This window comes from Phyllobates terribilis, unplaced genomic scaffold (genome assembly GCF_046119375.1).
Source record: "Phyllobates terribilis strain yellow unplaced genomic scaffold, ASM4611937v1 Scaffold_3__8_contigs__length_932513732, whole genome shotgun sequence".
Lineage (NCBI taxonomy): Eukaryota > Metazoa > Chordata > Amphibia > Anura > Dendrobatidae > Phyllobates > Phyllobates terribilis.
In genome coordinates this window covers 690,494,261-690,782,618 of record NW_027362763.1, presented here as the reverse complement: position 1 = coordinate 690,782,618, position 288,358 = coordinate 690,494,261, and the positions used below count along the sequence as shown (strand labels likewise).

Genomic DNA, 288,358 nt, shown 5'->3' with positions numbered 1-288,358 from the left:
ATGAATCTGCGGGCTTTGACTGGATACGTGACCTGTTCCTCTATCCTCCTTCCATATTGGACCATCTTACGTGACCTGTTGCCCTATCCTCCTTCCATATTGGATTATTTGCACTTATTTTTCTATATACCGGACAACCTCCTGTTTGGATGTGACACCTGAGAATTATATACTATGCCATCGTTGCTGGGAAGCTATGTCATATGGAGATCTATCTGTACAATCTATTTATGCAATAATGCCCTATATCCCCCTATTGTTGATACCTATTTGTTAGTTGTCATCTTTTGTATGATCCTTTACTATGCAGTATATAATATTTTTTTCTGTATTGGTCTTTATATTTTGTGTATATGCCATATGTCATAGTCACGATAGATTTATTATCACATGAGTTATATTTCTGTGAGTATATGTATAATTATCTACATATTGTGACAGGACGGGTTGTATATGCACGATATACATATAAACATGTTGGTAGCACGAGTTGCAATTTATATATACAGCGACCATTAAGTTAGGTGTTAATAATATCCTTCTTTATGCTACTATGATTGTGCTATAAATGGGGCATATTGGGACCTTTTGCTATTGGCATCGCTGTTTGTGATGGTTTCTTTTTTCTCTCCTCCCCTCCTTCCCTCCCTTTACATCGTGACATATGTTGTAATCCCTATAGTGTCACCTCTTAGTTCCTGCGTCACATTTTAGACTTTCTGTGATGACTCTGCACGCAGGTGCCTCTCTGTCCATGGCGTCTGACTCCCTCCGTGTCCTGGGCAGCTTGCTGCTGCGACGCTGATGTAGTCCGTCGCCTGGCATGCAGTGAAGCACTCTGCCTCACCTTCGGGTCATGGTGCAGGGTGGGCAGCGTCTTGTGCTGCTATAGTAACAAACACGTGGCCCTATAGTCCTATGGTAGTGTCCTGGTTATTTCCGGGTTGTAGTGCATAGTGGGTAGCGCTATGCGCTACTATGGTAACGGTCACATGATCATTTAGTTCCGGCATTAGTGGCAGGTCCCACCCCACTGTGGGTGTATTTAAGAGGGATACGTCTCCAGTTACAGTCATCCCCTTGACAAAGGCGGGAGCGCCGAAACGCGCGTCGGGGAGCCACACAGCGTGCAGTCTCGATCCCATTACAAGGTGAATCATATCTCTGATGTGACATTTCCTCCTTTTGTTATTTTCTTATAATTGACATGTACTATGAAGGTTTATGTCTCTATGTGGGTGTGCTAGTGGTAGCCATTTATTTGTCTACAGATATGATTACCCTAAGTGATATGTCTATAGTTTAAAACGATATGTGAGGCATGCGATATCTGTACTCTGTGGTGACACCTGGTGGTTGTTTTTAAGTATGTTTTATTTGTCTTTGTGTAATGTCTTCTGACATATGTCGTGCCACCATAGCCTGAAATGATTTTGTGATTATTTATATATATATTTCTCAATAAAGATATTTTTTCTATTTTCTTTATATTTTTGTCTGTCTCTTGCAACGCTCTCTGCAGAGAATTAAAGAGGAGGCATTGCAACCAGAGTATGATGAGATGGATCAAGAAGCCGTAGCGGTCGATTACACACAGCCCAGCCTCATCTCATCCCAACGTACATTGGGGGACAATGAGGAAGAGGAGGAAGAAGAACAGGAGCTTGTGTCATGCGCTGTAGATGGTGGTACGTGTACAACTGTCATACCGTCGGTTCAGCGTGGGTGGCCAGAGGACAGGGGGGAGGAGGAGGAGGATGTGGAGGAGAGCATGGTCAGTCGTCATCTTGGTGAGGACACGGAAGTCTTGCCCGTTACCAGTCTGGCGCGCATGGCTGACTTTATGTTACACTGCCTTAACCGTGACCATCGCGTTGTCAAAATGTTGGGTGACAGTCATTACTGGTTGGTGACACTTTTAGACCCCCGCTACAAGGAGAACTTTCACTCTCTTATTCCTGAGGTGGAGAGGTCTACAAAAATGGGGCAGTACCAGAAGGCTCTTGCTGCAGAATTGTTAAAAAAGTTCCCATCTGAACACGCTAGCGGCAGAGGTCACAGTTCGTTGACCAACCAAGGCATACAAGCGATAGAGAGGCAACTCCAATCCAGCAGAGGCAGGGGAACACTGTCAACGTTCTGGGACAGTTTTATGAGACCCGCCCAGCTTACAGGCCCTGAGGCGCGGGGTACTCTCAAAAGGAGTGGAAAGTTTCAAAAGATGGTGAGGGAGTACCTTGCCGACCGTACCAGCGTCCTCTGTGATTCCTCTGTGCCTTTTAATTATTGGGTATCCAAGCTAGACACTTGGAATGAACTCACTCCGTACGCCTTGGAGGTCCTGGCCTGCCCTGCTGCTAGCGTGTTATTGGAGCGTGTTTTTAGTGCCACTGGGGGAATTATAACTGATAAGCGCACTCGCCTGTCAACTGACAATGCTGACAAGCTGACCCTTATCAAAATCAAGGGCTGGATTGGGCCAGACTTCTCATCACCACCAAATTACAGCAGAGTAACATAAAGTGAAATCCACTGTGTTTTTTCGGGAGGTGTATTCACATGCACCGCTTCACACCCACACATGGGTATATGCTTCCTCATTTCGGCTGCTTTATGTTCTTCTCCTTATCCTCAGCCTCCACCACCACTATACCACCAGGGTGACCGTGGTCCGTGTTGCCATTATTGAAAGTTCCTCCGTCCTTATTTTTGTCAGCTTTTGTTTGGAAGGCATAAGTAAAGACTGTGGGAGACCCACTCCCCAATAATGGGAATAATATTTTTAAGATGCTGTACTGTATGGCTCTTGTAAGGGGCATTGCAAGTTCCTCCATCCTAATTTTTGGTTGCTTTTGCTTGGAACGTATAAGCAAATACTATGGGAGACCCACTCCCCAATAATGGGAATAATGTTTTTAAGATGCTGTACTGTATGGCTCTTGTAAGGGGCATTAAAAGCGTCTTGTTAAGCTACTGCGATAGCCTCCACTATTCCGAAGGGCATTAAAAGTGTCTTGTTAAGCTACTGGGACCTCCACGTCTCTTCTGAGGGGCATTAAAAGCGTCTTGTTAAGCTACTGGGACCTCCACCACTTTTCCGAGGGGCATTAAAAGCGTCTCATTAAGCTACTGTGATGTCCACGTCTCTTCTGAGGGGCATTAAAAGCGTGTTGTTATACCACTCTGACCTCCACGTCTCTTCCAAGGGGCATTAAAAGCGTGTTGTTATACCACTCTGACCCCCACGTCTCTTCTGAGGGGCATTAAAAGCGTGTTGTTATACCACTCTGACCTCCACGTCTCTTCTGAGGGGCATTAAAAGCGTGTTGTTATAGCACTTTGACCTCCACGTCTCTTCTGAGGGGCATTAAAATGGTCTTGTTAAGCTACTGGGACCTCCACGACTCTTCGAACGGGCATTACATTTCCTCGTAATTTTTAGCAGCTTTTCCTCGGAAGGCAAAAGCAAATACTATGGGAGACCCACTCCCCAATAATGGGAATAATGTTTGCAATATGCTGTACTGCATGGCTCTTGTAAGGGGCATTGCAAGTTCTTCCATCCTAATTTTTGGCAGCTTTTGCTTGGAAGGCATAAGCAAATACTATGGGAGACCCACTCCCCAATAATGGAAATAATGTTTGTAATATGCTGTACTGCATGGCTCTTGTAAGTGGCATTGCAAGTTCCTCCGTCCTAATTTTTGGCAGCTTTTGCTTGGAAGGCATAAGCAAATACTATGGGATACCCACTCCCCAATCATGGGAATAATGTTTGTAATATGCTGTATTGCATGGCTCTTGTAAGGGGCATTGCAAGTTCCTCTATCCTAATTTTTGGCAGCTTTTGCTTGGAAGGCAAAAGCAAATGCTATGGGAGACCCACTCCCAAATAATGAGACGTATATTTGTAATATGCTGTACTGCATGGCTCTTGTAAGGGGCATTGCAAGTTCCTCCATCCTAATTTTTGGCAGATTTTGCTTGGAAGGCAAAAGCAAATACTATGGGAGACCCACTCCCCAATAATGGGAATAATGTTTTTAAGATGCTGTACTGTATGGCTCTTGTAAGGGGCATTAAAAGCGTCTTGTTAAGCTACTGCGACCTCCACCACTTTTCTGGGGGGCATTAAAAGCGTCTTGTTAAGCTACTGGGACCTCCACGTCTCTTCTGAGGGGCATTAAAAGCGTCTTGTTAAGCTACTGGGACCTCCACCACTTTTCTGAGGGGCACTAAAAGCGTCTTGTTAAGCTACTGGGACCTCCACGTCTCTTCTGAGGGGCATTAAATTCGTCTTGTTAAGCTACTGGGACCTCCACCACTTTTCCGAGGGGCATTAAAAACGTCTTGTTAAGGTACTGGGACCTACACGTCTCTTCTGAGGGGCATTAAAAGCGTGTTGTTATACCACTCTGACCTCCATGTCTCTTCCAAGGGGCATTAAAAGCGTGTTGTTTTACCACTCTGACCTCCACGTCTCTTCTGAGGGGCATTAAAAGCGTCTTGTTAATCTACTGCGACCTCCACGTCTCTTCTGAGGGGCATTAAAAGCATGTTGTTATACCACTCTGACCTCCACGTCTCTTCTGAGGGGCATTAAAAGTGTCTTGTTATTCCACTCTGACCTCCATGTCTCTTCTGAGGGGCATTAAAATCATCTTGTTATACCACTCTGACCTCCACGTCTCTTCTGAGGGGCATTAAAAGCGTCTTGTTATACCACTCTGACCTCCACGTCTCTTCTGAGGGGCATTAAAACCATCTTGTTATACCACTCTGACCTCCACGTCTCTTCTGAGGGGCTTTAAAAGCGTGTTGTTATACCCCTCTGACCTCCACGTCTCTTCTGAGGGGTATTAAAACGGTCTTGTTAAGCTACTGGGACCTCCACGACTCTTCGAACGGACCTTGCATTACCTCATAATTTTTTGCAGCTTTTGCTTGGAAGGCATAAGCAAATACTATGGGATACCCACTCCCCAATCATGGGAATAATGTTTGTAATATGCTGTATTGCATGGCTCTTATAAGGGGCATTGCAAGTTCCTCTATCCTAATTTTTGGCAGCTTTTGCTTGGAAGGCAAAAGCAAATGCTATGGGAGACCCACTCCCAAATAATGGGACTTATATTTGTAATATGCTGTACTGCATGGCTCTTGTAAGGGGCATTGCAAGTTCCTCCGTCCTAATTTTTGGCAGCTTTTGCTTGGAAGGCATAAGCAAATACTATGGGAGACCCACTCCCCAATAATGGGAATAATGTTTTTAACATGCTGTACTGTATGGCTCTTGTAAGGGGCATTAAAAGCGTGTTGTTGTTATGCACACGCCCGGACTGACTGGCGTGTGCGGGTGTTGTGGTTCCACTAGACCATGGACCGGAGAGTGCCTGGAGGGGCGTGACTAAGTATCTGGCCGATCCGACCAAGGTGGCACGACGGCATACGACGCCAGTGCACCAGGGAGAAACCGGGCAGAGGGACCAGGTGCTACTCCAGGTCAAACTCCGGACACGGGGGTTGACCCACACTGGAATTACTGGAACAGGCAGGTTAGGCTGGCACAGACTGGTGGATGTAAGCAAACATGGCAGGTATGCAGAGGGGTGGATACAGGCGAGTATGCAGGCAGGGAGGTACTGGCCGAAAGGACGGGCTGGAGCACAGAAAGGTTAAGACCCAGTACAGACTGGGTCACAGAACCGCAGATGCGGTAGACAACCACAGCAGAGAGGGAACGCCCAAAGCGGTGGGCAAGAACAGAGCAGGACGGGGCTGCAGGAGCAGCGAGCACAAGCAGGGCAGGACAGGACTGCCGGAGCAGCGGGCAGAAGCAGGGCAGGACAGGACTGCCGGAGCAGCGGGCAGAACAGGGCAGGACAGGACTGCCGGAGCAGCGGGCAGAAGCAGGGCAGGACAGGACTGCCGGAGCAGCGGGCAGAAGCAGGGCAGGACAGGACTGCCGGAGCAGCGGGCAGAAGCAGGGCAGGACAGGACTGCCGGAGCAGCGGGCAGAAGCAGGGCAGGACAGGACTGCCGGAGCAGTGAGCAAAAGGGTAAGAGCGGAGCAAGGCTGCCGGAGCAGTGAGGAAGGAGTCAGAGCAGGACGGACAGGGCTCTGTTCACACGGAACAGACAGGAAGGGAAAGGCAGAGCCAGATACCCACAGGGTACTTGCAGTGAAGTAGCGAGGGGACCACAAACTCACAAACGGGAGTACAGAGACAACAAGCAGGAGTTAGGTACGAGTTCAGACTCTGCAGAAAAAGGAAAGGAACGGACATAGAGGCAAAACAGGTAAAGGATAGGAGAGAGTTCAGACTGGAACTGAGTGTACGGAAGAGACCGACACTGCAGCGGGATACAGGAGCGGGTCTGGGAATACAGCCCCCAGAGAGGCGGGACGAACAGGCAAGGAGCGTGTTCAGACAGGACAGACAAGATACAGGAACGGATCTAGGTAATCGGCCCCTAGAAGGCGGGAGGAACAGGCTAGGAGCGTGTTCAGACAGGCCTGGAAATACAGCCTCCAGGAAAGGCAGCAGGCAAGAGTACACAGACAGGACTCAGTTCAGACACGGGAACTGATACCGCAAGGCAGGAGACATAGACAGGACTCAGTTCAGACACGGGAACAGATACTGCAAGACAGGAGAAATAGACAGGACTCAGTTCAGACAGGAACAGATACCGCAAGGCAGGGACACAAACAGGACTCTGTTCAGACGGGAACAGATACCGCAAGGCACAGACAGGCAGATCTAGGAATACGGCCCCTAGAAGGCGAAAGAACAGGCAAGAAGCGTGTTCACAAGAACAGACCACAGTTCAGACACAGAACTGGAATACAGGCAGGAAAACAGGATAGGACCTGGCATGTCAGAGACAAAAAGCCGACTGACAGGACACAATGCTCAGGCGCCATCTTGAGGAAGAAGGTGGTATAAATACCCAAAGATGGACAGCAATAGGCTGAAGGTGCAACAGGGGCGTGTCCGCAGAAGGTACAAGAAACAGGAAGTTCAGCGGGCGTCGCCCTATGCAGCCAAAACAGACAAACAGACAGCAAGGAGGGAAGCCAGAGAGACATTCTGGACTGGAGATCAAGTGCGCGCTCTTGCACAGTGGGAGATGGACCACCATGCAAGGACGCCGCCAGGTATGTTACAGTACCCCCCCCTTACGCCCCCTCTTCTTCAGGCCTGCCAGAATCTTCCGCAGGGAATTCGAGGACCAGTCGTTCACTTCAAGGAGATCACTTCCACTGTCCACAGGAAAAATTGATCTCATCTGGTTAACTAGGATGCTACCTCCTATCCAGCCATCCTCAGCAACAGACAAAACGGGTGGAGTACCAGGAACAGCACACAAGGAAGTCTCTCTCCACATATTTTCAGGTGGCACCCCAGAGGGTACAGGAGACAACTGGAAGTCCTTCACCGGGTTGGAGGGGGACAGAGACTTGGGGGTAATCTCTGCTTCGAGGTACATCTTGTCAAACTCACAGGAAGAAATAGACGGGTTATCAGGTACATAATGAGGAAAAGTCACTGTCTCTTTGTTATCTGGTGGTACCCCGGAGAATTCAGGAAACAACTGGAGGTCCTCCGCCGGGTCAGAAGAGTGCAGAGGCTCAGAGAAAACATCTGCTTCAGAGTACACTAGGTCGGACTCACTGGAGGAAGCAGGCGAGGTATCGGGTACCGAGTATAGGAAAGTCTCTGTCCATTCACCACCAGGTGGCACCCCGAAGGGTTCTGGAGACAACTGGAGGTCCTCCGCCTGGTCAGAGGGGTGTAGAGACTCAAGGGTAACCTCTGCTTCAGAGTACACAAGGTCGGACTCACTGGACGAAGCAAGCGAGGTATCAGATCCAGGATATAGGAAAGTCTCTGTCCATTCACCACCAGGTGGCACCCCGAAGGGTTCTGGAGACAACTGGAGGTCCTCCGCCTGGTCGGAGGGGTGTAGAGACTCGGGAGTAACCTCTTCTTCGGAGTACACTAGGTTGGACTCACTGGACGAAGCGAGCGAGGCATCAGGTACAGAGTAAAGGAGAGTCTCTGTCCTTTCGCTACCAGGTAGCACCCCGAAGGGTTCTGGAGACAACTGGAGGTCCTCCGCCTGGTCGGAGGGGTGTAGAGACTCGGGGGTAACTACCACTTTGGGGTACCGATTGTCAGGCTCACAGGACGAAGCGGACAAAGTATCGAGTACCGAGTGTAGAGAAGTCTCTCTCCATTTGTCATCGAGTGGTATCCCGGAGGATTCAGGAGGCAACAGGGGGTCCTCCGCCAGGTAGTAGAGGTGCACAGACTCAGAGGTAACCACAGCTTTGGAGCATCCTTGGACATGCACACCGGTTAAAGTGGGTGAAGCATCTGATGCCGGGTGCAGGAAGTTCTCCTGTGTGGAGTCTGGATGGGCAGAAGTCTCTTCGGGCAGGAGAACCGGAGCACTACCCACGCACATTACCCGTTGGGGCTTCTCCGGGATACAGGGAGATGAAGCTTCAGTAGGGACTTCAAGGTTGGGGTCAGGAGGTCCCAGGGAGGACAGACCCTGGCGTGACGGCTTGCCTCTACGTCTAGCACGTCTGGACTGCCTCTTGAGGTTGGGAGAAGTATTCCGGAAAGCGTAGTCACCCTGTGAGGATTCTGGGTGGGCAGTAGTCTCATTGGGCTGGAGGACTATTGCGCTACCCACACACATTACCCATCGGGGCTGCTCCGGGATATTGGGAGGTGAAGCTTCAGCAGGAGCCTCCGGGTTAGGATCATCGAAGACCATTAGAAAGGCCACCAGGAAGGCCATTAGGTCCAGGAGGATCGGATCCTGTGTTTCATATAGGGGGTTGATCCATTCCAAGGCATCACCCGCCAGGTAAGACATAATGAATGCCACCTTAACCCGATCGGTGGGAAAACATAGAGGGTAGAACTTGAAGTGTAGCATGCATTGCTCCACAAATGCACGACTTTGTCTTGGATCCCCATAGTAACGTGGCGGATCCGCAGGAACGAGAGCAGATAGATCCATCTGGACGGGTGCGTAATTCGCCTGGAACTCAGCTGAGAAAAAAAAATAAATTTTATTTATTTTTAATGCATGTATTCGCTGGAAAACTTCTCAGAGAGCGAAGGCCGTGGGGCTCAACGGGAACCATGGCCTGAGCATGCAGTTATGCACACGCCCGGACTGACTGGCGTGTGCGGGTGTTGTGGTTCCACTAGACCATGGACCGGAGAGTGCCTGGAGGGGCGTGACTAAGTATCTGGCCGATCCGACCAAGGTGGCACGACGGCATACGACGCCAGTGCACCAGGGAGAAACCGGGCAGAGGGACCAGGTGCTACTCCAGGTCAAACTCCGGACACGGGGGTTGACCCACACTGGAATTACTGGAACAGGCAGGTTAGGCTGGCACAGACTGGTGGATGTAAGCAAACATGGCAGGTATGCAGAGGGGTGGATACAGGCGAGTATGCAGGCAGGGAGGTACTGGCCGAAAGGACGGGCTGGAGCACAGAAAGGTTAAGACCCAGTACAGACTGGGTCACAGAACCGCAGATGCGGTAGACAACCACAGCAGAGAGGGAACGCCCAAAGCGGTGGGCAAGAACAGAGCAGGACGGGGCTGCAGGAGCAGCGAGCACAAGCAGGGCAGGACAGGACTGCCGGAGCAGCGGGCAGAAGCAGGGCAGGACAGGACTGCCGGAGCAGCGGGCAGAAGCAGGGCAGGACAGGACTGCCGGAGCAGCGGGCAGAAGCAGGGCAGGACAGGACTGCCGGAGCAGCGGGCAGAAGCAGGGCAGGACAGGACTGCCGGAGCAGCGGGCAGAAGCAGGGCAGGACAGGACTGCCGGAGCAGCGGGCAGAAGCAGGGCAGGACAGGACTGCCGGAGCAGTGAGCAAAAGGGTAAGAGCGGAGCAAGGCTGCCGGAGCAGTGAGCAAGGAGTCAGAGCAGGACGGACAGGGCTCTGTTCACACGGAACAGACAGGAAGGGAAAGGCAGAGCCAGATACCCACAGGGTACTTGCAGTGAAGTAGCGAGGGGACCACAAACTCACAAACGGGAGTACAGAGACAACAAGCAGGAGTTAGGTACGAGTTCAGACTCTGCAGAAAAAGGAAAGGAACGGACATAGAGGCAAAACAGGTAAAGGATAGGAGAGAGTTCAGACTGGAACTGAGTGTACGGAAGAGACCGACACTGCAGCGGGATACAGGAGCGGGTCTGGGAATACAGCCCCCAGAGAGGCGGGACGAACAGGCAAGGAGAGTGTTCAGACAGGACAGACAAGATACAGGAACGGATCTAGGTAATCGGCCCCTAGAAGGCGGGAGGAACAGGCTAGGAGCGTGTTCAGACAGGCCTGGAAATACAGCCTCCAGGAAAGGCAGCAGGCAAGAGTACACAGACAGTACTCAGTTCAGACACGGGAACTGATACCGCAAGGCAGGAGACATAGACAGGACTCAGTTCAGACACGGGAACAGATACTGCAAGACAGGAGAAATAGACAGGACTCAGTTCAGACAGGAACAGATACCGCAAGGCAGGGACACAAACAGGACTCTGTTCAGACGGGAACAGATACCGCAAGGCACAGACAGGCAGATCTAGGAATACGGCCCCTAGAAGGCGAAAGAACAGGCAAGAAGCGTGTTCACAAGAACAGACCACAGTTCAGACACAGAACTGGAATACAGGCAGGAAAACAGGATAGGACCTGGCATGTCAGAGACAAAAAGCCGACTGACAGGACACAATGCTCAGGCGCCATCTTGAGGAAGAAGGTGGTATAAATACCCAAAGATGGACAGCAATAGGCTGAAGGTGCAACAGGGGCGTGTCCGCAGAAGGTACAAGAAACAGGAAGTTCAGCGGGCGTCGCCCTATGCAGCCAAAACAGACAAACAGACAGCAAGGAGGGAAGCCAGAGAGACATTCTGGACTGGAGATCAAGTGCGCGCTCTTGCACAGTGGGAGATGGACCACCATGCAAGGACGCCGCCAGGTATGTTACAGTTGTTAAGCTACTGTGACCTCCATTTCTCTTCCGAGGGGCATTGAAATGTTGTTTTTAATTACCTCTAACCTCCTCGACTCTTCCAACGGGCATTGCATTTCCTCCTAATTTTAGTCAGCTTTTGCTTTTCAATGCAAAGGCGAAAACTAACAGAGACCCACTCCCCAATAATGTGTAGAAGGTTTTTAGTACGCTGTAATCCACGAGTGTGTCAAGGGGCATTGCAGTTGCTCATAATTTTTGGAAAGCCTTCCATTCACTGCTTAGGCCAACAGTGTACAGGAGACCCAGTTGCTATAAATGGAAAAAACGGTTTAGTTAAGGCCCTCTGACCTCCATGTTACTTCCAAGGGGAACTCACTGTATGCCCTATAACTGTGTAGCAGAACCGCTCCTTTTGTTGCAGAAACATATCCTACAAGACATGTGTGGTTGACTGGCCTGATATTGATGTGAATGGTCCCTGTTCCTCCTGCTCTTTCTCCTTTGCCACCACCTCATCCATCATTTATCACCCGAAGCTTTGTTTTAACAGGAGTCATAGATCTGGGATAGTAGTGGCTAGCCCAGAGGGATGGGGACGACTCGGTACCCGGGCCTTTGCCTGGCCTTGGGGATGTAGCGGTGGTCGGCTCCCGGGCCCGTACCCTGGGGTCAGCTTTTAAAAGGGGATTATTTATTAACTCTATGAAAGTTCGTGACGCCACCTGTGGTTTCTGGTGAGAATCACCAGCGCTGCGGCAGTCCACTGAGGCCGGTGATAAGGCAGCTCAATGGTATAGCTCCTCACAGGTGGAGCTAGGCCTCAGGGCAGCGTACGGAGAGAGGGATGCAGGACAGGCAAGACCCAGCCGGGTCAGAGCAAGAACAGGGACAGACACTATAGTTACTTCGGTACCTTTTACTGATGGAAATTCAGGCACGTCCCGGAGCACTGTAGGGTGAGGGGTGCACGTACGGATTCTCCCCAGTGAGCGGGTGTAGGGCCTCCTGTCTCTTGCCTCTCTGTAGTAAGTTTCTGGCCTGCCTGGAGCTAGGCCTAACTTGGTTTCTGTTCTGCACCTGCTGACTTGGTGATAGGGCCTTCTGTTGGAGATCACTCTCCCTATTCTTTGGGGTCTCCGTGATTCCTGACCCTGGTATGTATCAGCTTTTGGTGATCCTGGGACATGTAGTTTGCCAGGGGTTCCGGTTGTTTTCTACTGGTCATGAAGATCCACGTAGACTCGGACCCGGTGTCCGGTATAATCTTCGGGGTGAGCTGCTTAAGCTCCTCTGCCCCCTATGTTACTCACTTTCCACTCGCCTTTGGCCCCTTTCGGGCCCTCACTAGATTTATAGCAGAAGATGGAGTCCCTTAAGTTTAAGGACCCCATCTATGCTATATAAGTCTGACAGTTATTTTAGGTGAAAACAACAGCAAGCTGAAATGTTCCTTCTTGTATCAATAGCGTGTCCTTGCTAAGAAGATAACGTGTCCTCCCTGGCCAGATGTTTCTTCTTGTAGCAATAATGTGTTCTTGCAAGAAGATAATGTGGCCTTCTAGCCAGATACGTCTAATTAAATATTTTAAAGCATACTGAAACTAACTTTTTCGCTTGTTCAGCTAAACTGTATAATCGAACCATATATGGTAAATCCGTTTCCTGCCTTCAGGGTGTATATTAGCCCTGTGTTTTGTAATAAAGTTTAGAGCATGTTTAGACACAAACATCCTTGTCCTGTGTCTCATTCTCTCCGATATCGTAATCCAAAGGATAGAAGACCCAGAATGCAGTGATGACAGCTGGCGCCTCGAACAGGGACCTTGAGTTAATCTACCCAGGGGTGCTCGACCGGTCCGAGACGTGGGACGAGTGAAGCTCTCTGTTGGTGATATATACAGCGCTGAGGTAAGAATAACTGTTATATTCTACTTAATTATATCACTGCATAGAAGAGACTCCCTCACCCCCGAGCGGGCGGCTCCCCAGGTAATTCACAGATTGTTGTCTGGCTCAGGTCCTTTTGAACCAGTAGAATCCCTCAGATAAATTGACAGTCCTGCCTTCTATCCTTTGGAAAACTTAAGAATGAAAGTATGGATCCAATGATTGTGTTGTGGGTGTGTATCGGAATTGGTGTTTTTGGTCTGTTTTTCTGTCTGGCGTATAAGTCCTGGAAGGCTAGTAGTGGAATGGTTCAGAAACCTTTGTGGCCCATTGTCTAAGTGACTGAGGAGTCTCTTCTAGGTGAGGAGAACCGAAAAAATGGGGAACCAAAATGCCAAGGAAGGCATTATAGCCAAAGACTTAGTAGTACGCAGAGAAGGGAAACAGGCACTGATTGGAATTGACAAAATATTGTGTAAAGCGGGAATGAATGAGAATGGAGAGATGAATGGAGAGAAATGGAAATCCTTCTTTAACTCCTATCATGGATGGCTGAAAGATAAGAGTCTGTTAGGGACAGTAGATGTATGGATGAATGCATGCGCTTATTTTGAAGGAAAGATTGAAGAACTAGGAGGCGGATGTTACAGACTGACAAAAACCGGAGTGACAGATTTTCCTCCCTGTCCACTCCCGACATCACCCCCACCCCAGTACCAGAATTCCCAGGAACCTAAATGTTGGGTTTGCCCCAGATGTGGACAGCAGAATCCCTTGACAGTAGACATCTGTGTGGCATGTGGAGGACTGAGACCCCACCCAGCTTGTCTATTCCCAATGAGGATGGTAGTTTTGCCAGGAGCACCGGGAGCAGCAGCAGCAGCAGTGGGGGGGGGGGGGGGGGCAGTGGTTCCAGGTCAGGAAGCTCGTACAATGTTAATGTATAGACCATGGAGTCCCTCAGAGCAGTTGGCGTTGATCTCCCAGCTGCCAGACCCATCCCAGTTCCCTATGGGTTTTGCCAGAATGATAAGAACCATACAGGATACGTACAATGCAACTAGGTTGGATCTGTAGCACCCTGAGGATTCGGCTGCTACAGGGGTATTGCACCTCAACCCAGAGGTGTGATATTCCACTCCCGGGTAAGGATGGAGTGTGGACCTGAGCTCGGTAGGCTGCATGCACTACACACATCCCATTTCCGAGGAGCAGACCGACGGTACTCCCACTTAGAAATGTGCAGGTACGACCGAGTCTGTTCCTGGCTGGAGTGGGAGGGGGGTGGTACATCCCAAGTAGTGTAGGGGCAGATAGGGGGAGCAGCCTGGGTAAAGATAGGAGCTCATTGGGTGCTGGTCACCTGAGCTCACACATAGAGGGAGTATTTAAGGTGGGCACCATCTAAGAACAGGGTCAGTCTTTGCAGAGGAGTCAGTCAGTCAGTCTTTGCAGAGAAGTAAGAAGCAGAGGAGCAGAGCAGCCCCAGAGAGAGAGAGAGGAGAAAGCAAGAGAGACCCAGAGGGGGAAACAGAAGAGAGGACTCTGAGACCCCAAATCCAATCCACGGGTGAAGAGTCGGCATCAGGGTACCGGAACCCAAGCTGGTGGGGGCAAAAACACACCCCAGCCAGAGACCGGAGGCCGTGGGCAGCGTCTGCCACGGCCACCCACCACATCCACCCCGAAGGCATACCACGTGGAGGGTCAGGGAACCCAAGGCCAAGGGTGTCCCAACAGAAGGCCCGAGGGAGCTGGACCTGGGTGGATCACTAGTGGGGACGGCCAGAGGAAGGGACAGAAGGAGAGCTCAGGGTCACGCTCCGGACTTGTTTGGGGGTTGGCTGGATCCAGGACCTGGTGGACGCAGCACGGCTCGGGTGGTCACTTGAAGCTGGAGTGACCGGAACATCAGCAGTGAGTAAATACCCTAAACTGCACAACCCGACTCTGTCTTCATTTTACATCTACGCTGCACCACCACAACCCCCATCCTCTGCACCTGACCCCCTGAGGCTATACCCCACCCGTTGGGGGTTATACTATCAAAAGCTGCACCAACTCCATCAGCCTCAGCGGACCCTGCTGCAGCGGCGGCCATAGTGACCGCAATACAACGGGTGGCGTAGTCGACATTAAGAACTTAATAACATCTGTAGGACTGCCACATACAACTGAGTTTGACACCCTGGGCACGGACCGGGTCACAGCCGCTCGGAAGACTACAACCCCCATCTGATCCGGCTCCGGATATTCCCCCTAAAAGAATATGGCCCAGGGGGTGCGTCAGATCTACAGGGGGTAATTAAGGGAAAATTGGCAGATGAAGCCCGCTATGATAGGTTGATAGATGAGACAAAAAAACAGTATGCCAATAGGACCGGACCCGTAGATGCAGAATCTAATGATGCAGCAGCTGGAGTCCTATTCGCAGCAGCGTTGGAAAAGGCATGTAAAGAGAGACAGGCAGAGAGGCAGGTTACACTAGAAGACCGGGTTCAAGGTAAGGAAGAAGACCCCAAAGATTACTTTTGGGCACTAAGGAGAACTTGGTCAGAAATGGGATTTATTCCCGAAAATAAGACTAGTGAGAGGGTATTAGCAAGTGCTTTCATGAATGGACTAAAGAAAGAGATTGCAGAGAAGGTAAAAGCAAGTAGACCAGACTGGAGATCAGTGAAGGCAGAATATTTGGCTAGAATAGCCCAGGGGGCACAGCATGACATAGCGCAGGCAAAGAGAGCTGCCAGAGTACACATAGTAGAGACTACCCCTAGAAACAACAGAGACAAAGGACGGACTGCAGGAGGGGGTCAGAAACTGTGTTACGGCTGTAAAAAGCCAGGACATTTTAGAAAGGACTGTAGGACCAACCCGTATCCAAATGCTCAGAGTTCGGGTCCTCCAGCTGACCAAGCAACGCCCCCATAGGATGAGGGTAGCTTGCACATGAGCCCCGTCATCTCCTTACCCCCAACTCCCAGTTGTATAGTGCAGGTGAACCTACCAGGGGGACATGAAATCGATTTCCAAGTAGATACGGGGGCCGACAATTCAGTAATTACGCAAGGTGATTGGCCATATACTGACACTGATTTTTCACATCATGTCATTGCCACCCCCTTCAATTCCCCGTCTATCCTGCTCCCTGTCACTAAGAGAATTCCCCTGCAAATTCAAGGAGCTACTGTACATAGCCAGCTCATGGTATCGCCCCGAGGCCAATGTAATCTATTGGGAAATGATGTGTTGTCCCAATTACAAGCACATATTGAATATCATCCCGATGGCACTGTCACCATGACCCCAGGTTTAAAACCAAGTACCCTTTGCAAAATTATGTCACTACATATTGCCAGCATAGAAGAGTCAAATGAGTTTCCCCCGATATTAGAGCAGGCTGTGCCACATGATTTTTGGGCCTCAGACAAAACAGATGTTGTTAGGTTAAGAGTTCAACCAGTAATGGTAAAATTAAAACCAGGAGCCATCTTGCCTCAACAGAAGCAGTATCCCCTTAGCTCGGCTCAGGAGAATGCCATAGCCCAGCAAGTCCAAAAATTACTACACAGGGGAGTCCTAGTCAAAACCCAGTCCCCAGTAAAGAAAAAGAGCGTGCCAGGACAACCAGCCGCATATAGAATGGTCCATGACCTCCGGTTGGTTAACAAAGCCACAGAACTTCTAACACCGGTTGTGCCCAACCCGCATACTCTCCTGTCACAGATACCTTCTAACTCTCTTTGCTTTTCAGTGGTCGATTTGGCAAATGCATTTTTCAGTGTACCATTACATCCTGACTGCCAGTACCTGTTTGCTTTCACTTTCCAGGGCAGTCAATATACATGGACAGTGATGCCACAGGGTGCCCAGAATTCACCCACAATGTACACTGCAAGTCTGCAGGAAATACTGGAGGGATGGGCTGAACCACATATCGTTGTTTTGCAATATGTCGATGACCTGCTCATTTGTGCCCCCTCCAGGAAACAATGTCATAGTGCAACTATATCGCTTATGTTGTTTCTCTATCACGCTGGCTGCAAGGCATCGAAAGATAAGCTTCAGTTTTGTAAATCTTCAGTCACCTTTTTGGGACATTGCATTACACCAGGAGCCCGTCATTTAACAAATGCACACAAACAAGCAGTACAGGCATTCACCGTCCCCATTAATGTTGCAGCCCTCAGAACTTTTCTTGGACTGGTCTCCTATTGCAGACAGTGGATTCATGCCGTCTCTGTTTTGATGCAGCCCCTCTATGACTGTCTTACCCCAACACCTTTTGTACTAACATCAGAGGCAATAGACTGTTTTTATTCTCTCAAGAACCGTATTTTGGCCGCTCCAGCTTTGGGTACCCCTAATTATGAGCTCCCATTTACTCTGTACCTTCATGAACAAGCTGGACATGCAGCAGGAGTTTTAACTCAAACACACGGTGATAATCAGAGACTTGTTGCCTATTTTAGTGGCAGATTAGATGCGGTAGCCAGAGGTGCACCATCCTGCGTATGTGCTCTGCATGCTGTTGGACTATTACTCCATAAATCCGCAGACATTGTTCTTGACCACCCGCTCACCGTTCTAACACCTCATGATGTCTACACTATATTGAATCAAGTGCAACCCGCTCACCTCTCAGCAGCACGTCATCTTAGGTTACAATGTGCACTCTTAATGCCTCCCAATGTTTCTTTACAGAGGTGTACTACCCTGAATCCCGCAACTTTGTTACCTCTCTCTGATCTAAAGGAGGGGTCAGGTACTGTGCTTTATAAGGAAGATCCAAGAGAGGATGTTCCTCATGACTGTGTACAAATGATGGCACAAGAAACGGCAGGTTTACCTACAGTATTTGAACATGAATTACAAAATGCAGATTTTGAATTTTTTGTAGATGGATCCCGTCATCAGGACGATTCAGGTACTTTCCATACTGGATATGCAGTTGTCTCCCTCAATGCGGTAATCAAGGCAGAACCAATGCTCCCACACCAATCGGCTCAAGAGGCCGAACTTAGGGCCCTAACCGAGGCCTGTAAACTAGCAGAAGGTAGTATTGTTAACATTTACACAGATTCTAGGTACGCATTCGGTATATCGCATGATTTTGGTCCCATATGGAAGTCAAGAGGTTTCCTGACGGCAGCAGGACACCCCATTAAGAATGCTGATGCGGTCCAGCAGTTAATTGATGCACTACAACTACCCAAAAAAGTAGCTGTCATAAAGGTAAGAGCACATACCAGACGCACTGACCAGGTGAGTAGAGGAAACACGATGGCAGATGCAGCGGCAAAAACAGCAGCCTGTAAGCCGCAACAAGGGTCAACAGTACGTCAGCTAAGTGCCCCTAAAAGCCCCTTTGTGTCGGAGGACATCTTATCCCAAATGCAAGCTCAGGCTCAAAAGGAGGAGGCTGATAAGTGGTTAAAGGAAGGTGCATGCCTGAATGAAGCAAATGGGGTATTGGGGAAAGGGACACGACGATGCCTTCCAAGGGCACTGTACCCAGCAGCTGCCCAGATGCTACATGGGCCGACATACCAATCTAAAACGGCTGTGATGAGTGTGATGCAGAAACATTGGGTGGCACCAGGATTCTCCACCTGTATTGAAAACCTGGTACAAGGGTGCATGATATGTGCTACACATAATCAGGGTAGAGTAGTTAAAACACCACCCAAACACACCCCCCAGCCCCTCTATCCATTCCAGAGACTGCAAATTGATTATATTCAGCTGCCAAAGTTAGGATCATGGGAATATGTGTTGGTCTGTATTGATTTGTTCTCAGGATGGCCAGAGGCTTTCCCGATTGACAAAGCCACGGCTGCGGCAACCGCAAAGAAACTGCTTGCGGAGGTGGTCTGCAGGTATGGGGTACCAGAGGTAATTGAGAGTGACAGAGGTACACACTTCACAGGTGAAATAATGAATGAAGTCATGTCAGCTCTAGGAATTCAACAAGCATTCCATACCCCATATCACCCGCAAATTAGTGGTAAAGTGGAAAGACTGAATGGGACATTGAAATTAAAAATTCAGAAAGCCATGGCTGAGACAGGAAAACCATGGCCGGACTGTTTACCGCTTGCTCTGTTTTTAGTAAGATATACGCCTAATAAAAAGACTGGACTCTCTCCATATGAGATATTGTTTGGCAACGTACCCAGCCTAGGGTGTTTCTATCCGCAAGCATTAGAAATGAATAACCATGTGCTAAGTTCCTACGTGAGGGCTTTACACAAAAAGATTAAGCAAGTACATGATAATGTCTTCAGTTCTCTTCCAGATCCAGATCAAGACTCTAGCAGCCATACGCTGCAACCTGGAGACTGGGTGGTTATAAAAAGACACGTGAGGAAAAGCTTAGATCCACGGTTTGACGGACCCTTTCAAGTTCTGCTGACCACAAGTACAGCCGTTAAGCTAGGGGGAAAAGAGACCTGGATCCACGCATCCCATTACAAAAAGATACTAGGAGAACCAGCGGACAAAGAATGATGACATTGTTTATACTTACCTGCACCCTTGTGACCACAGGTGCATGGACTACGTTAGGCACCATGGGTGGAGATGACAAAAGATTCATTAGACACCATCTTGCTCTAATCGATGGACTAAAGGAGCAAAACCAGACTACTGCTAATTGTTGGATATGTACACATGCCCCTGTGACGTCCACTAGCATACCCTTTCTCGCTGTCCCAGTCTCATGGGAAGAGATAAACTTTTGGGTGAACTGTTCAGGTACTTTGGCCAATAATTCCACACAGAGATTTTCCTTTCTAAATCCCGCAAATTGGTTTAAAGGTATCAGTGGGTAGTTGGCTGGTATAGTACAAGCTATTTTTCAGGTTTTACTAATGTGCCTTGCGGTTTATTTGGTTTTTAAGCTTTTTCTAATGTGTATTCAGAGTTGTACTAAAAGAAAACATAGAGATTTGTATTGATAAATGAAAGAACAAAAGGATGGAATGTTATAGCAGAAGATGGAGTCCCTTAAGTTTAAGGACCCCATCTATGCTATATAAGTCTGACAGTTATTTTAGGTGAAAACAACAGCAAGCTGAAATGTTCCTCCTTGTATCAATAGCGTGTCCTTGCTAAGAAGATAACGTGTCCTCCCTGGCCAGATGTTTCTTCTTGTAGCAATAATGTGTACTTGCAAGAAGATAATGAGGCCTTGCTAGCGAGATACGTCTAATTAAATATTTTAAAGCATACAGAAACTAGCTTTTTCGCTTGTTCAGCTAAACTGTATAATCGAACCATATATGGTAAATCCGTTTCCTGCCTTCAGGGTGTATATTAGCCCTGTGTTTTGTAATAAAGTTTAGAGCATGTTTAGACACAAACATCCTTGTCCTGTGTCTCATTCTCTCCGATATCGTAATCCAAAGGATAGAAGACCCAGAATGCAGTGACGACACTAGGCTACACACACTGCAGCCGGGACGCTGCTCTTCTTCGCCACTCTCAGAGTGTCGGCACACTCCTAGCTCTCTATTATGAGCTCTGTGAGTTCTAGTCTGGACTCACTCTACAGACTATACTGAACTCTTCCTGCAGGAACTGCTAGGCTCTGGATCGACTGCATTGACTCCTTATATGTCTGAGCAGGAACTGCTGAATCACTGAGCTGTCTAGCTCCACCTTCCCTATTTATATCACTATCGGGCTCCCTCTGGTGATCTGAGGTGGAAGGTGGAGGTGTGTGTATGCTGTGGGGGCCTCTTGTGGAGAAATCCGGTAATGCACCCCTCTAGGATCTGTGGTACCAAGCGCAGCTGGGCGCCACAGTAGCAGGAAAATATCCAGCAATCCTCGGAGGAGGTAGGATATGTGCCAAAACGCTGACCACCTAATGCCTAGCCGCTACTACATACATGCGCTTGCATTCCAAGAAAGCAAAGCAGATGCTAACTTCTATCATGATCATGCTCCTCACTTTGGCACTCTCAACTCCCCTGATGGAGAAGCCAGAGCCCACCGGAGGAGTCTGGTTCTCTGGTGGGCTCGTCCAATGCTGCCCTAAAGCAGGCCAGTCTAAGAAAAGTGTGTGGGTCGGTAACAGGAGAAATCGGGGCGGCTGGGGACCGTGCATGGACACCCGGCCACGGGGCGGCTGGGGACCGAGTATGGACACCCGGCCGCCCCCTGGCGGCTGGGGACCGAGCGTGGACACCGGCCGCTGGGCGGCTGGGGACTGTGTATAGATAAAAGGGCCGCCGACGCAGCCATAACATGGTGGCTGGCGTCTGCCTCCACATGCCTAAAAGGCCCAATCTCAAGTGCAAGCAAGCTAGCAGTATAGTATTGCAGCCTGGGGGGTGGGTGGGTGGCAGGTTGCACACTTACGCTTGCATTCCAACAAAACAAAGCAGATGCTAACTTCTGTCATCATCATCATGCTCCTCACCTTGGCACTCTCAACTCCCCTGATGCAGAAGCCAGGGCCCACCGGAGGAGTCTGGTTCTCTGGTGGGCTCGTCCAATGCTGCCCTAAAGTAGGCCGGGCTAAGAAAAGTCTGTGGGGATGTTCCGCGGAGAAATTGGGGCAGCTGGGGACCGTTTATGGACACCCGGCCGCCCCTAGGCGGCTGGGGACCTTGTGTGGACACCCGGCCGCGGGGCGGCTGGCGACCGAGTGTGGACACCCGGCCGCCCCCTGGCAGCTGGGGACCGAGCGTGGACACCCGGCCGCCGGGCGGCTGGGGACTGAGTATGGATACCTCGCTGCCGAAGCAGCCATGAAGTAGTGGCCAGCTTCGGCCTCCTCAAAACTAAAAGGCCCCATTTCAAGTGCAAGCTAGCAGTATGGTATTGCAGCCTGCGGGTGGGTGGGTGGTTAGCTGCATATTTGCGCTTGCATTGCAAGGAATGGGGGAGGTACAATTGAACACTGCCCTGGGACAAGGACTTGCACGGGGATAGTTGCAAGTCTGCATCTTCTGATGCGGCAAGGATCACTTCTGATGGGCACACTTTTAGGCAGCGACCTGGGAGTCAGAGATGCTTACAGGGGTCTTCCCCATGCTGTCCCCATGTCTTTTCAGCACTGTATGCATGTGTCACACAGCACATGGCCAGATAAGGTTGTAAAATGTTAAAATTACATTTCCCAGTGAATGCATTTTTCACGGTTGAAAGCAATACAAAAGTGCAAAAACACATAAAAAATGCTACTTGTGAACATAGCCCAAGGTGTGGAGGAGTATCTTTGTTTTCGGTTATTTATTTTACCTTATACACAAGTCTTTACCCTGGAAAATAAATTCCTTAACATATTTCACAGGAAAAAAGTTTCACTTTCGTTTTTGAACTTTTTATTATGAGCCTGTAAAAGTGGCTTATTACCTCTGACCACGTTGTTGACAACAGTGGGGGTCAGAAATGCTTCCTGGGGTGATCCCCATGCTGTCCCCATGTCATTTGAGCACTGTCACTATCGTTTTGGGTACTTGTTAGGCTTTTAAAAGACTGCCGGGGGTGCCGCCACAAAAATGCTCAGGTCTCCCATAGACTAACATTGGGCTCGTTGCTCGGGTAGAGCACCCGAGTATCACGGCGAGCTCGGCCCGAGCTTCGAGCACCCGAGCATTTTAGTGCTCGCTCAACACTAGTTTTTTTCTGCGCTTGAAGTCTTGCACATGAGTGCAATGTCTTTGTTTCCTAAGCACAGAACAGAAGATGTCAGGATGGTGTGAATTACGTCCAAGGGGCATGATTACAGGGTGTAAAGCCAGACTGCCCTCACTGAAGAAATGCCCCCTCGGGCTATGAAGGTACATTTGCATATACGAGAACGGCTTTAAATGTTTATTTTTCAGATAATAACAGCTATTGTCTCTGGAGGACCTGTCCTGTTCTCTATTACGCAGACAACACTTCAATGTCAATGATAACTGTGTAATGCTTCATTTCCCCTGTGGAGGCACTGCAGAGAACTTGAACACTTACCGACAACCTCCCTAAAGATAACAGGTTATCGCTCGGGGTCCCAGCAGGCAGAGGGGACTTTGTGATCAGGTTTATTGTAAGGGGACCTTTCTAGCAAGTAGAGATTGTCCAAATTGGAGGACCACAAGAATAAAGAAGCAGAAAAGATGTCTAGGTGATAGGATGAGATAACCAATCAAAAATAGGAGTAAGGACCATTTTATAACAAGGAATCAGAATTATTCATCAATTTGCGTTTTTTTGTCACAATTTTATAATCTTAAGGATACGCCAATGTAGCTTACTTGTTTTAATATTTTGTTACCCATGATAAGGCTTTTTGTACAAGGGAGAAGTACCTTCTGACTTGGGACTTTTCCTTTTGTTCAAAAAAACTTTTGCATTTCTTTAATCCTACTCTGGGACTTGACCACTTGATTGATCACATCTCTAATAATATTTCTGTATTGCACTGTACTGCTCTTGTCATAGGCTGGTCCTAATGGAAGAGGAAAGATGTCAGACTGACTCGGGGGCACCTCACGGACACCAGTGCCGGATGACATCCTCTAACTCTATTTGACCGCTTAGATGCTTCAGCTATGATTTACTACATCATCTAAGGGGTTATACAGCTGAGATTGGAGCAAATTATGTGCCTGGCACTTACAGAATTCTGTGAGTTTAAGGTTATCTATTGGTAGTGTATGCTCAACCAAGAAGGGGTTATGTTTCAACATTAATTTGTGCTGAGGATGCCTCAGTGGGTTGAGATGTTGTATTAATTATTTTCTTGTTTGGGGTTTTGCTTTTCTCCTTTTTTCCATTCTTGTCCTTGTCTGCAATAATTTGAGGGTTTTTTTTTTTTAGATGCGGCTGGTTTTGAGATTTTGAGATCTTTCACTTTTGAAATTTTTATTGGCTTGACTCTCTCAGGGGCCTTGGCGGGAAAAGACCCCTTAAATTCAGACCTCAGACTACATCCCTGAGTACAGAATCCGCACCCACAAATTAACACCAATCCCTAAAATAAATACAGGCCCAACACCAAGCCTCTTAAAGTCAAACCCCAGACTCTCTAAATGCAGATCCCAGATTAGACCCCCTGCAGTAATACTGACTCCGAAGACCCTAAATAAATACAGATTCCTTGCCCCAGGTTATGTGTGGGCTGTATGGTTCTGTGTGCGAGCAGTAGGGTTACATTATATACGTGTGTTATGGTGGGGCAGAGTTACGTGTGTGCGTTTTAGTGGTATCAGGTTATTATGTATATGTCCTGTATAGGGGACCCCGAAATCGACGTTTTCTGAGATTCCACACTGTCCCTTGAGATGAGCACTTGTGACACCCCAGGGGTCTGGTTGCCACAGTGATAGAGATATTACATCTGAGAGCAGGTGGGAGGTCTCTTGGTCAGGGATCCTATGCATGCCACACCTCCTGCCCAGTCCTGGGAGGGGAAGAACTTCCCCTATATAAACCTAGGGCTGAGGCAGGGTTAGTGAGTATAGAAGAAGTAGAGACAGAGAAAAGAAGCAAATATAGGAACAGAACATCAGGAGCTCTGTGGGAGCAGTGTTACAAGGAGTCAGGGGCTGGCAGCTGCAGAGCTCGCCCTGACTGAGAAGATTTCTTACCGGACCCGGAGTCCGAGGCTGTGTGGACTAACTCCTACCCAGCAGCATAATCCGTCAGGCAGGGGATTCCAGGTCCTCTGGCCAAGAAACCCGAAGGCACGGTCACACGCATGGGACCAGCACCGCCGTCGTGGAGCGGAAGCTACTAGAAGGCCCCGAGTCACCGGCCATACGGGTGAGCACCACACGGTACACTGAGGGACGTGGGCTACTTATACCCGCCTCTAGCAAGGTAGCCAGAAGAGTACAGTTAGTTTGGGAGGCCTACAACTTCGCCTGGCCAGGGGAGATCCCATCTGCTCAAGGACTGACCAGGCCCCAATCGCTAGCCAGTACTCCGGGAGGGTCTATCTTTGTCACCAGTAAAGACCCTGAACTACACCGTACCGTCTCCGAGTGGTTCCTGCTACCCCCATCATCCACGTCGGCTGCCCTGAGGCCATACCCCTCCCGTTGGGGGTTATACTATCACGCTGCACAATCCTACCACCGGCCTCAGCGGTCTGCCCTGCAGCAGCAGCTCCTTAGCTGTACTCAATGGGTGGCGTAGTCGTCCAACATCTACCGCTGATACATCGCCGCTCAGTTTGACTCCCTGGGCACGGACCGGGTCACCGCCACGAGACTACAACCCTCAACAGATCTGGCTCCGGGTAAGCTCCCGCGTGCGCAACGCAGCGCAACACAGGCCCAGGGGCGCGTCAACTTTTGGCGTAGTCGGCAGGATTTCGTGCCCGCAACCACCGGGTACTGCGTGCCTGAAAAAGAGACTTTTAAAACTTACCATTCGTGAAGTTTTCCCGCCATCCGGCGCCATCTTCCGCCTTCTTCCCGCCATCCGTGAGGTTTTCCCGCCATCCGGCACCATCTTCAGCCTTCTTCCCGCCATCCGTGGAGTTTTCCCGCCGTTGGCCGCCATCTTGAAGACGCCGCGCGGGAAGAAGAGGGGCGTGGACTCTGAAAGCGCGCGAGAACTGAAGCCCCGCCTCACGTCCGGACGTTGCGTAAGGTCCTGGAAGGAGCCCAGCAGACGCCGACGTCACTGGAGCGCGACGGAAGGTCCTCAACCCTGACGATCCACTGCGGAGCCGCGGCCTACGGAAGAGGATCATCGCAAGGTAGGCCACGGTCCACTAGGGGGGAGGAGGATGTCGGATACGGAGGAGAGCTTCACTGCCTCAACCCCCGCCAGCGCCACCGCTGTTGCGGTCATGCCTTTCACCATGCCCTATATCCCGGGGGTAGCCTGGCTACCCCAGTACTCAGGGGAGTCCCATACCCTGCATGACTTTAGAGAAAAGCTGGATAGCCTCTTCCAGGTGTACCCCCTCACAGAGGAGCAAAAAGTGAGCATCCTGGTGGCCCAACTAACCGGGGCAGCCCAAAGGGAGGTAAAGTCCTGGCCACCTGGGAGGAGGACTGTCGCAGAGATACTAACCCGGCTAACCGAGGAGGAGCTGCAGTACTACCAATACGAGGAAAGCCAAGAGGACCCGGACGGGTCTGAGGACTACCCTCAGGAGGGAGCACAAAGAGGACATAGCTACTGAAGGGAAGTAGCGTGAATAAAGAGCTGTACATAGTTACCCGTTAGGGTACAAGGACTGCTGCTAATTAAAATATGGTCCCCGTTGGGATTAGTGAATTGTTCCCCGTGTGTCCCTATCCCTGACCAGGCTGAGGTCTGTGAGCAGCCATCCCCTATCCCTTACCAGGCTGAGGACTGTGAGCAGCCAATCCTTATCCCCACTGGCCGAGGACTGAGAGCGGCCATATCCTGTAAATAATTATGTGTTTCTAGTAATTTATAGGAGTCCTTGGTGGATTTACTGGGAATCCTTTGTACAGTTAGTGGAGCGTAACCCAGGATGGACTAAAAGACTGATAAGGACTCGGGGCAGGACAGACCCCTACCTGGTTACGTCTCCCTGTTTTGGTGAAATGGACACCTTTGTTTTCTTCAAAACTGCACCCGGTTGCGGACACGCCGTAACCATCTTTATGTGTTTTTCTTATTGTATTATTATTGTTTATACCTTGTTATGTTTTTTCTAAAAATATGTTTAGTCCCGGAGTACTAAAGTTCACTAGGGGGGAATGTGACACCCCAGGGGTCTGGTTGCCACAGTGATAGAGATATTACGTCTGAGAGCAGGTGGGAGGTCTCTTGGTCAGGGATCCTATGCATGCCACACCTCCTGCCCAGTCCTGGGAGGGGAAGAACTTCCCCTATATAAACCTAGGGCTGAGGCAGGGTTAGTGAGTAGAGAAGAAGTAGAGACAGAGAAAAGAAGCAAATATAGGAACAGAACATCAGGAGCTCTGTGGGAGCAGTGTTACAAGGAGTCAGGGGCTGGCAGCTGCAGAGCTCGCCCTGACTGAGAAGATTTCTTACCGGACCCGGAGTCCGAGGCTGTGGGGACTAACTCCTACCCAGCAGCAGAATCCGTCAGGCAGGGGATTCCAGGTCCTCTGGCCAAGAAACCCGAAGGCACGGTCACACGCATGGGACCAGCACCGCTGTCGTGGAGCGGAAGCTACTAGAAGGCCCCGAGTCACCGGCCATACGGGTGAGCACCACACGGTACACTGAGGGACGTGGGCTACTTATACCCGCCTCTAGCAAGGTAGCCAGAAGAGTACAGTTAGTTTGGGAGGCCTACAAATCCGCCTGGCCAGGAGAGATCCCATCTGCTCAAGGACTGACCAGGCCCCAATCGCTAGCCAGTACTCCGGGAGGGTCTATCTTTGTCACCAGTAAAGACCCTGAACTACACCGTACCGTCTCCGAGTGGTTCCTACTAACCCCATCATCCACGTCGGCTGCCCTGAGGCCATACCCCTCCCGTTGGGGGTTATACTATCACGCTGCACAATCCTACCACCGGCCTCAGCGGTCTGCCCTGCAGCAGCAGCTGCTTAGCTGTACTCAACGGGTGGCGTAGTCGTCCAACATCTACCGCTGATACATCGCCGCTCAGTTTGACTCCCTGGGCACGGACCGGGTCACCGCCACGAGACTACAACCCTCAACAGATCAGGCTCCGGGTAAGCTCCCGCGTGCGCAACGCAGCGCAACACAGGCCCAGGGGCGCGTCACACTTATACTCAAGAACTTCTTCTTAGCAGAAATCAGATGTTTTTGTGGCAGATTTTGGTGTTTTTTCTTTATAAATATTTTGTTTAGACAAACATGGGTGGATTGAGAAAGAGAGAATTATCTGTCTCTTATACTTTTTATCATTCCTGTAATTGAATCAACAACTGCATCAAACTCTTCCAAATAATATATGTGATTCCTTGTAAAGTAAATGTTGTGGAGAAGATGTCCCACGTTGTCTAGACCTTGAATCTCTGAATCTAATCCACCACTGATGTCATTACTATGTATATACATATGTGCATGTGTGGCGCCCCTGAGGGTTCAGTCGCCACAGAGGTACTGCATCTCACCCAGAGGTGTGGTATCTCACTCTCAGGTAAGGAAGGAGTACAGCCCGGGACCCACCCACCTGCATCCAACACTACACTACTCCAGACCAGCTGGAAGGGCAAGATGTGTCGCGCTTCCTGCTGAGCCCTGTCCCTGGCTGGAGTAGGGGGAACCAAGAGAGGGGGAACCATGTAGTGGGTGTGGGTGGAGGTAGTAAATCAGGGGAGCACTTGTTAGGAATGATATAAATAGAGAAGCCATCTTGAAAGAACAGTTCAGTCTGAGAGGAGAAGTAGAGGGAGCAGGAGCTCTGCAGGAGCTCTGCTCAGGAGGAGGGCCTGGAGAGAGATCCAGGACAGACTGAGGAGGAGGGGAGCAGGAGAAAGGCTCCAGGAACGTGGAAGGGACCCCAGGGGTACGGGAAGTGCTGGAGGCCACCTGTACGCCCGAATCTGCCAGGCGGTGGAGGGGTCAGGTCGCACGGAGGGGACCGGTCCCTAAACTAGCAGAGTTCTTCAAGTCTCAATTAGGAAAGCGGAGGCTGTAGTATTTCAGGTACTGCAGCCACAATCCACATCAGTCTCACCAAGAAGGTAGCCATAGAGGACCCAGGAGACAGAGAAGACGTCGCCCGACAAGGTCCGCCGTCACTGGATTGGGACACTAGGTGTGAGGTGCAGGGAGACGGCCAGAAGGAACACACAGAAGGGGGTCCCGCTATGCACTCTGGAGGTACCTGAGAGTTGGCTGAATCCCTCCCTGAGTAAGCACATGATGACGTGGGAGGTTACCCTGGCCCTGGTAGCTTGGAGTATGAAAATCGTGAGTAAAGCCCTGAAGACTGCACCCCACCATCTCTGTCAGTTATTGCTGCTGCGCCATCACTCCCTGCACTACACTGCACCACGAGTGCTACTTCATAACAACAACATCTACACTGCCCTGGAGCTAAGCTCTACCTGTGGAGAGCTAAACCAACTCTGCTGCATTCACACCAGCTCCAGAGGATCTGCTCCGCAGCGGCGGCTCCACATGGCCGTATACCACAGGAGGCGTCACGAACTATATATAAAAACTATAAATCCCCTGTAAATATCCCCTTTTATTGACCGCCCCGGGTCACCGCCACTGTGATATCTCCCGTAGCAACGACCGGCCGGGCACCGAGTACCCCACGGCCCAGGGGGCGCGTCACATGCCTGTGTGCAGTGAATGTTTCACTGTGTGCATATTGTGTAGTGATCCCATGAGCATGTATGTAATGATTATGTACGCATGCCTATATGTAGTGAATGTGAATGTGTGCGCGTATGCATAGCTCCAAACCGTCCCGGATGCTGTGGGACTGTCCCGATTCAAGGGAGCTGTCCCGCTGTCCAGGGAAGTCAGGGCTGTATCCCAACCTCCACTCACTCTACGTGATGTCTTCTCTCTTGCGTTTTCATTGCTCCATAGCTGCTCCTCTTTGGGGGACGGGGACTGCATCTCTGCTCTGCACTTACTTGCATTCAGTTAAAGGGAACCTGTCATGTCCCCAAACGCTATTATTCTGCAGACATGGGGTGATTCTGTAGATTATTAGCGTTCTAGAGCTGTGCATCCACTGCACTGGAAACCCAGCTTCCTGGAGGAAATTAACTTCATTCCTCCCAGCAGCCTCCGGCTTTCAGTCATGGAGGCGCAACCAGAACAGCTTCAATCACCACAGCTGTAACCGCACCCCAGCATTCACTGACAGGTGGCTCTGTATTGATGCACTGGGGAGCCCACTGTCAGTCAGTGATGGGATGTGGTTACAGTCGCTGCTCTCTATGTAGTGAGCGGTGACTGAAGCTGCACCTCTATGACTGAAAGCCGGAGACTGCCGGAGAAAAAAGTTAATTTCCTCCAGGTAGCCGGGCTTTCAGTGCGGTGGCCACACAGCTATAGAATGCTATTAACCTACAGATTAATCTCATATCTGCAGATTAATAACATTTGTCATGACAGGTTCCCTTTAAAGGGAATCTGTCAGTGGGATCAACCCTTCTAAGACATCTATATGGGCATGTAGGTCATAGAGAGTTCAAATGACAGTGGCATAAAAAATGGCATCATTTTGTCCAGGTTTATCACGAACGTCAGAAGTCATTCTATGTCATGTGTCAGGCGACATGTAACATACAGGATGTTTCCTATAGTTACTTGTCTTATGCGCCCTCTTTCTATATATTATTCTTTCTACGTCTATAAAATTAATGACTCAATACTTTTACAGCTTTATGATTTTTATTAATCTGCTGTCATGATAAGAGAAAGTCCAGCCTTACTGTGGACACTGGTGGAGATGTCCTTTCTGATGGAATTGAGTGAGGTGGAGTAACTAGTGGATAGTCTGTGGATAGTTTAGGATAACAAGTCCCCTTGTTATCGGTGAAACATTAGGGAGGTGATGTGCAGCTATAAGATCCTCTGGGTCAAAATCTGCTTCTTCTGTGGGTGGCACCTGAAAGCTCTGGTCGTGGTGGTGACGAGTGGTACGTGTGGACAACTCATGTGTAGCAGTTCATTTGCATGTTGCCGCCAGACGATTCCTTGACATACTGCAGGCTCTGGAGGAGGAAAATAAGCTATGGACGTCCCGGATTGCATAGACTAGGAACTACGGCTTTCGATCAGTATAGAAAGAAACATCACCTGCTCATTTTGGGAAACTAAGCTGGTTAGCCATCAGAGCAAGCCTCATGTTGTCCACCTAGTCCTTCTGCATGGTGGACCAGCCTTGTGGTGTAATGAAGAAGAGCAGTTCATAAGTTGGTCCGTCTTTAAAAGCCGCTGATGTCTGGATATAACTTATTTTAGCTAAGAGGAGACAGCATCCCTTTCACTCAGATGCTGCTGGAGCTGGTTCCCAGTCTGGAACTTCACCGCAAAGGCCCACTGGCACTTGCTGCTGTACGAGTGTCATTGCTTCTTCTATTCATCATGTCGTGTGACAAGTGCCCTCCTTTCCTGATTTTAGAGTATCACCATTGAGAATGGTCTCCGAAAAGGAGGTAAATTCTGCCTAATCCATCATCTTTCTTACCCTCGGGGCCTCAGTCAATGATTGCATTTCAAAGGAGGAGACAAATCTTTTGATAGGGTAATTTTTCTGGCTAGTGGGTGCATTGTTAGTTAAATCCAATACAGAATCAGACTTTCATTATGAATGGTCAGGTATGAGACCGGCATTAGATACACATTGTGGAGATTTACTCACTTTCAGGCAGCTGGTAGCGTTCACATAGGCAAAAATTCTCATTGGGAAAAGAGGCTATTTTATTATAGTTCATAAAATGTCCAGGTTAAACGAAACACATAGCCTTTTCCCGAAGTAAAGGTGAAAATAAGCTAGAATATTCCACACTGCTGTATGGACTCACCCGTTTAACAGTAAATTCCAGTCTCAATCTCTCTTGTCTTTTCTGAGAGGCCAGCACTAAGAAGTGTTTCTACCCCTGACTAACAGATCACTATGAGCAGCTCAGCTCCTCTATTAAGTCAGCTGCATCTCCTGGATTGGAGGATGGGAGCGACTAGTCCCGCCCTGCTCTTCCAGTCGCTCCTAAAAACCTGGACCCATGCTGCCTCATTAAATAAACCTCTCAGCAATATCAGTGCTGGAGCTTTCTCTCCAGGTTTCATATCACCAAGGCCAGGCACCTCGGTGATACATACACTCCATCCAGGACTTGTCCAGCTGCCACCTTACAACACTATCTCGATGATTTTCATCATCATTGGTTTTCACTATATGGAGACATTGCTATTTTCAAGATAATAGTTAGCAAGCTCATATCAATACTCAAACAGTATACTAAACATTTTTATCAGATATTTCACTCTTGGTGAGGTTGAAGCTCACTGAGTGGGGACAGTCTGAGTGTATCGTAGGCATATGTTACCTCTTCTGTGGCGGTGTTTGTCCATGCCTGTATGGAGTTTTATAGACCACATACCCCCAGTGTAACAGCATTAGGCATGGAAGGTCAATGTTGATGTGAACACTGGTGGAAGTGTCCTCCCCAATTGTATAGGGTGAGATGTATTAACTATATAGTCAGGGTATGTATGTTTCAGATGACTGGTATTCACTAGGGTCCCTGGTTATCAGTGAGGGACTTGGCTTAGTGCCATCAAACGTTCTTGACCTTCTGGCTGTATGCCATCAATAAGTAATGACCCTCCGGCTGTGGACCATCAATAGGTCATCACTCTCTGGCATACAGTCATTCATTGGTCTGAGCGTCAGGTTTCTTATCATCAGTAGGATGTGAACTTTAAGTTTGCTGATGGAAAAGTACATCCTAACTCAATGGTGTTGTCTAGAGGAGACAAAGAGGTGTTGAGATGTTGATTACATCAGGAGGAATTATTCAAACCCGTGATGGACTGGAAACAGAAGAGACGGGAACTATAGACAGTTATTTCCTCCTCAATCTTCCACGCCTCTTAAACACCTACAGAAAAATCTCTTTCTCCTGGGCTGTAGTGTTGTGGGCATTCTAGGCTCTGATGTTTTTGGCTCTGTTGGTCTCGGCTCTGGAGTTCTTGGCTCTGGAATTCTGGTTTGTTGTTTTCTTTGACGGATCAGAAACCTCTCTGGGTGATGATTAGACCTTTGAGCTTTTATACCACTGTTGTTATTAGGTATATAGCGGAACCAAACAATATTACTGAATGCCACATTATAGTTGCGTCTAGAAGACTCTTTTGCATCCTGAGATGCTGGAGGCATAGATGGACTAGGACAGTTATCTTTGGATAGGAAAGGTGTTCTCATTGACTCTTGCACCTGAATCTCAGGGACGCAGATTGGCTCCTTATGATTACTCAGTTTTCCCGGTTGTTCTAGTACACGGATCAGTAACCTCTCTGGGTGATGATCAGACCTTCGAGCTTTTTTACCGCTGTTGTTATTAGGTATATAACGGAACCAAACAATATTGCTGAATGCCACATTATATTTGCATCTGGAAGACTCCTTTGCATCCTGAGAAGCTGGAGGCATAGGTGGACTAGGACAGTTGGACAGGATAGGTGTTCTCACTGACTCTTTCACCTGAATATCAGGGATGCAGATTGGCTCCTTACAATTACTCAGTTCTTTCTGAATGTATTTGTTCACAGGAGTGGGTGTTTTAGTTCCGCCATCAGGTTCAGCTTTTTTGGTCAGATCTGATTTTGAGCCTGGTTCTTGATCTAAATCACAGGGATTTCTTTGCTTCGCCCTCAGGAGCTGGACAAGTTTGAAGGTGAAACACTCTATGAGCACAAGTACTGTCATCACCTTGACAAAGACAGCGCAGCGGAAGAGCCAAAGTGGATATCTGATGTTATCTTCATACGGAATTGTCGTGAGATTCGCAGATGGTAGGTCATCCTGTAATAAAAAAAAAACATAATAAAGTACTGTGTATTCATACACAATCCATCTAATCAGAGAGCGACGGATACAATATACAGCAAGCTTCAGGTATATCCCATAGAGGAGGTCAGGAAGAAATTTGGAATTTACCTCCTGGGTCCATGGAATATTGTTTTTTCACATGATGGACGGTGAAGTGTCCAGTATGAAAAGTCCTGCAAGAGTTAATGTTATCATTAGCTGATCCGCATAGTGACCAACCACGGAAGAGCTTCAATTTAAATTTAAAAGTTTAGAAAATGTTAACTGCGCTGTGATTGGTCAGAACGGCTGATTTTTCAGTTGACACACGAGACCCAACATCTTTAGGAAAGGTGTCATGAAAAAAAATGTTTTTTCAACAATTGAAAAAATGTAAAGTATTAAGTATTTATTTTTACTTAAATATTTAAAAATGTTTTAATGGTATAAAATATGAAAAATGATTGAAAAGTTTTTTCCACTTTTAAACACTAGAAGGAGCAGCTGCTGGCATTTGCTATGAAAACGTAGTGCACTGCGAGCTCGCATTACCACTGCTATAAATGTGCGCGGGATCTGCTCAAGATGTGTCTGATCTCTCCTCCCCCTTCTGGGCGTTTTCAAAAGGATAAGGGACGATGACGTTTAGGATCTCAGCGCAGAGGCATTTCATTACTAACGGCAATGTGATACCGAGATGTGGACAGTGGCACTATGGACGGGTGGCAGCGGGGATTATATTAGTTGGCGCTGCGCCATTCACTGGTCATTACAGAGATCACACATGATTCAATTAGATACACGGGTCAGCAGATGGTATCACACATGATAGGATTAGATATAAAGCTCAGTGCTATGTATCACATATGATAGGATTAGCTACACAGCTCAGTGGACGGTATCACACATGATAGGATTAGATACACAGCTCAGTGGACGGTATCACATATGATAGGATTAGATACACAGCTCAGTGGATGGTATCACACATGATAGGATTAGATACACAGCTCAGTGGATGGTATCACATATGATAGGATTAGCTACACAGCTCAGTGGATGGTATCACACATGATAGGATTAGATACACCGCTCAGTGGATGGTATCACACATGATAGGATTAGATACACAGCTCAGTGGATGGTATCACACATGATAGGATTAGATACACAGCGCAGTGGATGGTATCACACATGATAGGATTAGATACACAGCTCAGTGGATGGTATCACACATGATAGGATTAGATACACAGCTCAGTGAATGGTATCACACATGATAGGATTAGATACACAGCTCAGTGGATGGTATCACACATGATAGGATTAGATACACCGCTCAGTGGATGGTATCACACATGATGCGCCGTGGAAGGGTGCAGTTCACATCTGATCCGGCCACAGTATAGGAGATGGGGTCAGACACCGACCGCAGTCTCCTATGGCCGGGGGCTGCCGTATTTGCAGTCTGTATGTGTTGTGCCCTCACATACAAAAGCAAATAAAAACAACTTAAAAACAATTAACAATTAAAAAGTTATAAAAAAAAAATAACACTATTTAATTTTTATACATTTATAAATAATCTTTTTAACATAAAGTTTAAACATTTAAAAAAACAGTGACAAGTTCCCTTTAATCAAAATAAAACTCTAAATGACAGAATTGTCCTTTCAGTATGCGGGTACACTATGGAGGGGAACAGATCTATGAGATTAAAGACTAAAAACGGGGAGACATCTAACCCTATTTAAGCTTTTATAGGGGACAACAAAATTCCAGGTATGTGGGAGACAGAGAGGTCACCCCACACTTATATCCCCTCTGACACCCCCTTCCTAAGCCACTTTCCCTGCCATAAGCCCCTCTTACAGAAGGTAAATTCTTACAGGACCCCTCCCCATCACCTTCCCCATTCTAAGCATCCGCCATTTGTAATAATACAAGGTACTCACCGACAGCCGATGGTCATTAACAGGGTAGAACAAGGTACAGCACAAAAACAATAAGGTTAACCTCATTATCTCTAGGGAATATCTCAGCACCAAGGTATGGCGAATGGGACACGAGCTCCAAGTGGGTGGAGCCTCCTTATATACCTTAATGGTGACATCACAAAGTCTTCTGTGCCATCATCAACCTCAACATTCCGTCACATGACATCTCCCAGCACAAGCATCAGGTGACCCAGCATAAATAAAAACTGTCATTCAGAGCTAATTTACATTTTCCAAACAGCTAACGGCGACTCTGCGACAACAGATTTTCATGTGGACGGTTGTGATAAATCTGCCCCGATGTGCGGAACATCATCATAATGCGACATGTAGATAATCCCGTCTTTTCTCATCAATTCTTCTTCTTGTGCTACAGAGACCGATAGAATGACCGTTTCCACACCTTACAGCAGGAGTGGGGACCTCTGTCCCACGTGATGTCCTCTCTTCTTTCCCTTTAATTCTTCCTGAGACTGCGAGTGAGAATGCAGCATTCATTACTGAACGCTCAGCGCATGCAATGAAGGATTTCATTCCTTTTGGGCAGAGTTATTGCTCTCTGTTTTCCAGTCTTGTTCCTTATGATGAATGCACCAGTCCCTGTGTCTCCTATGTGATTTATACAGCAGAATCTCAGTGTATCCTATATGATGTGTATACGGCAGAGTCTTTGTGTATCCTATGGGATGGATATAAAGCAGTCCTAGTGTATTCTTTGTGATATATACTCCAGTCTTAGTGCCTTTTATGTGATATATATATATATATACTGCAGTCTCCTATGTTATAAACAGTATATATTGTATATACAGCAGTCTAAGTGTATTTTATGTCATGTTTAAACAGCAGTTTCAGTGTGGCCTATGTGACGTATATTCAGTAGTCTAGGTGTCTCCAATGTGATGTATAAAGAGCGGTCCCAGTGTATTCTATGTGATGTACAGTATATACAGCAGTTCCATTATATCTACAGCAGTCTCAGTGTCTCCTATGTGATGTGTATATAGCAATCTCAGTGTTTCCTATGTGATGTATATACTGTAGTTTCAGTGTCTCCAATGTGATGTATAAACAGCAGTCTCAGTGTCTCCTTTTTGATGTATATACTGCAGACCTCCCACAGCTTGAGTCCTATAAATGTTACCTGAGCTGTAATGATTTTCCCACTCTAAGGAGACCTGCAGCATGAAATGCAAAGTATATGTGATTTCATTAAACTACCACCCACTCTGCATCTAAAGATGCTACTGAATTGGGCTGTTTTGGTGCTTTTTTTTCGATAGATGCTTTTATGTGGAGCCTGAAAAAAATGTATTTTTTTAATAAAACATAGTTACTTTTATAATTGTGGAATTAAAGATTTTCTGTACAATAAAAAGCACAATAAAAACGCTGCTAAAATAAGGAGGAAAATGCATAAATATTATTGTGTAGTTTGCTGCAGACTCCTAAATCCATAGGTGATTTAGCAGGAAAGTCCCGGAATTGGGTCTACATCCTGCAGTCCCGGATATCTACTAAATGTCCATCACTTCTACCATGACCCTACTGACATCTCCACCTACCAGGGTATAAGAAATGATAAATGGGTGTGGCTATGGGGTGTGACTAGGGTGTGGTTAAAATTTCAATACCACGTGTAGTGTGCCACATAGTGTGTCTCTCTTTCTATTCCCAAACCACACCATTGAAATTAATGACTTCAGAGTAGGCCTCTAGATGCAAAACCCAGGCAAGCCCCAGTATAAAAACAGACCTCACACCAGGTCCCCTGATTATAGATCTCAGACCCCTAAATAAATACTGACACCCAAACCAGATCCTCTGATGTAAAAAAAAGTCTCAGACCAGACCCATTACAGTATTACGGACCCTAAAACCAAAACAAGAAACCCTAAATAAATACACAACCCAGACATCCTAAATAGAGACCCAAGACCTAACCTCCTAATAGACAACTGAAACCCAGAAATGTTCCACACAGACCTAACCCCCTTCAGCAATACAGACCTAGAGCACCCAAATGAATTCATAACCCTGATCAAACCACCTAAGTACAGACCCCAGACCAGACCTCAAAATACAAACCCTAGACCAGAGCTCCTGAATACTGTCCCCAGACCAGACCCCTAAATTAATACAAACCTCCTAAATACTGACCCCAGACCGGAGCCCCCCCTGATAAATACAGACCCCACACCAAATCCCCTAATTATAGACCTCAGACCCTGTCTCCTAGACAAACACGGACCCCCAGACCAGACATACAGATACTCATCTCTCCTCATTCTTCAGTCCTCTTCATTACTGAACACCAGCACAGACAACGCTCTGCCACAGGTCCTGCCGTCAGGGTGATACTTGAGCTATTGTGACCCTCGAATGGGCATTACATGTGTAACATGTTGACATGTCTTTCTAGCAATGAGCTCATATTTATGACAGTGTAAATTTCCCTGCAATGACTTAGTCCGGTCATTAGGGGTCAGCAAGAAACAAGTTAAAAAAAAGCCCGGGAAAAGAGAGATCCAGGAAGTCCAGAGAGAGAGAAGGCGACGTGCGTCTAATGCTGTTTGACGTTGGAGAGCTTATACAGACTGGAGCCAGACTTTGTCTTCAAGGAGAAGCTGTGCCTTGTGAGTAACTGAGATATGTGACCGGTCACCAACTGTGTAGTCAGTTAGGGAAAGCTAGTTAGTGATTCCAGTGTGCTGAGAACTGCCTGGTGTATATCACTGCTGATGGACTGAGCAGGCTTGATCCAGAGATTGTGAAGGATCTGGTATACTAAGACTGTGCACGTGGATACTACAAAGGAGCCCTGTTGTGAACTACACTTTGAGACCTGAGATTGATTCTAATTCCTGCTGACACCTGGATGTGCAGTAGAGCTGGGTGAGAAGGAGAAGCTGATCAAACCCTGTGGCCGGAGATCAGAGTTTAGTTAAAGGTTTTGTTTGTTAACTGTTTGTATATGCATTAAGTCTGAGAGATTTCTCTTTGCTCTTGTAAGAAGAGAAACTGTACACTGTATAGGTAACGCGTTGGTAAAATATATATGAGTGTTCTCTAAGGGGAAAACAAGGGTACAACAGATCTCATTGTATTAGTGTGGGAGGGGGGTGTAAGGTTATATTCCTGGGAGGACCACGTGCCACGTCCGCGGTAACATCCTGGGTAGGCCCTGTACTGAATAAGGGTGGGAGCGGCATAGCCCAGGGGTAGATTGGCACTTGGGCTCTCTCGGGCTGCATAACTTGTATTTTGTGTTAGTGGCTGTTGTGTCCCATATTTTGTAGCATTGTTTAACCTTGTTATTTTTGTGACCAGTAAAAAGAAAGTTATTTGCCACTATACAAAGGTCGGAGTCATTCATAGCAGCGCCGTATTCCTCATACACATTCGACATTCGTTACATCTTGGCGTAGTCGGCAGGATACGGTACTCGCCATGAATGGTGACAGTAGCGCGGAAGGTGCTGCCGCGTCCGCTGTAGTACTGCACCCCCCTTCTCCCGTAGAGACCGGTTAGTTGGTTGCTCTGCAACAGGCGTGCTACTTAACCACCTGGCCAAGTTTGATGGGTATAACTTGCTGTTCAGTGATTGGGTAGGCAGGTTGAAGAATGCCATTGCCTTGCACGGTGTCAGCTCTCAGCTGCAACCGGAAGTCGCGCTGGATGCTCTGGAGGGGGATGCCCGTGAAGTTGTCTTGTTAAAATCCGAGGATAGGCGAAAGACGGTCGACAACATCATCCGGATACTAGGGAATGCATTTGATCAGGTGGCGGCAGCAGGGCAACTACGAGTACAGTTTTTCCCGGACCCAGAGAGACGGGGAAAGCCTGATCCAGTATGCTATAGCGCTGTAGGAATTGCAACAAGAGATCAAAAAGAAGTCGCCTGTAACCGTGGGTACTGAAGCCGATGTCGACAGCATTCTTCAGGATCAGTTCATCGAGGGGATACGGAGTGAGGTGCTAAGGAGCGAATTGTTGCTGAAGGCGCGAAATACCCCTGGTGTCACCTATGCCGAAATACAGGAAGAGGCGGTAGCACGGACTTTGGAAGTGAAGCCTGCTCTGCAGTGGAGTAGCCTGCAAGTGGCTTACACAAGAGAGCCGAGACCAGATCCTGTTCAGAGATTGTGACGGATCTGGTATACTAAGACTGTGCACGTGGATACTACAAAGGAGCCCTGTTGTGAACTACACTTTGAGACCTGAGATTGATTCTAATTCCTGCTGACACCTGGATGTGCAGGAGAGCTTGGTGAGAAGGAGAAGCTGATCAAACCCTGTGGCCGGAGATCAGAGTTTAGTTAAAGGTTTAGTTTGTTACCTGTTTGTATATGCATTAAGTCTGAGAGATTTCTCTTTGCTCTTGTAAGAAGAGAAACTGTACACTGTATAGGTAATGCGTTGGTAAAATATATATGAGTGTTCTCTAAGGGGAAAACAAGGGTACCCAGATCTCATTGTATTAGTGTGGGAGGGGGGTGTAAGGTTATATTCCTGGGAGGACCACATGCCACGTCTGCGGTAACATCCTGGGTAGGCCCTGTACTGAATAAGGGTGGGAGCGTCATAGCCCAGGGGTAGTTTCACTCATCCCCGCGAGATTGGCACTTGGGCTCTCTCAGGCTGCATAACTTGTATTTTGTGTTAGTTTCTGTTGTGGCCCATATTTTGTAGAATTGTTTAACCTTGTCATTTTTGTGACCAGTAAAAAGAAAGTTATTTGCCACTATACAAAGGTCGGAGTCATTCATAGCAGCGCCGTATTCCTCATACACATTCGACCGGCGTTCCGGTCGTTACACATGCACTCTTGGTGCTGGCACACGTGCTTCCCAGTCATCTTGGGAATTGTATTATCGCAACAAGTGGAGGTTGGAGACCATTGGTCGGTAGTCAACAGTCCGCACACTCGGGGGCAATGGAAATCTTCACCCAGGGGACCTTTTATGTGGGCTAGAAACAATCGACTTCTTATTAATTGGTGCTCATTTGGGGCAGAAAAAGTTACAATTAACGCCATTGTATGTGACAGATAATCATTACTGCGATCTTATGAATATTTTTCTGTTAGATCAGTTGATATATTTACACACCAGCAGTCAGGAGCGATCACTCGTTGGCCCAATCATCGCCACTTGTAAAAGGACCTTTAAGATGCGAACTCCATTGGTATAATGATGCCCAGGGCAAATGGACGGTTCCTCTTCTATCAGTAATGTAGCTACCAGGGGGCAGCGGGGGCGGTTGCCTCGGGCCCTGCGCTCTGAGGGACACACCCAGAGCTATGATACCCTTAACTGTCAATACAGCTACTGTAAGCTCTGTGGTAGAGCAGGGAGATATGATTTCCGTACACTACCGCTTTCCTTTCTGTAGACTATGGGTTGCTTTAAGCCTGCGATCTATAGAACGACCGAGGCGCTAATGCATGTACAGAGAAAAACCAAAAACAAGCAAGATACCCAAATAACTGGAAGTAAATGGATAGATCGCGCAGTGCAAAAATAATAATAAATAATAAAGGGTATTTGGTAAACATAATTTTGATCAAAATAATCTAAAAGCTATCCCGCCACATCAAGGCAACCCTTATGGGACAGTCCTAACTCTAATATTAAAACCTTTTGTGAACATGCATTTACAATTTGCATGCACATCAATTTACGTTTCAGTTCAGACTTTCAGTTTTTTCTTGCTAATGCATGTACAGTACGTCAGTCAAGACTCTAGCATCCTGTGCATGCGCCAGTGCAATTCCAGCTCGTTGTTCTGCCCGCGCCTTGCCGGTGAACTCGTCAGGATCCTGGATTAGGTGAGTGTATGATGTTTTTACTTTCATTAAACATAAACAATTGGAGACCTTCATACGGTGTGGGGGTTACTGTGTGGGACCCTGAAACAGTGTGTGGGGCCCTCATACATTATAGAGATTACTGTAGGAGCCCTTAAAAAATATGGAGGGGCATTATATAGTGTGGAAGCTAATGTGGGAGCCATTATACAGTTTGGGGGCTAATACGGTGGCCATTTTATATTTTAAGGGCTAATATGGAGGCCATTATACAGTTTGGGGCTAATGCAGAGGTCATTATACAGTTCTGGGATAATGCGGTGGCCATTATACAGTTTGGGGGATAATGTGCACGCCATTATACAATTTGGGGGCTAATATTGGGTGCCATTATACAGTTTGGGGGATAATACGGTGGCCATTATACAGTTTGGTCGATAATTTGTGGGTCATTATACAGTTTGGGGCTAATGCAGGGGCCATTATATAGTTTTGGGCCTACTAAGGAAGCAATCATACAGTGTGGGGACTTCTATGGGGGGCCCTCATGCAGTGTGGGGGGCTCTCATAAATTGTAGGGACATCTGTGGAGGTCCTCATAAACTGTGGGGGCCATTATACAGTGAAGGCTACTGTGAGGGTTATTATACTGTGTTTTCGTTGAGCACTGGGGACATCATACTATTTATAGATGAGCTGTGAGCCCATCAAACTGTGTATAGCGGAGCTGTGACGACATTATACCAGGTATAGGGGAGCTGTGGGGACATCATTGTCACGGGTGTCACACAGTCATTCTGGATCCAGCTGTAAACGGTCATTGAGCTTGGCTCTGCAGGCACCTTCTTGATTTTTCTGTCTCTGCAGTGCAGTGATGTCCTGCTCTCTCTAGGACCGGTGACAGCTCTATTTTCCTCTGTCCAGGCTTGAAGTACTAGTAGTCGACTAGTCTCTTCTTGGAGGATAGTTGGCGTGTTCTCTCTGGTGTCTTCTCAATCTTTTATCATAGAAGTTAATGTGTCAGAGGTAGGGTTGGGGCTGTGTTGTCTCAGGATCCATCCCCTGGGATATGACATTCATGCGCTTTCTTTTCCAAAAAATTATCTTCGGCTGAGAGAAATTATGACGTGGGTAATAGGGAGCTTTTGGCGATTAAATTGGTGTTCGAAGAATGGCAACATTGGTTGAAAGGGGCAGTCCATCCTATTACTGTTATCATGGACCATAAGAACCTGTCATTTCTTCAGTCTGCTAAATGTCTCAACCCTAGGCAAGCTAGATGGTCCCTGTTTTTTACTAGATTCAATTTTGTTGTCACTTTTTGTCCAGGGGTTAAAAACATCAAGGTTGATGCTTTGTCTCGGAGCTTCCCTGGTGGTGGTGACCATGAAAACCCTGCCCCAATTTTGCAGAAGGGGTTAGTCATTTCGGCGTTGTACCTTGACCTGTAGGGTGAGGTGTTGGATGCACAGGTGGACGCCCCTGCCTCCTGCCCTTCGGTGAGGTTATTTGTTCCATCTAATTTGCACCGTAAAGTAATTAAGGAACATCATAACTTGGTGCTTGCTGGTCATCAAGGTGGTAAGACAACTGCTGACCTCCTCTCTCATCATTTTTGGTGGCCGGGGTTGCATAAGGATGTGGGTGAGCAGGTGTCTGCTTGCACTATTTGTGAGCATTCTAAAGTATCGCATACCCGGCTGCCTAGTCCTCTTCTTCCACTGCGTATTCCTAGTAGGCCATGGACATGTGGCTTTCTCAATCCCTGGGGGCCCGCTTCACCCATGGGAAGTGTTTCATCCCAGCTGCTATACCATCTATCACCCAGGGTCCACACAGCAGCGCTGATCATCCCTGACCAGGCACCACAGGTGGCGTCACATAAAGACTACGAATCCCCTGTAAATACTCCCTTCATCTGCTCGTCCAGGGCCACGGAGCTGGGCCACTGCCACCGTGACCTCCCTGGAAGACAGCCACACGGTTACCGAGTACTCTAGGCCCTTACGGCCACTGCAACCACACTTGTCCATGGATTATATTACTGAACTACCGGTATCTGCAGGCAAGACTGTTGTTCTGGTGGTTCCCTCCGAATGCCACTTCTGAATGCCAAGACTCTTGCTCAGGGTTTTATTAATGAGATCGTGAAGCTTCACGGGGTTCCCTCCGATGTGGTGTCAGGTCGGGGGACCCAGTTTGTTTCTAAGCTTTGAAAAGCTTTCTGTTCTCGACTGAGGGTGCATCTGTCCATTTATTCGGCCTTCCATCCTCAGTCGAATGGACAGACCGAGAGCATTAATCAGAATTTAGAGACTTACCTCAGGTGTTTTGTCTCTGAAAACCAGAAGGATTGGGCATCCTACTTACCGTTGGCAGAGTTTGCTATTAATAATCATCGTCAAGAATCTATCGGCAGGTCACCGTTCTTTGGTGCATACAGTTTCCATCCACAGTTTGGTACACAGTATGGGGGGGGACGTTTTGTTTCGGCGCTCTTTTCTGTGTGGCGGGGTCCAGACCTAAGTGTGAATGACTTTGTGTGGTTGTCTAACAGGAATATCAAGTTGAAGATTCCTTACTGGAAGCTGGGACCTAGATTTATTGGTCCCTATAAAATAATGGCCATCATTAACCCTGCAGTGTTTCGTCTTGAGCTACCTCTCCCCTGCCGCCACCGCCAATCATAGTTGATGGCAATTTGGAGCTCCAAATTTCGAGGATTGTTGATTCCCATCTCTTGCGTCGTTCCCTACTTGGTGCACTGGAAGGGTTATGGTCCAGAGGAAAGGATGTGGTTTTCAGCGTCAGGAGGTCAATGCCCCTAGGCTGGTTCGTTCGTTTCTTGCCTCTCATCCTGAGAAACCTGGTCCTGAGTGTCCGGAGGCTACTCGTAGAAGGGAGGATGCTATCATGTGTGTCAGATAGCAGTGAAGTATGCCGGCACCAGTTCCCAAATCTTGCCTGTTTAGTCAAAAAAACCTTTATGACTGTTTTCCTAGCTCTCGGCTATCCACATCAGGAGGTGCCATGTCTAAATAAGCAGTGCTAATCAAATGTCCAAGGAAGTATGAAAAAGACAGCACTCACCAATGGATGCCAATAAAAGATCCTTTTATTTCAGATCCAGCATACAGATGTTGCGGCTGGTTCAGGGGTGTGCACTCCTGAACCAACCTCATTGTCTGTATGCTAGATCTGAAATAAAAGGATCTTTTATTCGCATCCATTGGTGAGTGATGTCTTTTTCATACTTCCTTGGAAATTTGATTGTCACGGGTGTGTCAGGTGTGACAGACAATCATTCTGGATCCAGCTGTAGAAGGTCATTGCGCTTGACTCTGCAGACACCTTCTTGATCTTTCTATCTCTGCAGTGCAGTGATATCCTGCTCTCTCTAGGACCTAGCAGTTACCTTCATCTTCTGTTGCTAATTGACACACCCTTGCTGGATGTTTAAATACCCTCAGTCTCTACAGAGAGTCACCGGTGATAGCTCTATTTTCCTCTGTCAAAGCTTAAAGTACTAGTAGTTGACTAGTGTTTTCTTGGAGTTCCCTTGGAGGATAGGTGTTCTCTCTGGTGTCTTCTCAAGCTAAGTGTATTCCCTTGTCTGTCTACCTGTTTGTCTTTAGCTGCAGTGGGGACTGACTAGTGCTCACCCCGTCCCCTCCTTATCTAGGGCCTATCGCTAGGGGCAGTCAGGGATAAGGTTTCCTGCTCAGCGATAGGTGCTGAACCTACTTAGGGACATTAGGGGAGTAAAGGTGTTGTCAGATCTGCCTAGGGGTCTCCACACCCCGTTCCCTAGTGTTTGGGCTTCCTCCCCCTCTTCCCGTCGTTGTGCACTTAGTCTTTCTCTCACCTTGCGTGACAATCATGCAGTGTATAGAGGAGCTGTGGAGACATCATACTTTATATAGTGGAGCTGTAGGCCCATCATAATGTATATAGAGAAGCTGTGGGGACATCATACTGTGTATAGGGGAGTTGTGGGCCCACCATGCTGTGTATATGGTAGCTGTGGGACTATCGTTCTGTTTATAGGAGAGTTATACAGTATATTGAGGGACTCAGAGGACATTATTAAATGTTAAGTAGACACTTAAGCATTATTGTTACAGGGGGACTCAGAGTATTGTGGCCATCAAAGGGGCAAAATATGGACACTGTTTTCTAAGGCATTTGCACAGGGCATTAAAATTTTCTAGGGTGCAATTTTGCCATCTAGAGAGCACAAAGGAGGCATTATTACTATGTAAGGGGCACAGTTGTGGGCATTATGTGGACTGTAAGAATAGAACGGTTTTTGTACCAAACAACATGTTCAGTAATAGAGACACATATGGCACCAGTGGCTCAATATTGGGGTATCAGCAGGATGAAGAGTTTGTGCAGATTGGGATTAGATGGGGACGGGGCCTGAAATGTAAGGATTCAAATGTGTCTTTGTTGTGATCTCTGCAGATAAGTCCTGGCTGGAGAAGTTGTCATGTCGGTCTGGGCCAGATGGGAAAAGTGAACGATTCCATCAGAAAGAACATCAGCTGTAAGTTACTATATATAACTGTACTGTAATCTCTTGTATGTTCTGCAGGACTGGTACAGTATCTAACACTATATGTCACCATATGGCAGTAATATCAGTGTTGTCTTTGTGTAGAGATTTATTTTCAGTAACACCATGGTCATCTGCTGATGTTCCCTTAAACCCGCGTTGAAGGAGCGCCAGCATAGTTGTAATCCAGTGACTGTCTGGCTGCAGTTTCTAACATCATGTCCGCTCTCTACCTGAAACACAACTTTTCCAAAACTGAACTTCTTCTGCTCCCGCCATCTACTCACCTCTCTAAATCTGACATCTCTCTCTCCCTGTGTGGCACCACAATAATGCCGAGCCAGTAGGCGCTGTCTGGGCGTTGTGTTTGACACCAATCTCTCCTTCACCTTCCATATACAATCTCTTGCCCACTCTTGTCGTTTGCACCTGAAGAACATCTCTAGAATCCTCCCCTTTCTCACCTTGGAAACAACAAAAACCCTCACTGTTGCCCTGATCCACTCCTGCCTTGACTACTGTAACTCTCTATTAATTGGCCTCCCCCTCACTCGACTTTCCCCCCTCCAGTCCATCCTTAAAGCAGCAGCCAGGGTCATCTATTTGGCTAACCGTTACTCAGACTCCTCCGCTCTGTGCCAGTCATAGGACTGGCTATCCATGAATTATAGGATACAATTTAAATTGCTTGTTCTCACCCACAAAGCTCTCCACAGTGTGGCACCCCCCTACATCTCTTCCCTCATTTCTGTTTATCGGCCTACCCGTTCTCTACGCTCCGCAAGCGACTTTCGACTAACATCTGCACTAATCCGTACCTCCCACTCCCTGCTTCAAGACTTCTCCCGAGCTGCACCTATTCTTTGGAATGCTCTACCCCAAGAAATTAGGATGAACCACAACTTACACAGTTTTAGGCGCTCCCTAAAAACACACCTGTTTAGGGCAGCCTATCACCTTCCCTAATCGAAGTCCTTTTATATTCTTATAGCCCATCCCTTATTTCTCTAAATATAACTCTCCACCGAACCAAAAAGCACTACAGATACTGGCTAGTGATGAGCTCATGCAGCCTTTATCTATCCCTCATCCCCTCAAGATGGCTGGACCATCCTTGTAAATAATCCATTGTACTTTGTGTCACCCCCACCTCATTGTAGATTGTAAGCTCTTACGAGCAGGGTCGTCATTAATTTTTCTGTAATTATTGTATTATATTTAGCTATGTTACTTATGACTGTTGTATGTGAACCTGTGAATTGTTAAGCGCTGCGGAATATGTTGGCGCTATATAAATAAAGATTATTATCTATCTATATAATTGTCTTATCCCATCTGTCTGTCTTTCTGTCTGTCTTTCTGTCTGTCTGTCTGTCCTGGAAATCCCGGGTCGCTGATTGGTCCGGCCGTGGCCAATCAGCGACGTGGCATTTCAGAAAAAGATGGCGGCCGTTAGCGGCTCATGTGAGGCACGGAGGTCAGTGGCGATGCAGCCAGGAGATGCCGCCGGCTGCTCGCAGCTTAAGTCCCCCACCGCAGGCGCCGCTGACCTACATGCGGCTATCGTCGGAAGATCAGCGGCTATAGCTGGTTATCTCCACAGGACAAGTGTGACGCCCCTCCACTCCTCTCCCCTCCCTTCCTTTCCCCTCCTCTCCCCTCCCCTCTCCTCTCCTCCCGTCCCTCCCCCCGCTCGATCAGGACCCTGGCACCCGGCGTCATACTTACCCCTCCCCTTCCCTCCTCTCCCCTCCCCTCTCCTCTCCTCCCGTCCCTCCCCCCGCTCGATCAGGACCCTGGCACCCGGCGTCATACCTACCCCTCCCCGTGCCTGCGCAGCAGCTCCTGTGTCTTCCGCTGATGCTCTGTGACGTTTCAGGTCAGAGGGCGAGGTGACGTCTTTACACCGCGCTCTCTCCTTAACGATCACAGCACACAGCGTGAAGATGCCGGCTACGCTGGAGTCCGGAGCAGCAGCTGAGAAGTGAGGTGAGTATTGGATTTTTTTTTTTTTGTATGTGGCCATAGGGGACCTGCATGGGGCACTATGGGGTGGATGGGACATCCTGCATGGGGTATTATATAGGGGGGATGTGACAGCCTGCATGGGGCATTATATGGGGGGTCAGGTGACATCCTACATGGGGCATTATATGGGGGGAGAGGTAACATCCTACATGGGGCATTATATGGGGGAGAGGTGACATCCTGCATGGGCCATTATATGGGGGGAGACGTGACATCCTACATGGGGCATTATATGGGGGAGAGGTGACATCCTACATGGGGCATTATATGGGGGAGAGGTGACATCCTGCATGGGCCATTATATGCTGGGAGAGGTGACATCCTACATGGGGCATTATATGGGGGGAGAGGTGACATCCTACATGGGGCATTATATGGGGGGAGAGGTGACATCCTGCATGGGGTAATATATAGGGGGGATGTGACAGCCTGCATGGGGCATTATATGGGGGGAGAGGTGACATCCTGCATGGGGCATTATATGGGGGGAGAGGTGACATCCTACTTGGGGCATTATATGGGGGGAGAGGTGACATCCATCATGGGGCATTATATGGGGGGAGAGGTGACATCCTACATGGGGCATTATATGGGGGGAGAGGTGACATCCTACATGGGGCAATATATGGGGGAGAGGTGACATCCTGCATGGGCCATTATATGGGCGGAGAGGTGACATCCTACATGGGGCATTATATGGGGGAGAGGTGACATCCTGCATGGGGTATTATATAGGGGGGATGTGACATCCTGCATGGGGTATTATATACGGGGGATGTGACATCCTGCATGGGGTATTATATGCATGGGGTATTATATACGGGGGATGTGACTTCCTGCATGGGGCATTATAAAGGAGGGTCGGGAGACATATGCTGGAATACCCGATGCTTTAGAATCGGGCCACCATCTAGTTATTTATATTATTATAATCAGGGTTACCTGGTTAGGGGCCCACTCAGATGTTATGCCCCCCTGAGCTGAACCCCTACCTACGTCTCTGGTTTCTTTTCCTTTCAGTGCAGATCAGACGCAATGATGAAAATTCCAAATGTACAGTTATAAATTACACATTTATAACCCAAAATATGAATGCAGACAAGAAATGATTTATCTATACAAACAGGTTACTAATATATACAGATCATTACATTCATACTAATATAGTTGGGAAAACAAACCTGTGTACAAAAAGATCATGCTGTACATTTAAAGGGGACCTGTCGCATGCCATGGATATGTAATTCTTTTAACCTGGTGTAAATGCCACTGTTCTCCTGAATCTGGTGTTGCTTTTAGTTTTTGACTGCGCCACGCCGTTCTATCTTTTCCCTGTATGTTAATTTAGTCTTTAACGCCAATTGGGCGTGGTTGTCAATTCATCTATTTGGGACAATGCCCAGTTTACTAAGACCAGACTTATATACAAGGAAGAGATGACCTTATCTCAGGAAGGGAGAGGCGCAGAAAGAAAAGAAAAAAAACGCCAGGTTCAGGAGAAAGTGACATTTACACCATTTAAAGAAATTACATATTTATGCAATTGTCAGGTCGTCTTTAAAGACCAATTCCTGTCATTGGTCGACCACTAATCAAGCAATAAAGTCTAATTAAAACACTTCCTCCTATGGATAAAAATATAGGTAATATAATACCCCATGACTAGAATGGCTCTTTGATAGATACAGCGGGTGAAATAAGTATTGAACACGTCACCAATTTGCTAAGTAAATATATTTCTAAAGGTGCTATTGACATGAAATTCACCAGATGTCGGTAACAACTCATCCAATCCACACAGGCAAAGAAATCACCATAGATGTTCATAAATTATGTGTAATAATGAGAAATGACACAGAGAAAAAATCTTGAACACGCTTACTGAAATTGAATTAATTTTTATGAAAAAACCTTTGTTGGTGATGACAGCTTCAAGACGCCTCCTGTATGGAGAAACCAGTCACCGGCATTGCTCAGGTGTGATTTTGTCTCATTCCTTCACACAAGCACTCTTCACATCCTGAAGGTCTCAAGGGCTCCTTCTATGAATTCTGAGCTTTAGTTCCTTCCATAAATTTTCTGTTGGATTCAGGTCAGAGGATTGGCTGAGCCATTCTAGCAGCTTTATTTTCTTTTTCTAAAACCAATTGACAGTTTCCTTGGCTGTGTGTTTGGGATCATTGTCTTGCTCAACTGTGCACCCTTGTTTCACCCTTATCATCCTGGTAGATAGCAGCAGTTTTTATGCAGAATGTTTCAGTACATTTGTCCATTCATCCTTCCTTCAATCATATGAAGTTTGCAAGTGCTGTATGCTGAAAAACAGCCCCACACCATGATGTTCCCACCTCAAAACTTCACTGTTAGTATGGTGTTTGGGGTGATATGCAGTGCAATTTGGCCTCCAAACATGGTGTGTATTATGGCATCCAAACAGTTCAACTTTGGTCTCATCTAACCAGAACATTCTCCCAGTATTTCACAAGTTTGTCTAAATGTTTAAATGTTGTTGAACAAACTTTAAAACGTGCTTGTACATGCTTTTGGAGTCTTGCGTGGTGAGTGTGCATTGTGCTGTGGAGGTTGAGTGCATTACTTATTGTTTTCTTTGAAACCATTGTATCTGCTGATTCCAGGTCTTTCTGTAGCTCTCCACAGGTGGTCCTTGGCTCCTGGACAACTCTTTGGATAATTCTTTTCACTCCTCTGTCTGAAATCTTGTGAGGAGCACCTGGTCGTGACCAGTTTATGGTGAAATTATGTTCTTTCCACTTCCAGATTATGTCCCCAACAGTTCTCACTGGAGCGTTCAGTAGTCTAAATATTCTTCTGTAACCAATGCCATCAGTATGCTTTCCAACAATAAGGTTGCGAAGGTCTTGAGACAGCTCACTGGTTTTACCCATCATGAGATGTTTCTTGTGTGGCACCTTGGTAATGAGACACCTTTTTATAGGGCATCAGTTGAACCAGCTGATATTATTTGTCACTAAGTAGTAGGATTGCTTTCTAATTACTGATAGATCTCAGCTGGTGTCATGACTTTCCATAGCTTTTTGCTCCTCTCTTTCTTCATGTGTTCAATACTTTTTTCTCTGTGTCATTTCTCATTATTACTCATAACTTAATTTATGGACATCTATGGTTTGATTTCTTTGCCTGTGTGGATTGGATGGGTTGTTACCGACATTTGATGAGAATTTCATGTCAATAGCACCCTTAGAAATATATTTACTTAGAAATTTGGTGACGTGTTCAATACTTATTTCACCCGCTGTATAATATCAGTGGTCTTACTCATCATCTTCTTCAAATTTCCATCAATAGGTGCTTCTCCTTTGGATGTAATACCAGATGTTTCCAAAAAGAAAGGCATTCAACATTCTTGTACTGTATCTCAAGATAAGAATGTTTGTTTCATTTTGTCTGTTTTAATAGAATTTCAGAATTTTGACTCACTGTGCGTTATTTTTAGTGTTGAGCGAGCATGCTCGACACTGCTCGGTACTCGCTCGAGCATCACGCTACTCAGGATGTTCGGCGAACACCGAGCATTTCCGGGTTACTCGGGCGGGAGCTCGGGTCTCCGCCCTGCATGTTTGGCGCTCTTTACAGAGCCAATGAACATACAGGGATTGCCAGCCAGTCACTGTAATGCCGCAGCCATGTTGTTTGTGGGCATTACAGTGATTGGCTGGCCGCACAGCGTCATCTCGAGTATTTTTTAAACCGGGCGCCGCCATCTTGGACACAGTCGCTCCGGATTAGACAGTGTACGGACAGCGCTGCTGAGCTATGGAGAGATTTATCCTGCGAAATAGTTAGTGTAGGGTCTGTAAAGCCTGCCAGATCAAACAAACAGTCTTTCTCAGGACTAATATCCATCCCAGATATCAGGCAGACAGGCAGGCTGTATAGGAGACGCAGTGGGGTTATACCAGCAAACGCTGCATTACAGTCCTGTGTGCTCCTGTTTCTGAAATTGCTGGACTTAGCTCCAGGTCTCCGAGCTAAATCCTTTTTTTTTCATCTAAATCCTCTTTTTTTTTCCTCCTTCACACTGTACAAATACCCGTCTTATTAACCTATTGGTGTCCCCCCCCCCAAAAAAAAGTGTGTCTCTGATTTTTCAGACACAAATATATCTGTTGAAAAGAGTCTGGTATAGGCCACAGAAACAGAAGTGTGGTTTTGCAGTTCCACGGGTGAAATCTCTGTATTATCCAGTTTTGTGCCTTTTGTATCTAAAAAAAACCAGTTTGAGTGTGTCGCTCACTGTTCAGCCGCAAATATATATATATTTAAAATAAGTCTGGTATACACCAGTAAATTATAACTGTGGTTTTGCTGTTCCACGGTAAAAAATCTCTATTATCCTGCTTTTGGCATTTTTTGCCGTAAAAATAAATAATAGTGTCTCCTGATTGTTCAGACACAAATATATCTGTTGAAAATAGTCTGGTATACACCAGTAAATTATAACTGTGGTTTTGCTGTTCCGCGGTAAAAAAATCTCTATTATCCTGCTTTTGGCATTTTTTACCGAAAAAAATAAATAATAGTGTCTCCTGATTGTTCAGACACAAATATATCTGTTGAAAATAGTCTGGTATACACCAGTAAATTTTAACTGTGGTTTTACTGTTCCACGGTAAAAAATCTCTATTATCCTGCTTTTGGCATTTTTTGTCGTAAAAAATAAATAATAGTGTCTCCTGATTGTTCAGACACAAATATATCTGTTGAAAATAGTCTGGTGTAGGCTCGAGAAATACAAGTGTGGTTTTGCAGTTCCCCGGGTCAAATCTCTGTATTATCCTGCTTTTCGCAATTTCTGTCCGGAAAAAATAAATAATACTGTCTCCTGATTGTTCAGACACAAATATATCTGTTGAAAATAGTCTGGTGTAGGCCCGAGAAATACAAGTGTGGTTTTGCAGTTCCACGGTACAAACCTCTGTATTATCCACTTTTGGGCCATTTGTATCTAAAAAAACAGTTTGAGTGTGTCGCTCACTGTTCAGCCGCAAATATATATATTTAAAATTCTCGTCTACATACACCAGTAAATTATAACTGTGGTTTTGCTCTTCCACGGTAAGAAATCTCTATTATTCAGCTTTTGGTGTTTTTTCTGTAAAGAAAAACAGTAATATTTTCTCCCTGATTGTTCAGATTGTTTAAAAGAGTCGGGTGTAGGCCAGAGAAATAGAACTGTGGTTTTCCTCTTCCACGGTTCTAATCTACTTTTTGCTACCCTTTTTCCATTGATAGTGCGAGTGTAAGCTATTTTACTTACTTTACAATGGGCAAGGTGCGTGGCAAGGGACGTGGAAGTGGACGTTCTGGTGATGGTGCGTGCAGAGGACGGGGCCGTGGCCAAGGTGAAAATGTGCCACAACCAACAGCCACATCTTCTCGCTCCCACTTCTTGTTCTGTGCTTCCCTAGTAATTCGGTCAACACCAGTATTGCGAACTGATCAGTGTGAACAGGTTATAAATTGGATAGCAGATAATACTTCCAGTTACCTGGGCACCACCACCTCCGGCCTGTCTTCCAAACGGTTGACTCTTAGTAGCCGTGAGTCTCGACCGCATACTCCTCCTCACCCTGATGCTCCTTCCTCCCACCATGCCGAGTGTCGACAGACAGCAACTGATCCCACACTTGGACATTCTGAAGAGCTGTTCACTGGTCCATTTCCAGATTTGTGCCCCTCGCCTGCTCCGCTTGAAGTGGTGGAAGAGGAGATCCCATGTAGCGATGCACAAATATTTGAACAGCCACGGCCACAGGAAGTCGACGCTGGCAATTTGTCACAAGAGGTGGACGATGACGAGACACAATTGCCAGGAAGTGAGGAGGAGGATCGTGGTGCGCAAGTGGAAGAGGAGGAGGTGGTGGATGATCTAGTAACTGACCCAACTTGGCAGGAGGACATGCAGAGTGAGGCCAGCAGCACATAGGGGGAGGGAGGCAGAGTACCCCAACAGGCAGGAAGAAGCAGTGTGGTGGCCGCAGACAGAAGGCGGCCAACCGTTCCCCGTAACACCAACACGAGGGACGTTGCCAGTACAAGCGGTAGGTCTTCCAGAGTCTGGAATTTTTTTAAAGATTCTGCTGATAACCCCAAAAAGGCCATTTGCACCACCTGCCATGCCAGCATCAGCAGGGGTGACAAAGCTACCAGCCTGACCACCACCAGCATGATCAGGCACATGGCAGCAAAGCACCCGACTTTGTGGGGCGAACCCCAGGGTCCACGACCAGTGTCAGCGGGTGTCACCACTGCTTCTTCCGCTGTTGTGCGGGCAATAGAAGCCCCTGTTGTGTGTGCAAGGCAATCCCCTGTCCATACTGCATGCAAAGATGCCCCCTCCTCTCAGACTTCACTTGTTATGGCAGTTTCTCAAGAAACAGCATCAACGTCCACGTCCATGTCCCACCGCAGCGTTCAATTGTCCATATCCCAGACCTTTGAACGAAAGTGGAAATTCTCAGCTAATGCCCCACAGGCCACAGTCCTAAATTCGCACATTTCACGACTACTTGCATTGGAAATGCTGCCTTTTAGGCTGGTGGAGACGGAATCCTTCCACAACCTTATGGCGGTGGTCGGTACTTGGTCCCCAGCCGACACTATTTTGCCTGGTGTGCCATCCCCGCACTACACAAGCACGTGTCCCAACACATCTGCCGTACCCTCAACAACGCAGTTACTGGGAGAGTCCACCTGACAATGGAAACGTGGACAAGTGCTTGTGGCCAGGGACGGTACATCTCCCTGACGGCACACTGGGTAAACATAGTGGAAGCCGGGACCGAGTGGGACCTTGGGACGGAACACATCCTCCGCACACTGAGGATTGCGGGCCCTATGTCAGTCAGAGTTGCCCCCACAGTGTACAGATGCTGCGCATCATCCTCCTTCTCCTCCTCATGTTCAGCCTCCATCTCAGATATCAACACATCAGTTACAAGCTGGAAGCACTGCAGTACTGCCTCTGCCAAGCGGCAACAGGCTGTGCTGAAACTCATAAGCTTAGGTGAGAAACCTCACACTGCTTGTGAGTTGTGGACAGCTGTGAAACAGCAGGCAGATCTGTGGCTGAGACCGCTGAACCTACATCCAGGCATGGTCGTGTGTGACAATGGCCGTAACCTGGTGGCGGCTCTGAGGCGAGGCGAGATCACACACGTACCATGCCTGGCTCATGTGCTTAAACTCGTGGTTCAGCGGTTTATTAAATCGTACCCCGAGTTGCCAGATCTGCTTTTCAAAGTATGCCGCCTGTCAGCTCATTTTCGCGAGTCGGCTACAGCTTCTGCCGCCCTTGCTGTGTTGCAGCAGCGTTTGCAGCTTCCGTCACACCGACTGGTGTGTGATGTCCCCACACGTTGGAACTCAACCCTCCACATGTTGCAAAGGATTTGTGAGCAGAAGAGAGCAGTTGTGGAGTACCAGCTGCAACAAGGCCGTCGATATTCAGGTCAGACTCCACACATAAGACCTCAGGAGTGGACCTGGATGTCTGACATCTGTACCATCTTGACAAACTTTGAGGAGTCCACCCAGATGGTGAGTGGCGATGATGCCATCATTAGCGTCAGCATTCCACTTGTTTGTCTTTTGCAACGCTCTCTGCAGAGAATTAAAGAGGAGGCATTGCAGCCAGAGTATGATGCAATGGATCAAGAAGCCGTAGCGGTCGATTACTCACAGCCCAGCCTCATCTCATCCCAACGTACATTGGGGGACAATGAGGGAGAGGAGGAGGAGTAGGAAGAAGAACAGGAGCTTGTGTCATGCGCTGTAGACGGTGGTACCTGTACAACTGTCATACCATCGGTTCAGCGTGGGTGGCCTGAGGACAGGGGGGAGGAGGAGGAGAGCATGGTCAGTCGTCATCTTGGTGAGGACACGGAAGTCTTGCCCGTTACCTGTCTGGCACGCATGGCTGACTTTATGTTACACTGCCTTAACCGTGACCCTCGCGTTGTCAAAATGTTGGGTGACAGTCATTACTGGTTGGTGACACTTTTAGACCCCCGCTACAAGGAGAACTTTCACTCTCTTATTCCTGAGGTGGAGAGGTCTACAAAAATGGGGCAGTACCAGAAGGCCCTTGCTGCAGAACTGTTAAAAAACTTCCCATCTGAACACGCTAGCGGCAGAGGTCACATTTCGTTGACCAACCAAGGCGTACAAGCAAGAGAGAGGCAACTCCAATCCAGCAGAGGCAGGGGAACACTGTCAACGTTCTGGGACAGTTTTATGAGACCCGCCCAGCTTACAGGCCCTGAGGCGCGGGGTACTCTAAAAAGGAGTGGAAAGTTTCAAAAGATGGTGAGGGAGTACCTTGCCGACCGAACCAGCGTCCTCCGTGATTCCTCTGTGCCTTTTAATTATTGGGTATCCAAGCTAGACACTTAGAATGAACTCACTCTGTACGCCTTGGAGGTCCTGGCCTGCCCTGCCGCTAGCGTGTTATCGGAGCGTGTTTTTAGTGCCGCTGGGGGAATTATAACTGATAAGCGCACTCGCCTGTCAACTGACAATGCTGACAAGCTGATCCTTATCAAAATGAACAAGAGCTGGATTGGGCCAGACTTCTCATCACCAAAAAATGACAGCAGAGTAACATAAAGTCAAATCCATTGTGTTTTTTCGGGAGGTGTATTCACATGCACCGCTTCACACCCACACATGGGTATATGCTTCCTCATTTCGGCTGTTTTATGTTCTTCTCCTTATCCTCAGCCTCCACCACCACTATACCACCAGGGTGACCGTGATCCGTGTTGCCATTATTGAAAGTTCCTCCGTCCTTAATTTTGTCAGCTTTTGCTTGGAAGGCATAAACAAAGACTGTGGGAGACCCACTCCCCAATAATGGGAATAATATTTTTAAGATGCTGTACTGTATGGCTCTTGTAAGGGGCATTGCAAGTTCCTCCATCCTAATTTTTGGCAGCTTTTGCTTGGAAGGTATAAGCAAATACTATGGGAGACCCACTCCCCAATAATGGGAATAATGTTTTTAAGATACTGTACTGTATGGCTCTTGTAAGGGGCATTAAAAGTGTCTTGTTAAGCTACTGCGACCTCCACCAATTTTCCGAGGGGCATTAAAAGCGTCTTGTTAAGCTACTGGGACCTCCACGTCTCTTCTGAGGGGCATTAAAAGCGTCTTGTTAAGCTACTGGGACCTCCATCACTTTTCCGAGGGGCATTAAAAGCGTCTTGTTAAGCTACTGGGACCTCCACGTCTCTTCTGAGGGGCATTAAAAGCGTGTTGTTATACCACTCAGACCTCCACGTCTCTTCCAAGGGGCATTAAAAGCGTTTTGTTATACCACTCTGTACCCCACGTCTCTTCTGAGGGGCATTAAAAGCGTGTTGTTATACCACTCTGACTTCCACGTCTCTTCCAAGGGGCATTAAAAGCGTGTTGTTATACCACTCTGACCTCCACGTCTCTTCTGAGGGGCATTAAAAGCGTCTTGTTATACCACTCTAACCTCCACGTCTCTTCTGAGAGGCATTAAAAGCATCTTGTTAAGCTACTGCGACCTCCACGTCTCTTCTGAGGGGCATTAAAAGAGTGTTGTTATACCACTCTGACCTCCACGTCTCTTCTGAGGGGCATTAAAAGTGTGTTGTTATACCACTCTGACCTCCACGTCTCTTCTGAGGGGCATTAAAAGCGTCTTGTTATACCACTCTGACCTCCACGTCTCTTCTGAGGGGCATTAAAAGCATGTTGTAGTACCACTCTGACCTCCACGTCTCTTCTGAGGGGCATTAAAACGGTCTTGTTAAGCTACTGCAACCTCCACGTCTCTTCTGAGGGGCATTAAAGCTGTCTTGTTATACCACTCTGACCTCCACGTCTCTTCTGAGGGGCATTAAAAGCATGTTGTTATACCACTCTGACCTCCACGTCTCTTCTGAGGGGCATTAAAAGCGTGTTGTTGTACCACTCTGATCTCCACGTCTCTTCCAAGGGGCATTAAAAGCGTCTTGTTATACCACTCTGACCTCCATGTCTCTTCTGAGGGGCATTAAAAGCGTCTTGTTATACCACTCTGACCTCCACGTCTCTTCTGAGGGGCATTAAAAGCATGTTGTAATACCACTCTGACCTCCACGTCTCTTCTGAGGGGCATTAAAACGGTCTTGTTAAGCTACTGCGACCTCCACGTCTCTTCTGAGGGGCATTAAGACCGTCTTGTTATACCACTCTGTCCTCCACGTCTCTTCTGAGGGGCATTATAAGCTTGTTGTTATACCACCCTGACCTCCACGTCTCTTCTGAGGGGCATTAAAACGGTCTTCTTAAGCTACTGCGACCTCCACGTCTCTTCTGAGGGGCATTAAAATCGTTTTGTTATACCACTCTGACCTCCACGTCTCTTCTGAGGGGCACTAAAAGCGTGTTGTTATACCACTCTGACCTCCACGTCTCTTCTGAGGGGCATTAAAAGCGTCTTGTTATACCACTCTGACCTCCACGTCTCTTCTGATGGGCATTAAAAGCATCTTGTTATACCACTCTGACCTCCATGTCTCTTCTGAGGGGCATTAAAAGCGTCTTGTTATACCACTCTGACCTCCACATCTCTTCTGAGGGGCATTAAAACTGTTTTGTTATACCACTCTGACCTCCACGTCTCTTCTGAGGGGCATTAAAAGCATGTTGTTATACGACTCTGACCTTCACGTCTTCTCTGAGAGGCATTGAAACGGTCTTGTTAAGCTACTGTGACCTCCACGACTCTTCGAATGGGAATTGCATTTCCCCATAATTTTTGGCAGCTTTTGCTTGGAAGGGAAAAGCAAATATTATGGGAGACTCACTCCCCAATAATGGGAATAATGTTTGTAATATGCTGTACTGTATGGCTCTTGTAAGGGGCATTGCAAGTTCCTCCATCCTAATTTTTGGCAGCTTTTGCTTGGAAGCCATAAGCAAATACTATGGGAGACCCACTCCCCAATTATGGAAATAATGTTTGTAATATGCTGTACTGCATGGCTCTTGTAAGGGGCATTGCAAGTTCCTCCGTCCTAATTTTTGGCAGCTTTTGCTTGGAAGGCATAAGCAAATACTATGGGAGACCCACTCCCCAATAATGGGAATAATGTTTTTAAGATGCTGTACTGTATGGCTCTTGTAAGGGGCATTAAAAGCGTGTTGTTATACCACTCTGACCTCCACGTCTCTTCTGAGGGGCATTAAAAGCATCTTGTTATGCCACTCTGACCTCCACGTCTCTTCTGAGGGGCATTAAAAGCGTCTTGTTATACCACTCTGACCTCCACGTCTCTTCTGAGGGGCATTAAAACCGTCTTGTTATTGTTAGAACCCTCCTGTTAGTTTTTTCTATTTTGCTGGTCACATGACTTTTTGCCTATTTAATCCAGATCCGCCCTCCTGGACTTGCTGGACTTCAGTGTTACATTTACTCTTAAGCTAGCCAGGTGCCTTGTACCTTACTCTGTAGTTTGTTTGGTCTTTTGACCACTAGTACTTCTGTTTGTTTGTTTGTCTTTGCTCTGCTACAAATTCTGCTAGGAGGTGTCCAACTATATCCCAGTCCTTAGTTCTTGTAGGGACCCCTTCCTTATATCTATAGGTCTGTGTTCAGACTAGCCGAGGACTTAGGCGGGTCCGTTCACAAGGAACAGGTCCCTCGCTGCATCGTAGGGAATCAGCTTAGTCCTATTGTAGGGACAGTTTTCCTTTCTTTCCTTAGTGCTTGTAGCAGTTCATAACAGTAAGTCCAGCCCAAAAATAAAACACTCTAAGGAAAAAAAAAAAAAAAATCCTGATTTCATCATGGTGTCGGTTCAGGAATTGGCTCAACCCCTGCAGGAACAGTCTTTGGAGGTGGCCGAGCTCTAGCAACACGTGAGTAGCTGTCCTGGAGCGCATTTTGTCGAACCGAAGGTAGGACTTCCAGATTTTTTTTATGGTAAACGGCAAGATTTTTTTTCCTTTAAAAACGCTTGTTTATTATATTTTCGTTTAAGACCCAGATCCTCGGGGAATGAATCACAGCGCATTGGGTTTATAATGTCACTTTTGCGCAAAGAACCACAGGGATGGGCCTTTTCTCTACAACCTAATGATCCGTGTTTTAGATCTGTGGAAGATTTTTTTTCTGCTATGGGGTTGTTGTATGATGATCCTGATCGAGTCTCATCTGCTGAAACTGAATTAAGACGTTTGAAGCAGGGATCAGGTGATGTGGAAAATTATTGTACATACTTCAGAAGATGGTCGGCTGAAGTGGAATGGAATGACTCAGCATTAAAGTGTTTGTTTCTTGAGGGTCTAGGTGAAAGGGTTAAGGATCTGCTGATTGCCTTCCCAAAACCTGGAACCTTGCAGGAGGCAATGCAATTAACCATACGTGTGGACAGGAGACTGCGTGCTAGGAGTAATGAAGAGAAATCTACTACTATGACAGCTCCTATTTTTCAGAGGATCTGTTCGGAGGGTGGAGAACCGATGGAAATTGGGGCGATGTCACCTCACTCTCCGGAAAAAGACAGCAGGTATGCTAAAGGATTGTGCTTTTATTGCGGCAAATCTGACCACTTTATTAAGAACTGTGTGCTTCGTTTGAACAAAGGAAAAAAAAAAGAGGTCAGTTACGCCCGCATAGCGTGTTGAAACTCAAAAGGAGTATTTCTTTCTGGAAGCACCTCATTCCAGGAGGAGTTGATTGAATTTCGGGTTTTTGTGGATTGTGGTTCTACACTCAATGTGATTGATGAGGGTTTTTTGGAAAAATTTAAATTAGAATCCAAACTTTTGTCATCTCCTATTTCTGTGGTTGCTGTTGATGGCTCTCCCTTGAAAGGTATTACTCACAAGGTTTTTGAATTTCCCCTCACCATTAATGGTATCCACCAAGAGAATTTGGATTTGGTGGTATTAAATAATTTGCCTGCTCCAGTGGTTTTGGGGTTACCTTGGTTAAAATTGCACAATCCTGTACTGGACTGGTCTACCAATGAAATTAAGTCTTGGAGTCCTAAATGTTATGATAGATGTTGTAACGGTCGCATTGCTGCTGTGGAAAGAGGGGAATTACCTGTACCTATTCAGGATTTCTGGAAGGTTTTTTCTGAGGAGGAGTCGCAAGTTTTGCCTCCTCATAGGGACTATGATTGTACTATTGAGTTTGTCCCTGGAGCAACTCTTCCCAAGAGTCGCTTATTTAATTTTACTATCCCTGAGAGAAAGGCCTTGGAGGAATACATACAGACAAGCTTGGCCACCGGTCACATTAGACCTTCTAAATCACCTGTGGCTGTTGGATTTTTTTTTTGTAATAAAAATGGACGGCGGTTTACGTCCATGTCTGGACTTTCGCGAAATTAATAAAATTACAGTACGCAATTCCTACCCACTGCCATTAATTCCTGACTTGTTCAACCAGTTAGTGGGGGCCAAGTGGTTCTCTAAGATTGATCTCCGGGGGGCATACAATTTGTTACGTATGAAGGAAGGTGATGAGTGGAAAACTGCTTTTAACACTCCAGTGGGTCATTTTGAGAATCTGGTTATGCCCTTTGGTCTTACCAACGCACCAGCGTTTTTTCAGAACCTTATTAATGACATCCTAAGACCATTGATCGGTAAGAATGTGGTGGTGTATTTGGATGACATTTTGATTTTTGCGCCGGATCTGGAGTCTCATTGGCAGAGCGTTCGTGAGGTATTGCAGTTGTTAAGCGACAATTCACTTTTTGCTAAGCTGGAGAAATGTGAGTTCGCTGTGCAGAGAATTAGTTTTTTGGGCTACAATATCTCCAGCGAGGGCTTTGAGATGGACCCGGTGAAGGTTCAGGCGGTGCAGGAATGGCCTAGGCCTATTGGTTTGAAATCGATACAGAGATTTTTGGGTTTTGCCAATTATTACAGAAAATTCATTAAGAATTTTTCTATAATTGTTAAGCCACTGACCGATCTCACCAGGAAAGGTGCGAATACGGTCCAGTGGACTACTGAGGCCATTGAAGCTTTTGTGTATCTCAAGGAGAGGTTCAGTTCTGCCCCCATCCTTATGCAGCCTGATGAGACCAAGCCTTTTTTTGTCGAGGTTGATGCTTCTTCGGTGGGGGTCGGTGCTGTTTTGTCTCAGGAAAACAAGGATGGAGTACATCCCTGTGCTTTTTTTTCAAAAAAATTTTTTGAGACCGAACTTAATTACGATGTCGGTAATCGGGAATTGCTGGCAATTAAACTCGCATTTGAACATTGGCGTCATCTCTTGGAAGGTGCTAAATTTCCCATTCAGGTTTTTACTGATCATAAGAATCTGATCTATCTTGATGCTGCCAAGCGCTTGAATGCCCGTCAAGCTAGGTGGGCACTTTTTTTTCCGCGGTTTAATTTTTCTGTTACTTACATCCTGGGTACCAAGAATGTTAAAGCCGATGCTTTATCTCTCAGTTTTTCTCCCATGGTTGGTACCAAGGAGGAGGAGAGCATTTTACAGGAAGGTGTTGTGATAGCAGCATTGGACTCCGTTTTGGAAGATGGGATTCTGAAAGCCCAGGAGGATGCCCCATCTAACACTCCCCATGGGAGGTTGTTTGTGCCTAGGAACTTTAGGAGAGATTTGTTTGTGGAGTCTCATGAGTCTCGGTTGGCAGGTCATCCAGGAATTTCGGAGACTAAGAGACTTGTAGGTCGCAGTTTTTGGTGGCCTGGGTGGCAGAAGGAAGTCATTAAGTGCGTGCATCAATGTACTGTGTGTGCTAGATCTAAGTCTTCACATGCTCCTGCTGCAGGGTTGCTTTGCCCTCTGGAGGTTCCTAGTGCTCCTTGGACGCATCTTGCTATGGATTTTATTACTGACCTTCCTGCCTCTGAGGGTTTCACTGTTATCTGGGTGGTCGTGGACCGTTTTAGCAAGATGTGTCACTTGGTTCCCTTCATCAAACTGCCCTGCGCCAGGACACTCGCTAAAGCTTTCGTTAAAGAAATTGTCAGGCTCCATGGCGTTCCTACCGACATTGTTTCCGATAGGGGACCTCAGTTCGTGGCTCGTTTTTGGCGTGCCTTTTGTGACAGGTTGGGAGTCCATTTGTCATTTTCGTCTGGTTATCATCCTGAGTCTAATGGACAGACAGAAAGAAAGAACCAGGATGTTGAACAGTTTTTGCGTTGTTTTGTGGCTGACAATCAAGAGGGGTGGTCTGAGTTTCTGCCACTGGCTGAATTTGCTCTTAACAACCATACAACCATACATCCTCTTCTGCTGGGTGTTCTCCTTTTTTTTGTTGTACTGGGAGATGACGCGCCCCTGGCCCTGCTGTGTCGCGCAGCGTCTCGCGCACGGGGGCTTACCCGGAACCGGATCAGATGAGGGTTGTAGTCTCCGAGTGGCGGGGACACGGTCCGTGCCCAGGGAGTCAGACTCAGTGTGTGGCAGTCTTGATAGATGTTATTTGAGTGTCGACTACGCCACCCGTTGATTTGCAGCTATGGAGCTGCCGCTGCAGGGCAGACCGCTGAGGCCGGTGTAGAATTGTGCAGCGTGATAGTATAACCCCCAACGGGAGGGGTATGGCCTCAGGGCAGCCGACGTGGAAGATGGGGGTAGCAGGAACCACTCAGAGACGGTGCGGTGTAATTCAGGGTCTTTACTGGTAACAACGATAGACCCTCCCGGAGTACTTGCTAGCGAACGGGGCCTGGTCAGTCCTTGAGCAGATGGGATCTCCCCTGGCCAGGCGGAGTTGTAGGCCTCCCAAACTGACTGTACTCTTCTGGCTACCTTGCTAGAAGCGGATATAAGTAGCCCACGTCCCTGAGTGTACCGTGTGGTGCTCACCCGGTGACTCGGGGCCTTCTATTGGCTTCCGCTCCACGATGGCGGTGCTGGTCCCACACGTGTGACCGTGCCTTCGGGTTTCTGGGCCTGAGGACCTGAAATCCCCTGCCGGTCGGCTTCTGCTGCTGGGTAAGAGTTAGTCCCCACAGCCTCGGACGCCGGGTCCGGTAAGAAAGCTTCTCAGTCAGGGCGAGCTCTTCAGCTGCCAGCCCCTGACTCGTAGTAGTATTGCTCCCACTGAGCTCCTGCTGTTTCTTCCTATGACTGTTTCTTGTCTCTACTCTCCTTGACTCCTCACCCTGCTTCAGCCCCGGGTTTATATAGGGGAAGTTCTTCCCCTCCCAAGACTGGGCAGGAGGTGTGGCATGCACAGGATCCCTGACCAAAGGACCTCCCACCTGCTCTCAGACGTGATTTCTCTATCACTGTGGCAACCAGACCCCTGGGGTGTCACATTCCCCCCTAGTGAAATTTAGTACTCCGGGACTAAACATATTTTTAGAAAAACATAACAAGGTATAACAATAACAATAAGAAAAACACATAAGATGGTTACGGCGTGTCCGCAACCGGGTGCAGTCTTTGAAGAAAAGCAAGGTGTCCATTTCACCAAAACAGGGAGACGTAACCAGGTAGGGGGTCTGTCCTACCCCGAGTCCTTAACAGTCTTTAGTCCGTTCTGGGTTACGCTCCAACTATGTACACAGGATTCCCGGTAAATCCACCAAGGACTCCTACAAATAACTAGAAACACAAAATTATACACAAGCAACAATACACAGGTAAACATAAATAAAACAATTTATACACTTCAAATCCTCCACCGTGCGGGTAACTGGCCTCTAGTGGCCCTAGTGGACCTACGGAGCTGACTGCCTAGCCCTGAACTACAGGGTGTAGGAGCTGTCAAGGGTAAACTGGGCAGCTGTCTACCGGCTCTTTGGCTCACTAGGGATATGGCAGGCTCACTGCAAGCAGAGGGTTGATCCTCCTGGTCTGCGGGTGTGGGGTCTTCTGCCTCCTGGACCGGCTGTTCTTCCAGCTCTACCTGTTGCTCCGTAGGTGCTTGGGATGCTGGTTGGAGGAAGGTGAGTACGGGTACCACAACTGCACCATTGACTTGAGTCCAAGACCGAGGGAAGTCCCCGAGCACAGTACTAACCATATCTTCCCTTTCCTCTACGGGTCGATGGTCTTCTTGTTCCTCTTCAGGGTTCCTCAGTTGTTCGGGACACTTCTTCAGGTGGTCCCGGGATACAATAGCTGTGGTTTCCCCTCCGTCTTTACTGATGGTACAAACCTTCGGGTTCTCGTGGCTTGAGGGCAGTACGGTGTACGGGTCCTTTTCCCACTGGTCGTCCAACTTGTGGAGCCATCTCTTCCTCTTCAAGACCTGCTCTCCGGGTACCAGGGGAACAGCGGGAGCATACTGGTTGTAAGTTTTCTCTTGTCTTTCCCTAGCCTGACAGAGACTTCGCTCCACGCTCTCCTGTATTCTCCGGTACTGCTGCTGCCTCTCTGTGTCCCAGTCTGTTTCTGGTGAAGTGTCCTCGGGTGTCAGGACTCCCATTTCCAGGTCAACAGGTAACTTACCAGGTCTTGCCCTCATTAGGTAAGCCGGGGTACAGTTGGTGGAACCTACCGGGATGTGGTTGTATAGGTCCACCAGATCGGGCAACTTCTCAGGCCACAGACTGCGTTCTTCCAGGGGCAACGTTTTTAAAAGATCCATTACCACCTGGTTCATTTTCTCACAAAGTCCATTAGTTTGCGGATGGTAGGGTGTCGTCCTTATCTTCCGGCAGCCATACAGATTGCAGAATTCCTGGAAGACCTCCGCTTCAAAGGCAGGTCCCTGGTCCGTCAGCACTTGGTCCGGGTACCCGTGTGGACGGCAAAAGTGCTGCTGGAAGGCTCTAGCTGCTGTTTGAGCCGTTAAGTCCTTGACGGGGACGACAACCAAGAACCGGGAGTAATGATCCACGATGGTTAACGCGTAGACGTAGCCACTTCTGCTTGGGGTCAGTTTTACATGATCCAAGGCTACCAGTTCCAACGGTTGCCGGGTGACGATGGACTGCAGGGGAGTCTTCTGGCTGGCACGGTCCTTCCTTCTCAGGTTGCACGGGCCACAGTCTCTGCACCACTTCTCAATGGTTCCCCTCATGCCTACCCAGTGGAATCGCTCGCGCAGCAGGAACTCCAGCTTCTTCCACCCGAAGTGTCCAGCTCCGTCGTGGTATGCCTCCATCACCATGGCTGCGTCTCTTCGTGGCACCACTACTTGCCAGAGTAGTTCATGCGTCCGGGAGTTAACCATTCTGCGGCACAACTTCCCCTTGTAAAGGAACAGTCGACTCTTCTCTGCCCATAGTTGTTTGGCTTCCTCCGGAGCGTCTGGTTCAAGGCAAGCCTCCGGGCGAGTCAGCATCTTCTTCACCAGTCGGACGGCAGGGTCGCTGTCTTGCGTTTCCGCCCAGTTGTAGTGAGGTAAGGGGTTCAACGTAGCAGCCTGCTTACTCCTTACCCGGTGGGAATACTGGATAGTCCCATGACGGTGGAACGCAGGGAGTTCAACTTCTTCCAGTCACTCCGGATCTTCTCCTTCGTCCGGCAGGTTGGGCATCCTGGACAGGGCATCCGCGTTGGTATTGGAGCGTCCGGCCCGGTATTTGATTGTGAACTCGTAGTTGGACAGACGGGCCATCCACCTCTGCTCCAGGGCACCGAGTCTTGCCGTGTCCAGGTGTGTCAACGGGTTGTTATCCGTGTACACGGTGAACCGGGAAGAAGCGAGGTAATGCTTAAAGCGCTCGGTGACTGCCCATACTATGGCCAGGAACTCTAGCTTAAATGAGCTGTAATTCTCGGGGTTCCTTTCGGTGGGCCGCAGTTTTCGGCTGGCGTAGGCGATTACTCGTTCCTTCCCCTGCTGGATCTGGGACAGTACGGCTCCTAGCCCGATGTTACTGGCGTCGGTGTAGAGGATAAAGGGCTGGCTATAATCCGGGTACGCCAGGATTTCGTCCCCCGTGAGGGCCATCTTCAGCTGGCGGAAGGACTCTTCTTCCAGCTCCTCCCATTTGAAGGGCGGCTTCTGGTTCTTGGCCTTCCGGGACTGGCCTATCAGGAGGTCCTGCATAGGTGCTGCCTTTTTGGTGAAACCGGGAATAAACCTTCGGTAGTAGCCTACCAACCCGAGGAACTGCCGCACTTCTTTTACGCTGGAGGGGCTTGGCCATTCCTTAATTGCGGTGATCTTATCAGGGTCGGGAGCCACTCCGTCAGCGCTCACCACGTGTCCCAGGTACTGCACCTTTGGTTTCAGGAGGTGACACTTGGAGGGTTTCACCTTTAGGCCGCAACTCGCCAGAGCTTCGAACACTTCCGCCAGGTGTTTCAGGTGGTCCTCATACGTCTTGGAATATACGATGACATCGTCCAGGTACAACAAGACCGTCTCGAAGTTTCTGTGGCCCAGACAACACTCCATTAGTCGTTGGAAGGTTCCTGGTGCGTTGCAGAGTCCGAACGGCATGCAGGTGAACTCGCTAAGTCCCATCGGGGTGGTGAATGCGGTCTTCTCTCGGTCCGCCTCTGCTACAGGAACCTGCCAGTACCCGCTAGTGAGATCCAAGGTAGAGAAGAAGTTAGCAGATCTTAAAGCAGCCAATGACTCCTCTATCCTTGGTAAGGGGTACGCATCCTTGTGTGTGATACGGTTGATTTTCCGGTAATCTACACACATCCTCATGGTGTTGTCTTTTTTTCTGACTAAGACTAGTGGAGCTGCCCAGGGGCTACAGCTATCCCTGATCACCCCAGCCTCCTTCATGTCTCTAAGCATCCCCTTGGCGTGTTGGTAGTGGGCAGGGGGTACGGGTCGATACCTCTCTTTTATAGGAGGATGGTCTCCCGTGGGGATGTGGTGTTCTACCCCCTTGACTCGCCCGAAGTCTAACGGGTGTTTACTGAACACTCTCTCGTACTCCTGAACCACCCGATAGACTCCTTGTTTCTGGTGTGAGGGAGTGGAGTCAGTACCCAGATGTAGTTGCTGACACCAGTCCTCCATGTTTTTCTTAGAGCCGTTACCTTCCTCCGGGTGAGATGGAGGCAAGGGTTCCACAGATTGTATAGAATTTTGGTTAATGGTATATAATTTGGCTAGCGTGGCATACCGGGGCAGGTACACTTCCCTCTCCCCGATATTTATTAGGCGAACGGGCACCCTCCCATGGCGTACATCAACCACCCCCCGTGCTGTCAAAATGGTGGGCCTACTGTCTGAGTAAACTGGTTCTACCATTGCCTGGTAATCCCTACCTCTCAGACCAATAGCTGCCCGGCACCAAATCATCATTTCACTTTTTGGGGGCATGGCAATAGGAAAAGGGTCACACATTCTTACGCTACCAATCTCACCGCCGGAGAGTTCCACCTGTTGCCGTCGCATCAGTGCCCGGATCTCTTTCTGGAGCACCCGCTGCTCGCCGGAGCTGGCGTTCTTGGCAACCTGCTGTAAAAGGAAAATCACCTCTGCAAGACAATTTTCAATTACATTAGTTCCTAGAGTTATTTTTGGGTGACTCTCATGTTTGTCAATATCTACAATGATCAGTCCCTGTGCTGCCAGTTCGACTCTACCGATTTTGATGGTCACCTCTTTAAATCCGATCTGTGGCACGGGCTGGCCATTGCTGGCGATGATACTCAAGTCGTCGTCAGGGTAGCGGGTAATATCCGAGTCATTCCAGTACTGCTTAAAGAGCACGTACGGGATGGTGGTGACCTGTGACCCAGTGTCCAGTAGGGCACTCATGGGAATGCCATCCAGTACCACAGGCAAGACTGGACGTCCTCCCACATATCTGTCGCGCCAGTTCGATGGGCCTGGTGATCTTTTTCCTGGGGGTTGGCCCTCTACCCCAGGTTGTGCCCGTTTAAAGAACAGTACCTTGCCATATGTCCGGGTTGATTGCAGCGGCGGCAGATGGGTTGTCCGTCCTCGTTGTATCGGTCGCTGGGTCTTCCTCTGGCCGGTGGGGTCCTCCTTGGTCGACGCCACAGGATGTCCTCCGGTCCGGATGCCAGCTGGATCTTCCCTGGGGTGGAAACCTGTAAAGACTGCACAGTTCGGGTTAGCGCGGCAACGCTCTTAGCTAGCTCTTGGACCTGATGGTGTAGGTCTGGAGCCGGGTCATTGTCCAAAGCCTGCGCATCAGCTCCCACAGGCCCTGCCGACAAGGGCGCCGCCTCCTGGTGGTAAGTAATAGCTGGGCGCCTGTGGGTCATAACGCCACCCGGTGCCGGTTCTCGGAGCACCCGGATGGCTCTGTCCTTGAACTGTGCAAAGCCCAGATGGGGATCCTGTAAGGCCATCGTCCGCAACTGGGTTCGGTGGGCATTACAATACAGTCCCTCTATAAATTGTTCAGTCAACAGCCTGTCCTCGTTTCCCACTCCATCAGGGTCGGTCTGCTTAATGGCCCTCAGGGCCTCTTGTAGGTTTAGTGCATAGTCCCTTATACTCTCATGCGCTCGCTGCTTGCACCCGTAGAATCTACGCTTAATCTCGGCTGAGGTGCGGGTATCAAAGGTATCCTTCAGCCGGGTTAGTATCCCTGTGACAGTCTTCCTCCCAGGTGGCCAGGATTTTACTTCCCTTTTAGCTGCCCCGGTTAGTTGGGCCACCAGGATGCTCACTTTTTGCTCTTCTGTGAGGGGGTACACCTGGAAGAGGCTATCCAGCTTTTCTCTAAAGTCATGCAGGGTATGTGACTCCCCTGAGTACTGGGGTAGCCAAGCTGCTCCCGGGATATAGGGCACGGTGAAGGGCATAACTGCAGCAGCGGTGGCGCTAGCGGGGGTTGAGGCAGTGAAGCTCTCCTCCGTATCCGACATCTTCCTCCCCCCTAGTGGACCGTGGCCTACCTTGCGATGATCCTGTTCCGTAGGCCGCGGCTCCGCAGTAGATCGTCAGGGTTGAGGACCTTCCGTCGCGCTCCGGTGACGTCGGCGTCTGCTGGGCTCCTTCCAGGACCTTACGCAACGTCCGGACGTGAGGCGGGGCTTCAGTTCTCACGCGCTTTCGAAGTCCACGCCCCTCTTCTTCCCGCGCGGCGTCCTCAAGATGGCGTCCAATGGCGGGAAAACTCCACGGATGGCGGGAAGAAGGCCGAAGATGGCGCCTGATGGCGGGAAAACTTCGCGGATGGCGGGAAGAAGGCAGAAGATGGCGCCGGATGGCGGGAAACCTCACCACTGGTAAGTTTGAACAGTCTTTGCTTTTCAGGCACGCAGTACCCGGTGGTTGCGGGCACGAAATCCTGCCGACTACGCAAAAGTTGACGCGCCCCTGGGCCTGCTGTGTCGCGCAGCGTCTCGCGCACGGGGGCTTACCCGGAACCGGATCAGATGAGGGTTGTAGTCTCCGAGTGGCGGGGACCCAGTCCGTGCCCAGGGAGTCAGACTCAGTGTGTGGCAGTCTTGATAGATGTTATTTGAGTGTCGACTACGCCACCCGTTGATTTGCAGCTATGGAGCTGCCGCTGCAGGGCAGACCGCTGAGGCCGGTGTAGAATTGTGCAGCGTGATAGTATAACCCCCAACGGGAGGGGTATGGCCTCAGGGCAGCCGACGTGGAAGATGGGGGTAGCAGGAACCACTCAGAGACGGTGCGGTGTAATTCAGGGTCTTTACTGGTAACAACGATAGACCCTCCCGGAGTACTTGCTAGCGAACGGGGCCTGGTCAGTCCTTGAGCAGATGGGATCTCCCCTGGCCAGGTGGAGTTGTAGGCCTCCCAAACTGACTGTACTCTTCTGGCTACCTTGCTAGAAGCGGATATAAGTAGCCCACATCCCTGAGTGTACCGTGTGGTGCTCACCCGTATGGCCGGTGACTCGGGGCCTTCTATTGGCTTCCGCTCCACGATGGCGGTGCTGGTCCCACACGTGTGACCGTGCCTTCGGGTTTCTGGGCCTGAGGACCTGAAATCCCCTGCCGGTCGGCTTCTGCTGCTGGGTAAGAGTTAGTCCCCACAGCCTCGGACGCCGGGTCCGGTAAGAAAGCTTCTCAGTCAGGGCGAGCTCTTCAGCTGCCAGCCCCTGACTCGTAGTAGTATTGCTCCCACTGAGCTCCTGCTGTTTCTTCCTATGACTGTTTCTTGTCTCTACTCTCCTTGACTCCTCACCCTGCTTCAGCCCCGGGTTTATATAGGGGAAGTTCTTCCCCTCCCAAGACTGGGCAGGAGGTGTGGCATGCACAGGATCCCTGACCAAAGGACCTCCCACCTGCTCTCAGACGTAATATCTCTATCACTGTGGCAACCAGACCCCTGGGGTGTCACAGGAGACATCCGTCGTTTGGGTCATTCACCAAATTGGTATCGGCTGTGCTGGAGGAGGAGAATTTTTCCGGTGAATTGGAGAAAGTTTGGGCTGATGTACGTCGTAACCTTCAAGAGGCTAACAAAAAATCCAAGAGGTACTTTGACAGGAAACGTCAAGAGGTTTTGTTTACTGTTGGTGACATGGTTTGGTTGTCCTCTAGGAATCTGCGGTTGAGGATTCCTTCTAAGAAATTGGGCCCGAAGTTTGTAGGTCCATTTAAGGTGCTTCAGGTAGTTAACCAATCTGCTGTTAGGTTGGAGGTTCCTACCTCCTGGAAGATTAATCCGTTGTTTCATGTTTCCTTATTGAAAAATGCGCATGTTTCTGATAGGGACCCCACTGTCTCTGTTCCTCCGGTGGAGGAAGACGGTGAATATGAAATTTCTCACATTCTTAATTCTAGATGGCATAGAGGGAGATTGCAGTATCTCGTCGCTTGGAAAGGTTTCGGTCCCGAGGATAACTCCTGGGTAAGGGCGGATGATGTCTCTCCTCCTAGACTTGTCGGAGCTTTTCACAGGAGGTTTCCTGATAGACCTGGGCCTGGAGGATCCGGAGGAGCCTCATAGAAGAGGGGGTACTGTTAGAACCCTCCTGTTAGTTTTTTCTATTTTGCTGGTCACATGACTTTTTGCCTATTTAATCCAGCTCCACCCTCCTGGCCTTGCTGGACTTCAGTGTTACATTTACTCTTAAGCTAGCCAGGTGCCTTGTACCTTACTCTGTAGTTTGCTTGGTCTTTTGAACACTAGTACTTCTGTTTGTTTGTTTGTCTTTGCTCTGCTACAATTTCTGCTAGGAGGTGTCCAACTATATCCCAGTCCTTAGTTCTTGCAGGGACCCCTTCCTTATATCTATAGGTCTGCGTTCAGACTAGCCGAGGAGTTAGGCGGGTCTGTTCACAAGGAACAGGTCCCCCGCAGCATCGTAGGGAATCAGCTTAGTCCTATTGTAGGGACAGTTTTCCTTTCTTTCCTTAGTGCTTGTAGCAGTTCATAACAGTTATACCACTCTGACCTCCACTTCTCTTCTGAGGGGCTTTAAAAGCATGTTGTTATACCACTCTGACCTCCACGTCTCTTCTGAGGGGCATTAAAATGGTCTTGTTAAGCTACTGGGACCTCCACGACTCTTCGAACGTACATTGCATTTCCTCATAATTTTTGTCAGCTTTTGCTTGGAAGGCATAAGCAAATACTATGGGAGACCCACTCCCCAATCATGAGAATAATGTTTGTAATATGCTGTATTGCATGGCTCTTGTAAGGGGCGTTGCAAGTTCCTCTATCCTAATTTTTTGCAGCTTTTGCTTGGAAGGCATAAGCAAATACTATGGGAGACCCACTCCCCAATAATGGGACTTATGTTTGTAATATGCTGTACTGCATGGCTCTTGTAAGGGGCATTGCAAGTTCCTCCGTCCTAATTTTTGGCAGCTTTTGCTTGGAAGGCATAAGGTAATACTATGGGAGACCCACTCCCCAATAATGGGAATAATGTTTTTAACATGCTGTACTGTATGGATCTTGTAATGGGCATTAAAAGCGTCTTGTTAAGCTACTGTGACCTCCACCACTTTTTCAAGGGGCATTAAAACCGTCATGTTAAGCTACTGTGACCTCCACATCTCTTCCGAGGGGCATTGAAATGTTGTTTTTAATTACCTCTAACCTCCACGACTCTTCCAACGGGCATTGCATTTCCTCCTAATTTTAGTCAGCTTTTGCTTTTCAATGCAAAGGCGAAAACTAACGGAGACCCACTCCCCAATAATGGGTAGAAGGTTTTTAGTACGCTGTAATCCACGTCTGTTTCAAGGGGCATTGCAGTTCCTCATAATTTTTGGAAAGCCTTCCATTCACTGCTTAGGCCAACAGTGTACAGGAGACCCAGTTGCTATAAATGGAAAAAAACGGTTTAGTTAAGGCCCTCTGACCTCCATGTTACTTCCAAAGGGCATTGGAGTGCCTCGAAATGTTTGGTAGGCATTGCACTCACTGTATGCCCTATAACTGTATAGCAGAAGCGCTCCTTTTGTTACAGAAACATATCCTACAAGGGACAGACACGATAGTCGCTTCAGTACCTATTACTGATGGAAATTCAGGCACGTCCCGGAGCACTGTAGGGTGAGGGGTGCACGTCAGGATTCTCCCCAGTGAGCGGGTGTAGGGCCTCCTGTCTCTTGCCTCTCTGTAGTAAGTTTCTGGCCTGCCTGGAGCTAGGCCTAACTTGGTTTCTGTTCTGCACCTGCTGACTTGGTGATAGGGCCTTCTGTTGGAGATCACTCTCCCTATTCTTTGGGGTCTCCATGATTCCTGACCCTGGTACGTATCAGCTTTTGGTGATCCTGGGACATGTAGTTCGCCAGGGGTTCCGGTTGTTTTCTACTGGTCATGAAGATCCACGTAGACTCGGACCCGGTGTCCGGTATAGACTTCGTGGTGAGCTGGTTCAGCTCCTCTGCCCCCTATGTTACTCACTTTCCACTCGCCTTCGGCCCCGCTCGGGCCCTCATTAGGCTACACACACTGCAGCCGGGACACTGCTCTTCTTCGCCGCTCTCAGAGTGTCGGCACACTCCTAGCACTCTATTATGAGCTCTGTGAGTTCTAGTCTGGACTCACTCTACAGACTATACTGAACTCTTCCTGCAGGAACTGCTAGGCTCTGGATCGACTGCACTGATTTCTTCTGTGTCTGAGCAGGAACTGCTGAATCACTGAGCTGCCTAGCTCCACCTTCCCTATTTATATCCCTATCGGTCTCCCTCTGGTGATCTGAGGTGGAAGGTGGAGGTGTGTGTATGCTGTGGGGGCCTTTTGTGGAGAAATCCGGTAATGCACTCCTCTAGGATCTGTGGTACCAAGCGCAGCTGGGCGCCACAGTAGCAGGAAAACATCCAGCAATCCTCGGAGGAGGTAGGATATGCGCCAAAACGCTGACCACCTAAGGCGTAGCCGCTACTACATACATGCGCTTGCATTCCAAGAAAGCAAAGTGGATGCTAACTTCTATCACCATCATGCTCCTCACCTTGGCACTCTCAACTCCCCTGATGGAGAAGCCAGGGCCCACCGGAGGAGTCGGGTTCTCTGCTGGGCTCGTCCAATGCTGCCCTAAAGCAGGCCAGTCTAAGAAAAGTGTGTGGGTCGGTAACAGGAGAAATCGGGGTGGCTGGGGACCGTTTATGGGCACCCAGCCGCCCCCTGGTGGCTGGGGACCGTGTGTGGACACCCGGCCGCGCCCTGGCGGCTGGGGACCGAGCTTCGACACCCGGCCGCTGGGCGGCTGGGGACTGAGTATGGATAAAAGGGCCGCTGACGCAGCCATGACATGGTGGCCGGCGTCTGCCTCCACATGCCTGAAAGGCCCAATTTCAAGTGCAAGCAAGCTAGCAGTATGGCATTGCAGCCTGGGGGTGGGTGAGTGGCAGGTTGCACACTTACGCTTGCATTCCAACAAAACAAAGCAGATGCAAACTTCTGTCATCATCATCATCATGCTCCTCACCTTGGCACTCTCAACTCCCCTGATGGAGAAGCCAGGGCCCACCGGAGGAGTCTGGTGCTCTGGTGGGCTCGTCCAATGCTGACCTAAAGTAGGCCGGGCTAAGAAAAGTCTGTGGGGATGTTCCTCAGAGAAATCGGGGCGGCTGGGGACCGTATATGGACACCCGGCCGCCCCCAGGCAGCTGGGGACCGTGTGTGGACACCCGATCGTGGGGCGGCTGGGGACCAAGTGTGGACACCCAGCCGCCCCCTGGCAGCTGGGGACCGAGCGTGGACACCCGGCCACCGGGTGGCGCGGACTGAGTATGGATACCTCGCTGCCGAAGCACCATGAAGTAGTGGCCAGCTTCGGCCTCCTCAAAACTAAAAGGCCCCATTTCAAGTGCAAGCTAGCAGTATGGTATTGCAGCCTGCGGGTGGGTGGGTGGTTAGCTGCATATTTGCGCTTGCATTGCAAGGAATGGGGGAGGTACAATTGAACACTGCCCTGGGACAAGGACTTGCACGGGGATAATTGCAAATCTGCATCTTCTGATGCGGCAAGGATCACTTCTGATGGGCACACTTTTAGGCAGTGACCTGGGAATCAGATATGCTTCCAGTGGTATTCCCCATGCTGTCCCCATGTCTTTTCAGCACTGTATGCATGTGTCACACAGCACATGGCCAGATAAGGTTGTAAAATGTTAAAAATGACATTTCCTTGTGAATGCATTTGTCACAGTTGAAAGCAATACAAAAGTGCAAAAACACATAAAAAATGCTACTTGTGAACATAGCCCAAGGTGTGGAGGAGTATTTTTGTTTTTGGTTATTTATTTTACCTTATACACATGTCTTTACCCTGGAAAAGAAATTTCTTAACATATTCCACAGGAAAAAAGTTTCACTTTCGTTTTTGAACGTTTTATTATGAGCCTGTAAAAGTGACTTATTACCTCTGACCACGTTGTTGACAACAGTGGGGGTCAGAAATGCTTCCTGGGGTGATCCCCATGCTGTCCCCGTGTCATTTGAGCACTGTCACTATCGTTTTGGGCACTTGTTAGGCTTTTAAAAGACTGCCGGGGGTGCCACCGCAAAAATGCTCGGGTCTCCCATAGACTAACATTGGGCTCGTTGCTCGTGTTGAGCACTCGAGTATCACGGCGAGCTCGGCCCGAGCTTCGAGCACCCGAGCATTTTAGTGCTCGCTCAACACTAGTTTTTTTCTGCGCTTGAAGTCTCGCACTTGAGTATAATGTCCTTGTTTCCTAAGCACAGAACAGAAGATGTCAGGATGGTGTGAATTACGTCCAAGGGGCATGATTACAGGGTGTAAAGCCAGACTGCTCTCACTGAAGAAATGCCCCCTCGGGCTATGAAGGTACATTTGCATATACGAGAACGGCTTTAAATGTTTAGTTTTCAGATAATAACAGCTATTGTCTCTGGAGGATCTGTCCTGTTCTCTATTACGCAGACAACACTTCAATGTCAATGATAACTGTGTAATGCTTCATTTCTCCTGTGGAGGCACTGCAGAGAACTTGAACACTTACCGACAACCTCCCTAAAGATAACAGGTTAACGCTCGGGGTCCCAGGTCTAGGTGATAGGATGAGATAACCAATCAAAAATAGGAGTAAGGACCATTTTATGATAAGGAATCAGCATTATTCATCAATTTGGGTTTTTTTGTCAAAATTTTATAATCTTAAGGATACGCCAATGTAGCTTAGTTGATTTAATATTTTGTTACCCATGATAAGGCTTTTTGTACAAGGGAGAAGTACCTTCTGACTTGGGACTTTTCCTTTTGTTCAAAAAAACTTTTGCATTTCTTTAATCCTACTCTGGGACTTGACCACTTGATTGATCACATCTCTAATAATATTTCTGTATTGCACTGTACTGTTCTTGTCATAGGCTGGTCCTAATGGAAGAGGAAAGATGTCAGACTGACTCGGGGGCACCTCACAGACACCAGTGCCGGATGACATCCTCTAACTCTATTTGACCGCTTAGATGCTTCAGCTATGATTTACTACATCATCTAAGGGGTTATACAGCTGAGATTGGAGCAAATTCTGTGCCTGGCACTTACAGAATACTGTGAGTTTAAGGTTATCTATTGGTAGTGTATGCTCAACCAGGAAGGGGTTACGTTTCAACATTAATTTGTGCTGAGGATGCCTCAGTGGATCGAGGTGTTGTATTAATTATTTTCTTGTTTGGGGTTTTGCTTTTCTCCTTTTTTCCATTCTTGTCCTTGTCTGCAACAATTTGAGGGTTTTTTTTTTGAGATGCGGCTGGTTTTGAGATTTTGAGATCTTTCGCTTTTGAAATTTTATTGGCTTGACTCTTTCGGGGGCCTTGGCGGGAAAAGACCCCTTAAATTCAGACCTCAGACTACATCCCTGAGTACAGAACCTGCACCCACAAATTAACACCAATCCCTAAAATAAATACAGACCCAACACCAAACCCCTTAAAGTCAAACCCCAGACTCTCTAAATGCAGATCCCAGATTAGACCCCCTGCAGTAATACTGACTCAGAAGACCCTAAATAAATACAGATCCCTTGCCCCAGGTTATGTGTGGGCCGTATGGTTCTGTGTGCGAGCAGTAGGGTTAGATTATATACGTGTGCTATGGTGGGACAGAGTTACGTGTGTGCGTTTTAGTGGTATCAGGTTATTATGTATATGTCCTGTATTGGGGACCCCAAAATTGACGTTTTCTGAGATTCCACACTGTCCCTTGTGATGAGCACTTATACTCAAGAACTTCTTAGCAGAAATCAGATGTTTTTGGTGTTTTTTCTGTAAATACATATGTGCATGTGTGGCGCCCCTGAGGGTTCAGTCGCCAAAGAGGTACTGCATCTCACCCAGAGGTGTGGTATCTCACTCTCAGGTAAGGAAGGAGTACAGCCCTGGACCCTAACACCTGCATCCAACACTACACTACTCCAGACCAGCTGGAAGGGCAAGATGTGTCGCGCTTCCTGCTGAGCCCTGTCCCTGGCTGGAGTGGGGGGAACCAAGAGAGGGGGAACCATGTAGTGGGTGTAGGAAGTAAATCAGGGGAGCACTTGTTAGGAATGATATAAATAGAGAAGCCATCTTGAAAGAACAGTTCAGTCTGAGAGGAGAAGTAGAGGGAGCAGGAGCTCTGCAGGAGCTCTGCTCAGGAGGAGGGCCTGGAGAGAGGTCCAGGACAGACTGAGGAGGAGGGGAGCGGGAGAAAGGCTCCAGGAACGTGGAAGGGACCTCAGGGGTACGAGAAGTGCTGGAGGCCACCTGTACGCCCGAATCTGCCAGGCGGTGGAGGGGTCAGGTCGCACAGAGGGGACCGGTCCCTAAACTAGCAGAGTTCTTCAAGTCTCAACTAGGAAACCCGGAGGTTGTAGTATTTCAGGTACTGCAGCCACAATCCACATCAGTCTCACCAAGAAGGTAGCCATAGAGGACCGAGGGGACTGAGAAGACGTCGCCCGACAAAGTCCGTGGTCACTGGATTGGGACACTAGGTGTGAGGCGCAGGAAGACAGCCAGAAGGAACACACAGAAGGGAGTCCCGCTATGTACTCTGGAGGTACCTGAGGGTTGGCTGAACCCCTCCCTGAGTAAGCACAGGACAACATGGGAGGTTACCCTGGCCCTGGTAACTTGGAGTCTGAAAATCATGAGTAAAACCCTGAAGACTGCACCCCACCGTCTCTGTCAGTTATTGCTGCTGCGCCATCACTCCCTGCACTACACTGCACCACGAGTGCTACTTCATAACAACAACATCTACACTGCCCTGGAGCTAAGCTCTACCTATGGAGAGCTAAACCAACTCTGCTGCACTCACACCAGCTCCAGAGGATCTGCTTCGCAGCGGCGGCTCCACATAGCCGCGTACCACAGACGGCATCACAAACTGTATATAAAAACTATAAATCCCCTGTAAATATCCCCTTTTATTGACCGCCCTGGGTCACGGACCGGGTCACCGCCACTGTGACATCTCAACTAGCAATGACCGGCCCGGCACCGAGTACCCACGGCCCAAGGGGCGCGTCATCTTTGGTGTCACGAACATGACGCGCCCCTGGGCCTGTGTCGCGCTGCGTTGCGCACGCGGGAGCTTACCCGGAGCCGGATCTGTTGAGGGTTGTAGTCTCGTGGCGGTGACCCGGTCCGTGCCCAGGGAGTCAAACTGAGCGGCGATGTATCAGCGGTAGATGTTGGACGACTACGCCACCCGTTGAGTACAGCTAAGGAGCTGCTGCTGCAGGGCAGACCTCTGAGGCCGGTGGTAGGATTGTGCAGCGTGATAGTATAACCCCCAACGGGAGGGGTATGGCCTCAGGGCAGCCGACGTGGATGATGGGGGTAGCAGGAACCACTTGGAGACGGTACGGTGTAGTTCAGGGTCTTTACTGGTGACAAAGATAGACCCTCCCGGAGTACTGGCTAGCGATTGGGGCCTGGTCAGTCCTTGAGCAGATGGGATCTCCCCTGGCTAGGCGGAGTTGTAGGCCTCCCAAACTAACTGTACTCTTCTGGCTACCTTGCTAGAGGCGGGTATAAGTAGCCCACGTCCCTCAGTGTTCCGTGTGGTGCTCACCCGTATGGCCGGTGACTCGGGGCCTTCTAGTAGCTTCCGCTCCACGACGGCGGTGCTGGTCCCATGCGTGTGACCGTGCCTTCGGGTTTCTTGGCCAGAGGACCTGGAATCCCCTGCCTGACGGATTCTGCTGCTGGGTAGGAGTTAGTCCCCAGAGCCTCGGACTCCGGGTCCGGTAAGAAATCTTCTCAGTCAGGGCGAGCTCTGCAGCTGCCAGCCCCTGACTCCTTATAGCACTGCTCCCACAGAGCTCCTGATGTTCTGTTCCTATATTTGCTTCTTTTCTCTGTCTCTACTTCTTCTCTACTCACTAACCCTGCCTCAGCCCTAGGTTTATATAGGGGAAGTTCTTCCCCTCCCAGGACTGGGCAGGAGGTGTGGCATGCATAGGATTCCTGACCAAGAGACCTCCCACCTGCTCTCAGACGTAATATCTCTATCACTGTGGCAACCAGACCCCTGGGGTGTCACATTCCCCCCTAGTGAAATTTAGTACTCCGGGACTAAACATATTTTAGAAAAACATAACAAGATATAACAATAACAATACAATAAAGAAACACATAAAGATGGTTACGGCGTGTCCGCAACCGGGTGCAGTCTTTGAAGAAAGCAAGGTGTCCATTTCACCAAAACAGGGAGACGTAACCAGGTAGGGGTCTGTCCTGTCCCGAGTCCTTAACAGTCTTTAGTCCATCCTGGGTTACGCTCCAACTATGTACACAGGATTCCCGGTAAATCCACCAAAGACTCCTATAAACAACTAGAAACACATAATTATACACAAGCAACAAGAAAAACAGGTAACCATAAATAAAACAACTTATACACTTCAAATCCTCCATCGTGCGGGTAACTGGCCTCTAGTGGCCCTAGTGGACCTACGGAGCTGACTGTCTAGCCTCGAACTACAGGGTGTAGGAACTGTCAAGGGTAAACTGGGCAGCTGTCCACGGGCCCTTTGGCTCACTAGAGGCATGGCAGGTTCACTATAAGCAGAGGGTTGATCCTCCTGGTCTGCTGGTGTGGGGTCTTCTGCCTCCTGGACCGGCTGTTCTTCCAGCTCTAGCTGTTGCTCCGTAGGTGCTTGGGATGCTGGTTGGAGGAAGGTGAGTACGGGTACCACAACTGCGCCATTGACTTGAGTCCAAGACCTAGGGAAGTCTCCGAGCACAGTACTAACCATATCTTCCCTTTCCTCTACGGGTCGAGGGTCTTCTTGTTCCTCTTCAGGGTTCCGTAGCTGTTCGTGACACTTCTTCAGGTGATCCCGGGATACAATGGTTGTGGTTTCCCCTCCGTCTTTACTGATGGTACAGACCTTTGGGTTGTCGTGGCTTGAGGGCAGTACGATGTACGGGTCCTTCTCCCACTGGTCGTCCAACTTGTGGAGCCGCCTTTTCCTCTTCAAGACCTGCTCTCCGGGTACCAGGGGAACAGCGGGAGCACACTGGTTGTAAGTTTTCTCTTGTCTTTCCCTAGCTTGACAGAGACTTCGCTCCACGCTCTCCTGTACTTTCCGGTACTGCTGCTGCCTCTCTGTGTCCCAGTCTGCTTCTGGTGAAGTGTCCTCGGGTGTCAGGACTCCCATCTCCAGGTCAACAGGTAGCTTCCCAGGTCTTGCCCTCATCAGGTAAGCCGGGGTACAGTTGGTGGAACCTACCGGGATGTGGTTGTATAGGTCCACTAGGTCGGGCAGCCTCTCAGGCCACAGACTGCGTTCTTCCAGGGGCAATGTTTTCAGAAGATCTATCACCACCTGGTTCATTTTCTCACAAAGTCCATTAGTTTGCGGATGATAGGGTGTCGTCCTTATCTTCCGGCAGCCATACAGAGTGCAGAATTCTTGGAAGACCTCCGCTTCAAAGGCAGGTCCCTGGTCTGTCAACACTTGGTCCGGGTACCCGTGTGGACGGCAGAAATGCTGCTGGAAGGCTCTAGCTGCTGTTCGAGCTGTTAAGTCCTTGACGGGGACGACAACCAAGAACCGGGAGTAGTGATCCACGATGGTTAGTGCGTAGACGTAGCCACTTCTGCTTGGGGTCAGTTTTACATGATCCAAGGCTACCAGTTCCAACGGCTGCCGGGTGACGATGGACTGCAGGGGAGTCTTCTGGCTGGCACGGTCCTTCCTCCTCAGGTTGCACGGACCACAGTCTCTGCACCACCTCTCGATGGTTCCCCTCATGCCTACCCAATGGAATCGCCCGCGCAGCAGGAACTCCAGCTTCTTCCATCCGAAGTGTCCAGCCCCGTTGTGGTATGCCTCCATCACTACGGCTGCGTCTCTCCGTGGCACCACTACTTGCCAGATTAGTTCATGCGTCCGGGAGTTAACCATTCGGCGGCACAACTTCCCCTTATAAAGGAACAGTCGACTCTTCTCAGCCCACAGTTGCTTGGCTTCCTCCGGAGCGTCTGGGTCAAGGTGAGCCTCTGGCCGAGTCAGCATCTCCTTCACCAGTCGGACGGCAGGGTCACTGTCTTGCGTTTCCGCCCAGTTGTAGTGAGGCAAGGGATTAAACGTAGCAGCTTGCTTACTCCTTACCCGGTGGGAATACTGGATAGTCCCATGACGGTGAAACGCGGGGAGTTCGACTTCTTCCAGTCCCTCTGGATCTTCTCCTACGTCCGGTAGGTTTGGCATCCTGGAGAGGGCGTCCGCGTTGGTATTGGAGCGTCCTGCCCGGTATTTGATTGTGAACTCGTAGTTGGACAGACGGGCCATCCATCTCTGCTCTAGGGCACCGAGTCTTGCTGTGTCCAGGTGTGTCAACGGGTTGTTATCCGTGTACACGACGAACCGGGAAGAAGTGAGGTAGTGCTTAAAGCGTTCGGTGACTGCCCACACCACTGCCAGGAACTCTAGCTTAAATGAGCTGTAATTCTCAGGGTTTCTTTTGGTGGGTCGCAGTTTTCGGCTGGCGTAAGCGATTACTCGCTCTTTCCCCTGCTGGATCTGGGACAGCACGGCTCCTAGCCCGATGTTACTTGCGTCGGTGTAGAGGATAAAGGGCTGGCTGTAATCCGGGTACGCCAGGATTTCATCCCCCGTGAGGGCCATCTTCAGCTGGCGGAAGGACTCTTCTTCCAACTTCTCCCATCTGAAGGGCGGATTCTGGTTCTTGGCCTTCCGGGACTGGCCTATCAGGAGGTCCTGCATAGGAGCTGCCTTTTTGGTGAAACCGGGGATGAACCTGCGGTAGTAGCCTACCAACCCGAGGAACTGCCGCACTTCCTTTACACTGGAGGGACTTGGCCATTCCTTAATTGCGGTGATCTTATCAGGGTCGGGAGCCACTCCGTCAGCGCTCACCACGTGTCTCAGGTACTGCACCTTTGGTTTCAGGAGGTGACACTTGGAGGGTTTCACCTTTAGGCCGTAGCTTGCCAGAGCTTCGAACACTTCCGCCAGGTGTTTCAGGTGGTCCTCATAAGTCTTAGAATATACGATGACATCGTCCAGGTACAACAGGACCGTCTCGAAGTTTCTGTGGCCCAGACAGCACTCCATTAATCGTTGGAAGGTTCCTGGTGCGTTGCAGAGTCCGAACGGCATACAGGTAAACTCGCTAAGTCCCATCGGGGTGGTGAATGCGGTCTTCTCCCGGTCCGCCTCTGCTACAGGAGCCTGCCAGTACCCACTAGTGAGATCCAAGGTAGAGAAGAAGTTAGCAGATCTTAAAGCAGCCAAAGACTCCTCTATCCTTGGTAAGGGGTACGCATCCTTGTGTGTGATACGGTTGATTTTCCGGTAATCTACACACATCCTCATGGTGTTGTCTTTCTTTTTGACTAAGACTAGTGGAGCTGCCCAGGGGCTACAGCTATCCCTGATCACCCCAGCCTCCTTCATGTCTCTAAGCATCCCCTTGGCGTGTTGGTAGTGTGCAGGGGGTACGGGTCGATACCTCTCTTTTATGGGAGGATGGTCTCCCGTGGGGATGTGGTGTTCTACCCCCTTGACTCGCCCGAAGTCTAACGGGTGTTTACTAAACACTCTCTCGTACTCTTGAACCACCCAATAGACTCCCTGTTTCTGGTGTGAGGGAGTGGAGTCAGTACCCAAATGTAGTTGCTGACACCAGTCCTCCATTGTTTTCTTAGAGCCGTTACCTTCCTCCGGGTGAGATGGAGGCAAGGGTTCCACAGATTGTATAGCATTTTGGTTAATGGTATATAATTTGGCTAGCGTGGCATACCGGGGCAGGTACACTTCCCTCTTCCCGATATTGATTATGCGAACGGGCACCCTCCCATGGCGTACATTAACCACCCCCCGTGCTGTCAAGATGGTGGGCCTACTGTCTGAGTAAACTGGTTCTACCATTGCCTGGTAATCTCTACCTCTCAGACCAATAGCTGCCCGGCACCAAATCATCATTTCACTTTTTGGGGGCATGGCAATAGGGAAAGGGTCACACATTCTCACGCTACCAATCTCACCGCCGGAGAGTTCCACCTGTTGCCGTCGCATCAGTGCCCGGATCTCTTTTTGGAGCACTCGCTGCTCGCCGGAGCTGGCGTTCTTGGCAACCTGCTGTAAAAGGAAAATCACCTCTGCAAGACAATTTTCAATTACATTAGTTCCTAGAGTTATCTTTGGGTGACTCTCGTGTTTGTCAATGTCTACAATGATCAGTCCCTGTGCTGCCAGTTTGACTCTACCGATTTTAATGGTCACCTCTTTAAATCCAATCTGTGGCACGGGCTGACCATTGCTGGCGATGATACTCAAGTCGTCGTCAGGGTAGCGGGTGATATCCGAGTCATTCCAGTACTGCTTGAAGAGCACGTACGGGATGGTGGTGACCTGTGACCCGGTGTCCAGTAGGGCACTCATAGGAATGCCATCCAGTACCACGGGTAAGACTGGACGTCCTCCCACATATTTGTCGCGCCAGTTCGATGGGCCTGGTGATCTTTTTCCTGGGGGTTGGCCCTCTACCCCAGGTTGTGCCAGTTTAAAGGACAGTACCTTGCCATATGTCCGGGTTGATTGCAGCGGCGGCAAATGGGTCGTCCGTCCTCGTTGTATCGGTCGCTGGGTCTCCCTCTGGCCGGTGGGGTCCTCCTTGGTCGACGCCACGGGATGTCCTCCGGTCCGGATGCCAGCTGGATCTTCCCTGGAGTGGAAACCTGTAAAGACTGCACAGTTCGGGTTAGCGCAGCAACGCTTTTAGCTAGCTCTTGGACCTGATGGTGCAGGTCTGGAGCCGGGTCATTGTTCAAAGCCTGCGCATCAGCTCCCACAGGCCCTGCCGACAAGGGTGCCGCCTCCTGGTGGTAAGTGGTAGTGGGGCGTCTGTGGGTCACAACGCCACCTGGTGCCGGTTCTCGGAGCACCCGGATGGCTCTGTCCTTGAACTGTGCAAATCCCAGATGAGGGTCCTGTAAGGCCATTGCTCGCAACTGGGTTCGGTGGGCATTGCAATATAAACCCTCTATAAATTGTTCAGTCAATAGCCTGTCTTCGTCTCCCACGCCGTCAGGGTCGGTCTGCTTAATGGCTCTCAGGGCCTCTTGTAGGTTCAGGGCATAGTCCCTTATACTCTCGTATGCTCGCTGCTTGCACCCGTAGAATCTAAGCTTGATCTCGGCTGAGGTGCGGGTATCAAAGGTGTCCCTCAGCCGGGTTAGTATCCCTGCGACAGTCCTCCCCCCAGGTGGCCAGGACTTTACCTCCCTTCGGGCTGCCCCAGTTAATTGGGCCACCAGGATGCTCACTTTTTGCTCTTCTGTGAGGGGGTACACCTGGAAGAGGCTATCCAGCTTTTCTCTAAAGTCATGCAGGGTATGTGACTCCCCTGAGTACTGGGGTAGCCAGGCCGCTCCCGGGATATAGGGCATGGTGAAAGGCATGACTGCAGCAGCGGTGGCGCTGGCGGGGGTTGAGGCAGTGAAGCTCTCCTCCGTATCCGACATCCTCCTCCCCCCTAGTGGACCGTGGCCTACCTTGCGATGATCCTCTTCCGTAGGCCGCGGCTCCGCAGTAGATCGTCAGGGTTGAGGACCTTCCGTCGCGCTCCTGTGACGTCGGCGTCTGCTGGGCTCCTTCCAGGACCTTACGCGACGTCCGGACGTGAGGCGGGGCTTCAGTTCTCGCGCGTTTTCGGAGTCCACGCCCCTCTTCTTCCCGCGCGACGTCTTCAAGATGGCGTCCAACGGCGGGAAAACTCCACGGAAGGCGGGAAGAAGGCTGAAAATGGCGCCGGATGGCGGGAATCTTCACCGATGGCGGGAAGAAGGCTGAAGATGGCGCCGGATGGCGGGAATCTTCACCACAGGTAAGTTTGAACAGTCTTTTTCAGGCACGCAGTACCCGGTGGTTGCGGGCACGAAATCCTGCCGACTACGCCAAAAGTTGACGCGCCCCTGGGCCTGTGTCGCGCTGCGTTGCGCACGCGGGAGCTTACCCGGAGCCGGATCTGTTGAGGGTTGTAGTCTCGTGGCGGTGACCCGGTCCGTGCCCAGGGAGTCAAACTGAGCGGCGATGTATCAGCGGTAGATGTTGGACGACTACGCCACCCGTTGAGTACAGCTAAGGAGCTGCTGCTGCAGGGCAGACCGCTGAGGCCGGTGGTAGGATTGTGCAGCGTGATAGTATAACCCCCAACGGGAGGGGTATGGCCTCAGGGCAGCCGACGTGGATGATGGGGGTAGCAGGAACCACTCGGAGACGGTACGGTGTAGTTCAGGGTCTTTACTGGTGACAAAGATAGACCCTCCCGGAGTACTGGCTAGCGATTGGGGCCTGGTCAGTCCTTGAGCAGATGGGATCTCCCCTGGCCAGTCGGAGTTGTAGGCCTCCCAAACTAACTGTACTCTTCTGGCTACCTTGCTAGAGGCGGGTATAAGTAGCCCACGTCCCTCAGTGTACCGTGTGGTGCTCACCCGTATGGCCGGTGACTCGGGGCCTTCTAGTAGCTTCCGCTGCACGACGGCGGTGCTGGTCCCATGCGTGTGACCGTGCCTTCGGGTTTCTTGGCCAGAGGACCTGGAATCCCCTGCCTGACGGATTCTGCTGCTGGGTAGGAGTTAGTCCCCACAGCCTCGGACTCCGGGTCCGGTAAGAAATCTTCTCAGTCAGGGCGAGCTCTGCAGCTGCCAGTCCCTGACTCCTTATAGCACTGCTCCCACTAACCCTGCCTCAGCCCTAGGTTTATATAGGGGAAGTTCTTCCCCTCCCAGGACTGGGCAGGAGGTGTGGCATGCATAGCATTCCTGACCAAGAGACCTCCCACCTGCTCTCAGACGTAATATCTCTATCACTGTGGCAACCAGACCCCTGGGGTGTCACAAACAGGATATGAACCCACCCGTTATCACCGGGTATTGTGCGCCTAGAGACTGTATTGTATACTGAATGTGGCGCCCGCCCCAGAAGAACAGGCGCCATTATGTGCGAGATAAAAGACAACAAGAATCCGCCTCCCATCGTGGGCGGGGTTCCAGAATGGTGCCAAAAGCAGGGCTCGCCCCGAGCATCAGTGACCATGTATGTAGATGTGTCCATCAAGCTGGGGGGCCGCCCCAAGGTGTGTCCGACAGCAAGTTGCCATGGAACCACCCCCGAAAGGGGAGAGGAAAGAAGAAAAATAGGAGACAGGGCGGAGTCTCCAGCAGTCTAGACAGACCGCACCCGGCAGGCAACATGGAGGAGAGTCAGGAGCAAACTTCCGTCCATGGCCTGCAGCGATCAGCAACGCCTCTCACCCTGGAGCAGGCAATGGCAGAATTATCCCTGGAGGATACCAAGTTCCTCCAAGCTGAAATCCAGGAGCTAGGCTGGAGGATGGAAAGCGCCCAGCAGGATGCCATCGCCGGCTGGAAGAAGGAGCTGCTGGAGAAGCTTGTGATCTGGCAGCAGCCAGTGCTGCACTCCACCAGCTGCGCCCCAGCCCCGGAGGAGCCTGAACAGAGCCAGGAGGCAGAGGACGGCACAGGCGCGGCCGCAGGAGCAGGTAAGAGGAGACTCCCTGTCCCGGGCACTGAGAGTCCTGACCTGCTCCTAGGCCCCCTGGCGGAACCTCCGATCCCGGGTGCCTGCTCCATTGACCTGCTCCTAGGCCCCCTGGCGGAACATCCGATCCCTGGCACCTACTCCACTGACCTGCTCCTATTCCCCCTGGTGGAACCTTCGATCCCAGGCGCCTGCTCCGCCGACCTGCTCCTAGGCCCCCTGGCGGAACCTCCGATATCGGGCGCCTTCTCCGCCGACCTGCTCTTAGGCCCCCTACCAGAGCCACCTGTCCCTGCACCTGAGTGGGTGTACGGAAGCCCCGCCTACGACTTGTCTGCCAAATATGAAGACCAGCAAGGACCCCCTCTGACACCTGCACCTGCACCCCCGTTACCTGCCAAGGAGGAGAGGAGTTCCAGTGGGACAACTGGGAGGGGGACCTCATGGGGTTCCCATGGGAGACCCAGAGCCAGGCCCTCAGGAGGGAGGAGTACTGTAGACTGGAGCTCCTGCAGTTGGAGAAGGAACGTCATGACCGGCAGGCGCGGTGGGAGCAAATGTAGGCCTGGAACATGGCGGCCAAAACCCGGGCCCGAAAAGCAAGGTCCACCACATCCAGTCCCCGTCTGGAGGGGATAGTAGTAATGTTTGATCTGGACCCCGGGTGGGGCTTTGTCAGAGAGCCGCAGATGGAGCGGGACATCTTTGTTAATCGGCGGGACTTCAAGCCCCATCTTCAACAGGGGCATCCTGGCCGAGACCTCTACCCCGGTGACCGTGTCACCTTTACCCGCCACAAGGGCGAGCGCGGGTGGTATGCCCTCCAGGTATACAGAGTGGCGAAGGAGAGGAGGGACATGCCCCCGCAGTACGAGGCTGATGACCCGGCTGGGTCAGCCTGCAGAAACCAGGAGTTACCACAGAGGGAGCCCTACTGTTAAACTGTTTTAGTTAATTGAACTGTATATAGTTACCCGGAAAGGTACAGCAGAGACACTGCAAGTTGAAAAGTGTTGTGTATGTTTACTTAGTTACCAGGTAAGGGTACCAAAAACTTGTAGGCTGAGGACTGTGAGCAGCCCAAAACTTTCCATTGTAAATAGTTGCACTTCTTAAAGTGCCCCTTATTGGTTTTATATGACAAGACTGACCTCAGAACAAAAACCCGTTTGGAATGGCCGAAGAATTGGTCCAATGCCTGGATCATCTATGCCCTGCAGCCACTCCCAGGGCCTACGTTGAGGGTTTTCGGACAGGTCCCTCATGTTGCTTAAGTTGCACCTTACCCAGTGAGATGGACACCTGGTTACAGATCTCACTGCAGTTTGCTGAACTTACTTGAAAAGTGATAAAAATGTTTTATATGTGAAGAAGAATGTTATTAAAAATGCTTTTATAATGTCTGATATGCTAATAGAAACCAGTAACGTTTAAGAAGTGTGCCTCCCATAAAGGGAAGAAAAAGTTTGTTTATGATCTTATATGCGAATGCATTCTAAAAAAATTGTATGTCTAAAACCGTGTTTTACCCTTTTCCAGCCCGCGGACATGCTGTGTTTTACCAGGGGGATATGTGATGCCCCTGAGGGTTCAGTCGCCACAGAGGTACTGCATCTCACCCAGAGGTGTGGTATCTCACTCTCAGGTAAAGAAGGAGTACAGCCCAGGACCCTAACACCTGCATCCAACACTACACTACTCCAGACCAGCTGGAAGTGCAAGATGTGTCGCGTTTCCTACTGAGACCTGTCGCTGGCTGGAGTAGGGGGAACCAAGAGAGGGGGAACCATGCAGTGGGTGTGGGTAGAGGAAGTAAATCAAGGGAGCACTTGTTAGGAATGATATAAATAGAGAAGCCATCTTGAAAGGACAGTTCAGTCTGAGAGGAGAAGTAGAGGGAGCAGGAGCTCTGCAGGAGCTATGCTCTGGAGAAGGGTCCTGGATAGAGGTCCAGGACAGACTGAGGAGGAGGGGAGCGGGAGAAAGGCTCCAGGAACGTGGAAGGGACCCCAGGGGTACGGGAAGTGCTTGAGGCCACTCGTACGCCTGAATCTGCCAGGCGGTGGAAGGGTCAGGTCGCATAGAGGGGACCGGTCCCTAAACTAGCAGAGTTCTTCAAGTCTCAACTAGGAAAGCGGAGGCTGTAGTATTTCAGGTACTGCATCCACAATCCACATCAGTCTCACCAAGAAGGTAGCCATAGAGGACCCAGGGGACAGAGAAGACGTCGCCCGACAAGGTCCACAGTCACTGGATTGGGACACTAGGTGTGAGGTGCAGGGAGACGGCCAGAAGGAACACACAGAAGGGGGTTCCGATATATACTCTGGAGGTACCTGAGGGTTGGCTGAACCCCTCCCTGAGTAAGCACAGGATGACGTGGGAGGTTACCCTGGCCCTGGTAACTTGGAGTCTGAAAATCGTGAGTAAAACCCTGAAGACTGCACCCCACCGTCTCTGTCAGTTATTGCTTCTGCGCCATCACTCCCTGCACTACACTGCACCACGAGTGCTACTTCATAACAACAACATCTACACTGCCCTGGAGCTAAGCTCTACCTGTGAAGAGCTAAACCAACTCTGCTGCATTCACACCAGCTCCAGAGGATCTGCTCCGCAGCGGCGGCTCCACATAGCCGCATACCACAGGAGGCGTCACGAACTGTATATAAAAACTATAAATCCCCTGTAAATATCCCCTTTTATTGACCGCCCTGGGTCACGGACCGGGTCACCGCCACTGTGACATCTCCCCTAGCAACGACCGGCCCGGCACCGAGTACCCCACAGCTCAGGGGGTGCGTCACATGCCTGTGTGCAGTGAATGTATCACTGTGTGCATATTGTGTAGTGATCCTATGAGCATGTATGTAATGATTATGTACACATGTCTATATGTAGTGAATGTGAATGTGTGCGCGTATGCATAGCTCCAAACCGTCCGGATGCTGTGGGACTGTCCCGATTCAAGGGAGCTGTCCCGCTGTCCAGGGAAGTCAGGGCTGTATCCCAACCTCCACTCACTCTACGTGATGTCTTCTCTCTTGCGTTTTCATTGCTCCATAGCTGCTCCTCTTTGGGGGACGGGGACTGCATCTCTGCTCTGCACTTACTTGCATTCAGTTAAAGGGAACCTGTCATGTCCCCAAACGCTATTATTCTGCAGACATGGGGTGATTCTGTAGATTATTAGCGTTCTAGAGCTGTGCATCCACTGCACTGGAAACCCAGCTACCTGGAGGAAATGCCGGAGAAAAAAGTTAATTTCCTCCAGGTACCCGGGCTTCCAGTGCGGTGGCCACACAGCTATAGAATGCTATTAACCTACAGATTAATCTCATATCTGCCGATTAATAACATTTTTGACATGACAGGTTCCCTTTAAAGGGAATCTATCAGTGGGATCAACCCTTCTAAGACATCTATATGGGCATGTAGGTCATAGAGAGTTCAAATGACAGTGGCATAAAAAATGGCATCATTTTGTCCAGGTTTATCACGAACGTCAGAAGTCACTCTATGTCATGTGTCAGGCGACATGTAACATACAGGATGTTTCCTATAGTTACTTGTCTTATGCGCCCTCTTTCTATATATTATTCTTTCTACGTCTATAAAATAAATGACTCAATACTTTTACAGCTTTATGATTTTTATTAATCTGCTGTCATGATAAGAGAAAGTCCAGCCTTACTGTGGACACTGGTGGAGATGTCCTCCCCGATGGAATTGAGTGAGGTGGAGTAACTAGTGGATAGTCAGTGGATAGTTCAGGATGACTGGTATTCATCAAGTCCCCTTGTTATCGGTGAAACATTAGGGAGGTGATGTGCAGCTATAAGATCCTCTGGGTCAAAATCTGCTTCTTCTGTGGGTGGCACCTGAAAGCTCTGGTCGTGGTGGTGACGAGTGGTACGTGTGGACAACTCATGTGTAGCAGTTCATTTGCATGTTGCCGCCAGATGATTCCTTGACATACTGCAGGCTCTGGAGGAGGAAAATAAGCTATGGACGTCCCGGATTGCATAGACTAGGAACTACGGCTTTCGATCAGTATAGAAAGAAACATCACCTGATCATTTTGGGAAACTAAGCTGGTTAGCCATCAGAGCAAGCCTCATGTTGTCCACCTAGTCCTTCTGCATGGTGGACCAGCCTTGTGGTGTAATGAAGAAGAGTTCAGTCCATAAGTTGGTCGGTCTTTAAAAGCCGCTGATGTCTGGATGCAACTTATTTTAGCTAAGAGGAGACAGCATCCCTTTCACTCAGATGCTGTGGGAGCTGGTTCCCAGTCCGGAACTTCACCGCAAAGGCCCACTGGCACTTGCTCCTGTACGAGTGTTATTGCTTCTTCTATTCATCATGTCGTGTGACAAGTGCCCTCCTTTCCTGATTTTAGAGTATCACCAGGGCCCACCGGAAGAGTCTGGTGCTCTGGTGGGCTCGTCCAATGCTGACCTAAAGTAGGCCGGGCTAAGAAAAGTCTGTGGGGATGTTCCTCAGAGAAATCGGGGCGGCTGGGGACCGTTTATGGACACCCGGCCGCCCCCAGGCAGCTGGGGACCGTGTGTGGACACCCGGCCGCGGGGCGGCTGGGGACCAAGTGTGGACACCCAGCCGCCCCCTGGCAGCTGGGGACCGAGCGTGGATACCCGGCCACCGGGTGGCTGGGGACTGAGTATGGATACCTCGCTGCCGAACCAGCCATGAAGTAGTGGCCAGCTTCGGCCTCCTCAAAACTAAAAGGCCCCATTTCAAGTGCAAGCTAGCAGTATGGTATTGCAGCCTGCGGGTGGGTGGGTGGTTAGCTGCATATTTGCGCTTGCATTGCAAGGAATGGGGGAGGTACAATTGAACACTGCCCTGGGACAAGGACTTGCACGGGGATAGTTGCAAATCTGCATCTTCTGATGCGGCAAGGATCACTTCTGATGGGTACACTTTTAGGCAGTGACCTGGGAATCAGAGATGCTTCCAGGGGTATTCCCCATGCTGTCCCCATGTCTTTTCAGCACTGTATGCATGTGTCACACAGCACATGGCCAGATAAGGTTGTAAAATGTTAAAAAGGACATTTCCCGGTGAATGCATTTGTCACAGTTGAAAGCAATACAAAAGTGCAAAAACACATAAAAAATGCTACTTGTGAACATAGCCCAAGGTGTGGTGGAGTATTTTTGTTTTTGGTTATTTATTTTACCTTATACACAAGTCTTTACCCTGGAAAAGAAATTCCTTAACATATTCCACAGGAAAAAAGTTTCACTTTCGTTTTTGAACGTTTTATTATGAGCCTGTAAAAGTGGCTTATTACCTCTGACCACGTTGTTGACAACAGTGGGGGTCAGAAATGCTTCCTGGGGTGATCCCCATGCTGTCCCCATGTCATTTGAGCACTGTCACTATCGTTTTGGGCACTTGTTAGGCTTTTAAAAGACTGCCGGGGGTGCCGCCGCAAAAATGCTCAGGTCTCCCATAGACTAACATTGGGCTCGTTGCTCGGGTTGAGCACTCGAGTATCACGGCGAGCTCGGCCCGAGCTTCGAGCACCCGAGCATTTTAGTGCTCGCTCAACACTAGTTTTTTTCTGCGCTTGAAGTCTCGCACATGAGTACAATGTCCTTGTTTCCTAAGCACAGAACAGAAGATGTCAGGATGGTGTGAATTACGTCCAAGGGGCATGATTACAGGGTGTAAAGCCAGACTGCTCTCACTGAAGAAATGCCCCCTCGGGCTATGAAGGTACATTTGCATATACGAGAACGGCTTTAAATGTTTATTTTTCAGATAATAACAGCTATTGTCTCTGGAGGACCTGTCCTGTTCTCTTTTACGCAGACAACACTTCAATGTCAATGATAACTGTGTAATGCTTCATTTCCCCTGTGGAGGCACTGCAGAGAACTTGAATACTTACCGACAACCTCCCTAAAGATAACAGGTTAACGCTCGGGGTCCCAGCAGGCAAAGGGGACTTTGTGATCAGGTTTATTGTAAAAAGACCTTTCTAGCAAGTAGAGATTGTCCAAATTGGAGAACCACAAGAATAAAGAAGCAGAAAAGATGTCTAGGTGATAGGATGAGATAACCATCAAAAATAGGAGTAAGGACCATTTTATGATAAGGAATCAGCATTATTCATCAATTTGGGTTTTTTTGTCACAATTTTATAATCTTAAGGATACGCCAATGTAGCTTAGTTGTTTTAATATTTTGTTACCCATGATAAGGCTTTTTGTACAAGGGAGAAGTACCTTCTGACTTGGGACTTTTCCTTTTGTTCAAAAAAACTTTTGCATTTCTTTAATCCTACTCTGGGACTTGACCACTTGATTGATCACATCTCTAATAATATTTCTGTATTGTACTGTACTGTTCTTGTCATAGGCTCGTCCTAATGGAAGAGGAAAGATGTCAGACTGACTCGGGGGCACCTCACGGACACCAGTGCCGGATGACATCCTCTAACTCTATTTGACCGCTTAGATGCTTCAGCTATGATTTACTACATCATCTAAGGGGTTATACAGCTGAGATTGGAGCAAATTCTGTGCCTGGCACTTACAGAATACTGTGAGTTTAAGGTTATCTATTGGTAGTGTATGCTCAACCAGGAAGGGGTTAAGTTTCAACATTAATTTGTGCTGAGGATGCCTCAGTGGGTTGAGGTGTTGTATTAATTATTTTCTTGTTTGGGGTTTTGCTTTTCTCCTTTTTTCCATTCTTGTCCTTGTCTGCAACAATTTGAGGGGTTTTTTTTTGAGATGCGGCTGGTTTTGAGATTTTGAGATCTTTCGCTTTTGAAATTTTATTGGCTTGACTCTTTCGGGGGCCTTGGCGGGAAAAGACCCCTTAAATTCAGACCTCAGACTACATCCCTGAGTACAGAACCTGCACCCACAAATTAACACCAATCCCTAAAATAAATACAGACCCAACACCAAACCCCTTAAAGTCAAACCCCAGACTCTCTAAATGCAGATCCCAGATTAGACCCCCTGCAGTAATACTGACTCAGGAGACCCTAAATAAATACAGATCCCTTGCCCCAGGTTATGTGTGGGCCGTATGGTTCTGTGTGCGAGCAGTAGGGTTAGATTATATACGTGTGCTATGGTGGGACAGAGTTACATGTGTGCGTTTTAGTGGTATCAGGTTATTACGTATATGTCCTGTATTGGGGACCCCAAAATTGACGTTTTCTGAGATTCCACACTGTCCCTTGTGATGAGCACTTATACTCAAGAACTTCTTAGCAGAAATCAGATGTTTTTGGTGTTTTTTCTTTATATATATTTTTTTAGACAAACATGGGAGGATTGAGAAAGAGAGAATTATCCGTCTCTTATACTTTTTATCATTCCTGTAATTGAATCAACAACTGCATCAAACTCTTCCAAATAATATATGTGATTCCTTGTAAAGTTAATGTTGTGGAGAAGATGTCCCACATTATCTAGACCTTGAATCTCTGAATCTAATCCACCCCTAATGTCATTACTATGTAAATACATATGTGCATGTGTGGCGCCCCTGAGGGTTCAGTCGCCAAAGAGGTACTGCATCTCACCCAGAGGTGTGGTATCTCACTCTCAGGTAAGGAAGGAGTACAGCCCGGGACCCTAACACCTGCATCCAACACTACACTACTCCAGACCAGCTGTAAGGGCAAGATGTGTCGCGCTTCCTGCTGAGCCCTGTCCCTGGCTGGAGTGGGGGGAACCAAGAGAGGGGGAACCATGTAGTGGGTGTGGGTGGAGGTAGTAAATCAGGGGAGCACTTGTTAGGAATGATATAAATAGAGAAGCCATCTTGAAAGGACAGTTCAGTCTGAGAGGAGAAGTAGAGGGAGCAGGAGCTCTGCTCAGGAGGAGGGCCTGGAGAGAGGTCCAGGACAGACTGAGGAGGAGGGGAGTGGGAGAAAGGCTCCAGGAACGTGGAAGGGATCCCAGGGGTACGAGAAGTGCTGGAGGCCACCTGTACGCCCGAATCTGCCAGGCGGTGGAGGGATCAGGTCGCACAGAGGGGACCGGTCCCTAAAATAGCAGAGTTCTTCAAGTCTCAACTAGGAAACCCGGAGGTTGTAGGATTTCAGGTACTGCAGCCACAATCCACATCAGTCTCACCAAGAAGGTAGCCATAGAGGACCCAGGGGACAGAGAAGACGTCGCCCGACAAGGTCCGTGGTCACTGGATTGGGACACTAGGTGTGAGGTTGGCTGAAACCCTCCCTGAGTAAGCACAGGATGACGTGGGAGGTTACCCTGGCCCTGGTAACTTGAAGTCTGAAAATCGTGAGTAAAGCCCTGAAGACTGCACCCCACCGTCTCTGTCAGTTATTGCTTCTGCGCCATCACTCCCTGCACTACACTGCACCACGAGTGCTACTTCATAACAACAACATCTACACTGCCCTGGAGCTAAGCTCTACCTGTGGAGAGCTAAACCAACTCTGCTGCATTCACACCAGCTCCAGAGGATCTGCTCCGCAGCTGCGGCTCCACATAGCCGTATACCACAGGAGGCGTCACGAACTGTATATAAAAACTATAAATCCCCTGTAAATATCCCCTTTTATTGACCGCCCTGGGTCACGGACCGGGTCACCGCCACTGTGACATCTCCCCTAGCAACGACCGGCCCGGCACCGAGTACCCCACGGCTCAGGGGGCGCGTCACATGCCTGTGTGCAGTGAATGTTTCACTGTGTACATATTATGTAGTGATCCTATGAGCATGTATGTAATGATTATGTTCGCATGCCTATATGTAGTGAATGTGTGCACGTATGCATAGCTCCAAACCGTCCCGGATGCTGTGGGACTGTCCCAATTCAAGGGGCTGTATCCCAACCTCCACTCATTCTACGTGATGTCTTCTCTCTTGCGTTTTCATTGCTCCATAGCTGCTCCTCTTTGGGGGACGGGGACTGCATCTCTGCTCTGCACTTACTTGCATTCAGTTAAAGGGAACCTGTCATGTCCCCAAACGCTATTATTCTGCAGACATGGGGTGATTCTGTAGATTATTAGCGTTCTAGAGCTGTGCATCCACTGCACTGGAAACCCAGCTACCTGGAGGAAATTAACTTCATTCCTCCCAGCAGCCTCTGGCTTTCAGTCATGGAGGAGCAACCAGAACAGCTTCAATCACCACAGCTGTAACCGCACCCCGGCATTGACTGACAGGTGGCTCTGTATTGATGCACTGGGGAGCCCACTGTCAGTCAGTGATGGGATGTGGTTACAGTCGCTGCTCTCTATGTAGTGAGCGGTGACTGAAACTGCACCTCTATGACTGAAAGCCGGAGACTGCCGGAGAAAAAAGTTAATTTCCTCCAGGTAGCCGGGCTTCCAGTGCGGTGGCCACACAGCTATAGAATGCTATTAACCTACAGATTAATCTCATATCTGCCGATTAATAACATTTTTGACATGACAGGTTCCCTTTAAAGGGAATCTATCAGTGGGATCAACCCTTCTAAGACATCTATATGGGCATGTAGGTCATAGAGAGTTCAAATGACAGTGGCATAAAAAATGTCATCATTTTGTCCAGGTTTATCACGAACGTCAGAAGTCACTCTATGTCATGTGTCAGGCGACATGTAACATACAGGATGTTTCCTATAGTTACTTGTCTTATGCGCCCTCTATCTATATATTATTCTTTCTACGTCTATAAAATAAATGACTCAATACTTTTACAGCTTTATGATTTTTATTAATCTGCTGTCATGATAAGAGAAAGTCCAGCCTTACTGTGGACACTGGTGGAGATGTCCTCCCCGATGGAATTGAGTGAGGTGGAGTAACTAGTGGATAGTCAGTGGATAGTTCAGGATGACTGGTATTCATCAAGTCCCCTTGTTATCGGTGAAACATTAGGGAGGTGATGTGCAGCTATAAGATCCTCTGGGTCAAAATCTGCTACTTCTGTGGGTGGCACCTGAAAGCTCTGGTCGTGGTGGTGACGAGTGGTACGTGTGGACAACTCATGTGTAGCAGTTCATTTGCATGTTGCCGCCAGATGATTCCTTGACATACTGCAGGCTCTGGAGAAGGAAAATAAGCTATGGACGTCCGGGATTGCGTAGACTAGGAACTACGGCTTTCGATCAGTATAGAAAGAAACATCACCTGATCATTTTGGGAAACTAAGCTGGTTAGCCATCAGAGCAAGCCTCATGTTGTCCACCTAGTCCTTCTGCATGGTGGACCAGCCTTGTGGTGTAATGAAGAAGAGTTTAGTCCATAAGTTGGTCGGTCTTTAAAAGCCGCTGATGTCTGGATGCAACTTATTTTAGCTAAGAGGAGACAGCATCCCTTTCACTCAGATGCTGCTGGAGCTGGTTCCCAGTCCGGAACGTCACCGCAAAGGCCCACTGGCACTTGCTCCTGTACGAGAGCCATTGCTTCTTCTATTCATCATGTCGTGTGACAAGTGCCCTCCTTTCCTGATTTTAGAGTATCACCATTGAGAATGGTCTCCGAAAAGGAGGTAAATTCTGCCTAATCCATCATCTTTCTTACCCTCGGGGCCTCAGTCAATGATTGTATTTCAAAGGAGGAGGCACATCATTTGATAGGGTAATTTTTCTGGCTAGTGGGTGCATTGTTAGTGAAATCCAATACAGAATCAGACTTTCATTATGAATGGCCAGGTATGAGACGGGCATTAGATACACATTGTGGAGATTTACTCACTTTCAGGCAGCTGGTAGCGTTCACATAGGCAAAAAGTCTCATTGGGAAAAGAGGCTATTTTATTATAGTTCATAAAATGTCCAGGTTAAACGAAACACATTGCCTTTTCCCGAAGTAAAGGTGAAAATAAACTAGAATATTCCACACTGCTGTATGGACTCACCCTTTTAACAGTAAATTCCAGTCTCAATCTCTCTTGTCCTTTCTGAGAGGCCAGCACTAAGAAGTGTTTCTACTCCTGACTAACAGATCACTATGAGCAGCTCAGCTCCTCTATTAAGTCAGCTGCATCTCCTGGATTGGAGGATGGGAGCGACAAGTCCCGCCCTGCTCTTCCAGTCGCTCCTAAAAACCTGGACCCATGCTGTCTCATTAAATAAACCTCTCAGCAATATCAGTGCTGGAGCTTTCTCTCCAGGTTTCATATCACCAAGGCCAGGCACCTCGGTGATACATACACTCCATCCAGGACTTGTCCAGCTGCCACCTTACAACACTATCTTGATGATTTTCATCATCATTGGTTTTCACTTTATGGAGACATTGCTATTTTCAAGATAATAGTTAGCAAGCTCATATCAATACTCAAACAGTATACTAAACATTTTTATCAGCTATTTCACTGTATGTTCTTGGTGAGGTTGGAGCTCACTGAGTGGGGACAGTCCGAGTGTATCGTAGGCATATGCTACCTCTTCTGTGGCGGTGTTTGTCCATGCCTGTATGGAGTTTTATAGACCACATACCCCCAGTGTAACAGCATTAGGCATGGAAGGTCAATGTTGATGTGGACACTGGTAGAAGTGTCCTCCCCAATTGTATAGGGTGAGATGGATTAACTATATAGTCAGGGTATGTATGTTCCAGATGACTGGTATTCACTAGGGTCCCTTGTTATCAGTGAGGGACCTGGCTTAGTGCCATCAAACGTTCTTGACCTTCTGGCTGTATGCCATCAATAAGTAATGACCCTCCGGCTATGGACCATCAATAGGTCATCACTCTCTGGCATACAGCCATTCATTGGTCTGAGCGTCAGGTTTCTTATCATCTGTAGGATGTGAACTTTAAGTTTGCTGATGGAAAAGTACCTCCTAACTCAATGGTGTTGTCTAGAGGAGACAAAGAGGTGTTGAGATGTTGATTACATCGGGAGGAATTATTCAAACCCGTGATGGACTGGAAACAGAAGAGACGGGAACTATAGACAGTTATTTCCTCCTCAATCTTCCACGCCTCTTAAACACCTACAGAAAAATCTCTTTCTCCTGGGCTGTAGTGTTGTGGGCATTCTAGGCTCTGATGTTTTTGGCTCTGTTGGTCTCGGCTCTGGAGTTCTTGGCTCTGGAATTCTGGTTTGTTGTTTTCTTTGACGGATCAGAAACCTCTCTGGGTGATGATTAGACCTTTGAGCTTTTATACCACTGTTGTTATTAGGTATATAACGGAACCAAACAATATTACTGAATGCCACATTATATTTGCATCTGGAAGACTCCTTTGCATCCTGAGAAGCTGGAGGCATAGGTGGACTAGGACAGTTGGACAGGATAGGTGTTCTCATTGACTCTTTCACCTGAATCTCAGGGATGCAGATTGGCTCCTTACAATTACTCAGTTCTTTCTGAATGCATTTGTTCACAGGAGTGGGTGTTTTAGTTCCGCCATCAGGTTCAGCTTTTTTGGTCAGATCTGATTTTGAGCCTGGTTCTTGATCTAAATCACAGGGATTTCTTTGCTTCGCCCTCAGGAGCTGGACAAGTTTGAAGGTGAAACACTCTATGAGCACAAGTACTGTCATCACCTTGACAAAGACAGCGCAGCGGAAGAGCCAAAGTGGATATCTGATGTTATCTTCATACGGAATTGTCGTGAGATTCGCAGATGGTAGGTCATCCTGTAATAAAAAAAACCATAATAAAGTACTGTGTATTAATACACAATCCATCTAATCAGAGAGCGACGGATACAATATACAGCAAGCTTCAGGTATATCCCATAGAGGAGGTCAGGAAGAAATTTGGAATTTACCTCCTGGGTCCATGGAATATTGTTTTTTCACATGATGGACGGTGAAGTGTCCAGTATGAAAAGTCCTGCAAGAGTTAATGTTATCATTAGCTGATCCGCATAGTGACCAACCACGGAAGGGCTTCAATTTAAATGTAAAAGTTTAGAAAATGTTAACTGCGCTGTGATTGGTCAGAACGGCTGGTTTTTCAGTTGACACACGAGACCCAACATCTTTAGGAAAGGTGTCATGAAAAATATTTTTTTTCAACAATTGAAAAAATGTAAAGTATTAAGGATTTATTTTTACTTAAATATTTAAAAATGTTTTAATGGTATAAAATATGAAAAATGATTGAAAAGTTTTTTCCACTTTTAAACACTAGAAGGAGCAGCTGCTGGCATTTGCTATGAAAACGTAGTGCACTGCGAGCTGGCATTACCACTGCTATAAATGTGCGCGGGATCTGCTCAAGATGTGTCTGATCTCTCCTCCCCCTTCTGGGCGTTTTCAAAAGGATAAGGGACGATGACGTTTAGGATCTCAGCGCAGAGGCATTTCATTACTAACGGCAATGTGATACCGAGATGTGGACAGTGGCACTATGGACGGGTGGCAGCGGGGATTATATTAGTTGGCGCTGCGCCATTCACTGGTCATTACAGAGATCACACATGATTAAATTAGATACACGGGTCAGCAGATGGTATCACACATGATAGGATTAGATATAAAGCTCAGTGCTATGTATCACATATGATAGGATTAGCTACACAGCTCAGTGGATGGTATCACACATGACAGGATTAGATACACAGCTCAGTGGATGGTATCACACATGATAGAATTAGATACACAGCTCAGTGGACGGTAATACACATGATAGGATTAGATACACAGCTCAGTGGACGGTATCACACATGATAGGATTAGATACACAGCTCAGTGGACGGTATCACACATGATAGGATTAGATACACAGCTCAGTGGATGGTATCACACATGATAGGATTAGATACACAGCTCAGTGGATGGTATCACACATGATAGGATTAGATACACCGCTCAGTGGATGGTATCACACATGATGCGCCGTGGGGGGGTGCAGTTCACATCTGATCCGGCCACAGTATAGGAGATGGGGTCAGACACCGACCGCAGTCTCCTATGGCCGGGGGCTGCCGTATTTGCAGTCTGTATGTGTTGCGCCCTCACATACAAAAGCAAATAAAAACAACTTAAAAACAATTAACAATTAAAAAGTTATAAAAAAAAAATAACACTATTTAATTTTTATACATTTATAAATAATCTTTTTAGCATAAAGTTTAAACATTTAAAAAAAACAGTGACAAGTTCCCTTTAATCAAAATAAAACTCTAAATGACAGAATTGTCCTTTCAGTATGCGGGTACACTATGGAGGGGAACAGATCTATGAGATTAAAGACTAAAAACGGGGGGACATCTAACCCTATTTTAAGCTTTCATAGGGGACAACAACATTCCAGGTATGTGGGAGACAGAGAGGTCACCCCACACTTATATCCCCTCTGACACCCCCTTCCTAAGCCACTTTCCCTGCCATAAGCCCCTCTTACAGCAGGTAAATTCTTACAGGACCCCTCCCCATCACCTTCCCCATTCTAAGCATCCGCCATTTGTAATAATACAAGGTACTCACCGACAGCCGATGGTCATTAACAGGGTAGAACAAGGTACAGCACAAAAACAATAAGGTTAACCTCATTATCTCTAGGGAATATCTCAGCACCAAGGTATGGCGAATGGGACACGAGCTCCAAGTGGGTGGAGCCTCCTTATATACCTTAATGGTGACATCACAAAGTCTTCTGTGACATCATCAACCTCAACATTCCGTCACATGACATCTCCCAGCACAAGCATCAGGTGACCCAGCGAAAATAAAAACTGTCATTCAGCGCTAATTTACATTTTCCAAACAGCTAATGGCGACTCTGCGACAACAGATTTTCATGTGGACGGTTGTGATAAATCTGCCCCGATGTGCGGAACATCATCATAATGCGACATGTAGATAGTCCCGTCTTTTCTCATCTATTCTTCTTCTTGTGCTACAGAGACCGATAGAATGACCGTTTCCACACCTTACAGCAGGAGTGGGGACCTCTGTCCCACGTGATGTCATCTCTTCTTTCCCTTTAATTCTTCCTGAGACTGCGAGTGAGAATGCAGCATTCATTACTGAACGCTCAGCGCATGCAATGAAGGATTTCATTCCTTTTGGGCAGAGTTATTGCTCTCTGTTCTCCAGTCTTGTTCCTTATGATGAGTGCACCAGTCCCAGTGTCTCCTATGTGATGTATACAGCAGAATCTCAGTGTATCCTATATGATGTGTATACGGCAGAGTTTTTGTGTATCCTATGGGATGGATATAAAGCAGTCCCAGTGTATTCTTTGTGATATATACTCCAGTCTTAGTGCCTTTTATGTGATATATATATATATATATATATACTGCAGTCTCCTATGTTATATACAGTATATACTGTATATACAGCAGTCTAAGTGTATTTTATGTCATGTTTAAACAGCAGTTTCAGTGTGGCCTATGTGACGTATATTCAGTAGTCTAGGTGTCTCCAATGTGATGTATATAGAGCGGTCCCAGTGTATTCTATGTGATGTACAGTATATACAGCAGTTCCATTATATCTACAGCAGTCTCAGTGTCTCCTATGTGATGTGTATATAGCAATCTCAGTGTCTCCTATGTGATGTATATACTGTAGTCTCAGTGTCTCCAATGTGATGTATAAACAGCAGTCTCGGTGTCTCCTTTTTGATGTATATACTGCAGACCTCCCACGGCTTGAGTCCTATAAATGTTACCTGAGCTGTGATGATTTTCCCTCTCTAAGGAGACCTGCAGCATGAAATGCAAAGTGTACGTGATTTGATTAAACTACCACCCACTCTGCATCTAAAGATGCTACTGAATTGGGCTGTTTTGGTGCTTTTTTTTCGATAGATGCTTTTATGTGGAGCCTGAAAAATATGTATTTTTTTAATAAAACATAGTTACTTTTATAATTGTAGAATTAAAGATTTTCTGTACAATAAAAAGCACAATAAAAACGCTGCTAAAATAAGGAGGAAAATGCATAAATATTATTGTGTAGTTTGCTGCAGACTCCTAAATCCATAGGGGATTTAGCAGGAAAGTCCCAGAATTGGGTCTACATCCTGCAGTCCCGGATATCTACTAAATGTCCATCACTTCTACCATGACCCTACTGACATCTCCACCTACCAGGGTATAAGAAATGATAAATGGGTGTGGCTATGGGGTGTGACTAGGGTGTGGTTAAAATTTCAATACCACGTGTAGTGTGCAACATAGTGTGTCTCTCTTTCTATTCCCAAACCACACCATTGAAATTAATGACTTCAGAGTAGGCCTCTAGATGCAAAACCCAGGCAAGCCCCCAGTATAAAAACAGACCTCACACCAGTTCCCCTGATTATAGATCTCAGACCCCTAAATAAATACTGACACCCAAACCAGATCCTCTGATGTAAAAAAAAGTCTCAGACAAGACCCACTAAAGTATTACGGACCCTAAAACCAAAACCAGAAACCCTAAATAAATACACAATCCAGACATCCTAAATACAGACCCAAGACCTAACCCCCTAATAGACAGCTGAAACCCAGAAATGTTCCACACAGACCAAACCCCCTTCAGCAATACAGACCTAGAGCACCCAAATAAATTCATAACCCAGATCAAACCACCTAACTACAGACCCCAGACCAAACCTCTAAATACAAACCCTAGACCAGAGCTCCTGAATACTGTCCCCAGACCAGACCCCTAAATTAATACAAACCTCCTAAATACTGACCCCAGACCGGAGCCCCCCCTGATAAATACAGACCCCACACCAAATCCCCTAATTATAGACCTCAGACCCTGTCTCCTAAACAAACACGGACCCCCAGACCAGACATACAGATACTCATCTCTCCTCATTCTTCAGTCCTCTTCATTACTGAACACCAGCACAGACAACGCTCTTCCACTGGTCCTGCCGTCAGGGTGATACTTGAGCTATTGTGACCCTCGAATGGGCATTACATGTGTAACATGTTGACATGTCTTTCTAGCAATGAGCTCATAGTTATGACAGTGTAAATTTCCCTGCAATGACTTAGTCCGGCCATTAGGGGTCAGCAAGAAACAAGTTAAAAAAAAGCCCGGGAAAAGAGAGATCCAGGAAGTCCAGAGAGAGAGAAGGCGACGTGCGTCTAATGCTGTTTGACGTTGGAGAGCTTATACAGACTGGAGCCAGACTTTGTCTTCAAGGAGAAGCTGTGCCTTGTGAGTAACTGAGATATGTGACCAAATGTGTAGTCAGTTAGGGAAAGCTAGTTAGTGATTCCAGTGTGCTGAGAACTGCCTGGTGTATATCACTGCTGATGGACTGAGCAGGCTTGATCCAGAGATTGTGAAGGATACTGGCAGGTGCCCGTGGCAGCTCTAGATTGTCAGAAGACAGCATTCATCTTGCCGATGGGACTGTATGAATTTAATCGAATGCCCTTCGAACTGACTAATGCTCCAGGAACATTTCAGCGGTTAATGGAATACTGCTTGGGCGATTACAATTTCAAGTCCGTGCTGATCTATTTGGATGATGTGATTATATTTGGAGATTCGTTCGACGACCACCTGAAGAAGCTCCGGCAAGTGTTGCACCGACTGAGAGACAATGGACTTAAGATCAAGCCAAAGAAATGTCACTTGTTCCAGACACAGATTGAGTATTGTAGTATGTATATGTAGTGTCTGCTGAGGGTGTGCGACCAGCACCGAGTAAAATTGAGGCCATTCAGGGGTGGCCCCGTCCCAAGACCGTGAGAGAAGTACGAGCGTTCCTTGGTTTAGCTGGATACTACCGTCAGTTTGTGAAGGACTTTGCTAAGGTGGCTGAACCACTGAATGAGTTGTTGAGAGGGACGGCACAGGGGCCCAAGAATCAGCCAATTCAGTTGACTGACCGACAGCACCAGGCATTTGATCGGGTCAGGGCCGCCCTCGTACAGGCACCTTTATTGGCGTATGCTCGCTTTGACCAACCGTTCACCCTGTACACGGATGGAAGTCTCAATGGTCTGGGAGCTGTGTTAACCCAAGAACAAGATGGGCATGAGAGGGTCATCGCGTATGCTAGCCGGTCTCTACGGGACACCGAGCGAAATCCGGACAATTACAGCTCGTTTAAGCTGGAGATGTTGGCCCTGGTGTGGGCCATGACTGAGAGGTTTGCGGAGTATCTGGCTGGTTCCGAGATTCTCGTGATGACGGACAATAATCCGCTTGCACACTTGGAAAACGCTAAGCTTGGAGCCCTGGAGCAGAGATGGGTAGCTCGGATGTCCAAGTTTAATTACCGGATTCGGTTCCGTTCGGGTAAAGAGAACTCCAATGCTGACGCATTATTACGAGTGACACGAGGCGCACCCGAGCATGGGGTGGATGAAGACCTCGAGGATACTGAGATCCCCGATTTGAGGCGATTGCCTGTGTTTGTGGACGTGGCACGTTCAAGTGGGGTGGCGACACGGGTCGCCACGTTGCTGGGTAAGACTCGTCAAGAGTGGGCTGAGTTACAGGACGCAGACTCCGAACTGTCACGAGTAAAGAAATGGCTGAGTCAAAAGTCCTGGCCCGATGGGAGAGCAAGAGCCCGGCAGGGAGCCGAAGGACAAAAGCTGCTAAGGCAGTGGGATCGATTGGTCATAGCGGAGGGGATACTGTATCGCTGGATCTACATAGCAGTGGAGCTGGGGTACCGTTGGCAGGTAGTAATTCCAGCTTCAGTGGCTCCGGACATTGCCCAGGAAGCTCATACGCGGGGTGCACATTTCGGGCCTGAGAAAACTTATCGTTGGCTGCACCGGTACGTGTACACGCCTGGCTTAGAAGAAGTTGTGAGAGAGGTGTGTGGTAGGTGCCGGGCATGTGAGCTGAATCAGTCCCCAGAGCAGAGGGCTCCTGTCCAGACAATCGTGACGTCTGCCCCACTGGAAGTGCTAATGGTGGATTATTTGTCAATTGGGTACACCAGAAGTGGTCATCAGTCATGTCTGGTCATGACTGATCACTTTACTAAGTTTGCCGTCGCTGTCCCCACCAAGGATCAGACTGCTAAGTCTGCAGCGGAGGCAATTTGTAAGCATTTCATCCAGGTTTATGGATGTCCTCAAAGGATACATTCAGATCAAGGTGCTTGCTTCCAATGTCAGCTCATAACAGAGTTGCTGCAAGTCTATGGGATTCAGCAATCCCGGACAACGCCCTATCATCCGCAGGGAAATGGGGCCTGTGAACGGTTCAACCAAACCCTGCTCCAGATGCTGAGAATGCTTGAACAGAGGCAGAAGGAGCGATGGACTGAGTTCCTCCCAGAACTTATGTGGGCCTATAACAATCGGGTCCATAGCACCACAGGATTCACTCCGTACGCGATGATGTTCGGTCGGCCTGGACAAGAGATTGAAGAACTTAGTCTCACTGTACCCGATGAACCAGAATATCATACAGCCAGTGAGTGGGTCCAGGATCATCGCCGAAGGTTGCGTGAAATCCACCGGATAGTAAAAGACCGTGTGCAGGATCATCCCCACCGAGATCGGGGGCCGGTGCACCTAGATGAGTTCCGGGTGGGTGATAAGGTGCTAGTACGAGTCACGCGTCCGGGAGGGAAGTTGAGCGACAGGTGGGAGGAAATGCCCTACACAGTAGTGGAAAGGGTATTCCCAGGGGAAAGTGTGTACAGAGTAGTTCCCGAAGGGTGCATTGGACCCCGTCGCACAATGCACCGGAACTGGCTAAAGAGGTGTATGTCCGACACACCTGCCTGTCACCCTGAGTCACCTGCGCCACCCAGGGCAGTTGCACCGAGCAATGTTGAATGCGACTGTTGGGATGACTTCGTGGTGAGACCATCGGACATGCAGAGTCCGATAGCGCAAGTTCCAGGTGTTCCAGACACCGCCCCTGATGTTACTGTTACACTAGATGCGGTGGTCCCTCCATCGAGCTCGGCAGGTACTGGTTTGTGGAGATCGGAGAGGAGCACAGCTGGTGTTCTCCCGATACGATATAATCCTGAGGAGTATGTGTTACATATGAGTGGTATGAAACCATTTGTCGGGACGCCAAATTGTGAGTGGGGTGGAGTGTAACATGTTGACATTTCTTTCTAGCAATGAGCTCATATTTATGACAGTGTAAATTTCCCTGCAATGACTTAGTCCGGCCATTAGGGGTCAGCAAGAAACAAGTAATAAAAAAGCCCGGGAAAAGAGAGATCCAGGAAGTCCAGAGAGAGAGAAGGCGATGTGCGTCTAAAGCTGTTTGACGTTGGAGAGCTTATACAGACTGGAGCCAGACTTTGTCTTCAAGGAGAAGCTGTGCCCTGTGAGTAACTGAGATATGTGACCGGTCACCAACTGTGTAGTCAGTTAGGGAAAGCTAGTTAGTGATTCCAGTGTGCTGAGAACTGCCTGGTGTATATCACTGCTGATGGACTGAGCAGGCTTGATCCAGAGATTGTGAAGGATCTGGTATACTAAGACTGTGCACGTGGATACTACAAAGGAGCCCTGTTGTGAACTACACTTTGAGACCTGAGATTGATTCTAATTCCTGCTGACACCTGGATGTGCAGGAGAGCTGGGTGAGAAGGAGAAGCTGATCAAACCCTGTGGCCGGAGATCAGAGTTTAGTTAAAGGTTTCGTTTGTTAACTGTTTGTATATGCATTAAGTCTGAGAGATTTCTCTTTGCTCTTGTAAGAAGAGAAACTGTACACTGTATAGGTAATGCGTTGGTAAAATATATATGAGTGTTCTCTAAGGGGAAAACAAGGGTACCCAGATCTCATTGTATTAGTGTGGGAGGGGGGTGTAAGGTTATATTCCTGGGAGGACCACATGCCACGTCCGCGGTAACATCCTGGGTAGGCCATGTACTGAATAAGGGTGGGAGCGGCATAGCCCAGGGGTAGATTGGCTCATCCCCGCGAGATTGGCACTTGGGCTCTCTCGGGCTGCATAACTTGTATTTTGTGCTAGTGGCTGTTGTGTCCCATATTTTGTAGAATTGTTTAACCTTGTCATTTTTGTGACCAGTAAAAAGAAAGTTATTTGCCACTATACAAAGGTCGGAGTCATTCATAGCAGCGCCGTATTCTTCATACACATTCGACATTCGTTACATCTTGGCGTAGTCGGCAGGATACGGTGCTCGCCATGAATGGTGACAGTAGCGCGGAAGGTGCTGCCGCGTCCGCTGTAGTACTCCACCCCCCTTCTCCCGTAGAGACCGGTTAATTGGTTGCTCTGCAACGGGCATGCTACTTAACCACCTGGCCAAGTTTAATGGGTATAACTTGCTGTTCAGTGATTGGGTAGGCAGGTTGAAGAATGCCATTGCCTTGCACGGTGTCAGCTCTCAGCTGCAACCGGAAGTCGCGCTGAATGCTCTGGAGGGGGATGCCCGTGAAGTTGTCTTGTTAAAATCCGAGGATAGGCGAAAGACGGTCGACGACATCATCCGGATACTAGGGAAAGCATTTGATCAGGTGGCGGCAGCAGGGCAACTACGAGTACAGTTTTTCCTGGACCCAGAGAGACGGGGAAAGCCTGATCCAGTATGCTATAGCGCTGGAGGAATTGCAACAAGAGATCAAAAAGAAGTCGCCTGTAACCGTGGGTACTGAAGCCGATGTCGACAGCATTCTTCGGGATCAGTTCATCGAGGGGATACGGAGTGAGGTGCTAAGGAGCGAATTGTTGCTGAAGGCGCGAAATACCCCTGGTGTCACCTATGCCGAAATACAGGAAGAGGCGGTAGCACGGACTTTGGAAGTGAAGCCTGCTCTGCAGTGGAGTAGCCTGCAAGTGGCTTACACAAGAGAGCCGAGACCAGATCCTGTTCAGGCACAGCTGGCTGCTTTGCAGAAAACCGTGGAAAATCTGACGGAACAGGTACAACAGATGCAAGTTCGGGGAATGCCTCCGATATGCTTGGCCTTGACGAATCCCTCTATTCCCCTTTATGATCAACCCCCCTATACCTCAGGAAGGACGCCGACTGCTCCTAGACCTGAGGCATCCGGAGGTAGGGCAAGAAGACCAGTTCAATGTTGGCGATGCCGAGAACTGGGGCATATGCAGCGGTACTGCCCAAGGAGTCTGCCAGCTGAAGTCCCGCCATCGGTAAAAGAGAGGCCCTTGCTGTAGTTGGGCATACGGCAAGGCAGGAATGAAAATCAGCGCCCAATGACTGTTCCGAGGATCTGATTGCAGAGAGTCCCATGTTGGATGTGCAGTTTGCAGGAAAAAAGGTGGCGTGCTTGGTGGATACCGGATCGGAGGTGACGACCATGCCGATGGAATTTTTCAAGACGCACTTCGAAGAGACTGTCAAAACGGAGTCAGGACACCTGCTAAGGCTGAAGGCCGCTAATGATGAAGAAATTCCAGAGGCAGGCATCGCTTGGATGAGAGTACAGTTGTGCGCCCATGAGTTGGGAACCAAAGGAGTGGTGCTCGTGAAGACTCAGGCGTGGCCGAATCTCCTGGTGGTTCTGGGAATGAATATCCTGAGAGAACTGGACTCCCTTTTGTGTGAGCGTGATGGTCCGAGATACTGGAAACGAGCGACACCCCACAAAGCCACTCAGAGGGCCCTGCAACAGGTGGTCCGCTCGTGCGGCATTCAAAAGAGTTCGGCTGAAGGAAAAGCAGTGGGAGCGGTGTATGTCCCACGCGGGTCTGCCGTTGTAATCGCTCCGGGTCAAGAGAAGCTTGTGTTGATGCCAGTAGGGATGCACAGGAAACTGAATGGTGTGGAGGTGATTCTGGAACCGGTGGGACGGTCAGAAGATACGGATAGCCCGATGATAACCCGAACACTGGCCATTGTGCAAGATGGAAGTGTACCAGTGAGGTGTCTGAATCTGCAGAATCATGAGGTGACTCTGGCAGTGGGCACGAAGCTGGCTGACGTGTATGTGTGTGGTGAAGGAGTCATCCCCAAAAGCCAGTTCACACTGAGGGTAGACCGCCGGACCGCCTGGACCCTGTCGATGCAGACGACAGCTGAAGAATCCCCCATGCCTGAGTGGAATGGCAGAAGAATTATGGAAATAATGGGAGTGGATGAGTCCCAGTTGACTCCCGAACAGGCTCGCAGACTGGAGGCTGCGCTGTGGGAATATCAGGCTGCCTTCTCCAGGGGAGATGAAGACTTTGGTTGCACCAAGGCTGTGGAGCACGAGATACCCACGGGAAACACACCCCAATTCGGGAGAGATATCGCCAGATCCCACCGAGTCTTTATCAGAAGGTCAAAGGAATGCTGGCGCAGATGCTGGATAATGGTGTGATCCGGCCGAGTCAAAGTCCTTGGGCCGCACCGGTCTTACTGGTCCGGAAAAAGGATGGGACCATACGGTTTTGTGTTGATTACCGTAAGCTGAATGCGCATACAGTACGTGATTCCTACCCATTGCCCCGGATCGAGGAATCCCTGTCTGCCCTGGGAAAGGCGAAGTACTTCTCCACTCTTGACCTGGCCAGCGGCTACTGGCAGGTGCCCGTGGCAGCTCTAGATTGTCAGAAGACAGCATTCATCTTGCCGATGGGACTGTATGAATTTAATCGAATGCCCTTCGAACTGACTAATGCTCCAGGAACATTTCAGCGGTTAATGGAATACTGCTTGGGCGATTACAATTTCAAGTCCGTGCTGATCTATTTGGATGATGTGATTATATTTGGAGATTCGTTCGACGACCACCTGAAGAAGCTCCGGCAAGTGTTGCACCGACTGAGAGACAATGGACTTAAGATCAAGCCAAAGAAATGTCACTTGTTCCAGACACAGATTGAGTATTGTAGTATGTATATGTAGTGTCTGCTGAGGGTGTGCGACCAGCACCGAGTAAAATTGAGGCCATTCAGGGGTGGCCCCGTCCCAAGACCGTGAGAGAAGTACGAGCGTTCCTTGGTTTAGCTGGATACTACCGTCAGTTTGTGAAGGACTTTGCTAAGGTGGCTGAACCACTGAATGAGTTGTTGAGAGGGACGGCACAGGGGCCCAAGAATCAGCCAATTCAGTTGACTGACCGACAGCACCAGGCATTTGATCGGGTCAGGGCCGCCCTCGTACAGGCACCTTTATTGGCGTATGCTCGCTTTGACCAACCGTTCACCCTGTACACGGATGGAAGTCTCAATGGTCTGGGAGCTGTGTTAACCCAAGAACAAGATGGGCATGAGAGGGTCATCGCGTATGCTAGCCGGTCTCTACGGGACACCGAGCGAAATCCGGACAATTACAGCTCGTTTAAGCTGGAGATGTTGGCCCTGGTGTGGGCCATGACTGAGAGGTTTGCGGAGTATCTGGCTGGTTCCGAGATTCTCGTGATGACGGACAATAATCCGCTTGCACACTTGGAAAACGCTAAGCTTGGAGCCCTGGAGCAGAGATGGGTAGCTCGGATGTCCAAGTTTAATTACCGGATTCGGTTCCGTTCGGGTAAAGAGAACTCCAATGCTGACGCATTATCACGAGTGACACGAGGCGCACCCGAGCATGGGGTGGATGAAGACCTCGAGGATACTGAGATCCCCGATTTGAGGCGATTGCCTGTGTTTGTGGACGTGGCACGTTCAAGTGGGGTGGCGACACGGGTCGCCACGTTGCTGGGTAAGACTCGTCAAGAGTGGGCTGAGTTACAGGACGCAGACTCCGAACTGTCACGAGTAAAGAAATGGCTGAGTCAAAAGTCCTGGCCCGATGGGAGAGCAAGAGCCCGGCAGGGAGCCGAAGGACAAAAGCTGCTAAGGCAGTGGGATCGATTGGTCATAGCGGAGGGGATACTGTATCGCTGGATCTACATAGCAGTGGAGCTGGGGTACCGTTGGCAGGTAGTAATTCCAGCTTCAGTGGCTCCGGACATTGCCCAGGAAGCTCATACGCGGGGTGCACATTTCGGGCCTGAGAAAACTTATCGTTGGCTGCACCGGTACGTGTACACGCCTGGCTTAGAAGAAGTTGTGAGAGAGGTGTGTGGTAGGTGCCGGGCATGTGAGCTGAATCAGTCCCCAGAGCAGAGGGCTCCTGTCCAGACAATCGTGACGTCTGCCCCACTGGAAGTGCTAATGGTGGATTATTTGTCAATTGGGTACACCAGAAGTGGTCATCAGTCATGTCTGGTCATGACTGATCACTTTACTAAGTTTGCCGTCGCTGTCCCCACCAAGGATCAGACTGCTAAGTCTGCAGCGGAGGCAATTTGTAAGCATTTCATCCAGGTTTATGGATGTCCTCAAAGGATACATTCAGATCAAGGTGCTTGCTTCCAATGTCAGCTCATAACAGAGTTGCTGCAAGTCTATGGGATTCAGCAATCCCGGACAACGCCCTATCATCCGCAGGGAAATGGGGCCTGTGAACGGTTCAACCAAACCCTGCTCCAGATGCTGAGAATGCTTGAACAGAGGCAGAAGGAGCGATGGACTGAGTTCCTCCCAGAACTTATGTGGGCCTATAACAATCGGGTCCATAGCACCACAGGATTCACTCCGTACGCGATGATGTTCGGTCGGCCTGGACAAGAGATTGAAGAACTTAGTCTCACTGTACCCGATGAACCAGAATATCATACAGCCAGTGAGTGGGTCCAGGATCATCGCCGAAGGTTGCGTGAAATCCACCGGATAGTAAAAGACCGTGTGCAGGATCATCCCCACCGAGATCGGGGGCCGGTGCACCTAGATGAGTTCCGGGTGGGTGATAAGGTGCTAGTACGAGTCACGCGTCCGGGAGGGAAGTTGAGCGACAGGTGGGAGGAAATGCCCTACACAGTAGTGGAAAGGGTATTCCCAGGGGAAAGTGTGTACAGAGTAGTTCCCGAAGGGTGCATTGGACCCCGTCGCACAATGCACCGGAACTGGCTAAAGAGGTGTATGTCCGACACACCTGCCTGTCACCCTGAGTCACCTGCGCCACCCAGGGCAGTTGCACCGAGCAATGTTGAATGCGACTGTTGGGATGACTTCGTGGTGAGACCATCGGACATGCAGAGTCCGATAGCGCAAGTTCCAGGTGTTCCAGACACCGCCCCTGATGTTACTGTTACACTAGATGCGGTGGTCCCTCCATCGAGCTCGGCAGGTACTGGTTTGTGGAGATCGGAGAGGAGCACAGCTGGTGTTCTCCCGATACGATATAATCCTGAGGAGTATGTGTTACATATGAGTGGTATGAAACCATTTGTCGGGACGCCAAATTGTGAGTGGGGTGGAGTGTAACATGTTGACATTTCTTTCTAGCAATGAGCTCATATTTATGACAGTGTAAATTTCCCTGCAATGACTTAGTCCGGCCATTAGGGGTCAGCAAGAAACAAGTAATAAAAAAGCCCGGGAAAAGAGAGATCCAGGAAGTCCAGAGAGAGAGAAGGCGATGTGCGTCTAAAGCTGTTTGACGTTGGAGAGCTTATACAGACTGGAGCCAGACTTTGTCTTCAAGGAGAAGCTGTGCCCTGTGAGTAACTGAGATATGTGACCGGTCACCAACTGTGTAGTCAGTTAGGGAAAGCTAGTTAGTGATTCCAGTGTGCTGAGAACTGCCTGGTGTATATCACTGCTGATGGACTGAGCAGGCTTGATCCAGAGATTGTGAAGGATCTGGTATACTAAGACTGTGTACGTGGATACTACAAAGGAGCCCTGTTGTGAACTACACTTTGAGACCTGAGATTGATTCTAATTCCTGCTGACACCTGGATGTGCTGGAGAGCTTGGTGAGATGGAGAAACTGATCAAACCCTGTGGCCGGAGATCAGAGTTTAGTTAAAGGTTTAGTTTGTTACCTGTTTGTATATGCATTAAGTCTGAGAGATTTCTCTTTGCTCTTGTAAGAAGAGAAACTGTACACTGTATAGGTAACGCGTTGGTAAAATATATATGAGTGTTCTCTAAGGGGAAAACAAGGGTACCCAGATCTCATTGTATTAGTGTGGGAGGGGGGTGTAAGGTTATATTCCTGGGAGGACCACGTGCCATGTCCGCGGTAACATCCTGGGTAGGCCCTGTACTGAATAAGGGTGGGAGCGGCATAGCCCAGGGGTAGATTGGCTCATCCCCGCGAGATTGGCACTTGGGCTCTCTCGGGCTGCATAACTTGTATTTTGTGTTAGTGGCTGTTGTGGCCCATATTTTGTAGAATTGTTTAACCTTGTCATTTTTGTGACCAGTAAAAAGAAAGTTATTTGCCACTATACAAAGGTTGGAGTCATTCATAGCAGCGCCGTATTCCTCATACACATTCGACCGGCGTTCCGGTCGTTACACATGCACTCTTGGTGCTGGCACACGTGCTGCCTGGGCATCTTGGGAATTGTATTATCGCAACAAGTGGAAGTTGGAGACCATTGGTCGGTAGTCAACAGTCCGCACACTCGGGGGCAAGGGAAATCTTCACCCAGGGGACCTTTTATGTGGGCTAGAAACAATCGACTTCTTATTAATTGGTGCTCATTTGGGGCAGAAAAAGTTACAATTAACGCCATTGTATGTGACAGATAATCATTACTGCGATCTTATGAATATTTTCCTGTTAGATCAGTTGATATATTTACACACCAGCAGTCAGGAGCGATCACTCGTTGGCCCAATCATCGCCACTTGTAAAAGGACCTTTAAGATGCAAACTCCATTAGTATAATTATACCCAGGGCAAATGGACAGGTACTCTTCTATCAGTAGTGTAGCTACCAGGGGGCAGCGGGGGCGGTTGCCTCGGGCCCTGCGCTCTGAGGGACACACCCAGAGCTATGATACCCTTAACTGTCAATACAGCTACTGTAAGCTCTGTGGTAGAGCAGGGAGATATGATTTCCGTACACTACCGCTTTCCTTTCTGTAGACTATGGGTTGCTTTAAGGCTGCGATCTATAGAACGACCGAGGCGCTAATGCATGTACAGAGAAAAACCAAAAACAAGCAAAATACCCAAATAACTGGAAGTAAATGGATAGATCGCGCAGTGCAAAAATAATAATAAATAATATAGGGTATTTAGTAAGCATAATTTTGATCAAAATAATGTAAAAGCTATCCCGCAACGTCAAGGCAACCCTTATGGGACAGTCCTAACTCTAATATTAAAACCTTTTGTGAACATGCATTTACAATTTGCATGCACATCAATTTACGTTTCAGTTCAGACTTTCAGTTTTTTCTTGCTAATGCATGTACAGTACGTCAGTCGAGACTCTAGCGTCCTGTGCATGCGCCAGTGCAATTCCAGCTCGTTGTTCTGCCCGCGCCTTGCCGGTGAACTCGTCAGGATCCTGGATTAGGTGAGTGTATGATGTTTTTACTTTCATTAAACATAAACAATTGGAGACCTTCATACGGTGTGGGGGTTACTGTGTGGGACCCTGAAACAGTGTGTGGGGCCCTCATACATTATAGAGATTACTGTAGGAGCCCTTAAAAAATGTGGAGGGGCATTATATAGTGTGGAAGCTAATGTGGGAGCCATTATACAGTTTGGGGGCTAATACGGTGGCCATTTTATATTTTAAGGGCTAATTGTTATGATCTGCTACAGAGGCTAAGGAAAGAGAGGAGATCTGTCCCTACAATAGAACTAAACTAGATCCCTACGATGTAACGGGGAACCTGATCCTGCGATCAGACCCGCTAAAGTCCTCGGCTAGTCTGAACGCAGACCTATAGATGTGAGGGAGGGATCCCTACAAGATCTAGGGACTGGGAAAAGTTGGACACCTCCTAGCAGAAATAGTAGCAGTCAAAGACAAACACACAACAAAAAGGCATAGGGGTCAGAAGACCTAGCAAAACTAACAGAGAACGGCAACAGAGCAACAAGCTAGCTCAACAGTAGTAAATACAAATGAAGTCCAGCAAAGCCAGGAGGGCGGAGCCGGATTAAATAGGCAAAATGGTCATGTGACCAGCAAACTAAAAAAAAACTAACAGGAGAGTTGTAACAGTACCCCCTCTTCTAAGAGAATCCTCCGGATCCCCTAGGCCCAGGCTTACCAGGAAACCTCCTGTGAAACGCTCGGACAAGTCTGGGAGCAGAAACATCATCCGCCCTCACCCATGAGTTATCCTCAGGTCCGAAACCCTTCCAAGCGACGAGATACTGCAAACTCCCTCTATACCGTCTAGAATTTAGGATGCGGGAAATTTCATAGTCCCCGTCCTCCACCACCGGAGGAACAGTGGCAGAGGCGTCACCATCCAACACATCAGCTTTTTTCAACAGAGAAACATGAAACACCGGATTAATCCTCCAGGACGTAGGAACCTCCAGCCTAACAGCAGATTGGTTAACTATCTGAAGTACCTTAAAGGGCCCTACGAACTTGGGACCCAATTTTTTAGAAGGAATCCTCAATCGCAGATTCTTAGAGGACAACCAAACCATGTCACCAACAGCAAACAAAACCTCTTGCCATTTCCTATCAAAGTACCTCTTAGATTTCTTGTTAGCCTCCTGAAGATTACCACGCACATCCGTCCAAACTCTCTCCAAATCACCGGAAAAACTCTCCTCCTCAGGCACAGCCGAAACCAATTTGGAAAATGACCCAAAAGACGGATGTCTCCCAGAACAACAAAAAAAAGGCGAACACCCAGCAGAATAGGATGTATGGTTGTTAAGAGCAAATTCAGCAAGTGGCAGAAACTCAGACCACCCCTCTTGATTGTCTGCCACAAAACAACGCAAGAACTGCTCAACATCCTGGTTCTTCCTTTCTGTCTGGCCATTAGACTCAGGATGATATCCGGATGAAAACGACAAATGAACTCCCAACCTGTCACAAAAGGCACGCCAAAAACGAGCCACGAACTGAGGTCCCCTATCAGAAACAATGTCAGTAGGAACACCATGTAGTCTGACAATTTCCTTGACAAAGGACTTGGCGAGTGTCTTAGCGCAAGGCTGTTTGATGAAGGGAACCAAGTGACACATCTTGCTAAAACGGTCCATGACCACCCAGATGACCGTGAAACCTTCAGAGGGAGGAAGGTCAGTAATAAAGTCCATAGCCAGATGTGTCCAAGGTGCACTAGGAACCTCCAGAGGGCAAAGCAACCCCGCAGCAGGAGCATGCGAAGACTTGGATCTTGCACACACAGTACATTGGCGCACCCACTTAATGACTTCCTTCTGCCATCCAGGCCACCAAAAACTGCGACCCACAAGTCTCTTGGTCTCAGAAATTCCTGGATGACCTGCCAACCGAGACTCATGACACTCAACAAACAAATCTCTCCTAAAGGTCCTAGGCACAAACAACCTCCCATGGGGAGTGTTAGATGGGGCATTCTCCTGTGCTTTAAGAATCTCATCCTCCAAAACGGAGTCCAAAGCAGCAATCACAACACCTTCTTGTAAAATGGTCTCCTCTTCCTCCTCAAGACCGACCATGGGAGAAAAGCTGCGAGACAAAGCATCCGCTTTAACATTCTTGGTACCGGGATGTAAGTAACGGAAAAATTAAACCGCGAGAAAAAAAGTGCCCACCTAGCCTGACGGGCATTCAAGCGCTTGGCAGCATCAAGATAGATCAGATTTTTATGATCAGTGAAAACCTGAATGGGAAATTCAGCACCTTCCAAGAGATGACGCCAGTGTTCAAATGCGAGTTTAATCGCCAGCAATTCCCGATTACCAATATCGTAATTAAGTTCAGTCTCGGAAAATTTTTTTGAAAAAAAGGCACAGGGATGTACTCCATCCTTGTTTTCCTGAGACAACACCGCACCAACCCCCACCGAAGAAGCATCAACCTCAACCAAAAACGGCTTAGTCACATCAGGCTGCATAAGGATGGGAGCAGAGGTGAACCTCTCCTTTAGAAACACAAAAGCTTCAATGGCCTCAGAAGTCCACTGAACCGCATTAGCACCTTTCCTGGTGAGATCGGTCAGCGGTTTGACAATAATAGAAAATTTTTTTATGAATTTTCTGTAATAATTGGCGAAACCCAAAAACCTCTGTATCGATTTCAAACCAATAGGCCTAGGCCATTCCTGCACAGCTTGAACTTTAACCGGGTCCATCTCAAAACCTTCACTGGAGATAATGTAGCCCAAAAAACTAATTCTCTGTACAGCGAACTCACATTTCTCCAGCTTAGCAAAAAGCGAATTGTCCATTAATAACTGTAATACCCCACGTACGCTCCGCTAATGAGACTCCAGATCCGGCGAATAAATCAAAATGTCATCCAAATACACAACCACATTTTTGCCGATTAAAGGTCTAAGGATATCATTAATAAGATTCTGAAAAAATGCTGGAGCATTGGTAAGACCAAAAGGCATAACCAGATTCTCAAAATGACCCACAAGAGTGTTAAAAGCAGTCTTCCATTCATCACCCTCCTTCAGGCGCAACAAATTGTATGCCCCCCGGAGATCAATTTTAGAGAACCACTTGGCCCCCACTAACTGGTTAAATAAATCAGGAATCAATGGCAGTGGGTAAGGATTGCGTACAGTAATTTTATTAATCTCACGAAAGTCCAGACAAGGACGTAAACCGCCATCTTTTTTTTTTACAAAAAAAAATCCAACAGCCACAGGAGACTTGGAAGGCCTAATGTGACCGGCGGCCAAGCTTGTCTGTATGTATTCTTCCAAAGCCTTTCTTTCAGGAATAGTAAGATTAAATAAACGACTCTTAGGAAGAGTCGCGCCAGGGACAAATTCAATGGTACAATCATAGTCTCTATGGGGAGGCAAAACCTGCGACTCCTCCTCAGAAAAAACTCTTCAAAAATCCTGAATAGGTACAGGCAATTCCCCTCTATCCACAGCAGCAATGCGCCCGTTACAACACTTGTCATAACACTTAGGGCTCCAGGACTTAATTTCATTGGTAGACCAATCCAGTACAGGATTGTGCAATTTTAACCAGGGTAACCCCAATATTACTGGAGAAGGCAAATTATCCAATACCACCAAATCCAAATTCTCTTGATGAATACCATTAATAGTGAGGGGAAATTCACAGACCTTGTGAGTAACACTCTTCAAGGGAGAGCCATCGACAGAAACCACAGCAATAGGGGATGACAAAGTTTTAGGTTCTAATCTAAGTTTTTCCAAGAATCCCCCATCAATCACATTCAGAGTAGATCCACAATCCACAAATACCCGAAATTCAATTAATTCATCCTGAGCAGCAGTAGTGGCAGATAGGAATACTCCCTTAGAATTTAAACAGGCAATACGAGCATGACTGACCATTTTTTTTTCTTTCTTCTTACGAAGCACACAGCTCTTAATAAAATGACCAGAGCTTCCGCAATAGAAACACAAGCCTTCAGAAAGTCGGCGGTCTTTTTCCTGAGAGCGGGGTGCCATCGCCCCAATTTCCATCGGCTCTCCATTGTCAGCACAGAACCTCTCAGGACTCGAAGCTGACATAGCAGAGGATTTGCTCTCATTAACCCTTTCACGCAGTCTCCTGTCCACCCGTATAGCTAATTGCATTGCCTCCTGCAAGTTTCCAGGTGTGGGATAAGCAATCAGTAAATCCTTTACCCTTTCACATAGCCCTGCAAGAAACAAGCTTTTCAAAGCAGAATCGTTCCACCCCACCTGGGCAGACCACCGACGGAAGTGAGAACAATATTTTTCCACATTACCCGATCCCTGCCTCAAACGTCTTAATTCAGACTCAGCAGATGAGACACGATCAGGATCATCGTACAACAAACCCAAAGCAGAAAAAAAACTATCCACTGATCTAAAGCACGGATCACTAGGTTGGAGAGAGAAGGCCCATCCCTGAGGATCTTTGCGCAAAAGTGACATTATGATCCCTATGCGCTGTGATTCATCACCAGAGGATCCGGGTCTCAAACGAAAATATAATAGACAAGCATTTTTAAAAGAAAAAAAATCTTGTTGTTTGCCAAAAAATAGATCAGGCAGACGTACCTTAGGTTCCAGAAAATGCGCTCCAGAACAGCTACTCACGTGTTGTTGGAGCTTGGTCACCTCCAGAGAGAGTCCCTGCAAGCGTTGAGCCAAATCTTGCACCGAGACCATGATGGAAAACTGGAGGTCTTTCCTTAGAGAAAAATTTTTTTTTTATGGCTGGACTTACTGTTATGATCTGCTACAGAGACTAAGGAAAGAGAGGAGATCTGTCCCTACAATAGAACTAAACTAGATCCCTACGATGTAACGGGGAACCTGATCCTGCGATCAGACCCGCTAAAGTCCTCGGCTAGTCTGAACGCAGACCTATAGATGTGAGGGAGGGATCCCTACAAGATCTAGGGACTGGGAAAAATTGGACACCTCCTAGCAGAAATAGTAGCAGTCAAAGACAAACACACAACAAAAAGGCATAGGGGTCAGAAGACCTAGCAAAACTAACAGAGAACGGCAACAGAGCAACAAGCTAGCTCAACAGTAGTAAATACAAATGAAGTCCAGCAAAGCCAGGAGGGCGGAGCCGGATTAAATAGGCAAAATGGTCATGTGACCAGCAAACTAAAAAAAAACAGGAGAGTTGTAACACTAATATGGAGGCCATTATACAGTTTGGGGCTAATGCAGAGGTCATTATACAGTTCTGGGATAATGCGGTGCCCATTATACAGTTTGGGGGATAATGTGCACGCCATTATACAATTTGGGGGCTAATATTGGGTGCCATTATACAGTTTGGGGGATAATACGGTGGACATTATACAGTTTGGTCGATAATTTGTGGGTCATTATACAGTTTGGGGCTAATGCAGGGGCCATTATATAGTTTTGGGCCTACTAAGGAGGCAATCATACAGTGTGGGGACTTCTATGGGGGGCCCTCATGCAGTGTGGGGGGCTCTCATAAATTGTAGGGACATCTGTGGAGGTCCTCATAAACTGTGGGGGCCATTATACAGTGAAGGCTACTGTGAGGGTTATTATACTGTGTTTTCGTTGAGCACTGGGGACATCATACTATTTATAGATGAGCTGTGAGCCCATCAAACTGTGTATAGGGGAGCTGTGACGACATCATACCAGGCATAGGGGAGCTGTGGGGACATCATTGTCACGGGTGTCAGACAGTCATTCTGGATCCAGCTGTAAACGGTCATTGAGCTTGGCTCTGCAGGCACCTTCTTGATTTTTCGGTCACTGCAGTGCAGTGATGTCCTGCTCTCTCTAGGACCGGTGACAGCTCTATTTTCCTCTGTCCAGGCTTGAAGTACTAGTAGTCGACTAGTGTCTTCTTGGAGGATAGTTGGCGTGTTCTCTCTGGTGTCTTCTCAATCTTTTATCGTAGAAGTTAATGTGTCAGAGGTGGAGTTGGGGCTGTGTTGTCTCAGGATCCATCCCCTGGGATATGACATCCATGCGCTTTCTTTTCCAAAAAATTATCTTCGGCTGAGAGAAATTATGACGTGGGTAATAGGGAGCTTTTGGCGATTAAATTGGTGTTCGAAGAATGGCAACATTGGTTGAAAGGGGCAGTCCATCCTATTACTGTTATCATGGACCATAAGAACCTGTCATTTCTTCAGTCTGCTAAATGTCTCAACCCTAGGCAAGCTAGATGGTCCCTGTTTTTTACTAGATTCAATTTTGTTGTCACTTTTTGTCCAGGGGTTAAAAACATCAAGGTTGATGCTTTGTCCCGGAGCTTCCCTGGTGGTGGTGACCATGAAAACCCTGCCCCAATTTTGCAGAAGGGGTTAGTCATTTCGGCGTTGTACCTTGACCTGTAGGGTGAGGTGTTGGATGCACAGGTGGACGCCCCTGCCTCCTGCCCTTCGGTGAGGTTATTTGTTCCATCTAATTTGCACCGTAAAGTAATTAAGGAACATCATAACTTGGTGCTTGCTGGTCATCAAGGTGGTAAGACAACTGCGGACCTCCTCTCTCATCATTTTTGGTGGCCGGGGTTGCATAAGGATGTGGGTGAGCAGGTGTCTGCTTGCACTATTTGTGAGCGTTCTAAAGTATCGCATACCCGGCTGCCTAGTCCTCTTCTTCCACTGCGTATTCCTAGTAGGCCATGGACATGTGGCTTTCTCAATCCCTGGGGGCCCGCTTCACCCGTGGGAAGTGTTTCATCCCAGCTGCTATACCATCTATCCCCCAGGGTCCACACAGCAGCGCTGATCATCCCTGACCAGGCACCACAGGTGGCGTCACATAAAGACTACTAATCCCCTGTAAATACTCCCTTCATCTGCTCGTCCAGGGCCACGGAGCTGGGCCACTGCCACCGTGACCTCCCTGGAAGACAGCCACACGGTTACCGAGTACTCTAGGCCCTTACGGCCACTGCAACCACACTTGTCCATGGATTATATTACTGAACTACCGGTATCTGCAGGCAAGACTGTTGTTCTGGTGGTTCCCTCCGAATGCCACTTCTGAATGCCAAGACTCTTGCTCAGGTTTTTATTAATGAGATCGTGAAGCTTCACGGGGTTCCCTCCGATGTGGTGTCAGGTCGGGGGACCCAGTTTGTTTCTAAGCTTTGGAAAGCTTTCTGTTCTCGACTGAGGGTGCATCTGTCCTTTTATTCGGCCTTCCATCCTCAGTCGAATGGACAGACCGAGCGCATTAATCAGAATTTAGAGACTTACCTCAGGTGTTTTGTCTCTGAAAACCAGGAGGATTGCGCATCCTACTTACCGTTGGCCGAGTTTGCTATTAATAATCATCGTCAAGAATCTATCGGCAGGTCACCGTTCTTTGGTGCATACAGTTTCCATCCACAGTTTGGTACACAGTATGGGGGGGGACGTTTTGTTTCGTCGCTCTCTTCTTTGTGGCGGGGTCCAGAACTAAGTGTGAATGACTTTGTGTGGTTGTCTAACAGGAATATCAAGTTGAAGATTCCTTACTGGAAGCTGGGACCTAGATTTATTGGTCCCTATAAAATAATGGCCATCATTAACCCTGCAGTGTTTCGTCTTGAGCTACCTCTCCCCTGCCGCCACCGCCAATCATAGTTGATGGCAATTTGGAGTTCCAAATTTCGAGGATTGTTGATTCCCATCTCCTGCATCGTTCCTACTTGGTGCACTGGAAGGGTTATGGTCCAGAGGAAAGGATGTGGTTTTCGGCGTCAGGAGGTCAATGCCCCTAGGCTGGTTCGTTCGTTTCATGCCTCTCATCCTGAGAAACCTGGTCCTGAGTGTCCGGAGGCTACTCGTAGAAGGGAGGATACTATCATGGGTGTCAGATAGAAGTGAAGTATGCCGGCACCACTTCCCAAATCTTGCCTGTTTAGTCAAAAAAACCTTTATGACTGTTTTCCTAGCTCTCGGCTATCCACATCAGGAGGTGCCATGTCTAAATAAGCAGTGCTAATCAAATGTCCAAGGAAGTATGAAAAAGACAGCACTCACCAATGGATGCCAATAAAAGATCCTTTTATTTCAGATCCAGCATACAGATGTTGCGGCTGGTTCAGGGGTGTGCACTCCTGAACCAACCTCATTGTCTGTATGCTGGATCTGAAATAAAAGGATCTTTTATTCGCATCCATTGGTGAGTGATGTCTTTTTCATACTTCCTTGGAAATTTGATTGTCACGGGTGTGTCAGGTGTGACAGACAATCAAATTGCGCTGCAGGCACCTTCTTGATCTATCTATCTCTGCAGTGCAGTGATATCCTGCTTTCTCTAGGACCTAGCAGTTACCTTCATCTTCTGTTGCTAATTGACACACCCTTGCTGGATGTTTAAATACCCTCAGTCTCTACAGAGAGTCACCGGTGATAGCTCTATTTTCCTCTGTCAAAGTTTAAAGTACTAGTAGTTGACTAGTGTTTTCTTGGTGTTCCCTTAGAGGATAGGTGTTCTCTCTGGTGTCTTCTCAAGCTAAGTGTATTCCCTTGTCTGTCTACCTGTTTGTCTTTAGCTGCAGTGGGGACTGACTAGTGCTCACCCCGTCCCCTCCCTATCTAGGGCCTATCGCTAGAGGCAGTCAGGGATAAGGTTTCCTGCTGAGCGATAGGTGCTGAACCTACTTAGGGACATTAGGGGAGTAAAGGTGTTGTCAGATCTGCCTAGGGGTCTCCACACCCCGTTGCCTAGTGTTTGGGCTTCATCCCCCTCTTCCCGTCGTTGTGCACTTAGTCTTTCTCTCACCTTGCGTGACAATCATGCAGTGTATAGAGGAGCTGTGGAGACATCATACTTTATATAGTGGAGCTGTAGACCCATCATAATGTATATAGAGAAGCTGTGGGGACATCATACTGTGTATAGGGGAGTTGTGGGCCCACCATACTGTGTATATGGTAGCTGTGGGACTATAGTTCTGTTTATAGGAGAGTTATACAGTATATTGAGGAACTCAGAGGACATTATTAAATGTTAAGTAGACACTTAAGCATTATTGTTACAGGGGGACTCAGAGTATTGTGGCCATCAAAGGGGCAAAATATGGACACTGTTTTCTAAGGCATTTGCACAGGGCATTAAAATTTTCTAGGGTGCAATTTTGCCATCTAGAGAGCACAAAGGAGGCATTATTACTTTGTAAGGGTCACAGTTGTGGGCATTATGTGGACTGTAAGAATAGAACGGTTTTTGTACCAAACAACATGTTCAGTAATAGAGACACATATGGCACCAGTGGCTCAATATTGGGGTATCAGCAGGATGAAGAGTTTGTGCAGATTGGGATTAGATGGGGACGGGGCCTGAAATGTAAGGATTCAAATGTGTCTTTGTTGTGATCTCTGCAGATAAGTCCTGGCTGGAGAAGTTGTCATGTCGGTCTGGGCCAGATGGAAAAGATGGGAAAAGTGAACGATTCCATCAGAAAGAACATCAGCTGTAAGTTACTATATATAACTGTACTGTAATCTCTTGTATGTTCTGCAGGACTGGTACAGTATCTAACACTATATGTCACCATATGGCAGTAATATCAGTGTTGTCTTTGTGTAGAGATTTATTTTCAGTAACACCATGGTCATCTGCTGATGTTCCCTTATACCCGCGATGAAGGAGCGCCAGCATAGTTGTAATCCAGTGACTGTCTGGCTGCAGTTTCTAACATCATGTCCGCTCTCTAGCTGAAACTCAACCTTTCCAAAACTGAACTTCTTCTGCTCCCGCCATCTACTCACCTCTCTAAATCTGACATCTCTTTCTCCCTGTGTGGCACCACAATAATGCCGAGCCAGCAGGCGATGTCTGGGCGTTGTGTTTTGACAACAATCTCTCCTTCACCTTCCATATACAATCTCTTGCCCACTCTTGTCGTTTGCACCTGAAGAACATCTCTAGAATCCGCCCCTTTCTCACCTTGGAAACAACAAAAACCCTCACTGTTGCCCTGATCCACTCCTGCCTTGACTACTGTAACTCTCTATTAATTGGCCTCCCCCTCACTCGACTTTCCCCCCTCCAGTCCATCCTTAAAGCAGCAGCCAGGGTCATCTATTTGGCTAACCGTTACTCAGACTCCTCCGCTCTGTGCCAGTCATAGGACTGGCTACCCATGAATTATAGGATACAATTTAAATTGCTTGTTCTCACCCACAAAGCTCTCCACAGTGTGGCACCCCCCTACATCTCTTCCCTCATTTCTGTTTATTGGCCTACCCGTTCTCTACGCACCGCAAGCGACTTTCGACTAACATCTGCACTAATCGGTACCTCCCACTCCCTGCTTCAAGACTTCTCCCGAGCTGCACCTATTCTTTGGAATGCTCTACCCCAAGAAATTAGGATGAACCACAACTTACACAGTTTTAGGCGCTCCCTAAAAACACACCTGTTTAGGGCAGCCTATCACCTTCCCTAATCGAAGTCCTTTTATATTCTTATAGCCCATCCCTTATTTCTCTAAATATAACTCTCCACCGAACCAAAAAGCACTACAGATACTGGCTAGTGATGAGCTCATGCAGCCTTTATCTATCCCTCATCCCCTCAAGATGGCTGGACCATCCTTGTAAATAATCCATTGTACTTTGTGTCACCCCCACCTCATTGTAGATTGTAAGCTCTTACGAGCAGGGTCGTCATTAATTTTGCTGTAATTATTGTATTATATTTAGCTATGTTACTTATGACTGTTGTATGTGAACCTGTGAATTGTTAAGCGCTGCGGAATATGTTGGCGCTATATAAATAAAGATTATTATCTATCTATATAATTGTCTTATCCCGTCTGTCTGTCTTTCTGTCTGTCTGTCTGTCCTGGAAATCCTGGGTCGCTGATTGGTCCGGCCGTGGCCAATCAGCGACGCGGCATTTCAGAAAAAGATGGCGGCCGTTAGCGGCTCATGTGAGGCACGGAGGTCAGTGGCGATGCAGCAGGGAGATGCAGCCGGCTGCTCGCAGCGTAAGTCCCCCACCGCAGGCGCCGCTGACCTACATGCGGCTATCGTCGGAAGATCAGCGGCTACAGCCGCTTATCTCCACAGGACAAGTGTGACGCCCCTCCACTCCTCTCCCCTCCCTTCCTTTCCCCTCCTCTCCCCTCCCCTCTCCTCTCCTCCCGTCCCTCCCCCCGCTCGATCAGGACCCCGGCGTCATACTTACCCCTCCCCTCCCCTCTTCTCCCCTCCCCTCTCCTCCCGTCCCTCCCCCCGCTCGATCTGGACCCTGGCACCCGGCGTCATACTTACCCCTCCCCGTGCCTGCGCAGCAGCTCCTGTGTCTTCCGCTGATGCTCTGTGACGTTTCAGGTCAGAGGGCGCGGTGACGTCTTTACACCGCGCTCTCTCCTGACCGATCACAGCGCACAGCGTGAAGATGCCGGCTACGCTGGAGTCCGGAGCAGCAGCTGAGAAGTGAGGTGAGTATTGGATTTTTTTTTCTTTGTATGTGGCCATAGGGGACCTGCATGGGGCACTATATGGGGGATGGGACATCCTGCATGGGGTATTATATAGGGGGGATGTGACAGCCTGCATGTTGCATTATATGGGGGGACAGGTGACATCCTACATGGGGCATTATATGGGGGGAGAGGTAGCATCCTACATGGGGCATTATATGGGGGAGAGGTGACATCCTGCATGGGCCATTATATGGGGGGAAACGTGACATCCTACATGGGGCATTATATGGGGGAGAGGTGACATCCTACATGGGACATTATATGGGGGAGAGGTGACATCCTCCATGGGCCATTATATGCTGGGAGAGGTGACATCTTACATGGGGCATTATATGGGGGGAGAGGTGTCATCCTACATGGGGCATTATATGGGGGGAGAGGTGACATCCTGCATGGGGTATTATATAGGGGGGATGTGACAGCCTGCATGGGCCATTATATGGGGGGAGAGGTGACATCCTGCATGGGGCATTATATGGAGGGAGAGGTGAAATCCTATTTGGGGCATTATATGGGGGGAGAGGTGACATCCTGCAAGGGGCATTATATGGGGGGAGAGGTGACATCCTACATGGGGCATTATATGGGGGAGAGGTGACATCCTGCATGGGGTATTATATAGGGGGGATGTGACATCCTGCATGGGGTATTATATGCATGGGGTATTATATACGGGGGATGTGACTTCCTGCATGGGGCATTATAAAGGAGGGTCGGGAGACATATGCTGGAATACCCGATGCTTTAGAATCGGGCCACCATCTAGTTATTTATATTATTATAATCAGGGTTACCTGGTTAGGGGCCCACTCAGATGTTTTGCCCCCCTGAGCTGAACCCCTACCTACGTCTCTGGTTTCTTTTCCTTTCAGTGCAGATCAGACGCAATGATGAAAATTCCAAACGTACAGTTATAAATTACACATTTATAACCCAAAATATGAATGCAGACAAAAAATGATTTATCTATACAAACAGGTTACTAATATATACAGATCATTACATTCATACTAATATAGTTGGGAAAACAAACCCGTGTACAAAAAGATCATGCTGTACATTTAAAGGGGACCTGTCGCATGCCATGGATATGTAATTCTTTTAACCTGGTGTAAATGCCACTGTTCTCCTGAATCCGGTGTTGCTTTTCGTTTTTGACTGCGCCACTCCGTTCTATCTTTTCCCTGTATGTTAATTAAGTCTTTAACACCAATTGGGCGTGGTTGTCAATTCATCTATTTGGGACAATGCCCAGTTTACTAAGACCAGACTTATATACAAGGAAGAGATGACCTTATCTCAGGAAGGGAGAGGCGCAGAAAGAAAAGAAAAAAAACGCCAGGTTCAGGAGAAAGTGACATTTACACCATTTAAAGAAATTACATATTTATGCAATTGTCAGGTCGTCTTTAAAGACCAATTCCTGTCATTGGTCGACCACTAATCAAGCAATAAAGTCTAATTAAAACACTTCCTCCTATGGATAAAAATATAGGTAATATAATACGTTCCCCCATGACTAGAATGGCTCTTTGATAGATACAGCGGGTGAAATAAGTATTGAACACGTCACCAATTTTCTAAGTAAATATATTTCTAAAGGTGCTATTGACATGAAATTCACCAGATGTCGGTAACAACTCATCCAATCCACACAGGCAAAGAAATCACCATAGATGTTCATAAATTATGTGTAATAATGAGAAATGACACAGAGAAAAAATATTGAACACTCTTACTGAAATTGAATTAATTTTTATGAAAAAACCTTTGTTGGTGATGACAGCTTCAAGACAACTCCTGTATGGAGAAACCAGTCACAGGCATTGCTCAGGGGTGATTTTGTCTCATTCCTTCACACAAGCACTCTTCACATCCTGAAGGTCTCAAGGGCTCCTTCTATGAATTCTGAGCTTTAGTTCCTTCCATAAATTTTCTGTTGGATTCAGGTCAGAGGATTGGCTGAGCCATTCTAGCAGCTTTATTTTCTTTTTCTAAAACCAATTGACAGTTTCCTTGGCTGTGTGTTTGGGATCATTGTCTTGCTCAACTGTGCACCCTTGTTTCACCCTTATCATCCTGGTAGATGGCAGCAGTTTTTATGCAGAATGTTTCAGTACATTTGTCCATTCATCCTTCCTTCAATCATATGAAGTTTGCAAGTGCTGTATGCTGAAAAACAGCCCCACACCATGATGTTCCCACCTCCAAACTTCACTGTTAGTATGGTGTTTGGGGTGATATGCAGTGCAATTTGGCCTCCAAACATGGTGTGTATTATGGCATCCAAACAGTTCAACTTTGGTCTCATCTAACCAGAACATTCTCCCAGTATTTCACAAGTTTGTCTAAATGTTTAAATGTTGTTGAACAAACTTTAAAACGTGCTTGTACATGCTTTTGGAGTCTTGCGTGGTGAGTGTGCATTGTGCTGTGGAGGTTGAGTGCATTACTTATTGTTTTCTTTGAAACCATTGTATCTGCTGATTCCAGGTCTTTCTGTAGCTCTCCACAGGTGGTCCTTGGCTCCTGGACAACTCTTTGGATAATTCTTTTCACTCCTCTATCTGAAATCTTGTGAGGAGCACCTGGTCGTGACCAGTTTATGGTGAAATTATGTTCTTTCCACTTCCAGATTATGTTCCCAACAGTTCTCACTGTAGCGTTCAGTAGTCTAAATATTCTTCTGTAACCAATGCCATCAGTATGTTTTCCAACAATAAGGTTGTGAAGGTCTTGAGACAGCTCACTGGTTTTACCCATCATGAGATGTTTCTTGTGTGGCACCTTGGTAATGAGACACCTTTTTATAGGGCATCAGTTGAACCAGCTGATATTATTTGTCACTAAGTAGCAGGATTGCTTTCTAATTACTGATAGATCTCAGCTGGTGTCATGACTTTCCATGGCTTTTTGCTCCTCTCTTTCTTTATGTGTTCAATACTTTTTTCTCTGTGTCATTTCTCATTATTACTCATAACTTAATTTATGGACATCTATGGTTTGATTTGTTTGCCTGTGTGGATTGGATGGGTTGTTACCGTCATTTGGTGAGAATTTCATGTCAATAGCACCTTTAGAAATATATTTACTTAGAAATTTGGTGACGTGTTCAATACTTATTTCACCCGCTGTATAATATCAGTGGTCTTACTCATCATCTTCTTCAAATTTCCATCAATAGGTGCTTCTCCTTTGGATGTAATACCAGATGTTTCCAAAAAGAAAGGCATTCAACATTCTTATACTGTATCTCAAGATAAGAATGTTTGTTTCTTTTTGTCTGTTTTAATAGAATTTCAGAATTTTGACTCACTGTGCGTTATTTTTAGTGTTGAGCGAGCATGCTCGACACTGCTCGGTACTCACCCGAGCATCACGCTACTCGGGATGTTCGGCGAGCACCGAGCATTTCCGGGTTACTCGGGCGGGAGCTCGGGTCTCCGCCCTGCATGTTTGGCGCTCTTTACAGAGCCAATGAACATACAGGGATTGCCAGCTAGTCACTGTAATGCCGCAACCATGTTGTTTGTGGGCATTACAGTGATTGGCTGGCCGCACAGCGTCACCTTGAGTATTTAAAACCGGGCGCCGCCATCTTGGACACAGTCGCTCCGGATTAGACAGTGTACGGACAGCGCTGCTGAGCTATGGAGAGATTTATCCTGCGAAATAGTTAGTGTAGGGTCTGTAAAGCCTGCCAGATCAAACAAACAGTCCTTCTCAGGACTAATATCCATCCCAGATATCAGGCAGACAGGCAGGCTGTATAGGAGACGCAGTGGGGTTATACCAGCAAAGGCTGCATTACAGTCCTGTGTGCTCCTGTTTCTGAAATTGCTGGACTTAGCTCCAGGTCTCAGAGCTAAATCCTTTTTTTTTCATCTAAATCCTCTTTTTTTTTCCTCCTTCACACTTATTAACCTATTGGTGTCCCCCCCCCCAAAAAAAAAGTGTGTCTCTGATTTTTCAGACACAAATATATCTGTTGAAAAGAGTCTGGTATAGGCCACAGAAACAGAAGTGTGGTTTTGCAGTTCCACGGGTGAAATTTCTGTATTATCCAGTTTTGTGCCTTTTGTATCTAAAAAAAAACAGTTTGAGTGTGTCGCTCACTGTTCAGCCGCAAATATATATATATTTTAAAAAGTCTGGTATACACCAGTAAATTATAACTGTGGTTTTGCTGTTCCACAGTAAAAAATCTCTATTATCCTGCTTTTGGCATTTTTTGCCGTAAAAAATAAATAATAATTTTATAATAATTTTTATTTATATAGCGCCAACGTATTCCGCAGCACTTTACAATTAAGCGGGGACATGTACAAACAATAAATTCAATACAAGGTGAGACAGTTTAACAGTTACATCAGGAGTGAGGTCCCTGCTCGCAAGCTTACATTCTACATGGAAATGGGGGGACACAATAGGAGGAAAGTGCTTGTTATTTCAGGTCAGGCAATAGGATTTTTACAGGATGAAAATGGAGAAATGGTAAGAGAGGATGTTGAGAAGGCCGAACTTTTTAATTCCTATTTTGCATCTGTTTTCTCTCAGAAAGAAAATGTAACATCAACTGATCTTCACTGTCCTTTTAAAGGAATAGAGGAATCCAAGTTATCTGTAAACAGAAAGATTGGGAGGGAATATTTAGCTAACATAAATGAGTTCAAGTCTCCAGGTCCAGATGAATTACACCCCAGAGTACTGAAGGAGATCGTAGAAGAAATTTTAGAACCACTCTCCATAATCTTTGAAAATTCTTGGAGAACAGGAGAAGTCCCAGAAGACTGGAGAAGAGCAAATGTTGTTCCTATCTTCAAAAAGGGGAAGAAGGTGGACCCAGGGAACTATAGGCCGGTGAGTCTGACTTCTATACCAGGAAAGATCTTTGAACAAATTATTAAACAACATGTATGTAGGTACATGGATAAGAATGAAGTGATTAACCAGAGTCAGCATGGGTTTGTAACTAACAAGTCATGTCAGACTAACTTAATTTCCTTCTATGACAGAATCACTGACTGGGTGGATCAGGGAAATGCTGTAGATATAGTATATCTTGACTTCAGCAAAGCATTTGACAAAGTATCTCACACCATCCTTATTGAAAAAATGACCAAGTATGCAATGGACCAGGCAACTGTTAGGTGGATTCATAACTGGCTTAGTGATCGGACTCAAAGGGTGGTTGTAAATGGCTTCACATCCAGCTGGATGAATGTCTCAAGTGGGGTACCACAGGGCTCCGTCCTGGGACCTGTATTGTTCAACATCTTTATCAATGATTTAGATGAAGGAATTGAGGGTAAACTGATTAAATTTGCTGATGACACAAAGCTAGGAGGGATAGCTAATACTAGAGAAGAGAGAGAGAGGATTCAAAAAGACCTAAATAAACTGGAACAATGGGCAGCAACCAACAGAATGGTTTTTAACAGGGAAAAATGCAAAGTACTACATCTGGGCAATAAAAATGAAAAAAGCATATACAGAATGGGAGGAATAGAGCTAAGCAACAGTACATGTGAAAAAGACTTAGGTATACTAATAGATCATAGACTGAACATGAGTCAACAGTGTGATGCAGCAGCAAAAAAGGCAAATACATTCTGGGATGTATTAACAGAAGCATACAGTCTAGATCACGTGAAGTCATTATCGGTCTTTACTCCTCTTTGGTCAGACCTCATCTGGAATACTGTGTACAGTTTTGGGCACCACATTTTAAAAAAGACATAGACAAACTGGAGCAAGTTCAGAGAAGAGCGACCAGAATGGTGACTGGTCTGCAAACCATGTCCTATGAGAAACGGTTGCAGGATTTGGGAATGTTTAGCTTGCAAAAAAGAAGACTGAGAGGAGACTTAATAGCTGTCTACAAATATGTCAAGGGCTGTCACATTGTAGAAGGATCATCTTTATTCTCATTTGCACAAGGAAAGACTAGAAGCAATGGGATGAAACTAAATGGGAGGAGACACAGATTAGATATTAGAAAAAACTTTTTGACAGTTAGGGTGATTAATGAGTGGAACAGGCTGCCACGAGAGGTGGTGAATTCCCCTTCAATGGACGTCTTCAAACAGAGGCTGGACAGACATCTGTCTGAGATGATCTAGTGAATCCTGCTTTGAGCAGGGGGTTGGACCAGATGACCCAGGAGGTCCCTTCCAACTCTACCATTCTATGATTCTATGATTCTATGATTCTATGAATTATAATAAGTCGGGATTATCATATAAAGCTGTATGATCCGGTCATCAGCCTGTATGTTAAAGTGCAATACTCAATTACCGAGTGCAGTTATCGTGTGCATGGAGGGTGTAGAAACAGATGAACAGTAGGGGGCAGATTCTGAGTAGTATTTAGGAGGGAACAGGGGAAAGTTAGTTTACTGGGTATATGAGATGGTAGGCTTGTTTAAAGAGATGGGTTTTTAAAGTGCGCTTGAAGACATCGGGGCTAGGCATCAATCGGATCGTCTGGGGTAGAGCATTCCAGAGAACTGGCGCAGCACGAGAGTAGTCTTGGAGACGGAGGTGCGAGGTTCGGATTATGGGGGATGTTAGCCTTAGGTCATTTGTGGAATGGAGGGCACGTGTAGGATGATAGACTGAGATGAGAGAGGAGATATAAGGTGGTGCAGAACTGTGGAGAGCTTTGTGGGTGAGAGCAATGAGTTTATATTGGACCCTGTAGCGAATGGGTAACCAGTGTAATGACTGGCACAAGGTGGAGGCATCGGTGAAGCGGCTGGACAGAAATACGACCCTGGCTGCCGCATTCAGGACAGATTGGAGAGGGGAAATTTTGGTAAGAGGGAGACCGATCAGAAGAGAGTTGCAGTAGTCCAGACGAGAGTGAATAAGAGTGACAGTAAGAGTTTTAGCAGTTTCCAAAGTGAGAAAAGATCGGATTCTGGAGATGTTTTTAAGATGCAGGTGACAAGAGCGAGTGAGTGATCGGATATAGGGAGTAAAGGAAAGGTTAGTGTCGAATATGACCCCAAGGCAGCGGGCGTGCTGCTTGGGAGTTATGGTTGACCCCTCCAAGGTAATTTCGATGTTAGGTAGAATTCGGTTAGTAGATGGGGGAAACACAAGAAGTTCAGTTTTGGAGAGATTCAGTTTGAGGTAGAGGGAGGACATGATGCTAGACACATCAGACAAACAATCCTTGGTATTTTGTATTAGGGTAGGGGTGATGTCAGGGGAAGAAGTGTATAGTTGGGTGTCGTCAGCATAGAGATGATACTGGAACCCAAATCTGCTGATTGTTTGTCCAATAGCGGCAGTGTATAGAGAGAAGAGGAGGGGGCCTAGGACTGAGCCCTGCGGAACCCCGATAGTAAGGGGATGAGGAGGGGAAGAGGAGCCGGCAAAAGATACAGTGAAGGAGCGGTCAGAGAGGTAGGAGGAGAACCAGGAGAGAACGGTTTCCTTGAGGCCTATAGAGCGGAGCATAGTGAGGAGGAGCTGGTGATCCACAGTGTCAAATGCTGCAGAGAGATCCAGGAGAATCAGCAGGGAGCAGTGACCTTTGGATTTGGCTGTTAGTAGATCGTTAGAGACTTTAGTGAGGGCAGTTTCAGTGGAGTGTAAGGAGCGGAAACCAGATTGTAGAGGGTCAAGGAGAGAGTTATCTGAGAGATAGCGGATTAGACGGGAGTTGACCAAGCCTTCCAGGAGTTTAGAGATGAAAGGAAGATTAGAGACAGGTCTGTAGTTAGCAGTGCAGTTCTGGTCCAGGGATGGCTTTTTAAGTAAAGGGGTTATGATGGCGTGTTTAAATGAGGAGGGAAAGATACCTGGCGAAAGAGAGAGGTTAAATATTTTAGTCAGGTGAGTGGTGACCACCGGTGAGAGGGACTGCAGGAGATGTGAATGAATGGGGTCACTGTTGCAGGTTGTAGGCCGAGAAGAAGCGAGGAGCTGGGTAACTTCTTCTTCTGTGACCGGCTCAAAGATGGCTAGTGAGCTTGAAGTGCGGTAGGGAAGGGGATCCAGGCACTGAGGAGATTGGGCTGAGATGTCCTGATGGATGTGGTTGATTTTTTCCAAGAAATAAGTGGCCAGATCCTCCCCGCTGAGGTTGGTGGTGGGGGCCTGTGCTTTAGGTTTCAGGAGGGAGTTTAAGGTTTCGAAAAGTCGTTTTGGATTGTTGGACATTGAAGTGATGAGGGTGGTGAAGTAGGATTGTTTGGCCAGATGAAGGGCAGAGTTATAGGTTTTGAGCATGAATTTATAGTGGATGAAGTCCTCTGCTAAAAGAGATTTTCTCCACTGACGCTCAGCACACCTTGAGCAACTTTGAAGAAAACGTGTTTGCATAGTGTGCCAGGGCTGCCGTTGTCTGTGTTGGATCTTTCTGCGAGTAGAAGGAGCTGCTTCATCTAGGGCGCTCTTCAGTGTATTATTGTAGTGTGACAATGCTAAGTCTGGACAGGAGAAGGAGGAGATGGGGGCTAAAGATGTGTGGAGCTTGTCCATAAGCTGCTGGGTATTAATGGTACGTGTATTCCTATAAGTGTGGTAAGTGGGGGTGTCCCGGGTGAGTAGACAATTCTTAACAGAGAAGGAAAGAAGGTTGTGGTCCGAGAGCGGGAGAGGGGAGTTGGTAAAGTCATCCAGCAAGCAGAGACTGGAAAAAAACAGGTCCAGAGTTTTCCCGTCTTCATGGGTAGGAGAATTAGTAAACTGTGAGAGATGGAATGAAGAGGTTAGAGAAAGTAGATGAGAGGCAGATTGGGAGAGGGGATCATCGATGGGGATGTTAAAGTCGCCCATGATGAGGGTGGGGATGTCACAGGATAGAAAGTGAGGAAGCCAGGTGGCAAAGTGATCCAAGAACTGGCGGGGGAAGCCTGGAGGGCGATACACGACTGCCACTCGCAGGGAGAAAGGTTTAAAGAGTCTGATGGTGTGGACTTCAAAGGAAGGAAACATAAGTGAGGGAACCGGGGGGGTGACCTGGAAAGCACATTGTGAGGAAAGGAGCAGACCAACACCTCCACCCTGTCTGTTGTCAGGTCTGGCGATATGTGAAAATTTCAGCGCACCAAACGAGAGAGCAGCAGCAGTGGTGGTGTCTGGCTGCTGAATCCAGGTTTCTGTGATAGCCAGAAGGTTAAGAGAATTAGAGAGGAAAAAATCATGGATGTAAGTTCGTTTGTTACACACAGACCGTGCGTTCCAGAGAGCGCAATGGAAATTGATAGGAGAGGGCATGCACTGAACGTTAATAAGATTAGCAGGGTTTCTATATGCAGCTGGAGGAGAGTGGTGTATGCTAGTGGAGGGAGGCCCAGGGTTGGGGGAGATGTCGCCTGCGACTAGTAAAAGGAGAAAGAAGAGAATGAGCAGGTGGTCTAATGATTTGTATGAACGTTTTGAGTGCTGTATGGAGGTAGAGGATGGTTTGCAGTGGGTGAGGAATGTCAATAGAGCCTCAGAGTTATACATGGGAGAGGGGAGAAGGGAGGGGCTGATATAGAGAGAGTGCACAGAATGTGTTGAAGGGTGGGTGAGTTGTGAGAAATAAATAATAGTGTCTCCTGATTGTTCAGACACAAATATATCTGTTGAAAATAGTCTGGTATACACCAGTAAATTATAACTGTGGTTTTGCTGTTCCGCGGTAAAAAAATCTCTATTATCCTGCTTTTGGCATTTTTTGCCGAAAAAAATAAATAATAGTGTCTCCTGATTGTTCAGACACAAATATATCTGTTGAAAATAGTCTGGTATACACCAGTAAATTTTAACTGTGGTTTTACTGTTCCACGGTAAAAAATCTCTATTATCCTGCTTTTGGCATTTTTTGCCGTAAAAAATAAATAATAGTGTCTCCTGATTGTTCAGACACAAATATATCTGTTGAAAATAGTCTGGTGTAGGCTCGAGAAATTCAAGTGTGGTTTTGCAGTTCCACGGGTCAAATCTCTGTATTATCCTGCTTTTCGCAATTTTTGTCCGTAAAAAATAAATAATACTGTCTCCTGATTGTTCAGACACAAATATATCTGTTGAAAATAGTCTGGTGTAGGCCCGAGAAATACAAGTGTGGTTTTGCAGTTCCACGGTTCAAACCTCTGTATTTTCCACTATTGGGCCATTTGTATCTAAAAAAAACAGTTTGAGTGTGTCGCTCACTGTTTAGCCACAAATATATATATATTTAAAAAAGTCTGGTATACACCAGTAAATTATAACTGTGGTTTTGCTGTTCCACGGTAAAAAATCTCTATTATCCTGCTTTTAGCATTTTTTGCCGTAAAAAATAAATAGTGTCTCCTGATTGTTCAGACACAAATATATCTGTTGAAAATAGTCTGGTGTAGGCCCGAGAAATACAAGTGTGGTTTTGCAGTTCCACGGTTCAAACCTCTGTATTATCCACTTTTGGGCCATTTGTATCTAAAAAAAACAGTTTGAGTGTGTCGCTCACTGTTCAGCCGCAAATATATATATTTAAAAAAGTCTCGTCTACATACACCAGTAAATTATAACTGTGGTTTTGCTGTTCCACGGTTAAGAAATCTCTATTATTCAGCTTTTGGTATTTTTTCCGTAAAGAAAAACAGTAATATTTTCTCCCTGATTGTTCAGATTGTTTAAAAGAGTCGGGTGTAGGCCAGAGAAATAGAACTGTGGTTTTCCTCTTCCACGGTTCTAATCTACTTTTTGCTACCCTTTTTCCATTGATTGTGCGAGTGTAAGCTATTTTACTTACTTTACAATGGGCAAGGTGCGTGGCAAGGGACGTGGAAGTGGACGTTCTGGTGATGGTGCGTGCTCCCACTTCTTGTTCTGTGCTTCCCTATGAATTCGGTCAACACCAGTATTGCGAACTGATCAGTGTGAACAGGTTATTAATTGGATAGCAGATAATACTTCCAGTTACCTGGGCACCACCACCTCCGGCCTGTCTTCCACACGGTTGACTCTTAGTAGCCGTGAGTCTCGACCGCATACTCCTCCTCACCCTGATGCTCCTTCCTCCCACCATGCCGAGTGTCGTCAGACAGCAACTGATCCCACACTTGGACATTCTGAAGAGCTGTTCACTGGTCAATTTCCAGATTTGTGCCCCTCGCCTGCTCCACTTGAAGTGGTGGAAGAGGAGATCCCATGTAGCGATGCACAAATATTTGAACAGCCACGGCCACAGGAAGTCGACGCTGGCAATTTGTCAAAAGAGGTGGACGATGACGAGACACAATTGCCAGGAAGTGAGGAGGAGGATCGTGGTGCGCAAGTGGAAGAGGAGGAGGTGGTGGATGATCTAGTAACTGACCCAACGTGGCAGGAGGACATGCAGAGTGAGGCCAGCAGCACACAGGGGGAGGGAGGCAGAGTACCCCAACAGGCAGGAAGAAGCAGTGTGGTGGCCGCAGACAGAAGGCGGCCAACCGTTCCCCGTAACACCAACACGAGGGACGTTGCCAGTACAAGCGGTAGGTCTTCCAGAGTCTGGAATTTTTTTAAAGACTCTGCTGATAACCCCAAAAAGGCCATTTGTACCACCTGCCATGCCAGCATCAGCAGGGGTGACAAAGCTACCAGCCTGACCACCACCAGCATGATCAGGCACATGGCAGCAAAGCACCTGACTTTGTGGGGCGAACCCCAGGGTCCACGACCAGTGTCAGCGGGTGTCACCACTGCTTCTTCCGCTGTTGTGCGGGCAATAGAACCCCCTGTTGCATGTGCAAGGCAATCCCCTGTCTATACTGCATGCAAAGCTGCCCCCTCCTCTCAGTCTTCACTTGTTATGGCAGTTTCTCAAGAAACAGCATCAACGTCCACGTCCACGTCCCACCTCAGCGTTCAATTGTCCATATCCCAGACCTTTGAACGAAAGTGGAAATTCTCAGCTAACGCCCCACAGGCCACAGTCCTAAATTCGCACATTTCACGACTACTTGCATTGGAAATGCTGCCTTTTAGACTGGTGGAGACGGAATCCTTCCGCAACCTTATGGCGGTGGTCGGTACTTGGTCCCCAGCCGACACTATTTTGCCAGGTGTGCCATCCCCGCACTACACAAGCACGTGTCCCAAAACATCTGCCGTACCCTCAACAACGCAGTTACTGGGAGAGTCCACCTGACAATGGAAACGTGGACAAGTGCTTGTGGCCAGGGACGGTACATCTCCCTGACGGCACACTGGGTAAACATAGTGGAAGCCGGGACCGAGTCGGACCTTGGGACGGAACACATCCTCCCCACACTGAGGATTGCGGGCCCTATGTCAGTCAGAGTTGCCCCCACAGTGTACAGATGCTGCCCATCCTCCTCCTCCTCCTCCTCATGTTCAGCCTCCATCTCAGATATCAACACATCAGTTACAAGCTGGAAGCACTGCAGTACTGCCTCTGCCAAGCGGCAACAGGCTGTGCTGAAACTCATAAGCTTAGGTGAGAAACCTCACACTGCTTGTGAGTTGTGGACAGCTGTGAAAGAGCAGGCAGATCTGTGGCTGAGACCGCTGAACCTACATCCAGGCATGGTCGTGTGTGACAATGGCCGTAACCTGGTGGCGGCTCTGAGGCGAGGCGAGATCACACACATACCATGCCTGGCTCATGTGCTTAAACTCGTGGTTCAGCGGTTTCTTAAATCGTACCCCGAGTTGCCAGATCTGCTCGTCAAAGTACGCCGCCTGTCAGCTCACTTTCGCGAGTCGGCTACAGCTTCTGCCACCCTTGCTGTGTTGCAGCAGCGTTTGCAGCTTCCGTCACACCGACTGGTGTGTGATGTCCCCACACGTTGGAACTCTACCCTCCACATGTTGCAAAGGATTTGTGAGCAGAAGAGAGCAGTTGTGGAGTACCAGCTGCAACAAGGCCGTCGATATTCAGGTCAGACTCCACACATAAGACCTCAGGAGTGGACCTGGATGTCTGACATCTGTACCATCTTGACAAACTTTGAGGAGTCCACCCAGATGGTGAGTGGCGATGATGCCATCATTAGCGTCAGCATTCCACTTGTCTGTCATTTGCAACGCTCTCTGCAGAGAATTAAAGAGGAGACATTGCAGCCAGAGTATGATGAGATGGATCAAGAAGCCGTAGCAGTCGATTACTCACAGCCCAGCCTCATCTCATCCCAACGTACATTGGGGGACAATGAGGGAGAGGAGGAGGAGTAGGAAGAAGAACAGGAGCTTGTGTCATGCGCTGTAGACGGTGGTACCTGTACAACTGTCATACCATCGGTTCAGCGTGGGTGGCCTGAGGACAGAGGGGAGGAGGAGGAGAGCATGGTCAGTCGTCATCTTGGTGAGGACACGGAAGTCTTGCCCGTTACCTGTCTGGCACGCATGGCTGACTTTATGTTACACTGCCTTAACCGTGATCCTCGCGTTGTCAAAATGTTGGGTGACAGTCATTACTGGTTGGTGACACTTTTAGACCCCCGCTACAAGTAGAACTTTCACGCTCTTATTCCTGAGGTGGAGAGGTCTACAAAAATGGGGCAGTACCAGAAGGCCCTTGCTGCAGAACTGTTAAAAAAGTTCCCATCTGAACACGCTAGCGGCAGAGGTCACAGTTCGTTCACTAACCAAGGCGTACAAGCAAGAGAGAGGCAACTCCAATCCAGCAGAGGCAGGGGAACACTGTCAACGTTCTGGGACAGTTTTATGAGACCCGCCCAGCTTACAGGCCCTGAGGCGCGGGGTACTCTCAAAAGGAGTGGAAAGTTTCAAAAGATGGTGAGGGAGTACCTTGCCGACCGAACTAGTGTCCTCCTCGATTCCTCTGTGCCTTTTAATTATTGGGTATCCAAGCTAGACACTTAGAATGAACTGACTCTGTACGCCTTGGAGGTCCTGGCCTGCCCTGCCGCTAGCGTGTTATCGGAGTGTGTTTTTAGTGCCGCTGGGGGAATTATAACTGATAAGCGCACTCGCCTGTCAACTGACAATGCTGACAAGCTGATCCTTATCAAAATGAACAAGGGCTGGATTGGGCCAGACTTCTCATCACCAACAAATGACAGCAGAGTAACATAAAGTCAAATCCACTGTGTTTTTTCGGGAGGTGTATTCACATGCACCGCTTCACACCCACACATGGGTATACGCTTCCTCATTTTGGCTGTTTTATGTTCTTCTCCTTATCCTCAGCCTCCACCACCACTATACCACCAGGGTGACCGTGGTCCGTGTTGCCATTATTGAAAGTTCCTCCGTCCTTAATTTTGGCAGCTTTTGCTTGGAAGGCATAAGCAAAGACTGTGGGAGACCCACTCCCCAATAATGAGAATAATATTTTTAAGATGCTGTACTGTATGGCTCTTGTAAGGGGCATTGCAAGTTCCTCCATCCTAATTTTTGGCAGCTTTTGCTTGGAAGGTATAAGCAAATACTATGGGAGACCCACACCCCAATAATGGGAATAATGTTTTTAAGATACTGTACTGTATGGCTCTTGTAAGGGGCATTAAAAGCGTCTTGTTAAGCTACTGCGACCTCCACCAATTTTCCGAGGGGCATTAAAAGCGTCTTGTTAAGCTACTGGGACCTCCACGTCTCTTCTGAGGGGCATTAAAAGCGTCTTGTTAAGCTACTGGGACCTCCATCACTTTTCCGAGGGGCATTAAAAGCGTCTTGTTAAGCTACTGGGACCTCCACGTCTCTTCTGAGGGGCATTAAAAGCGTGTTATTATACCACTCTGACCTCCACGTCTCTTCTGAGTGGCATTAAAAGCATGTTGTTATACCACTCTGACCTCCACGTCTCTTCTGAGGGGCATTAAAACCGTCTTGTTATTGTTAGAACCCTCCTGTTAGTTTTTTCTATTTTGCTGGTCACATGACTTTTTGCCTATTTAATCCAGCTCCACCCTCCTGGCCTTGCTGGACTTCAGTGTTACATTTACTCTTACGCTAGCCAGGTGCCTTGTACCTTACTCTGTAGTTTTCTTGGTCTTTTGACCACTAGTACTTCTGTTTGTTTGTTTGTCTTTGCTCTGCTACAATTTCTGCTAGGAGGTGTCCAACTATATCCCAGTCCTTAGTTCTTGTAGGGACCCCTTCCTTATATCTATAGGTCTGCGTTCAGACTAGCCGAGGACTTAGGCGGGTCTGTTCACAAGGAACAGGTCCCTCGCTGCATCGTAGGGAATCAGCTTAGTCCTATTGTAGGGACAGTTTTCCTTTCTTTCCTTAGTGCTTGTAGCAGTTCATAACAGTAAGTCCAGCCCAAAAATAAAACACTCTAAGGAAAAAAAAAAAAAAAATCCTGATTTCATCATGGTGTCGGTTCAGGAATTGGCTCAACCCCTGCAGGGACAGTCTTTGGAGGTGGCCGAGCTCCAGCAACATGTGAGTAGCTGTCCTGGAGCGCATTTTTTCGAACCGAAGGTAGGACTTCCAGATTTTTTTTATGGTAAAAACGCTTGTTTATTATATTTTCGTTTAAGACCCAGATCCTCGGGGAATGAATCACAGCGCATTGGGTTTATAATGTCACTTTTGCGCAAAGAACCACAGGGATGGGACTTTTCTCTACAACCTAATGATCCGTGTTTTAGATCTGTGGAAGATTTTTTTTCTGCTATGGGGTTGTTGTATGATGATCCTGATCGAGTCTCATCTGCTGAAACTGAATTAAGACGTTTGAAGCAGGGATCAGGTGATGTGGAAAATTATTGTACATACTTCAGAAGATGGTCGGCTGAAGTGGAATGGAATGACTCAGCATTAAAGTGTTTGTTTCTTGAGGGTCTAGGTGAAAGGGTTAAGGATCTGCTGATTGCCTTCCCAAAACCTGGAACCTTGCAGGAGGCAATGCAATTAGCCATACGTGTGGACAGGAGACTGCGTGCTAGGAGTAATGAAGAGAAATCTACTACTATGACAGCTCCTATTTTTCAGAGGGTCTGTTCGGAGGCTGGAGAACCGATGGAGATTGGGGCGATGTCACCCCACTCTCAGGAAAAAGACCGCAGGTATGCTAAAGGATTGTGCTTTTATTGCGGCAAATCTGACCACTTTATTAAGAACTGTGTGCTTCGTTTGAACAAAGAAAAAAAAAAAGAGGTCAGTTACTCCCGCATAGCGTGTTGAAACTCCAAAGGACTATTTCTTTCTGGAAGCACCTCATTCCAGGAGGAGTTGATTGAATTTCGGGTTTTTGTGGATTGTGGTTCTACACTCAATGTGATTGATGAGGGTTTTTTGGAAAAATTTAAATTAGAATCCAAACTTTTGTCATCTCCTATTTCTGTGGTTGCAGTTGATGGCTCTCCCTTGAAAGGTATTACTCACAAGGTTTTTGAATTTCCCCTCACCATTAATGGTATCCACCAAGAGAATTTTGGTTTGGCGGTATTAAATAATTTGCCTGCTCCAGTGGTTTTGGGGTTACCTTGGTTAAAATTGCACAATCCTGTACTGGACTGGTCTACCAATGAAATTAAGTCTTGGAGTCCTAAGTGTTATGATAGATGTTGTAACGGTCGCATTGCTGCTGTGGAAAGAGGGGAATTACCTGTACCTATTCAGGATTTCTGGAAGTTTTTTTCTGAGGAGGAGTCGCAAGTTTTGCCTCCTCATAGGGACTATGATTGTACTATTGAGTTTGTCCCTGGAGCAACTCTTCCCAAGAGTCGCTTATTTAATTTTACTATCCCTGAGAGAAAGGCCTTGGAGGAATACATACAGACAAGCTTGTCCGCCGGTCACATTAGACCTTCTAAGTCACCTGTGGCTGTTGGATTTTTTTTTTGTAAAAAAAAAGGACGGCGGTTTACGTCCATGTCTGGACTTTCGCGAAATTAATAAAATTACAGTACGCAATTCCTACCCACTGCCATTAATTCCTGACTTGTTCAACCAGTTAGTGGGGGCCAAGTGGTTCTCTAAGATTGATCTCCGGGGGGCATACAATTTGTTACTTATGAATGAAGGTGATGAGTGGAAAACTGCTTTTAACACTCCAGTGGGTCATTTTGAGAATCTGGTTATGCCCTTTGGTCTTACCAACGCACCAGCGTTTTTTCAGAACCTTATTAATGACATCCTAAGACCGTTGATCGGTAAGAATGTGGTGGTGTATTTGGATGACATTTTGATTTTTGCGCCGGATCTGGAGTCTCATTGGCAGAGCGTTCGTGAGGTATTGCAGTTGTTAAGCGACAATTCACTTTTTGCTAAGCTGGAGAAATGTGAGTTCGCTGTGCAGAGAATTAGTTTTTTGGGCTACATTATCTCCAGCGAGGGCTTTGAGATGGACCCGGTGAAGGTTCAGGCGGTGCAGGAATGGCCTAGGCCTATTGGTTTAAAATCGATACAGAGATTTTTGGGTTTCGACAATTATTACAGAAAATTCATTAAGAATTTTTCTATAATTGTTAAGCCGCTGACCGATCTCACCAGGAAAGGTGCGAATACGGCCCAGTGGACTACTGAGGCCATTGAAGCTTTTGTGTATCTCAAGGAGAGGTTCAGTTCTGCCCCCATCCTTATGCAGCCTGATGAGACCAAGCCTTTTTTTGTCGAGGTTGATGCTTCTTCGGTGGGGGTCGGTGCTGTTTTGTCTCAGGAAAACAAGGATGGAGTACATCCCTGTGCTTTTTTGTTCAAAAAATTTTTCTGAGACCGAACTTAATTACGATGTCGGTAATCGGGAATTGCTGGCAATTAAACTCGCATTTGAATAAGGGCGTCATCTCTTGGAAGGTGCTAAATTTCCCATTCAGGTTTTTACTGATCATAAGAATCTGATCTATCTTGATGCTGCCAAGCGCTTGAATGCCTTCAAGCTAGGTGGGCACTTTTTTTTTCACGGTTTAATTTTTCTGTTACTTACATCCCAGGTACCAAGAATGTTAAAGCCGATGCTTTATCTCTCAGTTTTTCTCCCATGGTTGGTACCGAGGAGGAGGAGAGCATTTTACAGGAAGGTGTTGTGATAGCAGCATTGGACTCCGTTTTGGAAGATGGGATTCTGAAAGCCCAGGAGGATGCCCCATCTAACACTCCCCATGGGAGGTTGTTAGTGCCTAGGAACTTTAGGAGAGATTTGTTTGTGGAGTCTCATGAGTCTCGGTTGGCAGGTCATCCAGGAATTTTGGAGACTAAGAGACTTGTAGGTCGCAGATTTTGGTGGCCTGGGTGGCAGAAGGAAGTCATTAAGTGGGTGCATCAATGTACTGTGTGTGCTAGATCTAAGTCGTAACATGCTCCTGCTGCAGGGTTGCTTTGCCCTCTGGAGGTTCCTAGTGCTCCTTGGACGCATCTTGCTATGGATTTTATTACTGACCTTCCTGCCTCTGAGGGTTTCACTGTTATCTGGGTGGTCGTGGACCGTTTTAGCAAGATGTGTCACTTGTTTCCCTACATCAAACTGCCCTGCGCCAGGACACTCGCTAAAGCTTTTGTTAAAGAAATTGTCAGGCTCCATGGCGTTCCTACCGACATTGTTTCCGATAGGGGACCTCAGTTCGTGGCTCGTTTTTGGCGTGCCTTTTGTGACAGGTTTGGAGTCCATTTGTCATTTTCGTCTGGTTATCATCCTGAGTCTAATGGACAGACAGAAAGAAAGAACCAGGATGTTGAACAGTTTTTGCGTTGTTTTGTGGCTGACAATCAAGAGGGGTGGTCTGAGTTTCTGCCACTGGCTGAATTTGCTCTTAACAACCATACAACCATACATCCTCTTCTGCTGGGTGTTCTCCTTTTTTTTGTTGTACTGGGAGACATCCGTCGTTTAGGTCATTCTCCAAATTGGTATCGGCTGTGCCGGAGGAGGAGAATTTTTCCGGTGAATTGGAGAAAGTTTGGGCTGATGTACGTCGTAACCTTCAAGAGGCTAACAAAAAATCCAAGAGGTACTTTGACAGGAAACGTCAAGAGGTTTTGTTTACTGTTGGTGACATGGTTTGGTTGTCCTCTAGGAATCTGCGGTTGAGGATTCCTTCTAAGAAATTGGGCCCGAAGTTTGTAGGTCCATTTAAGGTGCTTCAGGTAGTTAACCAATCTGCTGTTAGGTTGGAGGTTCCTACCTCCTGGAAGATTAATCCGGTGTTTCATGTTTCCTTATTGAAAAATGCGGATGTTTCTGAAAAGGACGCCACTGTCTCTGTTCCTCCGGTGGAGGAAGACAGTGAATATGAAATTTCTCTCATTCTTAATTCTAGATGGCATAGAGGGAGATTGCAGTATCTCGTCGCTTGGAAAGGTTTCGGTCCCGAGGATAACTCCTGGGTAAGGGCGGATGATATCTCTCCTCCTAGACTTGTCGGAGCGTTTCACAGGAGGTTTCCTGATAGACCTGGGCCTGGAGGATCCGGAGGATCCTCATAGAAGAGGGGGTACTGTTAGAACCCTCCTGTTAGTTTTTTCTATTTTGCTGGTCACATGACTTTTTGCCTATTTAATCCAACTCGACCCTCCTGGCCTTGCTGGACTTCAGTGTTACATTTACTCTTAAGCTAGCCAGGTGCCTTGTACCTTACTCTGTAGTTTGCTTGGTCTTTTGACCACTAGTACTTCTGTTTGTTTGTTTGTCTTTGCTCTGCTACAATTTCTGCTAGGAGGTGTCCAACTATATCCCAGTCCTTAGTTCTTGCAGGGACCCCTTCCTTATATCTATAGGTCTGCGTTCAGACTAGCCGAGGACTTAGGCGGGTCTGTTCACAAGGAACAGGTCCCCCGCAGCATCGTAGGGAATCAGCTTAGTCCTATTGTAGGGACAGTTTTCCTTTCTTTCCTTAGTGCTTGTAGCAGTTCATAACAGTTATACCACTCTGACCTCCACGTCTCTTCTGAGGGGCTTTAAAAGCATGTTGTTATACCACTCTGACCTCCACGTCTCTTCTGAGGGGCATTAAAATGGTCTTGTTAAGCTACTGGGACCTCCATGACTCTTCGAACGGGCATTGCAATTTCCTCATAATTTTTGGCAGCTTTTGCTTGGAAGGCATAAGCAAATACTATGGGAGACCCACTCCCCAATCATGGGAATAATGTTTGTAATATGCTGTATTGCATGGCTCTTGTAAGGGGCGTTGCAAGTTCCTCTATCCTAATTTTTGGCAGCTTTTGCTTTGAAGGCATAAGCAAATACTATGGGAGACCCACTCCCCAATAATGGGACTTATGTTTGTAATATGCTGTACTGCATGGCTCTTGTAAGGGGCATTGCAAGTTCCTCCGTCCTAATTTTTGGCAGCTTTTGCTTGGAAGACATAAGCTAATACTATGGGAGACCCACTCCCCAATAATGGGAATAATGTTTTTAAGATGCTGTACTGTATGGCTCTTGTAAGGGGCATTAAAAGCGTCTTGTTAAGCTACTGTGACCTCCACCACTTTTTCAAGGGGCTTTAAAACCGTCATGTTAAGCTACTTTGACCTCCACGTCTCTTCCAAGGGGCATTGAAATGTTGTTTTTAATTACCTCTAACCTCCACGACTCTTCCAACGGGCATTGCATTTCCTCCTAATTTTAGTCAGCTTTTGCTTTTCAATGCAAAGGCGAAAACTAACGGAGACCCACTCCCCAATAATGGGTAGAAGGTTTTTAGTACGCTGTAATCCACTTCTGTTTCAAGGGGCATTGCAGTTCCTCATAATTTTTGGAAAGCCTTCCATTCACTGCTTAGGCCAACAGTGTACAGGAGACCCAGTTTCTATAAATGGAAAAAAACGGTTTAGTTAAGGCCCTCTGACCTCCATGTTACTTCCAAGGGGCATTGGAGTGCCTCGAAATGTTTGGTAGGCATTGCACTCACAGTATGCCCTATAACTGTGTAGCAGAACCGCTCCTTTTGTTACAGAAACATATCCTACAAGACATGTGTGGTTGACTGTCCTGATATTGATGTGAATGGTCCCTGTTCCTCCTGCTCTTTCTCCTTTGCCACCACCTCATCCATCATTTATCACCCGAAGCTTTGTTTTAACAGGAGTCATAGAACTGGGATAGTAGTGACTAGCCCAGGGGGATGGTGACGACTCGGTACCGGGGCCTTTGCCTGGCCTTGGGGATGTAGCGGTGGTCGGCTCCCGGGCCCGTACCCTGGGATCAGCTTTTAAAAGGGGATTATTTGTTAACTCTATGAAAGTTCGTGACGCCACCTGTGGTTTCTGGTGAGAATCACCAGTACTGCGGCAGTCCACTGAGGCCGGTGATAAGGCAGCTTAATGGTCTAGCTCCTCACAGGTGGAGCTAGGCCTCAGGGCAGCGTACGGAGAAGGGGATGCAGGACAGGCGAGACCCAGCCGGGTCAGAGCAAGAACAGGGACAGACACGATAGTCGCTTCAGTATCTATTACTGATGGAAATTCAGGCATGTCCCGGAGCACTGTAGGGTGAGGGGTGCACGTCCGGATTCTCCCCAGTGAGAGGGTGTAGGGCCTCCTGTCTATTGCCTCTCTGTAGTAAGTTTCTGGCCTGCCTGGAGCTAGGCCTAACTTGGTTTCTGTTTCTGTTCTGCTCCCCCCCGGCCTTATCTAAATTAATCCCCTGTCCATACTTGATCGATCTCCCCCCTATCCATATTTAATACAACTCCCCCGGCCATCTTTAGTGATCCCCCAGTCCATATTTAATTGATCACCCCCCGTCCATATTTAAATTGATCCCCTGATCACCCCCCGTCCATATTTAACTGATCCCCCTGACCACATTTAAATTGGCCCCCCCGTCCTCATTTAATTGATCCCCCAACTACCCCCGTCCATATTAAATTGATCCCCCGACCACATTTAACTGATCGACCCCCCCATCCCATAATCAATTGATCCCCCTTGTCCATATTTAATAGATTCCCCCTGTCCACTTTTACTGATCCCCAGTCCCTATTTATTTGCCTTATCCCCATCCATATTTAATTAACCCCCTGTCCATAATTAATTGATTGATTCCCCTGTCCACAATTAATTATTTCCCCAGTCCATATTTATTGATCCCCAGTCCATAGTTAATTGACACACCGTCCATACTTAATTAATCCACCTGACCTACTTAGCTGATTCCTCCGTCCATACTTGATACTTAATTGATCCCCCGTCCATACTTAACTGATCCCGCGCCGATATCTAATCGATACACTTGCACATACCTAATTGATCCCCGTCCATACACCTATATATAAATAATTGTGTTTTGGACTTGTATATATATACTGACTGTATCTCCATATTTAGAATGACGTCCATGTTGGCCAGAGCCGTGCAGTGTACATCTTGCGCAATGTATGCATTCCATGAGCAACCGCTCGAGGATCCATACTGCTGCGAGAGATGTGAGCATATCGTGCACTTGGAAGCCCAAATTCTGGATCTAAGTGCTCAGATAGCGATACTGAGGAGCATCGACAACATGGAACGGAGTTTGCTGCTCACCGAGCAGACACTCAATGGGTCAATATTGGGGGTGGAGCATAGAGGGGAAGTGCAGGCTGAACAGGCAGGGAGCTGGATTACAGTTAGGAGGGATAGAGGGAAGAAGTATAGGAAGGCTGGTTCAGAACCGGCATTATTGGAGCACGACAGATCCTCTGACCGCCGGGGGAGTGTATGCTCCAGTAATGAGGGGGAGGGGGGAAGTGTAGGGCAGGCAAGACAGGTCCTGGTAGTGGGTGACTCTATTATTAGGGGGACAGACAGGGCAATCTGTCACAAAGACCGGGATCGCCGAACGGTGTGCTGCCTCCCTGGCGCTCGAGTCCGGCACATCACGGATCGGGTTGACAGGTTACTGGGTGGGGCAAGCGAAGACCCAGCGGTCATGGTCCACATCGGCACCAATGACAAAGTGAGTGGTAGATGGAGGGTCCTTAAAAATGATTTCAGGGACCTAGGTAGGAAGCTTAGGGCAAGGACCTCCAAGGTAGTTTTCTCAGAAATACTACCAATCCCGCGAGCCACACAGGAGCGCCAACGGGAAGTTAGGGAGGTGAATAAGTGGCTAAAGAGTTTGTGCAAGGCAGAAGGGTTTGGGTTCATGGAGAACTGGGCCGACTTCGCTGTCGGCTACAGGCTCTACCGTAGGGACGGGCTGCACCTCAATGGGGAGGGTGCAGCGGTGCTGGGGAAGAAGATGGCTAATAGGTTGGAGGAGTTTTTAAACTAGAGACGGGGGGGAAACCAAGGAAATAGGTGGGATGTGAGGCAAGCAAGGGGGAAGGGGAGAAGTGAATATAATGAGGGTGGGGATAGTACAGTTAGATCGTTAGAGAAGAATAGGATGCTAAATAACCCCAAAGTTTTATCTTGCATGCTGACCAACGCAAGAAGCCTGACCAATAAGGCGGATGAGCTGCGGGCTCTTATATCGGAGGAGAGGTATGACATCGTAGGTATAACAGAGACTTGGCTATACGATAGCTACGACTGGGCGGTAAATTTATTAGATTATAGTTTATTTAGAAGGGACCGGAAACAGGGGAAAGGCGGAGGAGTCTGCTTATATGTAAAGTCATGTCTAAAGCCCAGACTAAGGGAAGATATAGGAGAGGGAGAAGAGGGGGTCGAGTCCATGTGAGTAGAGATAGAGGGGGCAAAAAATAATAATAAAATATTTCTGGGGGTCTGCTATAAGCCACCAAATATTACAGAGGAGAATGAGAATCTCCTATTAGGACAAATAGACAAAGTAGCAAAACATAATGAAGTGATTGTAATGGGGGATTTCAACTACCCGGATATTGACTGGGAAACAGAAACCTGTAGATCTCAGAAAGGAAAAAGGTTCTTGACAAATATTAAGGATAATTATCTCTCCCAACTAGTGCAGGAACCAACGAGAGGGAAGGCCGTGTTGGACTTAATATTGAGTAATAGGCCTGATAGAATAACTGAGGTACAGATAGGGGGGCACCTAGGTAATAGCGATCATAATATTATCGACTTCAAAATGCCCTTCAGTAGGGTTATCAATAAGGGAACAACAAAAACTTTAAACTTTAGGAGGGCGAAGTTTGATCAGCTGATAGAAAACCTTCAACTTATTGACTGGGACAAAGTTCTTAATCAAAGGAATACGAATAGTAAATGGGAAACCTTCAAAAGAATTCTGAATACTCAGTGCGAGAGATATATACCGTATGGGAATAACCAATATGGTTGAACAAGAACGTAAAAGGGGCGTTAAATAGCAAAAAAGAGGCATTCAAGAGATTAAAACAGGAAAACAGTAAGGAGGCACTAATGTGTTACAAGGAAAAAACTAGAACCTGTAAAAAACAAATAAAAATAGCGAAGGAGGAAACAGAGAGACGTATTGCTAGGGAAAGTAGATCAAATCCCAAACTGTTCTTTACATATATAAATAGTAAAAGGATTAAATCGGATAATATTGGACCGATAAAAAGTGAGGAAGGCAAAATCATAGAGAAAGATGAGGATAAAGCTAATCTATTAAATAATTTTTTTTCGACAACTTTCACAAAGGAAATAGAACTAACAGGAGAAATGAGAAGTGACAAACTTAATCCTCCACTAAGTATGACAAATCTAACCCAAGCTGGGGTACAGAAACGCCTCAGTAACATTAAAATAAACAAATCACCAGGACCTGATGGCATACACCCACGGGTACTAAGGGAACTAAGTAATGTGATGGACAGACCGTTATATCTTATATTTAAGGACTCTGTTGAGACTGGGTCTGTACCACTCGATTGGCGACAGGCGAATGTAGTGCCAATATTCAAAAAGGGAGCAAAAAGTGACGCCGGAAACTATCGGCCGGTGAGTCTGACGTCCGTTGTGGGCAACATTTTTGAAAGCTTCATTAAAGAGGCAATTACGGAGCATCTTGATGCTAATAATCTTTTAATCCCGAACCAACATGGATTCATGAGGAATCGCTCCTGCCAAACAAACCTGATTGACTTCTACGAGGAGGTTAGCTCTCGAGTAGATCAGGGGGAACCAGTGGATGTCGTGTATTTCGACTTCTCAAAAGCGTTCGATAGCGTGCCACATAATAGGTTGGTATACAAAATGAGAATGATGGGGCTGGGGGAAAATGTTTGCAAGTGGGTAGCAAACTGGCTAAGGGATAGAAGTCAGAGGGTGGTTATAAATGGAATATACTCAGATTGGGTAAGCGTCACTAGTGGGGTACCACAGGGGTCTGTACTAGGCCCAATGCTATTTAATATCTTTATTAACGACATAGTCAACGGGATAAATAGTAAAATATCAATATTTGCAGATGACACAAAGTTATGTAAAACAATTAATACAAAAGAGGACAGTGCAGACCTACAGAGGGATTTGGATAAGCTGGGTAGGTGGAGCATTAAATGGCAAATGAGGTTTAACGAGGAGAAATGTAAGGTCATACATATGGGAAGGAAAAATGGAAGTCACCAGTACTCACTGAATGGGAAATCATTGGGGAATTCAGAGATGGAGAAGGATTTGGGCATCTTGATTGATAGCAAACTAAATTGGAGTGCCCAAAGTCAGGCCGCCGCTGTAAGGGCAAACAGGGTAATGGGATGTATCAGAAGAGGTATAGCTGCAAAGGATGAGAACATTGTTCTTCCACTGTACAAAGCACTGGTCAGACCACACTTGGAATACTGTGCTCAGTTATGGGCCCCAATATATAGAAAGGATATAAATGAGCTTGAAAAGGTACAAAGGAGGGCAACAAAATTAATAAAGGGAATGGAGGGACTGCAATACCCAGAGAGGTTGGCAAAACTAGGACTATTCAGCCTGGAAAAGAGAAGGTTGAGGGGGGACATAATAAATGTGTACAAATATGTTAGGGGACAGTATAGAGATCTTGCCCGGGATTTGTTCAAAAGGAGGGATATTACGGTAACAAGAGGGCATTCACTAAGACTGGAAGAGAAAAGGTTTCAGCACCAGCATAGGAAGGGGTTCTTTACGGTAAGAGCAGTGAGAATATGGAATTCACTGAGTGAGGAGACGGTAATGTCAGATTCACTACACCAGTTCAAGCGGGGACTGGATGCATTTCTAGATACCAGGCAGATTTCAGCGTATACTTAAAAATAAAATAAAATAGTAGGTTGATACAGGGATTTATTCTGACTGCTGGTTTCAGAGTCGGGAGGGAATTTTTCCTCAGGTGAAGATTGGCTAAATCATTTGGGGTTTTTGCCCTCCTCTGGATCAACTATAGCAATTACAGAACTAACAGGTCGAACTTGATGGACGCAAGTCTTTATTCGGATTTACAAACTATGTTACTATGTTACTATGTTACACCTGCTGACTTGGTGATAGGGCCTTCTGTTGGAGATCACTCTCCCTATTCTTTGGGGTCTCCATGATTCCTGACCCTGGTACGTATCAGCTTTTGGTGATCCTGGGACATGTAGTTCGCCAGGGGTTCCGGTTGTTTTCTACTGGTCATGAAGATCCACGTAGACTCGGACCTGGTGTCCGGTATAGGCTTCGGGGTGAGCTGGTTCAGCTCCTCTGCCCCCTATGTTACTCACTTTCCACTCGCATTAGGCCCCGCTCGGGCCCTCACTAGGCTACACACACTGCAGCCGGGACGCTGCTCTTCTTCGCCGCTCTCAGAGTGTCGGCACACTCCTAGCTCTCTATTATGAGCTCTGTGAGTTCTAGTCTGGACTCACTCTACAGACTATACTTAACTCTTCCTGCAGGAACTGCTAGGCTCTGGATCGACTGCACTGACTTCTTCTGTGTCTGAGCAGGAACTGCTGAATCACTGAGCTGCCTAGCTCCACCTTCCCTATTTATATCCCTATCGGGCTCCCTCTGGTGGTCTGAGGTGGAAGGTGGAGGTGTGTGTATGCTGTGGGGGCCTCTTGTGGAGAAATCCGGTAATGCACCCCTCTAGGATCTGTGGTACTAAGCGCAGCTGGGCGCCACAGTAGCAGGAAAACATCCAGCAATCCTCGGGGGAGGTAGGATATGCGCCAAAACGCTGACCACCTAAGGCGTAGCCGCTACTAAATACATGCGCTTGCATTCCAAGAAAGCAAAGCAGATGCTAACTTCTATCATCATCATGCTCCTCACCTTGGCACTCTCAACTCCCCTGATGGAGAAGCCAGGGCCCACCGGAGGAGTCGGGTTCTCTGGTGGGCTCGTCCAATGCTGCCCTAAAGCAGGCCAGTCTAAGAAAAGTGTGTGGGTCGGTAACAGGAGAAATCGGGGCGGCTGGGGACCGTTTATGGGCACCCAGCCGCCCCCAGGCAGCTGGGGACCGTGTGTGGACACCCGGCCGCGGGACCGTTTATGGACACCCGGCCGCGGGGCGGCTGGGGACCGAGTATGGACACCCGGCCGCTGGGCGGCTGGGGACTGAGTATGGATAAAAGGGCCGCTGACGCAGCCATGACATGGTGGCCAGCGTCTGCCTCCACATGCCTAAAAGGCCCATTTTCAAGTGCAAGCAAGCTGCAAGCAAGCTAGCAGTATGGTATTGCAGCCTGGGGGTGGGTGGGTGGCAGGTTGCACACTTACGCTTGCATTCCAACAAAACAAAGCAGATGCAAACTTCTGTCATCATCATCAACATGCTCCTCACCTTGACACTCTCAACTCCCCTGATGGAGAAGCCAGGGCCCACCGGAGGAGTCTGGTGCTCTGGTGGGCTCGTCCAATGCTGGCCTAAAGTAGGCCGGGCTAAGAAAAGTCTGTGGGGATGTTCCTCAGAGAAATCGGGGCGGCTGGGGACCGTTTATGGACACCCGGCCGCCCCCAGGCAGCTGGGGACCGTGTGTGGACACCCGGCCGCGGGGCTGGGGACCAAGTGTGGACACCCAGCCGCCCCCTGGCAGCTGGGGACCGAGCGTGGACACCCGGCCACCGGGTGGCTGGGGACTGAGTATGGATACCTCGCTGCCGAAGCAGCCATGAAGTAGTGGCCAGCTTCGGCCTCCTCAAAACTAAAAGGCCCCATTTCAAGTGCAAGCTAGCAGTATGGTATTGCAGCCTGCGGGTGGGTGGGTGGTTAGCTGCATATTTGCACTTGCATTGCAAGGAATGGGGGAGGTACAATTGAACACTGCCCTGGGACAAGGACTTGCACGGGGATAGTTGCAAATCTGCATCTTCTGATGCGGCAAGGATCACTTCTGATGGGCACACTTTTAGGCAGTGACCTGGGAATCAGAGATGCTTCCAGGGGTCTTCCCCATGCTGTCCCCATGTGTTTTCAGCACTGTATGCATGTGTCACACAGCACATGGCCAGATAAGGTTGTAAAATGTTAAAAAGGACATTTCCCGGTGAATGCATTTGTCACAGTTGAAAGCAATACAAAAGTGCAAAAACACATAAAAAATGCTACTTGTGAACATAGCCCAAGGTGTGGAGGAGTATTTTTGTTTTTGGTTATTTATTTTACCTTATTCACAAGTCTTTACCCTGGAAAAGAAATTCCTTAACATATTCCACAGGAAAAAAGTTTCACTTTCGTTTTTGAACGTTTTATTATGAGCCTGTAAATGTGGCTTATTACGTCTGACCACGTTGTTGACAACAGTGGGGGTCAGAAATGCTTCCTGGGGTGATCCCCATGCTGTCCCCATGTCATTTGAGCACTGTCACTATCGTTTTTGGCACTTGTTAGGCTTTTAAAAGACTGCCGGGGGTGCCGCCGCAAAAATGCTCGGGTCTCCCATAGACTAACATTGGGCTCGTTGCTCGGGTTGAGCACTCAAGTATCACGGCGAGCTCGGCCCGAGCTACGAGCACCCGAGAATTTTAGTGCTCGCTCAACACTAGTTTTTTTCTGAGCTTGAAGTCTCGCACATGAGTACAATGTCCTTGTTTCCTAAGCACAGAACAGAAGATGTCAGGATGGTGTGAATTACGTCCAAGAGACATGATTACAGGGTGTAAAGCCAGACTGCTCTCACTGAAGAAATGCCCCCTCGGGCTATGAAGGTACATTTGCATATACGAGAACGGCTTTAAATGTTTATTTTTCAGATAATAACAGCTATTATCTCTGGAGGACCTGTCCTGTTCTCTTTTACGCAGACAACACTTCAATGTCAATGATAACTGTGTAATGCTTCATTTCCCCTGTGGAGGCACTGCAGAGAACTTGAACACTTACCGACAACCTCCCTAAAGATAACAGGTTAACGCTCGGGGTCCCAGCAGGCAGAGGGGACTTTGTGATCAGGTTTATTGTAAGGGGACCTTTCTAGCAAGTAGAGATTGTCCAAATTGGAGAACCACAAGAATAAAGAAGCAGAAAAGATGTCTAGGTGATAGGATGAGATAACCAATCAAAAATAGGAGTAAGGACCATTTTATGATAAGGAATCAGCATTATTCATCAATCTGGGTTTTTTTGTCACAATTTTATAATCTTAAGGATACGCCAATGTAGCTTAGTTGTTTTAATATTTTGTTACCCATGATAAAGCTTTTTGTACAAGGGAGAAGTACCTTCTGACTTGGGACTTTTCCTTTTGTTCAAAAAAACTTTTGCATTTCTTTAATCCTACTCTGGGACTTGACCACTTGATTTATCACATCTCTAATAATATTTCTGTATTGTACTGTACTGTTCTTGTCATAGGCTGGTCCTAATGGAAGAGGAAAGATGTCAGACTGACTCGGGGGCACCTCACGGACACCAGTGCCGGATGACATCCTCTAACTCTATTTGACCGCTTAGATGCTTCAGCTATGATTTACTACATCATCTAAGGGGTTATACAGCTGAGATTGGATCAAATTCTGTGCCTGGCACTTACAGAATACTGTGAGTTTAAGGTTATCTATTGGTAGTGTATACTCAACCAGGAAGGGGTTACGTTTCAACATTAATTTGTGCTGAGGATGCCTCAGTGGGTTGAGGTGTTGTATTAATTATTTTCTTGTTTGGGGTTTTGCTTTTCTCCTTTTTTCCATTCTTGTCCTTGTCTGCAACAATTTGAGGTTTTTTTTTTTTAGATGCGGCTGGTTTTGAGATTTTGAGATCTTTCGCTTTTGAAATTTTATTGGCTTGACTCTTTCGGGGGCCTTGGCGGGAAAAGACCCCTTAAATTCCGACCTCAGACTACATCCCTGAGTACAGAACCTGCACCCACAAATTAACACCAATCCCTAAAATAAATACAGACCCAACACCAAACCCCTTAAAGTCAAACCCCAGACTCTCTAAATGCAGATCCCAGATTAGACCCCCTGCAATAATACTGACTCAGAAGACCCTAAATAAATACAGATCCCTTGCCCCAGGTTATGTGTGGGCCGTATGGTTCTGTGTGCGAGCAGTAGACTTAGATTATATACGTGTGCTATGGTGGGACAGAGTTACGTGTGTACGTTTTAGTGGTATCAGGTTATTATGTATATGTCCTGTATTGGGGACCCCAAAATTGACGTTTTCTGAGATTCCACACTGTCCCTTGTGATGAGCACTTATACTCAAGAACTTCTTCTTAGCAGAAATCAGATGTTTTTGGTGTTTTTTCTTTATATATATTTTTTTAGACAAACATGGGAGGATTGAGAAAGAGAGAATTATCCGTCTCTTATACTTTTTATCATTCCTGTAATTGAATAAACAACTGCATCAAACTCTTCCAAATAATATATGTGATTCCTTGTAAAGTAAATGTTGTGGAGAAGATGTCCCACATTATCTAGACCTTGAATCTCTGAATCTAATCCACCCCTGATGTCATTACTATGTAAATACATATGTGCATGTGTGGCGCCCCTGAGGGTTCAGTCGCCAAAGAGATACTGCATCTCACCCAGAGGTGTGGTATCTCATTCTCAGGTAAGGAAGAAGTACAGCCCGGGACCCTAACACCTGCATCCAACACTACACTACTCCAGACCAGCTGGAAGGGCAAGATGTGTCGCGCTTCCTGCTGAGCCCTGTCCCTGGCTGGAGTGGGGGGAACCAAGAGAGGGGGAACCATGTAGTGGGTGTGGGTGGAGGTAGTAAATCAGGGGAGCACTTGTTAGGAATGATTTAAATAGAGAAGCCATCTTGAAAGGACAGTTCAGTCTGAGAGGAGAAGTAGAGGGAGCAGGAGCTCTGCAGGAGCTCTGTTCAGGAGGAGGGCCTGGAGAGAGGTCCAGGACAGACAGAGGAGGAGGGGAGCGGGAGAAAGGCTCCAGGAACGTGGAAGGGACCCCAGGGGTACGAGAAGTGCTGGAGGCCACCTGTACGCCCGAATCTGCCAGGCGGTGGAGGGGTCAGGTCGCACAGAGGGGACCGGTCCCTAAACTAGCAGAGTTCTTCAAGTCTCAACTAGGAAACCCGGAGGTTGTAGTATTTCAGGTACTGCAGCCACAATCCACATCAGTCTCACCAAGAAGGTTGCCATAGAGGACCCAGGGGACAGAGAAGACGTCGCGCGACAAGGTCCGTGGTCACTGGATTGGGACACTAGGTGTGAGGTGCAGGGAGACAGCCAGAAGGAACACACAGAAGGGAGTCCCGCTATGTACTCTGGAGGTACCTGAGGGTTGGCTGAACCCCTCCCTGAGTAAGCACAGGACAACATGGGAGGTTACCCTGGCCCTTGTAACTTGGAGTCTGAAAATCATGAATAAAACCCTGAAGACTGCACCCCACCGTCTCTGTCAGTTATTGCTGCTGCGCCATCACTCCCTGCACTACACTGCACCACGAGTGCTACTTCATAACAACAACATCTACACTGCCCTGGAGCTAAGCTCTACCTGTGGAGAGCTAAACCAACTCTGCTGCATTCACACCAGCTCCAGAGGATCTGCTCCGCAGCGTTGGCTCCACATAGCTGCGTACCACAGGCGGCATCACAAACTGTATATAAAAACTATAAATCCCCTGTAAATATCCCCTTTTATTGACCGCCCTGGGTCACGGACCGGGTCACCGCCACTGTGACATCTCAACTAGCAATGACCGGCCCGGCACCGAGTACCCACGGGCCAGGGGGCGCGTCATCTTTGGCGTCACGAACAGGATATGAACCCACCCGTTATCACTGGGTATTGTGCGCCTAGAGACTGTATTGTATACTGAATGTGGCGCCCGCCCCAGAAGAACAGGCGCCATTATGTGCGAAATAAAAGACAACAAGAAACCGCCTCCCATCTTGGTCCGGGTTCCAGAATGGTGCCAAAAGCAGGGCTCGCCCCGAGCATCAGTGACCATTTATGTAGATGTGTCCATCAAGCTGGGGGGGCCGCCCCAAGGTGTGTCCGACAGCAAGTTGCCATGGAACCACCCACGAAAGGGGAGAGGAAAGAAGAAACCTAGTAGACAGGGCGGAGTTTCCAGCAGTCTAGACAGACCGCACCCGGCAGCCAACATGGAGGAGAGTCAGGAGCAAACTCCCGTCAATGGCCTGCAGCGATCAGCAAGGCCTCTCACCCTGGAGCAGGCAATGGCAGAATTATCCCTGGAGAATACCAAGTTCCTCCAAGCTGAAATCCAGGAGCTAGGCCGGAGGATGGAGAGCGCCCAGCAGGATGCCATCCCCGGCTGGAAGAAGGAGCAGCTGGAGAAGCTTGTGATCTGGCAGCAGCCAGTGCTGCACTCCACCAGCAGCGCCCCTGCCCCGGAGGATCCTGAACAGAGCCAGGAGGCAGAGGATGGCACAGTCGCGGCCGCAGGAGCAGGTAAGAGGAGACTCCCTGTCCCGGGCACTGAGAGTCCTGACCTGCTCCTAGGCCCCCTGGCGGAACCTCCGATCCCGGGTGCCTGCTCCATTGACCTGCTCCTAGGCCCCCTGGCGGAACCTCCGATCCCTGGCGCCTGCTCCACTGACCTGCTCCTATTCCCCCTGGTGGATCCTTCGATCCCGGGCGCCTGCTCCGCCGACCTGCTCCTAGGCCCCCTGGCGGAACCTCCGATACCGCGCGCCTTCTCCGCCGACCTGCTCTTAGGCCCCCTACCAGAGACACCTGCCCCTGCACCTGAGTGGGTGTACGGAAGCCCCGCCTACGACTTGTCTGCCAAATATGAAGACCAGCAAGGACCCCCTCTGACACCTGCACCTGCACCCCCGGTTACCTGCAAAGGAGGAGAGGAGTTCCAGTGGGACAACTGGGAGGGGGACCTCATGGGGTTCCCGTGGGAGACCCAGAGCCAGGCCCTCAGGAGGGAGGAGTACTGTAGACGGGAGCTCCTGCAGTTGGAGAAGGAACGTCATGACCGGCAGGCGCGGTGGGAGCAAATGTAGGCCCGGAACATGGCGGCCAAAACCCGGGCCCGAAAAGCAAGGTCCACCACATCCAGTCCCCGTCTGGAGGGGATAGTAGTAATGTTTGATCTGGACCCCGGGTGGGGCTTTGTCAGAGAGCCGCAGATGGAGCGGGACATCTTTGTCAATAAGCGGGACATCGAGCCCCACCTTCAACAGGGGCATCCTGGCCGAGACCTCTACCCCGGTGACCGTGTCACCTTTACCCGCCACAAGGGCGAGGGCGGGTGGTATGCCCTCCAGGTATACAGAGTGGCGAAGGAGAGGAGGGTCATGCCCCCGCAGTACGAGGCTGATGACCCGGCTGGGTCAGCCTGCAGAAACCAGGTGTTCCCACGGAGGGAGCCCTACTGTTAAACTGTTTTAGTTAATTGAACTGTATATAGTTACCCGGAAAGGTACAGCAGAGACACTGCAAGTTGAAAGGTGTTGTGTGTGTTTACTTAGTTACCCGGTAAGGGTACCAAAACCTTGTAGGCTGAGGACTGTAAGCAGCCCAAAACTTTCCATTGTAAATAGTTGCACTTCTTAAAGTGCCCCTTATTGGTTTTCTATGACAAGACTGACCTCAGAACAAAAACCCGTTTGGAGTGGCCGAAGAATTGGTCCAATGCCTGGATCATCTATGCCCTGCAGCCACTCCCAGGGCCTACGTTGAGGGTTTTTGGACGGGTCCCTCATGTTGCTTAAGTTGCACCTTACCCAGTGAGATGGACACCTGGTTACAGATCTCACTGCAGTTTGCTGAACTTACTTGAAAAGTGATAAAAATGTTTTATATGTGAAGAAGAATGTTATTGAAAATGCTTTTATAATGTCTGATATGCTAATAGAAACCAGTAACATTTAAGAAGTGTGCCTCCCATAAAGGGAAGAAAAAGTTTGTTTATGATCTTATATGCGAATGCATTCTAAAAAAATTGTATGTCTAAAACCGTGTTTTACTCTTTTCCAGCCCGAGGACATGCTGTGTTTTACCAGGGGGGTATGTGGCGGCCCTGAGGGTTCAGTCGCCACAGAGGTACTGCATATCACCCAGAGGTGTGGTATCTCACTCTCAGGTAAAGAAGGAGTACAGCCCAGGACCCTAACACCTGCATCCAACACTACACTACTCCAGACCAGCTGGAAGTGCAAGATGTGTCGCGTTTCCTGCTGAGACCTGTCGCTGGCTGGAGTAGGGGGAACCAAGAGAGGGGGAACCATGTAGTGGGTGTGGGTGGAGGAAGTAAATCAAGGGAGCACTTGTTAGGAATGATATAAATAGAGAAGCCATCTTGAAAGGACAGTTCAGTCTGAGAGGAGAAGTAGAGGGAGCAGGAGCTCTGCAGGAGCTCTGCTCAGGAGAAGGGTCCTGGATAGAGGTCCAGGACAGACTGAGGAGGAGGGGAGCGGGAGAAAGGCTCCAGGAACGTAGAAGGGACCCCAGGGGTACGGGAAGTGCTTGAGGCCACCCGTACGCCTGAATCTGCCAGGCGGGGGAAGGGTCAGGTCGCATAGAGGGGACCGGTCCCTAAACTAGCAGAGTTCTTCAAGTCTCAACTAGGAAACCCGGAAGTTGTAGTATTTCAGGTACTGCATCCACAATCCACATCAGTCTCACCAAAAAGGCAGCCATAGAGGACCCAGGGGACAGAGAAGACGTCGCCCGACAAGTTCCGCAGTCACTGGATTGGGTGTGAGGTGCAGGGAGACGGCCAGAAGGAACACACAGAAGGGGGTCCCGATATGTACTCTGGAGGAACCTGAGGGTTGGCTGAACCCCTCCCTGAGTAAGCACAGGATGACGTGGGAGGTTACCCTGGCCCTGGTAACTTGGAGTCTGAAAATCGTGAGTAAAGACCTGAAGACTGCACGCCACCGTCTCTGTCAGTTATTCCTTCTGCGCCATCACTCCCTGCAGTACACTGCACCAAGAGTGCTACTTCATAACAACAACATCTACACTGCCCTGGAGCTAAGCTCTACCTGTGGAGAGCTAAACCAACTCTGCTGCATTCACACCAGCTCCAGAGGATCTGCTCCGCAGCGGCGGCTCCACATAGCCGCATACCACAGGAGGAGTCACGAACTGTAAATAAAAACTATAAATCCCCTGTAAATATCCCCTTTTATTGACCGCCCTGGGTCACAGACCGGGTCACCGCCACTGTGACATCTCCCCTAGCAACGACCGGCCCAGCACCGAGTACCCCACGGCTCAGGGGGCGCGTCACATGCCTGTGTGCAGTGAATGTTTCACTGTGTACATATTGTGTAGTGATCCTATGAGCATGTATGTAATGATTATGTACGCATGCCTATATGTAGTGAATGTGAATGTGTGCGCGTATGCATAGCTCCAAACCGCCCCGGATGCTGTGGGACTGTCCCGATTCAAGGGAGCTGTCCAGGGAAGTTAGGGCTGTATCCCAGCCTCCACTCACTCTACGTGATGTCTTCTCTCTTGCGTTTTCATTGCTCCATAGCTGCTCCTCTTTGGGGGACGGGGACTGCATCTCTGCTCTGCACTTACTTGCATTCAGTTAAAGGGAACCTGTCATGTCCCCAAACGCTATTATTCTGCAGACATGGGGTGATTCTGTAGATTATTAGCGTTCTAGAGCTGTGCATCCACTGCACTGGAAACCCAGCTACCTGGAGGAAATTAACTTCATTCCTCCCAGCAGCCTCCGGCTTTCAGTCATGGAGGCGCAACCAGAACAGCTTCAATCACCACAGCTGTAACCGCACCCCGGCATTGACTGACAGGTGGCTCTGTATTGATGCACTGGGGAGCCCACTGTCAGTCAGTGATGGGATGTGGTTACAGTCGCTGCTCTCTATGTAGTGAGCGGTGACTGAAACTGCACCTCTATGACTGAAAGCCGGAGACTGCCGGAGAAAAAAGTTAATTTCCTCCAGGTAGCCGGGCTTCCGGTGCGGTGGCCACACAGCAATAGAATGCTATTAACCTACAGATTAATCTCATATCTGCCGATTAATAAAATTTTTGACATGACAGGTTCCCTTTAAAGGGAATCTATCAGTGGGATCAACCCTTCTAAGACATGGGCATGTAGGTCATAGAGAGTTCAAATGACAGTGGCATAAAAAATGGCATCATTTTGTCCAGGTTTATCACGAACGTCAGAAGTCACTCTATGTCATGTGTCAGGCGACATGTAACATACAGGATGTTTCCAATAGTTACTTGTCTTATGCGCCCTCTTTCTATATATTATTCTTTCTACGTCTATAAAATAAATGACTCAATACTTTTACAGCTTTATGATTTTTATTAATCTGCTGTCATGATAAGAGAAAGTCCAGCCTTACTGTGGACACTGGTGGAGATGTCCTCCCCGATGGAATTGAGTGAGGTGGAGTAACTAGTGGATAGTCAGTGGATAGTTCAGGATGACTGGTATTCATCAAGTCCCCTTGTTATCGGTGAAACATTAGGGAGGTGATGTGCAGCTATAAGATCCTCTGGGTCAAAATCTGCTACTTCTGTGGGTGGCACCTGAAAGCTCTGGTCGTGGTGGTGACGAGTGGTACGTGTGGACAACTCATGTGTAGCAGTTCATTTGCATGTTGCCGCCAGACGATTCCTTGACATACTGCAGGCTCTGGAGGAGGAAAATAAGCTATGGACGTCCCGGATTGCATAGACTAGGAACTACGACTTTCGATCAGTATAGAAAGAAACATCACCTGCTCATTTTGGGAAACTAAGCTGGTTAGCCATCAGAGCAAGCCTCATGTTGTCCACCTAGTCCTTCTGCATGGTGGACCAGCCTTGTGGTGTAATGAAGAAGAGTTCAGTCCATAAGTTGGTCGGTCGTTAAAAGCCGCTGATGTCTGGATGCAACTTATTTTAGCTAAGAGGAGACAGCATCCCTTTCACTCAGATGCTGCTGGAGCTGGTTCCCAGTCCGGAACTTCACCGCAAAGGCCCACTGGCACTTGCTCCTGTACGAGTGTCATTGCTTCTTCTATTCATCATGTCGTGTGACAAGTGCCCTCCTTTCCTGATTTTAGAGTATCACCATTGAGAATGGTCTCCGAAAAGGAGGTAAATTCTGCCTAATCCATCATCTTTCTTACCCTCGGGGCCTCAGTCAATGATTGTATTTCAAAGGAGGAGGCACATCATTTGATAGGGTAATTTTTCTGGCTAGTGGGTGCATTGTTAGTGAAATGCAATACAGAATCAGATTTTCATTATGAATGGCCAGGTATGAGATGGGCATTAGATACACATTGTGGAGATTTACTCACTTTCAGGCAGCTGGTAGCGTTCACATAGGCAAAAATTCTCATTGGGAAAAGAGGCTATTTTATTATAGTTCATAAAATGTCCAGGTTAAACGAACACATAGCCTTTTCCCGAAGTAAAGGTGAAAATAAACTAGAATATTCCACACTGCTGTATGGACTCACCCTTTTAACAGTAAATTCCAGTCTCAATCTCTCTTGTCCTTTCTGAGAGGCCAGCACTAAGAAGTGTTTCTACCCCTGACTAACAGATCACTATGAGCAGCTCAACTCCTCTATTAAGTCAGCTGCATCTCCTGGATTGGAGGATGGGAGCGACTAGTCCCGCCCTGCTCTTCCAGTCGCTCCTAAAAACCTGGACCCATGCTGCCTCATTAAATAAACCTCTCAGCAATATCAGTGCTGGAGCTTTCTCTCCAGGTTTCATATCACCAAGGCCAGGCACCTCGGTGATACATACACTCCATCCAGGACTTGTCCAGCTGCCGCCTTACAACACTATCTTGATGATTTTCATCATCATTGGTTTTCACTTTATGGAGACATTGCTATTTTCAAGATAATAGTTAGCAAGCTCATATCAATACTCAAACAGTATACTAAACATTTTTATCAGCTATTTCACTGTATGTTCTTGGTGAGGTTGGAGCTCACTGAGTGGGGACAGTCCGAGTGTATCGTAGGCATATGTTACCTCTTCTGTGGCGGTGTTTGTCCATGCCTGTATGGAGTTTTATAGACCACATACCCCCAGTGTAACAGCATTAGGCATGGAAGGTCAATGTTGATGTGGACACTGGTAGAAGTGTCCTCCCCAATTGTATAGGGTGAGATGGATTAACTATATAGTCAGGTTATGTATGTTCCAGATGACTGGTATTCACTAGGGTCCCTTGTTATCAGTGAGGGACCTGGCTTAGTGCCATCAAACGTTCTTGACCTTCTGGCTGTATGCCATCAATAAGTAATGACCCTCCGGCTATGGACCATCAATAGGTCATCACTCTCTGGCATACAGTCATTCATTGGTCTGAGCGTCAGGTTTCTTATCATCTGTAGGATGTGAACTTTAAGTTTGCTGATGGAAAAGTACATCCTAACTCAATGGTGTTGTCTAGAGGAGACAAAGAGGTGTTGAGATGTTGATTACATCGGGAGGAATTATTCAAACCCGTGATGGACTGGAAACAGAAGAGACGGGAACTATAGACAGTTATTTCCTCCTCAATCTTCCACGCCCCTTAAACAACTACAGAAAAATCTCTTTCTCCTGGGCTGTAGTGTTGTGGGCATTCTAGGCTCTGATGTTTTTGGCTCTGTTGGTCTCGGCTCTGGAGTTCTTGGCTCTGGAATTCTGGTTTGTTGTTTTCTTTGACGGATCAGAAACCTCTCTGGGTGATGATTAGACCTTTGAGCTTTTATACCACTGTTGTTATTAGGTATATAATGGAACCAAACAATATTACTGAATGCCACATTATAGTTGCGTCTAGAAGACTCTTTTGCATCCTGAGATGCTGGAGGCATAGATGGACTAGGACAGTTATCTTTGGACAGGAAAGGTGTTCTCACTGACTCTTGCACCTGAATCTCAGGGACGCAGATTGGCTCCTTATAATTACTCAGTTTTCCCTGTTGTTCTAGTACACTGATCAGAAACCTCTCTGGGTGATGATTAGACCTTTGAGCTTTTATACCACTGTTGTTATTAGGTATATAACGGAACCAAACAATATTACTGAATGCCACATTATACTTGCGTCTAGAAGACTCCTTTGCATCCTGAGAAGCTGGAGGCATAGGTGGACTAGGACAGTTGGACAGGATAGGTGTTCTCATTGACTCTTTCACCTGAATCTCAGGGATGCAGATTGGCTCCTTACAATTACTCAGTTCTTTCTGAATGCATTTGTTCACAGGAGTGGGTGTTTTAGTTCCGCCATCAGGTTCAGCTTTTTTGGTCAGATCTGATTTTGAGCCTGGTTCTTGATCTAAATCACAGGGATTTCTTTGCTTCGCCCTCAGGAGCTGGACAAGTTTGAAGGTGAAACACTCTATGAGCACAAGTACTGTCATCACCTTGACAAAGACAGCGCAGCGGAAGAGCCAAAGTGGATATCTGATGTTATCTTCATACGGAATTGTCGTGAGATTCGCAGATGGAAGGTCATCCTGTAATAAAAAAAAACATAATAAAGTACTGTGTATTTATACACAATCCATCTAATCAGAGAGCGACGGATACAATATGCAGCAAGTTTCAGGTATATCCCATAGAGGAGGTCAGGAAGAAATTTGGAATTTACCTCCTGGGTCCATGGAATATTGTTTTTTCACATGATGGACGGTGAAGTGTCCAGTATGAAAAGTCCTGCAAGAGTTAATGTTATCATTAGCTGATCCGCATAGTGACCAACCACGGAAGAGCTTCAATTTAAATGTAAAAGTTTAGAAAATGTTAACTGCGCTGTGATTGGTCAGAACGGCTGGTTTTTCAGTTGACACACGAGACCCAACATCTTTAGGAAAGGTGTCATGAAAAATATTTTTTTTCAAAAATTGAAAAAATGTAAAGTATTAAGGATTTATTTTTACTTAAATATTTAAAAATGTTTTAATGGTATAAAATATGAAAAATGATTGAAAAGTTTTTTCCACTTTTAAACACTAGAAGGAGCAGCTGCTGGCATTTGCTATGAAAACGTAGTGCACTGCGAGCTCGCATTACCACTGCTATAAATGTGCGCAGGATCTGCTCAAGATGTGTCTGATCTCTCCTCCCCCTTCTGGGCGTTTTCAAAAGGATAAGGGACGATGACGTTTAGGATCTCAGCGCAGAGGCATTTCATTACTAACGGCAATGTGATACCGAGATGTGGACAGTGGCACTATGGACGGGTGGCAGCGGGGATTATATTAGTTGGCGCTGTGCCAATCACTGGTCATTACAGAGATCACACATGATACAATTAGATACACGGGTCAGCAGATGGTATCACACATGATAGGATTAGATATAAAGCTCAGTGCTATGTATCACATATGATAGGATTAGCTACACAGCTCAGTGGACGGTATCACACATGATAGGATTAGATACACAGCTCAGTGGATGGTATCACACATGATAGGATTAGATACACAGCTCAGTGGATGGTATCACACATGATAGGATTAGATACACAGCTCAGTGGACGGTATCACACATGATAGGATTAGATACACAGCTCAGTGGACGGTATCACATATGATAGGATTAGATACACCGCTCAGTGGATGGTATCACGCATGATAGGATTAGATACACCGCTCAGTGGATGGTATCACATATGATAGGATTAGATACACAGCTCAGTGGATGGTATCACACATGATAGGATTAGATACACAGCTCAGTGGATGGTATCACACATGATAGGATTAGATACACCGCTCAGTGGATGGTATCACACATGATAGGATTAGATACACCGCTCAGTGGATGGTATCACACATGATGCGCCGTGGGGGGGTGCAGTTCACATCTGATCCGGCCACAGTATAGGAGATGGGGTCAGACACCGACCGCAGTCTCCTATGGCCGGGGGCTGCCGTATTTGCAGTCTGTATGTGTTGTGCCCTGACATACAAAAGCAAATAGAAACAACTTAAAAACAATTAACAATTAAAAAGTTATAAAAAAAAAATAACACTATTTAATTTTTATACATTTATAAATAATCTTTTTAACATAAAGTTTAAACATTTAAAAAAAACAGTGACAAGTTCCCTTTAATCAAAATAAAACTCTAAATGACAGAATTGTCCTTTCAGTATGCGGGTACACTATGGAGGGGAACAGATCTATGAGATTAAAGACTAAAAACGGGGGGACATCTAACCCTATTTTAAGCTTTTATAGGGGACAACAACATTCCAGGTATGTGGGAGACAGAGAGGTCACCCCACACTTATATCCCCTCTGACACCCCCTTCCTAAGCCACTTTCCCTGCCATAAGCCCCTCTTACAGAAGGTAAATTCTTACAGGACCCCTCCCCATCACCTTCCCCATTCTAAGCATCCGCCATTTGTAATAATACAAGGTACTCACCGACAGCCGATGGTCATTAACAGGGTAGAACAAGGTACAGCACAAAAACAATAAGGTTAACCTCATTATCTCTAGGGAATATCTCAGCACCAAGGTATGGCGAATGGGACACGAGCTCCAAGTGGGTGGAGCCTCCTTATATACCTTAATGGTGACATCACAAAGTCTTCTGTGCCATCATCAACCTCAACATTCCGTCACATGACATGTCCCAGCACAAGCATCAGGTGACCCAGCGAAAATAAAAACTGTCATTCAGAGCTAATTTACATTTTCCAAACAGCTAACGGCGACTCTGCGACAACAGATTTTCATGTGGACGGTTGTGATAAATCTGCCCCGATGTGCGGAACATCATCATAATGCGACATGTACGTAATCCCGTCTTTTCTCATCAATTCTTCTTCTTGTGCTACAGAGACCGATAGAATGACCGTTTCCACACCTTACAGCAGGAGTGGGGACCTCTGTCCCACGTGATGTCATCTCTTCTTTCCCTTTAATTCTTCCTGAGACTGCGAGTGAGAATGCAGCATTCATTACTGAACGCTCAGCGCATGCAGTGAAGGATTTCATTCCTTTTGGGCAGAGTTATTGCGCTCTGTTTTCCAGTCTTGTTCCTTATGATGAATGCACCAGTCCCAGTGTCTCCTATGTGATGTATACAGCAGAATCTCAGTGTATCCTATATGATGTGTATACGGCAGAGTCTTTGTGTATCCTATGGGATGTATATAAAGCAGTCCCAGTGTATTCTTTGTGATATATACTCCAGTCTTAGTGCCTTTTATGTGATATATATATATATATATATATATATACTGCAGTCTCCTATGTTATATACAGTATATACTGTATATACAGCAGTCTAAGTGTATTTTATGTCATGTTTAAACAGCAGTTTCAGTGTGGCCTATGTGACGTATATTCAGTAGTCTAGGTGTCTCCAATGTGATGTATATAGAGCGGTCCCAGTGTATTCTATGTGATGTACAGTATATACAGCAGTTCCATTATATCTACAGCAGTCTCAGTGTCTCCTATGTGATGTGTATATAGCAATCTCAGTGTCTCCTATGTGATGTATATACTGTAGTCTCAGTGTCTCCAATGTGATGTATAAACAGCAGTCTCGGTGTCTCCTTTTTGATGTATATACTGCAGACCTCCCACGGCTTGAGTCCTATAAATGTTACCTGAGCTGTGATGATTTTCCCTCTCTAAGGAGACCTGCAGCATGAAATGCAAAGTGCACGTGATTTCATTAAACTACCACCCACTCTGCATCTAAAGATGCTACTGAATTGGGCTGTTTTGGTGCTTTTTTTTCGATAGATGCTTTTATGTGGAGCCTGAAAAAAATGTATTTTTTTAATAAAACATAGTTACTTTTATAATTGTAGAATTAAAGATTTTCTGTACAATAAAAAGCACAATAAAAATGCTGCTAAAATAAGGAGGAAAATGCATAAATATTATTGTGTAGTTTGCTGCAGACTCCTAAATCCATAGGGGATTTAGCAGGAAAGTCCCAGAATTGGGTCTACATCCTGCAGTCCCGGATATCTACTAAATGTCCATCACTTCTACCATGACCCTACTGACATCTCCACCTACCAGGGTATAAGAAATGATAAATGGGTGTGGCTATGGGGTTTGACTAGGGTGTGGTTAAAATTTCAATACCACGTGTAGTGTGCCACATAGTGTGTCTCTCTTTCTATTCCCAAACCACACCATTGAAATTAATGACTTCAGAATAGGCCTCTAGATGCAAAACCCAGGCAAGCCCCCAGTATAAAAACAGACCTCACACCAGTTCCCCTGATTATAGATCTCAGACCCCTAAATAAATACTGACACCCAAACCAGATCCTCTGATGTAAAAAAAATTCTCAGACAAGACCCACTAAAGTATTACGGACCCTAAAACCAAAACCAGAAACCCTAAATAAATACACAACCCAGACATCCTAAATACAGACCCAAGACCTAACCCCCTAATAGACAGCTGAAACCCAGAAATGTTCCACACAGACCAAACCCCCTTCAGCAATACAGACCTAGAGCACCCAAATAAATTCATAACCCAGATCAAACCACCTAACTACAGACCCCAGACCAGACCTCTAAATACAAACCCTAGACCAGAGCTCCTGAATACTGTCCCCAGACCAGACCCCTAAATTAATACAAACCTCCTAAATACTGACCCCAGACCGGAGCCCCCCCTGATAAATACAGACCCCACACCAAATCCCCTAATTATAGACCTCAGACCCTGTCTCCTAGACAAACACGGACCCCCAGACCAGACATACAGATACTCATCTCTCCTCATTCTTCAGTCCTCTTCATTACTGAACACCAGCACAGACAACGCTCTTCCACTGGTCCTGCCGTCAGTGTGATACTTGAGCTATTGTGACCCTCGAATGGGCATTACATGTGTAAAATGTTGACATGTCTTTCTAGCAATGAGCTCATAGTTATGACAGTGTAAATTTCCCTGCAATGAGTTAGTCCGGCCATTAGGGGTCAGCAAGAAACAAGTTTAAAAAAAGCCCGGGAAAAGAGAGATCCAGGAAGTCCAGAGAGAGAGAAGGCGACGTGCGTCTAATGCTGTTTGACGTTGGAGAGCTTATACACACTGGAGCCAGACTTTGTCTTCAAGGAGAAGCTGTGCCTTGTGAGTAACTGAGATATGTGACCGGTCACCAACTGTGTAGTCAGTTAGGAAAAGCTAGTTAGTGATTCCAGTGTGCTGAGAACTGCCTGGTGTATATCACTGCTGATGGACTGAGCAGGCTTGATCCAGAGATTGTGAAGGATCTGGTATACTAAGACTGTGCACGTGGATACTACAAAGGAGCCCTGTTGTGAACTACACTTTGAGACCCGAGATTGATTCTAATTCCTGCTGACACCTGGATGTGCAGGAGAGCTTGGTGAGAAGGAGAAGCTGATCAAACCCTGTGGCCAGAGATCAGAGTTTAGTTAAAGGTTTCGTTTGTTAACTGTTTGTATATGCATTAAGTCTGAGAGATTTCTCTTTGCTCTTGTAAGAAGAGAAACTGTACACTGTATAGGTAACGCGTTGGTAAAATATATATGAGTGTTCTCTAAGGGGAAAACAAGGGTACCCAGATCTCATTGTATTAGTGTGGGAGGGGGGTGTAAGGTTATATTCCTGGGAGGACCACGTGCCACGTCCGCGGTAACATCCTGGGTAGGCCATGTACTGAATAAGGGTGGGAGCGGCATAGCCCAGGGGTAGATTGGCTCATCCCCGCGAGATTGGCACTTGGGCTCTCTCGGGCTGCATAACTTGTATTTTGTGTTAGTGGCTGCTGTGTCCCATATTTTGTAGAATTGTTTAACCTTGTCATTTTTGTGACCAGTAAAAAGAAAGTTATTTGCCACTATACAAAGGTCGGAGTCATTCATAGCAGCGCCGTATTCTTCATACACATTCGACATTCGTTACATCTTGGCGTAATTGGCAGGATACGGTGCTCGCCATGAATGGTGACAGTAGCGCGGAAGGTGCTGCCGCGTCCGCTGTAGTACTCCACCCCCCTTCTCCCGTAGAGACCGGTTAGTTGGTTGCTCTGCAACGGGCATGCTACTTAACCACCTGGCCAAGTTTGATGGGTATAACTTGCTGTTCAGTGATTGAGTAGGCAGGTTGAAGAATGCCATTGCCTTGCACGGTGTCAGCTCTCAGCTGCAACCGGAAGTCGCGCTGAATGCTCTGGAGGGGGATGCCCGTGAAGTTGTCTTGTTAAAATCCGAGGATAGGCGAAAGACGGTCGACGACATCATCTGGATACTAGGGAAAGCATTTGATCAGGTGGCGGCAGCAGGGCAACTACGAGTACAGTTTTTCCTGGACCCAGAGAGACGGGGAAAGCCTGATCCAGTATGCTTTAGCGCTGGAGGAATTGCAACAAGAGATCAAAAAGAAGTCGCCTGTAACCGTGGGTACTGAAGCCGATGTCGACAGCATTCTTCGGGATCAGTTCATCGAGGGGATACGGAGTGAGGTGCTAAGGAGCGAATTGTTGCTGAAGGCGCGAAATACCCCTGGTGTCACCTATGCCGAAATACAGGAAGAGGCGGTAGCACGGACTTTGGAAGTAAAACCTGCTCTGCAGTGGAGTAGCCTGCAAGTGGCTTACACAAGAGAGCCGAGACCAGATCCTGTTCAGGCACAGCTGGCTGCTTTGCAGAAAACCGTGGAAAATCTGACGGAACAGGTACAACAGATGCAAGTTCGGGGAATGCCTCCGATATGCTCGGCCTTGACGAATCCCTCTATTCCCCTTTATGATCAACCCCCCTATACCTCAGGAAGGACGCCGACTGCTCCTAGACCTGAGGCATCCGGAGGTAGGGCAAGAAGACCAGTTCAATGTTGGCGATGCCGAGAACTGGGGCATATGCAGCGGTACTGCCCAAGGAGTCTGCCAGCTGAAGTCCCGCCATCGGTAAAAGAGAGGCCCTTGTTGTAGTTGGGCATACGGCAAGGCAGGAATGAAAATCAGCGCCCAATGACTGTTCCGAGGATCTGATTGCAGAGAGTCCCATGTTGGATGTGCAGTTTGCAGGAAAAAAGGTGGCGTGCTTGGTGGATACCGGATCGGAGGTGACGACCATGCCGATGGAATTTTTCAAGACGCACTTCGAAGAGACTGTCAAAACGGAGTCAGGACACCTGCTAAGGCTGAAGGCCGCTAATGATGAAGAAATTCCAGAGGCAGGCATCGCTTGGATGAGAGTACAGTTGTGCGCCCATGAGTTGGGAACCAAAGGAGTGGTGCTCGTGAAGACTCAGGCGAGGCCGAATCTCCCGGTGGTTCTGGGAATGAATATCCTGAGAGAACTGGACTCCCTTTTGTGTGAGCGTGATGGTCCGAGATACTGGAAACGAGCGACACCCCACAAAGCCACTCAGAGGGCCCTGCAACAGGTGGTCCATTCGTGCGGCATTCAAAAGAGTTCGGCTGAAGGAAAAGCAGTGGGAGCGGTGTATGTCCCACGCGGGTCTGCCGTTGTAATCGCTCCGGGTCAAGAGAAGCTTGTGTTGATGCCAGTAGGGATGCACAGGAAACTGAATGGTGTGGAGGTGATTCTGGAACCGGTGGGACGGTCAGAAGATACGGATAGCCCGATGATAACCCGAACACTGGCCATTGTGCAAGATGGAAGTGTACCAGTGAGGTGTCTGAATCTGCAGAATCATGAGGTGACTCTGGCAGTGGGCACGAAGCTGGCTGACGTGTATGTGTGTGGTGAAGGAGTCATCCCCAAAAGCCAGTTCACACTGAGGGTAGACCGCCGGACCGCCTGGACCCTGTCGATGCAGACGACAGCTGAAGAATCCCCCACGCCTGAGTGGAATGGCAGAAGAATTATGGAAATAATGGGAGTGGATGAGTCCCAGTTGACTCCCGAACAGGCTCGCAGACTGGAGGCTGCGCTGTGGGAATATCAGGCTGCCTTCTCCAGGGGAGATGAAGACTTTGGTTGCACCAAGGCTGTGGAGCACGAGATACCCACGGGAAATACCCCCCCAATTCGGGAGAGATATCGCCAGATCCCACTGAGTCTTTATCAGAAGGTCAAAGGAATGCTGGCGCAGATGCTGGATAATGGTGTGAACCGGCCGAGTCAAAGTCCTTGGGCCGCACCGGTCTTACTGGTCCGGAAAAAGGATGGGACCATACGGTTTTGTGTTGATTACCGTAAGCTGAATGCGCATACAGTACATGATTCCTACCCATTGCCCCGGATCGAGGAATCCCTGTCTGCCCTGGGAAAGGCGAAGTACTTCTCCACTCTGGACCTGGCCAGCGGCTACTGGCAGGTGCCCGTGGCAGCTCTAGATTGTCAGAAGACAGCATTCATCTTGCCGATGGGACTGTACGAATTTAATCGAATGCCCTTCGAACTGACTAATGCTCCAGGAACATTTCAGCGGTTAATGGAATACTGCTTGGGCGATTACAATTTCAAGTCCATGCTGATCTATTTGGATGATGTGATTATATTTGGAGATTCGTTCGACGACCACCTGAAGAAGCTCCGGCAAGTGTTGCACCGACTGAGAGACAATGGACTTAAGATCAAGCCAAAGAAATGTCACTTGTTCCAGACACAGATTGAGTATTGTAGTATGTATATGTAGTGTCTGCTGAGGGTGTGCGACCAGCACCGAGTAAAATTGAGGCCATTCAGGGGTGGCCCCGTCCCAAGACCGTGAGAGAAGTACGAGCGTTCCTTGGTTTAGCTGGATACTACCGTCAGTTTGTGAAGGACTTTGCTAAGGTGGCTGAACCACTGAATGAGTTGTTGAGAGGGACGGCACAGGGGCCCAAGAATCAGCCAATTCAGTTGACTGACCGACAGCACCAGGCATTTGATCGGGTCAGGGCCGCCCTCGTACAGGCACCTTTATTGGCGTATGCTCGCTTTGACCAACCGTTCACCCTGTACACGGATGGAAGTCTCAATGGTCTGGGAGCTGTGTTAACCCAAGAACAAGATGGGCATGAGAGGGTCATCGCGTATGCTAGCCGGTCTCTACGGGACACCGAGCGAAATCCGGACAATTACAGCTCGTTTAAGCTGGAGATGTTGGCCCTGGTGTGGGCCATGACTGAGAGGTTTGCGGAGTATCTGGCTGGTTCCGAGATTCTCGTGATGACGGACAATAATCCGCTTGCACACTTGGAAAACGCTAAGCTTGGAGCCCTGGAGCAGAGATGGGTAGCTCGGATGTCCAAGTTTAATTACCGGATTCGGTTCCGTTCGGGTAAAGAGAACTCCAATGCTGACGCATTATCACGAGTGACACGAGGCGCACCCGAGCATGGGGTGGATGAAGACCTCGAGGATACTGAGATCCCCGATTTGAGGCGATTGCCTGTGTTTGTGGACGTGGCACGTTCAAGTGGGGTGGCGACACGGGTCGCCACGTTGCTGGGTAAGACTCGTCAAGAGTGGGCTGAGTTACAGGACGCAGACTCCGAACTGTCACGAGTAAAGAAATGGCTGAGTCAAAAGTCCTGGCCCGATGGGAGAGCAAGAGCCCGGCAGGTAGCCGAAGGACAAAAGCTGCTAAGGCAGTGGGATCGATTGGTCATAGCGGAGGGGATACTGTATCGCTGGATCTACATAGCAGTGGAGCTGGGGTACCGTTGGCAGGTAGTAATTCCAGCTTCAGTGGCTCCGGACATTGCCCAGGAAGCTCATACGCGGGGTGCACATTTCGGGCCTGAGAAAACTTATCGTTGGCTGCACCGGTACGTGTACACGCCTGGCTTAGAAGAAGTTGTGAGAGAGGTGTGTGGTAGGTGCCGGGCATGTGAGCTGAATCAGTCCCCAGAGCAGAGGGCTCCTGTCCAGACAATCGTGACGTCTGCCCCACTGGAAGTGCTAATGGTGGATTATTTGTCAATTGGGTACACCAGAAGTGGTCATCAGTCATGTCTGGTCATGACTGATCACTTTACTAAGTTTGCCGTCGCTGTCCCCACCAAGGATCAGACTGCTAAGTCTGCAGCGGAGGCAATTTGTAAGCATTTCATCCAGGTTTATGGATGTCCTCAAAGGATACATTCAGATCAAGGTGCTTGCTTCCAATGTCAGCTCATAACAGAGTTTCTGCAAGTCTATGGGATTCAGCAATCCCGGACAACGCCCTATCATCCGCAGGGAAATGGGGCCTGTGAATGGTTCAACCAAACCCTGCTCCAGATGCTGAGAATGCTTGAACAGAGGCAGAAGGAGCGATGGACTGAGTTCCTCCCAAAACTTATGTGGGCCTATAACAATCGGGTCCATAGCACCACAGGATTCACTCCGTACGCGATGATGTTCGGTCGGCCTGGACAAGAGATTGAAGAACTTAGTCTCACTGTACCCGATGAACCAGAATATCGTACAGCCAGTGAGTGGGTCCAGGATCATCGCCGAAGGTTGCATGAAATCCACCGGATAGTAAAAGACCGTGTGCAGGATCATCCCCACCGAGATCGGGGGCCGGTGCACCTAGATGAGTTCCGGGTGGGTGATAAGGTGCTAGTACGAGTCACGCGTCTGGGAGGGAAGTTGAGCGACAGGTGGGAGGAAATGCCCTACACAGTAGTGGAAAGGGTATTCCCAGGGGAAAGTGTGTACAGAGTAGTTCCCGAAGGGTGCATTGGACCCCGTCGCACAATGCACCGGAACTGGCTAAAGAGGTGTATGTCCGACACACCTGCCTGTCACCCTGAGTCACCTGCGCCACCCAGGGCAGTTGCACCGAGCAATGTTGAATGCGACTGTTGGGATGACTTCGGGGTGAGACCATCGGACATGCAGAGTCCGATAGCGCAAGTTCCAGGTGTTCCAGACACCGCCCATGATGTTACTGTTACACTAGATGCGGTGGTCCCTCCATCGAGCTCGGCAGGTACTGGTTTGTGGAGATCGGAGAGGAGCACAGCTGGTGTTCTCCCGATACGATATAATCCTGAGGAGTATGTGTTACATATGAGTGGTATGAAACCATTTGTCGGGACGCCAAATTGTGAGTGGGGTGGAGTGTAACATGTTGACATTTCTTTCTAGCAATGAGCTCATATTTATGACAGTGTAAATTTCCCTGCAATGACTTAGTCCGGCCATTAGGGGTCAGCAAGAAACAAGTAATAAAAAAGCCCGGGAAAAGAGAGATCCAGGAAGTCCAGAGAGAGAGAAGGCGATGTGCGTCTAAAGCTGTTTGACGTTGGAGAGCTTATACAGACTGGAGCCAGACTTTGTCTTCAAGGAGAAGCTGTGCCCTGTGAGTAACTGAAATATGTGACCGGTCACCAACTGTGTAGTCAGTTAGGGAAAGCTAGTTAGTGATTCCAGTGTGCTGAGAACTGCCTGGTGTATATCACTGCTGATGGATTGAGCAGGCTTGATCCAGAGATTGTGAAGGATCTGGTATACTAAGACTGTGTACGTGGATACTACAAAGGAGCCCTGTTGTGAACTACACTTTGAGACCTGAGATTGATTCTAATTCCTGCTGACACCTGGATGTGCTGGAGAGCTTGGTGAGAAGGAGAAACTGATCAAACCCTGTGGCCGGAGATCAGAGTTTAGTTAAAGGTTTAGTTTGTTACCTGTTTGTATATGCATTAAGTCTGAGAGATTTCTCTTTGCTCTTGTAAGAAGAGAAACTGTACACTGTATAGGTAACGCGTTGGTAAAATATATATGAGTGTTCTCTAAGGGGAAAACAAGGGTACCCAGATCTCATTGTATTAGTGTGGGAGGGGGGTGTAAGGTTATATTCCTGGGAGGACCACGTGCCACGTCCGCGGTAACATCCTGGGTAGGCCCTGTACTGAATAAGGGTGGGAGCGGCATAGCCCAGGGGTAGATTGGCTCATCCCCGCGAGATTGGCACTTGGGCTCTCTCGGGCTGCATAACTTGTATTTTGTGTTAGTGGCTGTTGTGGCCCATATTTTGTAGAATTGTTTAACCTTGTCATTTTTGTGACCAGTAAAAAGAAAGTTATTTGCCACTATACAAAGGTTTTAGTCATTCATAGCAGCGCCGTATTCCTCATACACATTCGACCGGCGTTCCGGTCGTTACACATGCACTCTTGGTGCTGGCACACGTGCTGCCCGGGCATCTTGGGAATTGTATTATCGCAACAAGTGGAAGTTGGAGACCATTGGTCGGTAGTCAACAGTCCGCACACTCGGGGGCAAGGGAAATCTTCACCCAGGGGACCTTTTATGTGGGCTAGAAACAATCGACTTCTTATTAATTGGTGCTCATTTGGGGCAGAAAAAGTTACAATTAACGCCATTGTATGTGACAGATAATCATTACTGCGATCTTATGAATATTTTTCTGTTAGATCAGTTGATATATTTACACACCAGCAGTCAGGAGCGATCACTCGTTGGCCCAATCATCGCCACTTGTAAAAGGACCTTTAAGATGCAAACTCCATTAGTATAATGATGCCCAGGGCAAATGGACAGGTACTCTTCTATCAGTAGTGTAGCTACCAGGGGGCAGCGAGGGCGGTTGCCTCGGGCCCTGCGCTCTGAGGGACACACCCAGAGCTATGATACCCTTAACTGTCAATACAGCTACTGTAAGCTCTGTGGTAGAGCAGGGAGATATGATTTCCATACACTACCGCTTTCCTTTCTGTAGACTATGGGTTGCTTTAAGCCTGCGATCTATAGAACGACCGAGGCGCTAATGCATGTACAGAGAAAAACCAAAAACAAGCAAAATACCCAAATAACTGGAAGTAAATGGATAGATCGCGCAGTGCAAAAATAATAATAAATAATAAAGGGTATTTAGTAAGCATAATTTTGATCAAAATAATGTAAAAGCTATCCCGCAACGTCAAGGCAACCCTTATGGGACAGTCCTAACTCTAATATTAAAACCTTTTGTGAACATGCATTTACAATTTGCATGCACATCAATTTACGTTTCAGTTCAGACTTTCAGTTTTTTCTTGCTAATGCATGTACAGTACGTCAGTCGAGACTCTAGCGTCCTGTGCATGCGCCAGTGCAATTCCAGCTCGTTGTTCTGCCCGCGCCTTGCCGGTGAACTCGTCAGGATCCTGGATTAGGTGAGTGTATGATGTTTTTACTTTCATTAAACATAAACAATTGGAGACCTTCATACGGTGTGGGGGTTACTGTGTGGGACCCTGAAACAGTGTGTGGGGCCCTCATACATTATAGAGATTACTGTAGGAGCCCTTAAAAAATGTGGAGGGCCATTATATAGTGTGGAAGCTAATGTGGGAGCCATTATACAGTTTGGGGGCTAATACGGTGGCCATTTTATATTTTAAGGGCTAATTGTTATGATCTGCTACAGAGGCTAAGGAAAGAGAGGAGATCTGTCCCTACAATAGAACTAAACTAGATCCCTACGATGTAACGGGGAACCTGATCCTGCGATCAGACCCGCTAAAGTCCTCGGCTAGTCTGAACGCAGACCTATAGATGTGAGGGAGGGATCCCTACAAGATCTAGGGACTGGGAAAAGTTGGACACCTCCTAGCAGAAATAGTAGCAGTCAAAGACAAACACACAACAAAAAGGCATAGGGGTCAGAAGACCTAGCAAAACTAACAGAGAACGGCAACAGAGCAACAAGCTAGCTCAACAGTAGTAAATACAAATGAAGTCCAGCAAAGCCAGGAGGGCGGAGCCGGATTAAATAGGCAAAATGGTCATGTGACCAGCAAACTAAAAAAAAACTAACAGGAGAGTTGTAACAGTACCCCCTCTTCTAAGAGGATCCTCCGGATCCCCTAGGCCCAGGCTTACCAGGAAACCTCCTGTGAAACGCTCGGACAAGTCTGGGAGCAGAAACATCATCCGCCCTCACCCATGAGTTATCCTCAGGTCCGAAACCCTTCCAAGCGACGAGATACTGCAAACTCCCTCTATACCGTCTAGAATTTAGGATGCGGGAAATTTCATATTCCCCGTCCTCCACCACCGGAGGAACAGTGGCAGAGGCGTCACCATCCAACACATCAGCTTTTTTCAACAGAGAAACATGAAACACCGGATTAATCCTCCAGGACGTAGGAACCTCCAGCCTAACAGCAGATTGGTTAACTATCTGAAGTACCTTAAAGGGCCCTACGAACTTGGGACCCAATTTTTTAGAAGGAATCCTCAATCGCAGATTCTTAGAGGACAACCAAACCATGTCACCAACAGCAAACAAAACCTCTTGCCATTTCCTATCAAAGTACCTCTTAGATTTCTTGTTAGCCTCCTGAAGATTACCACGCACATCCGTCCAAACTCTCTCCAAATCACCGGAAAAACTCTCCTCCTCAGGCACAGCCGAAACCAATTTGGAAAATGACCCAAAAGACGGATGTCTCCCAGAACAACAAAAAAAAGGCGAACACCCAGCAGAAGAGGATGTATGGTTGTTAAGAGCAAATTCAGCAAGTGGCAGAAACTCAGACCACCCCTCTTGATTGTCTGCCACAAAACAACGCAAGAACTGCTCAACATCCTGGTTCTTCCTTTCTGTCTGGCCATTAGACTCAGGATGATATCCGGATGAAAACGACAAATGAACTCCCAACCTGTCACAAAAGGCACGCCAAAAACGAGCCACGAACTGAGGTCCCCTATCAGAAACAATGTCAGTAGGAACACCATGTAGTCTGACAATTTCCTTGACAAAGGCCTTGGCGAGTGTCTTACCGCAAGGCTGTTTGATGAAGGGAACCAAGTGACACATCTTGCTAAAACGGTCCATGACCACCCAGATGACCGTGAAACCTTCAGAGGGAGGAAGGTCAGTAATAAAGTCCATAGCCAGATGTGTCCAAGGTGCACTAGGAACCTCCAGAGGGCAAAGCAACCCCGCAGCAGGAGCATGCGAAGACTTGGATCTTGCACACACAGTACATTGGCGCACCCACTTAATGACTTCCTTCTGCCATCCAGGCCACCAAAAACTGCGACCCACAAGTCTCTTGGTCTCAGAAATTCCTGGATGACCTGCCAACCGAGACTCATGACACTCAACAAACAAATCTCTCCTAAAGGTCCTAGGCACAAACAACCTCCAATGGGGAGTGTTAGATGGGGCATTCTCCTGTGCTTTAAGAATCTCATCCTCCAAAACGGAGTCCAAAGCAGCAATCACAACACCTTCTTGTAAAATGGTCTCCTCTTCCTCCTCAAGACCGACCATGGGAGAAAAGCTGCGAGACAAAGCATCCGCTTTAACATTCTTGGTACCCGGGATGTAAGTAACGGAAAAATTAAACCGCGAGAAAAAAAGTGCCCACCTAGCCTGACGGGCATTCAAGCGCTTGGCAGCATCAAGATAGATCAGATTTTTATGATCAGTGAAAACCTGAATGGGAAATTCAGCACCTTCCAAGAGATGACGCCAGTGTTCAAATGCGAGTTTAATCGCCAGCAATTCCCGATTACCAATATCGTAATTAAGTTCAGTCTCGGAAAAATTTTTTGAAAAAAAGGCACAGGGATGTACTCCATCCTTGTTTTCCTGAGACAACACCGCACCAACCCCCACCGAAGAAGCATCAACCTCAACCAAAAACGGCTTAGTCACATCAGGCTGCATAAGGATGGGAGCAGAGGTGAACCTCTCCTTTAGAAACACAAAAGCTTCAATGGCCTCAGAAGTCCACTGAACCGCATTAGCACCTTTCCTGGTGAGATCGGTCAGCGGTTTGACAATAATAGAAAAATTTTTTATGAATTTTCTGTAATAATTGGCGAAACCCAAAAACCTCTGTATCGATTTCAAACCAATAGGCCTAGGCCATTCTTGCACAGCTTGAACTTTAACCGGGTCCATCTCAAAACCTTCACTGGAGATAATGTAGCCCAAAAAACTAATTCTCTGTACAGCGAACTCACATTTCTCCAGCTTAGCAAAAAGCGAATTGTCCATTAATAACTGTAATACCTCACGTACGCTCCGCCAATGAGACTCCAGATCCGGCGAATAAATCAAAATGTCATCCAAATACACAACCACATTTTTGCCGATTAAAGGTCTAAGGATATCATTAATAAGATTCTGAAAAAATGCTGGAGCATTGGTAAGACCAAAAGGCATAACCAGATTCTCAAAATGACCCACAGGAGTGTTAAAAGCAGTCTTCCATTCATCACCCTCCTTCATGCGCAACAAATTGTATGCCCCCCGGAGATCAATTTTAGAGAACCACTTGGCCCCCACTAACTGGTTAAATAAATCAGGAATCAATGGCAGTGGGTAAGGATTGCGTACAGTAATTTTATTAATCTCACGAAAGTCCAGACAAGGACGTAAACCGCCATCTTTTTTTTTTACAAAAAAAAATCCAACAGCCACAGGAGACTTGGAAGGCCTAATGTGACCGGCGGCCAAGCTTGTCTGTATGTATTCTTCCAAAGCCTTTCTTTCAGGAATAGTAAGATTAAATAAACGACTCTTAGGAAGAGTCGCGCCAGGGACAAATTCAATGGTACAATCATAGTCTCTATGGGGAGGCAAAACCTGCGACTCCTCCTCAGAAAAAACTCTCCAAAAATCCTGAATAGGTACAGGCAATTCCCCTCTATCCACAGCAGCAATGCGCCCGTTACAACACTTGTCATAACACTTAGGGCTCCAGGACTTAATTTCATTGGTAGACCAATCCAGTACAGGATTGTGCAATTTTAACCAGGGTAACCCCAATATTACTGGAGAAGGCAAATTATCCAATACCACCAAATCCAAATTCTCTTGATGAATACCATTAATAGTGAGGGGAAATTCACAGACCTTGTGAGTAACACTCTTCAAGGGAGAGCCATCGACAGAAACCACAGCAATAGGGGATGACAAAGTTTTAGGTTCTAATCTAAGTTTTTCCAAGAATCCCCCATCAATCACATTCAGAGTAGATCCACAATCCACAAATACCCGAAATTCAATTAATTCATCCTGAGCAGCAGTAGTGGCAGATAGGAATACTTCCTTAGAATTTAAACAGGCAATACGAGCATGACTGACCATTTTTTTTTCTTTCTTCTTACGAAGCACACAGCTCTTAATAAAATGACCAGAGCTTCCGCAATAGAAACACAAGCCTTCAGAAAGTCGGCGGTCTTTTTCCTGAGAGCGGGGTGCCATCGCCCCAATTTCCATCGGCTCTCCATTGTCAGCACAGAACCTCTCAGGACTCGAAGCTGACATAGCAGAGGATTTGCTCTCATTAACCCTTTCACGCAGTCTCCTGTCCACCCGTATAGCTAATTGCATTGCCTCCTGCAAGTTTCCAGGTGTGGGATAAGCAATCAGTAAATCCTTTACCCTTTCACATAGCCCTGCAAGAAACAAGCTTTTCAAAGCAGAATCGTTCCACCCCACCTGGGCAGACCACCGACGGAAGTGAGAACAATATTTTTCCACATTACCGGATCCCTGCCTCAAACGTCTTAATTCAGACTCAGCAGATGAGACACGATCAGGATCATCGTACAACAAACCCAAAGCAGAAAAAAAACTATCCACTGATCTAAAGCACGGATCACTAGGTTGGAGAGAGAAGGCCCATCCCTGAGGATCTTTGCGCAAAAGTGACATTATGATCCCTATGCGCTGTGATTCATCACCAGAGGATCCGGGTCTCAAACGAAAATATAATAGACAAGCATTTTTAAAAGAAAAAAAATCTTGCTGTTTGCCAAAAAATAGATCAGGCAGACGTACCTTAGGTTCCACAAAATGCGCTCCAGAACAGCTACTCACGTGTTGTTGGAGCTTGGTCACCTCCAGAGAGAGTCCCTGCAAGCGTTGAGCCAAATCTTGCACCGAGACCATGATGGAAAACTGGAGGTCTTTCCTTAGAGAAAATTTTTTTTTTATGGCTGGACTTACTGTTATGATCTGCTACAGAGACTAAGGAAAGAGAGGAGATCTGTCCCTACAATAGAACTAAACTAGATCCCTACGATGTAACGGGGAACCTGATCCTGCGATCAGACCCGCTAAAGTCCTCGGCTAGTCTGAACGCACACCTATAGATGTGAGGGAGGGATCCATACAAGATCTAGGGACTGGGAAAAGTTGGACACCTCCTAGCAGAAATAGTAGCAGTCAAAGACAAACACACAACAAAAAGGCATAGGGGTCAGAAGACCTAGCAAAACTAACAGAGAACGGCAACAGAGCAACAAGCTAACTCAACAGTAGTAAATACAAATGAAGTCCAGCAAAGCCAGGAGGGCGGAGCCGGATTAAATAGGCAAAATGGTCATGTGACCAGCAAACTAAAAAAAACCAGGAGAGTTGTAACACTAATATGGAGGCCATTATACAGTTTGGGGCTAATGCAGAGGTCATTATACAGTTCTGGGATAATGCGGTGGCCATTATACAGTTTGGGGGATAATGTGCACACCATTATACAATTTGGGGGCTAATATTGGGTGCCATTATACAGTTTGGGGGATAATACGGTGGCCATTATACAGTTTGGTCGATAATTTGTGGGTCATTATACAGTTTGGGGCTAATGCAGGGGCCATTATATAGTTTTGGGCCTACTAAGGAGGCAATCATACAGTGTGGGGACTTCTATGGGGGGCCCTCATGCACTGTGGGGGGCTCTCATAAATTGTAGGGACATCTGTGGAGGTCCTCATAAACTGTGGGGGCCATTATACAGTGAAGGCTACTGTGAGGGTTATTATACTGTGTTTTCGTTGAGCACTGGGGACATCATACTATTTATAGATGAGCTGTGAGCCCATCAAACTGTGTATAGGGGAGCTGTGACGACATCATACCAGGCATAGGGGAGCTGTGGGGACATCATTGTCACGGGTGTCAGACAGTCATTCTGGATCCAGCTGTAAACGGTCATTGAGCTTGGCTCTGCAGGCACCTTCTTGATTTTTCGGTCACTGCAGTGCAGTGATGTCCTGCTCTCTCTAGGACCGGTGACAGCTCTATTTTCCTCTGTCCAGGCTTGAAGTACTAGTAGTCGACTAGTGTCTTCTTGGAGGATAGTTGGCGTGTTCTCTCTGGTGTCTTCTCAATCTTTTATCGTAGAAGTTAATGTGTCAGAGGTGGAGTTGGGGCTGTGTTGTCTCAGGATCCATCCCCTGGGATATGACATCCATGCGCTTTCTTTTCCAAAAAATTATCTTCGGCTGAGAGAAATTATGCCGTGGGTAATAGGGAGCTTTTGGCGATTAAATTGGTGTTCGAAGAATGGCAACATTGGTTGAAAGGGGCAGTCCATCCTATTACTGTTATCATGGACCATAAGAACCTGTCATTTCTTCAGTCTGCTAAATGTCTCAACACTAGGCAAGCTAGATGGTCCCTGTTTTTTACTAGATTCAATTTTGTTGTCACTTTTTGTCCAGGGGTTAAAAACATCAAGGTTGATGCTTTGTCCCGGAGCTTCCCTGGTGGTGGTGACCATGAAAACCCTGCCCCAATTTTGCAGAAGGGGTTAGTCATTTCGGCGTTGTACCTTGACCTGTAGGGTGAGGTGTTGGATGCACAGGTGGACGCCCCTGCCTCCTGCCCTTCGGTGAGGTTATTTGTTCCATCTAATTTGCACCGTAAAGTAATTAAGGAACATCATAACTTGGTGCTTGCTGGTCATCAAGGTGGTAAGACAACTGCGGACCTCCTCTCTCATCATTTTTGGTGGCCGGGGTTGCATAAGGATGTGGGTGAGCAGGTGTCTGCTTGCACTATTTGTGAGCGTTCTAAAGTATCGCATACCCGGCTGCCTAGTCCTCTTCTTCCACTGCGTATTCCTAGTAGGCCATGGACATGTGGCTTTCTCAATCCCTGGGGGCCCGCTTCACCCGTGGGAAGTGTTTCATCCCAGCTGCTATACCATCTATCCCCCAGGGTCCACACAGCAGCGCTGATCATCTCTGACCAGGCACCACAGGTGGCGTCACATAAAGACTACTAATTCCCTGTAAATACTCCCTTCATCTGCTCGTCCAGGGCCACGGAGCTGGGCCACTGCCACCGTGACCTCCCTGGAAGACAGCCACACGGTTACCGAGTACTCTAGGCCCTTACGGCCACTGCAACCACACTTGTCCATGGATTATATTACTGAACTACCAGTATCTGCAGGCAAGACTGTTGTTCTGGTGGTTCCCTCCGAATGCCACTTCTGAATGCCAAGACTCTTGCTCAGGTTTTTATTAATGAGATCGTGAAGCTTCACGGAGTTCCCTCCGATGTGGTGTCAGGTCGGGGTACCCAGTTTGTTTCTAAGCTTTGGAAAGCTTTCTGTTCTCGACTGAGGGTGCATCTGTCCTTTTATTCGGCCTTCCATCCTCAGTCGAATGGACAGACCGAGCGCATTAATCAGAATTTAGAGACTTACCTCAGGTGTTTTGTCTCTGAAAACCAGGAGGATTGCGCATCCTACTTACCGTTGGCCGAGTTTGCTATTAATAATCATCGTCGAGAATCTATCAGCAGGTCACCGTTCTTTGGTGCATACAGTTTCCATCCACAGTTTGGTACACAGTATGGGGGGGGACGTTTTGTTTCGTCGCTCTCTTCTGTGTGGCGGGGTCCAGACCTAAGTGTGAATGACTTTGTGTGGTTGTCTAACAGGAATATCAAGTTGAAGATTCCTTACTGGAAGCTGGGACCTAGATTTATTGGTCCCTATAAAATAATGGCCATCATTAACCCTGCAGTGTTTCGTCTTGAGCTACCTCTCCCCTGCCGCCACCGCCAATCATAGTTGATGACAATTTGGAGTTCCAAATTTCGAGGATTGTTGATTCCCATCTCCTGCGTCGTTCCCTACTTGGTGCACTGTAAGGGTTATGGTCCAGAGGAAAGGATGTGGTTTTCGGCGTCAGGAGGTCAATGCCCCTAGGCTGGTTCGTTCGTTTCATGCCTCTCATCCTGAGAAACCTGGTCCTGAGTGTCCGGAGGCTACTCGTAGAAGGGAGGATACTATCATGGGTGTCAGATAGAAGTGAAGTATGCCGGCACCACTTCCCAAATCTTGCCTGTTTAGTCAAAAAAACCTTTATGACTGTTTTCCTAGCTCTCGGCTATCCACATCAGGAGGTGCCATGTCTAAATAAGCAGTGCTAATCAAATGTCCAAGGAAGTATGAAAAAGACAGCACTCACCAATGGATGCCAATAAAAGATCCTTTTATTTCAGATCCAGCATACAGATGTTGCGGCTGGTTCAGGGGTGTGCACTCCTGAACCAACCTCATTGTCTGTATGCTGGATCTGAAATAAAAGGATCTTTTATTCGCATCCATTGGTGAGTGATGTCTTTTTCATACTTCCTTGGAAATTTGATTGTCATGGGTGTGTCAGGTGTGACAGACAATCAAATTGCGCTGCAGGCACCTTCTTGATCTATCTATCTCTGCAGTGCAGTGATATCCTGCTCTCTCTAGGACCTAGCAGTTACCTTCATCTTCTGTTGCTAATTGACACACCCTTGCTGGATGTTTAAATACCCTCAGTCTCTACAGAGAGTCACCGGTGATAGCTCTATTTTCCTCTGTCAAAGCTTAAAGTACTAGTAGTTGACTAGTGTTTTCTTGGTGTTCCCTTGGAGGATAGGTGTTCTCTCTGGTGTCTTCTCAAGCTAAGTGTATTCCCTTGTCTGTCTACCTGTTTGTCTTTAGCTGCAGTGGGGACTGACTAGTGCTCACCCCGTCCCCTCCCTATCTAGGGCCTATCGCTAGAGGCAGTCAGGGATAAGGTTTCCTGCTGAGCGATAGGTGCTGAACCTACTTAGGGACATTAGGGGAGTAAAGGTGTTGTCAGATCTGCCTAGGGGTCTCCACACCCCGTTGCCTAGTGTTTGGGCTTTCTCCCCCTCTTCCCGTCGTTGTGCACTTAGTCTTTCTCTCACCTTGCGTGACAATCATGCAGTGTATAGAGGAGCTGTGGAGACATCATACTTTATATAGTGGAGCTGTAGGCCCATCATAATGTATATAGAGAAGCTGTGGGGACATCATACTGTGTATAGGGGAGTTGTGGGCCCACCATACTGTGTATATGGTAGCTGTGGGACTATCGTTCTGTTTATAGGAGAGTTATACAGTATATTGAGGGACTCAGAGGACATTATTAAATGTTAAGTAGACACTTAAGCATTATTGTTACAGGGGGACTCAGAGTATTGAGGCCATCAAAGGGGCAAAATATGGACACTGTTTTCTAAGGCATTTGCACAGGGCATTAAAATTTTCTAGGGTGCAATTTTGCCATCTAGAGAGCACAAAGGAGGCATTATTACTTTGTAAGGGGCACAGTTGTGGGCATTATGTGGACTGTAAGAATAGAACGGTTTTTGTACCAAACAACATGTTCAGTAATAGAGACACATATGGCACCAGTGGCTCAATATTGGGGTATCAGCAGGATGAAGAGTTTGTGCAGATTGGGCTTAGATGGGGACGGGGCCTGAAATGTAAGGATTCAAATGTGTCTTTGTTGTGATCTCTGCAGATAAGTCCTGGCTGGAGAAGTTGTCATGTCGGTCTGGGCCAGATGGAAAAGATGGGAAAAGTGAACGATTCCATCAGAAAGAACATCAGCTGTAAGTTACTATATATAACTGTACTGTAATCTCTTGTATGTTCTGCAGGACTGGTACAGTATCTAACACTATATGTCACCATATGGCAGTAATATCAGTGTTGTCTTTGTGTAGAGATTTATTTTCAGTAACACCATGGTCATCTGCTGATGTTCCCTTATACCCGCGATGAAGGAGCGCCAGCATAGTTGTAATCCAGTGACTGTCTGGCTGCAGTTTCTAACATCATGTCCGCTCTCTAGCTGAAACTCAACCTTTCCAAAACTGAACTTCTTCTGCTCCCGCCATCTACTCACCTCTCTAAATCTGACATCTCTCTCTCCCTGTGTGGCACCACAATAATGCCGAGCCAGCAGGCGCTGTCTGGGCGTTGTGTTTTGACACCAATCTCTCCTTCACCTTCCATATACAATCTCTTGCCCACTCTTGTCGTTTGCACCTGAAGAACATCTCTAGAATCCGCCCCTTTCTCACCTTGGAAACAACAAAAACCCTCACTGTTGCCCTGATCCACTCCTGCCTTGACTACTGTAACTCTCTATTAATTGGCCTCCCCCTCACTCGACTTTCCCCCCTCCAGTCCATCCTTAAAGCAGCAGCCAGGGTCATCTATTTGGCTAACCGTTACTCAGACTCCTCCGCTCTGTGCCAGTCATAGGACTGGCTGTCCATGAATTATAGGATCCAATTTAAATTGCTTGTTCTCACCCACAAAGCTCTCCACAGTGTGGCACCCCCCTACATCTCTTCCCTCATTTCTGTTTATTGGCCTACCCGTTCTCTACGCACCGCAAGCGACTTTCGACTAACATCTGCACTAATCCGTACCTCCCACTCCCTGCTTCAAGACTTCTCCCGAGCTGCACCTATTCTTTGGAATGCTCTACCCCAAGAAATTAGGATGAACCACAACTTACACAGTTTTAGGCGCTCCCTAAAAACACACCTGTTTAGGGCAGCCTATCACCTTCCCTAATCGAAGTCCTTTTATATTCTTATAGCCCATCCCTTATTTCTCTAAACATAACTCTCCACCGAACCCAACAGCACTACAGATACTGGCTGGTGATGAGCTCATGCAGCCTTTATCTATCCCTCATCCCCTCAAGATGGCTGGACCATCCTTGTAAATAATCCATTGTACTTTGTGTCACCCCCACCTCATTGTAGATTGTAAGCTCTTACGAGCAGGGTCGTCATTAATTTTGCTGTAATTATTGTATTATATTTAGCTATGTTACTTATGACTGTTGTATGTGAACCTGTGAATTGTTAAGCGCTGCGGAATTTGTTGACGCTATATAAATAAAGATTATTATCTATCTATATAATTGTCTTATCCCGTCTGTCTGTCTTTCTGTCTGTCTGTCTGTCCTGGAAATCCCGGGTCGCTGATTGGTCCGGCCGTGGCCAATCAGCGACGCGGCATTTCAGAAAAAGATGGCGGCCGTTAGCGGCTCATGTGAGGCACGGAGGTCAGTGGTAGTAGTGTAGCAGCCCTATCTTTCGTCAAACTCAATTTGACAGGTGCCACGCCCCCTATCAAAGTGTATCAAAGTGTGTAGCCACACCCCTCCTCCCCCTCCCCTATCAGTTCGTGTGTTGTATCTTATTCATCATTTTATATGAATTTTTTATGAGTTTGATGATGGTATCTGATTATTTACTCTTATTTGATAGTGTATGAGTTTATCTGAGTTTATAGCCTCAACATTTTATTCTCATTTTATATGAGTTTTATAGCCCAAGACTTTATTCTTATTTGATAGGCTGATACTTATTGCTTGGGCATATTATCTATTTGGCATGAAGATTCTCATTTTATATGAGTTTATAGCCTCAACATTTTATTCTCATTTTATATGAGTTTTATAGCCCAAGATTTTATTCTTATTTGATAGGCTGATACTTATTGTTTGGGCATATTATGTATATGGCCAAGTTACAATTATCATTTTATATGAGTTTTATATCCCCATACTGTTTATTTGATAGTGTGGATCTTATTGCTTGGCCATATTATCTATATGGCCAAGTTACAACTACCCCCAAGTATATAAAGTGTGTGTTTTATACGGATGTAAAAAGCAAAGACACAGTAAAAGTATTAAAAGATTTTATTTTTTTAAAGATAAATACATCTCCAAGACATTTCAAAGACAAAAACCACACTTTCACAAATGGTGAGATTCATGAATCAGGCATGTTACGCATATTGAACCAATTTCTGAACACGTTGAAGGAAGGTGAAGCAATTAGCTGTGGTCAATTAGTTGTGGCCACACAGGGAAGTGTAACATTTATAGTTCTTCACAGACCAGATGCCGAAAGATGGTGAAGCAATTAGTTGTGGTCACAAAATCGCACACATCTCTGCTTATAAAGACATCTTTTATTATTATACTTTGAATGTGCAGATAAGAGTGATGTTACAAGACCTGAGACTATTGCATCATTTTCATGCTTATTATCACCAAAACACTTTAAGACCTTATTGAAGGACAAACCACGGGCTAGATGATACATAACAAAAATACAGTAATGACCACATACAGAGCTGTATGTATCCTGGAATTGAGAGTTTTGAGAACAATAAGACTCACAATTCTTGTTCAGGAATGTCACAAAATCACGGGGAAAGATAATACTATCCGGACAAAAGCCATAGCTATCAAAAAATATGCCCCTCTTATCATTGCAGAGTACGATCAACAGCCAGTGCCGCCCGGGCTGGCCGGCTGAGTCAGTGTTCACAATATATGCAGCTGGTCTTTGATTCACTCTGCGCGACGTTAGCAAGTCACACGGAAACACACCAGCGAATATGCGTTCTGTATAGCGATGGGCCTTCAGCAGTGTTGTGAGTTGTAGATTATCCATTATCAGTTAAAATCGTACAAGATCTCTCTCCTATTATTAATTTCCAGAATGCTGGGATTGATTGCAAAAACAAGCATATTTATTGTGTGGGGGGTCGGTAGAGCAAACCGAACTTCAGCGCGTAGGTTACCTGTTTTAATAAGTGAGAAATGCCCCCCCCCCCGGTTCTTGATCAGGTGATAAATCAAAAGGAAATAAAGTGAAACCAGACATAAATTCTTCACGATCTATTGCCATGGCACAATCAGCCTTTTGCTTCCCGGATATATGGGCAAGCGCCATATACTCTCTGACGGATAAATCAATATTAAAATTAGGCTGAAAGGGTCGTGCGGGGATCTTCTGGCCGTCCAGGTATAGAGCTGCGTGGTTCACATTGTAGTGACTGAAACAAAGCGGGTTTTTAGCATAAGAGCCGCTAAATGCTTCATTATCTACAAAGCACAATATAACAGCCTTAGGGATCTGTCCTAAGAAGAGGTTCTTGTGGTTCGTGATCCGTGTACCGGCAGCGATGCTGTACACCTTCATGCAGGTTCGGTCAATGGCATACTTGGCTGTTGCGGATAAGAGGGCCTGGCTGTGACCTATTCGGACTGCTGGAGAGACCTGCACTCTCTTTACATAGAGAGCCGCTTGTAAGATTTGCACTTTCAGAGGATCGACTTCTGATGACATCAAAGAGAAAGTATCCTTATTTCTTGTTAACTTGACCTTAAGGTCAAGACCATTCAATATTAGCTTTGGTTGATTAAATATATCTCCAAAAATGGGGCCCAAGAGATCAACAGGCCTGGAGTGGGAAGTTGCCAGGGATCTTTTGATAAACCCAACATTTGCGCCATCCAAGTTCCGATCATTATGATGGCCTGCAGTGTCTTTATAGAACAATCCTGCAGTAAACTGTGTTGACAGCGTCTGCGAGCTGTAATTTAAAAGGGCCTCTATGTATGCTCTATAGCTGTAGAGATTGTCCGATTGTGAGATAAGGCAATCTCCCAGAGTAATATCGACTTGATTAAAAAGAGTGGCTAGAGGGTAGTTTATGAGCGCCACACGTGCTCCATCAGCAATAGGCGTATTATCCTGTTTGACGATGCGACAATTTATGTACAGCAGCGTGTTATTTAGGTCAAAATAATAATCTCCACTCCCCGATATGAAAAATTCCAGGGGAGCATTGTCTGACAGAGCTGCAATAGGCTGTACTTCTACAAAAAGAGATTTCTCTATACTCGTTTGTGTCGGGGGAATGTCAAAAATATCCAGTTCAGATTTTGCGCACTCTACAGAAGCATCATGCAGGAAGGCCATGATAATCGCTTAGAAGATGTCGCCCGCAGAGCGTCTTACTCTTTTCTGACGGGCTCGTCTCTTGGTTGTATTTTTATTCATGAGCATTGGTGGTATTGAATGACTCGCGCGTCTCTTTCTTTTTTGTGTTTTTTTAGCAACATAAATTATACCACATCCCTTCTGCGCTGACGTATTTATCCTATTCATAATGGCTGATGAGACAGTTGTGACAGCATCTTTAGCAATGTTTCTGACAGCCGTCTTCACGTGTGGTTTTACTAATTCTAAGCCCTTTCTGAAAAGGGGCACGGCGCGGCGGAATAAACCTTTAAATATGCCGGCCAATCCTGAGCCATACATGTACTCACTGCCGGTGAAACCCTCTAAACCGTGGCCCGACTGCGCAATATAGTAGCGGGCATAAATGGTGGGATCTCCGTACACCCTTTGAGACACCATTTTATCGTGTCAATGCTGTCGTGGTCTAAAATGTAATCGCACAATACTTTTTCCGTACTTGAATTTAACTGGGGAACCTTGGTCTGATAAGATAGAGATTGTCACAGAATCAAAATGGTGCTTGCATAAGGGCACGTAATCGGGTCTTGCGTACTGAAGGGTGATAATTTCACCGCTCTTGCCGGTTACCTGAGCCGTTCTCAAAAGTTGGACATAACTGTCCCCCACAAGTTGATGTTGTATTATATCTGTGTACACAAACAATGTATAAAATCCGTCTTTTATATCCGCATAAGCCTTCTTCCGCTCAAGCAGACTGTTATCTACAGTGGCCTCAATATAGGCGGGGAGGCCTAAAATGTGTGCCAGTTTCTGACCAGGTGCAAAATGTGTTGTTGGGGAATCCGTCAGGGTAACACTTCTTTTCACATCATCATAACGCAACTTAAAACCATCACCAGAAATTTTCAGAATATCAATTCTCTCATTAATCGCTCTTATAAGTTCTGCGATTGTTGAATAAAACCCAGATTTTACGTAATATTCCTTTAGCACATCTCCACGCTTTCCTATATAGAAATTCCCGTCATTCTGTTCAAATGTGTACCATGTATGCGGATATTGGATTTCAGTGAGTGCCACCTCGAAGGGACCGGAAAGGTGAACAGGTTTTGATAATTTGGTGGTAAAAGTGGAAATTGTGTTTTCGGGGTAGATTTTAGATGAGGCGTTACTAGGCAGTGTTATATAAAATGATCCACCTTCCATGGCTATATATCTCGCAGCTGTGACGCGTCAAGCCAACTGTTGAATTTTGATGGGTACCCGAGCCATTTGACAAAGCAAAGTGTCTTACCCCTGACACGTTTAGTTCTTAATATTTTTTCTACTCTGTAGACACGATTCTCATCCATAGGTATTTTCTGAAGCTCCTCCTTATAAAATGAACCCTCTACAGCCTCGCCACTCAAATCAGCAATTTTATAGAGAGGTTTTTGAAATTTAGTGTTGACAGCGCTAATGATAAATATCTCATCAGTGTACGTTTGTTCATACCCCTTAGCAAAAGTTCCTTTAAATTGTGACACTCTCACATGATCGCCGATTTTTAAAGAGGGCTTAATAGGTTTAACAGGAATGCTAGAACTGTAAATATTTCGCCAGATTTGTAGCGAGTTATGTTTTGTCACATCAACCGGCCTGCAGCGAATTGTAGTGTGATAAGTATGATTGTAGCTATGCACCAGATCAGCTAAAATATCAATATACCTAAAGGTATTATGCTTCGTAAGATAGCGCCACATCCGGGTTTTCAATGTGCGGTTAAATCGTTCAATAATGGAGGCTTTTACTGTATTGTGCGTAAAAAAAATGATGTATTTTATGTATTTTACAAACACCCTTCACAGCGCTATTCATAAATTCTTTGCCCTGATCCGTCTGTAATTTCTGCGGTATACACTGATCATTTTCAAATATTAATTTGAATGCACGAGTGACAGATGATCCAGTCTTGTTTGGTAAGGCCACACACCACGCAAATTTTGACAGCACATCAATTACCGTCAGGATGTATTTGATATCATCATTTTCACGTGAAATTTCAATCAAGCTAACCAAATCTGCCTGCCATTGTGAATCAATGTCTGAGACAAAAATTTTATTTGTCAAAAAAACGTTTTCTAACCGGCTTGTGTAGTGTGTACGAATCTTGTTTATTCAGCCAATCAATCACTTCAGGCTTTTTAATACCGTGCTTTCTAGTTTCTCTATATAAATTTTCAATGCCGCCCAATGAGGCAGCTGCTTTAGGTGTGAAATATTGCTTCTGTAATATTTCTTCATTGCGTTTAGGCGTCATGATTGAATAAATGAGTGACTGGAGCTGATGAACACTTGCTTCTCTCTATCAGAAATAAAAGCGTATAAAATGTAACCCTGGTTTTAATCCTACTATAGCATGATTGTATTAAGACAATCAATAATCATTGTGGAGAGGCGTAACTGGGCTGTGTTTGTGGGTGTTTGTGGGAGTTAACAGAAGGTGTGTTTTTCTGGAAGCCTCCTTTATATTCATGTATTCTTCCAGCCTGACAGCATGACACACAGCTCTGAGACAGAAAGTGTTGATCCATAGCAACATTCCTCACAGCTCAGATCGGGTCTAAAAGTAAGTATAATCAGCCCATTACGCATTATTCTAGTTATTTTGTCTTACCACTATACCCAGTTGTTTAATTATGTTTAAGCGAGCATAGTTAAAGGTATTATTTGTTTTAATAATTTAGTCATATATTCAATATGCTACAACTGAAATAACATAATAGTTACTAGATGTTAATGATCACTAAATAGAGCATTCACTGCACAGTGTTTAATCATGTATAAAGAGTTTACCCTGTATTAGTTTGGTAGTTTTGCTTGCTTAATATAGTGGTATTTATGCGGCTGCTTTTAATTTACATGATGTGTAACATAATCTACTTCTTTTAAAGTTATATTAATTATATAAAATGCAGAAAATTTGCTAGTTTCAGTATTATACCGTACTTGAATGCAGGCAGTCGTCATTCAAATCACTATTGTATTACTATAGATTTAGTACAGGAAGCACAGAAAATTCACACATACTTAATTTTATTTTAGATGGAAGGACAAAATTTTGTGGATCCATACGTTGACATGCTTACAGATACAGAATTAGGTATGCATTACATCGAATATAGCTAGAATTGTTATTATCTTATTTCAATTATATGTAGATGTTTTATATATTATTTTTATATTTCATTCTTTCTTGTTAAAGCGGCGTATATGGATTGCGAGCTTGACGATATTCTAGCAGATATGAATATTGATGTTACTGGTGTCGCAGCTGCAGAAACTATGGCCTGTACCAGCACTGCAGGAGAGACAAGCGAAACTAATTTACAACAGCCGATCAGTGGTAAGCTCCAACTATATAAATACATATATGCACACACCTATCTATTTACACAATGTTTCATCCTGTGTATTTATACATGAATGTAAATTCTAATATGTATACAGATGCAGGGGTGCTGCAGGCGACGTATACGCCGGAAAACACGCTGACTTCTAATCCACCTAAAAAGTCGAGAACACCACACCACCTGATGAATAGGAAAAGAAAAGGTCACTTTGAAAAACAACAGTTGTTCATATGTATTTACACATGAAACTAAATACAAATTTTTATACAGGCGGCAAATTGCTTCATGCGGGGTCTGTTGCTAGAACCAACCACGATTCTAAAGCAGCTAAAAGGCCGGGAAAAATTCAACTTTTGACTTTAAGGCTGAGCTAAAATCTTATTGTCAGCAAGATGTTGAGATTTTGAGACGCTCGTGTGAACTTTACAGAGAGCGTATTATGGAAATGACGAGAAAAAATGTTAAAACATACTGTAAGCTGCAAAAGAAAAAAAAATTGTAGTGTCCCGATGTGTTGATCCTTTTCAACTCATCACCCTGGCCTCTGTATGTATGGCAATGTACAGATTTAAATTTCTACCAAAAAACACCATCGCCATTTTACCCGGTGATAATTATCACAAGACAAAAAAGCGCTACTCGTCACCCGCTATACACTGGCTCATGTATGTAGCACATACAGAGAACATTACCATTCAACATGCTTTGAGGGGCGACAAAAAGCAAGTCGGGAGATATTTTTTAGATGGTTACGCCTATGTTAACAAACAGCATGTGGCATTTGAATTTCAGGGTTGTTTTTATCATGGCTGTCCTGTATGTTACAATGAAAATGACACAAATAAGGTCACAAATACATCTTATGGCCAGTTATATTACGCCTTTTTAGCTAAAAAGCGTTACTTGCAGTGCTGCGGACACAGCGTAAGAGTGATGTGGGAGCACGACTGGAGTGAAATGGTTGAAAAAGATTCTAACCTTCAAACATTTCTTCTCCAAATGGAATTCCCAACACCTTTAGACCCACGCGATGCTCTTTATGGCGGGCGAACTAACGCCATTAAACTCTATCACAGTCTGAGAGATGGGGAGACATTACATTACTATGATTTCACCAGTCTTTATCCCTTTGTAAACAAAACTAAAACATACCCTGTAGGCCACCCAGATATCATCTATGATGATTTTGGTTTCATTAAAAAATACTTTGGCATTGCTAAAGTCAAGGTCTACCCTCCGAGAGATTTATTCTTTCCAGTTCTCCCTGTAAAACTCAACAAAAAGTTAATGTTCCCCCTTTGCTACACATGCGCTGTAAATTCACAAACGGATGTTTGTGCACATAGTGATGAAGAGCGTTCCCCGACAGGTACATGGTGCACTATAGAGCTTGAGCTGGCCATAGAAAAAGGGTATAGGATCGCACACATCTACGAAATATGGCATTTTCCTAACAGCACTGATGATCTGTTTGCCCCCTACATTAAATTACATCTTCGGGATAAGCAGGAGGCTTCGGGTTATCCCAGCTGGTGCAGTGACGATGTCAAGAAAAAACAGTACATTGACTCCTTTCTTGAAAAAGAAGGTGTACAATTACGGACTGAAAATATAGGCGTGAATCCTGCAAAGAGACAGATCTCCAAACTTTTCTTAAATTCTTTATGGGGAAAGTTTGCACAGAGATCTAATTTACCATGTACCAGCATTGTTAGCAACCCCGATGTGCTTTTTCAGCATGTGCTTCTACCTTACTATGACATTTCAATGTTACATTTCATTGATGATGAAACTGCAACCATTAACTGGAAATATGCAAAAGGACACCACACGGTCAACAAAAACACAAACATTTTTATAGCGTGTTTTACAACCGCGTATGCCCGGCTAGAGCTCTATTCTCTGCTGGACCGGTTGCAGGAGAGGTGCCTTTATCACGACACAGATTCGGTTATTTTTGTGCAGAGGGAAGGTGAGTGGCAGCCGACTTTAGGCGATTACCTGGGTGACCTGACCAGTGAGATACCCGATGACACTCACATCACAGAGTTTGTATCTGCGGGTCCCAAAACTTATGGATACAAACTCAACACTGGTAAAACTGTCTTAAAAGTTAAGGGTATAACACTAAATGTCGGTAACACTCAATCTATTAATTTTAGCAGTCTGAAAGATTTAGTTCTGGACTACCCGCGTAATTCTGACACAGAAACACAGAAGCGAATTGTCGTAGAACAGCCCGTCATTGTGAGAAATAAAAAGTACTGGGACATTGAAACAAGGCCACTGCGCAAAACACAAAAGTGCGTTTACACAAAGCGGTGCCTATTAGACGACTTCACCACCCTGCCATTTGGCTATTAGTTGAGTATTGTGATGGATCCGCGGCTACAACACCCATTCTCCTGCATTCTAGCCGGCCCGTCTAATTCTGGAAAGAGCTATTTTGTAAAACAGCTGTTACATAATATTGAAACTCATTTTTCTCACAAACCCAATAATATTGTTTGGTTTTATTCATGCTGGCAAAAACTATATGATGAAATCTCTCTCTCTTTTCCCCACATCAGATTTGTGGAGGGTCTGCCGCATACATTCGTAGATGATGGTTTATTCCCGCCTGACAAGGTAAATTTGACTATTGTTGATGATCTCATGGAGAGTGCTAGTGATAACTGTGAGATAGAAAAAGCATTTACCAAGTATGTTCACCACAGAAATCTCAGCATTTTTTACCTGGTACAAAACATATTTTGTCAGGGTAAGAAAAGCCGCACAATAACTTTAAACACAAAGTACATGGTGCTTTTTAAAAACCCACGAGATAAATTACAAATTTTAACTCTAGCCCGTCAGATGTACCCCGGAAAAACACGTTTTTTCTTGGAAGCTTTTGAGGATGCAACGAGGGAACCTTATGGGTATTTGCTGTTAGACTTGAGAGCTAATACCCCTGAGGATCTGCGCTTAAGGACGGGGATGTTTCCACCAGCATTGCCCGCTGTCTGTGTGCAGAAGAAAAATAGTTCTAAAAAGTGAATTTTACATGGAATCAGGCATTCTACACTGCGGCCATAGTGTTGTAAAGATGTCTGAGAGACTCCGTCGTAACTGGGCTCTAAGAAAAACACTGGTGAAGACAACACCCCGCTGTCAGAAAATCTGTTTTGCACAATGCAAGCAGAGATTTAATTACAGCCATAAGTGAAATTGCTTTAAACATTTTAAAAGGCCGAATACCCCTGAAAGAGCGACAAAAAAACATATTAAAGAAGTGGCGTAAAGCTATAAGAACCCTGAGTGATAGATCGCAACCCATAAAGAAAAAGAAGCGCCTACTAAAGCAGACCGGCGGGTTTATAGGGCCTCTTTTAGGATTTGCAATACCGATAATAACAAGTCTGTTCACAGGCAAATAATGGAGCACACAGAGAAAATGTATCTAGTTCCCAAACAGGATCTAGTCAAACTAAGACCCTCTAATACAGATAACATACGTGAGAGTGTTATTCGTTGTCTTGATGATGAAATTAGCGCAGTTTTACAACGTCGTGACATACCCGATGATGTGAAAATTAAAATGTATAGTTCCGTGCTACAACGATACTTGGTACATGCGAGGCACAGTTCAAAAGAAGTAACAACTTTAAATCTCGTTAGCACTCCTGAATCTGATCAGCAACAATTGCCAAATTCAGGCCCTGATAAAAAATCAAGAGGTCACTGAAATTGTAAGCCATGTAAACCAACGATATAAAAAGAATGCTGAATTTTTACTAAACAGGCTGCTGCAAAATAAAAAATGTTACATCCTGGAATGATAAAAGCGAATTTATTTTCAAAGGAACTGTAATACCAGGATCTAACTTGCTGGATTTGGTACGTAGTACAACACAGAGCCATGCCCTGGCCAGCAGGAATCTGCCTCGGGGTTGGGATTCATTTATGCAGGCAATGGCAGAGCTAAATATTCCATCTACAGTTGTGGCCAATCCCGCTACTAGACAGCTTTTAGATGGATTAAAAATTTCCATCAGTGAAGGTAGCGATGTATCTACACCCCGGACGCTATCCACACCAACCCGCACAATTCAATCTTTACACTCTCCATCATTAGGTATCACACAAGGAACTTTGCTGCCTAAAAAAAGGTCTCTACCATTACTACAATCCATGTGGCTCACGATGTAAGTGATGTATTGGATAAATGATCTGACTGAATTGTAACACTCTATATTAATCTGCAAGAAATGTAATGATGTATATTATTATTATTACATGCATTTTGGTACATGTGAATGTAACACTTTTTATATTATTTTGTAAGAATTGTAATGCTGTATATTAATTGTACTTGTGATACTTTTTATAATATTCTGTAAGGATTTTTATATTATTGAAATGTCTTTGAGATGTATTTATCTTTTAAAACAATAAAATCTTTTAATACTTTTACTGTGTCTTTGCTTTTTACATCCGTATAAGACACACACTTTATATACTTGGGGGTAGTTGTAACTTGGCCATATAGATAATATGGCCAAGCAATAAGATCCACACTATCAAATAAACAGTATGGGGATATAAAACTCATATAAAATGATAATTGTAACTTGGCCATATACATAATATGCCCAAACAATAAGTATCAGCCTATCAAATAAGAATAAAGTCTTGGGCTATAAAACTCATATAAAATGAGAATAAAATGTTGAGGCTATAAACTCATATAAAATGAGAATCTTCATGCCAAATAGATAATATGCCCAAGCAATAAGTATCAGCCTATCAAATAAGAATAAAGTCTTGGGCTATAAAACTCATATAAAATGAGAATAAAATGTTGAGGCTATAAACTCAGATAAACTCATACACTATCAAATAAGAGTAAATAATCAGATACCATCATCAAACTCATATAAAATTCATATAAAATGATGAATAAGATACAACACACGAACTGATAGGGGAGGGGGAGGAGGGGTGTGGCTACACACTTTGATACACTTTGATAGGGGGCGTGGCACCTGTCAAATTGAGTTTGACGAAAGATAGGGCTGCTACACTAGTGGCGATGCAGCCGGCTACTCGCAGCTTAAGTCCCCCACCGCAGGCGCCGCTGACCTACATGCGGCTATCGTCGGAAGATCAGCGGCTACAGCCGCTTATCTCCACAGGACAAGTGTGACGCCCCTCCACTCCTCTCCCCTCCCTTCCTTTCCCCTCTTCTCCCCTCCCCTCTCCTCCCGTCCCTCCCCCCGCTCGATCAGGACCCCGGCGTCATACTTACCCCTCTCCTCCCCTCCTCTCCCCTCCCCTCTCCTCTCCTCCCGTCCCTCCCCCCGCTCGATCAGGACCCTGGCACCCGGCGTCATACTTACCCCTCCCCGTGCCTGCGCAGCAGCTCCTGTGTCTTCCGCTGATGCTCTGTGACGTTTCAGGTCAGAGGGCGCGGTGACGTCTTTACACCGCGCTCTCTCCTGACCGATCACAGCGCACAGCGTGAAGATGCCGGCTACGCTGGAGTCCGGAGCAGCAGCTGAGAAGTGAGGTGAGTATTGGATTTTTTTTTCTTTGTATGTGGCCATAGGGGACCTGCATGGGGCACTATATGGGGGATGGGACATCCTGCATGGGGTATTATATAGGGGGGATGTGACAGCCTGCATGGGGTATTATATAGGGGGGATGTGACAGCCTGCATGGGGTATTATATAGGGGGGATGTGACAGCCTGCATGTTGCATTATATGGGGGGACAGGTGACATCCTACATGGGGCATTATATGGGGGGAGAGGTAGCATCCTACATGGGGCATTATATGGGGGAGAGGTGACATCCTGCATGGGCCATTATATGGGGGGAGACGTGACATCCTACATGGGGCATTATATGGGGGAGAGGTGACATCCTACATGGGGCATTATATGGGGGAGAGGTGACATCCTCCATGGGCCATTATATGCTGGGAGAGGTGACATCTTACATGGGGCATTATATGGGGGGAGAGGTGTCATCCTACATGGGGCATTATATGGGGGGAGAGGTGACATCCTGCATGGGGTATTATATAGGGGGGATGTGACAGCCTGCATGGGCCATTATATGGGGGGAGAGGTGACATCCTGCATGGGGCATTATATGGGGGGAGAGGTGAAATCCTACTTGGGGCATTATATGGGGGAGAGGTGACATCCTGCATGGGGCATTATATGGGGGGAGAGGTGACATCCTACATGGGGCATTATATGGGGGGAGAGGTGACATCCTACATGGGGCATTATATGGGGGAGAGGTGACATCCTGCATGGGCCATTATATGGGGGGAGAGGTGACATCCTACATGGGGCATTATATGGGGGAGAGGTGACATCCTGCATGGGCCATTATATGCTGGGAGAGGTGACATCCTACATGGGGTATTATATGGGGGGAGAGGTGACATCCTACATGGGGCATTATATGGGGGGAGAGGTGACATCCTGCACGGGGTATTATATAGGGGGGATGTGACAGCCTGCATGGGGCATTATATGGGGGGAGAGGTGACATCCTACATGGGGCATTATATGGGGGAGAGGTGACATCCTGCATGGGCCATTATATGCTGGGAGAGGTGACATCCTACATGGGGTATTATATGGGGGGAGAGGTGACATCCTACATGGGGCATTATATGGGGGGAGAGGTGACATCCTGCATGGGGTATTATATAGGGGGATGTGACAGCCTGCATGGGGCATTATATGGGGGGAGAGGTGACATCCTGCATGGGGCATTATATGGGGGGAGAGGTGACATCCTACTTGGGGCATTATATGGGGGGAGAGGTGACATCCTGCATGGGGCATTATATGGGGGGAGAGGTGACATCCTGCATGGGGCATTATATGGGGGGAGAGGTGAAATCCTACTTGGGGCATTATATGGGGGAGAGGTGACATCCTGCATGGGGCATTATATGGGGGGAGAGGTGACATCCTATATGGGGCATTATATGGGGGGAGAGGTGACATCCTACATGGGGCATTATATGGGGGAGAGGTGACATCCTGCATGGGCCATTATATGGGGGGAGAGGTGACATCCTACATGGGGCATTATATGGGGGAGAGGTGACATCCTGCATGGGCCATTATATGCTGGGAGAGGTGACATCCTACATGGGGTATTATATGGGGGGAGAGGTGACATCCTACATGGGGCATTATATGGGGGGAGAGGTGACATCCTGCATGGGGTATTATATAGGGGGGATGTGACAGCCTGCATGGGGCATTATATGGGGGGAGAGGTGACATCCTACATGGGGCATTATATGGGGGAGAGGTGACATCCTGCATGGGCCATTATATGCTGGGAGAGGTGACATCCTACATGGGGTATTATATGGGGGGAGAGGTGACATCCTACATGGGGCATTATATGGGGGGAGAGGTGACATCCTGCATGGGGTATTATATAGGGGGGATGTGACAGCCTGCATGGGGCATTATATGGGGGGAGAGGTGACATCCTGCATGGGGCATTATATGGGGGGAGAGGTGACATCCTACTTGGGGCATTATATGGGGGGAGAGGTGACATCCTGCATGGGGCATTATATGGGGGGAGAGGTGACATCCTACATGGGACATTATATGGGGGGAGAGGTGACATCCTATATGGGGCATTACATGGGGGAGAGGTGACATCCTGCATGGGCCATTATATGGGGGGAGAGGTGACATCCTACATGGGGCATTATATGGGGGAGAGGTGACATCCTGCATGGGGTATTATATAGGGGGGATGTGACATCCTGCATGGGGTATTATATACGGGGGATGTGACATCCTGCATGGGGTATTATATGCATGGGGTATTATATACGGGGGATGTGACTTCCTGCATGGGGCATTATAAAGGAGGGTCGGGAGACATATGCTAGAATACCCGATGATTTAGAATCGGGCCACCATCTAGTTATTTATATTATTATAATCAGGGTTACCTGGTTAGGGGCCCACTCAGATGTTTTGCCCCCCTGAGCTGAACCCCTACCTACGTCTCTGGTTTCTTTTCCTTTCAGTGCAGATCAGACGCAATGATGAAAATTCCAAACGTACAGTTATAAATTACACATTTATAACCCAAAATATGAATGCAGACAAGAAATGATTTATCTATACAAACAGGTTACTAATATATACAGATCATTACATTCATACTAATATAGTTGGGAAAACAAACCTGTGTACAAAAAGATCATGCTGTACATTTAAAGGGGACCTGTCGCATGCCATGGATATGTAATTCTTTTAACCTGGTGTAAATGCCACTGTTCTCCTGAATCTGGTGTTGCTTTTCGTTTTTGACTGCGCCACTCCGTTCTATCTTTTCCCTGTATGTTAATTTAGTCTTTAACGCCAATTGGGCGTGGTTGTCAATTCATCTATTTGGGACAATGCCCAGTTTACTAAGACCAGACTTATATACAAGGAAGAGATGACCTTATCTCAGGAAGGGAGAGGCGCAGAAAGAAAAGAAAAAAAACGCCAGGTTCAGGAGAAAGTGACATTTACACCATTTAAAGAAATTACATATTTATGCAATTGTCAGGTCGTCTTTAAAGACCAATTCCTGTCATTGGTCGACCACTAATCAAGCAATAAAGTCTAATTAAAACACTTCCTCCTATGGATAAAAATATAGGTAATATAATACTTTCCCCCATGACTAGAATGGCTCTTTGATAGATACAGCGGGTGAAAAAAGTATTGAACACGTCACCAATTTTCTAAGTAAATATATTTCTAAAGGTGCTATTGACATGAAATTCACCAGATGTCGGTAACAACTCATCCAATCCACACAGGCAAAGAAATCACCATAGATGTTCATAAATTATGTGTAATAATGAGAAATGACACAGAGAAAAAATATTGAACACGCTTACTGAAATTGAATTAATTTTTATGAAAAAACCTTTGTTGGTGATGACAGCCTCCTGTATGGAGAAACCAGTCACAGGCATTGCTCAGGTGTGATTTTGTCTCATTCCTTCACACAAGCACTCTTCACATCCTGAAAGTCTCAAGGGCTCCTTCTATGAATTCTGAGCTTTAGTTCCTTCCATAAATTTTCTGTTGGATTCAGGTCAGAGGATTGGCTGAGCCATTCTAGCAGCTTTATTTTCTTTTTCTAAAACCAATTGACAGTTTCCTTGGCTGTGTGTTTGGGATCATTGTCTTGCTCAACTGTGCACCCTTGTTTCACCCTTATCATCCTGGTAGATGGCAGCAGTTTTTATGCAGAATGTTTCAGTACATTTGTCCATTCATCCTTCCTTCAATCATATGAAGTTTGCAAGTGCTGTATGCTGAAAAACAGCCCCACACCATGATGTTCCCACCTCCAAACTTCACTGTTAGTATGGTGTTTGGGGTGATATGCAGTGCAATTTGGCCTCCAAACATGGTGTGTATTATGGCATCCAAACAGTTCAACTTTGGTCTCATCTAACCAGAACATTCTCCCAGTATTTCACAAGTTTGTCTAAATGTTTAAATGTTGTTGAGCCAACTTTAAAACGTGCTTGTACATGCTTTTGGAGTCTTGCGTGGTGAGTGTGCATTGTGCTGTGGAGGTTGAGTGCATTACTTATTGTTTTCTTTGAAACCATTGTATCTGCTGATTCCAGGTCTTTCTGTAGCTCTCCACAGGTGGTCCTTGGCTCCTGGACAACTCTTTGGATAATTCTTTTCACTCCTCTGTCTGAAATCTTGTGAGGAGCACCTGGTCGTGACCAGTTTATGGTGAAATTATGTTCTTTCCACTTCCAGATTATGTCCCCAACAGTTCTCACTGGAGCGTTCAGTAGTCTAAATATTCTTCTGTAACCAATGCCATCAGTATGTTTTCCAACAATAAGGTTGCGAAGGTCTTGAGACAGCTCACTGGTTTTACCCATCATGAGATGTTTCTTGTGTGGCACCTTGGTAATGAGACACCTTTTTATAGGGCATCAGTTGAACCAGCTGATATTATTTGTCACTAAGTAGCAGGATTGCTTTCTAATTACTGATAGATCTCAGCTGGTGTCATGACTTTCCATGGCTTTTTGCTCCTCTCTTTCTTCATGTGTTCAATACTTTTTTCTCTGTGTCATTTCTCATTATTACTCATAACTTAATTTATGGACATCTATGGTTTCATTTCTTTGCCTGTGGATTGGATGGGTTGTTACCGACATTTGGTGAGAATTTCATGTCAATAGCACCTTTAGAAATATATTTACTTAGAAATTTGGTGACGTGTTCAATACTTATTTCACCCGCTGTATAATATCAGTGGTCTTACTCATCATCTTCTTCAAATTTCCATCAATAGGTGCTTCTCCTTTGGATGTAATACCAGATGTTTCCAAAAAGAAAGGCATTCAACATTCTTATGCTGTATCTCAAGATAAGAATGTTTGTTTCTTTTTGTCTGTTTTAATAGAATTTCAGAATTTTGACTCACTGTGCGTTATTTTTAGTGTTGAGCGAGCATGCTCGACACTGCTCGGTACTCGCCCGAGCATCACGCTACTCGGGATGTTCGGCGAGCACCGAGCATTTCCGGGTTACTCGGGCGGGAGCTCGGGTCTCCGCCCTGCATGTTTGGCGCTCTTTACAGAGCCAATAAACATACAGGGATTGCCAGCCAGTCACTGTAATGCCGCAACCATGTTGTTTGTGGGCATTACAGTGATTGGCTGGCCGCACAGCGTCACCTCGAGTATTTAAAACCGGGCGCCGCCATCTTGGACACAGTCGCTCCGGATTAAACAGTGTACGGACAGCGCTGCTGAGCTATGGAGAGATTTATCCTGCGAAATAGTTAGTGTAGGGTCTGTAAAGCCTGCCAGATCAAACAAACAGTCCTTCTCAGGACTAAAATCCATCCCAGATATCAGGCAGACAGGCAGGCTGTATAGGAGACGCAGTGGGGTTATACCAGCAAACGCTGCATTACAGTCCTGTGTGCTCCTGTTTCTGAAATTGCTGGACTTAGCTCCAGGTCTCAGAGCTAAATCCTTTTTTTTTCATCTAAATCCTCTTTTTTTTTCCTCCTTCACACTGTACAAATACCCGTCTTATTAACCTATTGGTGTCCCCCCCCCAAAAAAAAAAAGTGTGTCTCTGATTTTTCAGACACAAATATATCTGTTGAAAAGAGTCTGGTATAGACCACAGAAACAGAAGTGTGGTTTTGCTGTTCCACGGGTGAAATCTCTGTATTATCCAGTTTTGTGCCTTTTGCATCTAAAAAAACCAGTTTGAGTGTGTCGCTCACTGTTCAGCCGCAAATATATATATATTTAAAAAAGTCTGGTATACACCAGTAAATTATAACTGTGGTTTTGCTGTTCCACGGTAAAAAATCTCTATTATCCTGCTTTTGGCATTTTTTGCCGTAAAAAATATATAATAGTGTCTCCTGATTGTTCAGACACAAATATATCTGTTGAAAATAGTCTGGTGTACACCAGTAAATTATAACTGTGGTTTTGCTGTTCCACGATAAAAAAATCTCTATTATCCTGCTTTTGGCATTTTTTGCCGAAAAAAATAAATAATAGTGTCTCCTGATTGTTCAGACACAAATATATCTGTTGAAAATAGTCTGGTGTAGGCCCGAGAAATACAAGCGTGGTTTTGCAGTTCCACTGTTCAAACCTCTGTATTATCCACTTTTGGGCCATTTGTATCTAAAAAAAACAGTTTGAGTGTGTCGTTCACTGTTCAGCCGCAAATATATATATTTAAAAAAGTCTCGTCTACATACACCAGTAAATTATAACTGTGGTTTTGCTGTTCCACGGTAAGAAATCTCTATTATTCAGCTTTTGGTATTTTTTCCGTAAAGAAAAACAGTAATATTTTCTCCCTGATTGTTCAGATTGTTTAAAAGAGTCGGGTGTAGGCCAGAGAAATAGAACTGTGGTTTTCCTCTTCCAAGGTTCTAATCTACTTTTTGCTACCCTTTTTCCATTGATAGTGCGAGTGTAAGCTATTTTACTTACTTTACAATGGGCAAGGTGCGTGGCAAGGGACGTGGAAGTGGACGTTCTGCTGATGGTGCGTGCAGAGGACGGGGCCGTGGCCAAGGTGAAAATGTGCCACAACCAACAGCCACATCTTCTCGCTCCCACTTCTTGTTCTGTGCTTCCCTAGTAATTCGGTCAACACCAGTATTGCGAACTGATCAGTGTGAACAGGTTATTAATTGGATAGCAGATAATACTTCCAGTTACCTGGGCACCACCACCTCCGGCCTGTCTTCCACATGGTTGACTCTTAGTAGCCGTGAGTCTCGACCGCATACTCCTCCTCACCCTGATGCTCCTTCCTCCCACCATGCCGAGTGTCGTCAGACAGCAACTGATCCCACACTTGGACATTCTGAAGAGCTGTTCACTGGTCCATTTCCAGATTTGTGCCCCTCGCCTGCTCCGCTTGAAGTGGTGGAAGAGTAGATCCCATGTAGCGATGCACAAATATTTGAACAGCCACGGCCACAGGAAGTCGACGCTGGCAATTTGTCACAATAGGTGGATGATGACGAGACACAATTGCCAGGAAGTGAGGAGGAGGATCGTGGTGCGCAAGTGGAAGAGGAGGAGGTGGTGGATGATCTAGTAACTGACCCAACGTGGCAGGAGGACATGCAGAGTGAGGCCAGCAGCACACAGGGGGAGGGAGGCAGAGTACCCCAACAGGCAGGAAGAAGCAGTGTGGTGGCCGCAGACAGAAGGCGGCCAACCGTTCCCCGTAACACCAACACGAGGGACGTTGCCAGTACAAGCGGTAGGTCTTCCAGAGTCTGGAATTTTTTTAAAGACTCTGCTGATAACCCCAAAAAGGCCATTTCTACCACCTGCCATGCCAGCATCAGCAGGGGTGACAAAGCTACCAGCCTGACTACCACCAGCATGATCAGGCACATGGCAGCAAAGCACCCGACTTTGTGGGGCGAACCCCAGGGTCCACGACCAGTGTCAGCGGGTGTCACCACTGCTTCTTCCGCTGTTGTGCGGGCAATAGAACCCTGTGTTGCGTGTGCAAGGCAATCCCCTGTCCATACTGCATGCAAAGATGCCCCCTCCTCTCAGTCTTCACTTGTTATGGCAGTTTCTCAAGAAACAGCATCAACGTCCACGTCCGCGTCCCACCGCAGCGTTCAATTGTCCATATCCCAGACCTTTGAACGAAAGTGGAAATTCATAGCTAACGCCCCACAGGCCACAGTCCTAAATTCGCACATTTCACGACTACTTGCATTGGAAATGCTGCCTTTTAGGCTGGTGGAGACGGAATCCTTCCGCAACTTTATGGCGGTGGTCGGTACTTGGTCCCCAGCCGACACTATTATGCCTGGTGTGCCATCCCCGCACTACACAAGCACGTGTCCCAAAACATCTGCCGTACCCTCAACAACGCAGTTACTGGGAGGGTCCACCTGACAATGGAAACGTGGACAAGTGCTTGTGGCCAGGGACGGTACATTTCCCTGACGGCACACTGGGTAAACATAGTGGAAGCCGGGACCGAGTCGGACCTTGGGACGGAACACATCCTCCCCACACTGAGGATTGCGGGCCCTATGTCAGTCAGAGTTGCCCCCACAGTGTACAGATGCTGCGCATCATCCTCCTCCTCCTCCTCATGTTCAGCCTCCATCTTAGATATCAACACATCAGTTACAAGCTGGAAGCACTGCAGTACTGCCTCTGCCAAGCGGCAACATGCTGTGCTGAAACTCATAAGCTTAGGTGAGAAACCTCACACTGCTTGTGAGTTGTGGACAGCTGTGAAAGAGCAGGCAGATCTGTGGCTGAGACCGCTGAACCTACATCCAGGCATGGTCGTGTGTGACAATGGCCGTAACCTGGTGGCGGCTCTGAGGCGAGGCGAGATCACACACGTACCATGCCTGGCTCATGTGCTTAAACTCGTGGTTCAGCGGTTTCTTAAATCGTACCCCGAGTAGCCAGATCTGCTCGTCAAAGTACGCCGCCTGTCAGCTCATTTTCGCGAGTCGGCTACAGCTTCTGCCGCCCTTGCTGTGTTGCAGCAGCGTTTGCAGCTTCCGTCACACCGACTGGTGTGTGATGTCCCCACACGTTGGAACTCTACCCTCCACATGTTGCAAAGGATTTGTGAGCAGAAGAGAGCAGTTGTGGAGTACCAGCTGCAACAAGGCCGTCGATATTCAGATCAGACTCCACACATAAGACCTCAGGAGTGGACCTGGATGTCTAACATCTGTACCATCTTGACAAACTTTGAGGAGTCCACCCAGATGGTGAGTGGCGATGATGCCATCATTAGCGTCAGCATTCCACTTGTCTGTGTTTTGCAACGCTCTCTGCAGAGAATTAAAGAGGAGGCATTGCAGCCAGAGTATGATGAAATGGATCAAGAAGCCGTAGCGGTCGATTACTCACAGCCCAGCCTCATCTCATCCCAACGTACATTGGGGGACAATGAGGGAGAGGAGGAGGAGTAGGAAGAAGAACAGGAGCTTGTGTCATGCGCTGTAGACGGTGGTACCTGTACAACTGTCATACCATCGGTTCAGCGTGGGTGGCCTGAGGACAGGGGGGAGGAGGAGGAGAGCATGGTCAGACGTCATCTTGGTGAGGACACGGAAGTCTTGCCCGTTACCTGTCTGGCACGCATGGCTGACTTTATGTTACACTGCCTTAACCGTGACCCTCGCGTTGTCAAAATGTTGGGTGACAGTCATTACTGGTTGGTGACACTTTTAGACCCCCGCTAATAGGAGAACTTTCACTCTCTTATTCTTGAGGTGGAGAGGTCTACAAAAATGGGGCAGTACCAGAAGGCCCTTGCTGCAGAACTGTTAAAAAACTTCCCATCTGAACATGCTAGCGGCAGAGGTCACAGTTCGTTCACCAACCAAGGCGTACAAGCAAGAGAGAGGCAACTCCAATCCAGCAGAGGCAGGGGAACACTGTCAACGTTCTGGGACAGTTTTATGAGACCCACCCAGCTTACAGGCCCTGAGGCACGGGGTACTCTCAAAAGGAGTGGAAAGTTTCAAAAGATGGTGAGGGAGTACCTTGCCGACCGAACCAGTGTCCTCCTTGATTCCTCTGTGCCTTTTAATTATTGGGTATCCAAGCTAGACACTTAGAATGAACTCACTCTGTACGCCTTGGAGGTCCTGGCCTGCCCTGCCGCTAGCGTGTTATCGGAGTGTGTTTTTAGTGCCGCTGGGGGAATTATAACTGATAAGCGCACTCGCCTGTCAACTGACAATGCTGACAAGCTGATCCTTATCAAAATGAACAAGGGCTGGATTGGGCCAGACTTCTCATCACCAACAAATGACAGCAGAGTAACATAAAGTCAAATCCACTGTGTTTTTTCGGGAGGTGTATTCACATGCACCGCTTCACACCCACACATGGGTATACGCTTCCTCATTTCGGCTGTTTTATGTTCTTCTCCTTATCCTCAGCCTCCACCACCACTATACCACCAGGGTGACCGTGGTCCGTGTTGCCATTATTGAAAGTTCCTCCGTCCTTAATTTTGTCAGCTTTTGCTTGGAAGGCATAAGCATAGACTGTGGGAGACCCACTCCCCAATAATGGGAATAATATTTTTAAGATGCTGTACTGTATGGCTCTTGTAAGGGGCATTGCAAGTTCCTCCAACCTAATTTTTGGCAGCTTTTGCTTGGAAGGTATAAGCAAATACTATGGGAGAACCACTCCCCAATAATGGGAATAATGTTTTTAAGATACTGTACTGTATGGCTCTTGTAAGGGGCATTAAAAGCGTCTTGTTAAGCTACTGCAACCTCCACCAATTTTCCGAGGGGCATTAAAAGCGTCTTGTTAAGCTACTGGGACCTCCACGTCTCTTCTGAGGGGCATTAAAAGCGTCTTGTTAAGCTACTGGGACCTCCATCACTTTTCCGAGGGGCATTAAAAGCGTCTTGTTAAGCTACTGGGACATCCACGTCTCTTTTGAGGGGCATTAAAAGCGTGTTGTTATACCACTCTGACCTCCACGTCTCTTCTGAGTGGCATTAAAAGCGTGTTGTTATACCACTCTGACCTCCATGTCTCTTCTGAGGGGCATTAAAACCGTCTTGTTATTGTGAGAACCCTCCTGTTTTTTCTATTTTGCTGGTCACATGACTTTTTGCCTATTTAATCCAGCTCCGCCCTCCTGGCCTTGCTGGACTTCAGTGTTACATTTACTCTTAAGCTAGCCAGGTGCCTTGTACCTTACTCTGTAGTTTGCTTGGTCTTTTGACCACTAGTACTTCTGTTTGTTTGTTTGTCTTTGCTCTGCTACAATTTCTGCTAGGAGGTGTCCAACTATATCCCTGTCCTTAGTTCTTGTAGGGACCCCTTCCTTATATCTATAGGTCTGCGTTCAGACTAGCCGAGGACTTAGGCGGGTCTGTTCACAAGGAACAGGTCCCTCGCTGCATCGTAGGGAATCAGCTTAGTCCTATTGTAGGGACAGTTTTCCTTTCTTTCCTTAGTGCTTGTAGCAGTTCATAACAGTAAGTCCAGCCCAAAAATAAAACACTCTAAGGAAAAAAATAAAATAAAATCCTGATTTCATCATGGTGTCGGTTGAGGAATTGGCTCAACCCCTGCAGGGACAGTCTTTGGAGGTGGCCGAGCTCCAGCAACACGTGAGTAGCTGTCCTGGAGCGCATTTTGTCGAACCGAAGGTAGGACTTCCAGATTTTTTTTATGGTAAACGGGAAGATTTTTTTTCCTTTAAAAACGCTTGTTTATTATATTTTCGTTTAAGACCCAGATCCTCGGGGAATGAATCACAGCGCATTGGGTTTATAATGTCACTTTTGCACAAAGAACCACAGGGATGGGACTTTTCTCTACAACCTAATGATCCGTGTTTTAGATCTGTGGAAGATTTTTTTTCTGCTATGGGGTTGTTGTATGATGATCCTGATCGAGTCTCATCTGCTGAAACTGAATTAAGACGTTTGAAGCAGGGATCAGGTGATGTGGAAAATTATTGTACATACTTCAGAAGATGGTCGGCTGAAGTGGACTGGAATGACTCAGCATTAAAGTGTTTGTTTCTTGAGGGTCTAGGTGAAAGGGTTAAGGATCTGCTGATTGCCTTCCCAAAACCTGGAACCTTGCAGGAGGCAATGCAATTAGCCATACGTGTGGACAGGAGACTGCGTGCTAGGAGTAATGAAGAGAAATCTACTACTATGACAGCTCCTATTTTTCAGAGGGTCTGTTCGGAGGCTGGAGAACCGATGGAGATTGGGGCGATGTCACCCCACTCTCAGGAAAAAGACCGCAGGTATGCTAAAGGATTGTGCTTTTATTGCGGCAAATCTGACCACTTTATTAAGAACTGTGTGCTTCGTTTGAACAACGAAAAAAAAAAGAGGTCAGTTACGCCCGCATAGCGTGTTGAAACTCCAAAGGAGTATTTCTTTCTGGAAGCACCTCATTCCAGGAGGAGTTGATTGAATTTCGGGTTTTTGTGGATTGTGGTTCTATACTCAATGTGATTGATGAGGGTTTTTTGGAAAAATTTAAATTAGAATCCAAACTTTTGTCTTCTCCTATTTCTGTGGTTGCTGTTGATGGCTCTCCCTTGAAAGGTATTACTCACAAGGTTTTTGAATTTCCCCTCACCATTAATGGTATCCACCAAGAGAATTTGGGTTTGGCGGTATTAAATAATTTGCCTGCTCCAGTGGTTTTGGGGTTACCTTGGGTAAAATTGCACAATCCTGTACTGGACTGGTCTACCAATGAAATTAAGTCTTGGAGTCCTAAGTGTTATGATAGATGTTGTAACGGTCGCATTGCTGCTGTGGAAAGAGGGGAATTACCTGTACCTATTCAGGATTTCTGGAAGGTTTTTTCTGAGAAGGAGTCGCAAGTTTTGCCTCCTCATAGGGACTATGATTGTACTATTGCGTTTGTCCCTGGAGCAACTCTTTCCAAGAGTCGCTTATTTAATTTTACTATCCCTGAGAGAAAGGCCTTGGAGGAATACATACAGACAAGCTTGGCCGCCGGTCACATTAGACCTTCTAAGTCACCTGTGGCTGTTGGATTTTTTTTTTGTAAACAAAAAGGACGGCGGTTTACGTCCATGTCTGGACTTTCGCGAAATTAATAAAATTACAGTACGCAATTCCTACCCACTGCCATTAATTCCTGACTTGTTCAACCAGTTAGTGGGGGCCAAGTGGTTCTCTAAGATTGATCTCCGGGGGGCATACAATTTGTTACGTATGAAGGAAGGTGATGAGTGGAAAACTGCTTTTAACACTCCAGTGGGTCATTTTGAGAATCTGGTTATGCCCTTTGGTCTTACCAACGCACCAGCGTTTTTTCAGAACCTTATTAATGACATCCTAAGACCGTTGATCGGTAAGAATGTGGTGGTGTATTTGGATGACATTTTGATTTTTGCGCCGGATCTGGAGTCTCATTGGCAGAGCGTTCGTGAGGTATTGCAGTTGTTAAGCGACAATTCACTTTTTGCTAAGCTGGAGAAATGTGAGTTCGCTGTGCAGAGAATTAGTTTTTTGGGCTACATTATCTCCAGCGAGGGCTTTGAGATGGACCCGGTGAAGGTTCAGGCGGTGCAGGAATGGCCTAGGCCTATTGGTTTAAAATAGATACAGAGATTTTTGGGTTTCGCCAATTATTACAGAAAATTCATTAAGAATTTTTCTATAATTGTTAAGCCGCTGACCGATCTCACCAGGAAAGGTGCGAATACAGTCCAGTGGACTACTGAGGCCATTGAAGCTTTTGTGTATCTCAAGGAGAGGTTCAGTTCTGCCCCCATCCTTATGCAGCCTGATGAGACCAAGCCTTTTTTTTGTCGAGGTTGATGCTTCTTCGGTGGGGTCGGTGCTGTTTTGTCTCAGGAAAACAAGGATGGAGTACATCCCTGTGCTTTTTTTTCAAAAAAATTTTCTGAGACCAAACTTAATTACGATGTCGGTAATCGGGAATTGCTGGCTATTAAACTCGCATTTGAACATTGGCGTCATGTCTTGGAAGGTGCTAAATTTCCCATTCAGGTTTTTACTGATCATAAGAATCTGATCTATCTTTATGCTGCCAAGCGCTTGAATGCCCGTCAAGCTAGGTGGGCACTTTTTTTTTCGCGGTTTAATTTTTCTGTTACTTACATCCCGGGTACCAAGAATGTTAAAGCCGATGCTTTATCTCTCAGTTTTTCTCCCATGGTTGGTACCGAGGAGGAGGAGAGCATTTTGCAGGAAGGTGTTGTGATAGCAGCATTGGACTCCGTTTTGGAAGATGGGATTCTGAAAGCCCAGGAGGATGCCCCATCGAACACTTCCCATGGGAGGTTGTTTGTGCCTAGGAACTTTAGGAGAGATTTGTTTGTGGAGTCTCATGAGTCTCGGTTGGCAGGTCATCCAGGAATTTCGGAGACTAAGAGACTTGTAGGTCGCAGTTTTTGGTGGCCTGGGTGGCAGAAGGAAGTCATTAAGTGGGTGCATCAATGTACTGTGTGTGCTAGATCTAAGTCTTCACATGCTCCTGCTGCAGGGTTGCTTTGCCCTCTGGAGGTTCCTAGTGCTCCTTGGACGCATCTTGCTATGGATTTTATTACTGACCTTCCTGCCTCTGAGGGTTTCACTGTTATCTGGGTGGTCGTGGACCGTTTTAGCAAGATGTGTCACTTGGTTCCCTTCATCAAACTGCCCTGCGCCAGGACACTCGCTAAAGCTTTTGTTAAAGAAATTGTCAGGCTCCATGGCGTTCCTACCGACATTGTTTCCGATAGGGGACCTCAGTTCGTGGCTCGTTTTTGGCGTGCCTTTTGTGACAGGTTGGGAGTCCATTTGTCATTTTCGTCTGGTTATCATCCTGAGTCTAATGGACAGACAGAAAGAAAGAACCAGGATGTTGAACATTTGTTGCATTGTTTTGTGGCTGACAATCAAGAGGGATGGTCTGAGTTTCTGCCACTGGCTGAATTTGCTCTTAACAACCATACAACCATACATCCTCTTTTGCTGGGTGTTCTCCATTTTTTTGTTGTACCGGGAGACATCCGTCGTTTGGGTCATTCTCCAAATTGGTATCGGCTATGCCGGAGGAGGAGAATTTTTCCGGTGAATTGGAGAAAGTTTCGGCTGATGTACGTCGTAACCTTCAAGAGGCTAACAAAAAATCCAAGAGGTACTTTGACAGGAAACGTCAAGAGGTTTTGTTTACTGTTGGTGACATGGTTTGGTTGTCCTCTAGGAATCTGTGGTTGAGGATTCCTTCTAAGAAATTGGGCCCGAAGTTTGTAGGTCCATTTAAGGTGCTTCAGGTAGTTAACCAATCTGCTGTTAGGTTGGAGGTTCCTACCTCCTGGAAGATTAATCCGGTGTTTCATGTTTCCTTATTGAAAAATGCGTATGTTTCTGATAGGGACGCCACTGTCTCTGTTCCTCTGGTGGAGGAAGACAGTGAATATGAAATTTCTCGCATTCTTAATTCTAGATGGCATAGAGGGAGATTGCAGTATCTCGTCGCTTGGAAAGGTTTCGGTCCCGATGATAACTCCTGGGTAAGGGCGGATGATGTCTCTCCTCCTAGACTTCAGGAGGAGAGTAGCAGTTCATAACAGTTATACCACTCTGACCTCCACATCTCTTCTGAGGGGCTTTAAAAGCATGTTGTTATACCACTCTGACCTCCACGTCTCTTCTGAGGGGCATTAAAATGGTCTTGTTAAACTACTGGGACCTCCACGACTCTTCGAACGGGCATTGCATTTCCTCCTAATTTTTGGCAGCTTTTGCTTGGAAGGCATAAGCAAATACTATGGGAGACCCACTCCCCAATCATGGGAATAATGTTTGTAATATGCTGTATTGCATGGCTCTTGTAAGGGGCGTTGCAAGTTCCTCTATCCTAATTTTTGGCAGCTTTTGCTTTGAAGGCATAAGCAAATACTATGGGAGACCCACTCCCCAATAATGGGACTTATGTTTGTAATATGCTGTACTGCATGGCTCTTGTAAGGGGCATTGTAAGTTCCTCCGTCCTAATTTTTGGCAGCTTTTGCTTGGAAGGCATAAGCTAATACTATGGGAGATCCACTCCCCAATAATGGGAATAATGTTTTTAAGATGCTGTACTGTATGGCTCTTGTAAGGGGCATTAAAAGCGTCTTGTTAAGCTACTGTGACCTCCACCACTTTTTCAAGGGGCATTAAAACCGTCATGTTAAGCTATTGTGACCTCCACGTCTCTTCCGAGGGGCATTGAAATGTTGTTTTTAATTACCTCTAACCTCCACGACTCTTCCAACGGACATTGCATTTCCTCCTAATTTTAGTCAGCTTTTGCTTTTCAATGCAAAGGCGAAAACTAACGGAGACCCACTCCCCAATAATGGGTAGAAGGTTTTTAGTACGCTGTAATCCACGTCTGTTTCAAGGGGCATTGCAGTTCCTCATAATTTTTGGAAAGCCTTGCATTTACTGCTTAGGCCAACAGTGTACAGGAGACCCAGTTCCTATAAATGGAAAAAAACGGTTTAGTTAAGGCCCTCTGACCTCCATGTTACTTCCAAGGGGCATTGGAGTGCCTCGAAATGTTTGGTAGGCATTGCACTCACTGTATGCCCTATAACTGTGTAGCAGAACCGCTCGTTTTGTTACAGAAACATATCCTGCAAAACATGTGTGGTTGACTGTCCTGATATTGATGTGAATGGTCCCTGTTCCTCCTGCTCTTTCTCCTTTGCCACCACCTCATCCATCATTTATCACCCGAAGCTTTGTTTTAACAGGAGTCATAGAACTGGGATAGTAGTGACTAGCCCAGGGGGATGGTGACGACTCGGTACCCGGGCCTTTGCCTGGCCTTGGGGATGTAGCGGTGGTCGGCTCCCGGGCCCGTACCCTGGGGTCAGCTTTTAAAAGGGAATTATTTGTTAACTCTATGAAAGTTCGTGACGCCACCTGTGGTTTCTGGTGAGAATCACCAGTACTACGGCAGTCCACTGAGGCCGGTGATAAGGCAGCTTAATGGTCTAGCTCCTCACAGGTGGAGCTAGGTCTCAGGGCAGCGTACGGAGAAGGGGATGCAGGACAGGCGAGACCCAGCCGGGTCAGAGCAAGAACAGGGACAGACACGATAGTCGCTTCAGTACCTATTACTGATGGAAATTCAGGCATGTCCCGGAGCACTGTAGGGTGAGGGGTGCACGTCCGGATTCTCCCCAGTGAGCGGGTGTAGGGCCTCCTGTCTCTTGCCTCTCTGTAGTAAGTTTCTGGCCTGCCTGGAGCTAGGCCTAACTTGGTTTCTGTTCTGCACCTGCTGACTTGGTGATAGGGCCTTCTGTTGGAGATCACTCTCCCTATTCTTTGGGGTCTCCATGATTCCTGACCCTGGTACGTATCAGCTTTTGGTGATCCTGGGACATGTAGTTCGCCAGGGGTTCCGGTTGTTTTCTACTGGTCATGAAGATCCACGTAGACTCGGACCCGGTGTCCGGTATAGGCTTCGGGGTGAGCTGGTTCAGCTCCTCTGCCCCCTATGCTACTCACTTTCCACTCACCTTCGGCCCCGCTCAGGCCCTCACTAGGCTACACACACTGCAGCCAGGACGCTGCTCTTCTTCGACGCTCTCAGAGTGTCGGCACACTCCTAGTTCTCTATTATGAGCTCTGTGAGTTCTAGTCTGGACTCACTCTACAGACTATACTGAACTCTTCCTGCAGGAACTGCTAGACTCTGGATCGACTGCACTGACTTTTTCTGTGTCTGAGCAGTAACTGCTGAATCACTGAGCTGCCTAGCTCCACCTTCCCTATTTATATCCCTATCGGGCTCCCTCTGGTGGTCTGAGGTGGAAGGTGGAGGTGTGTGTATGCTGTGGGGGCCTCTTGTGGAGAAATCCGGTAATGCACCCCTCTAGGATCTGTGGTACTAAGCGCAGCTGGGCACCACAGTAGCAGGAAAACATCCAGCAATCCTCGGAGGAGGTAGGATATGCGCCAAAACGCTGACCACCTAAGGCATAGCCGCTACTACATACATGCACTTGCATTCCAAGAAAGCAAAGCAGATGCTAACTTCTATCATCATCATGCTCCTCACCTTGGCACTCTCAACTCCCCTGATGGAGAAGCCAGGGCCCACCGGAGGAGTCGGGTTCTCTGGTGGGCTTGTCCAATGTTGCCCTAAAGCAGGCCAGTCTAAGAAAAGTGTGTGGGTCGGTAACAGGAGAAATGGGGGTGGCTGGGGACCGTTTATGGGCACCCGGCCGCGGGGCGGCTGGGGACCGAGTATGGACACCCGGCCACCCCCTGGTGGCTGGGGACCGTGTGTGGACACCCGGCCGCGCCCTGGCGGCTGGGGACCGAGCGTGGACACCCGGCCGCTGGGCGGCTGGTGACTGAGTATGGATAAAAGGGCCGCTGACGCAGCCATGACATGGTGGCCGGCGTCTGCCTCCACATGCCTAAAAGGCCCAATTTCAAGTGCAAGCAAGCTTGCAGTATGGTATTGCAGCCTGGGGTGGGTGGGTGGCAGGTTGCACACTTACGCTTGCATTCCAACAAAACAAAGCAGATGCAAACTTCTGTCATCATCATCATCATGCTCCTCACCTTGGCACTCTCAACTCCACTGATGGAGAAGCCAGGGCCCACCGGAGGAGTCTGGTGCTCTGGTGGGCCCGTCCAATGCTGACCTAAAGTAGGCCGGGCTAAGAAAAGTCTGTGGGGATGTTCCTCAGAGAAATCGGGGCGGCTGGGGACCGTTTATGGACAACCGACCGCCCCCAGGCAGCTGGGGATCGTGTGTGGACACCTGGCCGCGGGGCGGCTTGGGACCAAGTGTGGACACCCAGCCGCCCCCTGGCAGCTGGGGACCGAGCATGGACACCCGGCCACCGGGTGGCTGGGGACTGAGTATGGATACCTCGCTGCCGAAGCAGCCATGGAGTAGTGGCCACCTTCGGCCTCCTCAAAACTAAAAGGCCCCATTTCAAGTGCAAGCTAGCAGTATGGTATTGCAGCCTGCGGGTGGGTGGGTGGTTAGCTGCATATTTGCGCTTGCATTGCAAGGAATGGGGGAGGTACAATTGAACACTGCCCTGGGACAAGGACTTGCACGGGGATAGTTGCAAATCTGCATCTTCTGATGCGGCAAGGATCACTTCTGATGGGCACACTTTTAGGCAGTGACCTGGGAATCAGAGATGCTTCCAGGGGTCTTCCCCATGCTGTCCCCATGTCTTTTCAGCACTGTATGCATGTGTCACACAGCACATGGCCAGATAAGGTTGTAAAATGTTAAAAATGACATTTCCCGGTGAATGCATTTGTCACAGTTGAAAGCAATACAAAAGTGCAAAAACACATAAAAATGCTACTTGTGAACATAGCCCAAGGTGTGGAGGAGTATTTTTGTTTTTGGTTATTTATTTTACCTTATACACAAGTCTTTACCCTGGAAAAGAAATTCCTTAACATATTCCACAGGAAAAAAGTTTCACTTTCGTTTTTGAACGTTTTATTATGAGCCTGTAAAAGTGGCTTATTACCTCTGACCACGTTGTTGACAACAGTGGAGGTCAAAAATGCTTCCTGGGGTGATCCCCATGCTGTCCCCATGTCATTTGAGCACTGTCACTATCGTTTTGGGCACTTGTTAGGCTTTTAAAAGACTGCCGGGGGTGCCGCCGCAAAAATGCTCGGGTCTCCCATAGACTAATGTAGCACCCTGAGGATTCGGCTGCTACAGGGGTATTGCACCTCACGCCAGAGGTGTGATATTCCACTCCCGGGTAAGGATGGAGTGTGGAACTGAGCTCAGTTAGCTGCATACACTACATACATCCCATTTCCGAGGGACAGACCGATGGTACTCCCACTAGGTATATGTGCAGGTACGACAGTGTCTGTCCCTGGCTGGAGTGGGAGGGGGGTGGAACATCCCAGTAGTGTAGGGGCAGATAGGGGGGAGCAGTCTGGGTAATGCTAGGAGCTCATTGGGTGCTGGTCACCTGAGCTCACACATAGAGGGAGTATATAAGGTGGGCACCATCTTAGATCAGGGTCAGTCTTCTGTAGAGAGTCAGTCAGTCCTGAGAGAGGTCCAGGAGCGCCTGCAGAGAGAAGAGAGAGGAGAAGAGAAGGACTCAGAGGGGGAGAAGAAGGAACCCCAAGAACCCAGAATTAAACCAGAAGGGTGAAGGGTTGGCACGCAAGGGAACCGGATCCCAAATTAGTGGAGGAGAGAAACAACCCTCAGCTAAGAACCGGAGGCTGCGACATTACATGTGGAGCAGCCCCTCACTAAGTCCACTAAGAAGGCACACCAGGTATAGGGTCAGGGAACCCCGAAGAGGTGCACCCACCAAGAGGCCCGAGGGAGCCGGATATAAGTGGACCCCTGGTGAGAAAGGCCAGTAGAGAGGACAGTCAGAAAGGGAGCTCAGGACCACGCTCCAGAATTGCTTGGGGGTTGGCCGAGTCCAGGACCTGGTGGACGCAGCACGGCTCGGGCGTTTACTCAAGGCCAGAGTGACCAACAGAACAGCAGTAAGTAAAAACCCTGAACTGCACAGCCCGACTCTGAGTCTTCTTACCATCCACACTGCACCACCACTACCACCATCCTCTACACCTGACCCCCTGAGGCTATACCCCTCCCGTTGGGGGTTATACTATCACAGCTGCACACATGCCACCAGCCTCAGCGGACCCTGCTGCAGCGGCGGCCTTTTGACCGCAAATCAACGGGTGGCGTAGTCGACACTAAGAACACTAACAACATCTGTAAAGACTGCCACACACGGAGCTTGACACCCTGGGCACAGACCGGGTCACCGCCACTCGGAGACTACAACCCCCATCTGATCCGGCTCCGGGTATCCCCCAAACAACACTGGCCCAGGGGGCGCGTCACTAACATTGGGCTCGTTGCTCGGGTTGAGCACTCGAGTATCACGGCGAGCTCGGCCCGAGCTTCGAGCACCCGAGCATTTTAGTGCTCGCTCAACACTTGTTTTTTTCTGCGCTTGAAGTCTCGCATATGTCCTTGTTTCCTAAGCACAGAACAGAAGATGTCAGGATGGTGTGAATTACGTCCAAGGGGCATGATTACAGGGTGTAAAGCCAGACTGCTCTCACTGAAGAAATGCCCCCGCGGGCTATGAAGGAACATTTGCATATGCGAGAACGGCTTTAAATGTTTATTTTTCAGATAATAACAGCTATTGTCCCTGGAGGACCTGTCCTGTTCTTTATTACGCAGACAACACTTCAATGTCAATGATAACTGTGTAATGCTTCATTTCCCCTGTGGAGGCACTGCAGAGAACTTGAACACTTACCGACAACCTCCCTAAAGATAACAGGTTAACGCTCGGTGTCCCAGCAGGCAGAGGGGACTTTGTGATCAGGTTTATTGTAAGGGGACCTTTCTAGCAAGTAGAGATTGTCCAAATTGGAGAACCACAAGAATAAAGAAGCAGAAAAGATGTCTAGGTGATAGGATGAGATAACCAATCAAAAATAGGAGTAAGGACCATTTTATGATAAGGAATCAGCATTATTCATCAATTTGGGTTTTTTTGTCACAATTTTATAATCTTAAGGATATGCCAATGTAGCTTAGTTGTTTTAATATTTTGTTACCCATGATAAGGCTTTTTGTACAATGGAGAAGTACCTTCTGACTTGGGACTTTTCCTTTTGTTCAAAAAAACTTTTGCATTTCTTTAATCCTACTCTGGGACTTGTCCACTTGATTGATCACATCTCTAATAATATTTCTGTATTGCACTGTACTGTTCTTGTCATAGGCTGGTCCTAATGGAAGAGGAAAGATGTCAGACTGACTCGGGGGCACCTCACGGACACCAGTGCCGGATGACATCCTCTAACTCTATTTGACCGCTTAGATGCTTCAGCTATGATTTACTACATCATCTAAGGGGTTATACAGCTGAGATTGGAGCAAATTCTGTGCCTGGCACTTACAGAATACTGTGAGTTTAAGGTTATCTATTGGTAGTGTATGCTCAACCAGGAAGGGGTTACGTTTCAACATTAATTTGTGCTGAGGATGCCTCAGTGGGTTGAGATGTTGTATTAATTTTTTTCTTGTTTGGGGTTTTGCTTTTCTCCTTTTTTCCATTCTTGTCCTTGTCTGCAACAATTTGAGGGGTTTTTTTTTAGATGCGGCTGGTTTTGAGATTTTGAGATCTTTCGCTTTTGAAATTTTATTGGCTTGACTCTTTCGGGGGCCTTGGCGGGAAAAGACCCCTTAAATTCAGACCTCAGACTACATCCCTGAGTACAGAACCTGCACCCACAAATTAACACCAATCCCTAAAATAAATACAGACCCAACACCAAACCCCTTAAAGTCAAACCCCAGACTCTCTAAATGCAGATCCCAGATTAGACCCCCTGCAGTAATACTGACTCAGAAGAGCCTAAATAAATACAGATCCCTTGCCCCAGGTTATGTGTGGGCCATATGGTTCTGTGTGCGAGCAGTAGGGTTAGATTATATATGTGTGCTATGGTGGGACATAGTTGCTTGTGTGCGTTTTAGTGGTATCAGGTTATTATGTATATGTCCTGTATTGGGGACCCCAAAATTGACGTTTTCTGAGATTCCACACTGTCCCTTGTGATGAGCACTTGTACTCAAGAACTTCTTCTTAGCAGAAATCAGATGTTTTTGGTGTTTTTTCCTTATATATATTTTTTTAGGCAAACATGGGAGGATTGAGAAAGAGAGAATTATCTGTCTCTTATACTTTTTATCATTCCTGTAATTGAATCAACAATTGCATCAAACTCTTCCAAATAATATATGTGATTCCTTGTAAAGTAAATGTTGTGGAGAAGATGTCCCACATTATCTAGACCTTGAATCTCTGAATCTAATCCACCCCTGATGTCATTACTATGTAATTACATATGTGCATGTGTGGCGCCCCTGAGGGTTCAGTCGCCAAAGAGGTACTGCATCTCACCCAGAGGTGTGGTATCTCACTCTCAGGTAAGGAAGGAGTACAGCCCGGGACCCTAACACCTGCATCCAACACTACACTACTCCAGACCAGCTGGAAGTGCAAGATGTGTTGCGCTTCCTGCTGAGCCCTGTCCCTGGCTGGAGTGAGGGGAACCAAGAGAGGGGGAACCATGTAGTGGGTGTAGGAAGTAAATCAGGGGAGCACTTGTTAGGAATGATATAAATAGAGAAGCCATCTTGAAAGAACAGTTCAGTCTGAGAGGAGAAGTAGAGGGAGCAGGAGCTCTGCAGGAGCTCTGCTCAGGAGGAGGGCCTGGAGAGAGGTCCAGGACAGACTGAGGAGGAGGGGAGCGGGAGAAAGGCTCCAGGAACGTGGAAGGGACCCCAGGGGTACGAGAAGTGCTGGAGGCCACCTGTACGCCCGAATCTGCCAGGCGGTGGAGGGGTCAGGTCGCACAGAGGGGACCGGTCCCTAAACTAGCAGAGTTCTTCAAGTCTCAACTAGGAAACCTGGAGGTTGTAGTATTTCAGGTACTGCAGCCACAATCCACATCAGTCTCACCAAGAAGGTAGCCATAGAGGACCCAGGGGACAGAGAAGACGTCGCCCGACAAGGTCTGTGGTCACTGGATTGGGACACTAGGTGTGAGGTGCAGGGAGACAGCCAGAAGGAACACACAGAAGGGAGTCCCGCTATGTACTCTGGAGGTACCTGATGATTCCTTGATATACTGCAGGCTCTGGAGGAGGAAAATAAGCTATGGACGTCCCAGATTGCGTAGACTAGGAACTACGGCTTTCGATCAGTATAGAAAGAAACATCACCTGCTCATTTTGGGAAACTAAGCTGGTTAGCCATCAGAGCAAGCCTCATGTTGTCCACCTAGTCCTTCTGCATGGTGGACCAGCCTTGTGGTGTAATGAAGAAGAGTTCAGTCCATAAGTTGGTCGGTCTTTAAAAGCCGCTGATGTCTGGATGCAACTTATTTTAGCTAAGAGGAGACAGCATCCCTTTCACTCAGATGCTGCTGGAGCTGGTTCCCAGTCCGGAACTTCACCGCAAAGGCCCACTGGCACTTGCTCCTGTACGAGTGTCATTGCTTCTTCTATTCATCATGTCGTGTGACAAGTGCCCTCCTTTCCTGATTTTAGAGTATCACCATTGAGAATGGTCTCCGAAAAGGAGGTAAATTCTGCCTAATCCATCATCTTTCTTACCCTCGGGGCCTCAGTCAATGATCAAACCCTGTGGCCGGAGATCAGAGTTTAGTTAAAGGTTTATTTTGTTACCTGTTTGTATATGCATTAAGTCTGAGAGATTTCTCTTTGCTCTTTTAAGAAGAGAAACTGTACACTGTATAGGTAACGCGTTGGTAAAATATATATGAGTGTTCTCTAAGGGGAAAACAAGGGTACCCAGATCTCATTGTATTAGTGTGGGAGGGGGGTGTAAGGTTATATTCCTGGGAGGACCACGTGCCACGTCCGCGGTAACATCCTGGGTAGGCCCTGTACTGAATAAGGCTGGGAGCGGCATAGGCCAGGGGTAGATTGGCTCATCCCCGCGAGATTGGCACTTGGGCTCTCTCGGGCTGCATAACTTGTATTTTGTGTTAGTGGCTGTTGTGGCCCATATTTTGTAGAATTGTTTAACCTTGTCATTTTTGTGACCAGTAAAAAGAAAGTTATTTGCCACTATACAAAGGTCGGAGTCATTCATAGCAGCGCCGTATTCCTCATACACATTCGACATTCGTTACATCTTGGCGTAGTCGGCAGGATACGGTGCTCGCCATGAATGGTGACAGTAGCGCGGAAGGTGCTGCCGCGTCCGCTGTAGTACTCCACCCCCCTTCTCCCGTAGAGACCGGTTAGTTGGTTGCTCTGCAACGGGCATGCTACTTAACCACCTGGCCAAGTTTGATGGGTATAACTTGCTGTTCAGTGATTGGGTAGGCAGGTTGAAGAATGCCATTGCCTTGCACGGTGTCTGGTCTCAGCTGCAACCGGAAGTAGCGCTGGATGCTCTGGAAGGGGATGCCCGTGAAGTTGTCTTGTTAAAATTCGAGGATAGGCGAAAGACGGTCGACGACATCATCCGGATACTAGGGAAAGCACTTGATCACGTGGCGGCAGCAGGGCAACTATGAGTACAGTTTTTCGCCCGGACCCAGAGAGACGGGGAAAACCTGATCCAGTATGCTATAGCGCTGGAGGAATTGCATCAAGAGATCAAAAAGAAGTCGCCTGTAACCATGGGTACTGAAGCCGATGTTGACAGCATTCTTCGGGATCAGTTCATCGAGGGGAATTGTTGCTGAAGGCGTGGAATACCCCTGGTGTCACCTATGCTGAAATACAGGGAGAGGCGGTAACACGGACTTTGGAAGTGAAGCCTGCTCTGCAGTGGAGTAGCCTGCAAGTGGCTTACACAAGAGAGCCGAGACCAGATCCTGTTCAGGCACAGCTGGCTGCTTTGCAGAAAACCGTGGAAAATCTGACGGAACAGGTACAACAGATGCAAGTTCGGGGAACGCCTCCGATATGCTCGGCCTTGACGAATCCCTCTATTCCCCTTTATGATCAAACCCCCTATACCTCAGGAAGGACGCCGACTGCTCCTAGACCTGAGGCATCCGGAGGTAGGGCAAGAAGACCAGTTCAATGTTGGCGATGCCGAGAACTGGGGCATATGCAGCGGTACTGCCCGAGGAGTCTGCCAGCTGAAGTCCCGCCATCGGTAAAAGAGAGGCCCTTGCTGTAGTTGGGCATACGGCAAGGCAGGAACGAAAATCAGCGCCCAATGACTGTTCCGAGGATCTGATGGCAGAGAGTCCCACGTTGGATATGCAGTTTGCAGGAAAAAAGGTGGCGTGCTTGGTGGATACCGGATCGGAGGTGACGACCATGCCGATGGAATTTTTCAAGATGCACTTCGAAGAGACTGTCAAAACAGAGTCAGGACACCTGCTAAGGCTGAAGGCCGCTAATGATGAAGAAATTCCAGTGGCAGGCATCGCTTGGATGAGAGTACAGTTGTGCAGCCAGGAGTTGGGAACCAAAGGAGTGGTGCTCGTGAAGACTCAGGCGAGGCCGAATCTCCCGGTGGTTCTGGGAATGAATATCCTGAGAGAACTGGACTCCCTTTTGTTTGAGCGTGATGGTCCGAGATACTGGAAACGAGCGACACCCCACAAAGCCACTCAGAGGGCCCTGCAACAGGTGGTCCGTTCGTGCGGCATTCAAAAGAGTTCGGCTGAAGGAAGAGCAGTGGGAGCGGTGTATGTCCCACGCGGGTCTGCCGTTGTAATCGCTCCGGGTCAAGAGAAGCTTGTGTTGATGCCGGTAGGGACGCACAGGAAACTGAATGGTGTGGAGGTGATTCTGGAACCAGTGGGACGGTCAGAAGATACGGATAGCCCGATGATAACCCGAACACTGGCCATTGTGCAAGATGGAAGTGTACCAGTGAGGTGTCTGAATCTGCAAAATCATGAGGTGACTCTGGCAGTGGGCACGAAGCTGGCTGACGTGTATGTGTGTGGTGAAGGAGTCATCCCCAAAAGCCAGTTCACACTGAGGGCAGACCGCCGGACCGCCTGGACCCTGTCGATGCAGACGACAGCTGAAGAATCCCCCACGCCTGAGTGGAATGGCAGAAGAATTATGGAAATAATGGGAGTGGATGAGTCCCAGTTGACTCCCGAACAGGCTCGCAGACTGAAGGCTGCGCTGTGGGAATATCAGGCTGCCTTCTCCAGGGGAGATGAAGACTTTGGTTGCACCAAGGCTGTGGAGCACGAGATACCCACGGGAAACACCCCCCCAATTCAGGAGAGATATCGCCAGATCCCACCGAGTCTTTATCAGGAGGTCAAAGGAATGCTGGCACAGATGCTGGATAATGGGGTGATCCGGCCGAGTCAAAGTCCTAGGGCCGCACCGGTCGTGCTGGTCCGGAAAAAGGATGGGACCATACGGTTTTGTGTTGATTACCGTAAGCTGAATGCGCATACAGTACGTGATTCCTACCCATTGCCCCGGATCGAGGAATCCCTGTCTGCCCTGGGAAAGGTGAAGTACTTCTCCACTCTTGACCTGGCCAGCGGCTACTGGCAGGTGCCCGTGGCAGCTCTAGATCGTCAGAAGACAGCATTCATCTTGCCGATGGGACTGTACGAATTTAATTGAATGCCCTTCGAACTGACTAATGCTCCTGGAACATTTCAGCGGTTAATGGAATACTGCTTGGGCGATTACAATTTCGAGTCCGTGCTGATCTATTTGGATGATGTGATTTATATTTGGAGATTCGTTCGAAGACCACCTGAAGAAGCTCCGGCAAGTATTGCACCGACTGAGAGACAATGGACTTAAGATCAAGCCAAAGAAATGTCACTTGTTCCAGACACAGATCGAGTATCTGGGACATGTAGTGTCTGCTGAGGGTGTGCGACCAGCACCGAGTAAAATTGAGGCCATTCAGGGGTGGCCCCGTCCCAAGACCGTGAGAGAAGTACGAGCGTTCCTTGGTTTAGCTGGATACTACCGTCGGTTTGTGAAGGACTTTGCTAAGGTGGCTGAACCACTGAATGAGTTGTTGAGAGGGACGGCACTGGGGCCCAAGAATCAGCCAATTCAGTGGACTGACTGACAGCAAATGGCCACCGAATTATCCCAGAACTGTATAATGACCTCTGCATTAGCAGTGGGCAAAGGCAGTGAGCAAAGGCAGTGAGCAAAGGCAGTGAGCAAAGGCAGAGCAGGCTAGAACCGCCGGAGCAGTGAGCAAGGCAGAGCAGGCTAGAACCGCCGGAGCTGCGAACAAGGCAGAGCAGGCTAGAACTGCCGGAGCGGCGAACAAGGCAGAGCAGGCTAGAACCGCCGGAGCGGTGAACAAGGCAGAGCAGGCTAGAACCGCCGGAGCGATGAACAAGGCAGAGCAGGCTAGAACCGCCGGAGCGGTGAGCAAGGCAGAGCAGGCTAGAACTGCCAGAGCGGTGAGCAAGGCAGAGCAGGCTAGAACCGCCGGAGCGGTGAGCAAGGCAGAGCAGGGGGGACAGGGCTCTGTTCACACGGAACAGACAGGAAGGGAAAGGCAGAACCAGATACCCACAGGGTACTTGCAGTGAAGTAGCGAGTGGACCACAAACTCACAAACGGAAGTACAGTGACAACGAGTAGGAGTTAGGTACGAGTTCAGACTCTGCAGAAAAAGGGAAGGTACGGACATAGAGAAAAACAGGAAACAGGCTAGAAGAGTATTCAGACAAGAACAGACACAGTAGCAAGGTACAGGAGCGGGTCTAGGTATGCAGCCCCTAGAAGGCGGAAGGAACAGGCTAGGAGCGAGTTCAGACAGGACAGACGAGATACATTAGCGGGTCTAGGTATGCAGCCCCTAGAAGGCGGAAGGAACAGGCTAGGAGCGTGTTCAGACAGGCCTGGAAATACAGCCTCCAGGAAAGGCAGCTAGCAAGAGAACACAGACAGGACTCAGTTCAGAAACGGGAACTGATACCGCAAGGCAGGAAACATAGACAGGACCTTGCACATCAGTGACAGACGCCAACTGACAGAACGCAATGCTCAGGCAGGGTTTCTTGGTAGGAGCTGGGTTAAATACCAGGTGACAGACAGCAATAGGCTGAGGACGCATCAGGGGTGTGTCTGCAGCAGCTACAAGAAACAGGAAGTGATCGGGCGTCGCCCTTAATCTGCAGAAACAGAGGCAAGCAGACAGTATGGAGGGAAGCCAGGCTATCAGACTGGACTGGAGATCAAGTGCGCGCTCTTGCACAGTGGGAGATGGACCACTATGCAAGGACGCCACCAGGTATGTTACACTGTGCCCTGTGAGTAACTGAGATATGTGACCGGTCACCAACTGTGTAGTCAGTTAGGGAAAGCTAGTTAGTGATTCCAGTGTGCTGAGAACTGCCTGGTGTATATCACTGCTGATGGACTGAGCAGGCTTGATCCAGAGAATGTGAAGGATCTGGTATACTAAGACTGTGTACGTGGATACTACAAAGGAGCCCTTTTGTGAACTACACTTTGAGAACTGAGATTGATTCTAATTCCTGCTGACACCTGGATGTGCTGGAGAGCTTGGTGAGAAGGAGAAGCTGATCAAACCCTGTGGCCGGAGATCAGAGTTTAGTTAAAGGTTTAGTTTGTTACCTGTTTGTATATGCATTAAGTCTGAGAGATTTCTCTTTGCTCTTGTAAGAAGAGAAACTGTGCACTGTATAGGTAACGCGTTGGTAAAATATATATGAGTGTTCTCTAAGGGGAAAACAAGGGTACCCAGATCTCATTGTATTAGTGTGGGAGGGGGGGTGTAAGGTTATATTCCTGGGAGGACCACGTGCCACGTCCGCGGTAACATCCTGGGTAGGCCCTGTACTGAATAAGGGTGGGAGCGGCATAGCCCAGGGGTAGATTGGCTCATCCCCGCGAGATTGGCACTTGGGCTCTCTCGGGCTGCATAGCCTGTATTTTGTGTTAGTGGCTGTTGTGGCCCATATTTTGTAGAATTGTTTAACCTTGTCATTTTTGTGACCAGTAAAAAGAAAGTTATTTGCCACTATACAAAGGTCGGAGTCATTCATAGCAGCGCCGTATTCCTCATACACACTCGACCGGCGTTCCGGTCGTTACACATGCACTCTTGGTGCTGGCACACGTGCTGCCCAGGCATCTTGGGAATTATATTATCGCAACAAGTGGAAGTTGGAGACCATTGGTCGGTAGTCAACAGTCCGCACACTCGGGGGCAAGGGAAATCTTCACCCAGGGGACCTTTTATGTGGGCTAGAAACAATCGACTTCTTATTAATTGGTGCTCATTTGGGGCAGAAAAAGTTACAATTAACGCCATTGTATGTGACAGATAATCATTACTGCGATCTTATGAATATTTTTCTGTTAGATCAGTTGATATATTTACACATCAGCAGTCAGGAGCGATCACTCGTTGGCCTAATCATCGCCTCTTGTGAAAGGACCTTTAAGATGCAAACTCCATTGGTATAATGATGCCCAGGGCAAATGGACGGGTGCGTTTCTATCAGTAGCGTAGCTACCAGGGGGCAGCGGGGGCGGTTGCCTCGGGCCCCGCGCTCTGAGGGACACACCCAGAGCTATGATATCCTTAACTGTCAATACAGCTACTGTAAGCTCTGTGGTAGAGCAGGGAGATATGATTTCCGTACACTACCGCTTTCCTTTCTGTAGACTATGGGTTGCTTTAAGCCTGCGATCTATAGAACGACCGAGGCGCTAATGCATGTACAGAGAAAAACCAAAAACAAGCAAAATACCCAAATAACTGGAAGTAAATGGATAGATCGCGCAGTGCAAAAATAATAATAAATAATAAAGGGTATTTAGTAAGCATAATTTTGATCAAAATAATGTAAAAGCTATCCCGCAACGTCAAGGCAACCCTTATGGGACAGTCCTAACTCTAATATTAAAACCTTTTGTGAACATGCATTTACAATTTGCATGCACATCAATTTACGTTTCAGTTCAGACTTCCAGTTTTTTCTTGCTAATGCATGTACAGTACGTTAGTTGAGACTCTAACGTCCTGTGCATGCGCCAGTGCAATTCCAGCTCGTTGGTCTGCCCGCGCCTTGCCGGTGAACTCGTCAGGATCCTGGATTAGGTGAGTGTATGATGTTTTTACTTTCATTAAACATAAACAATTGGAGACCTTCATACGGTGTGGGGGTTACTGTGTGGGACCCTGAAACAGTGTGTGGGGCCCTCATAAATTATAGAGATTACTGTAGGAGCCCTTAAAAATGTGGAGGGGCATTATATAGTGTGGAAGCTAATGTGGGAGCCATTATACAGTTTGGGGGCTAATACGGTGGCCATTTTATGTTTTAAGGGCTAATATAGAGGCCATTATACAGTTTGGGGGCTAATACGGTGGCCATTTTATGTTTTAAGGGCTAATATGGAGGCCATTATACAGTTTGGGGCTAATGCAGAGGTCATTATACAGTTCTGGGATAATGCGGTGGCCATTATACAGTTTGGGGGATAATGTGCACGCCATTATACAATTTGGGGGCTAATATTGGGGGCCATTATACAGTTTGGGGGATAATACGGTGGCCATTATACAGTTTGGTCGATAATTTGTGGGTCATTATATAGTTTGGGGCTAATGCAGGGGCCATTATATAGTTTTGGGCCTACTAAGGAGGCAATCATACAGTGTGGGGACTTCTATGGGGGCCCTCATGCAGTGTGGGGGGCTCTCATAAATTGTAGGGACATCTGTGGAGGTCCTCATAAACTGTGGGGGCCATTATACAGTGAGGGCTACTGTGAGGGTTATTATACTGTGTTTTCGTTGAGCACTGGTAGCATCATACTATTTATAGATGAGCTGTGAGCCCATCAAACTGTGTATAGGGGAGCTGTGACGACATCATACCAGGTATAGGGGAGCTGTGGGGACATCATTGTTACGGGTGTCAGACAGTCATTCTGGATCCCACTGTAAACGGTCATTGAGCTTGGCTCTGCAGGCACCTTCTTGATTTTTCTGTCTCTGCAGTGCAGTGATGTCCTGCTCTCTCTAGGACCGGTGACAGCTCTATTTTCCTCTGTCCAGGCTTGAAGTACTAGTAGTCGAATAGTGTCTTCTTGGAGGATAGTTGGCGTGTTCTCTCTGGTGTCTTCTCAATCTTTTATCGTAGAAGTTAATGTGTCAGAGGTGGGGTTGGGGCTGTGTTGTCTCAGGATCCATCCCCTGGGATATGACATCCATGCGCTTTCTTTTCCAAAAAATTATCTTCGGCTGTGAGAAATTATGACGTGGGTAGTAGGGAGCTTTTGGGGATTAAATTGGTGTTCGAAGAATGGCAACATTGGTTGAAAGGGGCAGTCCATCCTATTACTGTTATCATGGACCATAAGAACCTGTCATTTCTTCAGTCTGCTAAATGTCTCAACCCTAGGCAAGCTAGATGGTCCCTGTTTTTTACTAGATTCAATTTTGTTGTCACTTTTTGTCCAGGGGTTAAAAACATCAAGGTTGATGCTTTGTCCCGGAGCTTCCCTGGTGGTGGTGACCATGAAAACCCTGCCCCAATTTTGCAGAAGGGGTTAGTCATTTCGGTATTGTACCTTGACCTGTAGGGTGAGGTGTTGGATGCACAGGTGGACGCCCCTGCCTCCTGCCCTTCGTTGAGGTTATTTGTTCCATCTAATTTGCACCGTAAAGTAATTAAGGAACATCATAACTTGGTGCTTGCTGGTCATCAAGGTGGTAAGACAACTGCGGACCTCCTCTCTCGTCATTTTTGGTGGCCGGGGTTGCATAAGGATGTGGGTGAGCAGGTGTCTGCTTGCACTATTTGTGAGCGTTCTAAAGTATCGCATACCCGGCTGCCTAGTCCTCTTCTTCCACTGCGTATTCCTAGTAGGCCATGGACATGTGGCTTTCTCAATCCCTGGGGGCCCGCTTCACCCGTGGGAAGTGTTTCATCCCAGCTGCTATACCATCTATCCCCCAGGGTCCACACAGCAGCGCTGATCATCCCTGACCAGGCACCACAGGTGGCGTCACATAAAGACTACGAATCCCCTGTAAATACTCCCTTCATCTGCCCGTCCAGGGCCACGGAGCTGGGCCACTGCCACCGTGACCTCCCTAGAAGACAGCCACACGGTTACCGAGTACTCTAGGCCCGTACGGCCACTGCAACCACACTTGTCCATGGATTATGTTACTGAACTACCGGTATCTGCAGGCAAGACTGTGGTTCTGGTGGTTCCCTCCGAATGCCACTTCTGAATGCCAAGACTCTTGCTCAGGTTTTTATTAATGAGATCGTGAAGCTTCACGGGGTTCCCTCCGATGTGGTGTCAGGTCGGGGGACCCAGTTTGTTTCTAAGCTTTGGAAAGCTTTCTGTTCTCGATTGAGGGTGCATCTGTCCTTTTATTCGGCCTTCCATCCTCAGTCGAATGGACAGACCAAGCTCATTAATCAGAATTTAGAGACTTACCTCAGGTGTTTTGTCTCTGAAAACCAGGAGGATTGGGCATCCTACTTACCATTGGCCGAGCTTGCTATTAATAATCATCGTCAAGAATCTACCGGCAGGTCACCGTTCTTTGGTGCATACAGTTTCCATCCACAGTTTGGTACTTTTAGTATGGGGGGGGGGACGTTTTGTTTCGTCGCTCTCTTCTGTGTGGCGGGGTCCAGACCTCAGTGTGAATGACTTTGTGTGGTTGTCTAACAGGAATATCAAGTTGAAGATTCCTTACTGGAAGCTGGGACCTAGATTTATTGGTCCCTATAAAATAATGGCCATCATTAACCCTGCAGTGTTTCGTCTTGAGCTACCTCTCCCCTGCCGCCACCGCCAATCATAGATGATGGCAATTTGGAGTTTCAAATTTCGAGGATTGTTGATTCCCATCTCCTGCTTCGTTCACTACTTGGTGCACTGGAAGGGTTATGGTCCAGAGGAAAGGATGTGGTTTTCGGTGTCAGGAGGTCAATGCCCCTAGGCTGGTTCGTTCGTTTCATGCCTCTCATCCTGAGAAACCTGGTCCTGAGTGTCCGGAGGCTACTCGTAGAAGGGAGGATACTATCATGGGTGTCAGATAGAAGTGAAGTATGCCGGCACCAGTTCCCAAATCTTGCCTGTTTAGTCAAAAAAACCTTTATGACTGTTTTCCTAGGTCTCGGCTATCCACATCAGGAGGTGCCATGTCTAAATAAGCAGTGCTAATCAAATGTCCAAGGAAGTATGAAAAAGACAGCACTCACCAATGGATGCCAATAAAAGATCCTTTTATTTCAGATCCAGCATACAGATGTTGCCGCTGGTTCAGGGGTGTGCACTCCTGAACCAACCTAATTTTCTGTATGCTGGATCAGAAATAAAAGGATCTTTTATTGGCATCCATTGGTGAGTGATGTCTTTTTCATACTTCCTTGGAAATTTGATTGTCACGGGTGTGTCAGGTGTGACAGACAATCATTCTGGATCCAGCTGTAGAAGGTCATTGCGCTTGACTCTGCAGGCACCTTCTTGATCTTTCTATCTCTGCAATGCAGTGATATCCTGCTCTCTCTAGGACCTAGCAGTTACCTTCATCTTCTGTTGCTAATTGACACACCCTTGCTGGATGTTTAAATACCCTCAGTCTCTACAGAGAGTCACCGGTGATAGCTCTATTTTCCTCTGTCAAAGCTTAAAGTACTAGTAGTTGACTAGTGTTTTCTTGGAGTTACCTTGGAGGATAGGTGTTCTCTCTGGTGTCTTCTCAAGCTAAGTGTATTCCCTTGTCTGTCTACCTGTTTGTCTTTAGCTGCAGTGGGGACTGACTAGTGCTCACCCCGTCCCCTCCCTATCTAGGGCCTATCGCTAGGGGCAGTCAGGGATAAGGTTTCCTGCTCAGCGATAGGTGCTGAACCTACTTAGGGACATTAGGGGAGTAAAGGTGTTGTCAGATCTGCCTAGGGGTCTCCACACCCCGTTCCCTAGTGTTTGGGCTTCCTCCCCCTCTTCCCGTCATTGTTCACTTAGTCTTTCTCTCACCTTGCGTGACAATCATGCAGTGTATAGAGGAGCTGTGGAGACATCATACTTTATATAATGGAGCTGTGGGCCCATTTTAATGTATATAGAGAAGCTGTGGGGACATCATACTGTGTATAGGGGAGTTGTGGGCCCACCTTACTGTGTATAGGGTAGCTGTGGGACTATCGTTCTGTTTATAGGAGAGTTATACAGTATATTGAGGGACTCAGAGGATATTATTAAATATTAAGTAGGCACTTAAGCATTATTGTTACAGGGGGACTCAGAGTATTGTGGCCATCAAAGGGGCAAAATATGGACACTGTTTTCTAAGGTATTTGCACAGGGCATTAAAATTTTCTAGGGTGCAATTTTACCATCTAGAGAGCACAAAGGAGGCATTATTACTATGTAAGGGGCACAGTTGTGGGAATTATGTGGACTGTAAGAATAGAACGGTTTTTGTACCAAACAACATGTTCAGTAATAGAGACACATATGGCACCAGTGGCTCAATATTGGGGTATCAGCAGGATGAAGAGTTTGTGCAGATTGGGAATAGATGGGGACGGGGCCTGAAATGTAAGGATTCAAATGTGTCTTTGTTGTGATCTCTGCAGATGAGTCCTGGATGGAGAAGTTGTTATGTCGGTCTGGGCCAGATGGAAAAGATGGGAAAAGTGAACGATTCCATCAGAAAGAACATTAGCTGTAAGTTACTATATATAACTGTACTGTAATCTCTTGTATGCTCTGCAGGACTGGTACAGTATCTAACACTATATGTCACCATATGGCAGTAATATCAGTGTTGTCTTTGTGTAGAGATTTATTTTCAGTAACACCATGGTCATCTGCTGATGTTCCCTTAAACCCGCGTTGAAGGAGCGCTAGCATAGTTGTAATCCAGTGACTGTCTGGCTGCAGTTTCTAACATCATGTCCGCTCTCTACCTGAAACTCAACCCTTCCAAAACTGAACTTCTTCTGCTCCCGCCATCTACTCACCTCTCTAAATCTGACATCTCTCTCTCCCTGTGTGGCACCACAATAATGCCGAGCCAGCAGGCGCTGTCTGGGCGTTGTGTTTGACACCAATCTCTCCTTCACCTTCCATATACAATCTCTTGCCCGCTCTTGTCGTTTACACCTGAAGAACATCTCTAGAATCCGCCCCTTTCTCACCTTGGAAACAACAAAAACCCTCACTGTTGCCCTGATCCACTCCCGCCTTGACTACTGTAACTCTCTATTAATTGGCCTCCCCCTCACTCGACTTTCCCCCCTCCAGTCCATCCTTAAAGCAGCAGCCAGGGTCATCTATTTGGCTAACCGTTACTCAGACTCCTCCGCTCTGTGCCCGTCATAGGACTGGCTGTCCATGAATTATAGGATACAATTTAAATTGCTTGTTCTCACCCACAAAGCTCTCCACAGTGTGGCACCCCCCTACATCTCTTCCCTCATTTCTGTTTATCGACCTACCCGTTCTCTACGCTCCGCAAGCGACTTTCGACTAACATCTGCACTAATCCGTACCTCCCACTCCCTGCTTCAAGACTTCTCCCGAGCTGCACCTATTCTTTGGAATGCTCTACCCCAAGAAATTAGGATGAACCACAACTTACACAGTTTTAGGCGCTCCCTAAAAACACACCTGTTTAGGGCAGCCTATCACCTTCCCTAATCGAAGTCCTTTTATATTCTTATAGCCCATCCCTTATTTCTCTAAATATAACTCTCCACCGAACCAAAAAGCACTACAGATACTGGCTAGTGATGAGCTCATGCAGCCTTTATCTATCCCTCATCCCCTCAAGATGGCTGGACCATCCTTGTAAATAATCCATTGTACTTTGTGTCACCCCCACCTCATTGTAGATTGTAAGCTCTTACGAGCAGGGTCGTCATTAATTTTTCTGTAATTATTGTATTATATTTAGCTATGTTACTTATGACTGTTGTATGTGAACCTGTGAATTGTTAAGCGGAATATGTTGGCGCTATATAAATAAAGATTACTATCTATCTATATAATTATCTTATCCCGTCTGTCTGTCTTTCTGTCTGTCTTTCTGTCTGTCTGTCTGTCTGTCCGGGAAATCCCGGGTCGCTGATTGGTCCGGCAGCGGCCAATCAGCGACGCAGCATTTCAGAAAAAGATGGTGGCCGTTAGCAGCTCATGTGCGGCACGGAGGTCAGTGGCGATGCAGCCTGGAGATGCAGCCGGCTGCTCGCAGCGTAAGTCCCCCGACCGCAGGCGCCGCTGACCTTCATGCGGCTATCGTCGGAAGATCAGCGGCTACAGCCGCTCATCTCCACAGGACAAGTGTGACTCCCCTCCTCTCCTCTCCACTCCCTTCCTTTCCTCTCCTCTCCCCTCCCCTCTCCTCTCCTCCCGTCCCTCCCCCCGCTCGATCAGGACCCCGGCGTCATACTTACCCCTCCCTTCCCCTCCCCTCCCCTCCTCTCCGCTCCCCTCTCCTCTCCTCCCGTCCCTCCCCCCGCTCGATCAGGACCCTGGCACCCGGCGTCATACTTACCCCTCCCCGTGCCTGCGCAGCAGCTCCTGTGTCTTCCGCTGATGCTCTGTGACGTTTCAGGTCAGAGGGCGCGGTGACGTCTTTACACCGCGCTCTCTCCTGACCGATCACAGCGCACAGCGTGAAGATGCCGGCTACGCTGGAGTCCGGAGCAGCAGCTGAGAAGTGAGGTGAGTATTGGATTTTTTTTTTTTTTTCTATGGGGCCATAGGGGACCTGCATGGGGCACTATGGGGGGATGGGACATCCTACATGGGGTATTATATAGGGGGGATGTGACAGCCTACATGGGGCATTATATGGGGGAGAGGTGACATCCTGCATGGGCCATTATATGGGGGTAGACGTGACATCCTACATGGGGCATTATATGGGGGAGAGGTGACATCCTACATGGGGCATTATATGGGGGAGAGGTGACATCCTGCATGGGCCATTATATGCGGGGAGAGGTGACATCCTACATGGGGCATTATATGGGGGGAGAGGTGACATCCTACATGGGGCATTATATGGGGGGAGAGGTGACATCCTGCATGGGGTATTATATAGGGGGGATGTGACAGCCTGCATGGGGCATTATATGGGGGAAGAGGTGACATCCTGCATGGGGCATTATATGGGGGGAAAGGTGACATCCTACATGGGGCATTATATGGGGGGAGAGGTGACATCCTACATGGGGCATTATATGGGGGGAGAGGTGACATCCTACATGGGGCATTATATGGGGGAGAGGTGACATCCTGCATGGGCCATTATATGGGGGGAGAGGTGACATCCTGCATGGGGTATTATATAGGGGGGATGTGACATCCTGCATGGGGTATTATATACGGGGGATGTGATATCCTGCATGGGGTATTATATGCATGGGGTATTATATACGGGGGATGTGACTTCCTGCATGGGGCATTATAAAGGAGGGTCGGGAGACATATGCTAGAATACCCGATGCTTTAGAATCGGGCCACCATCTAGTTATTTATATTATTATAATCAGGGTTACCTGGTTAGGGGCCTAGTCAGATGTTTTGCCCCCCTGAGCTGAACCCCGACCTACGTCTCTTTTTTCTTTTCCTTTCAGTGCAGATCAGACGCAATGATGAAAATTCCAAACTCACAGTTATAAATTACACATTTACAACCCAAAATATGAATGCAGACAAGAAATCATTTATCTATACAAACAGGTTACTAATATATACAGATCATTACATTCATACTAATATAGTTGGGAAAACAAACCTGTGTACAAAAAGATCATGCTGTACATTTAAAGGGGACCTGTCGCATGCCATGGATATGTAATTCTTTTAAGCTGGTGTAAATGCCACTGTTCTCCTGAATCTGGTGTTGCTTTTCGTTTTTGACTGCGCCACTCCGTTCTCTCTTATCCCTGTATGTTAATTTAGTCTTTAACGCCAATTGGGCGTGGTTGTCAATTCATCTATTTGGGACAATGCCCAGTTTACTAAGACCAGACTTATATACAAGGAAGAGATGACCTTATCTCAGGAAGGGAGAGGCGCAGAAAGAAAAGAAAAAAAACGCCAGGTTCAGGAGAAAGTGACATTTACACCATTTAAAGAAATTACATATTTATGCAATTGTCAGGTCGTCTTTAAAGACCAATTCCTGTCATTGGTCGACCACTAATCAAGCAATAAAGTCTAATTAAAACACTTCCTCCTATGGATAAAAATATAGGTAATATAATACGCTCCCCCATGACTAGAATGGCTCTTTGATAGATACAGCGGGTGAAATAAGTATTGAACACGTCACCAATTTTCTAAGTAAATATATTTCTAAAGGTGCTATTGACATGAAATTCACCAGATGTCGGTAACAACTCATCCAATCCACACAGGCAAAGAAATCACCATAGATGTTCATAAATTATGTGTAATAATGAGAAATGACACAGAGAAAAAATATTGAACACACTTACTGAAATTGAATTAATTTTTATGAAAAAACCTTTGTTGGTGATGACAGCTTCAAGACGCCTCCTGTATGGAGAAACCAGTCACAGGCATTGCACAGGTGTGATTTTGTCTCATTCCTTCACACAAGCACTCTTCACATCCTGAAGGTCTCAAGGGCTCCTTCTATGAATTCTGAGCTTTAGTTCCTTCCATAAATTTTCTGTTGGATTCAGGTCAGAGGATTGGCTGAGCCATTCTAGCAGCTTTATTTTCTTTTTCTAAAACCAATTGACAGTTTCCTTGGCTGTGTGTTTGGGATCATTGTCTTGCTCAACTGTGCACCCTTGTTTCACCCTTATCATCCTGGTAGATGGCAGCAGTTTTTATGCAGAATGTTTCAGTACATTTGTCCATTCATCCTTCCTTCAATCATATGAAGTTTGCAAGTGCTGTATGCTGAAAAACAGCCCCACACCATGATGTTCCCACCTCAAAACTTCACTGTTAGTATGGTGTTTGGGGTGATATGCAGTGCAATTTGGCCTCCAAACATGGTGTGTATTATGGCATCCAAACAGTTCAACTTTGGTCTCATCTAACCAGAATATTCTCCCAGTATTTCACAAGTTTGTCTAAATGTTTAAATGTTGTTGAGCAAACTTTAAAACGTGCTTGTACATGCTTTTGGAGTCTTGCGTGGTGAGTGTGCATTGTGCTGTGGAGGTTGAGTGCATTACTTATTGTTTTCTTTGAAACCATTGTATCTGCTGATTCCAGGTCTTTCTGTAGCTCTCCACAGGTGGTCCTTGGCTCCTGGACAACTCTTTGGATAATTCTTTACACTCCTCTGTCTGAAATCTTGTGAGGAGCACCTGGTCGTGACCAGTTTATGGTGAAATTATGTTCTTTCCACTTCCAGATTATGTCCCCAACAAGTTCTCACTGGAGCGTTCAGTAGTCTAAATATTCTTCTGTAACCAATGCCATCAGTATGTTTTCCAACAATAAGGTTGCGAAGGTCTTGAGACAGCTCACTGGTTTTACCCATCATGAGATGTTTCTTGTGTGGCACCTTGGTAATGAGACACCTTTTTATAGGGCATCAGTTGAACCAGCTGATATTATTTGTCACTAAGTAGCAGGATTGCTTTCTAATTACTGATAGATCTCAGCTGGTGTCATGACTTTCCATGGCTTTTTGCTCCTCTCTTTCTTCATGTGTTCAATACTTTTTTCTCTGTGTCATTTCTCATTATTACTCATAACTTAATTTATGGACATCTATGGTTTCATTTCTTTGCCTGTGGATTGGATGGGTTGTTACCGACATTTGGTGAGAATTTCATGTCAATAGCACCTTTAGAAATATATTTACTTAGAAATTTGGTGACGTGTTCAATACTTATTTCACCCGCTGTATAATATCAGTGGTCTTACTCATCATCTTCTTCAAATTTCCATCAATAGGTGCTTCTCCTTTGGATGTAATACCAGATGTTTCCAAAAAGAAAGGCATTCAACATTCTTATGCTGTATCTCAAGATAAGAATGTTTGTTTCTTTTTGTCTGTTTTAATAGAATTTCAGAATTTTGACTCACTGTGCGTTATTTTTAGTGTTGAGCGAGCATGCTCGACACTGCTCGGTACTCGCTGTTCCACGGTAAAAAATCTCTATTATCCTGCTTTTGGCATTTTTTGCCGTAAAAAATAAATAATAGTGTCTACTGATTGTTCAGACACAAATATATCTGTTGAAAATAGTCTGGTATACACCAGTAAATTTTAACTGTGGTTTTACTGTTCCACGGTAAAAAATCTCTATTATCCTGCTTTTGGCATTTTTTGCCGTAAAAAATAAATAATAGTGTCTCCTGATTGTTCAGACACAAATATATCTGTTGAAAATAGTCTGGTGTAGGCCCGAGAAATACAAGTGTGGTTTTGCAGTTCCACGGGTCAAATCTCTGTATTATCCTGCTTTTCGCAATTTTTGTCTGTAAAAAATAAATAATACTGTCTCCTGATTGTTCAGACACAAATATATCTGTTGAAAATAGTCTGGTGTAGGCCCGAGAAATACAAGTGTGGTTTTGCAGTTCCACGGTTCAAACCTCTGTATTTTCCACTTTTGGGCTATTTGTATCTAAAAAAAACAGTTTGAGTGTGTCGCTCACTGTTTAGCCACAAATATATATATATTTAAAAAAGTCTGGTATACACCAGTAAATTATAACTGTGGTTTTGCTGTTCCACGGTAAAAAATCTCTATTATCCTGCTTTTAGCATTTTTTGCCGTAAAAAATAAATAGTGTCTCCTGATTGTTCAGACACAAATATATCTGTTGAAAATAGTCTGGTGTAGGCCCGAGAAATACAAGTGTGGTTTTGCAGTTCCACGGTTCAAACCTCTGTATTATCCACTTTTGGGCCATTTGTATCTAAAAAAAACAGTTTGAGTGTGTCGCTCACTGTTCAGCCGCAAATATATATATTTAAAAAAGTCTCGTCTACATACACTAGTAAATTATAACTGTGGTTTTGCTGTTCCACGGTAAGAAATCTCTATTATTCAGCTTTTGGTATTTTTTCCGTAAAGAAAAACAGTAAAATGTGCCACAACCAACAGCCACATCTTCTCGCTCCCACTTCTTGTTCTGTGCTTCCCTAGTAATTTGGTCAACACCAGTATTGCGAACTGATCAGTGTGAACAGGTTATTAATTGGATAGCAGATAATACTTCCAGTTACCTGGGCACCACCACCTCCGGCCTGTCTTCCACACGGTTGACTCTTAGCAGCCGTGAGTCTCGACCGCATACTCCTCCTCACCCTGATGCTCCTTCCTCCCACCATGCCGAGTGTCGTCAGGCAGCAACTGATCCCACACTTGGACATTCTGAAGAGCTGTTTACTGGTCCATTTCCAGATTTGTGCCCCTCGCCTGCTCCGCTTGAAGTGGTGGAAGAGGAGATCCCATGTAGCGATGCACAAATATTTGAACAGCCACGGCCACAGGAAGTCGACGCTGGCAATTTGTCACAAGAGGTGGACGATGACGAGACACAATTGCCAGGAAGTGAGGAGGAGGATCGTGGTGCGCAAGTGGAAGAGGAGGAGGTGGTGGATGATCTAGTAACTGACCCAACGTGGCAGGAGGACATGCAGAGTGAGGCCAGCAGCACATAGGGGTAGGGAGGCAGAGTACCCCAACAGGCAGGAAGAAGCAGTGTGGTGGCCGCAGACAGAAGGCGGCCAACCGTTCCACGTAACACCAACACAAGGGACGTTGCCAGTACAAGCGGTAGGTCTTCCAGAGTCTGGAATTTTTTTAAAGACTCTGCTGATAACCCCAAAAAGGCCATTTGTACCACCTGCCATGCCAGCATCAGCAGGGGTGACAAAGCTACCAGCCTGACCACCACCAGCATGATCAGGCACATGGCAGCAAAGCATATGGCAGCAAAGCACCCGACTTTGTGGGGCGAACCCCAGGGTCCACGACCAGTGTCAGCGGGTGTCACCACTGCTTCTTCCACTGTTGTGCGGGCAATAGAACCCCCTGTTGTGTGTGCAAGGCAATCCCCTGTCCATACTGCATGCAAAGATGCCCCCTCCTCTCAGTCTTCACTTGTTATGGCAGTTTCTCAAGAAACAGCATCAACGTCCACGTCCCACCGCAGCGTTCAATTGTCCATATCCCAGACCTTTGAACGAAAGTGGAAATTTTCAGCTAACGCCCCACAGGCCACAGTCCTAAATTCGCACATTTCACGACTACTTGCATTGGAAATGCTGCCTTTTAGGCTGGTGGAGACGGAATCCTTCCGCAACCTTATGGCGGCGGTCGGTACTTGGTCCCCAGCCGACACTATTTTGCCTGGTGTGCCATCAACGCACTACACAAGCACGTGTCCCAAAACATCTGCTGTACCCTCAACAACGCAGTTACTGGGAGAGTCCACCTGACAATGGAAACGTGGACAATTGCTTGTGGCCAGGGACGGTACATCTCCCTGACGGCACAGTGGGTAAATATAGTGGAAGCCGGGACCGAGTTGGACCTTGGGACGGAACACATCCTCCCCACACTGAGGATTGCGGGCCCTATGTCAGTCAGAGTTGCCCCCACAGTGTACAGATGCTGCGCATCATCCTCCTCCTCCTCCTCATGTTCAGCCTCCATCTCAGATATCAACACATCAGTTACAAGCTGGAAGCACTGCAGTACTGCCTCTGCCAAGCGGCTACAGGCTGTGCTGAAACTCATAAGCTTAGGTGAGAAACCTCACACTGCTTGTGAGTTGTGGACAGCTGTGAAAGAGCAGGCAGATCTGTGGCTGAGACCGCTGAACCTACATCCAGGCATGGTCGTGTGTGACAATGGCCGTAACCTGGTGTCGGCTCTGAGGCGAGGCGAGATCACACACGTACCATGCCTGGCTCATGTGTTTAAACTCGTGGTTCAGCAATTTCTTAAATCGTACCCCGAGTTGCCAGATCTGCTCGTCAAAGTACGTCGCCTGTCAGCTCATTTTCGCGAGTCGGCTACAGCTTCTGCCGCCCTTGCTGTGTTGCAGCAGTGTTTGCAGCTTCCGTCACACCGACTGGTGGGTGATGTCCCCACACGTTGGAACTCTACCCTCCACATGTTGCAAAGGATTTGTGAGCAGAAGAGAGCAGTTGTGGAGTACCAGCTGCAACAAGGCCGTTGATATTCAGGTCAGACTCCACACATAAGACCTCAGGAGTGGACCTGGATGTCTGACATCTGTACCATCTTGACAAACTTTGAGGAGTCCACCCAGATGGTGAGTGGCGATGATGCCATCATTAGCGTCAGCATTCCACTTGTCTGTCTTTTGCAACGCGCTCTGCAGAGAATTAAAGAGGAGGCATTGCAGCCAGAGTATGATGAGATGGATCAAGAAGCCGTAGCGGTCGATTACTCACAGCCCAGCCTCATCTCATCCCAACGTACATTGGGGGACAATGAGGGAGAGGAGGAGGAGTAGGAAGAAGAACAGGAGCTTGAGTCATGCGCTGTAGACGGTGGTACCTGTACAACTGTCATATCATTGGTTCAGCGTGGGTTGCCTGAGGACAGGGGGGAGGAGGAGGAGAGCATGGTCAGTCGTCATCTTGGTGAGGACACAGAAGTCTTGCCCGTTACCTGTCTGGCACGCATGGCTGACATTATGTTACACTGCCTTAACCGTGACCCTCGCGTTGTCAAAATGTTGGGTGACAGTCATTACTGGTTGGTGACACTTTTAGACCCCCGCTACAAGGAGAACTTTCACTCTCTTATTCCTGAGGTGGAGAGGTCTACAAAAATGGGGCAGTACCAGAGGCCCTTGCTGCAGAACTGTTAAAAAAAGTTCCCATCTGAACACGCTAGCGGCAGAGGTCACAGTTCGTTGACCAACCAAGGCGTACAAGCAAGAGAGAGGCAACTCCAATCCAGCAGAGGCAGGGGAACACTGTCAATGTTCTGGGACAGTTTTATGAGACCCGCCCAGCTTACAGGCCCTGAGGCGCGGGGTACTCTCAAAAGGAGTGGAAAGTTTCAAAAGATGGTGAGGGAGTACCTTGCCGACCGAACCAGCGTCCTCCGTGATTCCTCTGTGCCTTTTAATTATTGGGTATCCAAGCTAGACACTTAGAATGAACTCACTCTGTACGCCTTGGAGGTCCTGGCCTGCCCTGCCGCTAGCGTGTTATCGGAGCGTGTTTTTAGTGCCGCTGGGGGAATTATAACTGATAAGCGCACTCGCCTGTCAACTGACAATGCTGACAAGCTGATCCTTATCAAAATGAACAAGGGCTGGATTGGGCCAGACTTCTCATCACCAACAAATGACAGCAGAGTAACATAAAGTCATATCCAATATGTTTTTTCGGGAGGTGTATTCACATGCACCGCTTCACACCCACACATGGGTATACGCTTCCTCATTTCGGCTGTTTTATGTTCTTCTCCTTATCCTCAGCCTCCACCACCACTATACCACCAGGGTGACCGTGGTCCGTGTTGCCATTATTGAAAGTTCCTCCGTCCTTAATTTTGTCAGCTTTTGCTTGGAAGGCATAAGCAAAGACTGTGGGAGACCCACTCCCCAATAATGGGAATAATATTTTTAAGATGCTGTACTGTATGGCTCTTGTAAGGGGCATTGCAAGTTCCTCCATCCTAATTTTTGGCAGCTTTTGCTTGGAAGGTATAAGCAAATACTATGGGAGACCCACTCCCCAATAATGGGAATAATGTTTTTAAGATACTGTACTGTATGGCTCTTGTAAGGGGCATTAAAAGCGTCTATTTAAGCTACTGCGACCTCCACCAATTTTCCGAGGGGCATTAAAAGCATCTTGTTAAGCTACTGGGACCTCCACGTCTCTTCTGAGGGGCATTAAAAGCGTCTTGTTAAGCTACTGGGACCTCCATCACTTTTCCGAGGGGCATTAAAAGCGTCTTCTTAAGCAACTGGGACCTCCACGTCTCTTCTGAGGGGCATTAAAAGCGTGTTGTTATACCACTCAGACCTCCACGTCTCTTCCAAGGGGCATTAAAAGCGTGTTGTTATACCACTCTGACCCCCACGTCTCTTCTGAGGGGCATTAAAAGCGTGTTGTTATACCACTCTGACCCCCACGTCTCGTCCAAGGGGCATTAAAAGCGTGTTGTCATACCACTCTGACCTCCACGTCTCTTCTGAGGGGCATTAAAAGCGTCTTGTTATACCACTCTAACCTCCACGTCTCTTCTGAGAGGCATTAAAAGCATCTTGTTAAGCTACTGCGACCTCCACGTCTCTTCTGAGGGGCATTAAAAGTGTGTTGTTATACCACTCTGACCTCCACGTCTCTTCTGAGGGGCATTAAAAGTGTGTTGTTATACCACTCTGACCTCCACGTCTCTTCTGAGGGGCATTAAAACCGTCTTGTTATACCACTCTGACCTCCACGTCTCTTCTGAGGGGCATTAAAAGCATGTTGTAATACCACTCTGACCTCCACGTCTCTTCTGAGGGGCATTAAAACGGTCTTGTTAAGCTACTGTGACCTCCACGTCTCTTCTGAGGGGCATTAAGACCGGCTTGTTATACCACTCTGTCCTCCACGTCTCTTCTGAGGGGCATTAAAAGCATGTTGTTATACCACCCTGACCTCCACGTCTCTTCTGAGGGGCATTAAAACGGTCTTGTTAAGCTACTGCGACCTCCACGTCTCTTCTGAGGGGCATTAAAATCGTGTTGTTATACCACTCTGACCTCCACGTCTCTTCTGAGGGGCATTAAAAGCATGTTGTTATACCACTCTGACCTCCACGTTTCTTCTGAGGGGCATTAAAAGCGTCTTGTTATACGACTCTGACCTCCACGTCTTTTCTGAGGGGCATTAAAAGCGTCTTGTTAACCTACTGCGACCTCCACGTCTCTTCTGAGGTGCATTAAAAGCGTGTTGTTGTGTTGTTATACTACTCTGACCTCCACGTCTTTTCTCAGGGGCATTAAAAGCGTGTTGTTATACCACTCTGACCTCCACGTCTCTTCTGAGGGGCATTAAAAGCATCTTGTTATGCCACTCTGACCTCCACGTCTCTTCTGAGGGGCATTAAAAGCATCTTGTTATACCACTCTGACCTCCACGTCTCTTCTGAGGGGCATTAAAAGCGTCTTGTTATACCACTCTGACCTCCACGTCTCTTCTGAGGGGCATTAAAACCGTCTTGTTATTGTTAGAACCCTCCTGTTAGTTTTTTCTATTTTGCTGGTCACATGACTTTTTGCCTATTTAATCCAGCTCCGCCCTCCTGGCCTTGCTGGACTTCAGTGTTACATTTACTCTTAAGCTAGCCAGGTGCCTTGTACCTTACTCTGTACTTTGCTTGGTCTTTTGACCACTAGTACTTCTGTTTGTTTGTTTGTCTTTGCTCTGCTACAATTTCTGCTAGGAGGTGTCCAACTATTTCCCAGTCCTTAGTTCTTGTAGGGACCCCTTCCTTATATCTATAGGTCTGCGTTCAGACTAGCCGAGGACTTAGGCGGGTCTGTTCACAAGGAACAGGTCCCTCGCTGCATCGTAGGGAATCAGCTTAGTCCTATTGTAGGGACAGTTTTCCTTTCTTTCCTTAGTGCTTGTAGCAGTTCATAACAGTAAGTCCAGCCCAAAAATAAAACACTCTAAGGAAAAAAAAAATCCTGATTTCATCATGGTGTCGGTTCAGGAATTGGCTCAACCCCTGCAGGGACAGTCTTTGGAGGTGGCCGAGCTCCAGCAACACGGAAGTAGCTGTCCTGGAGCGCATTTTGTCGAACCGAAGGTAGGACTTCCAGATTTTTTTTATGGTAAACGGCAAGATTTTTTTTCCTTTAAAAACGCTTGCTTAAGACCCAGATCCTTGGGGAATGAATCACAGTGCATTGGGTTTATAATGTCACTTTTGCGCAAAGAACCACAGGGATGGGCCTTTTCTCTACAACCTAATGATCCGTGTTTTAGATCTGTGGAAGATTTTTTTTCTGCTATGGGGTTGTTGTATGATGATCCTGATCGAGTCTCATCTGCTGAAACTGAATTAAGACGTTTGAAGCAGGGATCAGGTGATGTGGAAAATTATTGTACATACTTCAGAAGATGGTCGGCTGAAGTGGAATGGAATGACTCAGCATTAAAGTGTTTGTTTCTTGAGGGTCTAGGTGAAAGGGTTAAGGATCTGCTGATTGCCTTCCCAAAACCTGGAACCTTGCAGGAGGCAATGCAATTAGCCATACGTATGGACAGGAGACTGCGTGCTAGGAGAAATGAAGAGAAATCTACTACTATGACAGCTCCTATTTTTCAGAGGGTCTGTTCGGAGGGTGGAGAACCGATAGAGATTGGGGCGATGTCACCCCACTCTCAGGAAAAAGACCACAGGTATGCTAAAGGATTGTGCTTTTATTGCGGCAAATCTGACCACTTTATTAAGAACTGTGTGCTTCGTTTGACCAAAAAAAAAAAAAAAAGACGTCAGTTACGCTCGCATAGCGTGTTGAAGCTCAAAAGGAGTATTTCTTTCTGGAAGCACCTCATTCCAGGAGGAGTTGATTGAATTTCGGGTTTTTGTGGAATGTGGTTCTACACTCAATGTGATTGATGAGGGTTTTTTGGAAAAATTTTAATTAGAATCCAAACTTTTGTCATCTCCTATTTCTGTGGTTGCTGGTGATGGCTCTCCCTTGAAAGGTATTACTCACAAGGTTTTTGAATTTCCCCTCACCATTAATGGTATCCACCAAGAGAATTTGGATTTGGTGGTATTAAATAATTTGCCTGCTCCAGTGGTTTTGGGGTTACCTTGGTTAAAATTGCACAATCCTGTACTGGACTGGTCTACCAATGAAATTAAGTCTTGGAGTCCTAAGTGTTATGATAGATGTTGTAACGGTCGCATTGCTGCTGTGGAAAGAGGGGAATTACCTGTACCTATTCAGGATTTCTGGAAGGTTTTTTCGGAGGAGGAGTCGCAAGTTTTGCCTCCTCATAGGGACTATGATTGTACTATTGAGTTTGTCCCTGGAGCAACTCTTCCCAAGAGTCGCTTATTTAATTTTACTATCCCTGAGAGAAAGGCCTTGGAGGAATACATACAGACAAGCTTGGCCGCCGGTCACATTAGACCTTCTAAGTCACCTGTGTCTGTTGGATTTTTTTTTTGTAAAAAATAAGGACGGCGGTTTACGTCCATGTCTGGACTTTTGCGAAATTAATAAAATTACAGTACGCAATTCCTACCCACTGCCATTAATTCCTGACTTGTTCAACCAGTTAGTGGGGGCCAAGTGGTTCTCTAAGATTGATCTCCGGGGGGCATACAATTTGTTACGTATGAAGGAAGGTGATGAGTGGAAAACTGCTTTTAACACTCCAGTGGGTCATTTTGAGAATCTGGTTATGCCCTTTGGTCTTACCAACGCACCAGCGTTTTTTCAGAACCTTATTAATGACATCCTAAGACCGTTGATCGGTAAGAATGTGGTGGTGTATTTGGATGACATTTTGATTTTTGCGCCGGATCTGGAGTCTCATTGGCAGAGCGTTCGTGAGGTATTGCAGTTGTTAAGCGACAATTCACTTTTTGCTATGCTGTAGAAATGTGAGTTCGCTGTGCAGAGAATTAGTTTTTTGGGCTACATTATCTCCAGCGAGGGCTTTGAGATGGACCCGGTGAAAGTTCAGGCGGTGCAGGAATGGCCTAGGCCTATTGGTTTGAAATCGATACAGAGATTTTTGGGTTTCGCCAATTATTACAGAAAATTCATTAAGAATTTTTCTATAATTGTTAAGCCGCTGACCGATCTCACCAGGAAAGGTGCGAATATGGTCCAGTGGACTACTGAGGCCATTGAAGCTTTTGTGTATCTCAAGGAGAGGTTCAATTCTGCCCCCATCCTTATGCAGCCTGATGAGACCAAGCCTTTTTTTGTCGAGGTTGATGCTTCTTCGGTGGGGGTCGGTGCTGTTTTGTCTCAGGAAAACAAGGATGGAGTACATCCCTGTGCTTTTTTTTCAAAAAAATTTTCTGAGACCGAACTTAATTACGATGTCGGTAATCGGGAATTGCTGGCGATTAAACTCGCATTTGAACATTGGCGTCATCTCTTGGAAGGTGCTAAATTTCCCATTCAGGTTTTTACTGATCATAAGAATCTGATCTATCTTGATACTGCCAAGCGCTTGAATGCCCGTCAAGCTAGGTGGGCACTTTTTTTTTCGCGGTTTAATTTTTCTGTTACTTACATCCCGGGTGCCAAGAATGTTAAAGCCGATGCTTTATCTCTCAGTTTTTCTCCCATGGTTGGTAGCGAGGAGGAGAGCATTTTACAGGAAGGTGTTGTGATAGCAGCATTGGACTCCGTTTTGGAAGATGGGATTCTGAAAGCCCAGGAGGATGCCCCATCTAACACTCCCCATGGGAGGTTGTTTGTGCCTAGGAACTTTAGGAGAGATTTGTTTGTGGAGTCTCATGAGTCTCGGTTGGCAGGTCATCCAGGAATTTCGGAGACTAAGAGACTTGTAGGTCGCAGTTTTTGGTGGCCTGGGTGGCAGAAGGAAGTCATTAAGTGGGTGCATCAATGTACTGTGTGTGCTAGATCTAAGTCTTCACATGCTCCTGCTGCAGGGTTGCTTTGCCCTCTGGAGGTTCCTAGTGCTCCTTGGACGCATCTTGCTATGGATTTTATTACTGACCTTCCTGCCTCTGAGGGTTTCACTGTTATCTGGGTGGTCGTGGACCGTTTTAGCAAGATGTGTCACTTGGTTCCCTTCATCAAACTGCCCTGCGCCAGGACACTCGCTAAAGCTTTTGTTAAAGAAATTGTCAGGCTCCATGGCGTTCCTACCGACATTGTTTCCGATAGGGGACCTCAGTTCGTGGCTCTTTTTTGGTGTGCCTTTTGTGACAGGTTGGGAGTCCATTTGTCATTTTCGTCTGGTTATCATCCTGAGTCTAATGGACAGACAGAAAGAAAGAACCAGGATGTTGAACAGTTTTTGCGTTGTTTTGTGGCTGACAATCAAGAGGGGTGGTCTGAGTTTCTGCCACTGGCTGAATTTGCTCTTAACAACCATACAACCATACATCCTCTTCTGCTGGGTGTTCTCCTTTTTTTTGTTGTACTGGGAGACATCCGTCGTTTGGGTCATTCTCCAAATTGGTATCGGCTGTGCCGGAGGAGGAGAATTTTTCCGGTGAATTGGAGAAAGTTTGGGCTGATGTACGTCTTAACCTTCAAGAGGCTAACAAAAAATCCAAGAGGTACTTTGACAGGAAACGTTAAGAGGTTTTGTTTACTGTTGGTGACATGGTTTGGTTGTCCTCTAGGAATCTGCGGTTGAGGATTCCTTCTAAGAAATTGGGCCCGAAGTTTGTAGGTCCATTTAAGGTGCTTCAGGTAGTTAACCAATCTGCTGTTAGGTTGGAGGTTCCTACCTCCTGGAAGATTAATCCGGTGTTTCATGTTTCCTTATTTGAAAATGCGGATGTTTCTGATAGGGATGCCACTGTCTCTGTTCCTCCGGTGGAGGAAGACGGTGAATATGAAATTTCTCACATTCTTAATTCTAGATGGCATAGAGGGAGATTGCAGTATCTCGTCGCTTGGAAAGGTTTCGGTCCCGAGGATAACTCCTGGGTAAGGTCGGTTGATGTCTCTCCTCCTAGACTTGTCGGAGCGTTTCACAGGAGGTTTCCTGATAGACCGGGGCCTGGAGGATCCGGAGGATCCTCATAGAAGAGGGGGTACTGTTAGAACCCTCCTGTTAGTTTTTTCTATTTTGCTGGTCACATGACTTTTTGCCTATTTAATCCAGCTCCACCCTCCTGGCCTTGCTGGACTTCAGTGTTACATTTACTCTTAAGCTAGCCAGGTGCCTTGTTCCTTACTCTGTAGTTTGCTTGGTCTTTTGACCACTAGTACTTCTGTTTGTTTGTTTGTCTTTGCTCTGCTACAATTTCTGCTAGGAGGTGTCCAACTATATCCCAGTACTTAGTTCTTGCTGGGACCCCTTCCTTAAACCAGGGGAGGAGTCCTGAGGAGATAATTTGCATATTCCCACTGCATTTTGGGGTAAGTGAAGAGTCTCCGCGAGCTCAAAGAACACTGGATTTTGGCTGTTGGAGCTGAAAAGAGGGCATCGGTAAACCGCGCGCCTCTTGGCGCGCGCATTTTTAAGCTTTTTTCACTGTTTTCAGAACATTAACAGTAAGAACATGGAAGAGTCCAGGAGCCATTTGGTGAGCTGCATATCCTGCTACATGTTCACAGACTTGCCAGTGGAAAAGCCAAACTTCACATGCCAGAAATGCAAGCTTGTGTCCCTGTTGGAGGAAAAGTTGCGAAATCTAGAAGAGAGGTTAACTACCTTGAAAATCATTAAGGAAGGTGAAGAGTTCTTAGACAGAGCAGAATTATCTCTTCATGATTCAGAAAGAGAAGAAATTCGAACTGCACCTGATGAAACAGAGGAATGGAAGCATGTGACCCACAGAAGCAGGAGGATCGAGAGGCAGTCAGCACCCATACTGCTCAGGAACCAGGCTCTCACGCAGGAGAACCATGAAGAAATACCGCAAAATAAGACTTTGCAAGCAATGAATAACCTTGTAAGCCCTCAGAATCCTCCTGGATGGAGAAAGAAGAATGTTGTGAAGAAAAAACGGAGAGTGGTGGTCATGGGGGATTCCCTGCTAAGAGGAACAGAGGCCGCTATCTGCAGACCAGACATAACCTCAAGAGAAATGTGCTGTCTTCCAGGAGCAAAAATTAAAGATGTGTCTGACAGGATATCAAGACTCTTCAGACCTACAGATCACTACCCATTCCTGCTAATACATGTGGGGACAAATGACACCGCAAGAAAGGACCTGGAAACCATCTGCAGTGACTTTGAAGACTTAGGCAAGAAAGTGAAAGAATTGGGAGCGCAGGTGGTCTTCTCATCCATCCTCCCAGTGGATGGCCATGGAACAATGAGGTGGAATAAGATTCTACAGGTGAACAACTGGCTACGTCGATGGTGCCGTCAACAAGGATTTGGATTTCTGGATCACGGAATGAATTACCTATACGATGGACTACTTGCTAGAGATGGGGTGCACCTTACGAAGACTGGAAAACGTGTATTTGGAAGTCGCCTTGCTACACTCATCAGGAGAGCTTTAAACTAGAACAATGTGGGAAGGGAAGCAAAAGGCCAGAAAAAGCCATACAGCTGACAAATACTATTGAGATCTCTGCTACTGGAAGTGGAAAGGAAGAACAAAGACAAAACAATTTAAATAATAAAAATATGGGAGGAAGAGAAACCAATCACAAACTAAAATGTTTTTATACAAATGCACAAAGCATGGGCAACAAACAAGGAGAATTAGAACTACTAATGCAGGAAAAGGAATATGATGTCATTGGAATCACTGAAACTTGGTGGGACGATACACATGATTGGAATACAAGGCTAAAAGGATACAACTTATTTGCAAGAAACAGACTTGATAAACGAGGAGGAGGTGTCGCATTGTATGTTAGAAAAGCGTATATCTGCACAGAGATTGAAGCTTCAGAGACAGGGAGTTATGTGGAAACTGTTTGGGTAAGAATACAAGGAGAGAACAACGGAAAGGACACCATTGTAGGCATTTACTACAGGCCACCTGGGCAAGCTGAAGATATGGATGAACTCTTTATGTATCAAATGACCAAGTTCTCCAAAAAATATGACGTAGTGGTCATGGGAGATTTCAACTATCCAGACATTTGTTGGGAATCTCTCTCAAGTAAAACTAACAGGTCAAGCAAATTCTTATCCTCTCTTGCTGACAACTTTATCTTCCAAAAGGTAGGGGAGAAAGCAAGGGGATCTGCTACTTTGGATCTAATCCTTATAAACAGGGAGGAAATGGTTGAGGAGGTAAAGGTGGCTGGGACCCTAGGAGGCAGCGATCATGCTATTATAGAATTTTGGATATCTAGAGGAGGAAGACATGTGAAGACTCAAACTTCAAGGTTAGATTTTAGAAAGGCAGATTTTAAGAGACTCAGAAAGAGAATAGGAGGGATCCAATGGCTGGATGTCCTTAAGGACAAAAATGTCCCGGAAGGATGGGAAATTTTTAAAAATGAGATTCTCAAAGCACAATCGTTAACAATCCCGAAAAGTAGGAAGAATGGGAAGCATTTAAGGAAACCAGGATGGATGAACACAGAACTTAAACACATGCTAAAAAGAAAGAAAGAAATGTTTATTAAATGGAAAGAGGGAGGCATATCTAAAGAAGATTATAATGCAGTCTGCAGATCCTGTAGGCAACGTATCAGGTTAGCTAAAGCTGACAATGAATTAAGGCTTGCAAGAGATGTCAAAAGCAATAAAAAAGGATTTTGGGGGTATGTCAAAAGTAAAAGAAAAGTCAAAGATGCTATAGGATTTTTACAGGATGAAAATGGAGAAATGGTAAGAGAGGATGTTGAGAAGGCCGAACTTTTTAACTCCTATTTTGCATCTGTTTTCTCTCAGAAAGAAAATGTAACATCAACTAATCTTCACTGTCCTTTTAAAGGAATAGAGGAATCCAAGTTATCTGTAAACAGAAAGATTGTGAGGGAATATTTAGCTAACATAAATAAGTTCAAGTCTCCAGGTCCAGATGAATTACACCCCAGAGTACTGAAGGAGATCGTAGAAGAAATTTTAGAACCACTCTCCATAATCTTTGAAAATTCTTGGAGAACAGGAGAAGTCCCAGAAGACTGGAGAAGAGCAAATGTTGTTCCTATCTTCAAAAAGGGGAAGAAGGTGGACCCAGGGAACTATAGGCCGGTGAGTCTGACTTCTATACCAGGAAAGATCTTTGAACAAATTATTAAACAACATGTATGTAAGTACCTGGATAAGAATGAAGTGATTAACCAGAGTCAGCATGGGTTTGTAACTAACAAGTCATGTCAGACTAACTTAATTTCCTTCTATGACAGAATCACTGACTGGGTGGATCAGGGAAATGCTGTAGATATCTTGACTTCAGCAAAGCATTTGACAAAGTATCTCACACCATCCTTATTGAAAAAATGACCAAGTATGCAATGGACCAGGCAACTGTTAGGTTGATTCATAACTGGCTTAGTGATCGGACTCAAAGGGTGGTTGTAAATGGCTTCCAGCTGGATGAATGTCTCAAGTGGGGTACCACAGGGCTCCGTCCTGGGACCTGTATTGTTCAACATCTTTATCAATGATTTAGATGAAGGAATTGAGGGTAAACTGATTAAATTTGCTGATGACACAAAGCTAGGAGGGATAGCTAATACTAGAGAAGAGAGAGGGAAGATTCAAAAAGACCTAAATAAACTGGAGCAGTGGGCAGCAACCAACAGAATGGTTTTTAACAGGGAAAAATGCAAAGTATTACATCTGGGCAATAAAAATGAAAAAAGCATATACAGAATGGGAGGAATAGAGCTAAGCAACAGTACATGTGAAAAAGACTTAGGTATACTAATAGATCATAGACTGAACATGAGTCAACAGTGTGATGCAGCAGCAAAAAAGGCAAATACACTTCTGGGATGTATTAACAGAAGCATACAGTCTAGATCACGTGAAGTCATTATCGGTCTTTACTCCTCTTTGGTCAGACCTCATCTGGAATACTGTGTACAGTTTTGGGCACCACATTTTAAAAAAGACATAGACAAACTGGAGCAAGTTCAGAGAAGAGCGACCAGAATGGTGACTGGTCTGCAAACCATGTCCTATGAGGAACGGTTGCAGGATTTGGGAATGTTTAGCTTGCAAAAAAGAAGACTGAGAGGAGACTTAATAGCTGTCTACAAATATGTCAAGGGCTGTCACATTGTAGAAGGATCATCTTTATTCTCATTTGCACAAGGAAAGACTAGAAGCAATGGGATGAAACTAAATGGGAGGAGACACAGATTAGATATTAGAAAAAACTTTTAGACAGTTAGGGTGATTAATGAGTGGAACAGTCTGCCACGAGAGGTGGTGAGTTCCCCTTCAATGGACGTCTTCAAACAGAGGCTGGACAGAAATCTGTCTGAGATGATTTAGTGAATCCTGCTTTGAGCAGGGGGTTGGACCAGATGACCCAGGAGGTCCCCTCCAACTCTACCATTCTATGATTCTATGATTCTATGATATCTATAGGTCTGCGTTCAGACTAGCCGAGGACTTAGGCGGGTCTGTTCACAAGGAACAGGTCCTACGCAGCATCGTAGGGAATCAGCTTAGTCCTATTGTAGGGACAGTTTTCCTTTCTTTCCTTAGTGCTTGTAGCAGTTCATAACAGTTATACCACTCTGACCTCCACATCTCTTCTGAGGGGCTTTAAAAGCATGTTGTTATACCACTCTGACCTCCACGTCTCTTCTGAGGGGCATTAAAATGGTCTTGTTAAACTACTGGGACCTCCACGACTCTTCGAACGGGCATTGCATTTCCTCATAATTTTTGGCAGCTTTTGCTTGGAAGGCATAAGCAAATACTATGGGAGACCCACTCCCCAATCATGGGAATAATGTTTGTAATATGCTGTATTGCATGGCTCTTGTAAGGGGCGTTGCAAGTTCCTCTATCCTAATTTTTGGCAGCTTTTGCTTTGAAGGCATAAGCAAATACTATGGGAGACCCACTCCCCAATAATGGGACTTATGTTTGTAATATGCTGTACTGCATGGCTCTTGTAAGAGGCATTGCAAGTTCCTCCGTCCTAATTTTTGGCAGCTTTTGCTTGGAAGGCATAAGCTAATACTATGGGAGACCCACTCCCCAATAATGGGAATAATGTTTTTAAGATGCTGTACTGTATGGCTCTTGTAAGGGGCATTAAAAGCGTCTTGTTAAGCTACTGTAACCTCCACCACTTTTTCAAGGGGCATTAAAATCGTCATGTTAAGCTACTGTGACCTCCACATCTCTTCCGAGGGGCATTGAAATATTGTTTTTAATTACCTCTAACCTCCACGACTCTTCCAACAGGCATTGCATTTCCTCCTAATTTTAGTCAGCTTTTGCTTTTCAATGCAAAGGCGAAAACTAACGGAGACCCACTCCCCAATAATGGGTAGAAGGTTTTTAGTACTCTGTAATCCACGTCTGTTTCAAGGGGCATTGCAGTTTCTCATAATTTTTGGAAAGCCTTCCATTCACTGCTTAGGCCAACAGTGTACAGGAGACCCAGTTGCTATAAATGGAAAAAAACGGTTTAGTTAAGGCCCTCTGACCTCCATGTTACTTCCAAGGGGCATTGGAGTGCTTCGAAATGTTTGGTAGGCATTGCACTCACTGTATGCCCTATAACTGTATAGCAGAACCGCTCCTTTTGTTACAGAAACATATCCTACAAGACATGTGTGGTTGACTGTCCTGATATTGATGTGAATGGTCCCTGTTCCTCCTGCTCTTTCTCCTTTGCCACCACCTCATCCATCATTTATCACCCGAAGCTTTGTTTTAACAGGAGTCATAGAACTGGGATAGTAGTGACTAGCCCAGGGGGATGGTGACGACTCGGTACCCGGGCCTTTGCCTGGCCTTGGGGATGTAGCGGTTGTCTGCTCCCGGGCCCGTACCCTGGGGTCAGCTTTTAAAAGGGGATTATTTGTTAACTCTATGAAAGTTCGTGACGCCACCTGTGGTTTCTGGTGAGAATCACCAGTACTGCGGCAGTCCACTGAGGCCGGTGATAAGGCAGCTTAATGGTCTAGCTCCTCACAGATGGAGCTAGGCCTCAGGGCAGCGTACGGAGAAGGGGATGCAGGACAGGCGAGACCCAGCCGGGTCAGAGCAAGAACAGGGACAGACACGATAGTCGCTTCAGTACCTATTACTGATGGAAATTCAGGCATGTCCCGGAGCACTGTAGGGTGAGGGGTGCACGTCCGGATTCTCCCCAGTGAGCGGGTGTAGGGCCTCCTATCTCTTGCCTCTCTGTAGTAAGTTTCTGGCCTGCCTGGAGCTAGGCCTAACTTGGTTTCTGTTCTGCACCTGCTGACTTGGTGATAGGGCCTTCTGTTGGAGATCACTCTCCCTATTCTTTGGGGTCTCCATGATTCCTGACCCTGGTACGTATCAGCTTTTGGTGATCCTGGGACATGTAGTTCGCCAGGGGTTCCGGTTGTTTTCTACTGGTCATGAAGATCCACGTAGACTCGGACCCGGTGTCCGGTATAGGCTTCGGGGTGAGCTGGTTCAGCTCCTCTGCCCCCTATGTTACTCACTTTCCACTCGCCTTCGGCCCCGCTCGGGCCCTCACTAGGCTACACACACTGCAGCCGGGACGCTGCTCTTCTTCGCCGCTCTCAGAGTGTCGGCACACTCCTAGCTCTCTATTATGAGCTCTGTGAGTTCTAGTCTGGACTCACTCTACAGACTATACTGAACTCTTCCTGCAGGAACTGCTAGGCTCTGGATCGACTGCACTGATTTCTTCTGTGTCTGAGCAGGAACTGCTGAATCACTGAGCTGCCTAGCTCCACCTTCCCTATTTATATCCCTATCGGGCTCCCTCTGGTGGTCTGAGGTGGAAGGTGGAGGTGTGTGAATGCTGTGGGGGCCTCTTGTGGAGAAATCCGGTAATGCACCCCTCTAGGATCTGTGGTACTAAGCGCAGCTGGGCGCCACAGTAGCAGGAAAACATCCAGCAATCCTCGGAGGAGGTAGGATATGCGCCAAAATGCTGACCACCTAAGGCGTAGCCGCTACTACATACATGCGTTTGCATTCCAAGAAAGCAAAGCAGATGCTAACTTCTATCATCATCATGCTCCTCACCTTGGCACTCTCAACTCCCCTGATGGAGAAGCCAGGGCCCACCGGAGGAGTCGGGTTCTCTGGTGGGCTCGTCCAATGCTGCACTAAAGCAGGCCAGTCTAAGAAAAGTGTGTGGGTCGGTAACAGGAGAAATCGGGGCGGCTGGGACCGTGTGTGGACACCCGGCCGCGGGGCGGCTGGGGACCGAGTATGGACACCCGGCCACCCCCTGGTGGCTGGGGACCGTGTGTGGACACCCGGCCGCGCCCTGGCGGCTGGGGACCGAGCGTGGACACCCGGCCGCTGGGCAGCTGGGGACTGAGTATGGATAAAAGGGCCTCTGGCGCAGCCATGACATGGTGGCCGGCGTCTGCCTCCACATGCCTAAAAGGCCCAATTTCAAGTGCAAGCAAGCTAGCAGTATGGTATTGCAGCCTGGGTGTGGGTGGGTGGCAGGTTGCACACTTACGCTTGCATTCCAACAAAACAAAGCAGCTGCAAACTTTTGTCATCATCATCATCATCATGCTCCTCACCTTGGCACTCTCAACTCCCCTGATGGAGAAGCCAGGGCCCACCGGAGGAGTCTGGTGCTCTGGTGGGCTCGTCCAATGCTGACCTAAAGTAGGCCGGGCTAAGAAAAGTCTGTGGGGATGTTCCTCAGAGAAATCGGGTCGGCTGGGGACCGTTAATGGACACCCGGCCGCCCCCAGGCAGCTGGGGACCGTGTGTGGACTGCCGGCCGCGGGGCGGCTGGGGACCAAGTGTGAACACCCAGCCGCCCCCTGGCAGCTGGGGACCGAGCGTGGACACCCGGCCACCGGGTGGCTGGGGACTGAGTATGGATACCTCGCTGCCAAAGCAGCCATGAAGTAGTGGCCAGCTTCGGCCTCCTCAAAACTAAAAGGCCCCATTTCAAGTGCATGCTAGCAGTATGGTATTGCAGCCTGCGGGTGGGTGGGTGGTTAGCTGCATATTTGCGCTTGCATTGCACGGAATGGGGGAGGTACAATTGAACACTGCCCTGGGACAAGGACTTGCACGGGGATAGTTGCAAATCTGCATCTTCTGATGCGGCAAGGATCACTTCTGATGGGCACACTTTTAGGCAGTGACCTGGGAATCAGAGATGCTTCCAGTGGTCTTCCCCATGCTGTCCCCATGTCTTTTCAGCACTGTATGCATGTGTCACACAGCACATGGCCAGATAAGGTTGTAAAATGTTAAAAATGACATTTCCCGGTGAATGCATTTGTCACAGTTGAAAGCAATACAAAAGTGCAAAAACACATAAAAAATGCTACTTGTGAACATAGCCCAAGGTGTGGAGGAGTATTTTTGTTTTTGGTTATTTATTTTACCTTATACACAAGTCTTTACCCTGGAAAAGAAATTCCTTAACATATTCCACAGGAAAAAAGTTTCACTTTCGTTTTTGAACGTTTTATTATGAGCCTGTAAAAGTGGCTTATTACCTCTGACCACGTTGTTGACAACAGTGGGGGTCAGAAATGCTTCCTGGGGTGATCCCCATGCTGTCCCCATGTCATTTGAGCACTGTCACTATCGTTTTGGGCACTTGTTAGGCTTTTAAAAGACTGCCGGGGGTGCCGCCGCAAAAATGCTCGGGTCTCCCATAGACTAACATTGGGCTCGTTGCTCGGGTTGAGCACTCGAGTATCACGGCGAGCTCGGCCCCAGCTTCGAGCACCCGAGCATTTTAGTGCTCGCTCAACACTAGTTTTTTTCTGCGCTTGAAGTCTCGCACATGAGTACAATGTCCTTGTTTCCTAAGCACAGAACAGAAGATGTCAGGATGGTGTGAATTACGTCCAAGGGGCATGATTACTGGGTGTAAAGTCAAACTGCTCTCACTGAAGAAATGCCCCCTCGGGCTATGAAGGTATATTTGCATATACGAGAACGGCTTTAAATGTTTATTTTTCAGATAATAACAGCTATTGTCTCTGGAGGACCTGTCCTGTTCTGTATTACGTAGACAACACTTCAATGTCAATGATAACTGTGTAATGCTTCATTTCCCCTGTGGAGGCACTGCAGAGAACTTGAACACTTACCGACAACCTCCCTAAAGATAACAGGTTAACGCTCGGGGTCCCAGCAGGCAGAGGGGACTTTGTGATCAGGTTTATTGTAAAGGGACCTTTCTAGCAAGTAGAGATTGTCCAAATTGGAGAACCACAAGAATAAAGAAGCAGAAAAAATGTCTAGGGGACAGGATGAGATAACCAATCAAAAATAGGAGTAAGGACCATTTTATGATAAGGAATCAGCATTATTCATCAATCTGGGTTTTTTTGTCACAATTTCATAATCTTAAGGATACGCCAATGTAGCTTAGTTGTTTTAATATTTTGTTACCCATGATAAAGCTTTTTGTACAAGGGAGAAGTACCTTCTGTAACGGGTCTGGGAGGCGGAACCTCTGGGCTACTATACAAGGGAGCGGTCCTTGTAAGGGAGCGGGTGGCGACCAGGCAGGCAGTCACAGCAGGTGACCGGGACAGTCTCTGGGTGTACGGGCAGGAGGTCACGGCAAGTGATCAGGGCAGTCTCTGGAAGAACGGGCTGGAGGTCACGGCAAGTGACCGGGGCAGTCTCTGGAAGAACGGGCTGGAGGTCACGGCAAGTGACCGGGGCATTCTCTAGGTAAAGGGTAGGTACGACCTGTGATGGCTGAACCTCCAGGTAGGCTAGCAAGGCAGATGGAGGATGTGTGCTCCCAGGTGAGCAAGCGAGAGTCTCTGGAATAGCAGGTGGTCACAGCACGTGACGGCGGAGCCTCCAGGTAGGCAAGCAGGCAGGTAGCGGAGAAGCGCTCCCAGGTGAGCGGGCAAGAGTCTGGAATAGCTGGTGGTCACAGCACGTGACAGCGGAGCCTCCGGGCTGGCAAGCAGGCAGGTAGCGGAGAAGCGCTCCCAGGTGAGCGGGCAAGAGTCTGGAATAGCTGGTGGTCACAGCACGTGACAGCGGAGCCTCCGGGCAGGCAAGCAGGCAGGTAGCGGAGAAGCGCTCCCAGGTGAGCGGGCAAGCTGGTCCATAGACAGACTGACCGGAGTTGTAAGGCAGACCGTCGGACCTCAGGCAAGCAGGCAGGTAGCTGATGTGCGCTCCCAGGTGAGCGGGCAAGTTGGTCCTTAGACAGACTGACCGGAGTTGTAAGGCAGACCGTCGGACCTCAGGCAGGCAGGCAGGTAACAGGAAATCAGGCAGGATTAGGACAGCAAGCTGGCAGGAATCTGGCAGGTAACTGGCAGGTAACTGGCAAGGGACCTGAGGGCTGAAGCAGAGTAGAACGGTGCAACAACATTGCTCGGGCACCTCCATTTTGGAGGAGGTGCCTTATATATGGTAAAGTACTCCTTAGGACGGCGCGCGCGGCCTCTTTAAGAGGGAGGGAGGCCGCGCGCGCGCGCCCTAAGCACAGTGGCCGGGAAGGAGCGCGCGCTGCCAGCAGAGCGGGAGAGGGACGCCGGGCACGGAGCAGAGCGGTGAGGGGAACAGCGTCCCTGCCTAGCAGAGGGCAGGGACGCCGGCACTACACCTTCTGACTTGGGACTTTTCCTTTTGTTCAAAAAAACTTTTGCATTTCTTTAATCCTACTCTGGGACTTGACCACTTGATTTATCACATCTCTAATAATATTTCTGTATTGCACTGTACTGTTCTTGTCATAGGCTGGTCCTAATGGAAGAGGAAAGATGTCAGACTGACTCGGGGGCACCTCACGGACACCAGTGCCGGATGACATCCTCTAACTCTATTGGACCGCTTAGATGCTTCAGCTATGATTTACTACATCATCTAAGGGGTTATACAGCTGAGATTGGAGCAAATTCTGTGCCTGGCACTCACAGAATACTGTGAGTTTAAGGTTATCTATTGGTAGTGTATGCTCAACCAGGAAGGGGTTACGTTTCAACATTAATTTGTGCTGAGGATGCCTCAGTGGGTTGAGGTGTTGTATTAATTATTTTCTTGTTTGGGGTTTTGCTTTTCTCCTTTTTTCCATTCTTGTCTTTGTCTGCAACAATTTGAGGGGTTTTTTTTTTTAGATGCGGCTGGTTTTGAGATCTTTCGCTTTTGAAATTTTATTGGCTTGACTCTTTCGGGGGCCTTGGCGGGAAAAGACCCCTTAAATTCAGACCTCAGACTACATCCTTGAGTACAGAACCTGCACCCACAAATTAACACCAATCCCTAAAATAAATACCGACCCAACACCAAACCCCTTAAAGTCAAACCCCAAACTCTCTAAATACATATCCCTTGCCCCAGGTTATGTGTGGGCCGTATGGTTCTGTGTGCGAGCAGTAGGGTTAGATTATATACGTGTGCTATGGTGGGACAGAGTTACGTGTGTGCGTTTTAGTGGTATCAGGTTATTATGCATATGTCCTGTATTGGGGACCCCAAAATTAACGTTTTCTGAGATTCCACACTATCCCTTGTGATGAGCAGTTATACTCAAGAACTTCTTCTTAGCAGAAATCAGATGTTTTTGGTGTTTTTTCTTTATATATATTTTTTTAGACAAACATGGGAGGATTGAGAAAGAGAGAATTATCCGTCTCTTATACTTTTTATCATTCCTGTAATTGAATCAACAACTGCATCAAACTCTTCCAAATAATATATGTGATTCCTTGTAAAGTAAATGTTGTGGAGAAGATGTCCCACATTATCTAGAACTTGAATCTCTGAATCTAATCCACCCCTGATGTCATTACTATGTAAATACATATGTGCATGTGTGGCGCCCCTGAGGGTTCAGTCGCCAAAGAGGTACTGCATCTCACCCAGAGGTGTGGTATCTCACTCTCAGGTAAGGAAGGAGTACAGCCCGGGACCCTAACACCTGCATCCAACACTACACTACTCCAGACCAGCTGGAAGGGCAAGATGTGTCGCGCTTCCTGCTGAGCCCTGTCCCTGGCTGTAGTGGGTGGAACCAAGAGAGGGGGAACCATGTAGTGGGTGTGGGTGGAGGTAGTAAATCAGGGGAGCACTTGTTAGGAATGATTTAAATAGAGAAGCCATCTTGAAAGGACAGTTCAGTCTGAGAGGAGAAGTAGAGGGAGCAGGAGCTCTGCAGGAGCTCTGCTCAGGAGGAGGGCCTGGAGAGAGGTCCAGGACAGACTGAGGAGGAGGGGAGCGGGAGAAAGGCTCCAGGAACGTGGAAGGGACCCCAGGGGTACGAGAAGTGCTGGAGGCCACCTGTACGCCCGAATCTGCCAGGCGGTGGAGGGGTCAGGTCGCACAGAGGGGACCGGTCCCTAAACTAGCAGAGTTCTTCAAGTCTCAACTAGGAAACCCGGAGGTTGTAGCATTTCAGGTACTGCAGCCACAATCCACATCAGTCTCACCAAGAAGGTAGCCATAGAGGACCCAGGGGACAGAGAAGACGTCGCCCAACAAGGTCCGTGGTCACTGGATTGGGACACTAGGTGTGAGGTGCAGGGAGACAGCCAGAAGGAACACACAGAAGGGAGTCCCGCTATGTACTCTGGAGGTACCTGAGGGTTGGCTGAACCCCTCCCTGAGTAAGCACAGGACAACATGGGAGGTTACCCTGGCCCTTGTAACTTGGAGTCTGAAAATTATGAGTAAAACTCTGAAGACTACACCCCACCGTCTCTGTCAGTTATTGCTGCTGCGCCATCACTCCCTGCACTACACTGCACCACGAGTGCTACTTCATAACAACAACATCTACACTGCCCTGGAGCTAAGCTCTACCTGTGGAGAGCTAAACCAACTCTGCTGCATTCACACCAGCTCCAGAGGATCTGCTCCACAGCGTTGGCTCCACATAGCCGCGTACCACAGGCGGCATCACAAACTGTATATAAAAACTATAAATCCCCTGTAAATATCCCCTTTTATTGACCGCCCTGGGTCACGGACCGGGTCAACGCCACTGTGACATCTCAACTAGCAATGACCGGCCCGGCACCGAGTACCCACGGCCCAGGGGGCGCGTCATCTTTGGCGTCACGAACAGGATATGAACCCACCCGTTATCACCGGGTATTGTGCGCCTAGAGACTGCATTGTATACTGAATGTGGCGCCCGCCCCAGAAGAACAGGCGCCATTATGTGCGAGATAAAAGACAACAAGAAACCGCCTCCCATCTTGGGCCGGATTCCAGAATGGTGCCAAAAGCAGGGCTCGCCCCGAGCATCAGTGACCATGTATGTAGATGTGTCCATCAAGCTGGGGGGGCCGCCCCAAGGTGTGTCCGACAGCAAGTTGCCATGGAACCACCCCCGAAAGGGGAGAGGAAAGAAGAAACCTAGGAGACAGGGCGGAGTCTCCAGCAGTCTAGACAGACCGCACCCTTCAGGCAACATGGAGGAGAGTCAGGAGCAAACTCCCGTTCATTGCCTGCAGCGATCAGCAACGCCTCTCACCATGGAGCAGGCAATGGCAGAATTATCCCTGGAGGATACCAAGTTCCTCCAAGCTGAAATCCAGGAGCTAGGCCGGAGGATGGAGAGCGTCCAGCTGGATGCCATCGCCGGCTGGAAGAAGGAGCTGCTGGAGAAGCTTGTGATCTGGCAGCAACCAGTGCTGCACTCAACCAGCAGTGCCCCAGCCCCGGAGGAGCCTGAACAGAGCCAGGAGGCAGAGGACGGCACAGGCGCGGCCGCAGGAGCAGGTAAGAGGAGACTCCCTGTCCCGGGCACTGAGAGTGCTGACCTGCTCCTAGGCCCCCTGGCGGAACCTCCGATCTCGGGTGCCTGCTCCATTGACCTGCTCCTAGGCCCCCTGGCGGAACCTCCGATCCCTGGCGCCTGCTCCACTGACCTGCTCCTATTCCCCCTGGTGGAACCTTCAATCCCGGGCGCCTGCTCCGCCGACCTGCTCCTAGGCCCCCTGGCGGAACCTCCGATACTGGGCGCCTTCTCCGCCGACCTGCTCTTAGGCCCCCTACCAGAGCCACCTGCCCCTGCACCTGAGTGGGTGTACAGAAGCCCCGCCTACGAATTGTCTGCCAAATATGAAGACCAGCAAGGACACCCTCTGACACCTGCACCTGCACCCCCGGTTACCTGCCAAGGAGGAGAGGAGTTCCAGTGGGACAACTGGGATGGGGACCTCATGGGGTTCCCGTGGGAGACCCAGAGCCAGGCCCTCAGGAGGGAGGAGTACTGTAGACGGGAGCTCCTGCAGTTGGAGAAGGAATGTCATGACCGGCAGGCACGTTGGGAGCAAATGTAGGCCCGGAACATGGCGGCCAAAACCCGGGCCCGAAAAGCAAGGTCCACCACATCCAGTCCCCGTCTGGAGGGGATAGTAGTAATGTTTGATCTGGACCCCGGGTGGGGCTTTGTCAGAGAGCCGCAGATGGAGCGGGACATCTTTGTCAATCGGCGGGACGTCGAACCCCATCTTCAACAGGGGCATCCTGGCCGAGACCTCTACCCCGGTGACCGTGTCACCTTTACCCACCACAAGGGCGAGCGCGGGTGGTATGCCCTCCAGGTATACAGAGTCGCGAAGGAGAGGAGGGACATGCCCCCGCAGTACGAGGCTGATGACCCGGCTGGGTCAGCCTGCAGAAACCAGGAGTTCCCACAGAGGGAGCCCTACTGTTAAACTGTTTTAGTTAATTGAACTGTATATAGTTACCCGGAAAGGTACAGCAGAGACACTGCAAGTTGAAAAGTGTTGTGTGTGTTTACTTAGTTACCCGGTAAGGGTACCAAAAACTTGTAGACTGAGGACTGTGAGCAGCCCAAAACTTTCCATTGTAAATAGTTTCACTTCTTAAAGTGCTCCTTATTGGTTTCATATGACAAGACTGACCTCAGAACAAAAACCCGTTTGGAGTGGCCGAAGAATTGGTCCAATGCCTGGATCATCTATGCCCTGCAGCCACTCCCAGGGCCTACGTTGAGGGTTTTCGGACGGGTCCCTCATGTTTAGTGTTGAGCCACCCCCGTAGTGTTCGGGTTCGGTTCGGTTCGTCGAACACCGGGATGTTCGCGGAACTGTTCGTCGAACTGTTCGTCGAACACCTTAGAACACCGTCGAACACCGTTAAAACCAATGGCAGGCAAACAAAAACACATAGAAACACATAGAAAACACCTGCAAAGGTGTCCAAAAGCTGACAAACTGCTCAGAAGACACTCTCTTTAAAGAAGCCGGCCGGCAAATTCAGCAGCGGCATACACCGGTACCCGACAATTTAGACAAGAAGGAATAGAGCATCACACATAGATTAGATAGATAGAAACATGTCAGTCACACATATAAGAAGCACAGTGACAGTGTTGGTTACTGCACTTGTCATTTAGTGTAAAGGATTTATTAAAAAAAATATTAGTGTTTTCATGCACCGTCTCTTTAAAAAAGCCGGCCGGCAATTCAGCATCTGTACCCGACAATTTAGAACAGAAAGAATAGAGCTTCACACATAGATTAGATAGATAGAAACATGTCAGTCACATATATAATAAGCACAGTGATAGTGTTGCTTACTGTACTTGTCATTTAGTGTAAAGGATTTATTTAAAAAAATAATAGTGTTTTCATGCACTGTCTCTTTAAAAAAGCCGGCCGGCAATTCAGCAGCGGTACCCGACAATTTAGAACAGAAAGATAGAGCATCACACATAGATTAGATAGATAGAAACATGTCAGTCACATATATATGAAGTACAGTGATAGTGTTGGTTACTGTACTTGTCATTTAGTATTAAAATAAAGGATTTATTATTAAAAAAATTGGCGTGGGTTCCCCTTAATTTTAGGCTCTAGCGGAGGTTAAGCAGACGGCTGGGGCAGATGTTTGAAGCCTGGGAAGGGGGTAATACCCACGGAGCTTCCCAGGCTACTAATATCAGCCCCCAGCTGAATGCCTAGCCTTTACTAGCTATTAAAATGGGGGACCCCCCCAAAAAAATGACGTGGGGTCCCCCCTAATTTAATAGCTAGCAAAGGCTAGGCAGACAACTGGGGGCTGATATTAATAGCCCAGGAAGGGAGCCATGAATATTTGCCCCCTCCCAGGCTAGAAACACCAGCCGTCAGCCGCCCCAGAAATGGCGCATTCATAGGATGCGCCAATTCTGGCACTTAGCCTCGCTCTTCCACGCTGCCCTGGTGCGGTGGCAGAGGGTAATAGGGTTGGGGTTGATGTCAGCTTATAATGCCAGCTGACATCAAGCCCAGGTTAGTAATGGAGAGGCGTCTATAAGACACCCCCATTTCTAACCCCATAGTCAAAGTTAAAAAAAACACAAACACCCAGAATAAAGTCCTTTAATTGAAATAAAGACACAATCCTTTATTGTTCTAAATTAAACCATACTTACCATCACGCCCATTCCAGCTGAAGCCAACGATCTCCTGCAATAAAAGAAAAATAATAAACCAACCTCATCCTTACCTTTCCATGGTTCCCACGACAGCTTCAGCTCTGCTACATCGAGATGACAGGCTGGACCGCAGCAGAACGCTGCCATCCAGCCTGTCATCCCGCAGACACTGAGAAGCGCAGGCTTGCTTGCGCTGCTCAGCGTCTCTCTGTGACGACATCCAGATGAGCCGAGTTCATGTCCAATGAACTCGGCTCACCTCATGCACGTCACTGACAGCGTGGGAAAATTCTCACGCTGAAGCGCTGATTGCAGGAGAATTTTCCCACGCTGTCAGTGACGTGCAGGAGGTGAGCTGAGTTCATTGGACATGAGCTCACCTCATGCACATCACTGACAGCGTGGGAGAATTCTCCTGCACTCAGCACTTCAGCGTGAGAATTTTCCCACGCTGTCAGTGACGTGCATGAGGTGAGCCGAGTTCATTGGACATGACCTCGGCTCATCTGGATGCCGTCACAGCGAGACAGTGAGGAGCGCAAGCATGCCTGCGCTTCTCAGTGTCTGCGGGATGACAGACTGGATGGCAGCGTTCTGCTGCGGTCCAGCCAGTCATCTCGATGTAGCAGAGCTGAAGCTGTCGTGGGAACCATGGAAAGGTAAGGATGAGGTTGGTTTATTATTTTTCTTTTATTGCAGGAGATCGTTGGCTTCAGCTGGAATGGGTGTGATGGTAAGTATGGTTTAATTTAGAACAATAAAGAATTGTGTCTTTATTTCAATTAAAGGACTTTTTTCTGGGTGTTGTGTTTTTTTTAAATACTTTACTAGAAATTCATGGCGGTCATGTCTAATACTGGCGTGACCCCATGAATTTTGGGCTTGGGGCCAGCTGATAATATCAAGCTGGCCCTAACCCCTTTATTACCCAGTGAGCCACCGCACAGGGCCCTGGATGAGTTGGGTACAGCGCCAGAAGATGGCGCTTCTATGAACGCGCCATTTTCCGGGGTGGCTGCGGACTGCAATTTGTAGCGGGGGGGGGGCCCAGAAAGCTTGGGCCTCCCTGCGCTGCAGATTCCAGCCCCCAGCTGCCTAGTTGTACCTGGCTGGACACAAAAATAGGGCGAAGCCCCACGTACTTTTTTTTTAATTATTTCATGAAATTCATGAAATAATTAAGAAAAAAAGGCCTTCCCTATATTGTTGTGTCCGGCCAGGTACAAATAGGCAGCTGGTGGTTGGGGGCAGCCCGTTCCTGCCTGCTGTACCTGGCTGGACACAAATATAGTGCGAAGCCCCACTTCAATTTTTTTTAATTATTTCATGAAATTCATGAAATAATTAAGAAAAAAAGGGCTTCCCTATATTGTTGTGTCCGGCCAGGTACAAATAGGCAGCTGGTGGATGGGGGCAGCCCGTTCCTGCCTGCTGTACCTGGCTGGACACAAATATAGTGCGAAGCCCCACTTCAATTTTTTTTAATTATTTCATGAAATTCATGAAATAATTAAGAAAAAAAGGGCTTCCCTATATTGTTGTGTCCGGCCAGGTACAAATAGGCAGCTGGTGGATGGGGGCAGCCCGTTCCTGCCTGCTGTACCTGGCTGGACACAAATATAGTGCGAAGCCCCACTTCAATTTTTTTAAATTATTTCAGGAAATTCATGAAATAATTTAAAAAAAATTGACGTGGGGCTTCGCACTATATTTGTGTCCAGCCAGGTACAGCAGGCAGGAACGGGCTGCCCCCAACCACCAGCTGCCTATTTGTACCTGGCCGGACACAACAATATAGGGAAGCCCTTTTTTTCTTAATTATTTCATGAAATAATTTAAAGAAAATTGACGTGGGGCTTCGCCCTGTTTTTGTGTCCAGCCAGGTACAACTAGGCAGCTGGGGGCTGGAATCCGTAGCGCAGGGAGGCCCAAGCTTTCTGGGCCACCCCCGCTGCAAATTGCAGTCCGCAGCCACCCCGGAAAATGGCGCGTTCATAGAAGCGCCATCTTCTGGCGCTGTACCCAACTCATCCAGGGCCCTGATGCGGTGGCTCACTGGGTAATAAAGGGGTTAGGGCCAGCTTGGCATTATCAGCTGGCCCTAAGCCCGAAATTCATGGGGTCACGCCAATATTAGACATGACCACCATGAATTTCTAGTAAAGTATTTAAAAAAAACACAACACCCAGAAAAAAGTCCTTTAATTGAAATAAACACACAATTCTTTATTGTTCTAAATTAAACCATACTTACCATCACGCCCATTCCAGCTGAAGCCAACGATCTCCTGAAATAAAAGAAAAATAATAAAGCAACATCATCCTTACCTTTCCATGGTTCCCATGACAGCTTCAGCTCTGCTACATCGAGATGACAGGCTGGACCGCAGCAGAACGCTGCCATCCAGCCTGTCATCCCGCAGACACTGAGAAGCGCAGGCTTGCTTGCGCTCCACAGTGTCTCTCTGTGAGGGCATCCAGATGAGCCGAGTTAATGTCCAATGAACTCGGCTCACCTCATGCACGTCACTGACAGCGTGGGAAAATTCTCCTGCACTCAGCGCTTCAGCGTGGGAGAATTCTCACACTGAAGCGCTGAGTGCAGGAGAATTCTCCCACGCTGTCAGTGACGTGCAGGAGGTGAGCTGAGTTCATTGGACATGAGCTCACCTTATGCACGTCACTGACAGCGTGGGAGAATTCTCCTGCACTCACCGCTTCAGCGTGAGAATTTTCCCACGCTGTCAGTGACGTGCATGAGGTGAGCCGAGTTCATTGGACATGAACTCGGCTCATCTGGATGTCGTCACAGAGAGACGCTGAGCAGCGCAAGCATGCCTGCGCTTCTCAGTGTCTGCGGGATGAGAGGTGATGGCAGCGTTCTGCTGCGGTCCAGCCTGTCATCTCGATGTAGCAGAGCTGAAGCTGTCGTGGGAACCATGGAAAGGTAAGGATGAGGTTGCTTTATTATTTTTCTTTTATTGCAGGAGATCGTTGGCTTCAGCTGGAATGGGCGTGACGGTAAGTATGGTTTAATTTAGAACAATAAAGGATTGTGTCTTTATTTCAATTAAAGGACTTTATTCTGGGTGTTTGTGTTTTTTTTAACTTTGACTATGGGGTTAGTAATGGGGGTGTCTTATAGACGCCTCTCCATTACTAACCTGGGCTTGATGTCAGCTGGCATTATAAGCTGACATCAACCCCAACCCTATTACCCCCTGCCACCGCACCAGGGCAGCGTGGAAGAGCGAGGCTAAGTGCCAGAATTGGCGCATCCTATGAATGCGCCATTTCTGGGGCGGCTGACGGCTGGTGTTTCTAGCCTGGGAGGGGGCCAATATTCATGGCTCCCTTCCTGGGCTATTAATATCAGCCCCCAGCTGTCTGCCTAGCCTTTGCTAGCTATTAAATTAGGGGGGACCTCACGTCATTTTTTTTGGGGGGTCCCCCATTTTAATAGCTAGTAAAGGCTATGTATTCAGCTGGGGGCTGATATTAGTATCCTGGGAAGCTCCGTGGGTATTACCCCCTTCCCAGGCTTCAAACATCTGCCCCAGCCGTCTGCTTAACCTCCGCTAGAGCCTAAAATTAAGGGGAACCCCACGCCAATTTTTTTAATAATAAATCCTTTATTTTAATACTAAATGACAAGTACAGTAACCAACACTATCACTGTACTTCATATATATGTGACTGACATGTTTCTATCTATCTAATCTATGTGTGAAGCTCTATTCTGTCTGTTATAAATTGTCGGGTACCGCTGCTGAATTGCCGGCCGGCTTTTTTAAAGAGACGGTGCATGAAAACACTATTATTTTTTTTGATAAATCCTTTACGCTAAATGACAAGTACAGTAAGCAGCACTTTCACTGTACTTCGTATATATGTGGCTGACATGTTTATATCTATCTAATCTATGTGTGAAGCTCTATTCTTTCGGTTCTAAATTGTCGGGTACAGGTGTATGCCGCTGCTGAATTGCCGGCTTTTCATGTTTCACTGTTGGCACTGTTCCCATCGATTTGGGCAATCACTGTAATGCCACAACCACCATGGCTGTGGCATTACAGTGAGTGGCAGACAATCCCTGCATGATTGGTGCTCTAAATAGCGCCAGACATGCAGGACACGCTTTTGGTGCACGAACAGTTATCGAACATAACCTCGAACAGCCGAATTTTTTGCAAATCGTTCGGGTTCGTCGAACAACTCGAACACCGCCCAAAACAGCTCGAATTTGAGATTGGCGAACAGTTCTAGTCGAACACCGCTCATCTCTACTCATGTTGCTTAAGTTGCACCTTACCCAGTGAGATGGACACCTGGTTACAGATCTCACTGCAGTTTGCTGAACTTACTTGAAAAGTGATAAAAATGTTTTATATGTGAAGAAGAATGTTATTGAAAATGCTTTTATAATGTCTGATATGCTAATAGAAACCAGTAACGTTTAAAAAGTGTGCCTCCCATAAAGGGAAGAAAAAGTTTGTTTATGATCTTATATGCGAATGCATTCTAAAAAAATTGTATGTCTAAAACCGCGTTTTACTCTTTTCCAGCCCGCGGACATGCTGTGTTTTACCAGGGGGGTATGTGGCGCCCCTGAGGGTTCAGTCGCCACAGAGGTACTGCATCTCACCCAGAGGTGTGGTATCTCACTCTCAGGTAAAGAAGGAGTACAGCCCAGGACCCTAACACCTGCATCCAACACTAAACTACTCCAGACCAGCTGGAAGTGCAAGATGTGTCACGTTTCCTGCTGAGACCTGTCGCTGGCTGGAGTAGGGGGAACCAAGAGAGGGGGAACCATGTAGTGGGTGTGGGTGGAGGAAGTAAATCAAGGGAGCACTTGTTAGGAATGATATAAATAGAGAAGCCATCTTGAAAGGACAGTTCAGTCTGAGAGGAGAAGTAGAGGGAGCAGGAGCTCTGCAGGAGCTCTGCTCAGGAGAAGGGTCCTGGATTGAGGTCCAGGACAGACTGAGGAGGAGGGGAGCGGGAGAAAGGCTCCAGGAACGTGGAAGGGACCCCAGGGGTACGGGAAGTGCTTGAGGCCACCCGTACGCCTGAATCTGCCAGGCGGTGGAAGGGTCAGGTCGCATAGAGGGGACCGGTCCCTAAACTAGCAGAGTTCTTCAAGTCTCAACTAGGAAAGCGGAGGCTGTAGTATTTCAGGTACTGCATCCACAATCCACATCAGTCTCACCAAGAAGGCAGCCATAGAGGACCCAGGGGACAGAGAAGACGTCGCCCGACAAGGTCCGCAGTCACTGGATTGGGACACTAGGTGTGAGGTGCAGGGAGACGGCCAGAAGGAACACACAGAAGGGGGTCCCGATATGTACTCTGGAGGTACCTGAGGGTTGGCTGAACCCCTCCCTGAGTAAGCACAGGATGACATGGGAGGTTACCCTGGCCCTGGTAACTTGGAGTCTGAAATTCGTGAGTAAAGCCCTGAAGACTGCACCCCACCGTCTTTGTCAGTTATTCCTTCTGCGCCATCACTCCCTACACTACACTGTACCACGAGTGCTACTTCATAACAACAACATCTACACTGCCCTGGAGCTAAGCTCTACCTGTGGAGAGCTAAACCAACTCTGCTGCATTCACACCAGCTCCAGAGGATCTGCTCCGCAGCGGCGGCTCCACATAGCCGCATACCACAGGAGGCGTCACGAACTGTATATAAAAACTATAAATCCCCTGTAAATATCCCCTTTTATTGACCGCCCTGGGTCACGGACCGGGTCACCGCCACTGTGACATCTCCCCTAGCCACGACCGGCCCGGCACCAAGTACCCCACGGCTCAGGGGGCGCGTCACATGTCTGTGTGCAGTGAATGTTTCACTGTGTACATATTGTGTAGTGATCCTATGAGCATGTATGTAATGATTATGTACGCATGCCTATATGTAGTGAATGTGAATGTGTGCGCGTATGCATAGCTCCAAACCGTCCCGGATGCTGTGGGACTGTTCCGATTCAAGGGAGCTGTCCCGCTGTCCAGGGAAGTTAGGGCTGTATCCCAACCTCCACTCACTCTAAGTGATGTCTTCTCTCTTGCGTTTTCATTGCTCCATAGCTGCTCCTCTTTGGGGGACGGGAACTTCATCTCTGCTCTGCCCTTACTTGCATTCAGTTAAAGGGAACCTGTCATGTCCCCAAACGCTATTATTCTGCAGACATGGGGTGATTCTGTAGATTATTAGCGTTCTAGAGTTGTGCATCCACTGCACTGGAAACCCAGCTACCTGGAGGAAATTAACTTCATTCCTCCCAGCAGCCTCCGGCTTTCAGTCATGGAGGCGCAACCAGAACAGCTTCAATCACCACAGCTGTAACCGCACCCCGGCATTGACTGACAGGTGGCTCTGTATTGATGCACTGGGGAGCCCACTGTCAGTCAGTGATGGGATGTGGTTACAGTCGCTGCTCTCTATGTAGTGAGCGGTGACTGAAACTGCACCTCTATGACTGAAAGCCAGAGACTGCCGGAGAAAAAAGTTAATTTCCTCCAGGTAGCCGGGCTTCCAGTGCGGTGGCCACACAGCTATAGAATGCTATTAACCTACAGATTAATCTTATATCTGCCGATTAATAACATTTTTGACATGACAGGTTCCCTTTAAAGGGAATCTATCAGTGGGATCAACCCTTCTAAGACATCTATATGGGCATGTAGGTCATAGAGAGTTCAAATGACAGTGGCATAAAAAATGGCATCATTTTGTCCAGGTTTATCACGAACGTCAGAAGTCACTCTATGTCATGTGTCAGGCGACATGTAACATACAGGATGTTTCCTATAGTTACTTGTCTTATGCGCCCTCTTTCTATATATTATTCTTTCTACGTCTATGTGACACCCCAGGGGTCTGGTTGCCACAGTGATAGAGATGTTATGTCTGAGAGCAGGTGGGAGGTCCTTTGGTCAGGGATCCTGTGCATGCCACACCTCCTGCCCAGTCTTGGGAGGGGAAGAACTTCCCCTATATAAACCCGGGGCTGAAGCAGGGTTAGGAGTCAAGGAGAGTAGAGACAAGAGACAGTCATAGGAAGAAACAGCTGGAGCTCAGTGGGAGCAATACTACTACGAGTCAGGGGCTGGCAGCTGTAGAGCTCGCCCTGACTGAGAAGCTTTCTTACCGGACCCGGCGTCCGAGGCTGTGGGGACTAACTCTTACCCAGCAGCAGAAGCCGACCGGCAGGGGATTTCAGGTCCTCAGGCCCAGAAACCCGAAGGCACGGTCACACGTGTGGGACCAGCACCGCCATCGTGGAGCGGAAGCCAATAGAAGGCCCCGAGTCACCGGCCATACGGGTGAGCACCACACGGTACACTCAGGGACGTGGGCTACTTATATCCGCTTCTAGCAAGGTAGCCAGAAGAGTACAGTCAGTTTGGGAGGCCTACAACTCCGCCTGGCCAGGGGAGATCCCATCTGCTCAAGGATTGACCAGGCCCCGTTCGCTAGCAAGTACTCCGGGAGGGTCTATCGTTGTTACCAGTAAAGACCCTGAATTACACCGCACCGTCTCTGAGTGGTTCCTGCTACCCCCATCTTCCACGTCGGCTGCCCTGAGGCCATACCCCTCCCGTTGGGGGTTATACTATCACGCTGCACAATTCTACACCGGCCTCAGCGGTCTGCCCTGCAGCGGCAGCTCCATAGCTGCAAGTCAACGGGTGGCGTAGTCGACACTCAAATAACATCTATCAAGACTGCCACACACTGAGTCTGACCCCCTGGGCACGGACCGGGTCCCCGCCACTCGGAGACTACAACCCTCATCTGATCCAGTTCCGGGTAAGCCCCCGTGCGCGAGACGCTGCGCGACACAGCAGGCCCAGGGGCGCGTCATCTATAAAATAAATGACTCAATACTTTTACAGCTTTATGATTTTTATTAATCTGCTGTCATGATAAGAGAAAGTCCAGCCTTACTGTGGACACTGGTGGAGATGTCCTCCCCGATGGAATTGAGTGAGGTGGAGTAACTAGTGGATAGTCAGTGGATAGTTCAGGATGACTGGTATTCATCAAGTCCCCTTGTTATCGGTGAAACATTAGGGAGGTGATGTGCAGCTATAAGATCCTCTGGGTCAAAATCTGCTTCTTCTGTGGGTGGCACCTGAAAGCTCTGGTCGTGGTGGTGACGAGTGGTACGTGTGGACAACTCATGTGTAGCAGTTCATTTGCATGTTGCCGCCAGAAGATTCCTTGACATACTGCAGGCTCTGGAGGAGGAAAATAAGCTATGGACGTCCCGGATTGCGTAGACTAGGAACTACGGCTTTCGATCAGTATAGAAAGAAACATCACCTGATCATTTTGGGAAACTAAGCTGGTTAGCCATCAGAGCAAGCCTCATGTTGTCCACCTAGTCCTTCTGCATGGTGGACCAGCCTTGTGGTGTAATGAAGAAGAGTTCAGTCCATAAGTTGGTCGGTCTTTAAAAGCCGCTGATGTCTGGATGCAACTTATTTTAGCTAAGAGGAGACAGCATCCCTTTCACTCAGATGCTGCTGGAGCTGGTTCCCAGTCCAGAACTTCACCGCAAAGGCCCACTGGCACTTGCTCCTGTACGAGTGTCATTGCTTCTTCTATTCATCATGTCGTGTGACAAGTGCCCTCCTTTCCTGATTTTAGAGTATCACCATTGAGAATGGTCTCCGAAAAGGAGGTAAATTCTGCCTAATCCATCATCTTTCTTACCCTCGGGGCCTCAGTCAATGATTGTATTTCAAAGGAGGAGGCACATCATTTGATAGGGTAATTTTTCTGGCTAGTGTGTGCATTGTTAGTGAAATCCAATACAGAATCAGACTTTCATTATGAATGGCCAGGTATGAGACGGGCATTAGATACACATTGTGGAGATTTACTCACTTTCAGGCAGCTGGTAGCGTTCACATAGGCAAAAAGTCTCATTGGGAAAAGAGGCTATTTTATTATAGTTCATAAAATGTCCAGGTTAAACGAAACACATAGCCTTTTCCCGAAGTAAAGGTGAAAATAAACTAGAATATTCCACACTGCTGTATGGACTCACCCTTTTAACAGTAAATTCCAGTCTCAATCTCTCTTGTCCTTTCTGAGAGGCCAGCACTAAGAAGTGTTTCTACCCCTGACTAACAGATCACTATGAGCAGCTCAGCTCCTCTATTAAGTCAGCTGCATCTCCTGGATTGGAGGATGGGAGCGACTAGTCCCGCCCTGCTCTTCCAGTCGCTCCTAAAAACCTGGACCCATGCTGCCTCATTAAATAAACCTCTCAGCAATATCAGTGCTGGAGCTTTCTCTCCAGGTTTCATATCACCAAGGCCAGGCACCTCGGTGATACATACACTCCATCCAGGACTTGTCCAGCTGCCACCTTACAACACTATCTTGATGATTTTCATCATCATTGGTTTTCACTTTATGGAGACATTGCTATTTTCAAGATAATAGTTAGCAAGCTCATATCAATACTCAAACAGTATACTAAACATTTTTATCAGCTATTTCACTGTATGTTCTTGGTGAGGTTGGAGCTCACTGAGTGGGGACAGTCCGAGTGTATCGTAGGCTTATGTTACCTCTTCTGTGGCGGTGTTTGTCCATGCCTGTATGGAGTTTTATAGACCACATACCCCCAGTGTAACAGCATTAGGCATGGAAGGTCAATGTTGATGTGGACACTGGTAGAAGTGTCCTCCCCAATTGTATAGGGTGAGATGGATTAACTATATAGTTAGGGTATGTATGTTGCAGATGACTGGTATTCACTAGGGTCCCTTGTTATCAGTGAGGGACCTGGCTTAGTGCCATCAAACGTTCTTGACCTTCTGGCTGTATGCCATCAATAAGTAATGACCCTCCGGCTGTGGACCATCAATAGGTCATCACTCTCTGGCATACAGCCATTCATTGGTCTGAGCGTCAGGTTTCTTATCATCTGTAGGATGTGAACTTTAAGTTTGCTGATGGAAAAGTACATCCTAACTCAATGGTGTTGTCTAGAGGAGACAAAGAGGTGTTGAGATGTTGATTACATCGGGAGGAATTATTCAAACCCGTGATGGACTGGAAACAGAAGAGACGGGAACTATAGACAGTTATTTCCTCCTCAATCTTCCACGCCCCTTAAACACCTACAGAAAAATCTCTTTCTCCTGGGCTGTAGTGTTGTGGGCATTCTAGGCTCTGATGTGTTTGGCTCTGTTGGTCTCGGCTCTGGAGTTCTTGGCTCTGGAATTCTGGTTTGTTGTTTTCTTTGACGGATCAGAAACCTCTCTGGGTGATGATTAGACCTTTGAGCTTTTATACCACTGTTGTTATTAGGTATATAACGGAACCAAACAATATTGCTGAATGCCACATTATACTTGCATCTGGAAGACTCCTTTGCATCCTGAGAAGCTGGAGGCATAGGTGGACTAGGACAGTTGGACAGGATAGGTGTTCTCATTGACTCTTTCACCTGAATCTCAGGGATGCAGATTGGCTCCTTACAATTACTCAGTTCTTTCTGAATGTATTTGTTCACAGGAGTGGGTGTTTTAGTTCCGACATCAGGTTCAGCTTTTTTGGTCAGATCTGATTTTGAGCCTGGTTCTTGATCTAAATCACAGGGATTTCTTTGCTTCGCCCTCAGGAGCTGGACAAGTTTGAAGGTGAAACACTCTATGAGCACAAGTACTGTCATCACCTTGACAAAGACAGCGCAGCGGAAGAGCCAAAGTGGATATCTGATGTTATCTTCATACGGAATTGTCGTGAGATTCGCAGATGGTAGGTCATCCTGTAATAAAAAAAACATAATAAAGTACTGTGTATTTATACACAATCCATCTAATCAGAGAGCGACGGATACAATATACAGCAAGCTTCAGGTATATCCCATAGAGGAGGTCAGGAAGAAATTTGGAATTTACCTCCTGGGTCCATGGAATATTGTTTTTTCACATGATGGACGGTGAAGTGTCCAGTATGAAAAGTCCTGCAAGAGTTAATGTTATCATTAGCTGATCCGCATAGTGACCAACCACGGAAGAGCTTCAATTTAAATTTAAAAGTTTAGAAAATGTTAACTGCACTGTGATTGGTCAGAACAGCTGGTTTTTCAGTTGACACACGAGACCCAACATCTTTAGGAAAGGTGTCATGAAAAAAATTTTTTTTTCAACAATTGAAAAAATGTAAAGTATTAAGGATTTATTTTTACTTAAATATTTAAAAATGTTTTAATGGTATAAAATATGAAAAATGATTGAAAAGTATTTTCCACTTTTAAACACTAGAAGGAGCAGCTGCTGGCATTTGCTATGAAAACGTAGTGCACTGCGAGCTGGCATTACCACTGCTATAAATGTGCGCAGGATCTGCTCAAGATGTGTCTGATCTCTCCTCCCCCTTCTGGGCGTTTTCAAAAGGATAAGGGACGATGACGTTTAGGATCTCAGCGCAGAGGCATTTCATTACTAACGGCAATGTGATACCGAGATGTGGACAGTGGCACTATGGACGGGTGGCAGCGGGGATTATATTAGTTGGCGCTGCGCCATTCACTGGTCATTACAGAGATCACACATGATTCAATTAGATACACGGGTCAGCAGATGGTATCACACATGATAGGATTAGATATAAAGCTCAGTGCTATGTATCACATATGATAGGATTAGCTACACAGCTCAGTGGATGGTATCACATATGATAGGATTAGATACACAGCTCAGTGGATGGTATCACACATGATTCAATTAGATACACGGGTCAGCAGATGGTATCACAAATGATAGGATTAGATATAAAGCTCAGTGGATGGTATCACACATGATAGGATTAGATACACAGCTCAGTGGATGGTATCACACATGATAGGATTAGATACACAGCTCAGTGGATGGTATCACACATGATAGGATTAGATACACAGCTCAGTGGATGGTATCACACATGATAGGATTAGATACACAGCGCAGTGGATGGTATCACACATGATAGGATTAGCTACACAGCTCAGTGGATGGTATCACACATGATAGGATTAGATACACGGGTCAGCAGATGGTATCACATATGATAGGATTAGATATACAGCTCAGTGGACGGTATCACACATGATAGGATTAGATACACAGCTCAGTGGACGGTATCAAACATGATAGGATTAGATACACAGCTCAGTGGATGGTATCACACATGATAGGATTAGATACACAGCTCAGTGGATGGTATCACACATGATAGGATTAGATACACAGCTCAGTGGATGGTATCACACATGATAGGATTAGATACACAGCTCAGTGGATGGTATCACACATGATAGGATTAGATACACAGCTCAGTGGATGGTATCACACATGATAGGATTAGATACACAGCTCAGTGGACGGTATCACACATGATAGGATTAGATACACAGCTCAGTGGACGGTATCACACATGATAGGATTAGATACACAGCTCAGTGGACGGTATCACACATGATAGGATTAGATACACAGCTCAGTGGATGGTATCACACATGATAGGATTAGATACACAGCTCAGTGGATGGTATCACACATGATAGGATTAGATACACAGCTCAGTGGATGGTATCACACATGATAGGATTAGATACACAGCTCAGTGGATGGTATCACACATGATAGGATTAGATACACAGCTCAGTGGATGGTATCACACATGATAGGATTAGATACACCGCTCAGTGGATGGTATCACACATGATGCGCCGTGGGGGGGTGCAGTTCACATCTGATCCGGCCACAGTATAGGAGATGGGGTCAGACACCGACCGCAGTCTCCTATGGCCGGGGGCTGCCGTATTTGCAGTCTGTATGTGTTGTGCCCTGACATACAAATCAAATAAAAACAACTTAAAAACAATTAACAATTAAAAAGTTATTTAAAAAAAAATAACACTATTTAATTTTTATACATTTATAAATAATATTTTTAACATAAAGTTTAAACATTTAAAAAAAACAGTGACAAGTTCCCTTTAAGCAAAATAAAACTCTAAATGACAGAATTGCCCTTTCAGTATGCGGGTACACTATGGAGGGGAACAGATCTATGAGATTAAAGACTAAAAACGGGGGAACATCTAACCCTATTTTAAGCTTCTATAGGGGACAACAACATTCCAGGTATGTGGGAGACAGAGAGGTCACCCCACACTTATATCCCCTCTGACACCCCCTTCCTAAGCCACTTTCCCTGCCATAAGCCCCTCTTACAGAAGGTAAATTCTTACAGGACCCCTCCCCATCACCTTCCCCATTCTAAGCATCCGCCATTTGTAATAATACAAGGTACTCACCGACAGCCGATGGTCATTAACAGGGTAGAACAAGGTACAGCACAAAAACAATAAGGTTAACCTCATTATCTCTAGGGAATATCTCAGCACCAAGGTATGGCGAATGGGATACGAGCTCCAAGTGGGTGGAGCCTCCTTATATACCTTAATGGTGACATCACAAAGTCTTCTGTGACATCATCAACCTCAACATTCCGTCACATGACATCTCCCAGCACAAGCATCAGGTGACCCAGCATAAATAAAAACTGTCATTCAGAGCTAATTTACATTTCCCAAACAGCTAACGGCGACTCTGCGACAACAGTTTTTCATGTGGACGGTTGTGATAAATCTGCCCCGATGTGCGGAACATCATCATAATGCGACATGTAGATAATCCCGTCTTTTCTCATCTATTCTTCTTCTTGTGCTACAGAGACCGATAGAATGACCGTTTCCACACCTTACAGCAGGAGTGGGGACCTCTGTCCCACGTGATGTCATCTCTTCTTTCCCTTTAATTCTTCCTGAGACTGCGAGTGAGAATGCAGCATTCATTACTGAACGCTCAGCGCATGCAATGAAGGATTTCATTCCTTTTGGGCAGAGTTATTGCTCTCTGTTCTCCAGTCTTGTTCCTTATGATGAATGCACCAGTCCCAGTGTCTCCTATGTGATGTATACAGCAGAATCTCAGTGTATCCTATATGATGTATATACGGCAGAGTCTTTGTGTATCCTATGGGATGGATATAAAGCAGTCCCAGTGTATTCTTTGTGATATATACTCCAGTCTTAGTGCCTTTTATGTGATATATATATATACAGTATATATACTGCAGTCTCCTATGTTATATACAGTATATACTGTATATACAGCAGTCTAAGTGTATTTTATGTCATGTTTAAACAGCAGTTTCAGCGTGGCCTATGTGACGTATATTCAGTAGTCTAGGTGTCTCCAATGTGATGTATATAGAGCGGTCCCAGTGTATTCTATGTGATGTACAGTATATACAGCAGTTCCATTATATCTACAGCAGTCTCAGTGTCTCCTATGTGATGTGTATATAGCAATCTCAGTGTCTCCTATGTGATGTATATACTGTAGTCTCAGTGTCTCCAATGTGATGTATAAACAGCAGTCTCGGTGTCTCCTTTTTGATGTATATACTGCAGACCTCCCAAGGCTTGAGTCCTATAAATGTTACCTGAGCTGTGATGATTTTCCCACTCTAAGGAGACCTGCAGCATGAAATGCAAAGTGTACGTGATTTCATTAAACTACCACCCACTCTGCATCTAAAGATGCTACTGAATTGGGCTGTTTTGATGCTTTTATGTGGAGCCTGAAAAAAATGTATTTTTTTAATAAAACATAGTTGCTTTTATAATTGCAGAATTAAAGATTTTCTGTACTATAAAAAGCACAATAAAAATGCTGCAAAAATAAGGAGTAAAATGCATAAATGTTATTGTGTAGTTTGCTGCAGACACCTAAATCCATAGTGGATTTAGCAGGAAAGTCCCGGAATTGGGTCTACATCCTGCAGTCCCGGATATCTACTAAATGTCCATCACTTCTACCATGACCCTACTGACATCTCCACCTACCAGGGTATAAGAAATGATAAATGGGTGTGGCTATGGGGTGTGACTAGGGTGTGGTTAAAATTTCAATACCACGTGTAGTGTGCCACATAGTGTGTCTCTCTTTCTATTCCCAAACCACACCATTGAAATTAATGACTTCAGAGTAGGCCTCTAGATGCAAAACCCAGGCAAGCCCCCAGTATAAAAACAGACCTCACACCAGGTCCCCTGATTATAGATCTCAGACCCCTAAATAAATACTGACACCCAAACCAGATCCTCTGATGTAAAAAAAAGTCTCAGACCAGACCCACTAAAGTATTATGGACCCTAAAAACCAAAAACAGAAACCCTAAATAAATACACAACCCAGACCCCCTAAATACAGACCCAAGACCTAACCCCCTAATAGACAACTGAAACCCAGAAATGTTCCACACAGACCAAACCCCCTTCATCAATACAGACCTAGAGCACCCAAATAAATTCATAACCCAGATCAAACCACCTAACTACAAACCCCAGACCAGACCTCTAAATACAAACCCTAGACCAGAGCTCCTGAATACTGTCCCCAGACCAGACCCCTAAATTAATACAAACCTCCTAAATACTGACCGCAGACCGGAGCCCCCCTGATAAATACAGACCCCACACCAAATCCTCTAATTATAGACCTCAGACCCTGTCTCCTAGACAAACACGGACCCCCAGACCAGACATACAGATACTCATCTCTCCTCATTCTTCAGTCCTCTTCATTACTGAACACCAGCACAGACAACGCTCTGCCATTGCTCCTGCCGTCAGGGTGATACTTGAGCTATTGTGACCCTTGAATGGGCATTACATGCACTCTTGGTGCTGGCACACGTGCTGCCCAGGCATCTTGGGAATTGTATTATCGCAACAAGTGGAAGTTGGAGACCATTGGTCGGCAGTCAACAGTCCGCACACTCGGGGGCAAGGGAAATCTTCACCCAGGGGAACTTTTATGTGGGCTAGAAACAATCGACTTCTTATTAATTGGTGCTCATTTGGGGCAGAAAAAGTTACAATTAACGCCATTATATGTGACAGATAATCATTACTGCGATCTTATGAATATTTTTCTGTTAGATCAGTTGATATATTTACACACCAGCAGTCAGGAGCGATCACTCGTTGGCCCAATCATCGCCACTTGTAAAATGACCTTTAAGATGCAAACTCCATTGGTATAATGATGCCCAGGGCAAATGGTCGGGTACTCTTCTATCAGTAGCGTAGCTAACAGGGGGCAGCGGGGGCGGTTGCCTCGGGCCCCGCGCTCTGAGGGACACACCCAGAGCTATGATACCCTTAACTGTCAATACAGCTACTGTAAGCTCTGTGGTAGAGCAGGGAGATATGATTTCCGTACACTACCGCTTTCCTTTCTGTAGACTGTGGGTTGCTTTAAGCCTGCGATCTATAGAACGACCGAGGCGCTGATGCATGTACAGTACGTCAGTCGAGACTCTAATGTCCTGTGGATGCGCCAGTGCAATTCCAGCTCGTTGTTCTGCCCGGGCCTTGCCGGTGAACTCCTCAGGATCCTGGATTAGGTGAGTGTATGATGTTTTTATTTTCATTAAACATAAACAATTGGAGACCTTCATACGGTGTGGGGGTTACTGTGTGGGACCCTGAAACAGTGTGTGGGGCCCTCATACATTATAGAGATTACTGTAGGAGCCCTTAAAAAATGTGGAGGGGCATTATATAGTGTGGAAGCTAATGTGGGAGCCATTATACAGTTTGGGGGCTAATACGGTGGCCATTTTATAGCTTAAGGGCTAATATGGAGGCCATTATACAGTTTGGGGCTAATGCAGAGGTCATTATACAGTTCTGGGATAATGCGGTTGCCATTATACAGTTTGGGGGATAATGTGCACGCCATTATACAATTTGGGGGCTAATATTGGAGATCAATATACAGTTTGGGGGATAATATGGTGGCCATTATACAGTTTGGGGGATAATACGGTGGCCATTATACAGTTTGGTGGATAATTTGTGGGTCATTATACAGTTTGGGGCTAATTCAGGGGCTATTATATAGTTTTAGGCCTACTAAGGAGGCAATCATACAGTGTGGGGACTTCTATGGGGGGCCCTCATGCAGTGTGGGGGGCTCTCATAAATTGTAGGGACATCTGGGGAGGTCCTCATAAACTGTGGGGGCCATTATGCCGTGAGGGCTACTGTGAGGGTTATTATACTGTGTTTTCGTTGAGCACTGGGGACATCATACTATTTATAGATGAGCTGTGAGCCTATCAATCTGTGTATAGGGGAGCTGTAGGGCCCATCATACTGTATATAGGGGAGCTGTGGCGACATCATACCAGGTATAGGGGAGCTGTGGGGACATCATTGTCACAGGTGTCAGACAGTCATTCTGGATCCAGCTGTAAACGGTCATTGAGCTTGGCTCTGCAGGCACCTTCTTGATTTTTCTGTCTCTGCAGTGCAGTGATGTCCTGCTCTCTCTAGGACTGGTGACTGCTCTATTTTCCTCTGTCCAGGCTTGAAGTACTAGTAGTCGACTAGTGTCTTCTTGGAGGATAGTTGACGTGTTCTCTCTGGTGTCTTCTCAATCTTTTATCGTAGAAGTTAATGCGTCAGAGGTGGGGTTGGGGCTGTGTTGTCTCAGGATACATCCCCTGGAATATGACATCCATGCACTTTCTTTTCCAAAAAATTATCTTCGGCTGAGAGAAATTATGACGTGGGTAATAGGGAGCTTTTGGCGATTAAATTGGTGTTCGAAGAATGGCAACATTGGTTGAAAGGGGCAGTCCATCCTATTACTGTTATCATGGACCATAAGAACCTGTCATTTCTTCAGTCTGCTAAATGTCTCAACCCTAGGCAAGCTAGATGGTCCCTGTTTTTTACTAGATTCAATTTTCTTGTCACTTTTTGTCCAGGGGTTAAAAACATCAAGGTTGATGCTTTGTCCCGGAGCTTCCCTGGTGGTGGTGACCATGAAAACCCTGCCCCAATTTTGCAGAAGGGGTTAGTCATTTCGGCGTTGTACCTTGACCTGTAGGGTGAGGTGTTGGATGCACAGGTGGACGTCCCTGCCTCCTGCCCTTCCAGGAGGTTATTTGTTCCATCTAATTTGCGCTGTAAAGTAATTAAGGAACATCATAACTTGGTGCTTGCTGGTCATCAAGGTGGTAAGGCAACTGCGGACCTCCTCTCTCATCATTTTTGGTGGCCGGGGTTGCATAAGGATGTGGGTGAGCAGGTGTCTGCATGCACTATTTGAGAGCGTTCTAAAGTATCGCATACCTGGCCGCCTAGTCCTCTTCTTCCACTGCTTATTCCTAATAGGCCATGGACATGTGGCTTTCTCAATCCCTGGGGGCCCACTTCACCCGTGGGAAGAGTTTCATCCCAGCTGCTATACCATCTATCCCCCCAGGGTCCATACAGCAGCGCTGATCATCCCTGACCAGGCACCACAGGTGGCGTCACATAAAGACTATGAATCCCCTGCCACCGTGACCTCCCTGGAAGACGGCCAGCCCGGTTACCGAGTACTCTAGGCCCTTACGGCCACTGCAACCACACTTGTCCATGGATTATATTACTGAACTACCGGAATCTGCAGGCAAGACTGTGGTTCTGGTGGTTCCCTCCTAATGCCACTTCTGAATGCCAAGACTCTTGCTCAGGTATTTATTAATGAGATCGTGAAGCTTCACGGGGTTCCCTCCGATGTGGTGTCAGGTCAGGGGACCCAGTTTGTTTCTAAGCTTTGGAAAGCTTTCTGTTCTCGACTGAGGGTGCATCTGTCCTTTTATTCGGCCTTCCATCCTCAGTCAAATGGACAGACCAAGCGCATTAATCAGAATTTAGAGACTTACCTCAGGTGTTTTGTCTCTGAAAACCAGGAGGATTGGGCATCCTACTTACCGTTGGCCCAGTTTGCTATTAATAATCATCGTCAAAAATCTACCGGCAGGTCACCGTTCTTTGGTGCATACAGTTTCCATCCACAGTTTGGTACTGTTAGTGTGGGGGGGGGGGGGGACGTTTTGTTTCGTCGCTCTCTTCTGTGTGGCGGGGTCCAGACCTAAGTGTGAATGACTTTGTGTGGTTGTCTAACAGGAATATCAAGTTGAAGATTCCTTACTGGAAGCTGGGACCTAGATTTATTGGTCCCTATAAAATAATGGCCATCATTAACCGTGCAGTGTTTCGTCTTGAGCTACCTCTCCCCTGCCACCACCACCAATCATTGTTGATGGCAATTTGGAGTTTCATATTTCTGGGATTCCCATCTCCTGCTTCGTTCCCTACTTGGTGCACTGGAAGGGTTATGGTCCAGAGGAAAGGATGTGGTTTTCTGCATCAGGAGGTGAATGCCCCTAGGCTGGTTCGTTCGTTTCATGCCTCTCATCCTGAGAAACCTGGTCCTGAGTGTCCGGAGGCTACTCGTAGAAGGGGGGGTACTGTCATGGGTGTCAGATAGAAGTGAAGTATGCCGGCACCAGTTCCCAAATCTTGCCTGTTTAGTCAAAAAAACCTCTATGACTGTTTTCCTAGCTCTCGGCTATCCACATCAGGAGGTGCCATGTCTAAATAAGCAGTGCTAATCAAATGTCCAAGGAAGTATGAAAAAGACAGCACTCACCAATGGATGCCAATAAAAGATCCTTTTATTTCAGATCCAGCATACAGATGT

The 288,358-nt window shown here is 47.3% G+C and overlaps 2 protein-coding genes across 3 annotated transcripts; one reads left to right on the top strand and one right to left on the bottom strand.

Annotated features, from left to right (window-relative positions):
- Positions 1 to 191,390: 191,390 nt before the first annotated feature.
- Positions 191,391 to 192,569, bottom strand: LOC141258618 (uncharacterized protein F54H12.2-like). Its single transcript, XM_073673578.1, has one exon. The coding sequence runs from the start codon at positions 192,567 to 192,569 to the stop codon at positions 191,391 to 191,393; it is 1,179 nt and encodes a 392-aa protein (XP_073529679.1).
- Positions 192,570 to 195,087: 2,518 nt separating this feature from the next.
- LOC141258295 (uncharacterized) lies at positions 195,088 to 199,405 on the top strand. 2 transcript variants are annotated; one of them, XM_073673302.1, is made up of 5 exons: positions 195,088 to 195,180; positions 195,657 to 195,714; positions 195,817 to 195,957; positions 196,062 to 196,166; positions 196,235 to 199,405. In XM_073673302.1, the coding sequence occupies exon 5, from the start codon at positions 196,517 to 196,519 to the stop codon at positions 198,326 to 198,328; it is 1,812 nt and encodes a 603-aa protein (XP_073529403.1). In that variant the 5' UTR covers positions 195,088 to 195,180; positions 195,657 to 195,714; positions 195,817 to 195,957; positions 196,062 to 196,166; positions 196,235 to 196,516; the 3' UTR covers positions 198,329 to 199,405. Both variants share the same exon structure in this region, with proteins under 2 accessions (XP_073529403.1, XP_073529404.1).
- The last annotated feature ends 88,953 nt before the right edge of the window (positions 199,406 to 288,358 follow it).

What these genes read in the sequence shown, in the direction of transcription:
- LOC141258618 (XM_073673578.1), bottom strand. Translation starts at nt 192,569, where the DNA reads ATGGCCTTCCTGCATGATGCTTCTGTAGAGTGCGCAAAATCTGAACTG.
- LOC141258295 (XM_073673302.1), top strand. Translation starts at nt 196,517, where the DNA reads ATGGCAATGTACAGATTTAAATTTCTACCAAAAAACACCATCGCCATT.